The sequence below is a fragment of the Ovis canadensis genome, chromosome 11 (genome assembly GCF_042477335.2).
Source record: "Ovis canadensis isolate MfBH-ARS-UI-01 breed Bighorn chromosome 11, ARS-UI_OviCan_v2, whole genome shotgun sequence".
NCBI lineage: Eukaryota > Metazoa > Chordata > Mammalia > Artiodactyla > Bovidae > Ovis > Ovis canadensis.
In genome coordinates this window covers 43,776,701-44,038,484 of record NC_091255.1, presented here as the reverse complement: position 1 = coordinate 44,038,484, position 261,784 = coordinate 43,776,701, and the positions used below count along the sequence as shown (strand labels likewise).

The following is a 261,784-nucleotide window of genomic DNA, read 5'->3' as shown; positions in this document are numbered from 1 at the left end:
TTAGGTGAAGGCCTCCTGGAGGATTTTGCCAAAGGGAAAGTAATCTCAGCAGAGGTTCGGATTGGGGGTTAACTCACAGATTCAGATAAGCAGAGAAAAATGATTTATTTGTTTGTCTAAACCTGATCTGGCCTACTTCCTGAAATCTCACTGGTAGAACAGACCAAGTTCAAAGGAAAGCTCAGTCTAAATGGATTATTGAAACAGTTCCTTTAGGTCATGTGCAGTCTCTCTTGGATAAAAATGATGAGTCTTTTCAGCTAACGTCTCCCTTTCTTGATCTTCCCCTTTAGAGTATTTAGATTATGGGAGAGAAATCTTTCTTTGGCCACTTGATAAAGGTGGATACAGGTGAATGGGGTCTTTGGATCCATGAAGTGAACATCACTCATTGTCTTCCAGTCTCTAAGCAGTGTTCCTCACTTGCCTAGTCTCTAGATATCCAGCTGGCCTTCAGAGGTGAAGCTTTGAGGGACTTCCCTGGTGGTCCAGCGGTTAAAACTCTGCCCTTCCACTGCAGGCAGTATCGGTTCCATCCCTGGTTGACGCCCTAAGATCCCGCATCCAGTGTGATGCAGCCAAAAAAGTTGAGTTTTGAGCTCCTAGAACTCAGAGTCCATTCTTTTGATATCACTCCCCATGTCCTGTCCTCTCACAAGACACCTCACGCGGCCACCTCGGCCCCGACCCCGCCACCTCTCTGGGCAGCTCTTTGCCCACAGCACGGTGTCTCCCCCAGAATGTGCGATGACCACAAGGAAGTTTTTTAGATTTGGTGTCTGGGCTTTATGCAAGGGAGGAGCTGTGGTGTGTGGGGTCCCCAATCCCTCCCCAACGGGACACGATTTCTCCTGAGGTTTTCAAATTTGAGGGAGTAGTCTGGAAAATCCCATGGACGGAGGAGCCTGGTAGGCTGCAGTCCATGGGGTCTCGAAGAGTTGGACACGACTGAGCGACTTCACTTTCACCTTTCACTTTCATGCATTGGAGAAGGAAATGGCAACCCACTCCAGTGTTCTTGCCTGGAGAATCCCAGGGACAGGGGAGCCTGGTGGGCTGCCGTCTATGAGGTCGCACAGAGCCGGACACGACTGAAGCGACTTAGCAGCAGCAGCAGCCCCATGTAACTTGAGCTTCTTTGACTCTGATGTTACTGAGATGTCTTTGAGGTTTGGCAGTGATGGTAGCCTTGCCTGTGGTCCTTACCTCAGAGCTACCTGCTCTACTGTCTACCCGCACCCCAAGTTCCCAGGCTAAGAAAGCTAAACCACTGAGCTTCCCACTGCCCAAATCCACAACATAGACAACTTGATGTACTTGTGGCTAGCTTGATATGATGTGGTCTTCAAGGTGGCATCATCCTGAGCCCCAGATAAGAGAAGGGTAGAGCCCTGAATGTTATTTTCATTTATTCTACACTTCTACTCCGTGGGACAAAGCCTGGACTTCCAAAAATGTGGATGCATATCTGATGGTTTTATTCTCCTTATTCCTGTGCTCAGTGTCTCCATCCTACCAATTTTTCAGTGTGAAAAGTGAGGCCTTTTCCCATATATTCTTTCTCCATTTCAACTTCAAGTTAAATCTTAATAGTGAGCAGAGGTACTCTCTCTACATTCTGGGAGCCCTGCAGGCTAGGCTACTAATATGCTAAAAGGTGGTGGTGGAGGTAAAGTGCTATGGGCAGGAATCAAGAACTTTGGCTTGCCAGACTAACGTCTTGCTGCACGTACTTGGTGCATGAAACAGGAGGGAAGGGAGCAGGGCACAACTTGGAAAGAATGACATAGCCCAAGGACAAAACATAACCTGACTAGAATCAAGTAGGTCCAAGATGGCAGACAAATTGATTTCAACTAGACCTTAATATTCAGTATATACTCATTGTAACTCATCAGCAAGCTAAAAGACACACCCAGAGGCACCATTACAGTTCCAAGGCTAACCATCAAAGACCAAAAAGTGGACAGTAGCCCAATTCATGGAAATCTCTGCCCATTCCCCCAAATAGTTGGAATAACCCTCCCACTCATTAGCTTATGAAATGACCCAGCCCATAAAAGCTAACCAAACCACATTTTGAGGCTGCACTCAACCGTTTGTGATGGCTCATACTCTTGTCTGTGGAATATGTTTCTCCCAAGGTCACTCCTGGATTATGAGACAGCCCACACTTTGTCTGTGGAATGTGTTTCTCGCTAAATAAATCCACTTCTTATCTATCAGTTTGTCTCTCACTGAATTCTTTTTACGATGAGACATCAAGAACCTGAGCTTCATTAAGTCCTGAAAACAAGAGTGTGATCTCAGTTGGAAGACTGTTGATTTTGGCTAGTTTCGAGTCCCAGCCTTATGAGTTCAAATCCCAAGCAGGGTTTTGGCCAAGTTCAGGTCCCAGGTACATGGGTTCAAGTCTCAAACTGAGGTGAATGGTTTCAGCCTTACTTAGATCTTGCTCTTTGCATTCCATTTTTATCTGCCTAATCTGCTTCCCTGCCTCCCCATCCTTTACGTTAAGGTAATGACAACGTTATGGATGTGAAAAATACTTGAGAAATCCAACGGACAGAACTTGGTAGTTTTAGAGGATGACAGAAAGAGACCCACAGGTTTCTGGTTTGGACACATGGGTAAATGATAGCACCACCAATCAAGAGAGTTAATTCAGGGGAATTCCCTGGTGGTCCAGTGGTTAGGGCATGGACCCTTTACTGCCAGGGGCCCTGGCTCAGCCTTTGGACAGGAACCAACAACCCACAAGCCACCTTGTGAAGCCAAAAACAAAGTTAATTCAGGAAGGAAAGTAGTTTTTCTCCCCCCTCCTCAAGAAAGCAAGGCAAGGATTTATTAAGACATAGTGAAACCATGTCCCTCATACTGGGACCTGAACCTATGAGGCCAGGACTGAAACCCAGCCAAAAGCCACAGTCTTTAACTGAGGTCACACACGTGCTGTCTGGACATACTGAGACTTAGAGTCTTTATGTCTCAGCACAGAAAGAATTCAGTGAGAGACAAAATAATAGGCAAGAAGTGGATTTATTGAGAGAAAAACACTCCACAAAGTGTGGGCCATTGGAGAAGGCAAGAGTGACCCTGAAATATTGCATGGTTAGTTTTTATGGGGTGAGTAATTTGATAGGTTAATGACTGGGAGGATTATTCCAACTATTTTGGAGAAGGGGTAGAGATTTCCAGGAATTGGGCCACTACACACTTTTCGGTCTTTATGGTCAATCTCAGAACTGTCACGGCACCTGTGGGTGTGTTGTTTAGTTTGTTGAAGTGTTACAGTGAGTATACGCTGAGAATCAAGGTCTAGTGGAAGTTGGCTCATCTGCCTCTTGGACTTATTTGGTTCTAGTCAGTTTAAGTTGTGTCCTCAGACTTTCAAATGCTGCGCCCTGACCCCTTCCCTCCTGTTTCAATAGTACACTGTCACGGGGAGAGCAGGCAGACTCAGGTGAGCAGCTGCCAACAAAGAGCTTTTTAAAGTAAAATAGTAAGTCCATTTAAAATATTTTTAGTTTTAGGTGCTTCTGGACTGGATCTCAAAGAAAGATGGTAGTGTTGCCAAAATTGGCTGTCTGTGCACCAATGCCAAACAGAAATACAGAAATAAAGAGTTTGGGGGGAGAAGGAAAGAGTGGCTTTATTACTTTGCCAGGTAAAGGGGGAACATGTAGGTTAGCACCTCCAGAACTGTGCCCCCCTCCCTGGTGAGTAGCAAGAGGTTGTATAGTCAGCCAGGACTACCTGACAAGAATCAAGGCAGTAACAGTCTTGTATTCTTTTTTCTTCTGCCAAGTTTCAAAAGGGCAGTGTTGTTGACAAGATTAGGATGTGTGCAGGGTCTTAGGTGGTCCCGTCTCCTAATCTGGATGAGCCTCTCTGGCACCTTTAATCTTGCTTCAGGTTATTTCCTGGCTGCTCCTCCTTTCATTAGTAACTGTTCTGCCCTTTGGAACTCAGGTTGTGGAGGCTGGAGTCTCACCTAAAAGAAATGGGGGGCAAAAGACCTCCAATGCCCAGGAGTTCCACAGGGCACTGCTGGGCATCAGTAGCTGGACAAACCATTCGAGGTCATTAATTTATGAACGTAGTTAAGTCTTGTTTGTGGACAATACTCCTAGGAAACTCATGATTCAATATTCACCCTTTATATTTTGCTTAGTCAACAGTTTTCTACCAAATAACTAGTTGAAATCAGCAACCCTGAGGGAATGAGAATTTTATTGGGTAAGAGAAAGAAGCCTGATATAATTTTGGAATTTTTTTTTACTGCTTCTTAGAAAGGCATACTTGGGAAAAGAAGCTAGATTAAGAAAGAACTTCAGTGGTTCACTCCTCCAACTTTCCTCCCATTTTACAGCTAGGAGAATAAGGCTGACAGAGTGAAGCTTTGAGTACAAAGCAGAATTAGGGCCCCAGCCACAGGGATGGAGGGAATGGAGATCCTAGAAGGTGAGAGACAATCCCCAAAGCCTAAAGAGAAACACCACCTTAAAACAAGGCAAAATTACTTTACCATTTTACCCAGACTGTCCTGTCCCATAAGATTTTACTACCTGGAGAGGATGCCTGATACCTATCCTCAAGTTGCCACATCACCAGCCAGTGGCTGACTATTCAAGAGAAATTCTGTATATGTAATCACTTTGTATACTGTAAAGAATAGTTGCAAATGTTAACATCAACCTCTACTCCTCAGAGAAGTACATACCCCGACTCTAAAGGAAAAGCTTAATCTACAAGCAGTGAACAGGATATGAACAACAACGTACTGAAATACAACGTACTGTTAAATATGTTCTCTATTTAAAGTATACAGCTTATCTGAACTAAAACAAAAAAAGTGGGGCTGGGTGGGGACAAGGTGTGGTGTCTGGTTGGAAGGGAAATAACCCACGGTTCCTTTATAACCTTTGTCACTTTTTTCTTCCACATATTCATGCATGAAGATGACTCAGCCCTAATACCAGTGGCTTATTTTTAGTAAAGGCAACAGAGCCATTTGAAAACCTAAGCATAGTAACTATTGCCAGTTGACAGCTTTACACATCAGAAACAGTCAACAGATGCTCATTTGTTCACTTCAATTTAATACGTATGACTCATGGGGCACCAGAGAGTCTTTCCTTCTGCCACAGTGCTGGACATTCCTGGTGAGAAAATCATTTCTTTGGACATGAGATTTCAACACTGGATGTCCCTTAGAGTAGAATGGAGTCCAATTCCCTCATTTTACAATTGAGGAATTAGGCAAAGTTATGTTTCCAAATAGGAAAAGGAGTACGTCAAAGCTGTATATTGTCACCCTGCTTATTTAACTTCTACGCAGAGTACATCATGAGAAACGCTGGGCTGGAAGAAGCACAAGCTGGAATCAAGATTGCCGGGTTAAATCTCAATAACCTCAGATATGCAGATGACACCACCCTTATGGCAGAAAGTGAAGAGGAACTAAAAAGCCTCTTGATGAAAGTGAAAGAGGAGAGTGAAAAGTTGGCTTAAAGCTCAACATTCAGAAAATGAAGATCATGGCATCTGGTCTCATCACTTCATGGCAAATAGATGGGAAAACAGTGGAAACAGTGTCAGACTTTATTTTGGGGGGGTCAAAAATCACTGCAGATGGTGACTGCAGCCGTGAAATTAAAAGACGCCTACTCCTTGGAAGAAAAGTTATGACCAACCTAGATAGCCTATTCAGAGAAGGCGATGGTACCCCACTCCAGTACTCTTGCCTGGAAAATCCCACGGGCAGAGAAGCCTGGTAGGCCCCAGTCCAGAGGGTCACGAACAGTCAGACACAACTGAGCGACTTCACTTTCATGCATCAGAGAAGGAATTGGCAACCCACTCCAGCGTTTTTGCCTGGAGAATCCCAGGGACAGGGGAGCCTGGTGGGCTGCCGTCTATGGGGTCGCACAGAGTCGGACACAACTGAAGTGACTTAGCAGTAGCAGTAGCAGTGAATTTAGAGGTAGAAGGTACAAGTGAATGGGCTGTGACTAGACTGGGAAAGAGACAAGATTGCATATATGATACAATAATAAGAAAGCAAAGATATTTCCAGCTCATAGAATGCCCTGTGATCCTCCTTTTCCTGTATCCCTCAGAGTTCAGTTCAGTTCAGTCTCTCAGTCCTGTCCGACTCTGTGACCCCATGGACTACAGCATGCCAGGGCTCCCTGTCCATCACCAACTCCCAGGGTTTACTCAAACTCATGTCCATTGAGTCAGTGATGCCATCCAGCCATCTCATCCTCTGCCTTCCCCTTCTCCTCCTGCTTCAGTCTTTCCCAGCATCAGGGTCTTTTCAAATGAGTCAGTTCTTCACATCAGGTGGCCAAAGTATTGGAGTTTCAGCTTCAACTTCAGTCCTTCCAATGAATATTCAGGACTGATGTCCTTTAGGATGGATTGGTTGGATGTCCTTGGAGTCCAAGGGATTCTCAAGAGTCTTCTTCAACACCACAGTTCAAAAGCATCAATTGTTCAGTGCTCAGCGTTCTTTATAGTCCAACTCTCACATCCATACATGACTACTGGAAAAACCATAGCCTTGACTAGACAGACCTTTGTTGGCAAAGTAATGTCTCTGTTTTTTAATATACTGTCTAGGTTGGTCTGGAGAAGGGAAAGGCAACCCACTCCACTATTCTTGCCTGGAGAATCCAATGGACAGAGGAGAGCCTCATGGGCTACAGTCCAAGGGGTAACCAAGAGCCGGACACGACTTGAGTGTTTTCACTCTCTCAGCTAGGTTGGTCATAACTTTTCTTCCAAGGAGTAAGCGTCTTTTAATTTCATGGCTGCAGTCACAAGCTGCAGTGATTTTGGAGCCAAAAAAAAATAAAGTCTGCCACTGTCTCCACTGTTTCCCCATCTATTTGCCATGAAGTGATGGAACCAGATGCCATGATCTTAGTTTTCTGAATATTGAGATTTAAGCTGACTTTTAACTCTCCTCTTTCACTTTCATCAAGAGGCTCTTTAGTTCTTCCCTTTCTGCCATAAGGGAGGTGTCATCTACATATCTGAGGTTATTGATATTTCTCCTGGCAATCTTGATTCCAGCTTGTGCTTCATCCAGCCCAGCGTTTCTAATGATGTACTCTGCATAGAAGTTAAATAAGCAGGGTGACAATATACAGCCTTGATGTACTCCTTTCCCGATTTGGAACCAGTCTGTTGTTCCATGTCCAGTTCTAACTGTTGCTTCCTGACCTGTATGCAGATTTCTCAAGAGGCAGATCAGGTGATCTGGTATTCCCATCTCTTTCAGAATTTTCCACTGTTTGTGGTGATCCACAAAGTCAAAGGCTTTGGCAAAGTCAATAAAGCAGAAATAGATGTTTTTCTGGAACTCTCTTGCTTTATTGATGATCCAGTGGATGTTAGCAATTTGATCTCTGGTTCCTCTGTCTTTTCTAAAACCAGCTTGAACATCTAGAATTCACAGTTCACGTATTGTTGAAGCCTGGCTTGGAGAATTTAGAGCATTACTCTGCTAGCATGTGAGATGAGTGCAATTGTGCGATAGTTTGAGCATTCTTTGGCATTGCCTTTCTTTGAGATTGGAATGAAAACTGCCCTTTTCCAGTCCTGTGGCCACTGCTGCACTTTCCAAATTCACTGGCGTGTTGAGTGAAGCACTTTCACAGTATCATCTTTTAGGATTTGAAATAGCTCAACTGGAATTCCATCACCTCCACTATCTTTGTTCGTAGTGATGCTTCCTAAGGCCCACTTGACTTCACATTCCAGGATGTCTGGCTCTAGGTGAGTGATCACACCATTGTGATTATCTGGATCATGAAGATGTTTTTTTGAATAGTTCTTCTGTGTATTCTTGCCACCCCTTCTTAATCTCTTCTGCTTCTGTTAGGTCCGCACCATTTCTGTCCTTTAGTGTGCCCGTCTTTGCATGAAATGTTCCCTTGGTATCTCTAATTTTCTTGAAGAGATCTCTAATCTTTCCCATTCTATTGTTTTCCTCTATTTCCTTGCACTAATCACTGAGGAAGGTTTTCTTATCTCTCCTTGCTATTCTTTGGAACTCTGCACTCAACTAGGTATGTTTCCTTTTCTCCTTTGCTTTTCACTTCTCTTTTTTTCACAGCTATTTGTAAGGCCCCCTCAGAAAACCATTTTGCTTTTTTGCATTTCTTTTTCTTGGGGATGGTCTTGTCCCTGTCTCCTGTACAATGTCATAAACCTCCATCCATAGTTCATCAGGCACTCTGTCCATCAGATTTAGTCCCTTAAATCTATTTCTCACTTCCACTGTATAATCGTAAGGGATTTGATTTAGGTCATACTTGATGGTCTAGTGGTTTTCCTACTTTCTTCAATTTAAGTCTGAATTTGGCAATAAAGAGTTCATGATTTGAGCCACAGGCAGCTCCCCATCTTGTTCTTGCTGACTGTATGGAGCTTCTCCATCTTTGGCTGCAAAGAATATAACTAATCTGATTTTGGTATTGACCATCTGGTGATGTCCATGTGTAGAGTCTTGTCTTATGTTGTTGGAAGAGGATGTTTGCTCTGACCAGTGCCTTCTCTTAGCAAAACTCTATTAGCCTTTGCCCTGCTGCATTCTGTAGTCCAAGGCTAAATTTGCCTGTTACTCCAGGCATTTCTTGACTTCCTACTTTTGCATTCCAGTCCCCTATAATGAAAAGGACATCTTTTTTTTTTATGTTAGTTCTAGAAGGTCTTGTAGGTCTTCATAGGACCGTTCAGCTTCAGCTTCTTCAGTGTTGCTGGTTGGGGCATAGACTTGGATTACCATGATATTGAATGGTTTGCCTTGGAAATGAACAGAGATCATTCTGTCATTTTTGAGATTTCATCCAAGTACTGTATTCTGGACTCTTTTGTTATGATGGCTACTCCATTTCTTCTTAGGAATTCTTACCCACAGTAGTAGATATAATGATCATCTGAGTTAAATTCACCCATTCCAGTCCATTTTAGTTCACTGATTCCTAAAATGTTGACGTTCACTCTTGTCATCTCCTATTTGACCATTTCCAATTTGCCTTGATTCATGGACCTAACCTTCCAGGTTCCTATGCAATATTGCTCTTTACAGCATTGGACCTTGCTTCTATCACCAGTCCCATCCACAACTGGGTGTTGTTTTTGCTTTGGCTCTGTCTCTTCATTCTTTCTGGAGTTATTTCTTCTCTAATCTCCAGTAGCATATTGGGCACCCACCAACCTAGGGAGTTCAACCTTTAGTGTCCTATCTTTTTGCTTTTCCATACTGTTCATGGGGTTCTTTTAGAGTTAGGCAGGGTCATTTGACTAATTCTGGTCGATGGACTGGAAGGAACATAATCCTTTCCCCAGAGAGTTTTATCCTGAAAGACTATCAGGGTTAAGGCAAGTGGATGGACTATTATAGGCAAAGTCCTTTTTTTTGCGAAAGGCTTTAATATACCTATTACCTTTATTATACCAAGTTTAAAACTTGAAGACAAGAGAAAAAGAAAGAAACAAAGTGGAGACAAGAGGAGAGTGGTAAGAGAATGTAAAAATAAATGGTATTGAGGAGTTTATGGAGACAAGATCAGTGATATTAGTGTTATTGTTCAGAGGCAAGAGCAGAAAATTCAGGGATATCAAAAGCAGGCAATATAGTTGAATAGAACAAAGATGACTGGTGTAATTTGGGTTGGGTTGTGGACCTTAAGGTCTCACTGGGCCAGAGAAGTCTGTGATTTCTGAAGACATCATATTCTATGTGGTATAGCATGGTAGTTAAGCATGTGAGTTCTGGAGTAAGAGTAAGATGGATTCACAGCCCAGCTCTACTACTTACTAGTTTTGCATTCTTGGGTAAGTTATTTAACATTCCTGTGTCTCTGTTTCCCCACCTGTAAAATAGGAATTAGAATAGTGCCCTTTTTATATGGTTGCTGGACCAGACTATGTGAGGAGTGATTCCTTCCCCAACCAGCAAATCATGCAGGTGTCCCGAAAAACCCTCCCTCTCCCTCCCTCAGTGATCAGGGTATCACTCAGAAGACTGAGGAGGTAGTTTTCCCTTCCACACTCTGTAGCTAGAGCCAGACAGATGATCTGTGTATAGTTTTTGTGCAACAGGCAGTTACCCTCACCAAATGATCCTGCTATTTGATTTGTAGTTTGACTCTGGAGTCAAAGGTGGGAGGGTTCATATTTCATTCTTGCTTACAGACAGTGAAGATGCCCTGGGGGCCCATTTCCACATATTGTTATGAATGTTCTCTTTTTGCCCTGCATTCCCAGATGTCTTTCTGTTTTTCATACACAGGCATAATGCATTAGTTGTTCTGATTCCTTAAATCATTAATAACAAGACAATCATGACCTAAGTCAATTCTATTCTTTCCACAGTATTAAGAGTATTGGTTTAGAATAATGATTTCTCTGCACCCCACAGTGATTCCCTCCATGGAAGTGAGACCGGGAATATAACTTTTTGCAGAGTGAAGCAGCACATATGTGGTTTACGGCCCAGGCTCCGACACTGCATGAATTAGTTTAAATTCTGGTTCTACCTCTTTTAGCTATCTAAACTTGAGCAAGTTACCCAAGCCCCATGGACCTCAGTTTCCTCACCTGAAGAATACAAATAGGCCTGCCTGGTTGGGGACATGGGGACTGGCTTTGGCCTGGGTAGGACGGCAGAAGTGGCAGACCTCTATGGCCCCAGTGATGATGGCAGTGTTTCACGATGAGGTGGAGATCAAGGACTTCCAATATGTAAACAACTCAGAGGTGTACTTCTACCCCTGCCCACGTGGGAATAAATTCTGCATCACCCAGGAAGATTTGGTGAATGGGGAGACATGGCAACATGATCTAGCTTCTCTCTCATTATAAAAGTGATTTATGACAAAGGTCAGTTTACTTGTAGAGAGATAGTCCCAGCCTCTTCCACCAATAATGAACTAGTTAAATGCTAAAGAAGACTTTAGGACTCCAAAGCCTGAACTTTGGGGATTGAGCCAAGCTGCAAAAATCAAATTCAATCACTATCTTCTTCATGGGGATAATTTTTTTTTTTTTTAATTTGCTGCACCATGTGGCTTTCAGGATCTTAGTTCCCCAAGCAGGGATCAAACCCATGCCCACTGCAGTGGAAGCACAGAGTCCTAACTGTTGCAGGAAGCGGGACCCCTTCCAGGGCCTGAAAGGGAGTCTTTTGTCTAACACTCAGAAATGAATTGTCTGAGGAGACACAGGTGCTGACAAAGCAAGAGACTTTATTGGGAAGGGGCATCTGGCGGAGAGCAGGAAGGTAAAGGAAACTGGGAGAACTGCTCTGCCTTGTGGTTCACAGTCTCGGGTTTTGTGTTAATGGGGTTAGTTTTCAGGTTGTCTTTCACCAATCATTCTGACTCAGAGTCCTTCCTGGTGGTGCATGCTTTGCTCAGCCAAGATGGATGCCAGCGAGAAGGATTCTCGGAGGTGGTTGGACACGTGGTGTCTCCTTTTGACCTTTCCTGAACTCTTGCGGTTGGTGATGACTTGTTAGTTCCATGTTCCTTACCAGGACCTCCTGTCGTAAAATAACTCACATAAATGGTTACTATGGTGCCTGGCCAGGGCGAGCAGTTTCAGTCAGTGTGCTTCCCCTGACATAATCACTGAACCATCAGGAAATTCCCAACAATCATTTTGTAGCTTACTGTTTGTTAAAGTGTGGATTCTTAGAACTGGCTGCTGAATTCATCTCCAGTTGAAGAAGCAAGTCCACCATGTGACATACCTGAATTTTGTGCCTAGAACTTTGAATTGGAAGTTTTCTTAATTTTCCATCTGAACATAGAAGAAAATTTCAAATCAGTGCTTTCTTTCCTTCAGTTTTGTTATTTATATATTCAGTTCAGTTCAGTCGCTCAGTCGTGTCTGACTCTTTACAACCCCATGAATCGCAGCACACCAGGCCTCCCTGTCCATCACCATCTCCTGGAGTTCATCCAGACTCACGTCCATCGAGTCCGTGATGCCATCCAGCCATCTCATCCTTGGTTGTCCCCTTCTCTTCCTGCCCCCAATCCCTCCCAGCATCAGAGTCTTTTCCAATGAGTCAGCTCTTCGCATGAGGTGGCCAAAGTACTGGAGTTTCAGCTTTAGCATCATTCCTTCCAAAGAAATCCCAGGGTTGATCTCCTTCAGAATGGACTAGTTGGATCTCCTTGCAGTCCAAGGGACTCTCAAGAGTCTTCTCCAACAGCACAGTTCAAAAGCATCAATTCTTCGGCGCTCAGCCTTCTTCACAGTCCAACTCTCACATCCATACATGACCACTGGAAAAACCATAGCCTTGACTAGACGGAACTTAGTCAGCAATGTACTGTCTCTGCTTTCACCTAATTGCTTCATTATCTGACAAAAGCATCATCTACCTCAAGTCATTAGGATTCTTTTTTTCTTTTTTAATACTTATTTATTTGGCTGCATTGGGTCTTAGTTGCAGTACGAGGGATTTTTTTTTTTTTCAGTGCACAGACTTTCTAGTTGTGCTATGAGGGCCCTGAAGTACGGGGGCTCAGTATTTGCAAAATGCAGGCTTAGTTGCTCTGAGGCATGTGGGATCTTATTTCCCCTACCAGGGATCAAACTCGCATCTCCTGAATTGCAAAGAGGGTTCTTAACCACTGAACCACCAGGGAAGTCCCAGGATTCTTTAATTAAAAAAAAAAAAAAACGGAGATTAAAAAAAAATAGATTGAGGATAATAGTAGTATGTATATTATTAAGGGGTTGTTCAGATTTTAAAAATTACTGTAAGTAAAGCACTTTGTACTTGGCAAACTTTCAATAAACATTGGTCATTATTCACTTCTGTGTAATAAATGAATGGTAAATATTGCCCCTTCATAAATATTTTGTAGACTTACAGATCACTTTTATGCAAATAATTTCTACATGTTTCTCCCTAGACCTAGCATCTCTTCTGAACCCCAGATAAACGTCCTCAGTTGATCACTCCATATTTTCTCTCTTGCATTCCTCTCCATCAGATTTGTCGTTAACATCAAACTCATCTTCCTCTAGCTGACTCCCTCTGGTCTTCCCTATTTCTGTTAATATCATTATTGTCACAGTTCCTTAGGTGTAATAATTTTGTCACCCATAGCTATATAAAAAAAAAAAGCTGACATTTATTATTTACTATGTGCCAGACAGTGTGTTAAACTTTTATTGAATTACTTTATACCCCAAACAGTCTTATGATGGTTTATCAAATGTAGAAACTGAGGGTTAGTGATATTGGATAACCTCTGCAAGTTTATATAATTAATAAGTGACTGAGTCAAGAATCACCCTGACAGGACTTCCCTAGTGCTCTAACAGTTAAGAATCTGCCTTCCAATGCAGGGTTCAATCTTTGGTTGAGGAACTAAGATCCCACATGCTGCAGAGCAACTAAGCCTGCCTGCCATAATTAGAGAAGTTCATGCCACAACGACGTCCCAGCCCAGCCAAAATTAAAAAAAAAAAACTACCTCACATTTTTAAAAACAGAGCCATGCTCCTTAGCACTATCATCACTATTAAACAGGTCCTCTCTCGCTTTTTCAGTTATATCTGATCAATTCCTGTCAGTTTATCCTAGAAATTCTGTTATAAACATTCCTTTTACCACGTTAATCCTTATACCTTGATTATTGATGATGTCAGCATCCTAATAATGAGTTTCTTTTCTTCCAGCTTCTTGCTCTTCCAAATTTTAGCTAGATTCTTTACTGTCTAAAACATAGCCCTTCCTACATACCAGGGTAATTTTGAATCATCTCTTCTGATCTATCTGTATCTTTGTAGAGTTGACTCATTGGAAAAGACTCTGATGCTGGAAGGGATTAGGGGCAGGAGGAGAAGGGGACAACAGAGGATGAGATGGCTGGATGGCATCACCAACTCAATGGACGTGAGTTTGGGTGAACTCCGGGAGTTGGGGATGGACAGGGAGGCCTGACGTGCTGCAATTCATGGGGTTGCAAAGAGTCAGACACGACTGAGCGACTGAACTGAACTGAAAGTGAATGAATGGAACTGAAACCATCCATCTCAGATTGGGACTTGAACCCACAGTCTTCTAATTAGAATCACTCACCTGATGTCTGGGCTTACTGAGGCTCAGGTTCTTTGTGCCTCAGCACAGAAGAAATTCAGTGAGAGGCTAAGTGATAGGCAAGAGGTAGATTTATTAATATAGGACACTTGGGAGAGGTGTAAGCAGGCAGGTGAGGGGGCTCTGCCCTCTGGATTAAGTGGGCTACATTTTTATAATCAAAGGAAAGTGAGGAAGGGGAAAATACACCTTCTTCCTCATTCTTTGAGTAGATGTCAGGCAGTGGCATCCCACTCCAGTACTCTTGCCTGGAAAATCCCATGGACGGAGGAGCCTGGTAGGCTACAGTCCATGGGGCAGCTAAGAGTCAGACACGACTGAACGACTTCACTTTCTCTTTTCACCTTCATGCATTGGAGAAGAAAATGGCACCCCACTCCAGTGTTCTTGCCTGGAGAATCCCAGGGACGGGGGAGCCTGGGAGCCTGGTAGGCTACAGTCCATGGGGAGTCGGATACCACTGAGTGACTTCACTTTCACTTTTCACTTTCATGCATTGGAGACGGAAATGGCAACCCACTCCAGTGTTCTTGCCTGGAGAATCCCAGGGACGGGGGAGCCTGGTGGGCTGCCGTCTATGGGGTCGCACAGAGTCGGACACGACTGAAGCGACTTAGCAGCAGCAGCAGCAGCAGCAGGCTTACATCACTAGCTCCTGCTTTTGTATCTGACAGGAGAGTGTCTGACCCTACAGGGTCAAACTAGGACTGTCACGCACCTATTCAAATCAGCAGAAGGGTGGTAATATTTTTCTTTCACTTAATGACCTGAGGTATATCTTGTGCTTTATAGTTAAGTAAGCCTGCTTCATTCCACAGAATTCCCATAGCTTTCTTGAGCGATCATTAACTTACAGTGGTCTCCCAGATTTTCCTAGGTTTCCCTCTCTATCTATAATCTTCTACTGGGACTTCTACAACCACCTGTGTAACTATCCTATTCTATCCCTATCAGCCTTGATAGGTTTTTTTTTGGTTGTTGTTATAGACTATTAAGATATTTCTCATGTTATTATCCTATCCCCAAGCTTCAGTGGGTTTCCACTAATTATAGCCGAAGGTCCTAACTTAACCTAGCATTTAAAATTTGTCTCTAATCTTGGTGGTTCTATCCCCGACTGTACTGTAGCACTTTATTAAGAATGTCTAATCAGTTTCTCAAACATTTTCTGCTTTTCTCTTATACCTTTACTCTTTGCTGCTTTCCTAATCTCTTAGTACCTACAAACTTATCTAGTTACTATCTTCTTTTTGTGTACACAAATCCTACTTCTTCTATAAAACCTTTACTCTATCAAAGCAGTCTAGTGACCCCACTTTCTCTTTTCACAGTAGTTGATATCGTTAGTACAATTCACTAAACATTACTGCTATTATTATTTTGGGAGATGAATATATTTGATTGGCAGATTTTATCAAGGAGTGGGTGAAAAGCCAGTGATCTAATGTCTGAGATAGTGAATTCCCCATTCTTGGAGGTTTCAAGCAGACACTGAAACCCGTAGATAGGGTTTCTGGAGACAGTATTGGTGCATTTGTCAGTTAAGATTACTTTCATCTTTAAATTCGTATTTTTTTTCTGATTTGGTTTGCAGAAACATTTATGTATGGAAGCATGGAGGGTTTTGTGTAAAGTTAGGAAAGGAAAATTAAGGTGAATCATGTAACTAGAATGGCTTTGAGGAAGAGATGAGACCGTCCTGTTTTCTATTGCCCATCTCCCTTCTCCAGTATTTGCCTGGGCAAGAGCCTCCCCACCCAATAAAGTTTAAATCATCAAGTTAAAAGAACTTAACTCTAAGACATGGTCTTGCAGTCTACCAATCAATAGCATGGAATCCTCAGATTCTCAGAATCCATCCCAGAATTTACTGAGTCAGAATTTGCATTTTAACAAATTCCCAGTGATTAATTTGTACACAGATATTTTAGAAGTATTAGTAGAGTGGACTCCAAACATTAAAAAGGTGCTTTATATAGAACTCTATTGAGCTGATAATGATGGCTCAGTTGTTAAAGAATCCACCTGCAATGCAGGAGACCCCAGCTCAATTCCTGGGTTGGGAAGATCTGCTGGAGAAGGGAAAGGCTACCCACTCCAGTATTCTTGGGCTTCCTTCTGGCTCAGCTGTTAAAGAATCTGCCTGCAATGTGGGAGACCTGGGTTCAATCCCTGGGCTGGGAATATCCTCTGGACGAGAGAAAGGTTACCCACTCCAGTATTCTTGCCTGGAGAATTCCGTGGACTGTATAGTCCTTGGGGTTGCAAAGAGTGGGACCCTACTGAGCAACTTTCACTTTCTACAAAAAAAGAAGAAAAAACTAGCAGTCAGTCAACAACTCTTTTTTCTTCTCTCTGCCCTACATCCTATCCATCAGCAAGATTTAGGTATAGGCTTGAAACCACCCAGTTCATATGGGACTTGAACTCAGCCAAAACTCAGATTGGGACTTGAACTCAGATTCAGACTTGGACTCACTGTCTTTTTCTATTTTTTGGCTGCACCACACATCGTGCAGAATCTTAGTTCCCTGACCAGGGATCGAATCTGTGCCCTCTGCACTGGAAGCACGAATTCTTAATCACTGATCCACAAGGAAGTCCCTTGAACCCACTGTCTTTTAATTAAAATCACTCACCTGGTGTCAGGACTTACTGAAGCTCAGATTCTTTATGTCTTAACACAGAAGAAATTCAGTGAGAGGCAAAGTGATAAGCAATAAGTAGATGTATTAATATAGGATGCTTGTGAGAGATATAAGCACACAGGCAAGGACCCTCTGCCTTGAGAATCAAGTGAGAAGGCAGGTTTATTTAGGGAGATGCTCACTCCATAGACAGAGTGTGGGCCCCTCAGAAGGTGAGACACCCTGGGAGATACACATTTAATAGACAAAATGCAGTCTATCTCAAAAGATGGGCACAGCCTGGAAATACAGGGTGGTTACCAAGTTTTTAATGGGCCAGCTGAGAGTATTATTCCAACTATTTTGGGGAAGAGGCAGGATGTCTAGGAATTGAGCCACTGGTCACTTTTGGTCTTTAATAGTTGGCCTTCAACTGTCATGGTGTCTTCAGGTGAGTCCGTTAGCATACAAATGCATTTCAATGAGCATATAATAAGGCTCAAGGTCTACTGGAATCCAGTCTTCCTCTATCTTGGGCCTAGTTGGTTCAAACCAGTTTATGTTGTATTGTCAATAGCTATGTCATTCTTTATGGGTTGTGCCTTGCCCCCTGCCCTCCTATTTCAGGTTCAACCTTAAATACATACCCTGTAACTAACTACATTTCTTTCGTCACCACCCATTGCAAACCACCATCATCTCCCACTTAGACTACTACTAGAGTCTCAATTAGTTTTTGTTTTCTTAAAAGGTTTATTTATTTATGCTTTATTTTTTGGCTGCGGTGGGTCTTTACTGCTGCACACAGGCTTTTGTCTAGTTGCAGTGAATGCGGGCGACTCTTCGTTGAGGTGTGTGAGCTTCAGTAGTTGTGGCACATGGCCTTCGTTGCTCTGCTGCATGTGGGATACTCCCAAACCAGGGATGGAACCGGTGTCCCTTGCATGACAAGGCAGGTTCTTAACCACTGGACCACCAGGGAAGCCCTCAATCAGTTTTTCTGATTCTGTTTAGAAATTTTTTTAATTTTGGAATTTTAGACTCATGGGAAGTTGCAAAAATAAAAATAAAAAAGGTATGAAGAAGCCCATGTATCCTTCATCCAGTGCCTCGAATGGTAACATCTTGTATAACTAAACTACAATATTGAAATTGACATAGATATAATCCACAGAATTTATTCGAATCTCATTTTACATGCACTAATTTTTTTGGTATGTGTATGCTTCTGTGCAACCTTATTACATGTGTAGATTCATGTAACTGTCTCCACTCCACAATCAATATACAGAACAATTCCATTACCACACAATTCCCTTCTGCTACCCTTTTAGGATGTACCCTGCCCTTTCTCTAGTCACTAATTCCTGGCAACCACTAATCTATTCTTTATCTCTATAATTTTATTATTTCAAGAATGTCGTGCAGTAAATAAGAATTCACCTGCCGATGCAGGGACACGGGTTCAATCACTGGTCTGGCAAGATTTCACAAGCCAAGGAGGAACTAAGCCCATGTACCTCAACTACTGAGCCTGTGTGTTGCAACTACTGAAGCCCATGTGCCTACAACCTGTGCTCCACAACAAGAGAAGCCACTGCAATGAGAAGCCCACGTGCAGGGATGAAGAGTAGTCCCTGCTCAGTGCAACTGCAGAAAGCCTGTGTAAAGCGACAAAGACCCAGCATGGCCAAAAATAAAATAAACAAATAAAAATTAAAAAGAATACTAAAAAATAAAAACAAGAGAGACTTCCCTGGCAGTCCAGTGGTTAAGACCAATGCTTCCAAGGCAGGAAACATGGATTTGATCCCTGCTCAGGGGACTAAAATCCTGCATGCTGTGTGATATTGCCAAAAAAATAAAATTTAAAACCAGCAAGAATCTTATATAAATGCAATAATATAGAAAGTAATTTTTTTTGTTACTTGCTTTTTTTAATCAGCATAATTCTCTTGAGATCTGCCCAAGTTATGGCATGTATCAGCAGTTTCTTTTTTTATTGTTGAGTGATGCTGGGAGGGATTGGGGGTAGGAGGAGAAGGGGATGACCGAGGATGAGATGGCTGGATGGCATCACCAACTCGATGGATGTGAGTTTGAGTGAACTCCGGGAGTTGGTGATGGACAGGGAGGCCTGGCGTGCTGCAATTCATGGGGTCACGAAGAGTTGGACACGACTGAGCTACTGAACTGAACTGAACGGAGTGTTCCATTGGAGAAGGAAATGGCAACCCACTCCAGTACTCTTGCCTGGAAAATCCGATGGATGGAGGAGCCTGCTAGGCTACAGTCCACGGGGTCGCAAAGAGCTGGACATGACTGAGCGACTTCACATTCACATAGTGTTCTGTACTTGGGGTGGGGGGTTGTTGTTTCTTAATTTTTATTGGAGTGTAATTGATTCACAATGTTGTGTTAGTGTTAGATGTACAGCAAAGTGAATCATGGACATTTGGGTTGATTCCAGTTTGGGGCTATTATAAAAAAAAGCTTCTATTTTTACTAAAAAACTGGATTCATCTCTTTGTGAGTGTCAAGCAAAAGGACACATCCAAGCCAAAGTGTGGGAGAAGGAAGAATTTATCACTTACAGCTAGTAAGGATAACACCAAGGATATTTCCCCAAACAGTGTCTCCCAACAGCAAAATTGGGAAAGCTTTAAGCTAAGGGTACATGTATCTTCATGAAGGGGCTTGAACAGAGAATTTAGCTTAGATTTGGGACAAAGGTTGACAGAGTTCAAGCTTTTGTTAACTGAAGTCATGAGGTTCAGAATATGTCAATATTATTATTCCTTAGGTTCTGACCAGTCTGGGATCTCAGCCTATAGCCATCCTCCACAAGGGTGGGGGCCTTAGTTCCTGCTGAACTCAAAGATATGCATTACATTGTTATGCATGTCCCTTCAGGATCTAGGGTTCTTTTATTAATAAACTATTGCTTCTTGATTGCTTTCTCTTTGTTCCGGCATTCTTTAGTTCCTTCAGAATCCGTAATTACTGAGCCCTCTTCAAGGGCAAGCCTTGTGGCCAGACTTTGATCACAAAGTAAATGGCTTCTCTTAAAGTCAAAAACACCATCGCTAGGTCTCTTTCTCTGGGGACCCCCTACCTTATCTGCTTACACTATAATTTGTGTACAAGTTTTTGTGTGAACAGAACATAAATCACTTTCTCTGGGATAAACACCCACGAGTGCGATTGCTGGATCACACAGTAAGCATATGCTTAGATTTATAAGAAACTGCCAAATTTTTCCAGAGTAGCTGTACCACTTTACACTCCTGCCAGCAATGTATATGAGTAGATACAGTTCCTCTACCTCTTTGAGAGTATTTGGTATTTTCACTGCTACTGCTAAGTCGCTTCAGTCGTGTCTGACTCTGTGCGGCTCCATAGACAGCAGCCCACCAGGCTCCCCCATCCCTGGGATTCTCCAGGCAAGAACACTGGAGTGGGTTGCCATTTCCTTCTCCAATGCATGAAAGTGAAAAGTGAAAGTGAGGTTGCTCAGTCATGTCCGACTCTTTGAGACTCCATGGACTGTGGCCTACCAGGCTTTTCCGTCCATGGGTTTTTCCAGGCAAGAGTACTGGAGTGGGATGCCATCACTATTTTTCAAAAATTTTAGCCATCATCATAGGTGTTTAGCGATATCTCATTATAATTTTTAACTAATTTTATTTGTTTGTCTTTAGCTGCACTGGGTCTGCCTTGTTGAGTACTTCTCCAGTTGTGGAGAGCATGGGCTTCTCATAGAGGTGGCTCCTCTCATTGTGGAGCTAGGTATGCAGGGTTCAGTAGTTGTGGTCCATGGGCTTGGTTGCCCCATGGCATGTGAAATCTTCCCAGACCACGGATGGACTCCGTGTCCCCTGTATTGGCAGGAAGATTCTTAATCACTGGGTTACCAGGGAAGTCCTTATTGTGATTTTTACATTTTCCTAATGGCTAATGATGAATATCTTTTCAGTTGCTTATTTGTTGTCTGTATATTCTTTAAGAGAAATGTCTATTTCTTGTTTTTGCTCATTCTCTAATTGATCTTTTTTTTAACAGTTTAGTTGTAAGAATTCTCTGTATAATCTAGATATAAGGGCTGTGTTGGATATGTGGCTTGCAAATATTTTTTCCCACCCTCTGTCTTCCCTGGTAGCTCAGCTGGTAAAGAATCCACCTGCAATGCAGGAGACCCCAGTTTGATTCCTGGGTCAGGAAGATCCCCTGGAGAAGGGATAGGCTACCCACTCCAGTATTCTTGGGTTTCCCTGGTGTCTCAGCTGGTAAAGAATCTACCCGCAATGTGGGAGACCTGGGTTCAATCCCTGGGTTGGGAAGATCCCTTGGAGGAGGGCATGGCAACGCACTCCAGTATTCTTGCCTGGAGAATCCTCATGCACAGAGGAGCCTGGCAGGCTGCAGTCCATGGGGTCACAAAAAGTCAGACATGACTGAGCAACTAAACATAGCACAACCCTCTAGCTTGTGTTTTTACCCTCTCCTCAGGGTCTTTTGAAGAGCCAAAGATTTTAATTTTTATAATGTTAGGGCAAACACTGACTGAAACTGCCCACCCTGGCCAGGCACCACAGTAGCCATTTGCATGAGAAATTTTACGACAGGAGGATCCTCGTAAGGAACACAGAACTAACAAGCCATCACCAACTGGAAGAATTCAGGAAAGGTCAAAAAGAGACAGGAGAAACCAGTCCATATGTCCTCCCAGAATCCTTCTTGCTGGAAGCCATCTTGGCTAAGTGATGTGTGTGCTATCAGGAAGGACCCTGAGTCAAAACGACCAACCAGAGACAGCCTAGAAACTAATCCCATCACCATAAAACTGAGACTGTAAGCCACGCGGCAGAGCAGTTCTCTTGGCTTCCCTTACCCTGCTGCTCTCCACCTGGGCAAACCTTCCCAATAGTCTCTTGCTTTGTTAGCCTATGTGTTTCCTTGGACAATTCATTTCTGAATGTTAGACAAAGGCCTACTCTTGGGCACAGGAAGGGGTTCCCATACCTGCAACAATAAGATCCAATTTATCAGTGTTTTCCTTATATGGATGGTGCTTTTGGTGGCCATTCTGAAAACTCTGCCTGGCCATTGGTCCTAAAGATGTTTTACCATGTTGTTTTTCTAAGCTTTTTATAGTTAAAAGAAACACACAGCCTAAAAGTTATGAATTAAGGTTTATTTAATGACCTTACTGAGGCTGGGAAACAGTCTCTCAGATAACTCTGAGGAACTGATCCAAAGAGGTAAGGGAAAGGTCAGAATATATAGTTTTTGCTATTAAAAAAAAAAAAAAGGTTAGTAGAACATCAAAAGATTCAGTTCAGTTGCTCAATTGTGTCTGACTCTTTGCCACCCCATGGACTGTAGCATGCCCGGCCTCCCTGTCCATCACAAACTCCCAGAGCTTACTCAAACACTTGTCCATTGAGTTGGTGATGCCATCCAACCATCTCATCCTCTGTCATCCCCTTCTCCTCCCACCTTCTATCTTTCCAAGCATCAGGGTCTTTTCCAGTGAGTCAGTTCTTCGAATCAGGTGGCCAAAGTATTGGAGTTTCAACTTCAACATCAGTCTTTCCAAAGAATATTCAGGACTGATTTCCTTTAGGATAGACTGGTTGGATCTCCCTGAAGTCAAAGGGACTCTCAAGAGTCTTCTCCAACACCACAGTTCAAAAGCATCAAAAGATTACTGCTAATCAATTTTAGAAATCAGGCTTATGGTTCCTAAGGGGGAGGAGGTTGGAGGAGGGAAGGACTGGGAGTTTGGGATCAGCAGATGCAAATTATTATTTATAGGATGGATAACTAACAAGGTCCTACTGTATAGCACAGAAGACTGTATTCTATATCCTATGACAAAACATAATGGAAAAGAGGATGAAAATGAATATATATACATATATAACTGAATCACTTCACTGTACAGCAGAAATTAACACAGTCCTTATTAATTAAAATAAATCAACATTTAAAAAAATTACTCATAATCACAAAAAAGAGATACATTGAGGGGAAAAAAGCAGTTTCACTAAAATTATTCCTTTGGTATACATCTTAACTATCTAGGGCCAGTATCCTGTTTTTCTCTTGATTTCCCTTCATGGTGCACCACTAGAGAGGTTACAATGGTTAATGGTTTGATGACAGCCAACAGTCTTTGTTTACTGAAATGGCAGGCAACATTCCCCCCAACCCTTTTTTTTGTTCACATATTTTTACACTTACAAATTTATGATCCATTTAGAGTGACTTTTCATTTAAGGTGGGAGGTTTAGGTGGAGGTTTAGGTAGAGTTTTGAGAAACTCTACCTGCCATATCAGTAAACAAGGATGTCACAGTCATCGGCGATTGCAGCCCTCAATTGTGAGCTGGTGAGCCCTGAGAAAACTTGGTATGTGAAAACACAAGATACTGGCCCCAGATAGTTGAAGTGCATATCAAAGTAATGATTTCTGTGAACCCAGACTCTAGTATCATCCCATATACAGAAAAGAGCTAAATGCCTTAACTAGGGACATATCAGTTCAGTTCAGTTGCTCAGTCATGTCTGACTCTGCGACCCCATGAATCGCAGCACGCCAGGCCTCCCTGTCCATCACCATCTCCCGGAGTTCACTCAGACTCACGTCCATCGAGTCCGTGATGCCATCCAGCCATCTCATCCTCGGTCGTCCCCTTCTCCTCCTGCCCCCAATCTCTCCCAGCATCAGAGTCTTTTCCAATGAGTCAGCTCTTCGCATGAGATGGCCAAAGTACTGGAGCTTCAGCTTTAGCATCATTCCCTCCAAAGAAATCCCAGGGCTGATCTCCTTCAGAGTGGACTGGTTGGATCTCCTTGCAGTCCAAGGGACCCTCAAGAGTCTTCTCCAACACCACAGTTCAAACACATCAATTCTTCGGTGCTCAGCCTTCTTCACAGTCCAACTCTCACATCCATACATGACCGCAGGAGAAACCATAGCCTTGACTAGACGGGCCTTAGTCAGTAATGTCTCTGCTTTTGAATATACTCTCTAGGTTGGTCATCACTTTTCTTCCAAGGAGTAAGCGTCTTTTGATTTCATGGCTGCAGTCACCATGCAGTGATATATGATCTTCTTAATTTACAAATCTTTTGATGTTTTTTGATGTTCAGACTACCTGCCCTTTGTTGCAAAACTTCTATATAACCTGACACTCTCCTTACTTCCTTGGAGCAGTTCTCTTAGGGTTACTTGAGATGCTGCCTCCTGGGCTTAGAGTCCTACAAATCCCCACCAAATAAAATGTAGCTCTCAACTTTAGGTTGTGGATTTTTTCTTTGGTTGTTCACAGTTATGGTGACCACAAAGAGACCAGAGCAGATTCCTCTTCTTTGCCTGAATTCTACAAGTATGTGGAACCTTGGTGCCAGCAGAGACCTCTTGTGCCCATCTGCCTCCACAGGGAGTCCAGATGAATTTAGGTGAGTCTTTCCTGGTTCTAGGATCTCCTGTCATTGGATGATAATACTAAATTTTATTTGATAGGGGAATAGGCTATTCTTGAAACTTAATTTCAAGAAGTACCTGGGTTATCCTCAGTTGAAAGGTTGGGAAGATTTTGCTCAGTTTATGCATCAAGTAAAGACTAGAGAAGACTCTTGAGAGTCCCTAGGACAGCAAGGAGATCAAACCAGTCACTCCTAGGGGAAATCTCCCCTGAATACTCATTGGAAGGACTGATGCTGAAACTGAAACCCCAATACTTCGGCCAGCTGATGAGAACAGCTGACTCGTTGGAAAAGACCCTGATGCTGGGAAAGACTGAAGGCAAAGGAGAAGAAGGTGGCAGAGGAGGAGATGGCTAGATTCAATGGACATGAATGTCAGTGAACTCTGGGAGATGGTGAGAGACAGGGAGGGCTGGTGTGCCGCGGTCCATAGGGTCACAAACAGTCAAGACATGACTTAACAACTTTGAACAACAACCCATTGAGTAGGTTACCCTCAATGCAAAAGACACTAGGAAAACTCAATTAGATACTAAGTGGTTATCCTCAGGTTACTTTGGCCACCTCATGCGAAGAGTTGACTCATTGGAAAAAACTTTGATGCTGGGAGGGATTGGGGGCAGGAGGAGAAGGGGATGACAGAAGATGAGATGGCTGGATGGCATCACTGACTCCATGGACGTGAATCTGAGTGAATTCCGGGAGTTGGTGATGGACAGAGAGGCCTGGCATGCTGCGATTCATGGGGTTGCAGAGTTGGACATGACTGAGCAACTGAACTAAACTGAATCCTCAGCTTAAGGACTGGAAAGATTTTGCTCAGTTAAATACTGAGTAAGGCGGGACTGAGTTACTATGGGAAAGACTGGCTTGTAATTTTTCCTTGAACTGGGTACCTTGATAGAGTTACTGAAAACAAACAAACAAACCTGAAACTTTATGAGAGCTTCTGAGCTCTGAAGTAGGGACTCTTTCCTCATGGCCCACAACAATTTTCTCAGGTGACTGAGAAACTTGCTGAAGTGGTAAATGCAAGCCTTCATCTCATGCAGCTATACCTATAAGGAAAGCCACTTATTAATTAATTATATGCTCAACTGGGGACACAAATAAGAGATGGTCATTCTGTGATACAAAATTAATACACAAAAATTTGTTGCATTTCTATACATTAAAAATGAAATTCCACAAAGAGAAATTTAAGAAGCAATTCAATTTACCATCACATCAAAAACTAAACTAAAATATCTAGGAATAAGCCAACTCAAGATGACAAAAGACCTGTACTCCAAAAACTATAAGCTGTTGATGAAAGAAATCAAAGAAGACATAAACTGATGCAAAGATATACTGTATTTGTGGATTGGAAGAATCAATATTGGCAAAATGACTATACTATCTAAAGTGAAAGTGAAAGTGTTAGTTACTCGGTCATGTCTGGCTCTTTGCAACCCCATGGACTGTAGCCTGCCAGGCTCCTCTGTCCATGGAATTCTCCAGGCAAGATTACTGGAGTGGGTGGCCCTTCTCTTCTCCTGGGGATCTTCCAGATCCAGGGATTGAATCCGGGTCTCCTGCATTTCAGGTAGATACCCTGAATTTGTGTTAGAAATTCAGTGCAATCCCTATCAGATTACTAATGGTATTTTTTCACAGAACTGGAACAACAACAACAAAAATCTGAAGATTTGTATGGAGACAGGAAAGACCTCAAATAGCCAAAGCAATCTTGAAAAAGAAAAATGAAGCTGGAGAATCAGGCTCCCTGACTTCAGACTATAACACAAAGCTATACTACAGTCATATCTATACTACAGTCATCAAAACAGTATGGTACTGACACAAAAATAGAAATATAGATCCATGGAATAGGATAGAAAACCCATAAATAAGCCCATGCACCTACGGTCAACTAATCTATGACAAAGGAGGCAAGACTGCACAATGTTGGAAAAACAATCTCTTCAACAAATGGTGCTGGGAAAACTGGAAAAAATGAAATTAAAAAAATGAAATTAGATCACACATAGAAAAGTGAAATTAGATCATTCTTTAAATCCATACACAAAAACAAACTCAAAATGGATTAAAGATCTATATGTGAGGCCAGAAACTATAAAACTCCTAGAGAAAAACAGGCAGAACACTCTCTACATAAATCACAGCAACATCTTTTTCAATCCATCTCCCAGAATAATGGAAGTAAAAACAAAAATAAACAAATGGAATCTACTTAAATCCAAAAACTTTCGCACAGCAAAGGAAACAAAACGAAAGGACGACCCATAGATGGGGAGAAACTATCTGCAAATGATGTGACCGGTAAGAGATTAGTCTCCAAAACTTACAAACACCTTATGATGCTTAACAGCATCAAACCAAAAAACCCACTCGAAAAATGGGCAGAGAACCTGAATAGACATTTCTCCAAAGAGAAAATACAGATGGCCAATAGATGTTCATTTCGAACAACAGATGTTCGAAAAAGTGTTAAACGCCACTAAGATGTTCAACCTCACTAGTTATTAGAGAAATGCAAGTCAAAACTACAATAAGCTATCACCTCACACTAGCTATTCCTAGTCAGAATGGCTGTTACCAAAAAAATCCACAAACAACAAATGCTGGAGAGGGTGTGGAGAGAAGGGAACCCTCCTACATTGTTGGTGGGGATGTAAATTGGTAGAGCCACTATGGAGAATAGTATAGAGGTTCCTTAAAAAACTAAAAACAGAGCTACCATGTGACCCTGTAATCCCATTCCTGGGCATATATCCAGAGAAAAAGATGAGCTGAAAAGATACATGCACCCCAATGTTCATTGCAACACAGCTTACAGTAGCTGAGACACGGAAGCAACCTAAATGTCCGTCGATAGAAAATGGATTGTGTGCATGAGCGCATGCTGTTTCAGTCGTGTCTGACTCTTTGTGACCCCCATGGACTGTAGCCGGTAGGCTCCTCTGTCCATGAGATTCTCCAGGTGAGAATACTGGAGTGGGTTGCCATTTCCTTCTCCAGGCAATCTTCCTGACCTAGGGATGGAACCTGTATCTCTTACGTCTCCTGCACTGGTATGCGGGTTCTTTACCACTCAGGCCACCCAGGAAGCCCCAAGACATGTGGTATGTATATGCAATGGAAAATGACTCAGCCATTAAAAGAATGAAATAATGCCATTTGCAGCAACATAGATGTACCTAGAGATTGTCATACTGAGTGAAGTAAATCAGACAGAGGAGAAATATTGTATAACATCCCTTATATTTGGAATCTAAAAAGAAATGATACAACTGAACTTACTTACAAACAGTAAGAGATGCACAGATTTGGAAAATAAATTTATGGATGCCAGGGGGCCGGGAAAGTTAGAGACTTCTGAAGGTCATGCACACACTATTGAAAACGGATACCAACAGGGACTATTGTATAGCACATGGAACTCTACTCGATGTTATGTGCCTACCTGGATGGTAGGGGGACTTCGAGAGAATCCATACATGTATATGTATGGCTGAGTCCCTTTGCTGTTCACCTGAAACTATCACAACAACATTGTTAATCGGCTATATTCCAATACAAAATAAAAACCAACGGAACCGGCAATTCTGCAATCTGATCACCCATGGTAGACTTATGTGCCACCGGAAGAACCCAAGACACGTAAGACAGGACTCAAACAACTCTGGGGTCAAACCTAGAGGAGTCAAGCTCTCAAGCTTGGCTCAATATGAGAGCATTGGCTCAATACACGATCATCACTAGCAATTTTAGTTTGACAAACCGACTTCAGAATGAGAAATAAAGGTTTAAAGAAAAAACAAACAATAAATTGCCAAACATCTAGTACTCCAGTCAGGCTAATGTACATACACAACTTATAAGCATTTACTTAATTGGAAATTAAAGAAAATCATGCCCTAAAAATGAGGAAACTCTTTTATCCTACATGAAGTTAAATTATAAAGCTGGCTTGATAAAAATATCTTCAGAATTCTGTTTTTAAATAAAGGCCTTCTACTGGGAAACTTTTATTCCTGTGTCTTTTGGATTTAAATGTTTTACCAGATCTTCCTAGGATGTTCTGTGTATGTGTGTGCTTGTATGCATGTGTTTTAGAAATCTGACCTCTTCCATGCTACTTAAAAAAAATTAATTTCTGGCTGTGCTGGGTCTTTGTTGCTTTGCCTGGGTTTTCTGCAGTTGCATCAAGGGGAACTACTCTCTAGTTGTGGGGCCCGGGCTTCTCATTGTGGTAGCTTCTCTTATTGTGGAACAGTGGCCTCTAGCTGTGTGGATGGACTTCAGTAGTTGCAGTGGGCGGGCTCAACAGTTGCGGCTCACCCAGTCTTAGTTGCTCCTGGCATGGGGAAATCTTCCTGAACCAGGAATCAAACCACTGTCCCCTGCACTGGCAGGCGGATTCACTTCTCAACCTTCCCCTCAATCCTGCTTTTAAAAACAGCATTTACATAATATATTGCATACGAATTTGCTCATTTGTTTATTGTTTATCCCCATTCTCAATCCCATCGCCAGCTTCAAGAAAACTTACTGCCATACCCCAGACCCTGAAACAGCGCCTGGTACACAGACGCTACTTGGATAAGTAAATGTGCTTGGCTGGAAAGAACGAGTACATGTAAAAACAAGGCTGCGGTCTACTTCTAGGTCAGAAGCTCTTCAGACTTCGCGTGAGCGCCACCTCTCGGGAGCCAATTTGGTCGAGAAAAAAGAAAGTGAATCAAAGAATCTTAACGAAAAAAATAAAACTTTTAAAATGGCGGAAGGTGGCTTGCCGGAAGTGCAGGGAAAAACAAGACTAGCAGCTGCTCCCTGGAACGACGCCGGACTGTCAGGAGGAAGCGTAGGCGAGCGGTGTGCAGCAAAACGGGCCCTCCTGCAGCCGATCTAGGCAGAAGCGTTCCGCGCGGGTGGGTGCCAGGAACCTGGAGGACCTGGGCGCGTTTCCGGTGCTGGCGGCCGCAGACGGTGTTGAAGGCCAGGTAGCAGGAGGGCTGGTAAGAAGAGTTCGGGCTCCTGAGAGAAAAGGGAAACGAGTGGAGTCTGGGAAGGAGGAGGTGAAGAGGTGGGACTTGTTCTGCTGAGAGAGCTGGCCGGGGGATCGGATCGGAGGGAAGCGCCCGACTACTGGTCCAAACCTGTCAGCTCACGTCCAACGCCACGTGGACTTATCTTTGCCGGTGGCTGCCTTTCCGCGACTGTAGCGGTTGTGTCTTGTTTCTGGGCAGCAATAAATGACTCACTCTGGTACTCTTGTCTGGAAAATCCCATGGACAGGGGAGCCTGGCGGATTAAAATCCACAGGGTCGCAAAGAGTGGGACACGACTGAGCACGCACCTACACGTACACACAGAATGAATGACAGCTGGGTGTGTCGGTGTATGTCCTTAGGGACTGTTTGTGGCGCTTTAGTCCCATTTTCTCCTGGGGAAGCGGTGCTTACCTTAAGCTTCCACTAGGAGTTCTCCACCAGTTTTGGGGCTTTGTCTTTTTTTCTTGGAGGTGCAGGGTGATTATCATTTAAGAGATTTTCTCTGCTCTTATCGAGTGCTAGGCCCTGTGGCTAGGTAGTAGGACAGACACAGAAGTAAACCATCCCTGTATAGATGCAGCAGGCCAGTGGAAAGACAGATAAACAGAAAATTCAAATATATTGTTACAGTGCTGTAATAAGAGGTAACTAAAGTACAGGAAGAGAGAGCCAGAAATTGCCAGAGGGATTGTCTTTCAAGATAAAAGGACTCCTTTCTCATCTTGTGGAGAAGGATCAGTTTCTGAGCCCAGTCTTCTCTGTAAAAGGAAAAGTTTAGAATCGGTTCTCTCTAGGCTTCCTTCCAGCGTGATGTCCCATGTCAGATATTACTCATGGTTTTAGTGTTCCCACAATCCACCATTTATTGGTCAGAATATGCTTTATGTCTCATGACATAGCATAAGTTGCATAGGGTTGGGTGATCTGGATTTTGGTCCTCATTCTGGTGCTCTGTAAAAGGAGATTGTAATGAAAGAATCTCTAATACCCCTTCTAGGTCTAAAACCATGACTGTGGCAGTAGGTCAAACCCCATTTCAGACTGCTCTTTACATTATCACTGTGGTTTCCCTCATCTGGATAGTTAAGAAAGATAGTGTCTTTTTAAAAATCTCCTGCCTTAGTTCTGCCACAGTATTGGGTACACAATACTGTGTTAGTTTGAAAACTGGCTCCTGTACACAGAAGGAAAGGAAGGCAAAAGAAAGGCCAGCCACTCAGATTGGTATGTGGCAGGTGTAATGAGCAACAGAGTCTGAGGCCTATCTTGGGTGGTTGCAAGATGAGTAGATCTCTGCTCTTGTCCACCAGAATTTTAAAATTATATATAGAGGCCTTAACTAGGTACAGTCACGTGGTTCAGTTCAGATGGCCTCAACAACCCCTGACTCTCTCAAGGCTGCTGTCCTTGGATCAGCCCCTAATGTGAGGACAGTAGGCAGAGTGTAAATCCCAAGGACAGGGGTGGGGGTGAGGAGCTTGCAATTGCTGGGATCAGCTGGAGTGTCAACTGATGGTCAAAACCTCCTCCAATACTCCATCCCTTGTGACCAGCCCTTACAGTCTCACCCCCTCTCCTTCTGCAGGGTCAGAAGTGTGCCCTGAGAAGTCAGCAAGTGGTTCTGCCACGTGGAGGTGGCTTGTTTGGCAGCTATCTGACTGCAGTGGAGGCAGATGCCACAGCAACAATATAAAGGCACGTGCAAGAGAAAAGACAGATTTAGATGATTCTCAAAATAAATAACAGTTTTCTCCATCAAGAGCCCCATAATTTGAACCATTGATTTACTAAGTCCCCTTAAGGGGCAGTAATAATGTCCAAGGCTATTCTGTTTTAGAGGACAGCTTTTCTCTTTAAAGATTATTTTAGTATTCGGTTAAGATGGGCTTTGCACAAGTCATTTAAGACTTGCTGGATGAACTGAGTAAGGGTCTGTCTGTATGTTTTAATGTCCTCCAGGCCAATGGAGGGAACCAAGATGGTGGCTCTGTCCATGGGATTCTCCAGGCAAGAATACTGAAGTGGGTTGCCATTTCTTCCTCCAGGGATAGGGCCTAAAGCGCCCACATTTCTAGAGACAGTGGACTGGTGGTAGGGTGCTCATCTGCTACAAATGGACAGGTCATTTAGTCATTGTGAGGGTTTGAGCCCTGGCGGAGGTGGGTTCAGTTTGGTTCAGTCGCTCAGTTGCGTCCGACTCTTTGCGACCCCATGAATCACAGCATGCCAGGCCTCCCTGTCCATCAGAGGCCTCCCTGTCCAATTCCCGGAGTTCACTCAGAGGTGGGTAGATGGAACTTATTCTTAACAACCCCTTCAAAGGAAGGGAAGTTCTTTCCATGATGTGCTGTTCCTTTGTGAGAAGCTCTGCCCAGAGGAGCATTGTGTACAGTGTTAGAAGCTGTTGCTTTGTGGGGTGTATTGGGTTTCTGCTCTCTTCCAGAGCTGGAACCAAAATCCTAGGGGTACTCTCCTTCTCTGCCACAGTGCCCAACTCAGACCTTCCGGAATTATAGGTACATCTAACTCAAATGGTAGCCCAGCTTGGGAAGTGCCCAGAGCTTTAATTTGCCTCACTGGTATTCTTTTCCATCTCAAAGGCAAAATAATCTGCTGCTCTAATAAGACTGCTGCTGTAATCCCCAGTCCCACGTATGCCTTGTCTTTACCAGGTGATATAAGGGATGGAGGCATTGTGCCAGGTGGGGAATAAAAGTCCTCCAAAACCCCCCAGTTCCTACAAAGCCTTGTACCTGTTTCACGTTCTTAGGGGTTGGATAAGCTTGTACCTTAACAGTGACAACTTCTGGGACAATTTATGTGACCAAAGGACTGCCAAAAACTTTACCAAGGTGTCTGGGCCTTGAATTTTCTGTGAATGCACTGCCCACCTTCTCCCTCATGGATGTTCCAACAAAGCCTGCAGAGTGTCCCACAGCAGGGGCAAGTCATCACTTGTTAACATTATCATATCATTGATGTAATGGACCTGTTTTATCGAAGTGGGGAAAGGAAACAGGGACAAGCCTTGGGCTATCACCCTTTGGCATGTGGGGTTGTGCAGGTAGCCATGGGGAAGTCCTTGAAATGTCCATTTCTGCCTCTCTCACATGAAGGCAAATTGATCTCAGTTATCAGTGACTTATGCTTGTAAAAAGTATTCCATAAATCTCCTTGAAGTTGAAGCACATTAAAAAAAATAATAATTTCTTTCTCGCTGTACCAGGTCTTCATTTCTGCATGCAGGCTTTCTCTAGTTGCAGTGAGTGGAGGCTATTCTAGTTGTGGTGCTTGAGCTTTGCATGGCAGTGACCTCTCTTTGGAGCATAGGCTCTAGGGTATGCAGGCTCTGTAGTTGCGGTACCTGGGCTCAGTACTTGTGACTCGTGGGATCAGTAGTTGTGGTGCGCAGGCTCAGTTGCCTGTGGCATATGGAATCCGGACCAGGGATCGAACCTGTGTGCCCTACACTGGCAGGCGGCTTCCTCACCGTTGGACCACCGGGGAAGTCCAAGATGAAACACTTTTGCAGGAACAGTTTTGCAAATCATCAGAGTAAAACAATGACTGTAAATGACAAAAAAAACCTTTTAAATGGCTATAGCTAAAGATCTTATCGGAGAAGGCAACGGCAACCCACTCCAGTACTCTTGCCTGGAAAATCCCATGGATGGAGGAGCCTGGTGGGCTGCAGTCCATGGGGTCGCGAAGTTGGACACGACTGAGCAACTTCACTTTCACTTTTCACTTTCATGCATTGGAGAAGGAAATGGCAACCCACTCCAGTGTTCTTGCCTGGAGAATCCCAGGGACAGGGGAGCCTGGTGGGCTGCCGTCTATGGGGTCGCACAGAGTCGGACACGACTGAAGTGACTTAGTAGTAGCAAAGATCTTATGAGAGTTCATTGTAATTCAATTGATAAGAAAATGTGATTTTTTTTTGGATACACATTTACAAATTATAGTTGATAACATTATACCAAGACATAGCAGATTTTTAGAAATTTCATACAAATATACCCCAAAGAAAGTTTAACATCACTTATTTGATAATGTTTCCCATATAATTTAGTATATTAAATAGGCTAATCAGTTTAATATCTCTCTTTTATAAGGAAAGAGAATATATCTTTTGAATTGTTCTAGAGGTTCTCTGGAAAATCCGAGAGTTAGTTCTAGGTCAACAAAACTTTTATTTAGGAATAAATTTTTGGAGAGCTTATCAAAAATACCAAAAGGTTTTAAAACACGATTAAATAGGATCTTAGGTCCCTGTGAATTAATAGTTTTCTATTTAACTTAAGTTACAAAGACTCCAAAGGCAAATACAGAAAGTTACATAATTGATAAAAAAACAAAACAACCCAAACTTAGCCCTTTTAATAGAGAAGACTCATAGAGAAATACACCCCAAAACTCCTAAGAGAAAACTTTCATTCTTTCTCTCTTTAAATTGTAAATCTTACCACGTGTTTGAAATGTAAATATCACAGGAGATAACTAAAACATTGCCCGCAGATTGAAGAAAGAGGGTGGGGAGGGGTGTGGAAACAATCTGCTAGAGGACCCCCCCTCACACAAAATCTAGTCCTCAGCTTCCATCAAAGGCAAAAAAAAAAAAAATGTTTGTGAATCAAAGACCTGAGAAAGATAACATGAAGCACAAGAAATTTTGATAAAACACAGAATCTTTTTCTAGGCAAGTTACTCAAAAGGTAAAGAAAAGCCTCTCACAATCCTGTAAGGAACAGACCAGTAGTCCAACAAAACTTTGTCCTTTGAGCACATGAAAGTTGTTTCAGCTTTCATAAGTACACTATTGATATCAAAGCTTATTTTTCTTTAGGCCAACTAAATAGAGCTTTTTTACAAATTGATTTTGACAATACTCTCTGGAGATAGAAATATATATATATATCACCTATATATATATCATATATCCATAGACATACGAAATACAGACAGACACAAAGAATCCATAGAAATATATATATATCACCTATATATATATAGGTGATATAAAAGAATCCATAGCTGTCTCTCCAAAACTTGAGCCATGAATCCGGTATCCACTCACATGGCTAAAGCCTTTTACTAATATTTGTAGAGAAGACTTTAAAAATTTGGGAATTTCCTGGTGGTACAGTGGTTAGGACCCCATGCTTCCATTGCAGGGGGCACGAGTTCAGTCTCTGGTTGGAGAAGTAAGATCACTCAAACCTCACAGCGTGGCCAACAAGGTTTTTTTTTGTACTTGTCTTTGATGGACGCTGAAGCCTAGATTTTGTGGGAGGGCGGTCCTATAGCAGACTATGTTTTCACACCCCTCCCCACCCTCTTTCTTCAATCTGTGGGCAATGTTTTAATTATCTCCTGTGATATTTACATTTCAAACACATGGTAAGATTTACAATTTCAAGAGACAGAGAAAGAATGCAAGTTTTCTCTTAGAAGTTTTGGGGTGTATTTCTCTATTTCCATAAGTCTAGGGTAATTACTGATTAAAATTTTTCTTTGTATTAGGGGTTGGACAACGTCGAGTGCTTCATCTGTTTCACTGTCAATCACTACAACATCCTCCCCTTTGTGCTTCTCACTTTCCCGAGGATTCTGTCTCTTAGTGCGCTAATCAGGCTTTGTCACAGCACTTGGACGTTAATCTGCAGCAGCTTGTGCCCTCCTAGCTTTGCTACATAAAAGCTAAGGTCTCCAACTTATCAGCCTGCTCTTTTACCTTGTCTCCCAGCCCCAGAGCTGGCAGAGCAGTGGATACCTGCATGTTCTTCTCTGACTTCAGCTCTTCTTCCAGCTAACTCAAGCTTCAGCCTCTGGTGCATCTGGGGCCAGTGGCTTGCCCGCTGTGGCGGCCATTCATTTCTCTTCATTGTTGCCTGTGTAGTTTCTCTAACAAACATGTTAAAGTAGCCAGGGTTTCCGGGGCATCCCTGTTCTCCTGTAGTGGTCCACAAGCATCAGACATACAGGCCACCTTCCCCACATAGAGGTAGATATTCAGCTTGGAGTTCCTCTAGGGATGCTTCTTTCTCAAGGCCCATTTCTTCAGTGTCTTGGCTGGTTCCCCAATTATTAGTTCACAAATTGGCCCTGTAAGTAGAGGGCAAGGAGAGACCAAAGAGGCAGACCACTCTAGGTTGGAAGGTGGCAGTTTTAATAAGACAGGGAACATACACATGAGGCTTATCTTGGCTGATTGCATTGTACCCACCCAGCAGAATCTTAAATCATATAGAGGCCTTAACTGGGTTCAGTCACATGTTCTGTGCAGATGGTCTCAATAACACCTTACCTCTCTCAAAGCTGCATCCTTGAATGGCTCCTGCTATGGGAACAGTGTACAGAGTGTATATTCCAAGGACAGGGGAGGGAGTGAGGAGCCTCTGATCGCCTGGGTCCAGATTGAGGGTGAACTGGCAGTCACATCCACTTGATATGACTTAACAGAAGCTTATTCAATCAAATGAATTATAACCCCGGCTTTTCGACCCTTCTCCACTCCGGGATATTAATTCATAGATGGGGGGACTGAGGTGGAATTAGGTTTTTACTAGAGAGTCCTGGAATTGATGTCACAGATTTAAAGCAGCTTTGTGGGATAATCTGCTTGAGAAGGATAATGAGGTAGACAGGATATTCAGTGTTGCTTCATCCCTCCACCTGCCTATCCCCAGGACCATGGCCAGCAGCGAGCGCACCTTCATTGCCATCAAGCCCGATGGAGTCCAGCGAGGCCTCATGGGAGAAATAATCAAGCGTTTTGAACAAAAGGGATTCCGTCTTGTTGCCATGAAATTCATGCGGGTAAGTGGACTTCATTCTTGCTGTTTCTATTACTTCATAGAAATAGGGGAACACCGTAGGTCAGCCTCTCTCTCCCTTCAGATCATTTTAGATTTCTCCATTTAGAGTGAATAAATGTCCTGAAACTGTGGCCTCTCCACCGAGTCTTGGAATACAGCGAGTTATTCAGGACTTTCAGAAGTAGCCTCCCTTTTCTCTTGGCAGTGCAGAGTTCCACATATTACTGTAACACAGTGATTTCTGACACAAAGCCCTGGACCTGTTTGAGCTGCTGATCTTGAGCTTCCTGAGCAGATCATTTTAGAGACTCCCTGACCCTCACCTTTGCCCCCACCCCCCCACCATTTGAGGCAAATTGTTTTTCAGCAAGGAAGTCTTTTTATCATTGTTTACCACCTGCCTAGTGTCTAGCATGTATTAGACGCTATCTGGGCATATAGGGGAAAGCTGTGGCTGTGCCCTTGGGGAGGCCCACCTGAAACAGAGAGCAAATGCCCTTGCAAGATACCTGCAAAGCAATATTTCAAAAACTCCAAAGGATTGATTGGCCAAGAACCCTTCTTCAAACACACCTGGGAAATAACTTAAATTCTCAAAGCAAATACATTAGGGGATCATCTTTTTTTTCCCTATTAAGAGTCACCTTTAGTGAATGAATCAGAGAAAGAGAGTCAACTTTGGACTTTCCCAGTGCATTTTATCTTTTAGCTGCGCTGCATGGCTTGTGGGATCTTAGTTTCCTGACCAGGGACCGAACCTCAGCCCTGGCAGTAAAAGCATTGAATTCTAGCCACTGGGCTGCCAGGAAATTCCCCATCTAGTGCATTTTAAATTTTGTTTGATTTGCACTATAGTTCCCATGTGATGTTTTAGAAAAAGTGTGTTAATATAAAAGGGAGCAGACTGCTGTTAATGCTGAGGGGATAGCATGATAGAATGATTAGAACCAGGGATTGGATTAGCAGTGCTTTCCAGAGAGTTTGTATATTGAATTAGGTTTTGAAGATAAAGGGAAATCAAAGTATTATTGATCAGATATTTACCATGTGTTGGGCACATGTGTTTTCTCACTAGCTCTCATGACAACCCAGAGAAGTATCTATTTCTATTCCCATGGTTGTTAATGATAAGGAAGCTAACTGGGGCTTGGAGAGTTTGAGTAACGTGTGGTTACCCAGTTGGTGACGTAGCTAGATTTTCACGCAGGGCTCTCTGACCCTTAAGTGCATACATTTTGTCCTTTAGACTGTTTCCTATCAAGGGCCTGGACTTGGTGAAGAATGGGATGGGGGATAGCTGCCATGAGCATACAGGGTTATTTAAATCTGATGTGAAGGAAAACTTGAGTTCCCTCCCACCTGTCCCCGCCTCCCGCACCAACACACAAAAAAAGCCAGCGCCAATTAATAGAATTAAAAGAATGTTGGTAAGGGAAGGTCATCAGGAGACAATCACTGCAAGTCTCCCATATGGATTGAGGGATGGGTCAGGATGAATACTAACGGGGTGACGATGTGGCTGTGTAATTTTACTTTGGCAAGAGACGATCAATGGGGCTGAACGATAGCATGTTCAGGATGTGCTTTTTGGCAGCAAATCCCCACGTTTGTGTGTATCACTGAAGTGTGCAGCATTCTGTACGAAGCAGTACTACAGAACTGGGAAAACTAAGGGATCTCATTAGACCCTTAAGGAGCATGTAAGTGGTAGCAAAGAGGAAACACAGGTGAGTCGAGTTGGCATTGCTAAGCAGATGGTTTGCTCTCTATAACTAGTCTGATTTGTTCCCAGATACCAGCCTTGCAACGTGAAAGATTTATTCTTTAGTAAAGTGACTTATTGTTAGATGGCATGTGCTTTTGGGTGGTTTGCAATACCTGTGGAAATTGCATGGTCACTGCACTGGGCCTTTGCTATTTTTTAAATGTGATGAGAAATGCTCTGGTTCAGTTTGCTTTTCATCCAATGCTGAGACCACCTCCCTCTAACATTTTAGTTGAGAATTGTTTGGGAATGCAAATTCATCGTATTGTTAGTTTTCCTGTCTAAAATACCATGGCTGGATTCAGTTCTAGTGTTCTGTAATTTTATGCTGATCAATCAAGGACAACAGGGGAAAATTGGTAAAAGCTGGAGCACTTATAGTCCCTGTCACTTTTGGTAAGTTGAGTGAATTAGATTATAATAGAACAAGTGAGCTGAGAGCTCACGTTTTAAATAGCAGGATTGGTGAGTGGGAAATAACTAAATTGTGCTTAAATAGTTTGGGAATGAAATTTCTTTCTCTATCTTATGGGCTAGGCTTCTGAAGACCTTCTCAAGGAGCACTATATTGACCTGAAGGACCGTCCATTCTTTGCTGGCCTGGTGAAATACATGCACTCAGGGCCAGTGGTTGCCATGGTGAGTGTACATGTTTGGGATGTTGATACAGATGGCTCAGTTGGGAGCAAAGAGTGAATATTGTGATTCCTGCTCCTAATGCCAGGTCTTCACTGATGCGAGGATGCTGAGACTGGGGCATTGGACAATTAGGGTATGAGTTTTCTGACTCACCAAAGGCAAAATACATTTGCTTGGTGAGCTGAAGACTCATATCTGGGAGACATCAGGAGAGATATGCCTGATTGTAAGCTCCTGGAGGGTAGAGAGATTGTGTCTTATTTATTGTAGTAATTCTTCTTTGAGCACGTATTGGTTGTCATCTTTGTGCCAGGCTCTTTTTTAGACACTTGGGGATATAATCATGAATGAGACAAAAATAGGTAACTGTTTTCATAGCTTTCCTTGCCTGTATATCCTGAAAAGGGAGGATGGGCAGATAATAAAGAAACCAAAAATCATACATAGCAGCTAATGATTAGTGATGCACAGAAATGAAATAAGATGACATAATAGGAAGTGGCCACATTAGATTGAGTGGTCAAGAAACATGATTTTCAAACTGAGATCTGCATGAGAAGGAGCCGGCTATGCACAAATATAGAGTGAAGAGCATTCTCAACCAAGAAAATAGCATGTGCAAAGAACCTGGGGTTGGGAACTTTCTGAAGTACAGAAGGACGTTTGGAATAGATGAAACCTGGTGGGTGAAAGGGAAGGTTGGGTGAGATTTATTCAGTGGCAGAGGCAGAGGCCAGATTATGTGGGGCTGTCTTGGCCCTGTACTTCATGACTGCTGGGAGGCTGTAGGAGTGTTTTACACTTGGTATTTTAAAAAGTCCACTCTGGCTGCTGTGTCAAGAATAGATAGTAGAAAAGCAAGAAGAGTGCAGGAAGACCAGTATTCCCAGTGCTGAACACTTAGATGCCCCATAAATACTTGTTCGATGAATGAATGCCATTTTATGAGAGCCTTTTATTTTCTTTTTGAATTAATAGTTTTCAGATTTTCTGCTGAGATTGATTTTTTTCCTTAACCATATCTTCTTTTGTCCTTGGAGGTCTGGGAGGGACTGAATGTTGTGAAGACAGGTCGAGTGATGCTTGGGGAGACCAACCCTGCGGACTCCAAGCCAGGGACCATCCGTGGGGACTTTTGCATCCAAGTTGGCAGGTAGGGGTTGTTGCATTTTACTCTTCTCTAAAATCCAAGTTAGGTACAGTAAGAATTTGGTTTTCTGCAGCTGAGGGTAGACATGATGCCATATACAGATCCATTTATAATCAGAGTGTATTGTTTCCCTCTTTCTTACTTTGGCTTTTCTTAGTTTGGCCTTGCAGGCCCTCTGCCTTTGGTCATCATCATCACTATGGTTGTGCCTCTGCTGGGAGAGTAGAACCTGGCCAGAGTCTTCCTGAAGGCTCCCACTGCTTGCATTAGTGTTCAGATGGGCTGAACATCAGAGGGCTGGCTGTGTGGAGGGAATTCTTTATCCTTACTTTGATGGCAATCATAGGTTTCTTCTTTTGACAAGGAATAATGTACATGGAGCTTTGTTTTTTTATCCTGCTCTTGTGGCTGTAGGCTTTCTGGCAATGGGAATGAGGGGAGCTTCTGGGCAGTTTAATCCTGGTTTTGGCCATCTCTTTCCCCATCCAGGAACATCATCCATGGCAGTGATTCCGTGGAGAGTGCAGAGAAGGAGATTGCCTTGTGGTTTCACCCTGAGGAACTGGTGAATTACAAGAGCTGTGCTCAGAACTGGATCTACGAGTGACTTGGAAGCAGACCACAATGCTCATCCCATGCTAGTTTCCCCTCCTCCCGCAGGCAAGGACCAGGCCATTTCAAACCTGGTTATTTCGGAGAACTTGCTTTTCATTTGGAGGGAAACTCTTGGAGCTGTGGGTGCTCCATGTACAGTGTTATATGCTATCATCAGATTAAAATGTTTCATCTCAAGGAAAGAGTCATTGAGTTACTTTTGTTTTGTTGTATTGCTCTGTATTCTTTTTTTAGGTACTTGGCTAATCTAATAGAGTGTAAATACCATATAAATTATTTATATTGGCCTGAGAGATCACACATACACACATATTTTTATGCCTGTCCCTCTTCCCCCTGCATTCTGTCCATTCTTGGCACTGAGCCAGTCAAACAGCTGTCTGCCAGGGATCTGCTCAGTTGCCCAAACTGTACTATATACATCAAGGATTCCCTGGAAATAAAAGATATTAATATCTTTCTTGCTCTTGAGAAGCTCTCAGGGATTCAGTGTTTGGGCGAGTGTGAGAAGTTGTAACTACTCCAAAACAGAAAAGCTATGTGGATAGTGGGCCTGGATTTCTGAGATGACCTTAAAACATGCAGGAGTTATTTTGTAAAGAGTTTTGATTTGTTAGGATATTGATTTGGGTGCTTTAACAGAGACAAGATGTATTTGTATGGAAATTATAAATTCAAACTGGAAATCTAATGTTGATCACTGTGATTGCAATTAACAGTACTGTATTGTATACTTCAAATTTGCTAGATTGGGTAGATCTGTGTTCTCACCACAAGAGAGAGGGAAGGAGGGAGGAAATGTAACTATGGGAAGCTATGGCTATATTAATTAGCTTGATTTTATTAGCTTGCAGGTAGATAGAGCCACAGGACTAAGTTCTGGCCAAAGAGATGTGAAAAAGTGAAGGTGGTAAATTTAAGGTTGTGCTTTGCAAAAGAAGAGGTAATCCTACTTCCCGACTTCCTGGAAGCTAGATATAGGGGTGGCAACATCTGTCTTGGATTGGATGGAGGGGACTGAATCCCTGGACCACCTCAAGGATTAGAGCTTTACGACTATCGTCACCTCTATGTGCCATACCTACTTGGATTCCGCCCTCCCTCTGCCCACCCATCAGTTTTATTGAGGTATAGTTGACAAAATTGTAAGATATTTAAAGTGTACAACATGATTTAAGTATACAAACAATATACATTGCGAAAGGATTTATTCCATTGGGGGCCACCTTCTTTTGGAGCAACTGAGGACTAGATGTATTTCTATTTCAGGCAAAGAATGGTGGGGTGGGTGGGGGGCGAGAGAGAGTATCAGGACTTTGGGGGAATGAATGTGTAGTAAGACAGGAGGGTTGTGAAACTGCATATCTCATCTCAGGACTTAATGAAGCTCAGGTTCTTTATATCTCAGCACAGAAGGAATTCAGCAAGATTTATTAATATGGGATGCTTGTGAAGGGTACCAATGGGCAGGCAAGAGGGCTCTTCCCTGAGAACTAAGTGGGTTCTTTTAATATCAAAGGAAAAGTGGGGAGTTAGAGAATGAAGGAGGAAACAGAACAGGCTCCATCTTGAAAGCAGGACTCCATCCTGGGCCAGACTCTGGACTTTAAGCTCTATGCCCAGTATCTATGGAAATGACATACCAACTGGAAAACCAGACCCCCTGGATGGAAGGGCCCCAGGGCTCCTACTTAGACTCTCCCTCGCCTGAAATACCCTAATTATCTGTAAAACCAAATAGAATCATAAATTCTATTATGCTTATTGGGGTATGACCACAGGCCTATTTATAATTGTCCACTGTTAACTACTTAGGCTGAAGGCATATGAATCACGGGTTAACTTTGATTGTATCTTTCTTTTCCTTTGTTCAGACTAGTTTCAGAAAATTTGGGGAGATGGGTTTGGGCATGCACACTTAGGGTATGTAAGGTTTTCACAAAAACTGGTCGGGGTCCTTGGCTAAGAGGAGACTGCCTTGGGCCCACCGGTGTAATAAACTGCACTCCACTATCTGCATTGTCCTTCTGGATGAGTTTGTTTCCTGGAACGCGTGGCTACAAGAAGACCACTTTCTTCCTCAATATGTTGCAGGAAAATGGGGCACAAGAGGATGGCCTTGTCCTAGGTCTTGGGATGGGCCACCAAGTGAAGGTCCTTGGCTTCGTGCAGGAAAGAATTTAAGAGCAAGCCATAGTAAAGTGAAAGCAGTTTTACTGAGAGATACACATTCTGTTACTGAACTTGTGTTCATGTGCCTGATGCGCAATTAGGCCAAACAATACCTAAATGTTGGAGTTTGGAGCAGAGAAAGACTTACTGCAGGGCCATGCAAGGAGATGGGTGGCTCATGCCCCTGAACCCCTCCCCGCCCCCTGCCCCATTTCCCAGGTTTCAGCAAAGCATTTTTAAAGGTCAGGTGAGGGAGTGGGATTGTAGGGTGTGTGATCAGCTTGTGCACAATTCTCTAATTGGTTGACTGTGAGGTAACAGGGTGGTATCACTGGAGTTAACATATTCCTTAGGCTCTAGGAGACCTGGGGGCTATGTGTCCTTGGTCATCAAATAGTTAAATATCTTCCATTTAGTAGGGGCTTTCACATGTGTAAAACTACTCAGGAATGTGCATCAGGTACTATTATCTCAATGCTTCAGAGAGGAGCTAAAGTAGAGGATACTGGGGGAAGGACGGTCCCAGAAGGCCCCATGGGGGCCTGGTTGGTTACAGTTCCATAGGTAGTCTGTCTCAGGAGGCAAAGTAGCCCTGAGATGTGGGGCGGGTAGTTTTTATGGACTGGGTATGTTCATAGGCTGAAGAGTAGAAGCAGTATTCTAATCACTTTGGAGAAGGGGGGGATTTCCATGATTCGGACCACTGCCCGCTTTTTGGCCTTTCAGTCTCGGCCTTGGAACTGTCATGATGCCTGTGTTTGTGCCATTTGTTGTAGGAAGGGGGACCCCTTCCAGAGCCCGAAACTGAGCTCTTGTCTAACACTCGGAAATGAATTGTCTGACAAGACACACGTCCTGACAAAGCAAGAGATTTTATTGGGAAAGGGCACCCGGGTGGAGAGCAGCAGGGTAAGGGAACCCAGAAGAACTGCTCTCCCACGTGGCTTGCAGTCTCGGGTTTTATGGTGATGGGATTAGTTTCCGGGTTGTCTTTAGCCAATCATTCAGACTCAGAGTCCTTCCTGGTGGTGCACTCCTTGTTCAGCCAAGATGGATGCTAGAGAGAAGGATTTGGGGAGGTGGTCGGACCTGTGGTGTCTCCTTTTGACTTTTCCCGAACTCTTCTGGTTGGTGGAGGCTTATTAGTTCCATGTTCCTTACTAGGACCTCCTGTTGTAAAACAACTCATGCAAATGGTTACTATGGTGCATGGCCAGGGTGGAAGGTTTCAATCAGTGTGCTTCCCCTAACAATTTAGCATGCTAGCGCATTACAATGAGAGTATACCGAGGCTCAAGGTCTAGTGAAGATGAATCTTTCACCATTTTGGGCCTAGTCAGTTCTAACTAGTTTTTGTTATATCCAGGTTTTTTCAAGGCTCTGTTATCTTTTAAGGATTGTGCTCTGCCCCCTTCTCTTTTTGTTTATACCTTCTCCAGTCTTCCCAGGAAGAAAAGGAGAGTTGAAAGGCAGAGGGCTGCTACTGACTATAACCACAAGGTGATATTAGTGACCAGACCAAGCAGCAAACAGCTTTGCGGAGAAATATTCGTGAAATTCCCACTCTTTCGCACAATTGACACTTGATAACTCTGGAAAGGAAACTCAAATAAAAGTGTGCTGCAGATTGGGGCCCAAGGGAACACTGGGTGTTCCTGCTCCAGGATGAAGACTGCCAGGGTACTGTGGTTTAATGCTCTGCAACTAGAAGTTTGGAAAGCCAGCAAAGTGTAATAGAGGCCTGGACTGTCAAATCATCTAACACAGGTTATCAGTGCAGTGCCAGGGCTCCTAGGGTGGTGACACACAGTTTCTATGGTTAGCTCACCACCCTGGGCAGAGAGTGTGTTTGCCCATCTCAGGCTGTAAGCACTGCAGGAGAGGTGGAGGGGGTGGGGAAGCTGGTCACCACCAAAGCTAGTGGTTTGCCAGACAGAGAGGAGATAGAGATTGTCTGCAAATGTACGACAGGCCTGATTTCTGTGAGAGAGTCTAGAATCTTATCAAGGGTGTGTCTCAGACTGAACTGTATAACCTGGCCACATAATAGTGCTGGGGCAGAAGAGACCATCATCTCAGGGTGGGAATGTTGTAGCTGGTTGTAGCTGCTGCTACTGCTGCTAAGTCTCTTGTCTGACTCTTCACGACCCCATGGACTGTAGCCTACCAAGCTCCTCCATCCATGGGATTTTCCAGGCAAGAGTACTGGAATGGGTTGCCATTTCCTTCTCCAAGGAATGCTGCAGGGAAGAAGCCAATTCTGACTCCGTGTTCAAAATTGTTTTTTGACTTGATTTTCATTGCTTTATTATTATAATCATACTTAATGGCCTCCCTGGAGGATCCTGCCCCTCTGCTTGACAGGAAAGTGCCTTTGTTCAGCTCTTGGCGAGACAGTTTGTTCCTGCCCAACTGTGAATAGAGATTAACACACCCCATCCAAAGGCTGACCATTCCCTTGGAGATGTTATGCAAAACTGAAGACCCTTTCGCTTTACTTCCTCACCGCCTCTCCCTCTCTAGTCTGTTTTTTTAATTTTAGTTCCTCATTGCTTCTTTCTCTCTGATCTGTAAAAGAACCTGGCGTCCATAAGATGGTTATTTTGAAGCGCTAGCCTGCCATCCTCTCTGTCAGCTGCTTTCTGAATAAAGCGGTTTTTCCTGCCTCAACACCTCCTCTTGGCCTGTCGTGTGGCAAGCAAAGCGAGCTTGGACTCCATAACAGCATCAGGGAAGCTAAACTGGGCTGGGAAGGTTGGTGGAGAGACAGGCAGGAAGGAACAGGGCATAGGGCATTTTGTTAAATTAGCCTTGGATGCCATCCTCCAGGGGAGAAGGCAATGGCAACCCACTCCGGTACTCTTGCCTGGAAAATCCCATGGACAGAGGAGCCTGGTGGGCTGCAGTCCGTGAGGCTGTGAAGAGTCGGACACGACTGAGCGACTTCACTTTCACTTTTATGCACTGGAGAAGGAAATGGCAACCCACTCCAGTGTTCTTGCCTGGAGAATCCCAGGGACGGGGGAGCCTGGCGGGCTGCCGTCTATGGGGTCGCAGAGTCGGACACGACTTAAGTGACTTAGCAGCAGCAGCAGCAGCCATCCTCCAGGCAGAGGCAGTAATCAAAGCAGGACGGAGGGTCAGATGGTGTTTGAAGAGGATGCTGACGGAGGCTCCTTGCGGGGAGAAGTGCGGTTGAGGCGCATTGGGAGGCGGAGGGCTTGAAGCAGGGCTCAACTTGCTTGAAGGGAGGGAAGGGGAACCGATTTCACACGCAGGATAAGAGCTTGTGCTAAACGGGGAGGAGAGAAAGCAGCTCTGGGTTCTCGGTGAATGGGGGTGACTCGCACAGAGTAGGACACGACTGAAGCGACTTAGCAGCAGCAAAACCTAGAGATATGTGAGTACTAGGAGATACTGAAGACAGGAGCTGGACTGGACGCGCGCAGTTCTACTAGCGGATCATCCAGGTAGCAAAAAAAAAAAAAAATCACTTCCTGCCCCTTCTGAAGCCCTAGCCAGCTTCTTCCTTAAGCTCCGGGCTGGTCAGAGCAGCCGCGAACGCGTCCGGCCTCGCGGGTTGGGCGGCGGGTCGTCCGGGGTGTGGCTACTGCCGGCCCCTCCTCCGCGGGCTCCCAGCCAAGTCAGTTGCTCAGCTCTCGGCTCCGGTCTGGGCTCTGGCCGTCATCGCTACCCGCACCCGCGCTCACCCCCTTACCGGTAAGGCTGCGGCTCCGCTCCCTTTCTCGCTCTGCGGCACCTCCCCGCTCGCGCCGCGTCAAGCGGGTCCCGGGCCGCAGGCGTCCCCTGCGTCCCGCAAGCGTCCCCTGGGTCCCACAGGCGTCCGCTGGGTCCCGCAGGCCTGGCTTTATCCCAAGATTCGGCCGCGTGTCCTCCGCGGCAGCTCTGGACGGCCGAGGGGCGGCGGCTGGGTGCGGGTAGGGCTTGGCTTCTAGAAGGTCACGTTGCGGCGGGCGGGCTGCGGGCTGGGGCGGGCAGGCGCGGGCGCCACGTGGCCTCCCGGCCGGCGTCTGAGCCCCTCGAGGCCTGTGTGGGCGCGGACACCGGTTTCTGATTTCACCTGCCGCCCACAGGACCATGGCCCACGCGGAGCGCACCTTTATTGCTATCAAGCCCGACGGCGTGCAGCGCGGCCTGGTGGGCGAGGTCATCAAGCGCTTCGAGCAGAAGGGATTCCGCCTTGTCGCCATGAAGTTCCTTCAGGTGATGCGCCCCGCTCCCTTTCCCCTGGCTGCGGCATGGCCACGGGTGGTTTTCCTTCCCCGCAGCGCCGATCCGCGCGTCCTTTTCCGAGTCGGAAAATCTGGCTGATTTAGGGCCCGCGAGAACTTCTTTTCCCCTCCCTCTCCAGGGCGCCTGGGGCCCGCTGACCCTTCCCCAGGCCCCGGGGGCAGGGTGTGGGCGGGCACCCTTGGAAGGTTAAGCGGAGGTAAAGTGACTCAGGTTGCGATGGGGCTGTGGGCCGCAGGAGGGCAGCAGGGAGTGGAGAAGGCTTGTGTCCCGGGCCCACGCGGGTCCACCCAGGCACAGGATGGAGGCTGCAATCCCTTTGTGCTTCAGTTTTGCAGCTCTGAAATGATTGAGGTTTTAGATGGGGCTTCCCTTCCTCTCCCCTTATCTGCAGGCTCCCTTTGGCATAGGACTTTATTTTCCACATTAAATTTGGGACACAAATCTGGACCTCAAGGGATACATGTCTAAGAACTGAATTTTAAACCAAGCTTCTCAGTGAAGAGATCTTTCAGTTAACATCAGAAATGTTTAAAAGGGCATTATGAAAGGGCCAGAGGATTTTGGAATAGTTTGGAATAGTTCCTTTGATTGCAGCCAACACTTAACTCCATAACCACCTTCTGTATTACAAGGTCATTGACATGATAGTGTGTGTTCATGATCAGAAGAATCTTTCTGCTAATAAACTGTCAGTTTCATGGTTTAGATGGGATTTTTAAAAAAACACATCTTATGAACGTGAACTTAAATACATAACCAGACTTTTAGAGAACCTACCAAGTTACTGGGGTAGGGAGGACGTCTGAGGAGTTTAATTCCTAATTGGTACCTTCTCTTCAATGCCAAGGCCTCTGAGGAACTCCTGAAGCAGCACTACATTGACCTGAAAGACCGCCCCTTCTTTCCCGGCCTGGTGAAGTATATGAACTCAGGGCCAGTCGTGGCCATGGTAAGTTTCTCGTGGTGGAAGAGGTGGAACCAAGGAGAAGAATAAAGCTGATAGGGTTTGTTCAGTGTCTTCATTCCCCTTTTCAGACATCATCTCCAGATACCCCAAATTCCTTGTTTTACAAATGCAGCCTGCTTGTGGTTAGTTTACAAAGCAACTGGGAGCTTGAGAGGAAAAAGGAAGCGAGTATCAGACATAACAAAAAGTTCTTTTAATCCTGTGCTAGAAATGAAGTGGTCTAGTTCTTAATGGGGCATTAACATCTAATTGGAAATGAAGTGAATAGAAGCAGGGGGTATAATACAGTCAATAAAATTGTTGAGAAAGACCTGCTTCCTGTTCCCTGACGGTGACCTTCCTTCTGCTTTTCCCTGGAACACACTTGCCCCTTTCATGTCCGCTTTTGCCATGTCTTGCTCTGCCAGTCTTCTGTGATGCCCTTCCCACTGATCCGGTTCTAGTCTCATCATTTTTCTTTACCCTTTCATCATTACTTTTTTAGAGTTTGTGACTGCACAAGAATTCTTCAGTCTTGTTAATCTTTTTCAGTCAAACTAGGAAGTCAAGTTGGGCAGACCTTTTCTCTGTATCCACTTGGGATGGAGTATGGAGTATTTTATATCAGCCCCTATTACTTCTGGGGTTGGTTGATAATCAGGTCACTGATCGGTCTGACTGATTTGTGCTACTGTTGTTCAGTTGAAGTTGCATTCAACTCTGCAACCCCATGGAACGTAGCACACCAGGCTTCCCTGTCCTTCACCATCTCACGGAGTTTGTGCAAAATGTCCACTGAGTCGGGGATGCCATCCAACCATCTCATCCTCTGTCACCCCCTTCTGCTCTCAGTCTTTCCCAGAATCAGGGTCTTTTTCAATGAATTGGCTCTTCGCATCAAGTAGCAGAAGTATTACAGTTTCAGCATGTCCTTCCAATGAATATTTAGGGTTGATTTCCTTTAGGATTGACTGGTTTGATTTCCTTGCTGTCCAAGAGACTCGCAAGAGCCTTCTCTAGCATCACGTTTCGAAAGCATCGATTCTTCGGCACTCAAGTCTTCTCCATGGTCCAACCCTGACATCTGTACATGACTACTGTAAAAACCATAGCTTTGACTAGACGGACCTTTGTTGCCAAAGTGATGTCTCTGCTTTTTAATAGGCTGTCTAAAGAGTCACACACGACCGAACTGAACTAGGTTTGTCATAGCTTTCCTTCCAAGGAGCAAGTGTCTTTTAATTTCATGGCTGCAGTCACTGTCCGCAGTGATTTTGGAGCTCAAGAAAATAAAATCTGTCACTGCTTCCACTTTTTCCTCTTCTTTTTGCCATGAAGTGATGAGACTGGATGCCATGATGTTAAGTTTTTTTGACGTTGTTTCAATCTAGCTTTTTCACTCTCTTTCACCCTCATCAAGAGACTCTGTTTCCTCTTCACTTTCTGCCATTAGAGTGGTATCATCTGCATATCTGAGGTTGATTGATCTCTGTCAATCTTTTTTTTCCCCCATCCGGCAGTCTTGATTACAGCTTCTGATTCATCCAGCCTGGCATTTCACATGATAAGTTAAACAAGCAGGGTGACAATATATGGTGTGCCTTGTGGTGTGCCTTTCCCAATTTGGAACCAGTCAGTTGTTCCATGTCTGGTTCTAACTATTGCTTCTTGACCCACATACAGGTTTCTCAGGAGGCAGGTAAAGTGGTCTGGTATTCCCATCTCTTTAAGAATTTTCCACACTTTGTTGTGATCCACAAAGTCAAAGGCTTTAGCGTAGTCAATGAAGCAGATGTTTTATGGAATTCCCTTGCTTTCTCTATGATCCAGCAAATGTTGGCAATTTGATCTCTGGTTCCTCTGCCTTTTCTAAACCCGGCTTGTACAATAGAAAGTTCTCAGTTCATGTACTGTTGAAGCATAACTTGAAGGATTTTGAGCATTACCTTGCTAGTATGTGAAGTGAGCTTGACTGCATAGTAGGTGTGAATGTTCTTTGGCATTGCCCTTCTTTGGGATAGGAATGAAAACTGACCTTTTCCAGTTCTGTGGCCATTGCTGAGTTTTCCAGATTTGCTGGCATATAGAGTGCAGCACTTTTAACAGCGTCATCTTTTAGGACTTTTTAAAAAATAGTTTATTTTTGGCTCTGCTAGGTCTCTTGCTGCGAGGGCTTTTCTATAGTCGCAGCAAGCAGGGGCTACTTTAGTTGTGGTGCTCAGGCTTCTCACTGCAGTGGTGTCTCTTGTTGCGGAGCGTGGGTCTAGAGCGCTTGGGCTTCAGCACGTGAGCTCAGTGGTTGCTGCTCCTATGCTCCAGAGCACAGGCTCAGTGGTTTTGGCATACAGGCTTAGCTGCCTATGGCATGTGGAATCTTTCCAGATCAGGGACTGAACCTGTGTCTTCTGCGTTGGCACATGGATTCTTTACCACTAGCCACCAAGGAAGCCCCATCTTTTAGGATTTTAAATAGCTCAGCTGGAATTCCATCACCTCCACTAACTTTGCTCATAATAATGCTTCCTAAGGCCCACTAAGACTTCACACTTCAGGATGTCTGGCTCTAGGTGAGTGACCACACCATGGTAGATATCCGGGTCAAGACCTTTTTTGTGTAGTTCTTCTGTGTATTCTTGCCACTTCGTAATTTCTTCTTCCATTAGGTCCTTACCATTTCTGTCCTTTATCATGCTCTTCCTTGCATGAAAAATGGGTATCTCCAATTTTCTTGAAGAAATCTCTAGTCTTTCCCATTCTATTTTTTCCTCTGTTCATTTAAGAAGGCCTTCTTCTCTCTCCTTGCTATTCTCTAGAACTCTGCATGCAGTTGGGTATATCTTTCACTTCTCTTTTCTCAGCTATTTGTAAGGCTTCCTCAGACTGGTTGTTTGCCTTCATGCATTTCTTTTTCATTGGGATGGTTTTGGTCACTGCCTCCTGTACAGTGTTACAAACCTCAGATCATAGATCTTCAGGAACTCGCCCTACCAGATCTAACCCCTTGATTCTATTTGTCATCTCCACTATATAATAGTAACGGTTTTGATTTAGGTAGTATCTGAATGGCCTAGTGGTTTTCCCTACTTTCTTCAATTTAAGCTTGAATTTTGCAATAAGGAGCTCATGGTCTGAACCACAGTCAGTTCCAGGTCTTGTTTTTTGCTCACTGTATAGAGCTGCTCCATTCTTCGGCTGCAAAGAATCTGATTGGAATTGTAGCTTGCGTTGTCGGAAAACGGTGTTTGCGATGATCAGTGTGTGCTATTAGGTAGAGATCAATGTTTTCAGTGGTCCTGATGGCAGAACTAATATACTTCTTTTTTCCTACTGTCAAGGTCTGGGAGGGCCTGAATGTGGTGAAGACAGGACGAGTGATGCTTGGGGAGACCAACCCAGCAGATTCTAAGCCAGGCACCATTCGTGGCGACTTCTGCATTCAAGTTGGCAGGTAAGTTCTAAGGGGCGTTAATCACTTTTCCTCAAAGCCACTTACTTTGGGTTTAAAACATATATTTTCGGCATATTACAATTTTAGAAAAACTTGAATGTTTAAATTAGGTGGTAATTATCATTGGATGAATGCTTTCTTAGTTACTTCTCTAGGCTACTTAAAATTTAACCCAAGACACTGACAAGGGAGTTGCCATTAGGTCCTCTGTGACAACAGAAAGTGCAAAGAGTGGGGCAAGGAATGTTTCTGGTGTTGGCTCTGCCCTGTGGTACTGTGTCCAAGGGTGTGCCACTTTTAGCCTTTTTGCTTCTCTCACTTACATAAAATGTTACAAAAATTTTACAGAGTTATGAGATTCAAATGAAATAAAGGGAGTTTCAGTAAGTGTGAATGGTTTGGTTGGGCTTTGCAAACTAATGTTGTAACAAAATACAGCAGAAATGGCTGTTAATAATATATCTAGTTTGGGATTTGGTCTAGATATTCCTATATTTTTCAAAATATGAGAAGGAATGTTTTGAGGCATGGCAATCTTGGGTACAAGCACTGTTTTGAAAACTTAGAAACATAATAAAGTTGAACCAAGGGATGCTTTTGAGTTAAGTACCTTTATAGTTTTACAGTTGCTTTTAGGAGGAAATAATTTGGGGTCATCAGCTGCTTCAAGGGGCAACGGGCTGAAAAAGTCTTTAGTGGCTCTCCTTTGTTTCATCCATTAAACATAATTTCTTGCACTTTAACATGTGGTAACTAGTAATTATTCTCCTTAGGAACATCATTCATGGCAGTGATTCAGTAAAAAGTGCTGAGAAAGAAATCAGCTTGTGGTTTAAGCCCGAAGAACTGATTGAATACAAGTCTTGTGCTTTTGACTGGATATATGAATAAGAGGTGGTCAGAGCATCAGTCCCCTCAGGCACCACCTTCTGTGTTCCTGGGCACAGCTCTTCATTCCACTGATATGGAAGCAGTAGGATGGATGTTTATTTCCTAAAGCATATTTACCAATAAAGCCTTTAAAAACTGCGTATAGCCTCCCGTGATTACTTGTTATTCAGCTGGAAGAAGTGACTTGGTCCCCTGGCTATTGTCGTGTTATCCAGAACGAATTAATTCTGCTTGTTACGGAAAACTCATCTGATCCTTCTCAGCACCTAGTATATACTTCCAGACTAGAAGGAAAGCAGTGAGGCTGAAGAGGACAAGTGCGGCACTGGCTATGTATCTGAGGAAACTAATGAGGAAATAATGAACACCGTAAAATCTCAACCATTTAGCGGATGCAGAAATGCACATTTCTGTACAAAAATAGTTGCAACTTCGTAGGATGAAACAGACTAGGAAAGCTGTCCAGATTTACACTCTTGTTGACTGCAAACTGGGCAAGTTGAAGAAGTGGAAAATGGAAACCTAAGGATATCTGTAAGATGAGGATGATAACCATGGCAATGCAGGGTTAAATGAAATAATGCATGTAAAGCTGTTTAACCTAGTGCCTGGCCCATGGCTGGTGCACAAATATTCCTTGCAATCCTACCTCCCTTCTTACTCTCTACCCTAGGGTGGGATATTTATTATGATTATTCCCTGGGCTAAAGTAGTTAAGTGGTTACAAAATCTATATTGTCTGTTTTTATAGTTAATTTTACTGGATTGGCACAGTTGCAAAACGATACCAAACAGTACCTATTATCATCATTTGGATTTTGCCTTAAAAATGAGACTGTAGAAATGTGTGGGTTTACAAATAGCTGTTTTTGGAAACTGGTGACAGCTTTTTGTCACTTCCATATAAAAGAGTTAACACTGTGTGGTTTCTTTTGCTGCGGGATTCTCGGTTCCCCCATCAAGTATTGAACCCAGGCCACTGCAGTGAAAGCCCAGAATGCTAACCACTATGCCACCAGGGAATTCGCTTAACATTGTTTTTTGTGCATACTGCTATACTATAAGACAATGAGAAATATATCAATCAGTTAAGTTCAGTTGCTCAGTTGTGTCTGACTCTTTGAGACCCTATGGACTGCAGCATGCTAGGCCTCCCTGACCTTCACCAACTTCTGGAGTTTACTTAAACTCAGGTCCGTTGAGTCAGTGATGCCATCCAACCATCTAAAAATCCTGTTGTCCCCTTCTGCCTTCAATCTTTCCCAACATCAGGGTCTTTTCAAATGAGTCAGTTCTTTGCATCAGGTGGCCAAAGTATTGGAGTTTCAGCTTCAACATCAGTCCTTCCAATGAATATTCAGGACTGATTTCCTTTAGAATGGATTGGTTGGATCGCCTTAACAGTCGAGGGACTCTCAAGAGCCTTCTCCAACACCACTGTTCAAAAGCATCTATTCTTCAGCACTCAGTCCAACTCTCACATCCATACATGACTACTGGAAAAACCACAGCCTTGACTAGACAGACCTTTGTTGGCAAAGTAATGTCTGCTTTTTAATATGCTGTCTAGGTTGGTCCTAACTTTTCTTCCAAGGAGTAAGCGTCTTTTAATTTCAGGCTGCAGTCACCATCTGCAGTGATTTTGGAGCTCAAAAAAAAAAAAAAAGTCTGTCACTGTTTCCCCATCTATTTCCCATGAATTGATGGGACCAGATACCGTGATCTTAGTTTTTTAAATGTTTAGCTTTAAAGCCAACTTTTTCACTCTCCTCTTTCACTTTCATTAAGAGGCTCTTTAGTTCTTTGCTTTCTGCTTTAAGGGGGGTGTCCTCTGCATATATGAGGTTATTGATATTTCTACCGGCAATCTTGATTCCAGCTTGTGCTTCATCCAGCCCAGCATTTCTCATGATGTACTCTGCATATACGTTAAATAAGCAGGGTGACAATATACGGCCTTGACATACTCCTTTCCCTATTTGAAACCAGTCTGTTGTTCCATGTCCAGTTCTAACTGTTGCTTCCTGATCTGCATACAGATCTCTCAAGAGGAAGGTCAGGTGGTCTGGTATTCCCATCTCTTCAAGAATCTTCCAGTTTGTGGTGATCCACACAGTCAAAGGCTTTGGCATAGTCAGTAAAACAGATGTTTTTCTGGAACTCTCTGGCTTTTTTGATAATCCAGTGGATGTTGGCAATTTGATCTCTGGTTCCTCTGCCTTTTCTAAAACCAGCTTAAATATCTGGAAGTTCACGGTTCACGTACTGTTAAAAGCCTGGCTTGGAGAATTTTGAGCATTAATTACTAGTATGTGAGATGAGTGCAATTGTGTGGTAGTTTGAGCATTCTTTGGCATTGCCTTTCTTTGGGATTGGAATGAAAACTGACCTTTTCCAGTCCTGTGGCAACTGCTGAGTTTTCCAAATTGGCTGGCATATAGAGTGCAGCACTTTCACAGCATCATCTTTCAGGATTTGAAATAGCTCAACTGGAATTCCATCACCTCCACTAGCTTTGTTTGTAGTGATGCTTCCTAAGGGCCATTTGACTTTTCATTCTATAATGTCTGGCTCTAGGTGAGTGATCATACCATCGTGATTACCTGGGTCATGAAGATCTTTTGTGTATAGTTCTCCTATGTATTCTTGCCCCCTCTTCTTAGTATCTTCTGCTTTTGTTAGGTCCATACCATTTCTGTCCTTTATTGTGCCCATCTTTGTATGAAATATTCCCTTGGCATCTCTAATTTTCTTGAAGTAATCTCTAGTCTTTCCCATTCTATTGTTTTCCCCTATTTCTTTGCACTGATCACTGAGGAAGGCTTTTTTTTTTTTAATCTCTCCTTGCTATTCTTTGTATTCTTTAAATACATCAATAGCTCGGTATTAAAAAGTCAGGATTCTAATTTCAAGTTAAGAACTGACAAGAAATTTAAGATTTTCTAAGTCATGTTTCAAATGAATCTCATGTTTATATATGCTCCAAGCTTTCACATTTAGTAGCAATTTCACTACAATTAGATCCTGAGGCAGACCTGGGATCTGCATTTTAATGTGGGGGTTCCCATCCCTGATCCCCATGCACCCTGGCTAAGGTACTTGTAATCAGCAGCAGGAGTTACATACAGGCTTATTCTGTGTCAGGGTTGTTCTCGGAAATTTTTTGTTACACGTTCAGAGCTCTCTGTCACTCCTGCTGGCTTACCTTATGAGAGTACAGGTTCTGTGAGGGAGGAACTGCTCCATCTTTCCCTGGGGCCTTTGACTGCTTACAGAAGGCACTCAAGGAACTTCCCTAGCTGTCCAGTGGTTAAGACTGCAGTTCCACTGCAGGGAGCACAGGTTCAATCCCCGGTCCAGAAACTAGGATCCCTCCTGCCGCCAGGTGCGGCCAAAAAAACAATTACAAAGAAAAAATAATGAAGGCACTCAATGTTTTGAATGGAAAAGGAAATTCCTCAAATACCAAGCATATTAAATAACTGCTCATGTGCAACTTAATTTTAATGTTTTATTTTGTGTAAAAAAGGGCAAATTTAGTGAATTATTTTCATCTTGTACACAAAGTTATAATTTTAATGCTTTAACACATCCATGCTGAAAATTTTCAATTTGGTAAAAATGAAAGGAACATAAATTTCTCCAAAGGAAGTTTTCACGCCATTATATACACTTCATGAGAAAGTTTCAAATACTTTCTCAATGATCACAAGTTACCAAGAAAATAAAAGATTAAATTTGTACAGATATTGATCTATATATCAAATACATACAGAAATGATGTAAAAACCTTATGCAGTTTACTTTGACCTCTGTCCTCAAAAGATTTGCCCAGGGACAGATGCTTTTCTTTTGTATAAATGACTGTGGCTTTATTTAAAATATGAAAATCAAAGGAAGAAACCCAGTTTAATCACAGTATTTTTAAAATCCCTTCCCAATAGTAAAGGATCATTACCAAATATATAGCACCATAATACAAATATTGATGGGAAAGGGTATTCACATCACACAAAATGAATAATAATAAAAACAAACAAACACTGAAAACCCGTGTTAGTATCCATAGAATAAGAAGTTGATAACAGCTTTAGCTTTCTTCATACACAGCAAGGAAAAAGTTAAAGAGTTTAAACTACCAAAAACCCCCAAATAATCCTAACAGGAAAAAAAAAAACAAGAACAAACCCAAGGTCAGCAGTATATTTGAACCGTAAGAGAACGGGGCTACTGAGTTGTACACTTGGAGTTGTGGCTAAGACATAAATCTTCTCTGCCACCAACTCATTTTCTGTTCTTTCGGCAGTAGGAGTTAAGAGCCTGAACAGTGAAGAGGGCTTCAGATCGAGTTTATCTGGTACAAAGTCCTTACCATCACCATGCTGGTCATGGGATTAAGACAAGAAACACTTCATAAATATTAATATGTGGCAAATTTGAAAACAGCCTGGCTTTGCTGTAAAATTAGAAGCTTATATAAAATCTGGCTACAAATGAGCATTTCACAGAACTAATTACCAGGCTCCAAATCAAATCCCTTCTGGTTTATTCAGTTTCCCATAGAGATCTTAAGCTCAGGGTCCTGTTAAAGTACACGCTACAACTGGCTTCTTGTGCCCATAACATGGAATCGGAGTCCTGGGTCTAAATTCACTGAGCCTGAGGATAAAGACTGTTGTCACCTTTGCTTTAGAAGTCTTCCAGGCTTTAAGTTCATGGGAAGATTCTTAAAAGTTGAAGATTTGGGAAGTTTATGTCACATTTACAGTAGGTCCCTCTCAGTAATGTTTAAGATAAATATCCAGTAATTTAACAGCTGAATTCACATATATTTGACACATAAGAATCAACCTGGCATTGATATGACTTGCATTTATGCCCCTAAAGAGACAGTATTAAGAAATGTTGACATGCAATTCCATACATTCTTACACTATAAAGTAACAAATTTTACTTCCAGTAGCAACTACAAAACCTTATGATATTAACCCCTCTTGCATAGAATGAGGTAAACCTGTGCATATTACCAATGCTATTATTCCCAAAAGTAGAGCAATATTTTAGAAAATAAATTGCTGGTTTTTAATGTTCTATGCATTTTAAAATTCAAACAAAAAAAAATCTTACCTAATATGGTCTCCTGGGGCTTTCCATTAACATTTTTTAAAGCATTCCATAGGCTGAAGGACTGTAGAGGTTAATCATTTTGATTAATTTCTAATTAGCCCTACCCATATTCCAGAGGAGATGGTTACTATTACCACTCTGAAGAGGCCAGGCTAATACCCAGAAGCACTTCTACAACAGATGCAATTAATTCCTGAGAGTTGAGTTTATGAACCTCACTGGTAAATGCTAAAGCCCTCTCATTCAGTCACAACTCAGCCAGAAAAGTGCGGAGAGCAAACCTTTCACCAATTTACCCTTACATCCTTTCTTAAACGAAGCCATGTGAATTTAAAAATAGGGAATGTCTGAAATGGTCCAAATCAGTTATTACTGTTAAAATTAAATCTGAATACAGTTAAAGACAATTCTTACATATATATATGGAATTTTAAGAAAAATTCTCTTTCAAATTAGTTTTCTAACAAATCCAGGATAGTCAAAAGCAGAGCAGGAATGATTCTGAAATCTAGACTTATCTTGGCTTTAAACCACTGTTAAAATAATTTTGATTCTCCTGGTAATACAGAACACATAAGTTTTCGGGTGTAGTTATACAAGTATTATCTCACAGATGGAGAGAAATGGCAGAGAACTAATAAGAATTCCTTTTGTGGGATATTTTTTAGTAAGGAAAATAAAATAAACTTAGGACAATATTGCATTTTCCCCAATCCCTCAACATGTAGACCGAGATCTTGTATATCTTGTCAACCATTCCAGTTTAACACTTTAGTGTTAGGATAATTTTACTCATTTTTAATTAAAAGAGAACATATAAAGTATCCAGAGTTCTTCCAGTTTCATATAGAACTCCAAATGAATTTTCACAGAATGAAACACTTCTGTACAAATATTTAAAATGGGCTGCAATAAAATGCCAACAAGCAGAATTAATTACCCTTCCATGATTTATGTGGTGATGAGCTCTCCACAGCGGGGATTCAGTTGCATATTCTGCAGCAGAGGAAGCTGGAGATGTGACTGGCCTAACTTCTAAAATCCCAAAATCTCCCAACAGGTACCAAAAAGGTTCATTAGTAATGACAGTTCGTTTGCATTTACAACAGTATCTTTCTTAAGTCATTTCCTTCAATCCTGCTACCTAAACTTTAATCTTACCAAAAAAGTTAGAATTTCAATTCTTGTTAACAATGCACATAAATCCAAACTTGGAAAATATTACAAAATTCTTTCAAAAGCTTCAAATACAACACAAAAATTGTCCATCTTTATAAATTGAAAAATTTCCCCCCAAGGCTAAAATAGTTTCCCTACCCACTTGAAAAATCTGGAACTGAAATTTTCTATGTTTAGCAAAATGTCCCAGTAGAATAGCCCCGCTGTACAGCTGGATTGATTATAAAATCAGTCCTGTGTAAAATTCTTTCCCTCCCACCCTCAGTTTCTGAGCAACCTCAAGGCTCCTGTTTGATGTAAAAGTTGGCAGAGCCATTGCTTTCCTGATCAGATGCTCCTTGGAGGAAACTATAATCCTCTCCATCTATCAACTCCTCTTTCAGCTGCAATGTAGTCACTGCAAGAAAGAAATAAATATACAAGATGTTATTAAGTCTTTCTGGAATATTCAGATTACTTTTAATTTTCATGTTCCACCAGCTTTATAGTTAATAAGAGGCTTCTTCATGTCTTCAATAATTTCAAAACTAACTGCCCCTGAAGGAGGAGCATTTAATTACTTTTAATTTTCAAAGTGTATTTGTAGTTGAGAAAAGTTTCAAGAAAGAACAACACTACAAATTGGACACTGCACAAATGAACACTGTCAATGAAATGTTGAAGGTGATACTGATCACTCATTTGACTGAATTTTTCTCATGATTAAGTATTCACTTTTATGTCAATGCCTATATAAATGATGTATTTTTTGGATAGTTCTGAACTATAGTAAGTAACACAATAAATATGACTTTAATATGTTATCTCCAAGGAGTACCTTTGTTAAAGACTCTCCATAAAAAAAGATAAAATCTAATTTTAAAATAGTATTAAAAATATCATAAAATATATGATCTACATACAATTTGTATATTTATAAAAATAAATAATAAACCCAATAGTAAAAACATCTGTATTAAAACTAAAATCAAGAAAAACTTAAGTAATCATTTCGGGTAAAATAGAAATTGATTGACATCAGCAGTGTGAAAGTCACTGGTATAAAACAGCTAACACTTGGAATTCCCTAGCATCCAGGGGTTAGGACTCTGCTTTCACTGCTGAGGGCATGGGTTCAATCCCTGGTTGGGTAGCTAAGATCCTGCAAGCCTTGCAGTGTGCAGCTAAAAGAGAATGGGATCACTTAATAGTAGTACTTACTGCCTGTCCACATTTTTATCTGAAGACATTTTTTTTTTAATGAAAAAAAACAACAGTATAGGCAGTCCTTAATTTATGAACAGGTCATGTTCCAATAGGTCTTTACTTTTATAGACAAATATTTTCCAGTTTCCAGTATTTTCAGTGGGGTTTAGGTTTCTTGGTAGCCACTGAAGTCATGCTAGTCAGCATTTTTAGTGACAGGAGGGCTCTTTCTAATGCACGGACAAGCAAGAAGAGAAAGAAAAATTTTTTTCTTGCTGGTCCCAGCACTAGTCTTAGGCAAAAGTTTAGGCAGTTTAATTCTCCGATTTTCCTATCTTCTTTTATAAAGATCTCTTAAGTTACCTCAACACAATTCGCCAGTAACTTCAGATTGCCCTAAACACTTGCCCTGAAGCCCACCCTCTACTTTCTATTAGAACTCTGTGAAGAAAAAATTACTTTCTTACTTAAAAAAAAAAAAAATTATTATTTTGGATTGCACTGGGTCTTCCTTGCTGCACACGGGCTTCCTCTGGTCTTGGCTTGCGGGGGGCTTGCGGGGACTAGTCTTCGTTGCGGTGCATGGGCTTCTCATCGTGGCGGGTTCTGTTGCAGAGCACGGGCTCTACGTGTGCAGGCTTCAGTAGCTGTGGTACATGGGCTTAGCTGCTCTGCGGCATGTGGAATCTTCCGGGATCAGGGATTAAACCCACATTCCCTACTTTGGCAGGGGGTTCTTATCCACTGTACACCAGGGAATTCCCTAAAAGGGCTACTTTTAAAGTCAAAATAATGATAGAAAACCACTTTGTTTCTTGATTTCAGTTATAAAATATTAGTTTCAAAAACAAGGGTCTTTGACATCTTATTTGGTAATTTAAAGAATAATCTTCTGCATTTCTCACAGTGGTAAAAATCCACCCGTCAATGCAGAAAACACAGGTTCGATCTCTGGTCTGGGAAGATTCCATATGCTGTGGACAACTAAGCCTGTGTGTCATTAACTACTGAGCATGTGCTCTAGAGCCCAGGAGACATAGCTACTGAGCCCATGTGCTGCAGTTACTGAAGCTAGTGCTCCCCAATAAGAGAAGCCACCTCAATAAGTCTGTGCACTGCAAGAGAGTAGCCACTGTTCGCCACAACTAGAGAAAAGCCTGTACAGCAATGAAGACACCACACAGCCCAGAATAAATAAATAATCTTTAAAAAATAATGAAGAAAGTAAAAACAAGCATAATCTGAGATATGCTAATTCATTTTATTTTGCTTTGGTAATGGTGTTAAAAAATCTAAGTCCAAAGACAGAAAAGTGAATACACTATTTGTATAATAATAGCGAAACACATACCAATCAGACTGTTAAAAGGTAAAGCAAACACAACCGACTGCTTGCTTTTTTTAAAAAAATCCTTTAAAAATTACTTAATATGAAAAAAATGCTTTTATGGAGGATATCAAACACATAACAGTATCCTTCAAATCAAACCAACATGGATTAATTGTTAAAGACATTTGGATATGAAAATAAACACATGGAAAAGGAAAAAAAAAACAAATTTCATTAAAGGTGCAGTACCCACAATAAAAGCTTGATTAAAACAATATCTTCTTATATGATGATCAGATGGCTAAATGAATGAGAAATTACTGTGCTTCAAGACTAAATATGTTCCACTCAAATGGATGTTTTTGCTTTTTTTTTTTAAATGTATGAAAATTGAGATTCTAAAGCACATCCTGAAACTATTTGCATTTATTATTAACAACAAAGTTCTGGATTATGCTTCTACTCATGTTAATATATGGAAACAATGTTCTAAAAAATGTAGAGAAACATGAAACATTCACTGAGATGTGGGATGTTTTATCTAAAGTTTCAGAGTTTTCATGGAACCTAAAATAAAGCCTGTCTGGTATCTTCACACTCATTATTTCTTCTTTACAGGCTTTATTGTCAATGAATGATGGATGAAATAAAACAGACCCTGTGGCTAATGTCACTTTCTATACAAATGCATTTTCTTGGCTCTGTTTTTAAAAGGAAGTTACTTTGCTGATTCTAATCACTAACATTTCAGGAGGTAAACAGAAACCACACTTTTCCAGTTAGAAGTCCATAAGTAGTAAACTCTTGCAAAAGCTAAACGAACTATAGTTAGGCCAGCAACACAGTCCCTGCAGTTTCACCAGAGTAAAACCACACAAAAGTCCCACAAATGTGCCCCCAGCTCAGAAGACACACATGATAAAGTCTAGAGGAAAGGGAAGTCATTAGGAGGCCTTGTGGGCTCTACCCTGTATGTCTACTCCAAGTTCCTCGGTTTTACCAATCCTAAAAGTCAAGTTCTCTCACAAAATGTGACATACACCTTCAAAACCAGTCTAATGCATAAAACAAAACATCTAAAATGCAGTAAAAATCAAAAATATCCAGAGTTCACAATATCTACAGTTAATTAAGTTATAGAAGACGTTCATAATAAGTACAAAAGGAAAAAAAAGTTAAAAAGACAAACAAAGAGCTGAGATGCTCTTTTGATATCTGAAAGTATTAAAGAGCAGATAAACTTGGATTTGCAGTCCTAATCCATTTCTTACACAAAAGAACTACTGTAAAAAAAAAAAAAAAAAGAAGTACTGTAATTTTTTCTAGATATAAAGATATGAGAGTGATCTTCAGAGAAACAGACTGGGAAGGATAAAGATCAACTAATATACTGTTTAAGAAGGCAAAAGCTAAAGAACACATCCTTAAATGAAAAAAAAGAAAAGAAAAAAAAAAGGCTGATCACAACTTCAGGTGCAAACAGTAATGAGAAGAAAACAGAGCTAGACACTAAGGCTCATCAGGGCTTTCAACAGGGATTTGAAAGAATGCAAGGCTTTTTAAAAAATGAAAATTAGATGAAAAAATGTAGTTTACAAGCAATAGGTAGGACACATGGCAGAATATATGCCAAATTAGATACAACTTTGATGCTATTTGATCTGTACTCACGTCTAAGATTCATCACATGTAAGTGAAGATTCTCTGACAGTCTATGGCAACATGTTTGTTGTTAGCAATGACAAAGGGCAGTATTCCTTACTCTACCAGCTTATCCTAACCAATTCAGCTTGAATTAAACATTAATCACGGTACATATTTCATGTTCCTACCGAAATAAATTTCACTCAAATTCATTACCCAAACTGTACAGGTATTTTATTTCCAAATTCATGGTATTCAACTAAGATTGTGGTAAATATTACTACCAGAATCAAAATTACACAGGTATACAAAACACATCTGTTTACTGAGTGAGAAATGCTATGAAGAAAGCCTCGTTTTTGGATCTGATGAATCATACTGATCCCTTATTGCATATTTCTCCCTGAAGTCAAGTCACACAGAATTCTGCAATGCAATATGTTCAACCATTTTAACAAAACCATGAAATAGTACAAGTTATCTCACAAATTCCGTAAGCTGAAATTACAGCTTTACCTGAATTTGAAGCTCAAAAGTGGCTTATAACAAAATAAAAATCCTTTCCTGATTACTCATTTTAGTGAAGTAACTACCAAGGACTAGTGAAAATGAACTTTTCAGTTGAAAGAAAAAGAAAAATGTGATGAGTCAGCATCTGTCATGCGAGACCATGCTCTGTCCCCCACCACCCTCACCCAGACTTTGGCCCTCTGCAGCACCTGAAGTGTTGATGTGACTAATTACCTGTTTTGAGGCTGGGACTGAACTCTTGGCTAGTGCGGGGAGGTGGGAAGGCCTCCGGGGCTGTCTGTGCTGGAAGGGTTCGATATGGAGGAGGAGTCAACTCTTCGTCACCAGAGAAGCTCCTCCGCACCCCACCTGTCATGGGCAGGCTTGACAAACTGACAGGCTTCTTCCCAACTGGCATCTTCCTCTCTAAATATCAAGTTAAACTAAAGTAAGCTTTTACTTACATGCGTGGGAAGAAAAGTGTATCATAACTAGGAAAGGCTGTATTGCAGAGAATACTGTGAAAAAAGAAGCAACTATGCAAGGTTCGTATTTTTGAAAACAAGGATATGTGTGTGTGTGAGAAACAAGGGTGGGTGGGTGGTGTGTGTGTGTGTGTGTGTGTGTGAAAAGAGAACAACTATGCAAGGTTCGTATTTTTGAAAACAAGGATGTGTGTGTGTGTGAGAAACAAGGGTGGGTGGGTGGTTGGGTGGTGTGTGTGTGTGTGTGTGTGTAAAGAGAACCAACTATGCAAGGTTCATATTTTTGAAAACAAGGATGTGTGTGTGTGCAAGGATGTGTGTGTGTGAGAAACAAGGGTGGGTGTGTATGTGTGCAAGGATGTGTGTGTGAGAAACAAGGGTGGGTGGGTGTGTGTGTGTTGGCGAGTGGATGATAGGGGAGATTATTTCTAGTCTCTCTGAGTCTAGTAATCCTGGTTCTTGACTCTGTAATCAATTTAAAACAAAACAAAGCAAAATGAATGACAGAGAGCATTGAGTGTGGAGAACAGCTAGCTGGCTAACTATTTCCAAGTAAAATTTTAGTTTGAGGGGGACCAAAAATCCAAGGGTAGAGAGAATTTTAAAGCCCTACTTGTAGGTATTTCACTGTGCCCATATAAGCCCAAACACTGTCCTTCAGGGAGAAATCAAACAGCTTAATTAATGAATTATACAAGTGGCAGAATTTTACTGGTATATGTTTCCCTAACTTTTGGTTTATAATTCACTCTTTTAGAAAAAAATTCTTACTCTGAGAAGCAGTTCTAAAATTTAAAGATTCGTGGCCTGCAAGATCTTAAGCAATTTAATTTCTTTTCAAACAGCCTTTGGTTATAGTTTCATTAGCACACATAAGCCTGCAAAGACTTGTACAATACTTTCACCACCAACAAATAAATACTTTAAGCTTTGCAAAGACTGAACAATCAAGCATACCGCATTTATCTGGTTAAAAATTGAAGGATACTTACAGATCTTTGTGACTATAAGTTACATCTGTTTTATTCCAGAGTTAACAAATAACTCAGGAAAGAGCAATCAGAAATTTGCTTTGCAAAATCAGAACTAAAAGACAAATCTAAGTCAGACAGTATTAATATGTAAAATGATCTGGAAATCAAGTTCCTGTAAGTACACATTCAACTCTCAAACCAAAATCACCTGAAGCATTTATTTAGATGAAAAAGTCTACTGCACTACACACTTGGGAGGTAAAAATGCAAGGAGAATCTTCAGTTCTCTACTGCTTACAACAGCCCCTGAAGATGGTACAGAAACGAATGCTGATTTCCTACTCTAGAATTATTAAACTTTGAGGGAAAAAACACTTTTCAGATTGGGACAGATCGTACGTAGACAACAGTCTATATGATCCTCTTGACAGAACATTCTTCATATTGTTTGAAAGCACTAGTTAATAGTTATCCCTTTACAGCATGAACACAGCTAATTAAAAAACAGGCTAGAACAATGAAGTCAACCAATTATTTTTGTAAAAAATAAGCCCTACCAAAGAACATACCAGTAGATGATTTAGGTTGTAGAAAGACCAGAGTCATAAGATGAAACAACAGAGCCAGGATATAATAATCTGTAGATAAACTTAAAAACAAAAGGTTTTGTGGTCTGACTGATAAAAATCTGCATGCAATGGATGACTCAAGGTTCCTGGACCCTAGGTTCTTTCTTATTTTGAAATTTCTAATAATCTATTTGCTGAGTAATGTAAAAAAATAAAAGGAACAGACAGTATCTTAAAATGAAGAATGCTTTTCATTCACACATGACTACAATTCCTTATCCTGAATTCTGAAATTCAAAGTTTTTTTGGGGCAACCAAATCAGACCTCACTTGGTGATACTATTTATAATAATCTTTATTTGGCCCATTAAATGTTACTATTTATATATATTCTGCTTCAAAGTGCTGCAGAGTCTGCAAGGGGTGTTACATAATATATGCTACACACACTGTACTTCTTTAAAAAAAAAAACCCAGAATTCTAAATTCCAAAGTGCATTTGATCTCTAGGATTTCTAATAAGGGACTGTGAGTCCATAATTTTTTTCTTTTCTATGTCCAAAAGACAATTTAAAGGCATTAGAGATGATGTTGCAATATTAAGAGCTATTAAAATATTAAATAATATGTTCTAGTTTTATATTTATTTTTTCAGCTAATCCAGAAATCCGATATCCCATTTAGTGACACACATTATTAAATGTCACTAAAAATTGGGACACTGATATTATCACTTCATTAATTTCATATTTCTTCCCATGTCCCTAGCTTATTAATTCAAAATGATTAAACCCCATAAACCATAACAAACCCAGTAAGAGTCACACTGAGAGAGGTATGTGAACTGTGTATACAATGCTCAGAAGTTTGTTCTAAAAGACGGCATAAAGTCACTGAGTAGTAAAAAACATTCTTAAATTCAACACATTGCAAAGAAAATTCTGAAATCTCAAATTCTTGTCCAATTAAATGTAAAGACAGGCCAAAGCAGCTTGTACTAATTCAGTCTTATAGAAAGCTCAATGATTACACCTGCTGTGGTTAGTCCACTGACACCAAGTTACCACATGACTTCTTGCTCATCAGTTTCTGATAAACTGGAAATCATTTTAATCTGCCTGGTTGGGCCATGTTCTCTGGAGTTCTTTTAGGTAAATATCAACCATGGTAAGCAACCAGTAAGCAAAATAATTCTGGGTCTATGGGAGGCTTACATCTACAATATAAAAGAGGGTAAGAGATAGGTCTTGACGGTTATCACTATAGTGAGACCCATTTGGGTTTCACGTAGGGAAGAAACTAAGCACCACTGCAGTGGCTGCTCTAAGTCCCCAGTAAAAAAATGAAAAACAAAATAACTTTATCTTAGGATGAAATATTCCATGACAAGTTTCACAAAGAGAAAAAATCTATAGCTTTCTATGATGGAGGGGGAAAGATTTTAGAAAGAGTTTTTTGGTTTAGAAGGATAGGTTTTTTAGTCTCCAAGCCTATTGTAAGCACCAAACATCTGTTTTTATTTTTAATAAAAAATTTTTTAAAAAGGACTAATTTTCAGGTTTACCTATTACCTCAAAAATCATTCATAGACTCTACGCTTTACCATCTATTAAATATTATGGTAATACTTTCTCCTGTCAATCAAAGACAAGTGCTTCTGATTTTTAAAAAGTCTGCCTCTTATGGCATACTGCACCTTTAAGCATAATACAGAATGCAGAGTTATCAGCTCTCACAAGGGATCCCATTTCTGTGCAAGGATACCAAGACCCCAGTTGGTTAACAATTAGGAAACGTATACAAACACCATGTGGTGACCCACTTTTCTTATGTCCTTTGTATTGCTGGGACTTGGTCTTTTTCTTCTGTTTTGATGAACCTGACTGGCTTTCTCTTGATGCTGAAAAATAAAGAAGAAAATTGATATCAGATAATTTCTTACAACTCTCAATACAACTCAGATGAACTACCTTTACCAAGACAATGATGTTTATAAAAGTACACAATGCTTCGAAAATAAGGGTCATTGTTCCTGCAAAACCATGAACCTCAATACCAGACAGATTTCATTATTTATTCAATAAGCACTTCTTATATGTTAATAAATTTTAGTCTGTAACTTTAAACTCACTAAAGGAAGTCTAGTTTAATTCGGTGGATGTTCTTAATGTTGTGTTTCTATAGTCATTAAGCAACTGACTACTGAGTTCACACTGCCATGGCACACACGGTCTGATTCTGTGATATCATGGTTGAGTCTTATCAGGTAAGATCTTACCTGGCAACCAATCAGACATAGGTATATTCTTGTCCTGTAAGCTCACAAGATGATTTATGTGAGACAGTCCTTGGAGAATTGCTGATTTTTGCAAAAGGACACCTTTTCTTATACCAACTTACACTGTGATGCTGGAGGCTGTAGTTGATATCCAGTTAACTGACACCACCCTACAGGATAGAGGTCAGGGGACTCACAGTCTACCCACTGATCATATTCTTCTTCCCATCCATCAAAATGTATCCTCAAGAGACGATGAATAATTCGAGTTACTGTGGCTACACATATTAATCGTGGCTCCATGAGATCCACTGCTTCTAATTTCATCCCGACACGAAATCCGTGATTTGGAACATCCTAACATGGAGAAGCAAAACATTAACACTGGTGAAAAGAATAATGTGTAACTCCATCATCACTAGGATAGAAAAAAAGAGAAGTAACATAACCAATTAACAATTTAGACCAAAAAAATCCTTTATTGAAACATATGAAGGTGAAGCATGTAAGAACTAGTTAGGAAATGCATTCATTCCTAATAATGAAACAAAATTTGGAAACAAATTTCAACTCCTATGTAAAGGAAATACCTACACTGTTTAACTAATATGTATGTGTTTATTTAAATTTACCTTATTAAACAGTTTTACTGGTGCTGCAATGGAGCCAGTTTCCCTGAGGTAGTCAAACCATTTAAAAGGAAGCTTTGTGTAACCTGGAAAACACAACTAGTTTAACTAGAAGTTCATTTAAAATTAGTGTAATATAAAAATGCAGATATAAAGTAATTCAGTACACATTACAATCTCATGAGCTAATGCTGTAGAGTACAATAATTCCTCCCTGTTACATGGCTCTTCCTGTTTTTATAGACAGAAACAGGTGCACCCAAGTATCCTATAAGAGCTAGACTTTTGCTTTTCAATCCTAGGCTTAGAATAGTCTAACATTTAATATTTTCCAGTAATATTTTTCTTTCTTTGTAAGAACAGTGGCTAGGCAAATACTGTTTTTACAGTCTTCTGTTTGGCTTTTCTCCTTCTTAAGAGAAAAATCCAAGGCTCAGATATTGAAATTAGGAAAGTCACTGGTTAAGCCATATGAACTATTTAAGGGTGTCATTTTTTTTTAAGTCATATGGTAATTTTAATTTCTTTTTTTGGTAATACCACCTGCCTTGTGAGACCTTAATTTCCTAACCAGGGATTGAACCCAGGGCCCTGACAGTGAAAGCTCCAAGTCCTAACAACTGGAATGCCAGGGAGCTTCCTCATACAGTAATCTAAAGATGAAAACTTGCTTTCTCTCAAAGGCTACAGTCCATTTTTAAAAAAAAGTTTATGTATGTGATAGCCCTTTGAGCCTACATCATCATCTTAACAGGGCTTGAGAATACCAATTCTTATTATAAAATGTACAAATGCTCAGGAAAAATTCTCCACCAATTTATTAAAGCTAGTTAGGTTACAGGTCTTGATGTTTTCAGACACCCCACAGCTCTTGATATAAACATATACATATGTAACACACATATGTTTATACATACATATTATATTTTCAAACAGCAAATAATCTAGGGCTAAAAATAAAAAGAAATCTAGGGCTGTGGTAAACAGTGTAAATAGGTACTATGTAAAAAGAAAACAAGGATGAATACCCACTGTATATATTAGAAAAAAAGTACCTCTGGGTGGAGTGAGTTCAATCATGTTTATTTCACAGAAACCAACAGGGAAAATAGAAGGGGAGGTTGCATGATAACAGAACCAGTCAGATCCATCTGCTGCTTCTGAGCCATCGATCCCAATCATCAGGAATCCATCAGCCAGCACCTTTTAAATTAAGAGAATTCCAAGTATTTAAAATTAGGTACCACTATTATAAAAATGATCCTTTAAGTGACATTCTAAAAGAAAGCAAAGTCTATTACATAAAGATCTCGTGAAAGTGAGAAATGTTTACTGAACTCTCTTAAATAACTGAAATTATAATGAAAAACAAATCTGTATAAATTCTAGGGTGTGCCAGAAATAAAAGCGTGGTTACAGGGAAGTGATTTTAGAGGTCTAGGGAAAACATGCTCCTGACAAGGGCCAAGGCTGTTTTCTCCTGTGGCACGAAACAGGGCTGAGTGCTCTTTTACAGTTCAACCATCTAGTCTCGGCTAAGCTTTAAGTCTTATTCAGTAGGGACTCTACTTATATCCTTCTGACTTTCACATAGTGGAGTTTTCCTAAACGTTTCCCATCTTCCTCAAGCTCCGGCTTTACCTCTTTCATGCTCCGGATAACTGTGCTGCTCCATGACAGGAACTGCGTGAGGGACCTCACAGTCCATCCTTTGCGCATCAGACTGCTCTACGTAGTAGTGCTTCCTTTGCCTCTCAAGACAAACCTCTCCATGTCTCCCAATCCCCCTTACATTAGAAGTATTTTATTTTGAAACAGTTCACACTTAAAAAAAGGTATATACAACAAATTCCTAAATACTTTTCACCCAGAGACCCAATTCAAGTTATATCACTCAGTCATGTCCGACTTTTTGCGACCCCATGGACTGTAACCTGCCAGGCTCCTCTGTCCATGGGGATCCACCAGAGAAGAATACTGGATTGGGTTGCCATGGGCCCCTCCAGGGGATCTTCTCAACCCAGGGATCAAACCCAAGTCTCCCACATTGCAGGCAGATTCTTTACCATCTGAGCCACCAGGGAAGCCCAAGATTACTGGAGTGGTTAGCTTATTGCTTCTCCAGGGGAACTTCCTGACTCAGGAATTGAACCAGGGTTTCCTACATTGTAGGTGGATTCTTTACCAGCTGAGCTATCTGGGAAGAAATGATCTCCTAGTTTGTCAAATCCAGTGTCTTTTCCCCAACACTTCAGCCTCCTTTATAATATCCCATACCAGCTGACTTCTTAATTTTTTGAAACATTTATTCCCAGATTCTCATTACATTATAGTCTACTGATCCATCTTCTCACCTCTGTGTTCATTGCTTCACATTTTTTTTGGCAACCACCCTTTCACCTTCAACTCTTGTTTTACCCATTCACTCTTCAATGGTTGACTTTTATGCCGACAATTTCTCAAGTTTTATCATGAGTTTTTCACCCTCTCAGTGTTTCAGGCCTGCATTTTGCCTGCATGCTGAATATATTCTCTGAGAGTTAGTACAGGGCAACAAACCAACAACTCTTTCTCCAGTTCCTTTCAAGGGCAATCAATTGCTGGGTCCCCACAACTCCCCCTAAACATTCAGTCCCTTTATCCTAGCCATTAACTCTCTCTCCACTATGTTGCTTAATATTATTGCTTTCAGCCTTCCCTATGTACATTTCCCCTCTTACACAGTTAAAACTTTCCTCTGCTATGTACTCTGTTCATGCCAGAAAGCTTTACCAACTTACCTTGTTCACTAAAGAAAACTCAATGTGACCAAGCATTAAAGACTGCACAAATTAATTTCACATCATCTTTCTGTCTACTTGCAGGTTCCATTCTCCTAGTTATTTCTACTATATTGAATATATATACACTGATTTTCTCTTTAACCTTAAGAACTCTAAGACCTCTAGAAAGGACTACCTCCACTCATACGGGATTTGTTTTTCCCTTTTGAACAAAGCTTAGTGAATCAGGGGCTCATATCCCACCTTCAGAGGACCATGCAAACAGCTGGGCTCAGTTGTTCAGATTCTTTCTCTGTAATTAGAATTAACATACAGAGAGATAGCAGTCAAGCCATGGGTTGGAGCTGGCACTGAAAGGCAGTGACACAGAAGGGTGAATGAAGTGAAAGTCTCTCAGTCGTTTCCGACTCTTTGTGACACCATGGACTGTAGCCCTCCAAGCTCCTCCGTCCATGGGATTCTCCAGGCAAGAGTACTGCAGTGGGTTACCATGCCCTTCTCCAGGGGATCTTCCCAGACTAAGGATCGAATCTAGGTATCCCACAATTGCAAGGAGATTCTTTACCATCTGAGGTACTGGGGAAGCCCAACAGAAGGGTGAGAGGCTACCATGTGGAGACAATACGCAGGACACCAGGAGAGAGAGAGAGAGAGAAAGAAGAGTGGAACAGACGCAGAGCAGAAATGGAACAAAGAGGCCCGTAGAGATGGAGGACAGCACTAAGTTTGTGCCTTTCCAGGTTTCATCCCTGGGTCCTTCTATGTCAATGAACGTGCCCACTGAATCCTCAGAGTAACTTTTCTAAAGCCCACTTGAGGGGGTTTCTGTTCCTTATAAACAAAAAGCCTGGCCCAGAATATTCAAAGCAACTGGTTTCATATGTACTGTGTGTGAACCTTTCACTATTTCCTAAATGTGGTCTGTACCTTTCACTCCTGATGCTTTTGTGCATATTCTCATTCCATGGCACAGTTTCCTCCTGAATCTCTTCTTGGCCCAGTTTTCCCCATCCTTCAAACTGAAGTTTTCGAATGTCCTCTCTTCCACAAAGCTTTTCCTGATTCCTCTGAGAAGATGCTCTTCTTTATCTGAATTTCAACAGTACTTGTACCATTCTTGAATCATAGTTGATCTTGTACGTTAAACATGTTTTCCTACAGCTTATCTTGTTCTACAAGACTGTACGCTTTATAGAGTCCAAACCAACCTAGCACTGCAAAAATTCACTTTAAGTATTTTCTGAGTGAAGCTTAATATTCTACTCCCTGGACACTTATTTTCCTTTCACACAGAGCATGACATGATGGTGCTGATTCCCAAATCTGGCTGACTGTCAAGAGTTACACCTTGAGAACTTTTTAATTATTATTTTTTTAGACAAATACAAATATCTGGGTGATCTTTCTTATGATTCTGATTGACCAGGTCTAGAGTAGGTCATGGGAATCTATGTTTTAAATAGCACCAGGTAGTCTGGATCCCTAGTCAGGTGAAAAGGAAGAATAAGGGTTTAGAGTCAGTCTGGTTTAGCTGTGTGACCTTGAACACAAGTGTACAGGACATGGCAGCCATCATAACTTTTTACTTCTTTTGGCTTAAGGCTTAAAGGACTTTCTTTGTGGCTCAGCAGTTAAAAAGCCCGCCTGCAATGCAGGAGACCTGGGTTCAATCCCTCGGTTGGGAAGATCCCCTGGAGAAGGGAAAGGCTACCCACTCCAGTATTCTGGCCTGGAGAATTCCATGGACTCTATAGTCCATGGGGTTGCAAAGACATGATGAACAACTTTCACTTTAAGGCTTAAACTGTGTTGAAATGCAAGTCACAATTTAATTACACCTTTGTTTAAGTGTATTCTGGATCAATAGCTCTTAACCCTGATTGTACTTCAGAATCACCTGAGGACCTTAAAAAAAATGCCAATGCTAAGATTGATTAAATCAGAACAGGAGTGCGGGGTTGGAGACGAGGCTTAGTCAATAGTATTATTATTTTTTAAAGTTCTCCAGGAGATTTCAATGCCTACTGACAACTGAGAACCACTCTTCCACGTCTTTTTGTAAAAACAGTTTCAGAAGAGAGGAAAAAGAGAAAAGAAGCAATAAAGTACTACCAATGGAGGGAAAAAGCACAAAAAGGAAACACAGGATAACTGAGGATAAACTAGCATTGTTACAATTTTGTATTGGACAAGTTCTGACTAGGAAGTAAGTTAAATAAGTATTCTTCCTTTAACTTAGGATATACTTCCATAAAATAAAAGTAGCAGGTTCAAGATAACAATCTTGATAATAAGATATCTACAAAGAAAACCTCTGGTAAGAGAACTCAAATTTATCTTGCAATTACTACTGACATTCTCCCCAGTGAAGACAGAGATGCACCCATTTTAGGTCAAAATGAATGTTAGGGGCCTCCTCCTCCTGTTTGTTGCTGTTCAGTTGCTATGTCCTATCCTGCTCTTTTGCAACCCCATGGACAGTAGTACGCCAGGGTCCTCTGTCGACGGGATCTCCCAAGCAAGAATACTGGAGTGGGTTGCCATTTCCTTCTCCAGGGGATCTTCCCAGCCTAGGAATAGAACCCATGTCTCCTGCACTGGCAGGCAGATTCTTTACCAGTTAGCCACCAGGGAAGCCCATTACTTTAAAACTAGTTCCTATAAGTTCATTTCTATAGTTTAAAATCTATTCTCTTACCTTTCTAATGGTCGCAACACATATTGTGGAAAGATTTAATGGGTCTATAGCTTCCAATTTCATTCCTTCCTTGAACCATTCCCCACTCTGGTCTACTTCTTTTACCTAAAGAATTACATGAAAGCACATCTATTGTTACAGGTGTTACCAGTTTAATAATTAAAATAATACCAATTTGAAAAGGTTTACAAGATGAAAATACCAAGTACCTTCTCCTACCTACCTAATATTATAACTCAGACTTCCATTACGGAATAGAGAGAATTCAGGCAAATAGAATTTAAGAATAATTATAATCAATAGTTGTGACACATATGGATTACAAGGTCTTAATCCTTTTAGGTGAATATATGTAATTGTGATTTCCATAATATTAGGAAAAAACCCACAACCCTCTTTCAAACATAATTTACAAATGAGGGTTCTTATAAAAACTTCTTACCTTAGCAAATAAATGTGGTGGTGTATCAAAATGTCCATCCTGTTTCTTTGTAATATCTACAAGGAAAAGTTACATACTAATCTGTCAGCATTTGTGAGAAGACCAAAAACCACGTTTTTTTGAAGGTTTCAAACTCACAAGGTATGTATACTCTAAACCATGGCAAAAATACGTGCCTTCTACATTTACGGTGAATAATATTCTTTAAAAGTCTCTATCTCTTTAGAGTACATGTGCTATTAATATTAAGTACATTTAGCCAATTAGAATGCTGGGAATTCCCTAATTAGGGAATTACAATTTTAGAAATATGTTTTAAAGTGTTTAGTATTAAGTCTAACCACATTTAATTTTGGTATTTCTACTAACACTGAATGGAAAGGGAAAGGCTATCTTCTTTCAAATGGGCTGGATAAAAAAGTGTAAGAAAACAAATGTAGCTGTGACTGAAAGGGCTTTAGTTTTTACTTGAACATAAGTGGAAGGAATATAAAGGATTTGGTTAGGACATTTAATTTTCTGGTGTGAACCTTCCCTAATTAAGGTAGAATAAGCAGCCCAAGGCAACTGATTTTGATCTTGGCTATTCTGTGGAGAAAAATACCCAGGTAGTACAATTTAGCCTCAATGTTATTTTCAACAGGAATTCTTGTGACAGGTGCTTACCAGATCTTTTGAATCGATGGCCTATGCTTCGAGACCAACCAATATGATGGATTAATGGGCTGTGCATATGGCACCAGAAGTCATCTGTTCTGTCTTCACTCTCTTCATATACTAGTCTTAATCTTCCTCCAATTACACTTTCCACCACTGCCACTCGTGTTCGACACAAATGCCTCTTGTCAACCACCTCTACTCTCATGCAAGGCTTGAAAGGATACTGCATGCTCTCTGAAACCTTGAAAGAAAAGCAGAACTTTAGAGAATTCATGATAAAGGTCTACAAATTAGTAGTCTCCTATAAAAATATCTAGTGCACTCAATAGTTAACATAGGTCATTTGACTCACTAATTGAAACAATTCCTTAAAAAGCTTTGAAGTTACTCCATTTTTTAGAGCTCTCATTTGCCACTTGAGTCCTTTCTAAGGTCTTGTCTTTACCTTTTGTGAGAAATCGGGAGGAAGAGTTTTGGCACCAGTAAGTCGTTTCACTAGAAAAGCTTTCCAGTTTGTATACTTATGCTGAATAGCTAAAAAAAAGAAATAACCAGTTATACTTTAGCAAAGAATAGAACTGCTTCAAAAGCTATTTGCTTTAAGAAAAAAAAAAAAGTAACAAATTTCCCTGCAGTTAAAATTCTGAAGAAGAGTAACAAAAATAGGGAAAACAAGTATGTCTTGCTAGCAAATAAGTTACCTGAAATAAAAAAATATTTGCATTAAAGTTCAGATACTTGAATTACAGTAAGAGTAAAGAAGTTACTCACTTCTAGGAGGGACAAGAGGTTTTCCACTTGCAGCGCACCAACCAACTGGATGGATATCAGAACCACATATACTGCACCAGAAGTCCAGACCAGAGTCATTTTCAAATCCTTCATATCTTAAGAGGGCATTGTAACCTGAAACCAACAAAGCAGTCACCACATAATAAGAAAATCAAATGAAATAAAACAGAATATAGCTGCTGGTACTGAGTATCAAATGTCAGTGAGCATCTGCAACAGGTGCAGAGCTTGTGAATAGACAAGACGGCTGGGCCTCATACCCCAGAAATCATTTAGCAGATATTGGGTGAGTCTTAGAAACTGTACTTCTAAGAAGTTCCCAGAGGTGCTTACACTAGTGCTATATGGACGAAACTCTGAGAACGATTTGAACAATGGAATTAGTTTAACTGTTTTCAGAGCACAGCCTATTTTTCTGAATATATTTCAATTTTACCCATAGTTTCTTAAATTCTAGAAAAGAGGAGTGAGAAAGTTCTACCAGGATGCACAGTTTTGGAAATTAAGGGTATTGTGGTAAGTTAATATAACCTTGTTAAGTCACAGAAATCCAGTTAAAGTACATTTCAAAGACATTGCTTTATCCAAGTGATCAGGTGACCAAATTATTTTCAGATAATTTGTATGTGGCTACTTTAAGAGTTTAAATTTTTTTTGTCTTGTTGATTTGGAAGTAAGATTCGAAAATGCCAGGTAAAAAAGTTCAATGAATACAAATAAAGATATGTGAAATCACTTAAAATCTACATGTACTAAACAAACAGGGTCTTCCCAAGTGGTGCAGCAGTAAAGAATCTGCCTGCCAACGCAGGAGATGTAGGAGACTCGGGTTCGATCCTGGGTCAGGAAGATCCCCTGGAGTAGGAAATGGTAATCCTCTGCACTATTATCTCCTGGAAAATTCCATGAACAGAAAAGCTTGGGTGGGTTACAGTCCATGGGTCACAAAGAGTTAGACACAGCTGAGTGACTAAGCACGCACGCACTAAACAAATGGGAAGACTTATTTCCTGGGAAGAACAAATAGTATATGATATACTGTTTATAATTTAATAAACCTTATCTTTTTAGTATTTAAATAGACAAACTTTTATTAAAACATACAACAGTAAAGAAAATAAGAGTATCAAATATCATTTCTTTAAAGAAACCCTCTGATGTATGTATAGCCACCCATAACCAGCTTTGTCATCTCTTCAAGCTTGTCTTTGACAAAGTGTTTGTTTCTTTCCTTATTTAAAATATTTTCCTCTCAGTGAAATAAAAGCTATATGAGAAAGTATTTTCATTGTTTATTCCTTTTAATAAACCTTATGTTGATAACATTAAAAAGTTAAGGTCTTTAGTGGAATAAAAAATGCCCAATAAACTTGTATTTCAGGCTGGGAGCTAAGTTTAGTTAGCATTTTCATGTGTTAATACTTAGGTTTTGAAAATTTATAGCATTAAACTTTTAGTTTTAAAATTCAGTAATTCACAGAACAACTCATGACTTGCTAACTGTTTCTAAGTTCTGGGTTCATGATCAACAACAGGCTCACTTCTAAAATGTCATTAAAGTGGCTTAAAATGAGATATATGTTGCAATTAGATATAGCAGAAGTATAAAACCAGAGATGGAAGATAGAAATAATTATTGAGTATTAAATACATTGATCTTTAGAGCCATTTATATGCAAGTGATTAAAATATCAAGCAAAAAATATATATTGCTATTTTAAACAAGGTACAGGGAATATTTAGATAATGTCTATATAGCTGGGGGCTTCCCTGGTGGTTCAGATGGTAAAGAATCTGATTGCAATGCAAGATTTGATCCCTGGGTCAGTAAGATCCCCTGGAGAAGGGAATGGCTACCTACTCCACTATTCTTGCCTGGAGAATTCCACAGACAGAGGAGCCTGGCAGACTACAGTCCACGGAATTCCAAAGAGTCAGACAGGACTGAGCAACTAACACTTTCACTTTTTCACTTACATAAGCTGGGGAAATGTTTCATGGAAAAGGTAGGAACTGTAGGGGAAATGTTTCATGGAAAAGGTAGGAACTGTACTGGGTTAAATAAGGTAAGTGAGAGAGTGAGAATGAGAAAAGGAATGAAGGTGACATAGAATATGTTATATGAGAGAGAAGGAAAACTAATCTCAGCAGAACAGATCATTTATGTCGGGGAACAATAAAAAATCTGTTCAGTGGTGTACAGTGAAACTTAACAATAGTTGTAAATGCTGACCATCCTGATCCTTTAAGGACAAAGAAGGCGCTAAAGACTGGAATTGAGATCATTTTTAGGTAAATTAAGTCTATCAGCAGTACACAGGGTGGAATAGGCAAGGCATTTTTGGGAAGATGGCTGGAGATAAGACTAGAAAGAGTAGGATGAGTAAGATACCTCTTCCAGTAATCACAGGATACCTTTCATTATCTGAGTGGCTGCTCCTCCTCTGAAGTATCACAGTATCCTACTATACCACTTACTAAGCACCTTATCATAAAACATATTCAATATTTAGCAGATGTACACTCACCAAAAAAATCTTTTAAGTTTGCACATCACCTGTCCACAGGGTCTAACATAGTAGATACCTAACACACTTACTCTGTGGGCTGGGATACATGGAAGAGGTGGGACTCAAGAAAATATAGTACCCAAAATAGATGAAATTTTCATCATTAGTTTACTTCTGATATTATGGACCGTATCACTTTTTTTAATACTTTTTGTTACTTTCTGAAATATTTCCCTGTATCAGAGGTTGAGGAAACTATAGGGCCCACAGATTTGGCCTACTGTCATCCATAATAGTTTTTACATTTTTAAATGGTTGAAAAAAAATTAGATGTAAAGTAATATTTTTTGATATGTAACAATTACATGAAACTCAAATTTTAGTGCCCATAAATAAAGGGTTACTAGAACACATTCATTTATGCCATGCCTATTCATTTATGCGTTGCTTTGGCTGATCCTATGCTATGATAGAGTTAAACGGTTGTGACAGAGACTGCTTTGGTCACAAAGCTAAATATATTTACTGTTTTGTTTTGTTTTTAACAAAAAAAAAAGTTTGCTAACCTTTGCCCTATATCATACTTACTTGGCAATATTTGAAAATTTACAAAAATGTTTTCTTACAAATTACAAATACAAGTGATTTTTTAAAGTGAATTATTATGCATGTTTTTCACCTGCTAATTTTACTATTCCAGCGATCCAGAAGACTTTGGTAGGTAGGCTGCAGTCTGTATTGGGAACTTCTACTCTCACATTTTCTGAGATATCACCCCAGCAGGTCCCCATAGGTGCCTGTCATATAAAAATTATTAAATTATCATCTTATTAAATAAAGCCTAAAACATATGGTTCAAAATAAAGCACTATTATTTAATCATGGTAACATTAAACTAAAAATACCATTTAATTCATTCTTTTTTCCTAAAAATATAATTGTTATCCCTTGCATCACAGAATTCTATTTAGAAAAAGCCAGTGTCAGGGACAAGCTCAAGACGAAGAGAATTCACATATACTAGAACTGATCTATACCCAGTTCAAAATTCAATAGTGCTCAAATATAAGACTTGAGAGCAATTTTTATAAATGCCAAATTACAAACTTGATATTAGGTTTCACAGGAAAAAGTTGACTTAAAAATTCATTATTTTATCATGAACTGAATGAATGTACTTTACCTTAACCTCTAATTTTAAAAGATCTGGCTAAAGAGTAGAAAGAAAGAATTTCAATCAGCAATGTGGTTTCCAGTAACACAGAGAAACAAAACTTAGTTATCTGTATTTTCAACTTCAGTTAAGTTCGCAGAACAGAAACATAGTCTGTTACAACAGACTTGTGGCAAAAGCACCAGATAAAGTTGTTAAAACGGTGAAGTTAAAGAGATTTTGGAGAATCGTACATAGTAAATTATTAAATGATTTATTATTTCAAAATTTCTCACGCAGGAATTACAATAAACAAAGAAAACTTTCAATGTTAGATCTGATAGTAATCAGCCTCCACACAAATGGTTAAGATGGGGACGTAGAAAACTAATTAAATGAATATCATGAAGGGATTTGCCAACATTTAGTGTGTTTCCAAATTACAATTTCCATTATATTTTAATCCTTAAATTTGAGGCAGTTTATCATTATTTGGAATTTAGCAAAGGCTAATTAAACCAAAATGAATTTAGGAATTTAAATGCTGATAATACCAAACAGTCTCTGTGGCCCTTGATAATCAGCTCCTCATTAAATACAATTCAGAACCCTGATCACAAGAAGTATTAGGTAAGGATGTAAAAGACTTGATAACATGAACAAATCAGGAAAAGACAAAATAGCTTCAAAGCTAAAAGATGACTAAACACAAAGATATCCAAGAGTCACGCAAACTAGTCCATCTGAACACTGGACAAATGTCTTCCATGCAAGGCTGCTCATCTTGGGTAGTCGCTAACCCAAAAGGGGGTTAGCTTAAAACAGTACTCAACCCATATGCTCTCAACAGCTTAAGGAATTTCTGAAGGACAGGAAGAAAATGTCAAATAATACTGAACTAGGATAAGTCTAGAAACCAAACACAGAATCAACTTATGGCTATTTCTTTAAGTAGCAAGCAAAGAATATACTTCAATCACTTGGATACAGTGGCCTATCTCAAGTATTTCTAATTCTGGAAGGATACACGTAACTATCTTCCTGAGCTGTACAAAAAATAATACATCCACTATGACTACCTCTTTCTGCTATTTTTAAATGGAAAGAATGGACTCTTCAGGTTCTGCTATCTCCCCCTATATCATTCTAGACTGTAGGGCCATCCCTATTGCCAGCAGATATGATCAGAAAAGGAGAGGCTGGAAGGAAGATAGGTAACAGATTAAGCTACCATATATTAACACAAAGACCATGTATTAATTTCTGTGAGGATAAACCAATTTCAGCAGACAGATGTAGTGGAATGTATGCATTAAATTAAGGCAGGATATCCATTCCTCTTTGTTTGGCTGCCAAGCCTTATGAAATGGGCTTTATTTTTCATTAAGAAGGAAGACGCCATGGTTATGCTGACAAGCTGTGTGTAAAGATGAGCACACTGCTAAAAGAATTTGGCATATAGGACTCCCTTTTGAGTTAGGTGTGACAATGTCATACTGACTTTTTTTTTTTTAAGTCTTTTAACAATTGTTTCGAGAAAATAACTTTTAGTCACATTTTATTAAAAAAAAAAACAAGTGTCAATATGCTTGCTCACTTAGAAAATAAAGTTAATGCTCACTTTAGTTGGGGGATGTTATGTTTCCGTCCCTACAGTCTGGATTGGTATAGGAGAAAGTAGCAGAAAGTGACATTTGTTCTTGCCTGTAAGGTTGTGGTTCTGCTAGGCCCTCTTAAACCAATCCATATGGTTCACTCTAAGAAAAAAAATGAACAAAAACAATAACAAAAAGAGCACAATCGTCACTGCATAGTATGTGCTCAATGTGTTGAAATAATAAAGGAATTTTAAAGATACAGCTGCCCTTTTGTTTAAAATGGATATTCTTAAGTGTGGAAGACTAAATGACCCAGGGCTCGAGAGCCATCTTCAGCCAAGTCATCTGTCTTCTCTTGCTGGCAGGAGGGATACCTCTGAAAGTCTGGATTGGCATAGCATGGACTAGCAGAACCATCATTTACAGGTAACAACAAATTTACCTTCCAGACTCAGGACGAGAGGTCCACCTCAGGTTCCTCCCAAACCAGGAAGATCTGCTTCATCACTTCCTGCTCCAGGGCCACTCGTGAGGGCTATCTGGGAGCGACTCTCCTTCCCTGCAAGGTAAGCTGTCATCAGGTCCTGCAGGTCATGGCCAAATCCAAATGCTGAGGGCTCCCCAACACAAATGTATGATAACCTCCACCTGACTGTACGTAAGAAAGTAACTGGATGGGATTCTTACTTTTTCTGTACTTTAAGAACAGTCCCAGATAGTCCAATAGCCCAGATGGCTAGTATTTAGACTCTCAGAAGACTGACATATTACACACATGATGCTTTGCGGGAGAAATACAGATTTCCCTCCACAGAGCGGAAAACCTGTAACTTTTGATAATCACAATCTTCAGTAGTAACAGAATTCAAGCGGGCAGGAGTTAGCCCTGAAGTTGTACACTGGTAACTATTATTGATCCTAATAATGATATGGCAAACGTACAAAAAGCCACTATTAAAATACTTTGACTAATAGGCATATGATGACTAAAGCACAACTAGGAGAGAAAGATAAGCTATTATACGGCCGAAAAGGGGAAAAACATGATAGGAAATTGACTAGAGAAGAATTCGAAGTCCTCAATGTCATTTGCTGGAATTGACAGAAAGTAGGAACAGAAAAATGAAACAGTTCCCTCTTTCTCTGAAAGTCCACTCACCTTTTGATTTGATAACAGGACCTACTTTTGGGGTTGGGTCATAGCAGGAGGGCTTCCCAAGTGGTGCTAGTGGTAAAGAATTGACCTGCCAATGCAGGAGACTTGGGAGATGGGAGTTTGATCCCTGAGTGGGGGTGATCCCCTGGAGAAGGGCATGGCAACCCACTCCAGTATTCTTGTCTGGAGAATCCCATGGACAGACGAGCCTGAAGGGCTACCGTCCATAGGGTTGCAAAGACTTGGACACAACTGAGGTGACTTAGTACGCACGCACAATAGCAGGGGGATGGGAGTACAAGGAAAGTACAAAGTGAAAATAGGGTGCTTGGGGTGAAAATCAGATTAAGAATGAGGGAATGCTGGACTTCCCTCATGGTCCAGTGGTTAAGAATCCACCTGCCAATGCAGGGGACGTGGGTTCAAACCTTGGTCTGGAAACCCTAGCCGTGGGGTAACTAAGCAGGCATGTGCCCCAACTACTGAAGCTAGTGTACTCTTGAGCTCAGGTGCTCTCCAACAAGAGAAGTCACTGTAATGAGAAGCCTGCGCACTGCAGCTAGAGAGAAGCCCCTGCTAGCTGCGACTAGAGAAGGTCTGCGTATAGCAACAAAGCCCAGCACAGCCAAAAATTAATAAGTGAATAAATAAAGCTAAAAAAAAAAAACGATGGCATGCTAGTGCACGTAAAAAGAGAAAGGAAGCAGTGGTTACTAATTTGAATAGCATAAAGTAGTTCATAATTTTTAAAAAATATTAAATGAAAATAATCTAGATTACTTAGGCCTTCCTTGAAACAGATTATTTTTATTATATTTTATTATATATATCAGAAGCCACTGCTTTCCTGCAGAGAATTTATTTTGTGGCAACACAATAGCTAAATTAGAGTACTAATAAGTACCAGAAACTAAAAAGTTCTACTTCCATTAGAAAGAAACTCTGCGATCTAGGACGACATACTGATAACTCTACCTTCAGTTAAAAAGGATGTGGAGTCATATTTATTTTCAATGGAGTTATGTATGCATGGTTAAAGCTAGGGGAAGAAAACAAAGAATAGTTTTATTTGAAAGAGACTGTTTTCCTAATAAACACAGACCCAAGTTTTACTAATAAACCATTGTAACCACACATACACAAACAAAAAGCCTTTTTTCTCCTTAATATATATATTCAAAAAATACTTTTAATACCTGTTGCAAAGAAATATTTATAACCTTATCCCTTTCAAAATAGCTGGACCAAAAGAGAGGATTAGAGAACATCATGTAAGCAATACAAGCTATTTGTGGAGGCAAAGGACCTTTTTTAAAATTACATAACTACAACTATTTTCAAGGGAGAAAAAAAGTAGGATGATTACATTTCTGCTTTCAGCAAGGACAGTATCAATAAACTGACATCAGAATATATAGTTCAGGTACAAAACAAAAGAAATTTGAAGTCTGTAAATTCGTAATTAAAGGCATATGATTTTAGCTTTTTAAGATTCATACACATTTGATATTGAAACATTTTGGCCTGTGCTGTAATGCTTCAGTTCAGTTACTCAGTCATGTCGGTGATGCCATCCAACTATCTCATCCTCTGACGTTCCCTTCTCCTGCCTTCAATATTTTTCAGCATCAGGGTCTTTTCCAATTAGTCAGCTCTTCATATCAGGTGGCCAAAGTATTGGAGCTTTAGTATCAGTCCCTCCAATGAACATTCAGGACTGATTTCCTTGAGGATTGACCAGTTTGATGTACTTGCAGTCCAAAGGACTCTCAAGAGTTTTCTCCAACACCACAGTTCAAAAGTATCAATTTTTCGGTGCTCAGCTTTCTTTATCGTCCAACTCTCACATCCATACACAGCTACTGGAAAAACCATAGCTTTGGTCGGGAAAGTGATGTCTCTGCTTTTTAATATGCTGTCTTGGTTGGTCATAGCTTGGTCATAGCTGTCTTGGTTGGTCAAGGAACAAGCATCTTTTAATTTCATGGTTGCAGTCACCATCTGCAGTGACTTTGGAGCCCCCTCAAATTAAGTTTGTTACTGTTTCCATTGTTTCCCCATCTATTTGCCATGAAGTGATGGGACTAGATACCACGATCTTAGTTTTCTGAATGTTGAGTTTTAAGCCAGCTTTTTCACTCTCTTTCACTTTCATTAAGAGGCTCTTTAGTTCCTCTTCACTTTCTAACATAAGCGTGGTGTCATCTGCATATCTGAGGTTATTGATATTTCTCCCTGCAATCTTTAAAGAAATATTCTACTTGATTTTTTTTTTTATTTTGGCCATGCTGTATGGCTTGTGGGATCTTAGTGCCCCTACCAAGGACTGAATCTGGGCCATGGTAGTGAAAGTCTGGAATTCTAATCACTAGGTACCAGGGAACTCTCTATACTTGATACTATAAGGAAATAATGGGGAATAGAGTGTAAATATTTAAAAGACTATGATATTAGAAAAGTTAAGAATGCTTTAAGGCTAAATATTCTGCATACATATAGAACAACTCTCTTGGGTTCAAACATAAATGCCAATAGGAGAAAACAGTCTGTGAATTTCATTAACACAGGGTACCTAACTGGAATGCAGTACTGCAGAAGTACTTTGAAGATTTTTCCACAGTTAGTAAAGTAAGGTTACTGCTTTTAGAAGCTGTGAAATAAAAACATAGATTAGTTTCTGGCCCTGTTCTTGGTATAGAGGTTTCATAGCCTTCATAATTTCCTAAGTGATAGCTGATAGCACTAGGTATATCTTTTGTTCTAATATTTGATCTTTGACCTTGATTCCAGACACAGAGTTCCTAAATCCTTTGCAATTTCTTGGATGACAGCAGTGTTTTTTGTTCTAATGAGGCATCTCTTTGTGGGCCCCTAGATAGTTTCAGGATGGGAGCTGGTTACCATACAGATCAAACTCTGATTAAAAGCTTCTTGGAATTTTCAGCCCCATCATCCATCTTCCAGAAAAGGGAAAGGAGTTATAGGCTGAGTTAACGATCCATTATGCCCAAGTGATGAAGCCTCCATAAAAATCCCAGTGCAGAGAACTGGGCTGGTGGATGAGTAAAGGTGCTGGGAGAGTGGTGCACGCGACAGAGCATGGAGACCGTGCTCCTTCTCACACACCCTGTGCTACACATCTCTTCATCCGGTTGTTCATCTCTTATTATATCCTTAATGGTAAGACAGTAAACCATTTCTCTGAATTCTGTGAGCCATTCTAGCAAATTATCAAACCCAAAGAAGGGGTCATGGGAACCCTGATTTATAGCTAATCTGTCAAAAGCAGAGGTGACAATGTGGGACTTGCAACTGGGAGTGGAGTGGCAGCAGTTTTGTGGGACTGAGCCTGTAAGTGTGGCGTCTGATGACGGTTCCAGACAGACAGTGTCAGAATTAAACTCAACTGTAGGATACTCAGCTGGTGTCAGAGAAATACTTGATGGGCAGAAAACCCACTCATCTGGTATCAGAAGTACAGTATTGGTAGTTGTGTTGAGGTGAAACACAGAAGGGTTTTTCCTATAGGGGCTTAATTCAAAACCATTAAAACAAAACAAAAACAAGGGCTTCCCTGGTGGCTCATTCATTAACAATCTGCCTGTCAATGCAAGAGACCGGGGTTCAATCCCTGGTCTGGGAAGGTCCCGCATGCCGTGGAGCTACTAAGCCTATGCACCACAACTACTAGAGCCCGTTCCAAAGCCTGGGAGCGGCAACTACTGAGTCCATTTGCCCCAACTGTTGAAGCCCATGTGTCCTAGAGCCCATGCTCTGCAACAGGAGAAGCCACGACTGAGAGGCCTGTGCACTGGAACTCGAGTTTCTCTCTGCAACTAGAGAAAAGCCTGCACAGCAACGAAGACCCAGCTTAGCCATAAATAAATAAATAAATAGAATTAAAAAGAGAATAAAACAAAAACTTCAGGTTAAAGCCCAAAGTTGAAAATGTCAATCCAGCTACTGAAAAAGGTAGCAAGAGCTTCTTCGTTTATAATAAGAGATGGAGTAGATGAACTAGATCATTTTTAAGTTAACTTACAGCTTTGTGATGCTATGATTTAGTAATAATTTAAAATGATATTACCTAACACTTGAAATAAACACAATACTGTAAACAACTATACTCCAATACAATTTTTTAAAGAAATGATATTACCAAATTTAGTGGTTTCCAACCACAGACACTGCCAAAGAAGGGAAACCCAAGAGTCAGGTGCCAAGGCTCCAGTCAATTCATTCTACTCTTTCCAGACCAACTGGTATAAATTTCATTTATCCTAGCTATGTTTATTAGAAAAAAGAGGAATTGTAATGCTTAAAAAAAAGAAGCCTGAAAACTATCACCTAGATAAAATGAAAGTTGCATCAGATATACAGCAATAATATGCTGATTTCTAGTAGATATATTTAATGACAACTTGACTCCATTTACACTGATAATTATGAAGAATGTCAAGTTATTGACTATATAAACCATTACACATAATTACAGCAATATTCAGAGACAGTATCGTCCTATGACATATTTTGCAGAAACTTTTCAGAAATTTAAAGACAGACTATGGTAAAGAGGAATTCCACTGAAATTCTATGTTTTTGGAACTAATCATAATCATTTTTAAGTATTGGAATATATAAAGTATTTACCTGAGGTCCTTAGTGCATAAGAGGTTGAGTTATGTTAAAGAAGCAGGCAGGCAAATTTGTGACACCACCCTACATTCAAGTCCTGGTTCAATCAGAACAGTTCTGTTTCCATGTTTTTAGACTGTTTTTTTTTTTTTTTTTGCAGTACTGCATGGCTTGCAAGATTTTAGTTTCCCAACCAGGAATGGAGCCTAGGACCCACCAGTTAAAGCACAGAGTCCTAATCTCTGGAGTGCCAGGGAATTCTCACAGATTTAATGTTTTTAAATATTATGCTTGTAAAAAGAATCCTCTCAGAGTAGGGAAAGGCTCTTAACCTGTGCTCAAGTTGGAGACAATGCAGGTATAGAGTGTGGAGGAAGGGGCCTTGCTGATGAACAAGTCTTAGAGCAGGCATCAAGTGTTAGAAGACTGGAAAACTGATGAGTCAAGGCAGGACCCTGTGCTTGTAGCTCCTCCTAGCAATAATAAAACTAAAAGCTAGTAATTTCCCTTGGAGGCCACAAAAACTGTTTATGGGGAAGAACCATGAGGAGTCAACTCTAAAGGACAAAATCAAGTACAACAGGAAGTCCCACCTTCTAAATCAAATTACTTCAAATAAAAATGCTGGTTAAGGCAAGAAAGCAAACTCATTTTGCACTAAAATACACTAAGACATTAAAAACAGAAAATGTTTCCTAGTTAATAAAACAGTAAAGGAAGACGAGTGGAGCAGGAAGGCACTGGGTGACAGATACTCTGATTATAAATGAGAAAAAAGAGATGCCATAGTATCCTTATTAACCATACAGCTAGAGCTAGCTGCTGTATTCTTTTTTCAATTGTAGAAAACAAATTTCAATTTGTTTTTTGTAAAACAAAAAAACAATTTCATTATAACAGAGATTTTCTTGCAAAGAACTTTAACACAGTATTACTACTCAAAGATAGTGACATGAAATAAAATATTGTTATCTTGGGACTTGGAAATACTATTTTTAAAATATTCTGACTACTTATATAAAATAGCTGGACATGGGTTATGATATTAAACCTAGGAAACCAAAATACTAAATAAAGATCGAAAAAGAGATAAAGGCTACTCAGAAGGAAACAACAAACACATGTTCCAGAAGGCTGCAATGGAAGAGTTATTAAAAATAAGGACTTAATCTAATTCTGGTATTCTTTGTACCAGGAAAGAACTCTCTCAAGAGAGGAGAGTTAGATTTGTTTTGTGATTCTCATGAAAGCTAATGGGGCCATATATTTAACATCTCTCACAAGTATGACACCACTACCAACATTTCAATAAAATGTATCAGCTACAGTATATTGAAGTGTCTGATTCCACTGAGGCTGGTTCATAGCAGGCCACTGACTAAGGGCTTAGCATCTGTACTTTCAAGAAAGAAAAGTTAGCAAATGAATGAATTTGGCTTTAATTTTTATTTCTACCACTGAATTACTATGCTTGGCCTTGATCAAGATCCTTTACTGGCCACAAATGAATTAAAATGTATTTTGATTTCCACAGCAAGAACTCAAGCTCAGTTTTGTTCACATGCTATTATTTAACAGGAAAGCCCTAAGTTAACAATATGTTAAGTATACACAAAACTTCACTCATTAACTTTCTAAATTCTTTTCTTCTTATACACAGTCAGTAGCAGATAGAACCGTCAAATATAAATTAAAACTTATAGGTTAAAAAAGTATTGAAGAGAATTAAGCACAAATAATTGAATCAAAAGGAATTAAATCAAAAGGAAAGAATTTATCATTACATACATTTTAAACATAACTCTCAATTACTTCAAATGTCTGTGACAATCTACTTGTTAAAAAGAACATGCTGCAAAAAATAATTTCACTCCACAATACTATATTGCTAATAGTTCCTTCTTTGTTTTTGTGATTTTATATTTGTGACCAAACAAAACTAGATCTTTCCTCTTCTCAATTATTAGGTCAAATCACAAAAATTTAGGTAACATACAATGGACGGTTTCTATGAGGTTGAACCATGTGATTTTGCTAATATCCAACTATTTTTGATACACAAAACAAGTAATTTTATATGGTTCAACTTAATATGAAAATTGGATGAGACTCATGCCTTCCCCACTTAAAATAATTTCAACTTGCAATGTCTTTAAAGGAAACCTTTATTTATAAAACTTAAGGTTATATAACTATTAGTAAGTACAATAATTAATAAAAAAGAAACATTTCCATTATGATGTATAAAATAAAGACCTTCTAAGGTAAGATGTTTAAAAAATGCTACTGTGCCTTCAGATTTAAATGATGACTAAGCATTTCAATACAAACAGAAAATTCCATACTCACATGTTTAAAGCAGGTAACTGGAGCTGCTATAAAGCTATTGCTATTGATGTAGTTACCCCAGTTGAAACCTTCTGTGGAGACTGCTGCTGAAATAAAATAAGTTTAGATATACTGGAGTTCTCAGATTGTTTATTTGTAAGAAGGTTATTACTTTATAATGTGAAGTGACACAAATTTATCACCTCTAAATTAAGTTTTTTCCTATAAAGATAAAACTTCTATAAACAAACATGAAGTTTAGCATATATCATATTTGCAAACAAATAGTTTTAACTTTTCTACACATAAGGTATGCTCCTTGGGAAGTGAGGCAAGAGCTCTAATTATAAAAAACAAAGAACAACTGAAAGAAGATATGTTCAGGATAACAAACACTGTTCTGACTGCTCCTGTGTTTTATTCCCATGCAGCTCTAACTGCACACTTCACTGAGATTTCTATCCAGTATCTACCACCTAGTATTTTCACTATGGCTCCTTACTGTCTTTCTCCCTACTTACTGCCTTGCTTTTACATTCCTATTAAGAATCTTTCTGTTAAAAAATATCCTTTCCTCAATCTCCTTCTCTTTTTACTCTCTTCTCCTCAATCCCTTTGAAGCCTAATAAATGTCATATTTCTTTGTCTTATCACGTTTCCCACTGTTCACAGCTAGAGAATCAATCCACAAAAAATAAATAATACACCAAATAAAGAAGAGTATTATTAAGGAGACTGTCACAAGCACCATAACTTGTGAACACTATACTTTTCTAGGATAATTTACTGAAATCAAGGAAGCCTAGTGTCATATGTGCAAATAGGGAACAGAAAGAGCTTAGTTAACAGAATCCAAAATTAAAATGTTATTAATTAAAACTGGATGAATTAGTACCAAGTATTTCACCTCTGTTGCACTCACCCATATTACCTGATTTAGTCTTGGCTTGGTTTTGTAAGGTAGCTTGATACTGAGCATATGCAGCTAGTTTAGCAACTAAAGGTTGTTTCTGAAGAACTTTTGCTTTCTTTGTTGGAGGCTTACCCTAAAACAAGAAGAGTTAAGTAAATAGGATTCTTTATCATTCCCCAACCCCAAATCTGAAAACTAACTTGATTGCATACTACTCATTTTAAGGAAACATTGAGGGTTTAGAAAATTATTAAAGCAGAGGACACATACAAGAAAATTCACATGAGAAATGTTTTCTGGAGTTCTGCTACAATGTAGATATCTAATATGGGTAGCACAGCTGACACAGACTTAAATAGCAATATGCAAATTAATATATTAATAAAAAATTATATCCCATAAAATGTTAAAATATAGGCTGTGGTGAATAACTGATTCCATCTGGTACTAGACAAATCCAGTGGTTATTCACTCATGCAGGTTGCTAAGCATTGCTATTTATATAAGAAAAATATAATTCAATGTTTAAACAGCAAGTGACTGAGGTTTATACCTTTAGCGCTAATGCAAAAGATCAATGACAAAATGATCATGGGCCAAATTCACAGTGTGACAAACTGCCATCCATTTGGGTACAGACCATTGCTCAGGATCTTTAGGGACTGTCTATCTGAAATACAGAAATACATCTAAGTGATGTATTTCCTTAATTTGGGGAACTTAAATAATCCTTTCGGTGTTATGTGCTACCTTATTACAATAAAATGAAGAAAACAAATGTGATCATTCAAATAAAATATATTACAAAAATCAGCTATGTGATGCTTTTATAAAGTTGTTTATATGCTACAATAGTAATAACTTAAATGGTCATTTTGTAGGCATTCCAGTCATTTTCTAGGTGCTGATGTACATTCATAGAAAGACGATTTTCTTTTAGTATTATGATTGTTTCCAAAAAGGTTAGTTGGATTAAGCAAATACCCCCTGGCGGCTCAGAGGTTAAAGCGTCTGCCTGCAATGCGGGAGACCTGGGTTCGATCCCTGGGTTGGGAAGATCCCCTGGAGAAGGAAATGGCAACCCACTCCAGTACTCTTGCCTGGAGAATCCCATGGACAGAGGAGCTTGGTGGGCTACAGTCCACGGGGTTGCATAGAGTCGGACCGACTGAGCGACTTCACTTTCACTTTCACTTGGTCAAGGTATCAAATGGGTAGCAATCAAAAGTACAAACCAAAGATAATGGAAAAATAAAACCAAAGGGTAAATCATTCCCTGCCCCCAACACTGAAAGTTTCTACCTTGATACTAATTACAAAGAAAACCGGGGCGGGGGGGGGAATGGCTTAAATTTTTATATATATATATATATGTATATGCTGCTAAGTCACTTCAGTTGTGTCCGACTCTGTGCGACCCCATAGATGGCAGCCCACCAGACTCCTCTGTCCCTGGGATTCTCCAGGCAAGAATACTGGAGTGGGTTACCATTCCCTTCTCTAATGCATGCTAAGTCGCTTCAGTCATGTCTGACTCTGTGCGACTCCACGGACAGCAGCCCACCAGGCTCCTCTGTCCACGGGATTCTCTAGGCAAGAATACTGGAGTGGGTTGCCATTTCCTTCTCCAATATAGATATATAGATATAGATATTTATTACATTTATACTTATTTAGAAAAAAAGACACAAACAATTCATAGTTTATTTTGAATAGTATGCCTTCTCTATTTATAACAGCTGCTCAAATTTTATAGAATGGACAAACTCGAGGGCTCACATATTTCTTAAAAAATGTGGGATATAAAGTACTAACAGGCCGGTTAGGTAAAGGTGGAGTGTAGTGAATCACAGCCAAGTGACAGACAAACGGTGAAAGCCATAGAAATAACAGATGTAAGAACAAGAAGGTTTCTGTACCGTTACCTGAAGTCTGGCCAAAATGCTTGCCTTCTTGGAATTTGACGAGTAACTTCTTGAACATGAAACACTGCAGAAACGCTTTGTTTTAGAGTAAAAAGCATCTCGCACACCAACCATTCCACACATTTCACAGGTAGCTAATTAACAAATAAAAACACTGGTGTTATGATCATAAAACTGATTTTCATCTAACAGTTTAATAATTCCTCCAATTATCTGAAGGTTTTAATTTTTAAAACATTCCTTCAGGCAGACAGAAAAATTCTTCTGTTACATGTGATAGAAAAATCTAAATAAAAGGTAGGGGAAAGACTAGAATGATGCCATGGCTATAGGCTCTAGAAGGACTGACAAAGTCTGAAAAGGCTTTAAAAACGATCAAAATACATAAGCGTAAGTTAGATTCAACTAACATTTCCTTAGTGCTCACCCTGTGCCAGACATTATAAGCTCTAATGTTTGAAAGGATTATAAACAAAAGATGAAAAGTAGTTGCAGTACAACTGAAGATTAATACAAAGCACAGCACAGGTCTTTAAATATTGTGAAGACTGAAACATAAGGGTAACAAAACGTGAATCTCAAAAGATATACAAGTTGTGGGACTGCTAATTATACAGTAGTTCTATTTTCAAAATTTTGAGGAATCACCATAATGTTTTCAATAATGGCTGTACCAGTTCACAGTATCACCGAGAGTGTATGAGTTCTCTTTTCTCCACATCCTCCTCAACATTTGTTATCTCTTGTCTTTTTGACACCAGCCATCCTAACAGGTATGAGGTGATATCTCAGTGTGGCTTTCATCTTCGTTTTCCTGATGATCAGTGACGTTGAGCACCTTTTCATGTATTTATTGGCCATTTGTAGGTCTTCCTTGGAAAAAAATATCTATTCAGGTGCTTTGCCCATTTTTAAACTGTATTATTTGCTTTTTCTGCCCCATTGAGTTGTACAAGTTCTTCATGTATTTTGGATATTAACCCCTTATCAGATATATAGTTTACAAATATTTTCTCCCATCCTGTAGGCTCTCTTTTCAATATACTGTTTCCTCTGTTGAACAGAACCTCTTAAATTTGTTGTAATCTCACTGTGCATTTTAGCTTTTATTAGCTGTGCTGCTAGTGTCATACCCAATACATCAACGCCAAGAGTTAAGTCGAGAAGCTTTTCCCCTACGTTTTCTTCTACGGATTTTATTATTTCAGGTCTTACATTTAAGTTTTTACTCCATTTCAAGTTAATTTTTCTGAGTGGTGTAAGATAGGTCCAGCTTTTCTTTTGCATGTGGATATCTAATTTCCCAACACCATTTACTAAAAAAAAATCTACGCTTCCCCTATCAAGTGTTCTTGGTGCCCTTATCAAAAATTAGTTGACTACAACTCAGTATATCAGAAAGATATCTGCCCTCCCACATTCACTGTAGCATTGTTAACAATAACCAAGTTAGAGAAACATATTAGCTGCCTTCTGATGAATGAGAGGATAAGAAAACAAGTTATACATATATGTATGTGTAAATGCAAATGTATATGTAAAGTAGATATTATTTATTATAATAGAGTATTATTCAGCCATATAAAGAAGGAAATCTTGTCATTTCTGACAACAAGGACAAAACTGGAGAGGATTATGCTAAGTGGAATAAGCCAAAATGAGAAAGACAAACAGTGTATAGTATCACATACATGGAATTAAAAAAAAAAAAGCCCATTTCATAGAATGGTGGTTGCCAAGGGTTGAGAAGAGGGAGAAACGGTAAGATGAAGGCCAAAGTTATAAAAAGAAAAAATTGTGACGATCTAATACATAGCATGGTCACTCTAGTTACTACTACTAATTATACACTTGAAACTTGCTGAGTAGATCTTGTGCTCACATGACACACACACACACAATTAACTTTTGGGGACTTCCCTGGTGGTCCAGGGGTTAAGACTCCACGTTCGCAATGTAGGGAGCCTGGGTTTGATCCCTGGTCAGGGAATTAAGAGTCCGCATGCCACAACTAAGACCCAGCACAGTTGAATAAATAAAAAGTTAACTTTGTGAGGTGATGGATGTGTTAATTATCTTGATCTTTGTAATCATTCCACTAGGTACATGTAATATCAAATTACATTTATGAACATTTATACATTTAAACATATACAACTGTATTTGTCAGTTCAGTTCAGTCCCTCAGTCGTCTCCAACTCTTTGTGACCCCATCAATCGCAGCACGCCAGGCCTCCCTGTCCATCACCATCTCCCAGAGTTCACTCAGACTCATGTCCATCGAGTCCGTGATGCCATCCAGCCATCTCATCCTCGGTCGTCCCCTTCTCCTCCTGCCCCCAATCCCTCCCAGCATCAGAGTCTTTTCCAATGAGTCAACTCTTCGCATGAGGTGGCCAAAGTACCGGAGTTTCAGCTTTAGCATCATTCCTTCCAAAGAAATCCCAGGGCTGATCTCCTTCAGAATGGACTGGTTGGATCTCCTTGCAGTCCAAGGGACTCTCAAGAGTCTTCTCCAACAGCACAGTTCAAAAGCATCAATTCTTCGGTGCTCAGCCTTCTTCACAGTCCAACTCTCACATCCATACATGACCACAGGAAAAACCACAGCCTTGACTAGACGGACCTTAGTCAGCAAAGTAATGTCTCTGCTTTTGAATATATTATCTAGGTTGGTCATAACTTTCCTTCCAAGGAGTAAGCGTCTTTTAATTTCATGGCTACAATCACCATCTGCAGTGATTTTGGAGCCCCCAAACATAAAGTCTGACACTGTTTCCACTGTTTCCCCATCTATTTCCCAAAATAATTTGCCAATTATTCCTCAATAAAGTTTGGGGGGAAAAGATAACACAGCAAACAACTACTTCAATGGGTTTAACAGTTACAACTGGAGGGACTTACAGTTTAATCAGTACTTAGAAATTATGAGAAATCATGGGAAAATGTAAGATACCAGAGGATAAGAGATAAAGGGGGTCTAAGGGGAAAAATCATTCATCTTGCCTGAATGATTTTCTATTGTAAAAATTCTACAACAGATTAAAAGGTTTGCGGATCACATAGGTTAAAAAAAGAATGCAACCCCAAGGGGACAGTACGTCTTTGCCAAGAACTGAATGTGTCAAACTAGAACTTCCATGACTAGGATGTAAGCTCCACCAGGGACTTTATTCTATATTATTCCTATCTGTGTCTTTAAAACAGAATCCGGCACATATAAAGCTCCCTCTTGTGATAGATTGCCACACTGGTATGTTATAACCATGGCAAGATGTATATTAATAGGAGTTAACACATTTGATAAAATCTCTCATGTAGCTCTGTCAATTAAGGATTGAGAAATTCAAGCTAAAGTAGAAAAAATCTAGGTAGCTATTAACTGGTTGGATGACCACACCTACTGGGTCCTGATAAATGAAGTTAAGTTCTTTGACATGGTATGAATGACTGTGTACCAGGCCCTTTGATGCTTAACTTTTAATCAAAATATTAGAATATGATCTATAAGGCATAATCATCAAATCGTCAAATGACAATCAGAAGACACTGTATTCAACACTAGATGACCAAATTAGGAATATGCCTAAATGGAAACACAGTGTCCTGAAAAAAAGAGATAAAAGTTTAACAACCTCTGCTCTAATCACACAGGGTGACCAACTATTCGCCTGAGGTCTTTTCCAGGATAATCCTAAAACCAGGAGGGTCTCAGGCAAGTCAGGACAGGTTGCCACCCTGCCACCACACAATCTGAAGTATCTCCAGAAGAAAGTGAGTGGGATACTGATGAATTAAAACACTGTGATGCTGTGAGAAATGTTTGAAGCAACTAGGTTTACTTGGTATGCCCAAGAGAAACACTAAAAATAAATGTTTTTGTGTGAAGGGAAAAAGGACAAAAGTCAGAGTAAGGATAATTTTGGTTCAATATAAAGAATATTCTGGTCATGAGAGATACATTATCACTGAAGTGTTAAAACAGAAAACTTATAAGGAATTGTTAGCAAAGGGAGACTTACCTTGAAAGTCTCTCTCAATTCTGGAAGTCTATTATCTTACACACTTTGAATTACATTAAGTTTCTCAACAGCTTTCTGTTTTCATTTTCTTCTACTTGTTCATAAAGAGATCTAACACAAATCCAGTGATCTTATCTAGAACTGTACATTTCAGATTCTGTTTCTTAATTGTTCTTTTAAAAATTTTACGGGAAATGACAGGAGAAATGGAATCAAAACATACCCTCAAATATAAAGGGATGTAAAAGGTGAAGGCAGTTCACCTGAGCTGAAGTATACGCTATATACTCACCCATGCCGGATTTACCGTCTGGGTACGTGTACACTTGGCCATTGTTTTTGATGATTGGGAGACTGGAAGGTAAGGGAGCAGCCTCCTCTTCACTCTCCTCAGAGCTGGAGCTGCTGCTCGTGTCCTCACTGCAGCTATCATAGCCGTCAAACATCCCGAACGAGTCTCTTCCTTTCCTTTCGGATCGTGAAGAATGGTCAGTCTTCAAAGCAGAAGAAATCAATAACTATGATATAGTACTCATGTACACCACCCAAAGGACCTTAGTTCAAACTGCGATAAATGAGGTTTCCAAATGAAAATCTAAATGTCTGTGTCAAAATGCAGCCCTTCATTTCCATGAGGCATAAACCTATTAACTACCATCATGCTAGCTAAAAGGAATAACAATGATGGAACAAACAGTGAATGGGAGTCAGAAGCTGTAACTTAAGTTTTGCCATAAACTAGATATATTACTTCTCTATAAAAATGTGATCAGATGATTTTTTTTTAAACTGTAGTGAAATACTCGTAATAGATTGTTTCTTAATTTGCCTTTTAGCTCTAAAATTTTGAAATTTTATTATAATTTAGAGCATCCAGGAAATACATAGATGCTTTTAAAAATCACTAAGAGTTCTGGAGAGAGTGCAAATTTTAAACTTTGGGGAGACAATTTTTAGATATTAGCTATTTCAAAAACTATAAAAGATAGCATTTCTATATGTAACACTATTTCATTTTTTTAAACATAGATATAACCCAATTATCTCCAGCTAAACACTATGTCCTTTAAAAAAAAAAAAACAAGCACAAAGATACTATGTATCACATTCAGCAACTGCTACTCATATGCTCCTTCAAATATTCCCTCACTCAAGCCACCAAAAAATCCCAAAACTAATACCTAAACCAATTCCAAAACTTCAAGTTCAGTAATAAGAAAGTTAACAGAAAGCAGGAAATAACAGAAAAAAATAAAAAGGAATATTTGAAATGAAAAATAAAACAAAACAAAAAACCCACCAAACCATCACTAAACATACATTGGTTACAACAGAGTGAAAACTGTCAACCAAGAAATCCTTAGAGTTTTGTATCTATCTTCTTCTTTTGCTCAGTTGTAAGTTTCTTGGTATCGTCTTACACTTTAGGCACAATTTCTTTCTTGGATAGTTTAAAGTCTTAACATGACCAGTAACAAAGCTCGAATCTATTTCCAAAGCTTGACAAGATAAAACCATAGAAACGCATCTCTTAGTTTTACTAAATAAACTATCATTTTCAGATATGCTTGTATTAAACAGTTTCACTGAGGAGGGGAACTGATTTTCCATTTGTATTATGTGTAACTATGAAAGCAAAAGAAGTAGTATTTCAGTCCATAAAATGGAAATTTTATGTACTCAAATGAATACGATGTTAAGAAGTCGTCCCTTTGGGAGGCTCTACAAATGTTCTACAAATATTGCCACACTGAAAAAAAAACAAAAAACTATTCTTCTTTTAGAACTCTCTTTTAGACCCAACTTAAAAAAGAAAAGCTGTTTGTTGTCACTTTAGAATTATTCTCCCAATCTCCCACTATTGTTTTCCCCAGCCTGATTATTCAGCAGATTCAGTTCTGAAAATCTTCTAGTTATTTCTATAAATCACATGTATCTTCAAAGAATCAAAATCTGCTACCATCAGATTTCAAAAAAATAAATAAGACTCTGAAGACAATTCAAAAGGAAAAGTTGCAAGGCCATGTGATAATACAAGGCAAGTGAAAAGGACAAGGCAAGGGCAGTCAACTGAGACTGAGGAAGGATCCTGAGCAAAAAAAAGGCAGCCACTTGAATATCTACCTTGAATATTTAACTGAGATGACCATTACATCTATTACTGTGGGAAGGAATCCCTTAGAAGAAATGGAGTAGCCATCATTGTCAACAAAAGAGTTCAAAATACAGTACCTGGATGCAATCTCAAAAATGACAGAATGATCTCTGTTCGTTTCCAAGGCAAACCATTCAATATCACGGTAATCCAAGTCTATGCCCCAACCAGTAATGCTGAAGAAGCTGAAGCTGCACAGGTCTATGAAGACCTACAAGACTTTTAGAATTAACACCCAAAAAAGACGTCCTTTTCATTATAGGGGACTGAATGCAGAGTTTCAAAGAATAGCAAGAAGAGATAAGAAAGCCTTCTTCAGCGATCAGTGCAAAGAAATAGAGGAAAACAACAGAATGGGAAAGACTAGAGATCTCTTCAAGAAAAGTAGAGATACCAAGGGAACATTTCATGCAAAGATGGCCTCAATAAAGGACAGAAATGGTCTGGACCTAACAGAAGCAGAAGATATTAAGAAGAGATGGCAAGAATACACAGAAGAACTGTACAAAAAGGATCTTCACGACCCGGATAATCACCATGGTGTGACCACTCATCTAGAGCCAGACATCCTGGAATGTGAAGTCAAGTGAGCCTTAGAAAGCATCACTATGAACAAAGCTAGTGGAGGTGATGGAATTCCAGTAGAGTTATTTCAAATCCTGAAAGAGGATGCTGTGAAAGTGCTGCACTCAATATGCCAGCAAATTTGGAAAACTCAGCAGTGGCCACAGGATTGAAAAAGGTCAGTTTTCATTCCAATTCCAAAGAAAGGCGATGCAAAAGAATGCTCAAACTACCGCACAACTGCAGTCACCTCACACGCTAGTAAAGTAATGCTCAAAATTCTCCAAGCCAGGCTTCAGCAATACATGAACCATGAACTCCCTGATGTTCAAGCTGGTTTTAGAAAAGGCAGAGGAACCAGAGATCAAATTGCCAACATCTGCTGGATCATGGAAAAAGCAAGAGAGTTCCAGAAAAACATGTATTTCTGCTTTATTGACTATGCCAAAGCCTTTGACTGTGTGGATCACAATAAACTCTGGAAAATCTTGAAAGAGATGGGCATACCAGACCACCTAACCTGCCTCTTGAGAAATCTGTATGCAGGTCAGGAAGCAACAGTTAGAACTGGACATGGGACAACAGACTGGTTTAAAATAGGAAAAGGAGTATATCAAGGCTGTATATTGTCACCCTGGTTATTTAACTTCTATGCAGAGTACATCATGAGAAACGCTGGGCTGGAAGAAACACAAGCTGGAATCAGGATTGCCAGGAGAAATATCAATAACCTCAGATATGCAGATGACACCACCCTTATGGCAGAAAGTGAAGAGGAGCTGAAAAGCCTCTTGATGAAAGTAAAAGTGGAGAGTGAAAAAGTTGGCTTAAAGCTCAACATTCAGAAAACGAAGATCATGGCATCCGGTCCCACCACTTCATGGGAAATAGATGTGGAAACAGTGGAAACAGTGTCAGACTTTATTTCTTTGGGCTCCAAAATCACTGCAGATGGTGATTGCAGCCATGAAATTAAAAGACGCTTACTCCTTGGAAGAAAAGTTATGACCAACCTAGACAGCATATTCAAAAGCAGAGACATTACTTTGCCGACTAAGGTCCGTCTAGTCAAGGCTATGGTTTTTCCTGTGGTCATGTATGGATGTGAGAGTTGGACTGTGAAGAAGGCTGAGCGCAAAAGAATTGATGCTTTTGAACTGTGGTGTTGGAGAAGACTCTTGAGAGTCCCTTGGACTGCAAGGAGATCCAACCAGTCCATTCTAAAGGAGATAAGCCCTGGGATTTCTTTCAAAGGAATGATGCTGAAGCTGAAACTTCAGTATTTCGGCCACCTCATGGGAAGAGTTGACTCATTGGAGAAAACTTTGATGCTGGGAGGGATGGGGGGCAGGAGGAGAAGGGGACGACCGAGGATGAGATGGCTGGATGGCATCACTGACTCGATGGACACGACTCTGAGTGAATTCCGGGAGTTGGTGATGGACAGGGAGGCCTGGTGTGCTGCGATTCATGGGGTCACAAAGAGTCGGACACAACTGAGCGACTGAACTGAACTGAACTGGAATGCAAAAGTCGGAAGTCAAGAAACACCTGGAGTAACAGGCAAATTTGACCTTGGAGTACAAAATGAAGCAGGGCAAAGGCTAATACAGTTTTGCCAAGAGAATGCACTGGTCATAGCAAACATCCTCTTCCAAAAACACAAGACTCTACACATGGACATCACCAGATGGCAAACCAAAATCAGATGGATTATATTCTTTGCAGTCAAAGATGGAGAAGCTCTATACAGTCAGCAAAAACAAGACTGGGAACAGACTGCGGCTCAAATCATGAACTCCTTATTGCAAAATTCAGACTTAAATCAATGAAAGTGGGGAAAACCACTGGACCATGCAGGTATGACTTAAATCAAATCCCTTATGATTATACAGTGGAGGTGACAAATAGATTTAAGCGACTAGATCTGATAAGACAGAGTGCTTGATTAACTATGGACGGAGGTTCGTGACATTGTATAGGAGACAGGGATCAAGACCATCCCCAAGAAAAAGAAATGCAAAAAAGCAAAATGGCTGTCTGAGTAGGCCTTACAAATAGCTGTGAAAAGAAGGAAAGTAAAAAGCAAAGGAGAAAAGGAAAGATATACCCATTTGAATGTAGAGTTCAAAGGAATAGCAAGAAGAGATAAGAAAGGCTTCCTGTTATTAGTGGAAAGAAACAGAGAAAAATAATAGAATAAGAAAGACTAGAGATCTCTTCTAGAAAATTAAGAGATACCAAGGAACATTTCATGAAAAGATGGGGTCAATAAACGACAGAAATGGTATGGACTTAACAGAAGCAGAAGATATTAAGAAGAGGGGGGAAGAATACATGAAAGAACTATACAAAAAAGATCTTCATGACCCAGATAATCAAGATGGTGTGATCACTCACCTAGAACCAGACATCCTGGAATGAAAAGTCAAATGGGCCTTAGGAAGCATCACTCAAACAAAGCTAGTGGAAATATGGAATTCCAGTTGAGCTATTTCAAATCCTGGAAAAGGATGCTGTGAAAGTGCTGCACTCAATATGCCAGCAAATGTGGAAAACTCAGCAGTGGCCACAGGACTGGAAAAGTTCAGTTTTCATTCCAATTCCAAAGAAAGGCAATGCCAAAGAATACTCAAACTACAGCACAATTACATTCACCTCACACGCTAGCAAAGTAATGTTCAAACTTCTTCAAGCTAGGCTTCAGCGATAAGTGAAGTGTTAACTTCCAGATGTTCAAGCTGGTTTTAGAAAAGGCAGAGGAACCAGAGATCAAATTGCCAACATCTGCTGGATCATGGAAAAAGCAAGAGAGTTCCAGAAAAACGTCTGCTTTATTGACTATGCCAAAGCCTTTGACTGTGTGGATCACAATAAACTCTGGAAAATTCTGAAAGAGATGGGAATACCAGACTACCTGACTTGCCTCTTGAGAAATCTGTATGCAAGTCAGGAAGCAACAGTTAGAACTGGACATGCAACAACAGACTGGTTCCAAATATGAAAAGGAGTACGTCAAGGCTGTATATTGTCACGCTACTTATTTAACTTCTATGCAGAGCGCATCATGAGAAACGCTGGGCTGGAGGAAGAACAAACTGGAATCAAGATTGCCAGGAGAAATATCAATAACCTCAGATATGCAGATGACACCACCCTTATGGCAGAAAGTAAAGAGGAACTAAAGAGCCTCTTGATGAAAGTGAAAGAGGAGAGCAAAAAAGTTGGGTTAAAGCTCAACATTCAGAAAACTAAGATCATGGCATCTGGTCCCATCACTTCACGGCAAACAGCAGAAACAGTGTCAGACTTTATTTTTTGGGGCTCCAAAATCACTGCAGATGATGACTGGAGCCATGAAATTAAGACGCTTACTCCTTGGAAGGAAAGTTATGACCAACCGTAGATAGCATATTAAAAAGCAGAGACATTACTTTGACAACAAAGGTCCGTCTAGTCAAGGCTGTGGTTTTTCCTGTGTCTTGTATGGATGTGAGAGATGGACTGTGAAGAAGGCTGAGCGCCGAAGAATTGATGCTTTTGAACTGTGGTGTTGGAGAAGACTCTTGAGAGTCCCTTGGACTGCAAGGAGATCCAACCAGTCCATCCTAAAGGAGATCAGTCCTGGGTGTTCATTGGAAGGACTAATGCTAAAGCTGAAACTCCAATACTTTGGCCACCTCATGTGAAGAGTTGACTCACTGGAAAAGACCCTGATGCTGGGAGGGATTGTGGGCAGGAGGAGAAGGGGACGACAGAGGATGAGATGGCTGGAAGGCATCACCGACTCAATGGACGTGAGTTTGAGTAAATTCCAGGAATTGGTGATAGACAGGGAGGCCTGGTGTGCTGTGAATCATGGGGTCGCAAAGAGTCGGACACGACTGAGCGACTGAACTGAACTGACGAAGAACTAAAGAGCCCCTTGATGAATGAAAGAGGAGAGTGAAAAAGTTGGCTTAAAGCTCAACATTTAGAAAACTAAGATCATGGCATCTGGTCCCATGTCTTCATGGCAAACAGATGGGGAAACAGTGACAGCCTTTATTTTGGGGTGCTCCAAAATCACTGCAGATGGTGACTGCAGTCATGAAATAAAAAGATGCTTGCTCCTTGGAAGAAAAGTTATGATCAACCTAGACAGCATATTAAAAGGCAGAGACACTACTTTGCCAACAAAGGTCCGTTTAGTCAAGGCTATGGTTTTTCCAATAGTCATGTATGGATGTGAGAGTTGAACTATAAAGAAAGCTGAGTGCCAAAAAATTGATGCTTTTGAACTGCGGTGTTGGAGAAGACTCTTGAGAGTCCCTTGGACTGCAAGGAAATCCAACCAGTCTATCCTAAGGGATATCAGTCCTGGGTGTTCATTGGGAGGACTGATGTTGAAGCTGAAACTCCAATACTTTGGCCCCTGATGCGTAGTGCTGACTCATTTGAAAAGACCCTAAGGCTGGGAAAGATTGAGGGCAGGCAGAGGAGGGAGACAACAGAGGATGAGATGGCTGGATGGCATCACTAACTCAGTGGACATGAGTTTGGGTGAACTCTGGGAGTTGGTGATGGATAGGGAGGCCTCACGTGATGCAGTCCATGAGGTCACAAGAGTCAGACACTACTGGTGCTGGAATATTCTAGGCAAAGGAAAAGGCAAGACAGAGGCTTTAGGGCTGGCATATACTTGATGCATTGAAAGGTCAGGGTAGCTGGTACCTAGTGAGATGGGGTTAGAGGAGGATGCTACCGTCAGATTACCAAAGCCCTTCAAGGCCAGAGTAAAAGTCTGACATAAATATTTTTCACAATGCCTGGAATATACTGGCTAGAATTCTAAGTTCTAATAAATTCATACACCCTAACTCCATGCAGAGATTATCTTTTACAACCCAGAGTTTTCATATAAGCTTGTTGTCCACTTTATAGTCAGCTTGGTTAGCAGCTAACGTATTTACTGACCCTTTAGTGTCAATAGAGAGGATCTTATTATGACTCAACTTGTTAAGAGAATATAAACCTAAAATTTCGGAGAGCCAAACATTTTAGTTTTAATAATTAAAGGCTGTTAACATTTTTTTTAAAAGGATTATGATCAAACATATTTAGGAAATTTTCCTTACTTCAAAGCCCTCTTAGAACCCTTAACACACTGTGAACATTACAATAATTTAAGAGGAATATACAGTATACAGTCCTTCCCTTAAGGACTACTGTTCTAGAGATATACTCTCTAATCTCTTCCATGGACCCTGCAAACACAGAATATGTCATCTAAGCAACACAAGGGGAATATGCCCAATATGTAATTATATTTACTGCTCCTCAGCCCAGTCACTGGATTGAACCTGGGCCAACGCAGTGAAAGCCTGGAATCCTAACCACTAGGCCACCAGGAAACTTTTTGTGTTCCATTTTGGTATAACTTTTCCTGGAGTTAGCAATTGTCTCATTCCTTTTTCATTTAATCACTATTAAAAGTATCTATTGCCTTTTTCTAAAGCCTTCAACTGTCAATGGTTCATTTTTATCCTGGAGCCATCTTCACCCATCCTCCAATATAGTATGGTTGCTTTCTACACCTCCTGTACAGCTGTCAATCCAAGGACATTCCTTTTATCATTGTCTTGGCAAGTTTTGACAAATACAGCACTCATTAAACTATCACCACAGTCAAGATACAGAACCTGTCCATAATCACCATAAGTTTCTTCATGCTGCTTTGTAAATTGTTTCCCTCCCTTGGCCCCATCTGTTTCCCAAGTAGTTTGCTGCTGCTGCTAAGTCACGTCAGTTTGTGTCCAACTCAATGCAACCCCATTGATGGCAGCCCATCAGGCTCCTCTGTCCCTGGGATTCTCCAGGCAAGAATACTGGAGTGGGCTGCCATTTCCTCCTCAAGTGCATGAAAGTGAAAAGTGAAAGTGAAGTTGCTCAGTCGTGTCTGACTCTTTGAAACCCCAAGGGCTGTAGCCCACAGGGCTCCTCCACCCATGGGATTTCCTAGGCAAGAGTACTGGAGTGGGTTGCCATTGCCTTCTCCCCAAGTAGCTTACTGATCTGTTTTCTGTCACTGTACATTAGTTTTTTCAAAGTTTTAAATATAAATAAAATCATACAGCTTATTTTTGGGGGGAGGGTACTGCTTTTCACTCAGCACAATTATTATGAGATTTGTCCCTGTTTGAGTATCAGTAATTCATTTATTTTTATCATAAAGTAGTGAGATGGAATTATTGTATAGACATATCAAAATGTATTTATTCAGTTCAGTTGCTCAGTTGTTTCTGACTCTGCAACCCCATGGACTGCAGCACACCAGGCTTCCCTGTCCATCACCAACTCCCAGAGCTTACTCAAACTTATGTCAATCGAGTTGGTGATGCCAGCCAACCACCTCAACCTCTGTTGTACCCTTCTCTTCCCGCCTTCGATCTTTCCCAGCATCAGGGTCTTTTCTAATGAGTCAGTTCTTCGCTATGAGGTGGCCAAAGTACTGGAGTTTCAGCTTCAGCATCAGTCCTTCCAATGAATATTCAGGACTGATTTCCTTTAGGATGGACTGGTTGGATCTCCTTGCAGTCCAAGGGACTCTCAAGGGTCTTTTCCAACACCACAATTCAAAAGTATCAATTCTCTGGCACTCAGCCTTCTTTATAGTCCAACTCTCACATCCATACATGACCACTGGAAAAACCAGAGTCTTGACTAGACATACCTTAGATGGCAAAGTAATGTCTCTGCTTTTTAATATGCTGTCTACGTTGGTCATAGCTTCTTCCAAGGATCAAGCATCTTTTAAATTTCATGGCTGCAGTCACAATCTGCAGTGATTTTGAAGTCCAAGAAAATAAAGTCTCTCACTGTTTCCGTTGTTTCCCCTATCTACTTGCCATGAAGTGACGAGACTGGATGCCATGATCTTAGTTTTCTGAGTACTGAGTTTTAAGCCAACATTGTCACGCTCCTCTTTCAATTTCATCAAGAGGCTCTTTAGTTTTTCTTCACTTTCTGCCATAAGGGTGGTGTCATTTGCATATCTGAGGTTATTGATATTTCTCCCAGCAATCTTGATTCCAGCTTGTGTTTTCACATGATGTACTCTGCATATAAGTTAAATAAGCAGGGTGACAATATACAGCCTTGACATACTCCTTTCTAGATTTGGAACCAATCTGTAGTTCCATGTCCAGTTCTAACTGTTGTTTCTTGACCTGTAATATGATTTCTCAGGAGGCAGGTCAAGTGGTCTGGTATTCCCATCTCTTTCAGAATTTTCCACAGTTTGTTGTAATCCACACAGTCAAAGGCTTTGGAATACTCAATAAAGCAGACATTTTCTGGAACTCTCCTCCTTTTTTCAAGATCCAATGGATGTTGGCAATTTGATCTCTCACTCCTCTGCTTTTTCGAAATCTAGCTTGAACATCTGGAAGTTCACAGTTCACCTACTGTTGAACCATGGATTGGAGAATTTTGAGCATTACTTTGGTGGCATGTGAGATTAGTGCAATTGTGCAGTAGTTTGAACATTCTTTGGCATTGCCTCTCTTTGGGATTGGAATAAAAACTGACCTTTTTCAATCCTGTGGCCACTGGTGAGTTTTCCAAACTCACTGGCATATTGAGTGCAGCACTTTCACAGCATCATCTTTTAGGATTTGAAATAGCTCAATTGGAATTCCATCACGTCCACTAGCACTGTTTGTAGTGATACTTCCTAAGGCCTACTTGATTTCACATTCCAAGATGCCTGGCTCTAGGTGAGTGATCACACCATTATGGTTATCTGGGATATGAAGATCTTTTTTGCATAGTGCTGTGTATTCTTGCCCCCTCTTCTTAATATCTTCTGCTTCTGTTAGGCCCATACCATTCCTGTCCTTTATTGTGTCCTCTTTTCATGAAATGTTCCTTGGTATCTCTAATTTTCTAGAAGAGATCTCTAGTCTTTCCCATTCTATTATTTTCCTGTATTTCTTTGCACTGACCACTAAGGAAGCCTTCCTTATCTCTCCTTCCTATTCTTTGGAACTCTGCATTCAAAGGGTGTATCTTTCCTTTTCTCCTTTGCCTTTAGCTTCTCTTCTTTTCTCAGCTATTTGTAAGGCCTCCTCAGGCAACCATTTAGCCTTTTTGTATTTTTTGTTCTTGGGGATGGTCTTGATCACTGCCTCCTGTACAATGTTCTTATGATTAGACTGGGTTTATACTTTCGGGAAGATCACAGATGTCAAGTGTCCTTTGTTACATCAAGGATACATCCTTCAACATAGGTTATCCCTGTTGATGCTGACCTTGATTACTTGCCTGAGAAGTATGTCAGTTTTCTCTACTCTAAAATTACTCCTCTCCCCTCCTCCGTATTTCACTCTTTGGAAGGAACTATTGGAAGTCCATTCTTAAGGACCTGGGAATTAAGCACCCCCTCCATAACGGTGGACTATCTACACAAATTATTTGGAATTCTTTCACACAGATTTCTTCTCCTTTACTAAGATAAAAATTCCTTCTTTTTGGATTTGAGGTTTTCTCATCATTAGATTCCAGAGAAGGCAATGGCAACCCACTCGAGTACTCTTGCCTGGAGAATCCCAGGGATGGGGGAGCTTGGTGAGCTGCCATCTATGGGGTTGCACAGAGTCGGACATGACTGACGCGACTTAGCAGCAACAGCATCATTAAATTCAGACTGTATATTCCCAGTTGAAATACTACATAACTGATGATACTTTTCTCAGGGAAGCAAATCCAGACTACATGGTGTCCATCTGCCCCTTACTGGTGATGATAAGTTTGAAGACTTGGTCTAGTTGCCGTCTGGTTCTTCACTAAAGTCTCACTATTTTTCTTATTTAAATACATAGTCTATAGGAAGATGGGGCTTCCCCTGTGGCTCAGCAGTAAAGAATCTGCCTTTGATGCAGGAGGCACAGAGGCACGGGTTCGATTCCTGGGTCAGGAAGACCCCTTGGAGGAGAAAATGGCAACCCACTCCAGAAATCTGGCCTGGAAAATCTCATGGACAGAAAAGCCTGGTGGGCTACAGTTCATGGGGTTGCAAAGAGTTGGACACACAACTGAGCAATTAAACAACTACTATAGAGGACACTTCAAGACCATATGAATAAACTGCTCATCGAAATGTCACTCCAGATTTAGCATTCAATGATTTTTGCCCAATCTTTTACTATGATTTTCCAATCCCAGAAATCCTTTTATATCTATCAGTTGGTATCCTTCTGTAAAGAAGAGCCCTCTTTCCTCTCTTATGGCTTTTAAACTGCTGGATTCCTATGTTGCAGTGGTTTATAATTCCCTATTGTCCTTTGCTATTTGGGGGTTCAAACCACACCAGATTCGGCCAGCTGGAACCCATTCAGGCAGACTCCTGTGTCATTCTGACATGGCCCTATCATTTTTGAGCATTTCTTTACTTCCTGGTATCACAAGACAGTCAAGGCTTATCTTATACTCACTTTCTGTCTCAAATCTGGAATCAACCATTTCTCCAAAGAGCTTTTTTTTTTTTTTAATTGGGAATGTTAGAAATAAAGACCTAGGTGGTCCATGTGCTCATTGCTACTAGGTATCTATTTGATTCTGGAGCCCTTCAGTGCATGTGAGCTGGAATAAATATGCACACAAAAATGTGGCATTTGTCTCATATATATATAATGTATTTTAGAAAATCATGAGTTCACACTTACATTTTCCATCCCTACAGGGCTTTTCCTTACCTTCCCACATTCATATTTGTCGCTCTCTTCTACTGAAAACCCTGGCCTCCAACAAAATTAACATTTATATGCTCCATCCTTTCCTATATTTAAATAAGTTTCAGAAGCATAACATCTATACTGCTATAAAAATGAACTTTTATATTCAGAATTTCTTTGTAATCTCTTCTGTCCAAACCAAGGAATAGAATACCAAGTTCAATAATCACTTGGATTCGTTACTTCTCTCTCCTTCAGTTGTGGTCATGTTACTAACTTAAAATAAGCTGGGTTTCGGTTTGCATCTCCCTTGACATTTGTGAATTAGTTTCAGTTTTGGGGACTATCAAAAAATCACAACAACTATACAAGGAGGTTTAAGTTGGAGAAGTACCATTTCCTTGCCTTACCCTACCACTGACTCTTGTAAGGTGTGTAACCAACTTTATTGCTTTATGGTTCATCTCTTATTGTGTCTGTTTTAAAAAGTTAAACAGGTTTATTTATGCTTTCTTATTTCCTCTTTCTTACAGAAAAGGCCACATATTAAATTGCTCTGTCCTTTGCTTTTATTTAGAAAATTACCCTGGAAAACACTGTTTCAAAGCACAGACATCTTCCTCATTTCTTTTTAAGCTGAACAGTTCCTACATTGTATGTGTTTATCAAACTAATCTCACTTAGACATTTAATAGTTTTCAGTGTTTTACGATGAAAAATATGACAAATTTTTGTCATATGACAAATGACAAATATTGCTGCCATGAACATATACATGTATATGGATTATTTGCAGTGTACCTTCAGGATATATTCCCAGAAGTGTGACTGCTGGTTAGAATGGTGAATGTAGTAATTTTGATAGCTACTGCCAAATTCTCCTGCATGGAGATTTCACCATTTTGAATTTACTCCAGCAATAGTGAAGAAGTAGAGTGTTTTGGTTTTTTTTTTTGACGATATGCTGATTCATATGCTGGCTGAAAACGGTATGTCAGTGCAGTCTCCTCTGCTGTTTTAACTTTTTACTTGAAATAACTCTTGAATTTTCAGAAAAGTTGGAAAAATAATGCAATGAAATCCTGTGTATTCTACTCAGATTCACTAACTGATAAAAAATTGCTCCATTTGTTTAATTCTTCTGTTGAAATATATATTTTTCTGAACCATTTGAGAGTGAGTTGCGTAATTTTTTTTTTTTTGATTGCACCCCATCAGCATGAAGGATCAGAGTTCCCCGGCCAGAGATCAAACTCATGCCCCCTAAAGTTTCCACTGCAGAACCTTAACCACTGGACCACCAGGAAGTCCCATACATGTCTTTTTATTCCAAACTGCTTCAGTGTGCATTTCCTGAGAATATAAACATTCTGTCATAACTACAGCACAATTATTCAGTTTCAGGAAATTTAACATAAAACACTTTGCCCTAACTTACCATCTGTAGTTCAATGGACCCAATAATATCCTTTATAAAATTTCTTCCCTCCAGTCCAGGATCACATGTTGTATTTGTATCCTTAGTTTTCTTTAATCTAGAAGATTGCTTTCAGAGACTATAGGCCTCCTCCCCTCTTGGTGCTGTCTAGGTTTTCCAGTATACTTACCTTACCTTACATACTTTTCCCTGTAATTAATAAGCAACCTTGGGGACACATTTAAAACAAATACTGTTTCTCATCGAAATTCCACCCTTCTCTTCCCTAAATTAGGCATCCAAAAGCTCCTGCAGAACCAAACATTATGATGTCACAAAATGATTTTCTAATTCTAGTATTCTCTTACCAGCTAGTAGGAAACTCTCTCATCATCCCCTTTATATATCTACCTACCTACTCATTATCAGTATGAGCTAACTCCTTTTTTTTCCCCCCAGTGGTTTATAATTCATTACTGTCCTTAATTATTTGGGGGTTCAATCACCCCAGATTTGGCTACTAGGTTCACTCTGAACTAACTCCACGTCATTCTGACATGCCTACATCCATTTTGGACAATGCCTTACTTTCTGGGATATAATGATAATCTAGTATTATTTTAAACCTACACTGCTCCAGGTCTGAAATCAACCATTTCTCCAAGGAGCTCTCATCCTTTTTTAGTGGGGACTGGTATTATAAACCAGTACAGTTCTACATTAAGCCATTTTTTATTATTCTTGCATATGTGTGTGGACTTGTCTGTTCTTATCTTTTATCCCTTTTTCTTCAATGTTTTTAAGCTTTCAAATGTTTAGTCAAAAGTTTGTATTTAGGAATTTACCCTAAATTTGCCCTTGTGTGTTATATATGGCAAATTTTGATTTTGCTTATAGTTTTTTGTCATGCAATTAAAATTTTTTAATATAGTAAAATTTATCCTTATTTTCTTTCAATGTACCTTGATCCTGAATCACAGATTCACCCATATATGTTATTCGTAGTTTTTGATAACTGTATCACTGATCCAGAGTTTATTCCTAGGTATGGTGTGAAAAGCGGCGTTCTAGGTGGTGCTAGTGGTAAACAATCTTCATGCGAACGCAGAAGACACAAGAGACGGGGGTTTGATTCCTGGACCAGAAGATCCCCTGGAGTAGGAAATGCCACCCCACAGGCAGAGGAGCCTCGTGGGCGACTGTCCATTTGGTTGCACAGTCCAACACAATCGAGCACACAAAAAAACGAGGTGAAACGAGGTGAAGAATAGACCTAGCGTTACCTTTCCCCAACTATCTAGTTGTAGTAACAATTTTTACTAAAATGTCTCTTTTGTCACAGTGCTTTGAAACACCACTTTATGTATCAGGTTTCCATGTGTAGTTGCCTCCATATCTAAACTTTATATTATTTCATGTATTTTCCCTTTAATGTTTCAAAACTCTTGCATGTTTTATTTTTCCAAATGAACTTCAGTACTAACCAATTTAGCTCTGCATCATAAAATTGTTGGGTATTATTAGGGTCTCATTAGATTTACTAACTTAGGAAAAAGTGACATCTTCATAATATGGAGACATCTTAAGTAAGAATATGAAATATTTTTTATAGTCTGCATCATCTTAGGAATTTAAGTATATTTTGTGGTTAATATAAGTGCAGTTTTTCTTGTTATATTGTTGAATTGTTTATTTAGCACATTGTTGTTCAGTTGCTCAGTCATGTTCAACTCTTTGTGACCCTATCAACTGCAGCACACCAGGCTTTCCTGTCCTTCACTATCTCCTGGAGTATGCTCAAACTCATGTCCATTGAGTCAATGATGCCATCTAACCATCTCATCCTCTGTTGCTCCTTTCTCCTCATGTCCTCAATCTTTCCCAGCATCACAGTCTTTTCCAGTGAGCTGGCTCTTTACAACAGGTGGCGAAAGTACTGGAGCTTCAGTATCAGTTCTTCCAATGAATATTCAAGGATGATTTCCTTTAGGATTGACTGGTTAGATTTCCTTGCTGTCCAAGGGACTTTCAAGAGTCTTTTCCAACACCACAGTTCAAAAGTGTTAACTTCTTCGGCACTTAGCCTTCTTTAGGGTCCAACTCTCACATCTGTACATGACCACTTGAAAAACCATAGCTCTGACTATATGGAGCTTTGTTGGCAAAGTCATGTCTCTGCCTTTTTTTTAAACAGTGTTTAGGTTTGTCATAGCTTTCCTTCCAAGGAGCAAGCATCTTTTAATTTGTGCAATCACCGTTCACATTGATTTTGGAGCCCAAGAAAATAAAGTCTGTCATTGTTTCCATTTTTACCCCATCTATTTGCCATGAAGTGGTGTGACTGGATGCCATACTAGTTTTTTGACTGCTGAGTCTGAAGCCAGCTTTTTCACTCTGCTCTTTCACCTTCATCACGAGTATACTAAGGTGTATCATTTTATATCCTGCAATCTTGCTAAGTTATTTTGAAAGTTTTGTCATTAATTTTCTAGGGCTTTCTAGATAAACTATCACATCACTTGCAAAGAAACTTTTCTTTCCCACTATGCTTATAATTGTTTTCTTTTTCCTAACTGAATTGGTTCACACTTCTAGTACAATGTTAAACAGTGGAGACAAGGGACACCCTTTCTTTCTGATCTTAGTGTTTCCCTACTAAGATGCTAGTATTAGGATTAAGGTGTGTGTATGTATGCATATAGACTTCCCTGGTGGCTCAGACGGTAAAGCGTCTGTCTACAATGTGGGAGACCATTGTATGTATGTATACATACATATACATGTATCTATATGGTGCATGTATATTTATGAAAATCATGTTAAGGAAGAATCCATCCATTCCTGTTTTCTTAAAAATTTCTATAAGGAATAGATCTTTCCTATTGTCACAGACTTACCCAGCATTTAAAAAGAAAATATGACTGTTCTCCTTAGAGCTATTAATATGGTAAATTATTTACCAGTAGAGTTCCAAATACTGAATCATTCTTATATTCCTACTACAAACCTTACTTTATCACAATATATTTGAATATAGTGTTAGAGATTGCACAACATTTAGGATTTTGCATTGATATTCACAAATGTCTAATTTTCATTTCTTTGCATTATTTTTATCAGGTCCAAAAATTGGTTATTAGTCTTGCTTCATAAAAATAATTTGATTGTTTTCCTTCATTTTTTATGGTCTGAAATGATTCATGTAGCATTGGTCTCTAAAGGTTTCACAGACTCCTATGTGAAATGAAATCATCTGGGTCTGGTGTTTCGTGGAACAGGTTGCTCAGTCATGTCTGACTCTTTGTGATCCCATGGACTGTAGCCTGCCGGGCTCCTCCAGGCAAGAATACTGGAGTGGGTTGCCATTCCCTTTGCCAGGGGATCTTCTGGACCCAGGGGTAGAACTCAGGTCTCTTGCACTGCAGTCTGATTCTTTACTGGTTCAGACACCAGGCAAGCTATTTGTAGGATAGCTACTTGATAAATTTCTCCATCTCTTCTATGGAAAGTGTTCAAGTATTTTTAAAAAAAAATCTCTGGTGAGATCAATTTTCTGAAACTGTATTTTCCTAATAATCCATTTCATCTAGGTTTTCAAATTTATTTGCATAGTTTACGCAAAATAGTTGTTTATGATTTTCTCAATGTCTTTTGTATCAAATTATCCTTTTGTTATGCATTCTGTATGTCCGTGCATCCTCCTTTCCCCCTTGATTAAACTAGCTAATGGTTTACTTATTTTGTGAATTTCAATACAAAGGTCCAGGATTGACCCATTAATTTTACATATAGTTTTCTCTGCTTTTTAACAAATTAATTTCTACATTTACCTATTACTTCTTTTGTTTTCTGTGTTTTGCTTTGGCTTACTTTGCTGTTCTTTTTCGTTTCTGAGTTGGGAATTGTTTATTTTCAATCTTTTATTTTTACTATGCTAAAGTAACCAAGAAGGCAAAGCGATGTTACCTGAGGAGGCTTTACAAATAGTGGAAGAACCAAGAGAAGCGAAAACCAAGGGAGAGGGGAGAGGTACATCCAATTAAATACAGAGTTCCAAAGGAATAGCTGGGAGAAACAAGAAGGCCTTCTTCAATGAACAGGGCTTAATAACAGAAGAAAACAACAAAAGAGGCAAGACTAGAGATCTCTTCAGGAAAACTGGAAACATCAATGGGCCATTCCACGCAAAGATGGGCACAGTAAAGGATAAAAATGGCAGAGACCTAGTGGACGCTGAAGAGATCCAGAAAAGATAGAATACATGGAAGAACTATATAAAAAATATCTTGATGAACCAAATTACTACAATGATATGGTTAGTCATCCAGAGCAAGACATTCTGGATTGTGAAGTGGGCCTTAAGAAGCACTGCTGTTAATAAAGCTAGTGGATATAATGAAATTCCAGCAGGACTAGTCAAAATCCCTAAAGGATGAGGCCATCAAGGTTTTGCATTCATTATGTCAACAAATCTGGAAGACCCAGCAGTGGCCACAGGACTGGAAAAGGTCAATCCTTAACGTAATTCCCAAGAAGGGTGGTACCAAAGGATGTGCTAACCACGGGACAACTGCACTCATCTCCCATGCTAGTAAGGTCATGGGTAAAATCCTGCATGCTAGGCTTCAGCACTATGCAAACTAAGAACTTCTAGATGTCCAAGCTGGGTTTAGAAAAGGAAGAGGAACTGGAGATTAAATTGCCAACCTTCGCTGGATTATAGAGAAAGCAAGGGAATTTCAGAAAAACAATTATCTCTTTTTCATCAACTATGCTAAAGCCTCTGACTGTGTGGATCATTACAAACTGTGGAAAGCTCTTAGAGAGATGGGAATACCAGATCATCTTACCCGTCTCCTGAGAAACCTGTATGCAGGTCATGAAGCAACAGTTAGAACCCTGTGTGGAACAACTAACTGGTTCAAGATAGAGAAAGAAGTACAACAGGGCTGTCTGCTGTCACCCTGTTTAACCTACATGCTGAGCACATCATGAGAAATGCTGGGCTGGATGAGTTATAAGCTGGAATCCAGATAGGCAGGAGAAACATCAACAACCTCAGCTATGCACATGATACCACTCTAATGGCAGAAAGCAAAGGCGAACTTAAGAGCCTCTTGATGAGGGTGAAGGAGGAGAGTGAAAAGAGCTGGCTTAAGACTAAATATTTAAAAAACTAAGATAATGGCATCTGGCCCCATTACTGCATGGCAAACAGAAGGGGAAAAGGTGGAAGTAATGACAATTTCCTCTCCTTGGGCTCCAAAATCACTATGGACGATGACTGTAGCCATGAAATTAAAGGATACTTGCTCCTTGGAAGAAAAGCTATGACAAACCTAGACAGTATATTGAAAAGCAGAGACATTATTCTGCTGACAAAGATCCATATAGTCAACGCTATGGTCTTCCCAGGGGTCACATATGGTTATGAGAGCTGGACCATAAAGAAGGCAGAATGCCAAAGAATTGATGCCTTCAAAATGTGGTACTGGAGAAGACTCCAGAAAGTCCCTTGGACAGCAAGGAGATCAAACCAGTCAATCTTAAGGGAAATCAACCCTGAATACTCACTGGAAGGACTGATGCTAAAGCACCAGTATTTTGGTCATCTGACAAAAAGTGCCTGATGCTGGGAAAGATTGAGGGCAGAAGGAGAAGAGGGTGTCAGAAGATGATATGGCTGGATGGAATCACTGATGCAATGAATAAGAACTTGGGCAAACCCTAGGAGATGGTGAGGGACAGGGAGACCTGGCATGTTGCAGTCCATGGGGTTGCAAAGAGTCTGAGACCACAGTGTGACTGAACAACAACAAAGTAACCAGATGAGGCCCAAGACAGAGCTGCTCATGCTGAGCCCCACGTCAGAAAACCAAAATTTAACGGTTAAGTTTCTACACTCAGCTCTTCCAGAAGAGACAGGCCTAGGTCAACCTAGGCACAAACCAGCACAAATTACTTGAAGCAGCTCCAAGATCTCCTTTTGCTCCATTAAGTCAAGTAACACCATTTTAACTAATCAGTAAATGTCTAGTAAAACTTCCTTGTTCCTCTTGCTCACTTTGTTCTATCAAAATCTCTTGACCTTGTGCAGCTTTTCAGAGTTCCTTTCTAACTGCTAGACTCGATGCTGTCCAATGTATCAATTGCTGATAAAGCCCAGAAAACCTTTAAAAGTTATATTTGCATTTTCCTTTAACTGACTGATAATTTAGGAGTATGAATTTTCCTCTGCTCACGGCTTTAAGTGTATTCCACAAATTCTGATACATATGTAGTATTTTCATTATTATTTTTCATAAACTCTGTACTTTGTTTGCATTCCCCCTTTACCCAAGTTAATATTTTTAAACTGAGGCATAATTTTGAATGCCTATCAAGATGCAGAACTTCTCTATCACTCTAGAAAGCTCTCTCATGTCCTTCCCCAGTCTGTTTTTCTCCTCCCCGCAGTTTTAGCACCATTGGTTAATTCCGCATATATTTAAGATTTTAGAAAATGGAATAAAACTGTATGGACATTTTTGGTATCTAATTTATTTCACTCGGCACAATATTTTTGAGATTTATCCATGTTATTACATGTACAATGGTTCATTGCTTCTTACGGCTGAGTGATACTCAACTTTCTCAAAATGTATTAGTCCATCCATTCTCCACCCAGACTTGACTACTATGAATAAAACTGCTATGAACATTCTTGCCGAGACTTTATAACATATAATAGAAGGTTACTAAAGTTAGAGATGGAAGTGCCCTTTTGCTTTTTGGTTTGCTTTTGTGTTCTTGAATGGAACCTAGTGATGTTTTTCTCATTTAGCAATGAGTTTTGTGAATACTCGGTGTTTGAAATATAGTCTCTATTAGGGTGTAGTGGTGGACATACCTGAAGATCTCTGCCTTATTTTCTTGTTAGATCTTTCATATTCTTATATTTTGTCTACTACAACTATCTAGTGTTAAAGTATTAAAGTCTTAAAATTTTAGTGCTTTTTTTCACTACTTCCATTTTTTTTTATAGCTTCTGATTTACACAGATTGTTGGTGTTATTTCGTTCATATATAACTATTTGATATCTGTTGTGAATTGTGGTTTTAGCATTATAAACTGTCTTTATCTTGTTCAAGGCTTTTTGGTTTGACATCTGTTATCAGCATTGCCAATCCTGCTGTCTGCCTAGTATAGTATATGTTTGCCTAGTATATCTTCGTCCGTTCTTTCATTTTTAACTGTTTCAAGGGCTTTTGGTCTATTATAAGATGGGTTTTAATTTTCTGATCCAATTTGACAATATTTTTAGTTGGTGACACTCCACTACTTCTTGCTGTGTATGTTGCTTTTGAGAAATCCAAAACTATTCAAAATCTCTGGCCCCTGTAGGTCACTTCATCTTTTTGCCTGGAGGCCCTGAGAATTTTTCAGAATCTTTAAAGTTGCATAGGTTTACTATCTTGGAGTTTATCTTATGGTATGAAATTTTGATGTATTCAAAATTCAGAAAGTTCTTTTGTTTCCAGAAAGTTTTATTGGATTATGGATTATGCTTTTATTCTTTTGCCTTCTTGAGAGACACCAATTACACGAGACTTTCTGGACCCATCTTTCATTGAGATTGTCATTCCCTTGGTCTTCCTGTTTTTCTTCTATGCGTTTTATCATATTTGCATTTTACTCTCTTGTCTGTTGGCAATTTGTAACTTAGTCCTCATTTCTGTTACAATTTTTTCCTCTCTTTTCTCAGTTTAATCTGACTTTATTTTTTCCTGTCTCCTGTCCTTTTCTGTTCTGTTTTCTATTTGAGTGAAGGTGTTTTTCCTCACTTTTGTCTCCATATACTGGTTTTAAGATGTTTTATTTCATCTTGAGTATCACTGTGTCAATTTTCTTCTGCTTCACATTTTTCTGTTTCTGGGGATAAGGAGAGATATTCGTTAGCTCCATACACTCTGATTTGCATTGTTTGTTTCTTCTTACAGAAGTTCTGAATGGATGTGATTTATTCTTTTCTACTTCTATTCATTTCATGGTCAGAGTTCCCAGTTCAAGAACACTGTATTTCTTTTTCTGAAAGATTATTTTTTTCCTCTTCCTCCTTCTTTTTATCCAAGACTCTTAAGGCCTATGTCTTCATTTCTTCCCGATGAAGCACCGATCATTTCAGGTTACCAATTCTGGTACTGCTTGCTTTCTTGCTCTTCTCTGTGGTTAGAGCTGTGAACTATCAGATTTCAAACCTGTGTTTTTTTTGTTTATGTTTGCTCAAAATTTATAAGTAAAACTTTTTGGTTAAAAAAAAAGAAAGGAATAAAGGTATGAAAGGGACTGAGGCCTGGAAGCAGCATGGTAAGCCTGTGTTCAGCACTTTGGAACTTAAGTGCTGAATTTCTCTCTTTTGGAAGTGGTATTTTTGTGCTTCATTTAAGCCTTCCATGACCCTAAACTCTATCAATAAACCTGTTAATACCTCCATTTCCCACTCTACACAATCAGATGGATCTCTTGGAATCTGATTTCTCTACTTTAAGGTAATTTGAAGGTTGTGCTAATTTGTTTCTTAATGCTGAAGGCAAAGGTAGTGTGTATGATTAATAATACAACTAATACTTATACAATGCTTAGTATGTGGTAAGGACATTCTAAACAGTTAACATGAAGCAATGCATTTAATCCTCACAAATATTATTACTCCCTTTCTACAGATGAGGAAGCAGAGGTTCAAACAGATTAAGTGATTTGCTCAAGGTCATACAGCTAAAATGAACACTAGCAATGAATCAAGGGAATAATCTTAAATTTATGTTCAATTTTAACCTCTTTTCTTTCTTAATTATGGTTCTAACTTCTACAGGCACAGAAAACAAAGACCAAATAAAACTGTTTCAGATAATATGACATTTTGAACACTTTGTTCTTCAAAATAAAACTGAGAAATCACATTAGGTACTCATACAGTCACTCAAGACTTGAAATATAAGTGGTGAGATGACTTATAAGGTGATGGGGAAACCTTGCCTAATATTAGGGCATATATGGTAACTGCTCATCCAGCACAGAGGATGTCAAAAGAAGGTATCTGAGACTCATACACCAGGTAATGGAAGTTTACTATTTAGAATTATGGAGACAGATACTAAATCAAAAATAAAAGAATTAAAAATAACTGTCTCATAAAAGCTGAACTGGGAAAAGATTGCTGCAAGGGATCTTTCATTTTATAAAAATAAAAGTAATTTTTTATTATTAACTACCTCTAAAAATTTAATATACTGGTAAAAATAGAGAGACTGATGATATCTGGCATTGGCAAATTTACGTACAAGAGAAAAAGCACTCACACATTCACATAGAAAGGCAAATGTATGCCATCTTTTTGGAAAGTAATTTGTATTACTTATGAGATGAGTATGTCTGTTGACCAGGAAATTCCACTTTAAGGAACCCATCCTTCAGATACACTCATGAGAAACAAGAATCCACATGGAAGACTATTTCTTATAGTAATAATGTAATAGCAAAAAAATGAAGGCAATCTAACCATTAGTAGGTGGATGATTAACAACAGGTAAAATACTGATTGAAAAAAAATAAATTGCCAAATATGAGTAATATGACTCATTTTTTTTATTAAAATAAATAATGTGTGCTGATATACATGGAGATTGATATATATATGTTTATGTATGTATTTAGAAAGATTCTGGAAGGAATAGCTAAACTACTAACAGGGTGGGAATAGGATAGGAAGATAATTTCAACTTTTCCATATTTTTCGTTTTCTTTTTTTTAAATAGCAAGTATGTAACACCTATATAATGAAAAATAAAAAAGAGGTTTTTACAGTGATGAAATACAGGAAAAAGTCACTAATTGTGGTAGAATTTCATTTGCCTACCGTGATCGTCTCCCTGAAGAAACTTCCTCCTTATACAATCTACAAAGGAATTAAAGGGTATAACCATTAACTTATTCATATAATCACCCACAGGTTCCAATAAAAGTGTAAACCTCTCCAGAAGAAATTTTACAGAAAACATTTGAGACTCTAAATGCAAGCACATATAAACAACAGTATAGGGCTTCCCTGGTGGCTCAATGGTAAAGAATCCACCTGCCAATACAGGAGATGCAGGTTTATCTCTGGGTCGAGATGATCCCCCAGAGAAGGAAACGGCAACCAACTCCAGTATTCTTGCCTAGCAAATCCCATGGACAGAGGACCCTGATGGGCTACACTTCATGGGGTCACAAAAGAGTCAGACACAACTTAGCGACTAAATAACAACAAATTAATAATATAATCTCAGTATGAATAAACTAATCAAAAGTTAAACCAATTCTCCATTATCCATACCAATAGGGTACAGTGGCCCATATAATTGTCAAAGTTTTATATTTAATCATGGAATGTAAGTTTTCCAGAATCCTAAGTTTGAAAGTTGTACATGTAAACCGAAGAAGTTCAAAATAAGAATTAACATATACTCTGTAATGGCATAGAGAAGCTATGGAGCTACTCAGTTCTTGCTGTTCTCTTCCTTATTCCCCTATCAAACTACAATTTACTGGGCTAAACAGAAGTGCTTTTATGCTTCTTAAGCTTACTATTAAGCTTAAACACAAATAAACGGTAAAGATTTCGGATTGTTGGGCTTTTGTTTCCCACAAGTTAAACATGAGAGAACACATCTATCCCAATGATATAATCATTAAAACTGAAAGCAATAATATCTTGAATATCCCACCTAGAGAAAATGAAAAGTACCCAGAGAAGGATAGGACAATATTCTACATGACAATATTCTAAAATGTAAAGCTACAGTGAGCCAAAATGTTATCTTTGACATATAGAAAATACAAATTTCTATCTCTTTGGGTTCAAGTTCTGGTACTTCATTACTTAGGACTTTGGATGTAACAATTATTTGGGTCTCAATTTCCTTCTCTTCTAGATAAAGAAAACACCACTTACCACACAGGAAGATGTCTGAAAAATAAAATAATCTGTATGAATGAGCCTTCAGTTCTTCAGAAGACAGTTATGAATCCTTAAGTATGAACCTTTTGAAAAGCTAATTAAAAATAAAATGACCTCATCAAAATTAAGTCTGAAATGCACTAACCTAAATGGTCTTTAAGATCATTCATATTAGGTATCAATTCCATCCAAATAACAGAATTCATACTAAGGCTAGGCTAAAGTCTAAATGTATTTTAAATAATCAAACAAGAGCTTTTATTAATCTTAACAAAAATAGGTTAAATAGGTTATTCAGCATCATGTTAATTTGATATACCTAAAAATATTGATGTAAAATGATGACATTCTCTTGGTGTTTATCTTTCAAAAAAATATTTGGAGCTGGTTGCTCAAAATATGTACAACCACTAACAATAATAACTATAGGGTATTGATAATGGAATAGTTGAAACACAATCATGTGAGTTATTTCTCTGATATATAAAAAATCCAAAACTAAAGTTTTGAAGTCTAATAGTAAAGTGAATAAATGGTATTATCTAATATGTACTGAGAAATATACACAAAAATCATGCTGATACCAGAAATGTAAAGAAGTGTTAAACTTAATATGCATGTCCTAACACTAGACCATAAGTATCCCAAATAGTTGGAAGGACAAGAAATTACTAAATTAATGAGTATTGTATACAACTAGTTCTATAAGTATGAATTAGATAATACAGTGAAAAGGGAAAAAAGAAAAAGGCATTCTGGAAAGATATCTTAACATTTTACAGTTTACAGCAGCTCACATTTTATTACATAGTGGTCATCACATCTGACTGGAGGTTTATAGAAACCTTGGGAGGAAGGCAGGACTGACGTCTGGCCCTTATGTAGATGAGGAAAATGAAGCTTGACAGATCACAGGTGAGGAGGTGGCAGAGCAAGAGCCGGGCCAGTTTGACAACTTTGTCCACAGCTCATTTCCACTATGCTACATTTTAAGTTATCAGTCCTAACGTCAGAACTAGAAAGTGCCTCAGAAATCTTCTCATAGTGTTTCTCTAATCGGTCTGATAAAAACTTTTCTGAAGTATGCATTTCTAGGCTCCACTGCAGACCTACTGAATGATAACCTGTAAGAGAGAGGTTTACATTTTTATATAACACTGTCTTCTATGTGTATGTCCAATGTGGCAGACATGTAGGTATTTAAATTCACAGTTGATTAAATCAGATTGGAAATTGGGGTCCTTGGTCCCACTAGTTACCTTTTTAAGACCTCAAGAGACACCTGTGGCTAGTGGCCACCATACAGATGGCACAGATATAGGACAGTTTCATCACTGCAGAAAGTTCTATTGGATGTTAATTCCAGACCAACCCTTCTACTCTAAGGATGAGAAAACTGAGGGACAGAATCTTGTCCAGCAAGGGCTACTAAGTTATTTAGAGGCAGAATTGAAATGCTAACCTAGTTTGCCAGCACCCCTCATACTGTATCACTTCATCCCCTCAACTTCAGGGTTTATTCAAATGGGAATTATTTTCTTTCCACCCTTCCTTGTGGGTTGCAGTAAAGAAAGAAGAGAAATTCTAAATTTGTGGGAAGAAAACTTCTAAAAAAAAAAAGTATTTAAAATTCATGATTAAATCAAACTATTGTGCAAGTTTTATACAAAATTAAAAGTAGCCTTGGACAGTTAAGAATATCCTAGTGTTAGGAGGCATATCTTAGTTTAACTGTTGTTAAGTCCTTCCTCTTCTACCATCCTGATGTTTTCCTCTCTTTTTTGAATCTGAAATTAAATCATACATTTTAACATTATAAATGTGAAAAAGTTAAATTTTCTTTAGCAAACATTCCATTTTAAAGATGAAAAATTGAGAAACAAAGGGGCAACCAAAAGAATAGTGACCTCTAATTTTAGGATGTGGTCACTCAAACCACTGAGAATGCTTGGTTTTTAGTAATCTAGTAGTTTATTATTTATAAAACTAGTATGCTGTTTTCACTTTCACTTCTAAGCTATAGTTTTACCTTCCTTTGACTACTATGCTACATTTAAAACAATTTAAATTATTTTAATTTCCAATGTAACTGAGGGTTTGAAGCCTCTGAACACCTATGGTTTATACACTAATTAAATCAACATATCATCAGTCATAAAAATACACAGTAGTATCTTCTTTCAAAATAAAACCAGTTGTTCCTGTCTAGTATGCTTACGATGCAAATATCTCCAAAGTCAGTCAATGTAAGTCATGACAATTCACGTTTAAAGTGAATAGGAACTTGGGAACTCCACATTAATGGAAACTTTCAAGATAGAATTATACAGCTCCATTAACTTTTATCACTTATCTAGTATTCACTCCCCTGTTAACTTTTAGTGACTAAATTTAGTGAAAATATGTGTCAAAGTGTGTATAAAATTAAAAAACTGGACAATTAAAAAACTGTCTTAAACATAAGATACTTATGAACCGATCTTTACTCAAGACAGTTTTTGCCATAATTTGCAAAGCACCCAGAAGCCCAAAGTATGGTGTCCTATATAAATAGAAGCTACTTGTTATTCAGAGAAGGAGGTGGTACAAAAAAAGACAGCTATTTTCTTTCTAACCACTCATTGGTGTTGAGGTAAACAAAAAAAAAAAAAAAACAAACCAGTGTAAGCACATTAAAATACTTGGAGAGCAACAGTCTCCAAACTGTAAGAAAGGGAGAGAAAAAAATTCCTGTGCTCTAATATTTTAAAGAGGGGGCTGGGAGTTTAAAGTGAAATTTATTCTCTGGCTTTTTTACCAGATTCATTGGTGGTGGTGTTTAGTTGCTAAGTTGTGTGTCTGACTCTTTTGGAACCCCAAGGACTGTAGCCCACCAGGCTCCTCTGTCCATGGTATTTCCCAGGCAAGAATACTGCAATGGGTTGCCATTTCCTTTTATAGGGATCTTCCCCACCCAGGGATTGAACTTACATCTCCTGCACTGGCAGACAGATTCTTTACCACGGAGCCACCAGGGAAGCCCACCAGATTCATTACTTTTCCATTTTATCTGTTATGTCTTGACTACCACTTTACCACATTAGGAACAGGAAAACGTGTGCCCCCAAGATTCCTATGCCAATAAAACAACTTTTGGAAGCAGCACAGCTCACCAAATGAAGGAGAATATTAGAAGAATGCTAAGTTACTGTAGTAGAACCGAGCGATCTCAACCACTGTGTGATAACTACTGTGCATACCAATGGAAGGAGTATGAAAAATATTGCAAACTCTAACGCAAAGATTATAAAGTATTGCAAAAGTTTCAAATCTCATTAAAAATTGGAAAAAAAAAAAAAACAAAAACAGAGAAAATATTGTGAAGGAGGGGCCTTGAGAAAGAAGCCCAGCTTGAAAGAAAAACATAGTTCCGAAGGCAGGTGGGGGAGGAGTGCAGTTCTGATTATCCCTCTACCAAGAGCTGCTTCCTATAGGCTTTGGTACTATCTCCAAGAGGCGATTTTAGGTATCCTTAGGAAAAGTTACTTAGACATAGAGAAATGTGCTTTGGGACAGGATCCTGAAACTTGTAACTTAAAAAAAAAAGCACTAGTGAGAGAAAACAGCCATGAAATCCCTAGATCCTATTTTCCAAGCTTCCTGCAGAAAAACAGCATCCATTCTCAGACATATAAGCCAGCACATCTGAACTGACCTAGCCAAGTTTTCAGCCGGCCCTCACTATCTCCTAAGCCCTCCTTCCCCTACTTCCTGGCCGTTCTTTCCTGGCACACAAAATATAGGCCAATGGGCAGTGGGGTGGGTGAGGAGGATGTGAGAGAAAATTTGAGAAGTAAAAGGGGAATCCACTTAACAAAGACATGAATGAGACTGAAGAGTCTAATAAGGATAAGTAAACAACAATCATACCAACTGAACAGAAAGGGCGTTCCTGGGCAGCAGCGAGCGCTCAGTGTTTGGAGGGGTTTAGGCAAAGGTCAGGCTACCTACCACTTGTCAGGGAGGCTGCACAGGGGACGGCGGCTTTGGGTGACCTCTAATGTCTCTTCCGACTCTGAAATGTTAGGATTCTTATTTCACAAAAGAGAATACAATAGTCATAAAAGCCCACCAACTTAGAACCCTCTTAAAAGGCGACTACTTCCCCAACACCACTCCCACCGCTCCCTCCCACACGTGCCCACTCCGCCCCTTTTCAATTTTTCCACCTCCACGTGCGAAACGCCTCGCGGCGCCTGCCCCACAGCCTTCAGGCGCCTTCCCACGCAAAGCACCCAAACTCTGCCCCGCGGGAGACGTGAGGACTCCACTCCCCGACCCTGGGCGGTCAAAAAAGGAAGTCTCAAATCCAGTCTTTCTCCCCGGGCCAGAGCGAAAGGGGGTGGGGTGGGGTGGAATGAAGAGAACTTTCTTCTAAAATTTGTTTTCAGATAGTGAAGGGGATAGAGAGAACCCCGAGGAGTCCAGGGCTGAGGGGAGTTGGGGGAGGGGACACCCCTCAATCGTTTAACGGCCGGCAGGGGGAGGGGGCCTCCGGAGGTGGAGGGGGCGTGGGATCGGAGAAGCAGGCCTGGGAGCGGGGTCAGGGGGCTGCACGGGTTCCTGGGGTCAGGGAGCTGCGGGCGTCCCCCCCACCTGGCACACAAAGCAGCTGCCGCGCTCGGCTCTCACCAGATCCTTTGTGTTTTCCATCAGGGCCTCATGGGTAGGGGTTGTCCGCGCTCCCCGGGCCCGCGGCGCCCCCTCCCGAGCTGGGGGCAGGCGCCTCTCCCCGGGACTACGGCGACTACAAGGGAGCCCCGGCTGGGCCCAGACTGGTAGCGGCTAAGGCAGCCCCCGGATTTCCCCCCTTTAACTCGGGTGGCCCCAGGATATCAACAACATTAGCATAGCCCTCCCTCCTCAACGCGCCTGCGCCGTGACCCGCGCCCCGATTGGCCCGCTTCCCTACATACCCTCCTATCTGTCTTCCAGCGTGGGACCCTCTGCAGGCTCCGTACTCCAAGGGTCGTACCAAGACGAAGGGGTGGAAAAGGCGATTGGGGCTCGTGTAAGTCGAGTGGTTAAAAAGGCAGGAAAAAGAGTAAAAGTTTCAGCCTGTCATCTCTGGCTTTCCTTATACCCTTTCAATCAGTTACAACTGCGAAGTTATGTTGGAAAAAAATTTCCACTCCAGTCACTCCGCTTCCCCTCCACCCGGAAAATTGGTCCTCCCAGAGGAACTCCCACACGGGGAGGGGCTCGTGAGGGGAGTGGGCGTTACACAAGAACACAGTGTTGGTCACATGCTCAAAGGCGGTGCAGCCTTCTTCCGGCCACCTGCGGCCTCAGCGCAGGCGCAGTGAGGTTCCACGTGAGCGCCTCGTTTCTTCTCAAACCCAAAGATGCCGCCGGAAAGAAGGCGCCGAGTGAGGCCGGACCGCAAGACCCAAGTGAGGCCGGACCGGAGAGCCGGAGCGCGGTGGGGCGGGCCGCCCCGAAAGGCTGCCCCCTCATGCCAGCGGAAGTCGCTGGCCTGGCCGCGCGCGGCGGCCGCTGCAATCTCAGTTGCGGCGGAGGAGGAGGAACGGCTCCGACGGCGGAACCGTCTGACGCTAGAGGCGGACAAGCCGGCAGTAGAGCGGCGCCTGGAGGAGCTGGTCTTCGGCGACTTGGAGGACGACGAGGATGCGCTGCTGCGGCGTCTACGGGTCCCGCGGGTGAGGGAGGCCACCTCGCGCTGCTTGGGCCCGCGGTGGGCTGCGAGCCCCCGGGGGCGGAGCCTGGGCGCTGGGGGGCGGTGCCTGGAAGCGCCCAGGTGGTGGGGAGCCGGGAACACGGGCGCCTTGGGGTGCCAGCTTTAAAGTCCTGGGAGGGCGGGGATCGCGCCTTTCTTGGCTCGCTTGGGAGCCGCTGCGCCAGGTATCCAGTAGGCGCTCAATACATACTCGTTTGCTTGCGCGCGCTCACAGTCGCTTCAGTCCTGTCCAATTCTGCAACACTGTGGATTGTAGCCCACCAGGCTCCTCTGTCCATGCGATTCTCCAGGCAAGAGTATTGGAATGGGTTGTCATGCCTTCTCCAGACCCAGGGATCGAACTCGCGTCTCCTAAGTCTCCTGCGTTGGCAGGCGGGTTCTTTACTACTAGCGCCACCTGGGAAGCCCTGATACTCGTTTAGACTGTTTTAATCGTGGGCATCTTTTGTGGCTCATTCCCACTATCTTCTCCCCCTTAGTCGTTGCATCACCTGCCTCAATACTATGCAGTGATTCAGGAGTTCCGCTTCGTTTGCGAAATCAGAATTCCTGGGCACAGGACTGGCAGTCTGTTCGTGGAATTAGAATTCCTGAGCACAGGCCTGAGAGTCTGTCTGATGTTTTAACAATGATACTAAGTGATTGACTGGCCAACTTTTGTATTTGTCTTTTAAATATTTGTGAACCAATTTGGCGGCAGATTTCCTGGCAGTGAAAACCCTGCATGATTGATTGATTATAATGATTATAAATTTTTTGCACGCTTTTTTAAAAAAAGAAATCCTTTATCTGGCTTATCTTCCAAGATAGGAAGTCCTAGGCAATTTCTAGGCACTGCAAGAGAAACAACAATGGACAAAAACTGGCAAACATCCCTGCCTTTTTGGAGTTAGATACTAGTGGCAGAGGCAGAAGATAGAACTCAACTATGTCAGTGAAATGCTGAAGAAAAGAAAAGACATGCAAGAAAGGAAGATAAATTTGTGTAGAAGGAGCCTATACAATAATACATAGGGTAGAAGAGCAAAGCCTTCCTGAGAATTACTCAATTTGATAAAGAAACAGACCTAGCAAGTATCATTTGATTGCCAGAACATCCTTTGGGTGCTTATGGGAGAGGTTGCAGAATCTAGCCGGGAGATAGAGAAATAATACTGGGAAAATGCTGAAGTATGTGATAGTTTCCCAGTCAGGAAAAGAAATGGTGAAATGGGGTTTATTGGGCTTTGAAGGATCATAGGCTAGTAACAGAGCAGGTATAAATCATTTGAACATACCTATCGTGGTCTTTGGAAAGCCAAGCTCACTTCAGGGTAAATTCTGTGGTCTAGATTTAGATTTGATTGTATAGTATAAAGTTTCTTAAGTAGGTAGAGGATCAAGAACAGTTAAGAAAAATAGAGAAGTATGTCTCAGAATATGAAATATGGTTTAGTCATGACATTCAATCACGTTATTTTATCTTTGGTGTCAGTCTGCCTCTGATCCTGTGATGTGTGTAGTTTGTGATTTTCCCTGCTGTCTTATCTAACTTACCTTTTACTCTTCTGTTTTTTTATTTTCTCAGCAAGTTGACTTTTTCTCCTAGACTGTTCTATCTTACCTCACCTGTCCAGTGGGTGGTGCATTTCTCTAATCTGGTTTTCTGTTCTGCCTCTAGCATTTGCTGTGGTAGCATTCTGTCCCATAATTTGATCAGAGGGCCATAAAAACAAACCGTTCTACAAACAGTCTAACTACAAAGTCTGCCACCAAGAGATAAGAAAGACTCAGTGCTTGTGGGTATTTTGTCTTCTCTAGGTTCAAGTACAGGAAGACTCAGATGACTCAGAAGTGGAGAAGGAAGCAAAAGATAATTTTCTACCTCAAAAGAAGCCAGTTTGGCTGGATGAAGAAGATGAAGATGAGGAGATGTAGGTTGCCTAATTTTTTTCTGAAATCCCTCTGGATGCTTCAGGAGTTGTTTTTCAGGTTTTAAGAACGTTCTCTTTCTGAATATATGATTCTGTGAAGATTTAAAAAGTACTGGAAAGTATATGGCAAAGATCATTCATAATCCCATCACCGAGGGAGAACCACTGTTAACATGTTGGCATGCCTCTCTCCTCTCTTCTGTGCTCTGTAGAAAAGCTAAGAGAGCATAGTGTTTGGGGATCAGACCTGAGTTTGCTTCCCAATTTGGCCAGTTCCTAACTGACTACAGGCCAGTTTGGAATCTGTCTTTTCTCCTTTGTAAAATGGAGATAATAACTATATCAGAAGGCTCTTGAGATTAAATAGTGTATGTAGAGCTCTTAACACATGCCTGAAATGGAGAAAAGACTAAAAAAAATTAGCCACCATGCACAGTATATACTTTAATTTATGAGAATGTATTATATTGCAAGCATGTCTCCCCAGTTTAAAAAAAAACTTTGTGAACACTTTAAAATGGATATGTTATCTATTATATGATTTAACCATAATTTACATGGGCTTCCCAGGTGGCGCTAGTGGTAAAGAACTCGCCTGCCAGTGCAAGAGATGTAAGAGACATGGGTTTGATCCCTGGGTTGGAAAGATCTCCTGGAGAAGGGCATGGCAACCCACTCCAGTATTCTTGCTTAGAGAATTCCATAGACAGAAAAGCCTGGTGGGCTCCAAGTCCAAGGGTTGCAAAGAGTTGGACACGACTGAAACAACTTAGCAAGCACGCACGCGTAGGGAGAATGTACTGTATTACAAGCATTTCTCCCTATTAATAAAAAAAACCTTATAAACACTTTAAAATGGATGTATTATAATCCATTATATGATTTAACCATAATTTACATAGCTGTTGTTGGGTAAGTTGTTTTTTTTTTAATAAATTAATGGTGAGATGGGTATGTTTATGCATAAACCTTTTTCTTTTCAAATTATTTAAGGAAGATTCTTTTTTCTTTTAAATTAGAAAATGAATTTGTGAAATCTAAGGCCAGAAGTTGAAGCCACAGACAGATAAATATGCAACATCACTGGGGCAAAGGAGCTTCTTTATTGAACTCTGCCACCACTTATCCTTAGAACTGGATGCCAGATATTCCATTGCTGCCCCCTTGAAGGAGTGCAGGGATGGAGTTGGGGGTGAGGATGAGGATACAGTGAGAAAGAGGATAGGTTTGAAAAGGAAGCAGAGAATGAGGCTCCAGTCTTTCAGAGGTAGAATAATTTAATCAAAGAGGAGACATTTCTAGGGTTGTTGATAATTACTACCAGGCTGACTCTGAAGTTCTACCAGTTTACTTTTCAGTTGAAAAGTATCTATTTTACTCCTTTTTAAAAACCTTAATTTCTCTGTTTTCAGACCTTGTCAGTTTAATGGGTGGGAAATACCTACTTAATTTTTGTTGAGAAAACCAGTTTTTGTTAGTCATTGGTGTTTCTTAAAAGTAGTCTCTATTATGTCTCTGCTTGTTTGCCTACTAAACACTCTTTCATTTTGTTTACTTTTCAAGTAAAAGTTGTATGTGTTTAAGGTGTACAACATGATAATTTGCTATACATATACGTAGTGAAGTTATTGCTGCAGTCATGTAAATTAATTGCGTTTCCATTTCTTCAAAGAGTTACCATTTTTATTTGTACTGAGAGCACTTGAAATCTCCTCACTTTGCAGATTTCCAGCGTGTAATACTATTACTAACTGTAGTCATGCTTTGCATTGGCTCTCTATCCTACATAACTGCAGGTTTGTACTCTGCAACCAGCATCTCCCTGTTTCGTCTACCTTCTCAGCCCTGGTAATGGTCATTCCACTCTTTGCTGTTGTCTGTTCTACTCTTCAGAGTCCACACATAAGTGAGATCATGCAGTATTTTTCTTCCATGTCTGTTTTATTTCACATAGTGTTCATCCCTGTTGTTGCATATGGTAGGATGAGACTGTTTATTAATGATTTTAGTATATTAGCTCCTTACGTAATTGAGAATTTCAAACCTTTTAATGTCACATTTATTGCACGTTATCTTTTAGCTTTACAAGCTATATAATTTTATTTATTTATTTTTGGCTGTGCTGTGTCTTTGATGTTGCTTGGGCTTTTCTCTGGTTGTGGAGAGTGAGGGCTGTCCTCTAGTGCAGTGTGTGAACTTCTCATTGTGGTGGCTTCTCTAGGCCCTATGGGCTTCTCTAGTTGTGGCTCATGGTCTCAGGAGTTGCAGTTCCCAGGCTCTAGAGCTCAGGCTCAATAATTGTGGCGCTCAGGCTTACTTGCCCCGCAGCATGTGGGATCTTCCCAGATCAGGGATCCAACCTGAGTTTCCTACCAGTGAGGTAGATTGCTTACCAGTGAGCCACCAGAGGAACTCATCTCACTTTTTGTTTGCTTGTAAGTTTGTTTTAATATCATTTGGCACAGAATATTCAAGTATATATGTAGTGAAATCTTTCTTTTTCTTCTGATTTTAACACTAAAAAGTTCTGCATCAGAGAGAAAAATATTTACCTATATTTTTCCTTCGTAGTATTTTAAGGTTTGGGTGATTTACCTGGAATTAATTTTCGTGAATGGCTGTAAGCTGTGTTTAGAGAAGAATTTGAAATATCTCACCAGAGGGTGAATTAGGTGACCTGAAATATTAGATATTTACTTTCTACTTCTGGAAGAATGAAAAATGTGTATTTGAGATGTTCCACATCTTATAAATCTTGGCCTGTGTGGTTTGCTCCAAATACTAAAGGCAACAACTGTTAATGTTAGTTCTTTAAGTTCTCTAAAGCATCCTGTTCTACCTTTTTTTGTAGGGTTGACATGATGAACAATCGTTTTCGGAAAGATATGATGAAAAATGCCAGTGAAAATCAACTTTCAAAAGATGAGCTTCAAAAGAGACTTAAAGAAGAGTAAGTGTATTTTATTTTGACTTGTTCAACCTTTGGCTACAACAGCTTCTTGGGTAGTCAGATTTCCATTTTGAATCATAAAAGAATTGTCCTTGGAAAATGATTAAACTTTATTAGGAGGGAGCAGAGAGAGAACACAAGTACAAAAAGCTTGGAATCCCATTGTCCAAATATGATCAGTGATATTATTGTTCACTAGCTTGTTTGTTGGTATGTGGTAAATCATGTCTTTTCCACAACTTCTAGGCTCGTTCAGTTGCAGAACTGGGAAATACATATTTTAAAATAATGATTTTATATTGAAACATGTTATTATTTCAAACTTGTGTACCTTTAAAAGTATTTTAAGGTATGTTTATTTTTTTGTACTGAATTTTTTTTATATTCCCAGAGATTCATTACATTATCACTATATTTTGACAGTAGATTTATTGAAGTGTAATTTGCATATATTGAAATTCACCCTTTTAAAGTATCATTCTGTAAATTTTGTTTAGCAGGTACAGTCATGTAAGCCCATGACAATTAATATATGGAATCAAGATATAGAACATTGCTTTCACTCAGAAAGTTCTTTTATACCCCATGACAGTCAGCATTCTCTCTTCATCTTCTAACTCCGTTAGCCCCTGATAAGCATTGATCCCTTTTCTGTGTTTATAGATTTGCTTTTTCCAGAATGTCATATAAATACAATAATAGAGTATGTAGTTTTTTCGGTCTGTCAAACCCATTTAGTGAATTTGTTATTTCAGATATTTTCCAGCTTGAGAAGATGTTTTCAACTAGACCTTTTGTTTTGTTCTATTTCGTTGCTGTTTTTCCTTTTATTATGTTCATACATCCTTTAAATACTTGAATATATTTGTATTAGCTGTTTTATTTTTTATTAATTTTTATTGGAGTTGCTCTACAATGTTGTGTTTCTGCTGTACAGCAAAGTGAATCAGCTATACGTGTACATAGATCCCCTCTTTTTTGGATTTCCTTCCCGTTTAGGTACCACAAAGCATTGAGTGGACTGTCCTGTGCTGTGTGTTAGGTTCTCACTAGTTATCTATTTTATACATAGTGTATATATGTCAATCCCAGTCTCCCAGTTCATCCTCCCCCCGCCCCCATCCATACCATACACTTGTTCTCTACATCTGTGTCTCTCTCTGCTTTGCTGATAAGTTCATCTGTATCATTTTTCTAGATTCCACATATAAGCAATATTACATGATATTTGGTTTTCTCTGACTCAGCTCACTTTGTGACAGTCTGTAGACTCATCCACATTTCTGCAAATGGCACAGTTTCATTCGTTTTTATGTGTATTAGTTACTTTCAAGTCCTTGAGTGCTAATCCTGCCAGGTCTTTCATTTCTGTTGACTGCCTTTTTTTTTTTTTTCTGGTTATGGTTCATATTTTTCTGCTTCTTTGTAAATAGAATAATTTTGATTGTATTCTGGGCAGTGTGGATCTTGTTCAGTGCCTGGATTTTGTTTTTTGTTTTCAGTGTGTGTTTAACTTTGCCTTGGGAGGCAGTTAAATGACTTGGAAATCACTTTGATCCTTTCAAGACTTGTTTCTAGAGATTTCTTCTATTAGAGTAGCATTTGTTCTAGGCTGGTTTAGCCCTATTAAGATGTGACCTTCCTGGGATCTCTGCTGAATGCTCTGAGTGTTCATAAAGGACCCTTCCTGTGACCGGTTGAACTCAAATGTCTGAACTTTGGTTCTGTGCAACTTAGATCCGTCTAGTAGTTCCTTGCTTGACCTCATGGAATTTTATTCTGTGAGTGTGTAGCTTAGTATTGAGAAGTGTCTGTGGACCCCCTGTGCAAATGTCTGGAGCTCATTCTCTTCCTCTCCTATAGTTGATTGCCCCTCAAATTCCTGTTGTCTCAGCTTCTTTCAAGTCTGATCATTTTCCCCTTGTCTCTGTGTCAGGGTCTTATAAAAATGCCTTGAGGGGAAAATCCCAGTAACGACATGGCTCCCCTTGTTATTTCTCTTCTCTTAGGGATCATAGTCCTATGTGCCTTTTGTCCAACTTTTGAAAATAGTTTCATACATTTTGTCCAGTGGGCTTAGTTTGGTGGACTTGTCTATGATTCTGTTTTAAACAATTAGAATGATTTTTGCAGGCTTCAACATACCAGAATGTAACTAGCATGCTTCTCTTGGAGGTTACTTTTTCCAGGGCGAAGTGCTCCCATTTTAGTCAAAGGATATACAATGAAGGTTTGTTTATTTTACCAGTCTGGTCATTTTCTTTCAGACATGTTCTAGTATTCTATTGTGTATTCTGTTAGCATTGATTTATAACCACAAAGAGATAACTATTTTTTTACTTAATCACCAAATCTGGTGTGTCTATATGTACAAATAAGGCAACAGCAAATGTAATTAGTAACAACAAATATGTATACAGGTTTCCTGTATCCAGGACTAGTTTAGATGGTTATCAATTTAGGCAGGTTGGGAATATCCTGTGTGACTAGCCCTTCTGTTCTTCAAGATAAAAACTTCTTTGGAAGAGATTCTATTTATGTCCTGACCTATATTCTTTAAATGTACCAAAGTATAAATACAGTGGTCCCTGCAAAATTTTATGTTTTTGCTTAGATTTCAGCATGCTATGGGGGGAGTACCTGCCTGGGCAGAGGCCAATAAATGGAAAACACCTTCAGATGGTGAGTGTTGACACCTCTGTTTAAATTGGAAAATAGATTCCTAATGTTGTTCTGTTATTATTTGAGGTTTCTCATGAGACTCATTAATGTTTGAAATGTCTTTTTTTTTAACTACCTGGTTTTGAAGTCTACCATTTCTCTGAGGGAAATGCTTTTACAATAATGTAAGACTTAGTAGCATATTCTTTACTTGTAAAGGCAATAATGGATGAATTTTATTTTGTTTTCTTCAACAGAACTATGTTACATTATGACATAGGATTAAGTAAAAAAATAAAGAGTAGTGTTATTTCTTGATTCAGAGCCCCTTCCAAAGACTTGAGCAACTGATCTAGCTATCCACTAGGAAATGGAATGTTTTGCTAAGGAGCACCTGTCAGGTCAGGCCCAGATGATTACACACTTCCTAAAAACCAATTTTTCAACTCCGGATTTTAAGTTTGACTTGTACCAAAACTTTCTCCCGTTAAGATCTTTGAGTTTAGATGCTATGGTTTGGCCAAGACCTGATACGAGTTTTTGGAGTTACAAATTTTAGACTTGAGGTTGACCTTTGAAATCCTTGAGGGATTCTGCAGTGTATCCTTTCATTGTAATACAGGAGCTCCTTTCTTAGCATCTTTGATATCTGATGAGTTTCTATTTGATTATCGTCATCACCTCTCCCTCCCTTCTCCCAACCCATGTCAGTCCTGGTATTCAAGTATAGGGAGCCCTTACAAGGAACCAGTTTTATACATTTCTGATAGAAAGTCAATCAGTTAATAAGTAGAAACTTACCTTCTGGTTTCCTACTAGATACTTTTAGAGGTTGAGGGAATCTTAGTGATGTAACCTGACTTTATCCACTGCAGGAAACTTTTCCACAACAGCTGCTAGATGATAACTTAACCTCTGCTTAAATATTTCAAATAATGTTGTGCTCTTTATTTGGCTGTTTCTTATTCTTTTCCTCTTTAAGAACTAATTGTTGTAATTTTTTACTATTTTGAAATTTAATCTTGCTACTCTCTAGTCCTACATTTTGAAGAGATATAATCTTATCTCTCTTTCATATGAAACTGTTCTGTTATTTGAGAAATATTTTTCCAAGTATTTTTTTTTGGGGGGGGGTATGTTAATCATCTTGTCATCACTTTTTTTTTAACATGACATAATTACAAACTTTGGTCACCAGTTTACCTTCCTGGATGAAATACAATTTTATTATCCATTTTAGAATACTGCATTCATAGAATACTCTATTTTAGATCCATGTAATTATAAATAAGGTTTTATGCTAGCACTGAAGCAGAAAATCTCCCAGATCCCAGTGGCTTAATCAGGTAGAATTTTTTTTCTATGCATACAATTAGGGTGGTGAGGTCATGTTCTACTTCAGGGTCCCAAATTCTTAGAGATTCTGCCATCTCATTCTGGGCCTTCCAAAGTTGCCGAAGCTATTGACGACTACCAGTTGACTTATAGGAGAAGTGAGAGAGGCTCACCAAGGGAGGTTAATAAAACCTGTCCTGGAAGTGGTACATGATACTTTTACCCACATTTTTTTGGCCAGAACTCAGTCATGAGACCACACTTAACTGCATGGAATACCAGGAAATAGAGTATGTCTTTGTGCCAAGGAGAAAAGGGAAATGAATTAGGTCAGCGGTTAGCCAGTCTATTACTATCTGGGATACTGAAGTCTAATACCTTTATTGGACAGATGACAAGAGTAAGGTTCAAAAAGATACAAGTGATTTGTCCAAAGTATACTTATTGTCAGAGTGGTGACTATAATAACCTAGCTTCACAGTTTTAATCTCACAGTTATTTTAAAAAATTAATTAGTTAATTTTTGGCTATGCTAGGTCTTCATTGCTGTGTGTGGGCTTTTTTCTAGTTGCAGTGTGCAGACCCTAGAGTGTGTGGGCTCAGGAATTCCATCACATGGGTTTAGATGCCCCATGGCATGAGGGGTCTTCCCAGACCAAGGATCGAACTCATGTCCCTTGAGATTTTTAACCACTTAACTCTGTCCCCTTAAGGCAGATTCTTAACTACTAGACCACCAGGGAAGTCCCACCATTTGTTATTTTTATGTATAAATACTAGATAGATTGTTGTTTTTTTTAAGGTTATTTTTTGTTTTTTCTGAATTACCTTTTTTGGCTCACTGTTATGTAAGTGCCCTGACCAGGGATTAGACCTGTACACCCTGAAGTGAATGTGTGGAATCTTAACTCCTGGACTGCCAGGGAAATTTCTAGATTAAAAGAGAAATACCGCTTTCCCCCGCCCTGCTTTAAACATAACTGTAATGCTGTTGTGATCCGTTGGATCATAGAAAAAGCAAGAGAATTCTGGAGAAACATCTGCTTCATCAACTGCACTAAAGTCTTTGACTATGTGGGTCACAGCAAACTGGAAAATTCTTAAACACATAGAAATATCAGACCACCTTACCTGCCTCCTGTGAAATCTGTATGCAGGTCAAGAAGCAGCAGTTAGAACTAGACATGGAACAACAGACTAGTTCCAAATTGGGAAAGGAGTACATCAAGGCTGTATATTGTCACCTTGCTTATTTAATTCATATGCAGAGTACTTCATGCAGCACTGGATGAAGCATAAGCTGGAATCAAGATTGCTAGGAGAAATATCAATAATCTCAGAAGTGCAGATGACACCACCCTTAATGGTAGAAGGTGAAGAGGAACTAAAGAACCACTTGATGAAAGTGAAAGAGGAGAGTGAAAAAGCTGGCTTAAAACTCAACATTCAAAATGTGAAGATCATGGCATCTGGTCCCATCACCTCATGGCAAATAGATGGGGAAACAGTGACAGACTATTTTGGGGGGCTCCAAAATCACTGCATATGGTGACTGCAGCCATGAAATTAAAAGATGCTTGCTCCTTGGAAGAATAATTATGACAAACCTAGACAGCATATTAAAAAGCAGAGACATTACTTTGCTGACAAAGGTCTGTCTAGTCATAGCTATGGTTTTTCCAGTCGTCATGTATGGATGTGAGAGTTGGATGATAAAGAAAGCTGAGTGCTGAAGTAATTGATGGTTTTGATCTGTGGTGTTGGAGAAGACTCTTGAGAGTCCCTTGGACTGCAAGGAGATCCGACCAGTCCATCCTAAAGGAAAGCAGTCCTGAGTATTCTTTGGAAGGACTGATGCTGAAGGTCCAATACTTTGGCCACCTGATGCAAAGAACTGACTCCTTGGAAAAGACCCTAATGCTGGGAAAAGATCGAAGGCAGGAGGAGAAGGGGACTTCAGAGGATGAGATAGTTGAATGGCATCACTGACTCAATGGACATGAGTTTGAGCAAGCTCAGGGAGTTGTTGATAGACAGGGAAGCCTGGCATGCTGCAGTCCGTGGGTTTGCAAAGAGTTGGACATGACTGGGCGACTGAGCTGAACTGATATGCTTGCAGTAATCAGTAATAATTCCTTAATATTGTAGTTGTTTTATTGTTGCTGTTTTGTCAATTTATCTACCCCTCCCCCCAATCTTTTTAGATTGCTTTGTATTCTTGGTCTTCACAGGTACTCTTGAATCTGGCTAGATGTCTTTTCTAAGTTTTGGAAATTCTTGCCTGTTATCTCTTCAAATTGTTTTTGTTCTGTTCTTTCTTTCTTTCTTGGATACCAATTACATTTATGTTAAAAAATTTTTTAAACATTCTGTGTGTTCTTTTCTGATGATTGGATGCATTCAGGGTGGTATGGCTGTAGACTATTCTTTTCTGTATTTTCTTTTTGTTTTCTGTGCTTTAGTCTGGATAATTTTTTCTGATCCTTTTTCTAGACCACTAATTCTCTCTTCATGTAATTTTGATAACCTGTTAAAACCATCCTCTGGGGTGTTAAATTTTCATTACTGTGTTTTTCAGTTCTAGAATTTCTATTTGGTTCTTCTTTTTTTTTTATGATAGTCTGAGATTTTGTTTTGTTTTTTAAGTCTTTACTGAAATTGTTACAGTTTTGTTTCTGCTTGTGTTTTGGTTTTTTGGCCTAGAGGCATGTGGGATCTTTGCTCCCTAACCAAGGATTAAACCCTTACCCCCTGCATTAGAAGGCAAAATCTTAACCGCTGGACTGCCAGAGAAGTGCCTGGTTCTTTTTTTTAGTCATCTAGTTTTCTAGCTTACTTCTGAGTCTTGTCTTTCAAATATGTAAAATGTGTCTTTCAAATACATTAAATATGTTAAAAATGAAGTTTTAATTTTTCTTTTCCTTACAGTTTTATTGAGATAATTGACATACAACACTGTATAAGTTTAAGGTGTACAGTGTAATGATTTGACTTACAGACATCATGAAATGATCGTCAAAATAAGTTTATGTGAACATCCGTCATCTCATATAGATAAAAAGTTATAGAAAAGAAATATTTTTAAGATGTGATGAGACATCTTAAGATTTATATCTTAACTTTGATATATAATATATGGCAGAATTTTATTTATCACGTTGTACATTATATCTCTAGTACTTACTGATCTTATAACTGAAAGCTTCCTTTTTGACTGCCTTCATCCAATTTCCCCTTATGTTACTCTGCCTCTTCAATCTCTGGAAACCACAGACCTGATCTCTTTTTCCATAGGTTTTAAACATAATTAAATTTTTAATGTCTGATAACTCCATTATCCAGATCTCCTGTGAGGATTGTTTGTTTTTCCTTAGATTTTCAGTCAAATTATACTCACCTTACCATTATTGACCTGGTTCTGTTTCATTGAGTGGTGGGCATTGTACATGAAAAATAGTATGAAATAGAAAAATGGTACTGCACCTATTTGCAGGGCCAGAATAGAAGACGTGGATGTAGAGAAGAGACTTTTGGACATGTGGGGAAGGGAAGATGGGATGAATTGAGAGAGTAGCATTGACTTGTATACATTACTGTGTGTGAAATGGGGCTTCCCTGGTGGCTCGGGTGGTAAAGAATCTGCCTGCAATGCAGGAGACACAGGTTTGATCACTGGGTCTGGAAGATCCCCTGGAGAAGGGACTAGCTACCCACTCCAGTATTCTTGCCTGGAGATTTCCATGAACAGAGGAGCCTGGTGGGCTACAGTCCATGGGGTTACAAAGAGCCGAACACAGCTGAGCGACTAACATGTAAAACAGATAGCTAGCGGGAACCTTCTGTATGGCACAGGGAGCTCAGCTTGGTGCTCTGTAATGACCTGGAGAGAGGGGATGGGAGGGAGGCTCTGAAAGGGGGGAATGTATATAGCATATATATAGCCAATTCACGTTGTATGGCAGAAACTAACAATACGGTAAAGCAATTATACTCCAATTAAAGAAAAGTAGTATTGATTAACTAGAGGTCTAGGACAATGATATATTTCTCTAGAGAATTTGTGTAGTTGTTTTTGGGTAAGTGGCTGGGCAAGGGGTACTAGCAGTCCTAAAATGTTTTATTCTAATGAGACAGTATGAGTTTTTAAAGCTGGGTTTCAGTTCTTGGGAGATTTTCTTATGATTCTTTTATTTCACCTTTAATTTTATGTGTTGCCTTTTGTGACAACACTTCCAGAGCCTGGTAGTTTATCAGATCCCTTAGGCACCCTAGAGGGCTTCTGGTGCTAGGTTTTGCCCCCTTAACCTTAAACACTCTGCTTAGCTTCTCAGCTTTCTTTACTAGACTCATCAGTCATCTCCGGGGGAAAAGCAGGCCTATTACCTCTCTTCGAAATTCTGACACATGGTTTGCTACCAGTGATCGTCCAATCAACTAAAAGTTCTAGTTCTTTTTCTTGCGAATTGTTAAGCTAGATCTGCTGTTCATCCAGTTGCCAGTTTTGCCACAATTATGAGTTTCTCTTTAAATGTTGACTCAGTTCATCTTTGTTTCATGTTGTTTTAGTCACTGTAGTGAATGTGTGCCTTTCATTCCAGAGTCAGGCTTTTAAACATATACATTGATGTGTTTGTCATTTCCTCTTTCAAATTTATTTTTCTGTTTCACTTTTACCAGTTGTAGCTTAAATAAGATGATTGAGGTTGGGAGAATGGGAGAGGAGTTGAAGTTTGAAATACAGGTGTTTGGGGTAGGTGATGGCTATCTCATTGATTCTAAAGATAAACTTATGGATTTGTTTGACTTAGATGAAAGTGAAGAGGATGAAGATGATTTGTTGCAAAGGACTGGGAATTTCATATCCACATCTACATCTCTTCCTAAAGGAATCTTAAAGGTGAGAATCAGTAAAATTGGGCCAAACCAGCTAATTACCTCAAATCCAATATACTTTAAGTTTCAGACCTATGGCTTTCTGTTATCTGTGGGATTAAATGTGCTTGCTGTCTTTTTCCTTGATAAATATTTGTGTAAGGTGTTTTTTTCCTTTGCAAAAATGATGACATTAAATTACATTCCCAGGAGTCTTTTATGATTCTTGCTTGATTCCTCCTTTTGCATTTCTCATCCTTTCTGTTGACAGCAGCCCGGTTTGTGCTGCATGGCAACAATTTCATGGCTTGATTCTCCACTTCCACTTCCTCAACCATTCTTCCTACAGTAGCCTGAAGGGTCTTTTAAAAAATAAAGCGTCATGTCCTATCACTTTTCATTGCTCTTTGTAAGCTTTCTTATCATAGTCTACACTACCCTCTTCCTGGGATCTAACTTAATGCTTACGTTGTCAATTTCATCTCATCCCTTTTTCTCTTATTCCTTATTCAGGCCGCACAGACCTTGTTTCTGTTTTCTGCACCTGCTGAGTCCTTTCTTGCCTCTGAACCTTTGTTCTTGCTCAGTCTTCTGTCTGTTTTTCAGGCACAGCCAGTGGCAAACTCATTCTTACCTTTCTGCTCACATAATTCCCTAAAATGTCTTTCCTGGCCTTCCTGTCTAAAGTGGCTTACTCAAGACTTCCTAGTGGTCCAGTGGTTAAGAATCTGCCTTCCAATGCAGAGGACTTGGGTTTGATCCTTGTCAGGAAACTGAGATCCCATGAACCACAGATCAACTACCCCCAGCTACACCCATCCATTGAAACTAGAGAGACTGCTGCAACAAAAACTACTGCATGTTGCAGTAAAGATTCCCCGTGTGCTGCAACTAAGACTTGATACAGCAAATAAACCTTTTTTAAATCTTTTTTTTTTGTAAGTAGCTTACTCTAGTTACCTTATAATTTACTCCTGTGTCCCGCTTGTTCATTGTTGTAACCAAGTACTTACCTAGCACTTACTTCAGATATCTGTCAAATGAACTCTTCTCTCTTTGATGTAATTTTCCCCATTATAAACTGGTAACATGTGAATTATATGAGAAAAGAGGATCTTATCATGGTAAATTATTAGAGTGATTCTGTCTATCCTTACTCTGAAGGTAACTCATTTAGCTCCTCATAGAGTGAATTCACCTCTTGAAAATGTAGTAAAAAACAGAACATCGTATGATACTATGATGTTTTATATAATTTCATTTTTAATGCAGAGGGAAAAGCCTGTAAAAACAAAACAAAAGCGTGAAAATAGTCCAAATGACACATGAGATCATCATTACTTCAAACTAACAACCATATACCCCGAGAGGAAAACATTACCAGTCCATACCAACCACTGTTGTTGTTCAGTTGCCAAGTTATGTCTGACTTTGTGACCCTACGAACTGCAGCACACTGGGTTTTCCCATCCGTCACTATCCTGGAGTTTGCTTAAGTGGACATGCCAACCATAGAACCTTGGGAATGACCATTCATTGCCTCTTATTTTGTACCATGACTATAGCGATGCCAGAGTAGGAGTTTTAAGTAAAATTTCCGTGGAAGTAAAAATCTCCTAACTCAAATGGATATATCTTAGGGAAATGATTGTGTACTAGAGTTCCAAGCCTTAACGCTTTAATCTGCTTTGAAAGATTGTAAAAATGGATTATTGAATAGTAAAACACTATTCTAGAATACTAGTTGGTCACAGAGCCGTGGTCTTCTGGTTTTCATTCCAGTGTACCTTCTTTTGCATTGTAAACTATAATGTCTTTTCATCATGCTTTAAAGAAAATAATGTTAACCCATTTGAATTGATAAAATTTCAACTTTATTTTTGCACAGATGAAGAACTGCCAGCATGCTAATGCTGAACGTCCTACTACTGCTCGGGTCTCGTCTGTGCAGTTCCATCCTCGTGCACAGGTTGTGATGGTCGCTGGACTAGATAATGCCGTATCCCTATTTCAGGTATGTGGAGGCTTGTAGTGAAAAGTGTTTATAATCAGCATACATGGTCTTTGGAAATAATCAAAAGGAATATTTTATAATTCCTTATAGGTTGATGGAAAAACAAATCCTAAAATTCAGAGCATCTATTTGGAAAAGTTTCCAATCTTTAAGGCTTGTTTTAGTGCTAATGGAGAAGAGGTTTTAGCCACGAGCACTCACAGCAAGATTCTTTATGTCTATGATATGCTGGCTGGAAAGCTAATTCCTGTGCATCAAGTAAGAGGTAAGGTTTCTATTGAATATATTGACACCCGCAGCCCACAGCTGAGTTTGTTTAACAGTATTTACAACCACTTTTTTTTTTTCTTCCCATAAAGTTCTTAAAAATAGAGTTTCTTTGGTTTTAGTGTGTGGAAAGTGTGTTGTTGAGATAATGTGTTTGAATGAAAAAGTGAACTGACTTAATTGGGGGGAAAAAAGCACATGTGGGGAAAAAAATCATCGTTTGCAAATCTGTATTTCCCTAGACTAGAAAGGCAATTGCACATATTTGGCTGTAAAATTAGCAGTTGCTGCAGCAGAAAGAATATAAGCTTGGGAGCTAGAACACCTGGGTTCTGCTTCTTTGGACAAATTATTTCACTTCTTTGTTCTGAAATTTGGATACCCTCCAGTTCTTCTGGTGTTTGTTTTAATACAATTTTGATTTACATTTAAAGGAAATAAAGCACTGCTTTTGGAAGTTGTACTTTGAAAAATGAACTACTTAGAAGATGTATTGTCAGATAAAAATTTGTGTTTCCTCTGCCTTATCTATTCTTTGGCATTCTCCTACCCCCGTTACCACAAAAATACAGTGACACCTTCATGAATCCTTTGGGAACCAAAGACCTGTGATGAAATTGGTTGGGTTAACATTATAAATCTTGGGAGGACATGCGTTTGAGCAAGCTCTGAGAGTTGGTGATGGACAGGGAAGCCTGGCGTACTGCAGGCCATGGGGTTGCAGAGAGTTGGACACAGCTGAGCTGAACTGAGCACCTGCCACTTTGTGAATGCTCATTGATAACTACTGCCACTGTTAAGAACAGCATATAATCTATCTGATCACAGTCAGACCACTTCCCATGCTGTGGGATTTGGCTCTATTCTGATTAACTTGGACATTCTTATCAGTTGCTCAGCAGTTGACCCGAAAACTCATTCTCTAAGCGGTAGCAACATTTATGATCTGACATTGTTAAGTTGTATGTCTTTTTTTCTCAAGCCCCTATTATAAATTTTATCTGGCTTCTATTTTGAAAGCTCCAGCTTTTGTAAAATAGTCATATTGTTGATATTGGCATTTATTATCACTATATTTTGTGTGAAGTTAAAAGCAAAATGCTGTGTACACGTAACTGGCATTACACAGTGTAAGTGAAACCGGTTGGTGTCATTTCACAGAGGCTCTGAAGAATGCTGGTACCATAGTTCTTTATGACTCAGTGCAGAGAGGAATTCAAGAAGGGCGCAGTAGTAGATAAGAAGTGATCAATTATAAAGAATGACACACCTGTGAGGCCTCCAAGCTCCCAGGTGAAAAATGCTGTGCTCTAAGAACTTAGTGGTCTGCTGCTGCTGCTGCTGCTGCTGCTGCTGCTGCTGCTGCTGCTGCTGCTGCTGCTGCTGCTGCTGCTGCTGCTGCTGCTGCTGCTGCTGCTGCTGCTGCTGCTGCTGCTGCTGCTGCTGCTGCTGCTGCTGCTGCTGCTGCTGCTGCTGCTGCTGCTGCTGCGTCGCTTCAGTCGTGTCCGACTCTGTGCGACCCCATAGACGGCAGCCCACCAGACTCCCCCGTCCCTGGGATTCTCCAGGCAAGAATACTGGAGTGGGTTGCCATTTCCTTCTCCAACGCATGAAAGTGAAAAGTGAAAGTGAAGTCGCTCAGTCGTGTCCGACTCTTCGCGACCCCATGGACTGCAGCCTACCAGGCTCCTCCGCCCATGGGATTTTCCAGGCAAGAGTACTGGAGTGGAGTGCCATTGCTTTCACCATAGTGGTCTACAGTTTCATAATCAAAGAAAAAGTGAGGAGGGGGAGAAGACTTGTCTTTCTTGAATAGATGTCATGTTTTCATCATCAACTCCTCCTCCAGATTGGGCACAGGAGTTTTCTTGTCCATGTGTGATCAAGCTAGGTCCACAGATTTGTTTTCATGTGTGTAGAGAACATATCCTAGGGATCATTAACTTACTTAGCTCACTGGGCAAGATATGTGCCTCATGCCACCATTGGTTTATTGTTTGGGAGCATGTCCTGTGCTTCTGTTGCTAAGCAAGGCTGTTTGGTTTTGTGGTTAAGCAAACCTGCTTTCTTGAATAATAATTAACTTACAGAGGTCTCCCATATTTTTCTATTTTCTATTTCTATTTCTAATCCCTAGTGAGATTAACTATTTAATCACCTGTCTTGTCCCTTCATTCTGTCCTTATCATTCCCCCCTCCAGGTGTTTACCCTTTTATTCTTAAAAGGCGGGTAAGGGGTGAAGTTCTTTGAATCAGTAGCTACTTTCAGCTGAGAATGGACATAGGCCTGTCAGGGGAAGGAGTAAACATCTGGCTGATTGTCCCTTTTTTAAAATTTATTTTTAAATGAAACAGGTGAATATTTGTAATGATAAAAGGTATAGTTCACAAAGAAGATAGACATCATAAACCATCAGACACCTAATAACAAGGAAACATGGATACATAAAGCAAAAGTCAGAACAAATATAAGGGAAAAGAAAAAATAATCATAGTGACACATACGAACATTTCTCTGAGAATATTTTATCAAGTGCAGAAAAAATAAGAATAGAAGCATCTTGAATGATGTCATTAATAATTTAAACATAATAAATTTCTGTTTGTATTATATTAATCTTATATCCTACACAAATATATTTTGTCCCTCTTCTATTTGGAGAACTGCAAGTCGGTGTCACTCTGGTTAGCATTATCTTTTTAGTTCTCTTAGATGTTAAGCATTGAGAAATCCAAAAAAAAAGTTTAGGAATCTAAAAAAATATAACAGTAAGCATCAGAAAAGTCATTAAAAGAGATTATAACTATAATTTTAAAGATCTGAACCATTTTTCCCCCAGTGGTTTCCAAGTCCAGAAGGGGGTCACTTGAGGCCTCAATCTTTGTTTTAATTAGGCCCAGAGTCTTGGTGTTTTATATTTTAGGGTCTGTTGAGTCTTTTATCTCAGTTATAGATTTAATCCGTTCCTTTTTTTCTGTTAATATCTTTTGGTGATGAGGGTTCCTTTTTGTCCCTCGAGAGATAGAATGGCTCCTAATTTAGTTCATAAGTAAATCTCTTTTATTAAAGAAATAGGGTAATCAGGCAAAAACAGAAGGCAATGTAGAAATAGCCGGTTTTTGATGTTACAGAAAATGGGTCCCTGGAAAGTGGGCCCCTGTCTCTTTCCTGACATTCCCATTACATATTTGTTATAGTTGATAAGGTTTTCAGTCCCTTGGGTTAAGACCAAGATGCAGCAATGTTCATGAGAAATCTGTCAAGTGGCCTGCCATTTCAGTGACCACGTGAGGCTCAGTGTTAGTTGTATATATGCCATCTCTGGGCAGAGCCACTTCTAGCCTTGGGCCCTGTCAGTCTTTGGATTGTGAAACCATCTATGGTTGTGAGGGGCCCCCCCTGTCACTTGTTGGCATCTGGGGCCTTCACTCTGCCAGTGCCCTGGCTGTTTGCAAGGGCACATGGATCATCACACTCTTTCTTCTAGTGTCCCTTCTATCCACACAGGGCACACTTATTTTGTCTAGGTGGCCAGTACCCATGGCCTTGTAGTCTACCATGTCCAGTTTGGCCCAGAAAGTCTGGCCTCTCCTTTGGTGGTCCCTGAATGGACAAAGCCATCACAGTCATTTGAGCCTTTTCTTTCTCTCTTTGGGTGTCTTTAGCGTTTTTGGCCATATCCCAGTTATTGAAAACCAGATAAGCCAGTTGGAGTAAATCACTCATAGATGGTCTGAGGACCAGCAGTTTTTTTTAAATTTTGTGCCTGATGTCTGGGGCAGACTGGGCTAGGAAGTGCATAGCCAAAAGGGCTTGTTCCTTGGGGGAGGAGAAGTCCATATTTGTGTGCTTTTTAAAAGCTTGTATTAATCACCCTTGAAAACCTGTAGTATTTTCATCCTGTCCCTGTTTTTTTTTTTTTTTAAATAATTAACAGGGTTCTCTGTAAGCCTTTTTATACCACTTGTTAAATAGTTAATCATATGGTCCCATCTAGTTTATTTTATCTGTCAATAAAATTTACCTGATGATTCCATTGTGAATCTGCCTCAGGGAACAATGTTGTTCCCTGCCTGGTGTACTGTATGGCCTTCCTGGGTTGCTATTTGGTTAGCATGGGCTCTGGCTATAATTGGCTTGGAGCCTTGGCTCCCGCCTGTGAGATAGCCCTTGTTGGAGCAGCCATTTTCATGAATAAAGTAGATTTCACTAAGGCAATAGTTAGCTATGTAAGAACGTCCTTCACATGTTAAAAAATTCACCATATAATTTAATTAAGATTTGTACTTAACAACTTTAGATGTTATCCCTTCTACAGTAGTCCCCCAACCAGGCGTTAATGTCTAAGAACTCGCCACAAAAGAATAGTACAGAAAAAGTCCCCAGTGAATTGGTCTGGGTGCAAATTGGAAATAAAGGATCAGCATTTTTAAAGGTTGGAGAGAGGGAAAGACTGACATTAAGGCTCAGGAAGTCATCCTCTGTTGGGCACTTTTAATAATTGGGGGGAAAGTACTTCAAATCCTCCCCCCCCACCAAAAAAGTTGATTCCCTTCAATTTTGGGGGGATGAGGGGAGGAGGCTTGGGGTACTTAAGAATACCTGATAAGAGGTCTTTTATCTAGTGGGACACAGTTCATTAAATGTTTATTTTGTTTAAACTATATATCCTCTGATTATAGATTATAAGCATTTGGTCTTTCAAAGATAAATTACAGTGATCCTCTTCAGAAACAAGCTTAGAATACCTTCTTAGTAACTCAATTAAGTTTTACAATAATATAAAATAATGACCAAGGCTATTTCAAGAAGTAAGTTTTAAACAGTAGATATGTTCCCTGTCCTGATGATTTTCAGAATTTGGTGAGGCAGAATCCCCTTCTGTGGTGGCTCATATGGTAAATTCAGGAGACCTGGGTTTGATCCCTGGGTTAGGAAGATGATCTGGAGGAGGGCATGGCAACCCACTCCAGTTTCTTGCCTGGAAAATCCCATGGACTGCAGCCCTCCAGGCTCCTCTGTCCATGGGGTTGCAAAGAGTTGGACACAACTGAGTGACTAAGCCGTAAGTAGCAACTAAAATTTAATATTTATAAAAATACAATTTTCCCCAAAATTACCCTCACTTTTACCACACATAGCCAAATTAAGATAGATTTGTTTGTAAAATAAAATAAGTCTGGTTAACTGATCATATAGGCTTGTAAGTTTTGTCCAATAAAGAAAAAGGGTACCCCAAGTGAAAAACACATTTTTATCCCTCCCTCCCCGCCTTTTTTTTTTGATGAGTGCGTTAGCTTTGTAGCCAAGAAAAGCTTTAACCCATTAAATAAAAAAATGGGGGTTGTCAAGGAGCTGGGAAGAGTCAGGCAGCTGTCTTGAATTTCCCATAGCTCCGATTGTTTAATTTACAGCTTAGTTTTTTAAATTCAGGACTGAAATCTTACAACCCAGTTTAGAACTTGAATCCATGTAGTTGGGACTCCGGCCTAGCCAAAACCCATATTGAAACTTGAACCTGAGCTCTTTTAATTGAGATTACACACCTGGTTTTAGGACTTGATGAAGTTCAGATTTTTGATGTCTCATCACAGAATTCAGGAGAGACAAAGTGATGGGTATTTCTTTAGAGAGAAGCACAATTCACAGAGTTGTGCGCCATCTCAAAAGGTTTAATCAGGGATAAAAGGACAGTCTCAGAATTAAAGTGGTTTCTTGCCAGATAAACTGAGATAGAGGAGAAGAATGAATTGCTGTAGTGAATGTAGTAAAAAGTCTTCTGGAGTTAAAAAGGAAAGATAGAATGGAAACAGATGTAGAGCGTAGAAGGAGAACCTCAGAGTGAGAGAGAAGAGTACAGATTATTAAAGCCTGTGACCATTTAGTGGCTGGCTTTATCCCAGGCTCGCTGTTGGATGTGTGCAAGCATAGCCGTCATATTCCTTTTACGTTTCTGTGCAGCCACGACCCGCACCTCGTCGAAGCCACCAGAGAGTGAGGTTCTTCCTTTTCATAAGCCGTTTCCCTTGTCTTCCTCACCTTCCACAGCTCCTGCCCCCTTTCTATGGCAGTCCATGCTGATGATCACTGTTCTTCCAGTTCCTGCTCTTTAAACATTTATATTGTCAATCCCCTGGCCTGTACTTAGGTACCCAGTCAGAGCCCCAAAGCATTCAGGGTTGATCGGCCCAACTGCAACAGGCTGTCATCGAAGGAGCACCCTCCCTGGAACTCTTGGCCCATGGCATCTCGTGGCCCTGCTAGGACCTGACCCTAGACCTTCCTTTCTTACCACAGCCCTGCTGCAGTCACCAGCTGAAACTGATTGGTATCATTTCAGGAGGGCTCTGAAGAGCTCTGGTACCACAGTCCTTTATGTCTCAGTGCAGAGAACAGTTCAGCGAGAGCAAAGCGGTAGATAAGTGATGCATGAGAGTAGAACGCTGTGAGGCATGTAAGCAGGGGGGTGAGAAATGCCATGCTCCAAGAACTTGCTCATTGGAAGGACTGATGGTGAAGCTGAAACTCCAGCACGTTGGCCACCTGATGTGAAGAGCTGACTCATTTGGAAAAAAGACCCTGATGCTGGAAAGATTGACGGCAGGAGGAGAAGGAGATGACAGAGGATGAGATGGTTGGATGGCATCACCGACACAATGGACACGAGTTTGAGCAAGCTCCGGGAGTTGGTGATGGACAGGGAAGCTTGGCATGCTGCAGTCACGGGGTCTCAAAGAGTCAGACATGACTGAGTGACTGAACAGAACAGAAGAACTTAGTGGGCTACAGTTTTATAAAATCAAAGGAAAAGTGGGGAGGGAGAGAAGACCTTGTCCTTTGAGTAGACATCGTGTTTTCATCATCAGCTCCTCCAGGTTGAGCAGGGGAGTGTTTTTGTCCCTGTGTGGTCAAGCTGTGTCCACAAGTTGTTTTATATGTGTGCAGAGAGCAGGTCCTATGGATCATTGAATTAACTGAACTCACTGGCAGGATATGGGTCTCATGCTACCGTTGTTTTGTTTTGGGACACGTCCTGTGCTTACATTGCATGGTTTTGCTAAGCAAGCCTGTTTGGTTTTGTGGTTAAGCAGACCTGCTTTCTGGAGTAATCATTAACTCAACAGGGGTCTCCCCTAGTTTTTTTACTTAAAATCTCCTAGTGGGATTAACTATTTAGTGACCTATTTAGTTCCTTCATTCTGTCCCTATCATAAGCTTTGTATAAAAATATCACTGTCTGTCTTATTTTTCCAGTTAATCGATAAGGCAGCTTTATTTGTTGGATGTCTGATATTTCCTTCTTGAAGACAACCTCCTCTCCTTAGTTCCCCCCAAACAACAGGCTTATTCAGAATGAAAAAGTAAGGTCTTTGTGGGCAGAGAGCTGTGGCCTCTGTATGCGAGTCTTCCGGCACTTTGTCTCTTCTGTCGCCATCCTTGGTTTGGGTCTACACTGGTCCCACCCCGCGTGAGGGGGGTTTGCTCACTGTTGCCCTTGGGATGCCTGTGCAGTCTGCACTCCTGCAGCGCCGTGGTGGTGCCCAGCTGTAGGCTCCGTGGTGAATGCTCTGTGTTCACTCTTTTGCTCTCACTGCCTGATACTGTGTCCTTCGGATTGGGTCTGCAGGGGTTGCCAGCTGTAGCCTCACACTGTGGTAGACCTAATCTCCCTTTCCTGATTCTTCATGTTATGGTATTTTCCCTGTGTTTGGAGCTGTCTCTCTTGATTCTTTAGTCAGTGTATAATGTTTGCCCAAAATTTGGGGTGAAGATTACCCTTAGTAAGACCAGAGTCTAGAATCATAATGAAGAAGATCGGTAATCCTTAGCCGAAGTAACCCTAGTAATTGGAAGCAGGTATCATTCCAGTCAAGGAAATTAGGGTGTATACTTTTGGTGGAGGTCTGGAGTGGGAGGCCCAGTTTTGTAGTATTATAAACCAGCTAGACAAAGACTGTTAATAGCCCAGAGATAAGTCTGTGGGACCTTTAACCATCATTTTCCTGTGGGGAAACAGGAACTCTTCACTGGATTTTTCTAGTTTCTTTTTCCTGGTTAATACTTTAACTTAGTACATTAGTTTTTTTTAATGACTCTTTTGACTAAGTGACACATTCACATGGTGCAGAAATCCAAAATGTACGAATGAATGGCTAGTGAACGTTCTCTTGTGCTCCTGTCACCCTGGCCGTTCACGTCCCTTCCCTGGAAGTGTAGCCAGTTACACTTATTATGAATCCTTTCTGTTAGGCAACTGTTTAATGGGTATGTTGGCTCTTTAAGCAATTTAATATCAGAAAGAATCTGTTGCATAGTATGAGACTTTCATGCATGGAAAAGAAACATGTCCCATTATAAATAAGTAAGTTGACTCTGGTTATGTACTTAGCTCATGTCATTTGGTTACATGAGTCTTGAGAAGCTAATTAACTCTTAAATACATTACTGACGTGGTTTTGTTTTTTCCTTTTGGATCAATAGACTTCCATATATCACGGGATGTTTAGTAGGTGGATACCAACTAGTTTCTACATGTTACTATGTTTTAGCTATCTCTAATGGCAGTATATTTCCCTTTGGTGATGAATGTTGTGACAGAGAAGTATAATTTATTCTTGCAGTTTATTTATGGGTATTACCATTTACATTTAGAAAATTAGTCGATAAGTTTACTATTTGGAGAGCTGAGTCTCTGACCTGCAATTAAAATGGTGAATGTTGACCAAGAGAAAGAACAGAAGTTTGCTAAGCATTTTATAGTGACCTTATATTTGGGTTATACTCGATGCACAGAGTCAGACTTATTCAGTGTCTGAGCCTACATTTTGTCTAAGGCACTTAAAAAGTAAGAGACTCTCAATTGTCAGTCAGTAATTGCAAGCTATTAATCCTTATTGATTCATTTTCTTTCTTAGGTTTGAAAGAGAAGATAGTGAGGAGCTTTGAAGTTGCCCCAGATGGGTCCTTCCTGCTTATAAATGGTGTTGCTGGATATCTTCATTTGCTGTCTATGAAGGTGAACCATTATTAGCTGTTGCTTTTTATAGTATAAGACATTAGTCCAAGTAGGAGTAGCCTTGAGCCATAACTCATGGTGTCCTTAAATCGGCATCCTAAGTGGAAGCACACACTGGGGCTTGGAGAGAAGTTGTGGGCAGTGGGGGAAGAACTTTTGGGGTTTTTTTGAGTATAAGGAAAAACAAAGTTAAGTAGGTGCTACAAAACAGGAGAACCAGATCATTTTTATTCTACACATTGTGATTCTTCTTTACAACTCCTAACAATCTGATAAGTAATATTTCTTATTCTTTCAGACAAAAGAGCTAATTGGTAGTATGAAAATTAATGGGAGGATTGCAGCATCCACATTCTCTTCAGATAGTAAGAAAGTATATGCATCTTCAGGTAAGTTAACAACGAGATGTGTTTAAATATCAAATTTAATCAAAACTGAGTTTGATTTTAGACTTTTGTGTTAGTAAGAAAATCATTTTTATTTTTAGAATTCATTTTTCATTGCTGTTTGCCTTCTCTTTTACTAACTAGTAATGGTGAAAGGTTAACCACTTAATGCGTACTATTTGGGGAAAAGAGGGGAAGAAGATTCACATTTGAAAGGTAATTCATTCCGAGATTTTTTTTTTTTTTAAGAATTGCATTTAGGGTCACCGTCTTTTTGAGATGGTTTTAAAATATTTACTCAGGTGTTTGGACTGCTGGCTCTCTGTTGCTGTGTGCTGGCTTGCCTTAGCTGTGGTGCGTGGGTGCTACTCCCTAGCTATGGTGTGCAGGCTTCCCATTGCAGTGGCTTCTCTGACTGCAGAGCCTGGGCTCTCCGGTGAGCCGGCTGCAGAACTTGCAGTGTGTGGGCTCAGTGGATGTGCACAGGTTTAGTTGCTCTGCTGCATAGGGATCAAACTGGTGTCCCCTGCATTGCACAGCAGTCTGTTAACCACTGAACCACCAGGGAAACCCCATTCTGAAACTTCCTTATTTTCTTTATAAAAGTTACTTAGAATCATTATTTCTTTTCTTTTAGCCCTCTTTCACTTGGATACTGTTTGGAATTTTCTTCACTACTGACTGAAAACAGTTCTAATCTCATCCTGATATTTCTGTAGTACTATTTTTTTTATTAATTTTTTATTGAAGGATAATTGCTTTACAGAATTTTGTTTTCTGTCAAACCTCAACATGAATCAGCCATAGGTATACATATATCTCCTCCCTTTAGAACCTCCCTCCCATCTCCCGCCCCATGCCACCCTTCTCAGTTGATACAGAGCCCCTATTTGAGTTTCCCTGAGCCGTACCGCAAATTCCTGTTGGCTATCTATTTTACATCTGGGAATGTAAGTTTCCATGTTTTTCTTTCCATACATCTATCTCACCCTCTCCTCCCCTCTCACCATATCCATAAGTCTATTCTCTATGTCTGTTTCTCCTTTGCTGCCCTGTAAATAAATTCTTCAGTACCATTTTTCTAGATTCCATATATGTGCATTAGAATACAATATTTATCTTTCTTTTTCTGACTTTCATCACTGTGTATAATAGGTTCTTTTCTAGGTTCATCCACCTCATTAGAACTGACTCAAATGTGTTCCTTTTAATGGCTGAGTAATACTCCATTGTGTGTATGTAACAATTTCTTTATCCATTCATCTGTCCTAGACAGTTGCTTCCATGTTCTAGCTATTGTAAATAGTGCTGGAGTGAACAGTGGGGTACATGTGTCTCTTTCAAGTTTGGTTTCCTCGGGGTATATGCCTAGGAGTTGGATTGCTGGGTCATATGGTGGTTTATTCCTAGTTTTTAAAGGAATCTCCAGACCCTCTTACATAATGGCTGTATCAGTTTGCATTCCCACAGTATGCAAGAACAGTGCAAGAACTGTTGCCAGCAGTGCAAGAATGCTCGCTTTTCTCTGCACCCTCTCCAGCATTTATTGTTTGTAGACTTTTTGATGATGGCCATTCTGACCAGTGTGAGATGATATCTCGTAATTTTGCTTTGCATTTCTCTAATAATGAGCGATGTTGAGCATCTTTTTATGTGTTTGTTAGTTATCTGTATGTGTTCTTTGGAGAAATGTCTGATTAGGTTTTTTCTCCACTTTTTGATTGGGTTGTTTGTTTTTCTGGTATTGGGTTGTATGAGCTACAGGTATATTTTGGAAATTGATCCTTTGTCATTTCATTTGCTGCTATTTTCTCCCATTCTGAGGGTTGTCTTTTCACCTTGCTTATAGTTTCCTTTGCTGTGCAAAAGCTTTTAAGTTTAATCAGGTACTTGTTTTTATTTGCATTATTCTAGGTGGGTCATAGAGGATCTTGCTTTGATTTACTTCATCAACTATTCTGCCTATGTTTTCCTCTAAGAGTTTAATAGCTTCTGGTCTTACATTTAAGGTCTTTAATCCACTTTGAGTTTATCTTTGTGTATGGTGTTAGGAAGTGTTCTAATTTTATTCTTTTAATGTAGCTGTCCAGTTTTCCCAGAACCATTTATTGAAGAGGCTCTCTTTTCCCCATTGTATATTTTTGCCTCCTTTGTGAAAAATAAGGTACCCATAGGTGCATGGGTTTATTTCAAGGCTTTCTATATTGTTTGATTGGTCTATATTTCTGTTTTTGTGCTGGTACCATACTGTCTTGATGACTGTAGCTTTGTAGTATTATCTGAAGTCAGGAAGGTTTATTCCTCCAGCTTCATTCTTCCTTCTCAAGACTGCTTCAGCTATTTGGGATCTTTTGTGTTTCCATATGAATTGTGAAAATTTTTGTTCTAGTTCTGTGAAAAATGTCATTGGTAATTTGATAGGGGTCACACTGAATCTGTAAATTGTGTTTGATAGTATATTCATTTTCACAATATTGACTCTTCCTACCCAGGAACATGGAATGTCTCTCCATCTGTTTGTGTCATCTTTGATTTCTTTCATCGTTGTCTAATAATGTGCTGTGTACAGTTCGTCTCCTTAGGTTAGTTTATTCCTAGATATTCTTTTCTCGTTGCAGTGGTGAGTGGGATTGATTTCTTAATTTCTCTTTCTGATATTTCATTGTTAGTATATAGAAATGCAAGTGATTTCTGTGTATTGATTTTGTATCCTGCAACTTTGCTAAATTCACTAATTAGCTCTAGTAATTTTCTGATACTGTCTTTAGGGTGTTCTATATACAGTATCATCTCGTCAACAGAGCTTTACTTCTTTTCCAACCTTTTGTTTCTTTTTTTAATATAAATTTATTTATTTTAATTGGAGGTTAATTACTTTAGAATATTGTATTGGTTTTGCCGTACATCAGCATGAATCTGCCACAGGTATACACGTGTTCCCCATCCTGAACCCCCCTCCCTCTTCCCTCCCCATACCATCCCTCTGGGTCGTTTCAGTGCACTCTGATTGCTGTAGCTAGACTTCTAGAACTATGTTGAATAATAGTGGTGAAAGTGGACACCTTTGTCTTGTTTCTTATCTTAGGGGGAACGTTTTCAGTTTTTGACCTTTGAGAATAATGTTTGCTGTAGACTTATCATATGTTTAGGTAGGTTCCTTCTATGCCCATCTTTTGAAGTTTTACTCATAAATGGGTGCTGAATTTTGTCAAAGGCTTTTTCTGCATCTATTGAGATTATCATATGGTTTCTATCTTTCAATGTGTTCATATGGTGTATCACATTGATTTGCATACATTGAAGAATCCTTGCTTCCCTGGAATAAGCCCAACTTGATCATGGTGTATGAGCTTTTTGATGTGTTGCTGAATTCTGTTTGCTAAAATTTTGTTGAGAAGTTTTGCATCTATGTTCATCAGTGATACTGGCTTGTAGTTTTCTTTTTTTGTGTTGTCTGGTTTTTGTATCAGGGTGATGGTGGCCTTGTAGAATGAGTTTGGAAGTGTTTCTTCTGTGATTTTTTGAGAGAGTTTTAGAAGGATAGGCATTGGCTCGTCTCTGAATGTTTGATAGAATTCTCCTGTGGAGCTCTCTGGTCCTGGGCTTTTGTTTTTTGGGAGATTTTTGATCACAGCTTCAATTTCACAGCTTGTAATTGAGTTGTTGGTAATTTCTGTTTCTTCCTAGTTCAGTCTTGGAAGATTCAGCTTTTCTAAGAATCTGCCCATTTCTTCCAGGTTATCCATTTTATTGCCATACATTTGTTCATAATAGTCTGTTATAATCCTTTGTATTTCTGCATTGTTGGTTGTAACCTCTCCTTTTTCATTTCTAATTTTGTTAATTTGATTCTTCTCTTTTTTTCTTCATGAGTCTGGTTAAAGGTTTGTTGACTTTATCTTCGCAAAGAACCAACTTTTAGTTTTACTAATCTTTACTATTGTTTCTTTCATTGCTTTTTCATTTATTTCTGCTGTGATCTCTACAATTTCTTTCCTTTGGGGTTTTTTTTTTTTTGCTGTTTTGCCAGTTGCTTAGGTGTAAAGCTGGGTTGTCTGTCCGATGTTTTTCTTGTTTCTTGAGGTAGGACTGTTGCTATAAACTTCCCCCTTAGGACTGCTCTGGCTGCATCCCGTAGGTTTTCAGATGTTGTGCTTTCATTGTCATTTGTTTCTAGAATTTTTTTTATTTCCCTTTTGATTTCTTCTGTAACCTATTGGTTATTGAGAAACGTATTATTTACTCTCCATATGTGTGTGTTTCTTACAGTTTTTCTCTTGTACTTGATACCTAGTTTCATAGCATTGCAGTCAGAGAAGATGCTTGATACTTCAGTTTTCTTAAATTTACTGAGGTTTGATTTGTGACCCAAGGTGTGGTCTGTTCTGGAGAATGTTCCATGTGCACTTGAGAAGAATGTGTATTCTTCTTTGTTTGGATGGAATATCCTGAAGATATCAATGAGATCCATCTCATCTAATGTATCATTTAAGACTTATGTTTCCTTATTAATTTTCTGTTTCGATGATCTGTCCATTAGTGTGAGTGGGGTGTTGTAGTCTGCTACTATTGCTGTGCAATGGCACCCCACTCCAGTACTGTTGCCTGGAAAATCCCATGGACAGAGGAGCCTGGTAGGCTGTTAAGTGTATGGGGTTTCCCCATATGTTACTTGTTGCTTCTCCCTTGCTGCTTTTAATATTATTTCTTTGTGTTTAGTCTTTGTTAGTTTAATTAGTATGTGTCTTGGCGTGTTTCTCCTTGGGTTTATCCTGTATGGGACTCTGTGCCTTTTGGACTTGATTGACTATTTCCTTTTTGATGTTGAGGAAATTTTCAACTACAATCTCTTCAAAAAATTTTTCATACCTTTTCTTTTCTCCTCTTCTCCTGGGACCCCTATAATTTGATATTGCTGCATTTGATATTGTCCCAGAGGTCTCTGTTCTTTTCATTCTTTTTACTTTATTCTGCTTTTCAGAAGTTATTGCCACCATTTTATCTTCCAGCTCACTGATTTGTTCTTCTGCTTCAGATATTCTGCTGTTGATTTCTTCTAGAGTATTTGTAATCTCAGTACTTGTGTTGTTTGTCTCTGTACGCTTATTCTTTAATTCTTCGAGGTCTTTGTTAATTGATTCTTGCATTTTCTCCATTTTGTTTTCCAGCTTTTCAACCATCTTTACTACCATTATTCTGAATTCTTTTTCAGGTAGTTTGCCTATTTCCTCTTCATTTATTTGGACTTTTGTGTTTTAGTTTGTTCTTTCATTTATGTGGTATTTCTCTGCCTTTTCATTCTTACTATTTTTTAGCATTGTGTTTGAGGTCTCCTTTTCCCAGCCTTCAAGGTTGAATTCTTTCTTCCTTTTGGTTTCTGCCCCCAAGGGCTGGTCCAGTGTAAGCTTTGTGTAAGCTTCCTATAGGGTGAGATTTGTGCTGAGTCTTTGTTTGTTCTTCCTCTGATGGGCAAGGCTGAGTGAGGCGGTAATCCTGCCTGCTGATGATTGGGCTTGTATTTTTGTTTAGTTTGTTGTTTAGATTAGTTGTCCTGTACAGGTCTTGTATTCAAGTGGTTTCCTTTGTGGGAGTTCTCACTATTTGATACGCCCTAGGGTTAATTCTCTGGTAGTCTAAGGTCTTGGAGTTAGTACTTCCACTCCAAAGGCTCAAACCTTTATCTCTGGTCAGGAACAAAGATTCCATAAGTGCTTTGTTATGGCATTGTGGGATTAAAATAAATACCCAAAACCGAGAAACCAAAGATGAAAGTGAAAGTCACTCGGTTGTGTACGACTCTTTGCAACCCACGGACTTTATATTTTTTAGTCTATGGAATTCTCTAGGCCAGAACACTGGAGTGGGTAGCCTTTCCCTTCTCCAGGGGATCTTCCCAACCCAAGGATTGAACCCAGGTCTCCCACACTGCAGGCAGATTTTTTACCAGCTGAGCCATGAGGGAAACCTGAGAATACTAGAGTGGGTAGCCTATCCCTTCTCCAGCAGATCTTCCCAACCCAGAAATCGAACTTGGGTCTCCTGCATTGCAGGCGGATTCTTTACCAGCTGAGCCACAGGGACCCCAGACAAATGGCATTTATAAAACCAGGCAAATAATCATTGAAATAACGGAATATGCATATACACCCATAAATAAGTAAGTAAGTGTTAGTTGCTCAGTGGTGCCCAACTCTTTGCAACCCCATGGACTGCAGCCCACCAGGCTCCTCTGCCCCACACAGTCCAACAAAGTACAGTAGATTGACCTGGTGAAAAAAGGAGATCAAGAAGTATATCCACCAGTTAAGAAGACTAAAACACAAACTGGAAAACAAAACTAAAGCACGGTGCCAAGTGGGGAATAAAACAAAATAAAATTTATGTCTAGAGGAAAGGTAAGAATGAAAAGAAAGAATAGATATGCAAAGTTAAATAGAGGTAGATAGAGAAGATTTATTTACATTAAAGATTAACTGCAAGGGGAAAAGAACAGTAGGAAAGGCAAACAAAAGAGTAAATGTAGAAAAAATAGTAATAGGTTTAAAAAGTTAAAAGTTAAAATTGAGAAAAGAAAACAAAAAAGGAAAACTCCACAGAACTACAAAAGCCCAACATAGAGGCAGAGGTTTGTAACAGCAATAACAAATGTGACTGAGGGAAAAAATAATCAAAAGCCTAATTAGATTTTATAGTGCCAATAAAATCAACAACTCCAGCCAAGGTGGGGGGTGGAAATGGAAGGAAAAAAGAAAAAAAGAATCTATAGAACACGTCCAACCATAAAAATAATAAATGTTTTTCTTGAGTCACTGCTGTTAGAGTCCTTTCTTGCTGGGAGTCACAGTCCACCTTACCTCCCTAGGATGCCCTCCAACACTGGACCTGCTGTGGGGGCAGCTCAGATTCTGATTTGTTCCAACTTCTGTGTGTTCTTGCCTCCAATATCCACAGCTATCAGAACCAGTGCGTTTTCTTTTGTAGGAGCTCTCAATGTCCTTTTATATATTCCATATATATAATATATTTAATATATAATTAATAGTAATAAGTATAACATTTAATATATATAATATATTTAATCTACAGCTTGTACAGCTGGTGGGAAGGTTTTAGGTCTTCCTACTGTACTGCCCGTGGGTTGCAATTGTGGTTTTATTACCACCTCTCATGTGGGTCGTCTACTGGGGTTTGCTCCTGAGGCTTCTCTTCCCTTGAGAACTTGGGTCTGCCCCTGTGAGGGCCAGGTGTGAAGGTGGTGCAGCTGCTGGGGTTGCAGGAGTTCTGGCAGCACCAGGTACTCAGGGGAGTTGGTGGCTAGGGCAGCAGTAAATACAGTGCTGTAGAACAGAATGGCAGCCAGTATTGGCTGATACGCTCCAGTATCCTTGCCTGGAGAACCCTCCTGACAGAGAATCCTGGAAGGCCACAGTCTACAGGGTCACAGAGTTGGGACATGACTGAAGTGACCCTGGGCTCATAGATGCAGTATGTTTCTTGCCTGTGGCAGCTCTGCCCCAGTGAGAGTTGAGCGTGAAGGTGACGGCAGCTGCTTGGCTTTTGGGGACCCTGGCGGTGCCAAGTGTGCAGGGACATAGACTCCCTCTGCTGCAGAATTTATGGCCCTATCATCTTCCAAACCCACGAATTGAACCTTGCAGCTCCCACATTGTAAGAGCCACCAGGGAAGCCCAGTCAGCATCTATTTTCCCTACTAATTAATTAATATGGCAGGTTTTTTTATGAGTAAAGAATAAATATTGATACAGAGTAGTAATGTTCCTAATGAAATTGTCCTCGGATCCTGGGAGAGTCAGAGTTTGGGGGAAGAGTTAAAGGGTCAGCAGAGATACTAAGATTTGGTTATATGAATTGGATATAGATATTAAATATTTACACAGTATGATAGTCTAATTTACCATAAGAAAGTTCCTGAAATTAGAGGAGGAGTAATCAAAAGTTGAGCCTTGGTAAGTTAGGGAGATACCTGTATTTTGATTGGTGTTCTCCCCCTTCCCTTTTTTCTCCTTTCTTCCTTGTATAAGAAGTGATTTATGTGATTAGCATCCTGTTGTTCATATTATCTTGTTTTATATATATGAAGAATATTTTGATAGGATTGTTGAAGAAAGAGTTCACCTTTTATGTTTTCAACTTAACCAGTTTTTTCATTTTGTTTTCTGCTGGATTAATTATTGCATCGTTTGCCTTAAGTCATCAACTTATGACCATCTAATACTCTTGCTTTCTAGATGGTCTTCCTGCCCTTCATCCCTTCCTTTCCCATTTTAATCTGTTACTAGCAAATTTTTTTTTTTTTAACTAGCAAATTTTTAAACATCTGTCTTTACTGTGCCACTACCTTACAGACAAACATAAAGGCTTTAAAATTTGCGCCTATTAAAATTTTTCTAAATATAAACCTAAACCCTTATGTCAGCCTGGGAAATTTTGTTAACGAAATAGTTGAAACAGTGAAATTCATCGAATTCTCATTGAAAGAATAGCAGTATAGAAGGATGAACATTAGAGCAATAGTCACAGTAAAGAGAGAAGATAGATGAGTGAGAGGCTACTTTTGAGATGCATATAGGGTCATTATACAGATCTATAATGGGTCTGAGGAAGAGGGTGATCATCAATATGGAATATATAGGAGAGAGAAGAAAGAATAAGGACAGATTTTTATTGTTAGATGGCTATTTCTGTCATGAAAATGTGTTCTCATCAGATTTATTATCCCCTTATTCTCCCTTCTCTAAACTATTTGTGCTTATTACCCAGAATTGTGAAGTTCAGTTCACTTCAGTTGCTCAGTCGTGTCTGACTCTTCACGACTCCGTAGACTGCAGCACGCCAGGCTTCCCTGTCCATCAATAACTCCTGGGGCCTGCTCAAACTCATGTCCTTTGAATTGGTGATGCAGTCCAACCATCTCTTCTTCTGGTCATCCCCTTTTCCTCCTGCCTTCAATCTTTCCCAGCATCAGGGTCTTTTCCAAGGAGCCATTTCTTCGCATATGTGGTCAAAGTATTGGAGCTTCAGCATCAGTCCTTCCAATGAACATTCAGGGCTGATTTCCTTTAGGATTGACTGGTTTGATCTCCTTGCAGCCCAAGGGACTTGGAAGAGTCCTCTCCGACATCACAGTTCAAAAGCATGCCTCCTAGGAATTGTACACACGTCCTTAATTATATCCTGTTAGTCTAGACCAGTCATCCTTCACTTCCTCCTCCTCCTCTTGACGTCATCAGTATCATCATCAGCTTGCTGTCTAAATCACCCGGCCTTACATATTAGGTACTCTAATACCTATTGATAGATGTTGGAAAACCTATGCTGGTAGATATTTTGTTTTTTTCAAATTTTGCTCGAGTAATTTATCTGAGTGAAACGTAGGAACTTTTCTAAAAGCTCAACTCAAGCCAAGAGTTTGTGATTTTTCACTCTAAACCTAAAGATACTATTTATTACTGACTAATGGGATATAGTTTTGTATATATGAAAATGTATACAAGAAACATTTTTTAGGCCAGTTTTCTAGACCTAGGACATTTACAGGTCTTTTTAGTAACTTGTACTATTAAAGAGGAACTAAGAATGAATTCCAGAGAAAGGCAATGGCACCCCACTCCAGTACTCTTGCCTGGAAAATCCTATGGACGGAGGAGCCTGGTAGGCTGCAGTCCATGGGGTCGCTGAGAGTTGGACACGACTCAGTGACTTCACTTTCACTTTTCACTTTCATGCATTGGAGAAGAAAATGGCAACCCACTCCAGTGTTCTTGCCTGGAAAATCCCAGGGACGGTGGAGCCTGGTGGGGTTGCACAGTCGGCCACAACTGAAGCGACTTAGCAGCAGCAGCAGCAAGAATGAATTCAGTTGCCTTTCAAGTTTAAAACAAAGTTAACCAACACCCCCCCCCCCCTTTTTTTTTGGCTCTTTCAGGGGACGGGGATGTTTATGTTTGGGATGTGAACTCTAGAAAGTGCCTTAACAGATTTGTTGATGAAGGCAGCTTATATGGATTAAGCATTGCCACATCTAGGAATGGACAGTATGTGGCTTGTGGGTAAGTAAACAGAGGTGCTGGTAACCTTTAATCACCTTTTGCTAATGAAAAAATATTAAAGAATCGAATATATGAGATGGTACCTGAGTAGTTCTGTTTATAAAGTGTTGTAGTGATATGAAATTATAAACCCAGGTCTTTTACATTTCATTGTCTTAATAAGATTTTCTAAGATTTGCGTTTTTCGTAATATTAATGGCAGTTTCTCAGCTCTTTAGCAAAGAAAATACTGGACTACCTTCTTGTGTGCATCCATCCTAAGTCGCTTCAGTCGTGTCCAACTGTTTGTGACCCTATGGACAGTAGCCCGCCAGGCTCCTCTGTCCATGGAATTCTCCAGCCAAGAATACTGGAGTGGGTTGCCAGGCCCTCCTCCAGAGGATCTTCCCAACCCAGGAATCAAACCTGTATCTCTTGTGTCTCCTGCATTGGCAGGCAGATTCTTTACTACCAAGTGCCACCTGGGAAACCCAGACTCCCTTATTATGTTACAGTATTTTTTTCTCTTATGTTTGGAATGTTTGTTTAAGTCTTAAAGATACTTAAAAGTATATATTCTTTCATCTAGCTATGTGGTGTAAACCAATAACATGTTTTTACTGTTGTTAGTATTATAGAGATCTTGAAAGTATTATCTAGAACATATTATTGTGTCATTGCTGAGAAAAATGGTTATTACACAGGGGGAAAGATGGCTTGATTGTCCTATTTGATTTTAAGATGCAGGCTAGGAGAAGGAGGTGTTGGGATACACCTGTAATTCTAAATGATTTTACCACCAAATCACTAATCAGCAACTGTAATTTTAGAACTTCCAGAAGTTGATCTTTATGACTGTTAGATTAAACAAAATTGATCCGTAATGAGTTTTCATTCAGATTTCCCTTGTTGGGCAGTCCAGTGGGTCCAGCAGCATAGCTTACTCACCACTTTTTCTTCACCACCTCCTTCAAAGGCTAAAATTGGGGAAACTGCCTATAAATATCTCTGTCACCATTTGGATATTGGTCAGCAGCTACCTTGTAGCCTGGGAAGAAAGGAGAGTAGAACCAGGGTGTGGCGCTCGGAGGCCAGGCTAACATCATGTGAGTCTGACATAGGCAGGGGGACAGCCTGAGCCCAGCGCTTGCTAGAGCAGCATGCACTGTGGCAGCAGTGTATGATAGCACGTCTTTTGAGACCAAAGCTCCTTCAATATGTAGACTGAGAGTAAAATTATAAGTAATTTTAAGCAGTCCTGCTTTACCTTTGTGTAAGACAGAAATGCACAAACATAACCATCACTCAGATTTGTGAAGTTAATCTTTTTCTGGTCTTTGCCTCTTTTTTTTAATATTACTTTTTATTAATCCCCTTTGACAGGCCCAGAGAGGAAAGAATCTAATATTAGCCATTTAAACTCATTTGATTTTAATTGCTTGTCAGTGTAATTGAATTCTGATGTGCTTGGTCAAAGACCATTCCTAGGTTTTTATTGTCAAACCTGTAAAGAAAGGCCTTAACCCTTCTTAGAGGAGTTTCATGTAGGGGGAAGAGTTATTGGTGGCACAGTCAGAGCAGAGGTAGGAGAAACAACTCAACCTAGCTGGGTGACTGGCTGCTCCTTCCCTTCCTCCCACCTCCCTCTCTTTCTCTCTTGATCTCAAAATTTGTCTGATAGTGTCCATTAACTCTTCTCAGTGTCCTGGCTTAAAGTGGATGCTTTCGATTTACAGCTTTGCCCTGATAGGGACATAGGAAACTCAGAATATTGTAAATAGACGTCTTTTATTTTATAGTGCCTTTTTTTTAATGGCTTTGGTTAATGTAAGGATTGCTACAACTCATGTTTGATTTCCAGTTCTGTGTTCTTTCCACACTGTCATCCCCTAAGTATTTTGATTTTATTTTAAAAGACTACTGAGAATTCAGGACTGTAGAGAATTACAAAATTTGTTATGATTTAGGGCCTGGAATTAATAGTTCTTTATTTCAGTGTTCTCATTGAACATTTAAAATGGGTTTCATTTTGCTTCACCTAGAGATTCTTTAAGACATGTGTGCTTTATAATGCAAGAAAAGCCTGTTTTATTCAGTGATAATGCTTTTGCTTCAGTTTCCTCATTCATAAAACATTTATTGGGCCTTGAGCTGGGGATTGTGAGATAGAACAATACATTTTTGCCTTTTCATAGTTTATGATCTTATGTGGGGACATACATACATGTATCGGTATGCACAAGGCGAGCCGGCGAGCCATCAAGCCATCACAAGGGCTGCAGTTTAGATACAGTGTTTCAATTTTAACGGTGTTAGGAATGGTGACGGCTGTTATAGCTGGAATGTCTGAAAGGGGTTTTGTGGGATATTGGCCCTTGAGCTGGGCATTTTGAGGGCCAGTTGGAATTCAGAGAAAGGTATTGCAGATAGTGGAAAGGATGAGAGAATTCAGGTTTGTGTTCTGAGAGGAGTATGGATAGGGTTACTCTTAAGTGGGATGGGGGGTTAGGCTACAAAGGTAGAGAAGCAGGCAGGCAGAGCAGTCTTTTATGCTGTGCTGAATAATATGGACATTATATTAAATGGAAAGTGAAACCATTAAAGATTTTCGAGCAGAGAATCATGATGATAATTGAAATTTAGGGTTTGAAGAGGTAATTCTCATAGCCTTTAGATGGGGAATACAGGTGCAGGTGGATGAGCCTTGAGGTCATTGCAGTAATCCAGGCATTGAGTAAGAAGGATGGGAATAGGTAGATAGGTAAATGACGCTTTCAGTGTATGTCCTAACTGCTTAGAAAATTGGGATGAGAGAGGAGGAGTAACATTCTCAGGCTCCAGGCCAAGACAGTCAGTATAGTTGTCCATAGAATGAGGGTGGATGCTGGAGGGAGGCATGTCGGAGATAAGTTGACAGGGCAGTGTTTATAGGCAGTTAGAAGTGAGTGGAGTTAGATTAAAGGCAGTCATTTGACGGTCCATGGGAGGAAATGAGATGAGAGAGACGCTAGAGCTAGGTTGATCTGGCTAATTGCCATCATTCTTGTTTGGGAAGATTTTTCTGTACTAGGACTTTTGTGGTTGCTGATCTGCTAATGCTGTTCTTGATTCAAGAACCTACTTCTAGTCCAGTCAGCTGTGATTGGGGGGTGGAAGGGTGACAGTCATGTGGTTTTTTTAGTTAGGAGTTCAGGGATGAGAGCTCCCTTCTCCCTTTGTTCTTATTTTTCCACTTACGATACCTGGTTTTTATTTTTTTTCCTTGTCATCGTTGCTATTGTTTGTTTGTTTTTAACCTACTATCTCCCTTTCCCAGCTCATGTTTCATTTACCTTTTCCACAAAGGTTCACTAGAACAACTTCAGTTCATACTGATTTTTCCTTTCCTTGAGGTTCTAGATCACATATAGAAAGTTTAGCTTATATTCTCTTATATTTCTGAGTATTTCTTAAGTCTTTTTTTTTTTCTGGGATTAAATTCTTTCTGCTGTTCTGTATTCCTGTGACAGTTTGCATTGTTGTTGCCAAGTCATGTCCATCTCGTTGTGACACCATGACCTGTAGCATGCCAGGCTCCTCTGTCCTCCACTGTTCCCTGGAGTTTGCTCATATTAATGTCCCTTGAGTCAGTGTAATGCTATCTAACCATCTCATCCTCTGCCACTCCCTTCTCCTTTTGCCTTCAATCATTCCTGGAATCAAGGTCTTTTCCAATGGACCTTTGTAGGAATCTTTCCTAATGGATCTTTGCATCAGGTGGCACAGTATTGGAGCATCAGCTTCAACATCAATCCTTCCAGTGAATATTCAGGTTTGATTTCTTTTAGGATTGACTGATTTGATCTCTTGCAGTACAAGGAACTCAGTTTTTCGGTTCTAGCCTTCTTTATGGTCCAGCTCTCAACATCTGTATATGACTACTAGAAAAACCATAGCTTTGACCATGTGGAACTTTGTCGTCTTAGTGATGTCTGCTTTTTAATATGCTGTCTAGGTTTGTCATAACTTTCTTTCCAAGGAGCAAGCATCTTTTAATTTCATGGCTGCAGTCACTGCTCACAGTGATTTTGGAGCCCAAGGAAATAAAATCTGTCACTGCTTCCACTTTTCCCCCTTCTATTTACCATGAAGTAAGGGGATTGGATGCCATGATCTTAGTTTTTTGAATGTTGAATTTCAAGCCACACTTTTCACTTTCCTCCTTCACCTTCATCAAGAGACTCTTTAGATCCTCTTCACTTTCTGCCTTTAGAATAGTATCATATGCATATCTGAGGTTGTTATTTTTCCTGTCAATCTTGATTCCCACCCAGCATTTTGATTGATCCCACCCAGCATTTTGCATATGCATATAAGTTAAATAAGCAGGGTGAGAATAGGTTTGACGTACTCCTTTCCCAGTTTTGAACCAGTCCCTTGTTCCATGTCCAGTTCTAACTGTTGTTTCTTGACCCACAAACAGGTTTCTCAGGAGACAAGTAATGTGGTTTGGTATTCCCATCTCTTTAAGAATTGTCCCCATGTTGTGATCCACACAGTCAGAGGCTTAAGTGTAGTCAATGAAGCAAAAGTAGATTTTTTCTTAAACTCCCTTACTTTCTCCATGATCCAGCGAATGTTGGAAATTTGATCTCTGGTTCTTCTGCTGCTTTGAAACACAGCTTGTACATTAGGAAGTTCTCTGTTCAGTTTTCATACTGCTGGTTACGTGGATATCATTCAATATTCTTAGTAGCATATTAGGATCAGTTATATTTGTAGCACAAATACCACTGTAAGTTTCCATATATTAAGATAATTAACTCGTGCCATTTTTGTTCTGCACATCTAAGCAATAATCACATAGGAATTCTTGGGGTAGGGGTTTCCCTGGTAACCCAGTGTTAAAGAATCCGCTTGCCAATGCAGGAGACTAGGGTTCAATCCCTCATCTGGGAAGACCCCACATACCACGGGGCAACCAAGTCTGTACGCCACAACTGTTGAGTGAGAGCTTTACAGGCAGGAAGGCTAGGGGTCTCCAAACAGAGGAAATAGGCTGCAAGTGTCAGACATATTTTACCTCTCTCTCAAGCGGCAGGAGGAAGCAAACGAGTGTTAGGTTTTTTTCCCCTTCTCTATACGAATTTGAAAGGTTTCTCTTAAAATTCTGTGTTGCCATGATGACACTTGGCTCCACCTGAACGTAACTTTTCTCAAACCTTGAGCTAACCAATGTGCTTTTCTTATGGAAATATTTTTCTTAAGCTATGTTAATGAACTGTGTATTTACCCTAGACTCTTGTCTTTCCTCAAGTCAGTTCTGCTTGAGACTCAGAACCAGGGCTCAACAAACCTATATGTTTTACTCATACATTGTTCTCCTAATCTATGTTAATGAAACTATATACTTACTTGGACACCTGCCTTTCTTCAAGATAAATGTCAATCGTTTTATGGCTTGGGATGACTCACCTGGTGCCAGTGTTATCTCAAAATGCATGTTGGGGGTGAGGGGCCTGGTGCCACTCTGAATTTTGAGATGTCTCCTTTCTCTAATTAACAGCTTGCTGATAGGTATATAGTGAAAGTGAAGTCGCTCAGTCGTGTCCGACTCTTTGCAACCCCTTGGACTGTAGCCTACCAGGCTCCTCTATCCATGGGATTTTCCAGGCAGGAGTACTAGAGTGGGTTGCCATTTCCTTCTCCAGGGGATATTCCCAACCCAGGGATAGAACCCAGGTTTCCTGCATTGTAGGCAGATGCATTACCATCTGAGCCACCAGGGAAGTATAGGTATATAACATTCAGCTAAAGATAGGTATATAACATCTTGCTAAAGACTAGCAAGGGGGCACTCTTTCTGCCCCCTTCTGATGTCTAAGTCAGAAGCTTTCTTTATCTCTTTTATACTTTAATAAAACTTTATTACACAAAAAGTTTGTGAGTGATCAAGCCTTGTCACTGGCCCTGGATTGAACTCCTCTCCTCCAGAGGCCAAGAATCATGGCATCTTTCATGGCTCAGCAACAACCTGTCATGAGCCTGCGACTATAAGATGCAACTACTGAAGCTCACATCCTGGAGCCCATGCTCTGCAACAGGAGAAAGCCACCACAGTGAGAAGCTCGCACACAGCAATTGGTGGGTAGCCCCTGCTCCCAGCAACTAAAGAAAAGCCCTTGCAGGAGGGAAGACCCAGCACAGGCAAAAATAAGTAAAAAAAAATTTTTTTTAAAGAATTCATCAGAATAATGATAGTAAAGATGATCCAAAATCTTGAAAACAAAGTGGAGGTTACAGGTAACTAGATTAGAGACAAGGATTGAGAAGATGCAAGAAATATTTGACAAGGACCTAGAAGAAATAAAGAGTCAATCAGTAATGAGTAATGCAATAACTGAGATTGAAAGCACTCTGGAGGGAAAACAGTAGTAGAATAACTGAGGCAGAAGATAGGATAAGTGAGGTGGAAGATAGAATGGTGGAAATAAATGAAGCAGAGAGGAAAAAAATAAGAATTAAATGAGGACAACCTCAGAGACCTCTAGGACAATGTTAAATGCCCCAACATTCAAATCATAGTAGTCCCAGAAGAAGACAAAAAGAAGGGTCATGAGAAAACACTTGAGGAGATAATAGTTGAAAACTTCCCTAAAATGGGGAAAGAAATAGCCACCCAAGTCCAAGAAACCCAGAGAGTCCCCAACAGGATAAACCCCAATGCAAAACACCCCAAGACACATATTAATCAAACTAATGAAGGTAAACACAAACAACAAATATTAAAAGCAGCAAGGGAAAAGCAACAAATAACACAAAAGGGGATCTCCATAAGGATAACAGCTGATCTTTCAAAAGAAACTCTTCAGGCCAGAAGGGAATGGCAGGACATACAGTGATGAAAGAGAAAAAGCTGCAATCCAGATTACTATACCCAGCACGGATCTCATTCAAATATGAAGGAAAAATCAAAAGCTTTACAGATAAGCAAAAGCTGAGAGAATTCAGCACCACCAAACCAGCTCTTCAACAAATGTTAAAGGATCTCCTCTAGACAGGAAACACGGAAAAAGGTTTATAAACTCGAACCCAAAACAACAAAGTAAATGGCAACGGGATCATACTTAGCAATAATTACCTTAAATGTAAATAGGTTGAATGCCCCAACCAAAAGACAAAGACTGGGTGAATGGATACAAAAATAAGACCTCTATATATCCTGTCTACAAGAGACCCACCTCAAACCAAAGGAAAGTGAAGGGATAGAAAAAGATATTTCATGCAAATAGAGACCAAAAGAAAACAGGAGTAGCAGTACTCTTATCAGATAAAATAGACTTTGAAATAAAGGTCATAAAAAGAGACAAGGACACTACATAATGATCAAAGGATCAATCCAGGAAGTTATAACAATTAGAAATATATATGCATCCAAGTCGGAGAAGGCAATGGCGACCCACTCCAGTGTTCTTGCCTGGAGAATCCCAGGGATAGGGGAGCCTGGTGGGCTGCTGTCTATGGGGTCGCACAGAGTCGGACACGACTGAAGCGACTTAGCAGCAGCAGCATGCATCCAAGTTAGGAACACCTCAAGATGTAAGGCAAATTGTAACAAGTATGAAAGGGGGAATTAACAGTAACTCAATAATAGTGGGAGACTTTAATGCCCCACTCACACCTATGGATAGATCAACCAAGCAGCGAATTAGAAAGGAAACACAAACTTTACATGATACAATGGACCAGTTAGACCTAATAGATATTTCTAGGACATTTCACCCCAAAACAATGAATTTCACATTTTTCTCAAGTGCACACAGGACATTGTCCAGGATAGATCCCATCCTGGGCCATAAATCTAGCCTTAGTAAATTAAAAAAAAAAATCGAAATCATTTCAAGAATCTTTTCTGATCACAATGCAGTAAGATTAGATGTTAACTACAGGAAAAAAGCTATTAAAAACACAGACATATAGAGGCTAAATAACATGCTTCTGAATAACCAACAAATCATGGAAGAAATCAGACAGGAAATTAAAACATGCATAGAAACAAACGAAAATGAAAGCACGACAGTGTAAAACCTACGGGATACAGTAAAAGCAGTGCTAAGAGGGAGGTTCATAGCAATACAAGCCTGCCTCAAGAAACGAGAAAAGTCAAGTTAACCTAACTAACAGACAAACCATTAGCCAGACTCATCAAGAAAAAAAGGGAGAAGAATCAAATCAACAAAATTAGAAATGACAATGAAGAGATTATAACAGACAACACACAGCAACAGATGACAAAGGATCATGAGAGACTACTCCTAGCAACTATATGCCAATAAAATGCACAACCTGGAAGAAATGAACAAATTCTTAGAAAATTATAACCTTCCAGAACTGAATCAGGAAAAAATAGAAAATCTTGAGATCCATCACAAGCACGGATATAGAAGCTGTAATCAAAAGTGTTCCAACAAACGAAAGCCCAGGAACAGATGGCTTCACAGGTGAATTCTACTAATAATTTAGAGAAGAGCTAACACTTACCCCAGTCAAACTCTTCCAAAAAATTTCAGAGGAAGGTAAACTCCCAAGCTCAAACTATGAGGCCACCATCATCACCCTGATATCAAAACCAGACAAAGATGCCACAAAAAAAAAACACTGATGAACATAGATGCAAAAATCCTCAACAAAATTCTAGCAAACAGAATCCAGCAACATATTAAAAAGATCATACATCATGGCCAAGTGGGCTTTATCACAGGGATGCAAGGCTCCCTCAGTATTCACAGATCAATCAATGTGATACACCACATTAGCAAATTGAAGGATAAAAACCATATGATTAGATGCAGAGAAAGCCTTTGACAAAATTCAACACCCATTTATGATTAAAAACTCTACAGAAAGCAGGCATAGAAGGAACATGAAATGAAGTTGCTCAGTCGTGTCCGACTCTTTGCGACTCCATGGACTGTAGCCTGCCAGGCTCCTCCGTCCCTGGGATTCTCCAGGCAGGAATACTGGAGTGGGTTGCCATTTCCTTCTCCAGGAGATCTTCCCAACCCAAGGATCAAACCTGGGTCTCCTGTATTGCAGTCAGATGCTTTACCATCGAGCCACCAGGGAAGCTCTAGAAGGAACATACCTCAACATAATAAAAGCCATATATGATAAACTCACAGCCAACATTATCCTCAGTGGCGAATAATTGAAAGCATTTCCCCTAAAGTCGGAAATAAGACCACTCTCACCACTACTATTCAACATAGTTTTGGAAGTTTTAGCCACAGCAGTCAGAGAAGAAAAATAAAAGGAATCCAGATTGGAAAAGAAGTAAAACTCTCACTGTTTGCAGATGACATGATCCTCTACATAGAAAACTCTAAAGACTACCAGAAAATTACTAGAGTTAATCAATGAATATAGTAAAATTGCAGGATATAAAATTAATACAGAGAAATCCCTTGCATTCCTATATACCAACAGTGAGAAAACAGAAATTAAGGAGATAATCATTCACCATTGCAATGAAAAGAATAAAATACTTAGAAATAAATCTACCTAAAGAAACAAAGACCTATATATTTTTACAGTTTTACAGAAAAGTGTAAAACACTGATGAAAGAAATCACAGATAACACCAATAATGGAGAAATATACCATGTTCATGGATCAGAAGAATCAATATAGTGAAAATGAGTATACTATCCAAACCAATCTATAGATTCAGTACAATCCCTATCAAGCTACCAACAGTATTTTTCACAGAACTAGAGCAAATAATTTCACAATTTGTATGGAAATACAAAAAAACCTCGAATAGCCAAAGCAATCTTGAGAAAGAAGAAAGGAACTGGAGGAATCAACCTGCCTGACTTCAGTCTGTACTACAAAGCCACAGTCATCAAGACAGTATGGTACTGGCACGAAGACAGAAATATAGATCAATGGAACAAAATAGAAAGCCCAGAGATAAATCCATGCACCTGTGGACACCTTATTTTTGACAAAGGAGGCAAGAATATACAGTGGGGCAAAGAGAGCCTCTTCAATAAATGGTTCTGGGAAAACTGGACAGCTACATATAAAAGAAAAAAATTAGAACACTTCCTAACACCTTACACAAAAATGAACTCAAAGTGGATTAAATACCTAAATTTAAGACCAGAAACTATAAAACTGCTTGAGGAAAACATAGGCAAAACGCTCTGTGACATAAATCACAGCAGGACCCTGTATGACCCACCTCCCAGAGTAAAAGAAATAACAGCAAAAATAAACGGGATCTAATTTAAAAGCTTTTGCGCAATGAAAGAAACTATAAACAAGGTGAAAAGACAACCTTCAGAGTAGGAGAAAATATAAGCAAACGAAGCAACTGACAAAGAACCTCAAAAATGTACAAACGGCTCATGCAGCTCAATATCACGAAAATAAATGACCTAATCAAGAAGTGGATCAAAGAACTAAACAGACATTTCTCCAAAGAAGACATACAGATGGCTAACAAACACATGAAAAAAATGCTGAACATCACTTATTAGAGAAATGCAAATCAAAACCACAATGAGGTTACCATCTCACGCCGGTCAGAATGGCTGCTATCATAGAGTCTACAAACAATAAATGCTGGAAAGGGTGTGGAGAAAAGGGAACCGGGTTACATTGTTGGTGAGAATGCAAACTAGTGCAACCACTATGGAGAACAGTGTGGAGATTGCTTGTAGAATTGAAAATAGAACTGCCATTCAGTTCAGTTCAATCACTTAGTCATGTCTGACTCTGCAACCCAATAGACTGCACTCAGCTTCCTTTATAGTCCAACTCTCACATCCATACATGACTACTGGAAAAACCATTTTAGTGGGACACAAATGTTCAGTCCACAGCAAAATTTTCTAAACCCAGGATATATATTGTTTCTCCTGAGTGGTTAATAGGGACTACATAAGAGTTGGCTGTACTTAAATTAAGGGCTTTTTAATTAATGTATATGAAATATACATCAGTAACGGTAAATATAAGTAGTTTGAAGACTTTAAAACACTAAATCTAACATACTGTTTGTGAGTTGGCTGTAATTTCAAACTGTGGAGTCTTGTGTGTGAACTAAATTTGTCTTGTGTATGCATTGTGCCTGTTTCACTGTAGGCAGTAAGTATTAAGTGAATCAGTGAGGATGTTGAGTGTAGGAATGAGAACACTTAATGTGTCACCCTTGTTAGTTTGAGCATTAATTTCTTGCAACTTTCAAGTTTATATTGCATTTGGTAATTAAGTATCCATGAACGACAGCTATTCCTTATACATGATGCCTGTAACATTAGGTGGTCTGAAGATTGAGGTCAAAAATGTTTACTGACACTTGTCTGTGAATGATTCTGTTCGTCATTAAGATTTACATTTTATGAATATTGGGTATAATTCATTGTTGGTAAGTATTTCAGTAAACTTGGAATGGATGATCACTTCCGTTAATGGTTGACTGTGGTATTCTTATGGACCAAAAAACTGAGGTACTTGCTATTACAGCTGTTGTACAGCACTGTTTTGGATGTTCTCATAAATAGAATAGAATAAAAAAAGAAAGGAGGAGATCTGAACAGGGGAAAGATGGTGCTCATTCGCTTATTAGAATGTTAGGTTGTCCATAAATACCGTGAGAGTGGCCCTCTTAGCCTCTGTTGTCTGTCTTTGCATCCCAGGCACTTAAACAGTGCCTGTCACAAAGTTGAAGTTCAGTAAATATTTATTGAAGGAATGAATAATGAAGATCCTACACTTCCTTGGAATTTCTAGCTACACTAGTAATTTAAAGGCTCCCAGCATTAACAAGATTTTGGTAAGACTACAGTAAAACTGATAGACTATGGTTTTTGCCTTGGGATGAACACTCCAGCCCATAGTCCCTGTGTAACATGATACAGTTTCTAAAAATATTAGTTTTGGGGCGGTGGGGTGTTATATCTTAATTCACTTGGATTGTGAAAATCCTTTTGCTTCTTTTTAATCTTTAATTCATTCATTTTTCTCTTTGCAGTTCTAATTGTGGAGTGGTAAACATATACAATCAAGATTCTTGTCTCCAGGAAACGAACCCAAAGCCAATAAAAGCAGTAATGAACTTGGTTACAGGTGTTACTTCTCTGACCTTCAATCCTACTACAGAAATCTTGGCAATTGCTTCAGCAAACATGAAAGAAGCAGTCAGACTGGTAATGTTTCTTTACCCTTTCCTTTTAGCATTGATGATTTTAAAATTTTAAGTTGAAAACATGGAAAGATAATAAGGAAAGAGTTGAATTATTTTAAAAAGAGTAGCCTCTTTTGTTGTAAAAACTGCTAGATTGTAGCTTTTAGGTGTGATTATAGAAATGATATACAGTAGCCACCAAATTTGTATTATTTCAGTTCTTTTGGGAAAGCTGTGCTGTCCTTTCCTAACATTTCTTAAGGGGTGGTCTTTATTTTCAGAAGTTACTTTCATTATATACATGAAGGAAGATGTAAGGAAATACTTCATCCCTCTCTGGTTTTCTTAATTTACCTTTATAAGACCTGGTGTCATAATAGAGTGGAGGCAGTTCTTAAATTTTGAAAAGAAATTGAGCTTGGACATTAATCATGTAAAAAGATTGCAGTTTAAATAGCTGAATAGTACTTGTGAAGATAGCTCTGTACCAGGGGTTCCCAGGAACTCCCCCAGGTTTGGTGAGTGCTGAGCATTCAGTTGCTCAGTTTCGTCCGACTCTTTGCAATCCCATGGGCTGAAGCCCACCAGACTCCTCTGTCCATTGAATTTTCCAGGCAGGCATACTGCCATTTCCTATTCCAGGGGATCTTCCCAACCCAGGGATCAAACCTGCATTGCTTGTTTCTCCTGCATTGAAAGGTGGATTCTTGTGCCATTGCGCCACATGGAAGAATATAGTAAATACAAGGACTCAAGGACTCAGAATATGGTCATATTCATGGCTAAGAATTATTACAGAGAAAAGATACAAAGGATAAAGAAAAAGGTGTATGGGGTGAAGCCTGGAGGAAACCAGGCACTGGCTTCAGAAGTCCTCTCTTAAGGCAGATCACATAGGACATGTTTAATTTCTCGAGTAACACGTTGTGGCAACATGTGTTAAATGTTTTCTACCAGAGAAGCTCATCATAGACTCAGTGACCAAGGTTTTTATTGGGGGTTGATCATGTAGGTACCCTCTACGTAGGAGGTACCCAAAGTAAAGGTTCCCAGAAGTAAAGTCAAGTGTTCAACATAAACCACATTGAAGATCCTCGAGTACGAAATGACAACCCACTCCAGTATTCTTGCCTGGAAAATTCCACGGACAGAGGATCCTGGTGGGTACAGTCCATGGATTCACATAGAGTTGGACATAACTGAGGGAACTGAGCATGGACTCATGAGCCATCCTTATCATTTAGGAGAAGGGTCCCATCTGTGTAGGGACCTATATGCCAGTCAAATTCCCAGACAGCATCTAAGGGCCACTTGTAAGCGGGCCTTTCTAAGGAAAACAGCCTCAGGCCAATGTTGGCTCTTTTTTTTTTTTTTGGCCCAGCATCAGAGCTCAGCTTAAATGTCACTCTACCTCGTGAAGTTGCCTGCGCTTCAGGCAGAATCAGTTTCTTGCGATAAGCCAGGTATATAGATGCCCAGGTATACAGAGAACCTTGAAAAGCAGCATTGCATTGTGCTGTTTATGTGTATACTACCAGATTGTAAACACGTTACAGAGATTATTTTTATCTTACTTATACTCAGCAAATAAACCTTGCATACTTCATCAGCTTTAATAGTGTATAGTTTACAGAGATTTATAAAGAATTTTACAAAAAATTTTGAGCCAAGTGATAGTCCTCAGAGGATTAGCTTACCCAAAGTCAACAGCTACTAAAGACCAGTGAAATGTGATGCTAGATTCCATATTCTTTCTAGCTTTTAGTTTTCTAAGTAAATTTTTCAGAGCCCTAGAATGTGTACAGGACTTCAGATGGCAAGTAGGAGGCTAAGCTCCTCCCTGTATTATATAGAGCAGCTTTAGTGTTACTTGTGATATATATATTGACATTCTGCATTAAGATTTTCTTTGAGGAAAGAAAGAGTTCTGCTGGAAAGATGTGGAAAATATATCATTGGGTTTTATTGCCTCTGTTGAATGAATCATTTGATAAATGAGAGGTTTCTAATTCAAGTCAGCTTTAAAATCCCCACTCCTGTAATGGAAGTGGTAGACTAGCACAAATCAATCTTTTGTCATTTTAATGATACTAAATTGTGTTAGAAAACCATGGGATCTGTTTTTCTTGACATAATATATTCTACAAAACGCCTTATAGTTCTGTCTAGTTTGCTTCAGTGATCATAGCAGCATTTACCTTTTTTCACTGTAGTAAAATCACATGAGGAATTCATTAGTGTCAGCCACCTCCCATTTTTTAAATGGTAGTCAGCTATAATACCAGACAGCTTCCCTGATGGCTTAGATAGTAAAAGAGTCTGCCTGCAGTGCAGGAGACCCAGGTTCAATCCCTGGGTCAGGAAAATCCCCTGGAGAAGGGAATGTCTGCACACTCCAGTATTCTTGCCTGGAGAATTCCATGGACAGAGGAGCCTGGCGGGTTACAGTACATGGAGTTACAGAGTCAGAGATGACAGTGACTAACACTTTCTAACAACTTTCAACTGTAATGTCTAATGGAAATAAGCCAGGTATAATGCCTCTGTGAAACAGTGTCAGTGTTATTAGATGCAGTCTCCTATAGTGATCCAAACAGTGCTGTTATTCCAGCAGTGAATATAATTCTAAGTCATAGCACCATTAAGAGACTCAGAAGTTAAATGGTTACTGCATCTTCAATCTTGGATGTTGTAGGAGTTGTGGGACTCCTTAGTTATTAAATTAAGGATGAGAGAGCTTTTGTTGAATTTTGATAACTGGACGCTTAAATGTAATACAGAAATTGTGTTGGAGATAAAGGGAACTTTATGAATTAAAGAAGCTGTGTTTTTATGGGACTTCTTATTAGTTCAATTACAGCTTTTAATACAAGGGTCATAAAGAGAGATTAGAGAACAGCTGAGATCTAACCAGGTGGGGGTCATTGGTCTGAGGGAAGATGTACTAATTCAGTGTTATCTCTGGGGAACTGTTTTTTCAATATTTATTTGTTTGGCTGCACTGGGTCTTAGTTGCAGCTCAGGGGATCTTTGATCTTCATTGTGGCATGCAAGATCTTTTAGTTGTGGCACATGGGATCTAGTTCCCTGTCCAGGGACCGAACCTAGGCCCCCTGTATTTGGAGCAAGGAGTCTTAGCCACTGGACTACTAGGCACTCCCTAAACTGGGGCTCTTGCAAGTAGATAGCTGAGTCTTTTAGGAAGGCGTAAACCTGTTTTTTGCTCCTTGATATTCAAGTCATTAGGGGAGATAAAATTTAAAATTGTTGATAAATTGGTATTTATCCTCCGTCAGAACATGTCAGCTTGTCGTGTGAAGCTCTGGCCACTATGTATGTTTATGTAGGTTATTTGTTGCACAGGGTGCATTTAAAGGGACTCCATTTACATCATAAACTTTGTATTTACTGTAGTATTTCTGATAATTTTGGTAACAGAGTTCTGTTTATTTAGCTAGACAAATACACAAAAGGTAAAATTGAACTTTAAAAAATTGCTTAGTGTCTTATACTCCAATTTTTGTCAGCGTCTTTGCCTTAATGTGTCAAAGAGCACTTCTCATTAGCCTTTGCATTGATGACAGGCTGTGCAGGCAGAATCTGCTTCCCGGAGGAGAATAATTGAAAATGGTCTGGAGAGTCACTCACTGTAAACTTTACTTTCTTGACTTTATGGCATTTACCAGGGTAGTAGGGCCTAGGGACTGAATGAAACTTGTGTAATAGACAGATGTATCTAACAGTTTTACCTGGTACCTGTCTGTGAAAGTCCCCTTGATTGGCTGGTTTAAAGTCTGACCTAAAACTGAAGGATGGTGGACTGCCGTGATTAATAGCTGAATAAGAATTCTGTGAGTATGAAGGTGCTATGTTTCTTGGAAGAGCTAGAGAATGTGCGAGAGATGTTAAAATCCTAGTCTGCTTAAGGTAATGGCTTCCTTGCTTGGATTTTATTTATCCACAAATTGGATGAGGACTTGTCTTGCCTAGCTTGGATTTGGGCTCATTTCCCCGCTGAGCAGACTTTTCTGGAGAAAGAGCCCTGGCCTTGAGGTGAGCTTTGGACTGTTTCTCAGTCAGAAGACAGTTTCACTTGAACCAGGTTTTCATGGTTTAGCCTCTCGAGGAGGGATTCTCAACACCACATTGTTGAGAAATAAAAGTGAAAGTAGGCAGTCGTATGATCCTGGAAAATTTGGTATGATTTTGTCTTGGCTTCAGGCTCTTCGTAGTGTGCTGTTCCTTGTACTCAGACTTCAGTATTCTTCACTGTAGTTACTATGTTAGGACATTCATGGGTTCTGCTGCTGGCGTTTCAGGCTCCCCTGGCGGCTCAGTCAGTAAGGAAACTGCCTGCAGTGCAGGAGACCCTGGTGCAGTTCCTGGGTCAGGAAGACCCCTTGGAGAAGGAAATGGCAACCCGCTCCAGTATTCTTGCCTGGAGAACCCCAAGGACAGAGGAGCCTGGCAAGCTACAGTCCATGGGGTCACGAGAGTCAGACACGACTTAATGAATAAACCACCACCGCTGACTTTTCACTTCATTCATTCACTTCTTTGTTTGATCCTCCTAGGCACCATGCTAGATGCTGCAGTTTATTAATAACGAAGCATCAAGAAAGCACTTTTCTCTCTTCCGTCCCTTTCTTCTCAGTTAATAGCATACTGAAAATCAAATTTTAATTTTGGAACACTTTGCAGTGTTAAGGGAACTGTACTTGATGTGTGTTACAATCAAAACGAACTTTTGTTCTAGCAAAATGATAGACTGAAGACTAAAATCTAAGATGAGCTCCCAGTTGTTTTAGTTTAAAAGCTTTTTATTGTTTCCTGCAGGTCCACCTTCCTTCCTTTACAGTATTTTCAAACTTCCCAGTTGTTAAGAAGAAGAATATTTCTCTTATTCATACCATGGATTTTTCTCCCAGAAGTGGGTATTTTGCCTTGGGGAATGAAAAAGGGAAGGCCCTGATGTATAGGTAGGTGTTATTATCTTCACATCTAACAAAATGTACATTTTCTACCATAAAATGTCACTAGCAAAAAATTTACTTGGAATTTTTGGAGAAGGAGTGTGATGCTGTGTTTTGAAAATGTTAAATTGAGGAAAAATTGCCCCTTTAATAATACTGCCACTTTCTTGGTGCCTTACGTTTTTAGATTAGCCTTTGTTGACTTGACTATGCTCTGTTTATTCCACTAGATTTAAGTGATATTTTTCAAAGAGGTATTTGTTTCTTTTCTGGCAGCTGTAAGCTGTAAATATGGATATTAACTACAAAGATACCAAAAGTTTATGCTCTGTCCAGGTTCTTTTCTGCACTCAGTTTACTTGGCTATAAAGCAAAAACAAATAAAATCTAATTACATTGTTTTTAGAAGAAGATGCTGGTGACAAGGTGACTCTTGGAGGGAAAAGCTGACTTAAGTCATAGCCCCCTTTCCTTGCTCCCATGTGCTGGCAATGAATGTTGGATAGAACCCTGTGTTCATGTTTGTATGCTTCAGGGAAAGCCTGCTTTCAAAGAAACTGAAATCTGGAGTAAAGAAGAGGAGGAGTACAAATTGGTTTTGAGGAGATAGTTGTGAAAAGAGAATGTAGCAAACAATAATATGCTTATAGTTTTACTTACTTCGAAAGAAAAGTGGGTGGATGGTGCTAGGAAAATTGATAACTTCATTATTCTTGGAGTCATTTTTGGAGTGATTCTTTCAGTTTGGATTTTATAAAAGGATGCAGATATTTGTGCTTCAAAATTCTCTTCCAGAGCTGTAATTTATTATAACGGATTTTTTTCTTTTCTTAAGCCCCTAAGCCCATTAGAATTTTCACCAGAGCATTGATCTCTAGTGAGACTGCTTCTAGCATGTGGTTTGCAGTGACAGCATTTCTGCTGGAAGTGGCTGATTAGGCATTTCACAGATTCTGCTTTAATGCTCTGGAGCAAGCTGATGGCTTGTATCTAAAATCTGAGGTATTAGCGTTAGGATCCTTCAGAATATCAACTTGAGGAGTCTTAACGTAGCTGCCTAGTGAGAGTGATTGTGATTACATTTCCACACCTGAAGTCTTCCTAAGTGCCATGCTGTGATCTGATTGACAATACCGAGGGTAATCAAAAATTGTTTTGATAATTTGTCTTTTACTTTTTTCAGGTTGCATCATTACCCAGACTTTTAAAAAGATTATTCAAAGTAAGAAAAGCTTTCTTTTTTTTTTGTCTTTTCATTCTACAAAGTTTTAAGGTTATACCCATTGCTGTCAGTTGGCAGAGGGACCATATTAGCTGATCTTTGTTTCTTTGCCTCTGAGTTGCTGTATCTTCAGTTAAGGGAGTGGGAAGGACATAGATCAGGAAGTTGGACTTGAACTTTTCCTTGGGAATTTCTTCTCCCAAATCACAGCAATCTGGCTGTGTTCTTCTGAGGGAAGATTTTTAATACTATGTCCATAAATAGTCATCAAAATTATAATTACTGAGTATATAATTTGCAAAGCAGAAGAGACTTAACCGAGAGAGGTAAGTATCTTCATATATAATTACAGTTTCCATAAGCTCAAGCCCTTTCATTTTGTGTGTTTCTTGAGAGTTTATAAGTAGCTTGCCTTATAGCTAGTTAGTTTTGCTGCCATATGTAATATATGTATTTGGCACATGCGTGTATATATACATATACACATATACACCATATATATATGGTATGCACCATAAAGAAAAAAAATACATATACATATGGTGTATATATTCTTTTTCTTCCAGTTTTATTGAGATATAATTGGCATATAGCACTGTGTAAGTTTCAGGTGTCCTGCATAATGATTTGACATACATATATCATGAAATGATTACTGCAGTAACTTTTAATGAGCATCCATCATCTCATATAGATACGAAATGAAAGAAATAGATAAAAACTCCGTTCTTTGTGGTGAGAAGTCCTAGGATTTTCTCTCTTAACAACTTCCGTATATAATGTGTGGCAGTGTTCGTTGTATTTATCATATTGTATACCACATCCCTAGTACAAATTTATCTTATAACTCCAAGTTTGTACTTTTTGACTTCAAGATACAAGGTTTTTGCCTTCCTCCAATTGCTGCTTGATATTTAAAACAGTAGGACATTATTTTCTTCCCATGGCTTGATTTTCACCTGAGATATGGTGGTCATTCTGACATTAAACTTTGCAGTTGACCTGTTCATCACGGTTGAGTAATTTGATCTTCTCTGAGATTCATAAATGTTGAGGAGAAACTCTGGAAGTGCATATAGACTTAATTAGGGGAAGGAATTTTTGAAGGTAGCAGAATTTTGAGCAGAACACTAACCAGGCGGAGAAAACAGTCCAGTTATCGTGCCTCTTCAGACCGCACTGCCAGTGCCTGCTGTTTGTTGACGACCAGTGGCTGTAAGTCAAGTGTATAATTTCTTCTGTTCTTTCCTCAGATCCAGTTGAGCCACAGGAAAAACCCATCCTGAAATCTCAGAGACTTTCCAGAATGTGTGATAGTATATAGATAATGATATATTGAGTCAGATGTGCTTTTTTTGTTATTAGGAATGTTTTAATAAACTCACAGTAACTTTTGTTTGAAACTAAGTATATGTGGTTCTTCCTTCTCTACACACACACACACACACACACACACACACACACACGCTAATTTGGGGGCATTTCTTTTAAGACTGGACCTGAGACATTGAACACACCTGTCTATAGCCAAAAATAACATAGGTAAATAGTCTTGTATTTCACAGTTAACCCTGATTAGTATTTCTCCCTTTCCCAGGATCAGTCAGTTCAGTTCAGTCACTCAGTCGTGTCCGACTCTTTGTGACCCCATGGACTGCAGCATGCTAGGCTTCCCTGTCCTTTAACAACTCCTGTAGCTTGCTCAAACTCATGTCCATTGAGTTGGTGATGCCATCCAACCATCTCATCCTCTGTTGTCCCGTTCTCCTGCTGCCTTCAGTCTTTCCCAGTATCAGGGTCTTTTCCAATGAATGAGTCAGTTCTTCGCATCAGGTGGCCAGAGTATTGAAGTTTCAGCTTCAGCATCAGTCCTTCCAATGAATATTTAGGACTGATTTCCGTTAGGATTGACTGGTTTGATCTCCTTGCAGTCCAAGGGACTCTCAAAGAGGCTTCTTCAACACCACAGTTCAAAAGCATCAATTCTTTGGCACTCAGCTTTCTTTATAGTCCAACTCTCATATCCATACATGACCACTGGAAAAAGCATAGCTTAGACTGGATGGATCTTACTTGGCAAAGTAGATCAGAAACAGTTAAAGTAGATTAGGACTCAAAAGGCAAAAGAGAAAGAAAACTATTTCACTACAGCACTTATGAGCACTTCATATTCACAAGGATTGCTGGGCTTTAAATTATATTGGCACTTTAAAATTTTCCATGGGTAACTAATTGAAAATAATTAAAAACTGAGCAGACCGTGAAGAAGAAAATTACCATGATCAATTCCACACACACTAGTTAACATCAAAGCCCGTCAAAATGTGCTGCACATCACAACTTGTTAGAGATGTGCAAATCAAAACCACAATGAGGGAACACTGCGCCTTTTTGAAAGGCCATCCTCAGTGGGAGAAGACATGGAGGAAAGGAACACTTACAGTACTGATGACAGGTAAATGCTAAGAATCACCGTTGAGTGTGGACCTGCCTTTTTTAAGTAAGACAAACATTGGTTCCAGTCCAGGTCTCTGGAGGACTTATAACATGTCCTGCTCAGTGTTCCTTCATCGTCAGCACCAACAAGGGAAGAAGGTGCCTGAACAGCAGCTCCTCCAAAGCCAGCAGACAGCCTCTGGTCAGGGACCCCTCAGTCAAGTCTCTTCCTCGTCAAGTGATTAACAAGTCTCCTCCCTCGTGGCAAAGGGCTCTTTAATTCTAAATTCATTATGCACAGAGAAGAGGAAAGTATCAGACATAAACTATAAATCATGTATCTTTATTTTTAAATGTTAAAAAGATAAAAGTAAAATATATATATACTTTTAAATAAGTTACAAATTAATCAACTATATAGTCTGACTTAGGAGAGGGATATAAACAGAAATTACTGTAAGTGAGCAGCCCTTGACTGTGTGGGTACCACCCAAGAGCTCCAGCCAACTCCACCAGTAGACTCAGCAGCAGATGCCGTCCGGGACCCAGAGCTGCTCTTTTGATCACACCAGGAGGAACCTTCTTTGTCATCGGGGCACAGAGAGAACCCGTCTGTGCCTTCAGACACATCTGCCAGGCTCCAAGCAGAAGGCTCAGGCTGAGTTGTGTTCTTCATGTTCTGCAGGTTAATGGTAGTAAAATGAGGTGAAGGAAGCACCTAGAACTTGGGCACCTCTCCTTTCTGAGGTTGTTTTGTTAGGGGAAGCACACTGACTGGAACTGCCCACCCTGGCCAGGCACCATAGTAACCATTTGCATGAGCTGTTTTATGACGGGAGGTCCTGCTAAAGAACACAGAACTAAGCCTCCACCAACCGGAAGAGTTCAGGAAAGGTCAAAAGGAGACACCACATGTCCGACCACCTCCCAGAATCCTCTCTGGCATCTGTCTTGGCTGAACAAGGCGTGCACCACCAGGAAGGACTCTGAGTCTGAATGATTGGCTAAAGACAACCCGGAAACTAGTCACATCACCATAAAACCCGAGACTGCAAGCCACATGACAGAGCAGTTCTGGGTTCCCTTACCCTGCTGCTCTCCACCCGGGTGCCCTTTCCCAATAAAATCTCTGCCTTTGTCAGCACATGTGTCTCCTTGGACAACTCATTTCCAAGTGTTAGACAAGAGCCCAGTTTGGGGCCCTGGAAGGGGTCCCCCTTCCTGCAACGGTTTTATTTTCTTCTCTAAGTGACTTTTGAATCAAAAGAGAAAGGGCATATTTCCACAGTTCTCCTCACCGGGATTTGAGGCCTAAAAATACCCCGTTGTGGGCTCTTATCATGGGCTCCTATCTTGGCTGCTCCTCATCCTCATGGGGGGTTTGGGGTTCTCTTCTTCCGAACAAAGGCAGGAGTCCTGGGACAGTGAGTGGAGTTTCTTTCTTTCGGGAACACCCACAGCACCTAACAAGATACAATAAGGGCAAGGCTTCGTATAAAGTGTTTATCCCCCAGTACCTTCTTTGCTTTTTGCTGTTTGATTCTTTTCTCTGTTTCAAATTCAAAGCCAATAGGCATAGTGAGTGGCTTCTCTGGCGGTTTCTCAGGCAAAATCGGCCCACCGTAAAGAATTCTGGAATCCAGTTTCCATGCTTTCAATTTGTAGAGCCCTGCTTCTACAGGGTTACATTTCTTGGATTTTGCATTGCTTTCCAACACCTCCACCACCTCTTGCTGCATTATTATTCTCTTCTCCAACTTTTGCTTAGTACTTTTTGGGATCTTATGTAAACCAGTAAAAGAACCTGAAAAAATACGTATACATTTATGCATGACTGAATTAAGTTCCTGTACACTATACAAACACAACATTGGAAACCAACTATTTCAATATGAGATCAAAATGAAATTGCACAGAAAGAAAGCAAAGGGTCATGAAGAAATGCTGCTGCCTTGTGGCCATTTTCCATAACATCGAAAACTGTGCTGATGGGCACTTAATATTCAGAAGGCCCATGGGATTCTGAGTAAACAACACCTGCCTTCAAGAAATGTTCCAGGAGTGGTCATCAAAACACAGAACAGACGTTCAAGAGTCAATTGCAAGGTGGTTCACTCGTACCCTTTAAAAAAAAATAGGAAATAATGCCAACCTTGCTAACTATTCAGTTCAGTCGCTCAGTCGTGTCTGACTCTTTGTGGCCCCATGAGTCACAGCACGCCAGGCCTCCCTGTCCATCACCAACTCCCAGAGATTACCCAAACTCATGTCCATCGAGTCGGTGAAGCCATCCAGCCATCTCATCCTCTATCGTCCCCTTCTCCTGCCCCCAATCCTTCCCAGCATCAGTCTTTTCCAATGAGTCAACTCTTCGCATGAGGTGGCCAAAGTATTGGAATTTCAGCTTTAGCATCAGTCCTTCCAATGAACACCCAGGACTGATCTCCTTTACGATGGACTGGTTGGATCTCCTTGGAGTCCAAGGGACTCTGAAGAGTCTTCTCCAACACCACAGTTCAAAAGCATCAGTTCTTCGGCACTCAGCTTTCTTCACAGTCCAACTCTCACATCCATACATGACCACTGGAAAAACCATAGCCTTGACTAGATGGACCTTTGTTGGCAAAGTAATGTCTCTGCTTTTGAATATGCTGTCTAGGTTGGTCATAACTTTCCTTCCAAAGAGTAAGTGTCTTTTAATTTCATGGCTGCAGTCACCATCTACAGTGATTGTGGAGCCCCAAAAAATAAAGTCTGGCACTGTTTCCACTGTTTCCTCATCCATTTCCCATGAAGTGATGGGACCAGATGCCATGATCTTAGTTTTCTGAATGTTGAGCTTTAAGCCAACTTTTTCACTCTCCTCTTTCACTTTCATCAAGGGAGGCTTTTTAGTTCCTCTTCACTTTCTGCCATAAGGGTGGTGCCATCTGCATATCTGAGGTTACTGATATTTCTCCCGGCAATCTTGCTAACTATTAGAGAAATCCAAATCAAAACTACAATGAGGTATTACCTCACACCGGTCAGAATGGCCGTTGTCAAACACTCTACAAAGAACCAAGGCTGGAGAGAGTGTGGACAAATTAGAACCCTCCTCCGTCGATACTGGAGTGTCAGTTGGGAACAGCCAGTAAGGAAACAGTGTGCCTGCTGCTAAGTCACTTCAGTCGTTTCTGACTCTTCAACCCTGAGGACTGTAGCCCGCCAGGCTTCTCTGCCCATGGGATTCTCCAGGCAAGAATACTGGAGTGGGTTGCCATGCCCTCCTCCAGGCTATTTTCCCCACACAGGGATCAGACCCAGGTCTCTTATGTTTCCTGTGTTGGCAGGCAGGCTCTTTACCATTTGCGCCACCTGGGAAGCCCATGGAGACAGTGTGGAGGTTCCTTAAACATTGAAAATGGGAATGAAATTACAGTACCTCCTGTTGACTTAAAAAATATTCACAACCTAAAAGATGAGGATTATGTTTTATTCAGTAGGAATTTTCAGGACTTCATGCGTAGGTGACACCATCTCAAGACCTGCTTTGAGGAGGTGAGGGGAGGAGTCAGGTTACATACAATTTTGTAAGAAAGGGCAGGTAGTCTGAATATCAAAAGATTATTGTTAAAACCAGATATCCCGAGTGAAGGAATGTAGTGCTTTTCTGTGTATGGCGAGATGCACGAGTCAGGGCTCACTGAAATCGGTTCATATGCGCCTCACCTGTCTGGGGCCAGTGTCCTGTTTTCGAATCCTGAGTTTCCTTTCCTCAGGGCTCACCTTAGGGAATGGCTGTAGTCTGATGGCTGCTAGAGAGCAGATATTCTTATTCCTGAGTTCCCTGAGGGCTCACCAGCTCACAGTGGAGGGCTGCAATTGCTGATGACTATGACATTCTTGTTTACTGATACCATAGAAAATATTCCATTTCTCACTCCCTAACACCATACACAAAAATAAAGTCCAAGTAATTTACAGATCTCAATGTGAAGATGGACTCTCTCAAACCCTTGAGGAAAGTATAGACAGTAAGCGCTTTGTTGTAAATAGCAGCAAGTTATTCTTGGATCCACATCTTAGAGTAATGAAAAATAAGAAGCCAAGGGGATGTAATTAACCTTAGCAGCATTTTCATAGCAAAGGAAACCCTAAATGAAAGAAAAAGACAACACTCAGGATAGGAAAAAAATATTTCAAACAAAGATCCCCACATAGAATTCATCTCCAAACCATACAAACAGCTCAAGCAGCTCAATATCAAAAATAAAACAAAAATACCCAATAGGAAATGGGCCAAAGATCTCAATGGACATTTCAAGAAGGCATACACATGGCCACTAAGCACTTGAAAAGATGCTCAGCATCACTAATGGTTGGAGGAAGGCAAATCAAAAGTCCAGTGAACTATCACCCCACCCCAGTCAGAATGGCCATCTCAGAGACTCTCCAACAATACATGTTGCAGAGGATGCGGAGAGAAGGGAACTCCCCTGCACTCTTGATGGAAGTGTAAATTGGTACACCCATTGGGCAAAGAGTATGAAGGTTCTTCTAAAAAACTAAACATAGACATACCATAGGATCCAGCAATCCCACACCTGGGTGTGGATATGAAGAAAACCAAAATTTGAAAAGACGCCTGCAGCTCTATGATCACAGCTGCACTAGGACCATAGATAGGACACAGCAGCAATCTAAGTGCAGAACACAGATGAATGGATAGAGAAGATGGGGTACCTAGACATACTACTATTCAGCCATTCAGATCAGTTCAGTTCAGTTCAGTTCAATCACTCAGTTGTGTCCGACTCTTTATGACCCCATGGACCGCAGCACACCATGCCTCCCTGTCCATCACCAACTGCTGGAGTTTACCCAAACTCATGTCCGTTGAGTCAGTGATGTCATCCAACCATCTCATCCTCTGTCGTCCCCTTCTCCTCCTGCCCTCAATCTTTCCCAGCATCAGGGTCTTTTCAAACGGGTCAACTCTTTGCATCAGGTGGCCAAAATATTGGAGTTTCAGCTTCAACATCAGTCCTTCCAATGAACACCCAGGACTGATCTCCTTTAGGGTGGACTGGTTGGATCTCCTTGCAGTCCAAGGGACACTCAAGAGTCTTCTCCAACATCACAGTTCAAAATCATCAATTCTTCTTCACTCAGCTTTCTTTATAGTCCAACTCTCACAGCCATACATGACTACTGGAAAAACCATAGCCTTGACTAGATGGACCTTTATTGACAAAGTAATGTCTCTCCTTTTTAATGTGCTGTCTAAGTTGGTCATAACTTTCCTTCCAAGGATTAAGCGTCTTTTAATTGCATGGCTGCAATCACCATCTGCAGTGATTTTGGAGCCCCCAAAAATAAAGTCAGCCACTGTTTCCCCATCTATTTGCCATGAAGTGATAGGACAAGATGCCATGATCTTAGTTTTCTGAATGTTGAGCTTTAAGCCAACTTTTTCACTCTCCTCTTTCACTTTCATCAAGAGGCTTTTTAGCTCCTCTTCACTTTCTGCCATAAGAGTGGTGTCATCTGCATATCTGAGGTGATTGATATTTCTCCCGGCAATCTTGATTCCAGCTTGTGCTTCATCCAGCCCAGCGTTTCTCATGATGTACTCTGCATAAGTTAAATAAGCAGGGTGACAATATACAGCCTTGATGTACTCCTTTTCCTATTTGGAACCAGTCTGTTGTTCCATGTCCAGTTCTAACTGTTGCTTCCTGACCTGCATACAGGTTTCTCAAGAGGCAGGTCAGGTGGTCTGGCATTTCCATCTCTTTCAGAATTTTCCACAGTTTATTGTGATCCACACAGTCAAAGGCTTTGGCATAGTCAGTAAGGCAGAAATAGATGTTTTTCTGGAATTTTCTTGCTTTTTCAATGATCCAGTGGAAGTTGGCAATTTGATCTCTGGTTCCTCTGCCTTTTCTAAAAACAGCTTGATTAAAAAGGATCAAATAATGACATGAACTCCTGTTGCTTTAAACCACCCAGCTTGTAGTCATTTGTTAGAGAAGCCACAGAACAGCCACACAAACCTTGCTCTGTAGGATCCTGGAAGTGTGGGCCTCACTAAAGGCAGATGGAGGCTGGATTATGGAACCCTTAGAGTCAGCACTGGGCCCCAAGAAATGCTAAAGCAGTGGCTGGATCCCAGAATGTGGAGGGGTCAAGCCTGAAGCCCATCACTAGGGTATCAGCTGCACACACCTTCCCAGGTTCTTACACCTGTGCACGTGGTGTGGTAAGTGTCTCAGTCTGGACTGAGGAAGTTTAATGTCACTGTTCACACTCATTAAGAAGCCACCAGTTACACAGATGGAAACCCAGTTAGGATATTTGCTGCACTGACGAGCAGTTCTGAAGATGGTCAGGAGTGGGGACTGACGTGCAGCCAGCAGCCCTTCCACCGCCCCCCCCCCAGGAGTATCCTCAGTGGGAAACTGGGGGACCACACGGAGGCATCTCTAAGTAAACCTTGGCTGAGCCCCAGGCTAGCTGCTCCTGAACCTCCTCCACCCTACCCAGGTAAAACACCCAAATACCAGCAAAGACCTCACAGGCGGGAGGAGAGGGCTTGGAGCCACCGAGCGACAGCATGCTTGCCGAGTTGGCTCATGCAGGCCAGGCAGGGTGGTCCTGACCCAGGGGCCTCTTCTGGAAGCTTTCCATTTCCCTACCTGCATTGCCCGTCCTAACCTGATCCCACTGCCTTTTCTCTTACTTCCTCACCCCCACCTGGGGAGATGGCCAACAGCAGGTATGGGTGACATACCTCTTCCTTACCTGGTCTAGAAAGACCTGATAACAAACAGCAACCCACAAGGTCCTCTCTCCAGCCCACCCACCCCACAAAGTATGGTGTAGAATACAGCTGCAGGCACTCTTACACCCATTTCTACAGACCTCAAGCCAGGCACGCCAGGTCAGGTCAGCCAATCCTCCCCCATTAGGGGCTCACAGTTGCAGAAAATGGGCCATGTTGTGCCTGCCAGGTGCTAGGAACAGGTGTGGCTTCTGAGAGTCAGGATGGACATGGGCTGGAGCTCTAAATTGTTTTCTAATCATTTTATCTGGCCCACAAGTGGGAGGTAATTTCAAGAAGACCCTCTCCTGATGAGAGGAACCCAGGGGTCAGGGAGAGGAGGGATGGTATGTGGAAACAGGGGCCCAGTGCCAAGGTGCAGTGGAAGTCTCTGGAAAACTTGGTGGAGGGAGGCTGCATGTGAAGCCCAGGGTCACTGACCTGTCCAGGAGCAATTGTTAATTCAGGTCCTGCTCTGAGGGGCTCAGAGTCAGACCAACCAACAGGTAGGCTGGGGGTGCTCTGCAACGAGAGCTCTGTACATGGTTCCTGGGTGTTGAGCCCTGCAGGGTACCTGCCCAGGTGAGCCGCATACCCTTGGAGGAACCTGCCCACCAGAACCCTGTGCTCTTGGGAGGATCGTGTGAACAAGCGCTCTCTCTGTGCAGCAGGCACAGAATAGCTTAGTGACGCCCCTGTGGGCAGCGCTGGGATAAGATGAGAACCAGGACATGCCCACCCTGGGCCCATCCAGAGTGAAGAGGTCAGTAGGTGGGTGCTGGCCACTGTGCTGTGTGTGAGAGGCCCCACAGGAACCTATTGTTTCTTATACCTGTTACTACAGAGGCCCCCCCAGGACAGAGCAGACAACCTGCCCTGGGTGGTGAGAGCTCCTGGTGACCCTGCATGGGGCTCAGGGCCTGAGGGGGCCTTTCTGGTCTGAGCTGGGAGTGGACAAGCAGGTGGTGAGTATGATCCAGGAAAGCGGACCTGCTGACGTGAGACTGAATCCGCTTCAGAGTGACAAGCCTTCAGGATGATCCCAGAGACAGGACTGAGACAAGAGTCCTGGTAAGAGAAGATGAGTGAATCCCCCTAAGAGGAGGCTCTGAGAGATGGCCCTGGGAGGGGGTAAAGGGAACCGATGTGAGCCTGCTGTGAGTGGGCAGTCACCCTGGGCAGTCGCGGGCACAGACCCCACTCCATGGCTGCACATCTGTCCTTCTGGATGGGTTACTTGGCTTCTTGGAGCTTAAGCCTCTCAGCCTGCTTATGGAGTGATGGTAGCACCGACTGACTAGTCATTTGCTCAGAACAGGGCAAAAAGGGGTCTCATGGAAATTCCACAGAACACCATCAACATGGGACTCACAGCCCCTGTTTCCTGCAGGTCTGTCTTCAGAATCCAGAGAGCAAATGTGAGCAGACTTGTAGCAGGACCTGGGATGGGCTCAGTTTTGGTGATTGGTGGAATGACTGCTCTCGTCCCCAGGCCCTGCCAGCATTAGCCCTTTAGGCTCTGGGTTGGGGAGCCCATGGGGTGTGGGTCCAGCTGTGTCCACCAGGGAGGCCTGGAGGACTTGGCAAGGAAGTGCAACTGTGGCCATCACCTGTGCAGAAGCTTCTGAGCCAGGGTCCAGTGGGAACTCTTGTCCTGGACGTGGGTTTCTAGTCCACAGCGCACATCAGCTTTGAGCAGCTCTATTTGTTTCTAGATGCAAAGCAGAGTCCTAATATCTACTATGTACACTGTCCATAAAAAGGCATTTCTGATCTGGCTCTAAGTACTGCCTCTGGACTGGACGCCCAGCAGCCAGTGTCACCGAGTCATGACTGTAAGTTCATGGGGGGAGGAGAGCATACAGTCCAGGCCCGTGAGGGGCTGTGCTGTCCACAAAGCCAGTGCTGTAGCTTAAGTGTGCCCTCCACCTACGCTACAGCCAGAGACCACTGTCCCCTCACAGATTGTTACCAAGTTGTATGGACCCTTCTCAGGCCCTAGCCTGGCCGAGGCTCTGTGCCCCAATAGTGAAGGTTTCCTTTCTCCATTCAGGTTCAAGTAGGTGATCATGAAACCAAAGCCGAGACCAACACAGGCTTTATTCAGAGGCCAAAGAATGGAGAAGCAGGAATTAAGTTCACAGATCAGCTTCTCGCCCACCTAGAGAGAGGGCTTTAATTCTCCAGAGTAAAGACAAAGGAGGAGGAGTGAGGCTAATGCTGGGGAGGCATGTGCATTGGGGGAAGAAACAGGGCTTCTTCCGAGGGAGAGGACTGCCATTGCCTTTTTATCCTTTTTTGGTTCTTCCTGTCTGGTCCTGGCCACCAGTAGACATGTCACTTAATATGATAATATAGTAAAATCAACATACAATGAGACTCAGGGTCTGTTGGAGGTCAGATTCATTGCCAGCATGGTCCCAGCTGGCGCCATCTGGTTTTAGTTCTTTGTAGCTTCCTTTCTTCTCTCTGGATCCTTTGACTTAAAGATTTCTGTTCAGTTCAGTTCAGTTCAGTCACTCAGTCGTGTCCGACTCTTTGTGACCCCATGAATCGCAGCACGCCAGGCCTCCCTGTCCATCATCATCTCCTGGAGTTCACTCAGACTCACGTCCATCGAGTCTGTGATGCCATCCAGCATTCTCATCCTTGGTCCTCCCCTTCTCCTCCTGCCCCCAATCCCTCCCAGCATCAGAGTCTTTTCCAATGAGTCAACTCTTCGCATGAGGTGGCCAAAGTACTGGAGCTTCAGCTTTAGCATCATTCCTTCCAAAGAAATCCCAGGGCTGATCTCCTTTAGAATGGACTGGTTGGATCTCCTTGCAGTTCAAGGGACTCTCAAGAGTCTTCTCCAACACCACAGTTCAACAGCATCAATTCTTCGGTGCTCAGCCTTCTTTACAGTCCAACTCTCACATCCATACATGACCACAGGAAAAACCATAGCCTTGACTAGACGGACCTTAGTCGGCAAAGTAATGTCTCTGCTTTTGAATATACTGTCTAGGTTGGTCATCACTTTTCTTCCAAGGAGTAAGCATCTTTTGATTTCATGGCTGCAGTCACCATGTGCAGTGATTTTGGAGCCCAAAAAAATAAAGTCTGATACTGTTTCCACTGTTTCCCCATCTATTTCCCATGAAGTGATGGGACCAGATGCCATGATCTTCATTTTCTGAATGTTGAGCTTTAAGCCAACCTTTTCACTCTCCTCTTTCACTTTCTTTCTTTTTTTTTTTTTTCCAGGTTCATAATTTATTGTACAAATTGAGTATCACATGATGAGTTGACACTAGCTTCTTCAGGCATGGGAACTTAACAGATAATGTACAGTTCAGAATCTGTTTATGTTGCTTTCACAGCTGGAGTTTTTTTTTAGACCTTAACTTGAAGTATAAGACTATCAAAGCAATATCTCCATATGTGGCCAGCACACAATTCATTCTCCCTGTGAGAGTGTAAGAGTTGAAATATTTTTTGATACCAGTGAAATGGAACTGGGCATCAGCTTCTGGACCTGCCATGATTTCAATCTTTCAAGGGGTTCAAACTCCACGGCCTGTGTCCTTCACCGTACGCTGCTGCCCCTCGATCCCGCCGGAAGACATCGCCTCCTCTTTCACTTTCATCAAGAGGCTTTTTAGCTCCTCTTCACTTTCTGCCATAATCGTGGTGTCATCTGCATATCTGAGGTTATTGATATTTCTCCTGGCAATCTTGATTCCAGCTTGTGTTTCTTCCAGTCCAGCGTTTCTCAAGCTGTACTCTGCATAGAAGTTAAATAAGCAGGGTGACAATGTACAGCCTTGATGTACTCCTTTTCCTATTTGGAACCAGTCTGTTGTTGCACGTCCAGTTCTAACTATTGCTTCCTGACCTGCATATAGGTTTCTCAAGAGGCAGGTCAGGTGGTCTGGTATTCCCATCTTTCAGAATTTTCCACAGTTTTTTGTGGTCCACACAGTCAAAGGCTTTGGCATAGTCAATAAAGCAGAAATAGATGTTTTTCTGGAACTCTCTTGCTTTTTCCATGATCCAGCAGATGTTGGCAATTTGATCTCTGGTTCCTCTGCCTTTTCTAAAACCAGCTTGAACATCAGGGAGTTCACGGTTCACGTATTGCTGAAGCCTGGCTTGGAGAATTTTGAGCATTACTTTACTAGCATGTGAGATGAGTACAATTGTGCAGTAGTTTGAGCGTTCTTTGGCATTGCCTTTCTTTGGTATTGGAATGAAAACTGACTTTTCCAGTCCTGTGGCCACTGCTGAGTTTTCCAAATTTGCTGGCATACTGAGTACAGCACTTTCACAGCATCATCTTTCAGGATTTGAAACAGCTCAACTGGAATTCCATCACCTCCACTAGCTTTGTTTGTAGTGATGCTTTCTAAGGCCCACTTGACTTCACTTTCCAAGATGTCTGGCTCTAGATTAGTGATCACATCATCATGATTATCTGGGTCGTGAAGATCTTTTTTGTACAGTTCTTCCATGTATTCTTGCCACCTCTTCCTAATATCAAGTTGGCTCAAATTAAATTTTCCACTTCCTGCTTAGATTGTGTGTGTGTTACTCACCCAGTCGTGTCCAGCTATCTGTGATCCCATGGACTGTAGCTGGCCAGTCTCCCCTATCTATGGAATTCTCCAGGCAGGGTTACTGGAGTGGGTTCCCATTTCCTTCTCGAAGGGATCTTCCCAACCCAGGGACTGAACCCAGGTCTCCCACATTGCAGGCAGATCTTTACCATCTGAGCCACCACAGAAGCCCCCTACTTAGATTGGCCAGTGAGTAATTTCTCATTGACGATACATTCATTATCTTGATGGGGGACATGTGTTTCCAACCATGTCAAACTGGACGCTTTAAATGTATGCATCTGTCATACATTGATTATACCTCAATAAAGCTGTTAAAATATCCTGGAGTTCTAGACAATAATGTATCATTGCACATTCAGCGGCTTAATGAGAAGTTGCATTTGATCTCCCCCCACCTTTTATTTGGCTGTGCCCCCCAGCCTATGAGATCTTAGTTCCATTACCAGGGATCAAACCCATGCCCCCTGCAGTGGAAGTGTGGAGTCTTAAACCACTGGACAGTCCAGGGCGTCCTTCCCGTTTTTGGACGTATATAGGAACTGTGCTCACCCCAGCTCCATCTTATTCTGATCTTGGTGAGGCTACTTGCAGGATGCATCCTGCAGTTTGGTGAGCCCTGGTTTGTGAGCCTCCTCTCAACACAAACACCTGTTTTTCTTACAGTGAACATTGAAATGAGTCTTGACTGTCAGAGAATCCGACCAGGCTGGTGGGCCAGGCATGGAGGGATGAAGATGCCAATTACATTCCACAAGCAGAATAAGCTAATATACAGATTTAAAGGAAATGCACTTCAAGAACATCCTACAGTAAGAACTCTTTATTGAAACAGAATGCCACATACATGAAGGCAGAATAAGATGGACAGAGTTGCATATTTCCTGAGCCTGTCAAGAACATCTGGTTAAGCAAAACTTTCTCAGTGAAAGAGAAGCTGGTCAGGTCTGAAGCTGGTCAGTGAAAGAGAAACTGCTCAGTTCCTGAGCCTGGGGATGCTTTTGTCCTACTCCCCAGACACTGAAAAAGGATTCTCATAAACCTGCTTGAAAGCTTCCCACTGTGTACTTTCAACAGGATTGAAGGAAACACTAATCAAGTTGTCAGCTGATAGGTTACCCAACCTTTCTTGTGATACTTGGTTATGTAATTGAGAAGGAACTGAATGAATAAGTGATTCTCATCTGAACAAGGTATCTGTGCTAATATCTAAGAAATACAAACTAGGAATAGATCTATTAATTGAATCATTTCTCTTCCTAGCAATTAGTCATGGTCATCTTTGGATACATGTAAAAAAACAATAAAAGGAAAAAGTATTCACTCTATTAAAAATGTATTTCAAACAGATTTATTTTTAATAATTTTAAAAATATGCAATCATATATATACTAATTTAATGAGTTTGAATGACTCATAAATGTATTGATAATTCAGAAATTAATCCTTAGAACTATTATCATAGTAAAAAAAAATCTTAGGTACTTCTAAGCATGGGAATGTTGGGTGATCAACAAGGCTTTTATGCAACAAAGTCTATCGCATTGGAATAACATTCTCTGAGTGATATGGGGGTGAAAAGACAGCTTCAAACAGAAAACAAAGATCAGAAAACCAGTCTGAGACGCTATGTCTGGTGTGAGCCCAGCTAGAAGCTGTGCTGGGGAGGGCGGATTATGGAGGCAGTAAGAGGACGGTGTTGCCAGGGGCTGGGAACGTCGAGCAGAGAGAGCACAGAGGATTTTTAGGGCAGTGAAATACTCTGAATGATACCGTAATGGATATACGATACCGTGCATTTGTTCCAATTAACTTGATCTACATACACACACAGATATAAAATAACCCAGTAAACATCTACCTCCCAATAACAGTCCAGCAGAAAACTGGGCCATTCATGAACAGTCTCTCACATAAGAGCAAACTGCATAGGCCAGTTGATAGAGGTGAGGTGGCTGTGGATGCAAGTCAGAATGAATGAAACAGCAACTTCCCTGGCCGTTCAGTGGTTTGGACTTGGTATTTTGACTGCTGCAGATCCAGGTTTGATCCCTGGTCAGGGAACTAAGATCTTACAAGCTGTGAACTGCAGCCAAAAAAAAAGGTGACATAAGATACTCTGCACTGTTCAAAAACAGCATGACCGAAACAACCAACAACATACCATATGTGGGACTCTAGATCCGCAAGAAAATTTCCTTTTTGCTGATGGGAATGCAGAACAGTGGGACTCTTCAGGAAACTAATAGAAACTGGTCAACCCTCTCAAATACAAACCCAAGAATGTGGTGAGCACCAGGATGTGTTCACCGAGGTGTCTGTGGCAAAACTTGGTCCAGAGCCATAAAGACACGGAACACTCACAAAGATGCCTGGCAGGAGAGTGGAAGGGAGGAGGCTGCCCAGGGATCCAGTCAGCAGGGTCACAGAGCAACTGGAATGAGCAAAGACTTCCCTGGTGGTCCAGTGGTTAAGACTGTGCTTCCAACGCAGGAGGCCTGGGTTCAGTCCTTGGTCAGAGAACTAGATCCCACATGCTACAACTAAGAGTTTGCATGCTGTAACCAGGATCCCATGTGCTACAGCTAAGACCCAGTGCAGGCAAAATAATGAATGAACAAATAAATTTTTTTTTTTTTTAAGGAGAAAGGCTTTTTATTGTTGTTGTTGCACTGCTGCATGGCAGAGGAATCTTAGTTCCCTGACCAGAGATCACAGCCCAGCCACCTATAGTAGATGCCTGGAGTTCTAAACACTGGACCACCAGGGAACTTTGGAGAGGCTTCTTTTTAATTCTTTCATATAAACTGTTTTTCAGTATGGTTCTGAAAGGTTGCCATTGTAAGCCATGTGCTGTGCCGGGATTTATGACCTCTGGAGGAGAGGATTTCAATCGGGGGCCAGAGACGAAGATTGACTCCTCAGAGCTTTTTGTGTAGCAAAGTTTTATTAAAGTATAAGAGAGATAGGGAAAGCTTCTGACATAGACATCAGAAGGGGACAGAGAGTGCCAGCTTGCTAATTTTCAGCAAGGCATTTTGTGTTGCTGCTGCTGCTGCCAAGTCGCTTCAGTCGTGTCCAACTCTTCGCAATCCCATGGACTGCAGCCTACCAGGCTCCTCCGTCCATGGGACTTTCCAGGCAAGAGTATTGGAGTGGGGTGCCATTGCCTTCTCCGCATTTTGTGTTAGCAAGCTGCTAATCAGATGAAGAGAAACAACTCAAGGCTGAGGGAGTTTCATCAGGCTCTTCTCCCACAATATGCATTTCTGAGATAAAATGGCACAATGTGTGTCATCAACCCCCCGTCCCCGATCCCACCATCATCCCACCCCATAAAGCAATTGACATGAATACTGGTTTGCTGAGCCAAAATCAGCTCAAGGTTTGAGAAAAGAAAAAAAAAAAATTAGGTGATTTGAAAAAAGGTAGATTCCAAAGCAAATACGTAGTTTCATTAACATAGATTAAGAAAAACACTTCCATAAGAAAAATGCATTAGCTCAAGGTTAGCTCAAGGTCTGAGAAAAGTTCAGGTGGAACCAGGTGCCAACAGAGAAAGGAAAAAACCACTTGCAGTTTATTTCCTCCTGTCACTTGGGGACCTCTGGCCTCCCTACCGAGGCTGTTAACACTCTCAGTTCCAAACAAATTGCCATATAAACCGTATTTTTAATTGTATTTGTCAGGTCCAAATGGGGATATGGTTAAAAAAAACCGGGGGGGGGGGGGGTAGGATTTCAAAATGTGAGTTTTTCCGTTCTTAAATGTCTCTACTGCTAAATAAAAACACTTCAGCCTTTGTCTTTAATTATGCTGAAAGCATATGCTAATTCTTTAGTTTAGAAGAAATTGAAAATTTCATAATCAATTAGCTTACTGGGGACCTGTTAGGGGAAGCACATTGATGGAAACCGCCCACCCTGGCCAGGCACCATAGTTACCATTTGCATGAGTTGTTTTATGACAGGAGGTCCTGGTAAGGGATATGGAACTAATAAGTCATCACCAACTGGAAGACTTTAGTTCAGTTCAATTGCTCAGTCATGTCCGACTCTTTGTGACCCCATGAATCGCAGCATACCAGGCCTCCCTGTCCATCACCAACTCCCGGAGTTCACTCAGACTCATGCCATCCAGCCATCTCATCCTCTGTCGTCCCCTTCTCCTCCTGCCCCCAATCCCTCCTAGCATCAGAGTCTTTCCCAATGAGTCAACTCTTCGCATGAGGTGGCCAAAGTATTGGAGTTTCAGCTTTAGTATCAATCCTTCCAAAGAACACCCAGGACTGATCTCTTTTAGAATGGACTAGTTGGATCTCCTTGCAGTCCAAGGGATTCTCAAGAGTCTTCTCCAACACCACAGTTCAAAAGCATCAATTCTTCGGCGCTCAGCCTTCTTCACAGTCCAACTCTCACATCCATACATGACCACTGGAAAAACCATAGCCTTGACTAGACGGACCTTTGTTGGCAGAGCAATGTCTCTGCTTTTTATATGCTAGCTAGGTTGGTCATAACTTTCCTTCCAAGAAGTAAGTGTCTTTTAATTTCATTGCTACAGTCACCATTTGCAGTGATTTTGGAGCCCAAAGAAATAAAGTCTGACACTGTTTCCACTGTTTCCACATCTATTTCCCATGAAGTGATAGGACCAGATACCATGATCTTCATTTTCTGAATGTTGAGCTTTAAGCCAACTTTTTCACCCTCCTCTTTCACGTTCATCAAAAAGCTTTTTGGTTCCTCTTCACTTTCTGCCATAAGGGTGGTGTCATCTGCATATCTGAGGTTATTGATATTTCTCCTGGCAATCTTGATTCCAGCTTGTGCTTCATCCAGCCCAGCGTTTCTCATGATGTACTCTGCATATGAGTTAAATAAGCAAGGTGACAATATACAGCCTTGACGTACTCCTTTTCCTATTGGAACCAGTCTGTTGTTCCATGTCCAGTTCTAACTGTTGCTTCCTGACCTGCATACAGGTTTCTCAAGAGGCAGGTCAGGTGGTCTGGTATTCTCATCTTTCAGAATTTTCCACAGTTTATTGTGATCCACACAGTCAAAGGCTTTGGCATAGTCAATAAGGCAGAAATAGATGTTTTTCTGGAACTCTCTTGCTTTTTCCATGATCCAGTGGATGTTGGCAATTTGATCTCTGGTTCCTCTGCCTTTTCTAAAACCAGCTTGAACATCTGGAAGTTCATGGTTCACGTATTGCTGAAGCCTGGCTTGGAGAATTTTTAGCATTATTTTACTAGCGTGTGAGATGAATGCAGTTGATAGTTTGAGCATTCTTTGGCATTGCCTTTCTTTGGGATTGGAATGAAAACTGACTTTTCCAGTCCTGTGGCCACTGCTGAGTTTTCCAAATTTGCTGGCATACTGAGTACAGCACTTTCACAGCATCATCTTTCAGGATTTGAAATAGCTCAACTGGAATTCCATCACCTCCACTAGCTTTGCTTATAGTGATGCTTTCTAAGGCCCACTTGACTTCACATTCCAGGATGTCTGGCTCTAGGTGAGTGATCACACCATTGTGATTATCTTGGTCATGAAGATCTTTGTTGTACAGTTCTTCTGTGTATTCTTGCCACCTCTTCTTAATATCTTCTGCTTCTGTTAGGTCCATACCATTTCTGTCCTTTATCGAGCCCATCTTTGCATGAAATGTTCCCTTGGTATCTCTAATTTTCTTGAAGAGATCTCTAGTCTTTCCCATTCTGTTGTTTTCCTCTATTTCTTTGCATTGATCGCTGAGGAAGGCTTTCTTATCTCTCCTTGCTATTCTTTGGAACTCTGCATTCAGATGTTTATATCTTTCCTTTTCTCCTTGCTTTTCGCTTCTCTTCTTTTCACAGCTATTTGTAAGGCCTCCCCAGACAGCCATTTTGCTTTTTTTGCATTTCTTTTCCATGAGAATGGTCTTGATCCCTGTCTCCTGTACAATGTCACAAACCTCCATCCATAGTTCATCAGGCACTCTATCTATCAGATCTAGGCCCTTAAATCTATTTCTCACTTCCACTGTATAATCATAAGGGATTTGATGTAGGTCATACTTGAATGGTCTAGTGGTTTTCCCTACTTTCTTCAATTTAAGTCTGAATTTGGCAATAAGGAATTCATGATCTGAGCCACAGTCAGCTCCTGGTCTTGTTTTTGCTGATTGTATAGACTTCACGAAAGGTCGAAAGGTGATACCACGTGTCCAGCTGTTATAGAAACCATGGCGGCACTCAGAGCAGCACTCGGAGATTAAGAAGATGAAGAACAGCAGGGTTTATTCAGCACTGGTGCAGGCCCAGCGGAGTCACCTCCAAGGGCTGGGCGCCCCCGCTTTGCTCTGGGTATCTTTCCTACACCGTAAACTTGCCACTCAAACAGCTCATATCCCTCCCCTCCCCAGCAGCCCTAATTCCCATGGATGTAAGGAGCAAGCAAGATCACAGAAGTGAAAGTGGTGATTGATGAGCAGCAGCTGTTTAAAAACAAGATAAGGGAAGGGAAAGCAAGCGACTGTCACTTTAATTGGGGGTTTTGATTTTGTTCCTACCTCATCCCCCCATCCTGATGCTTAGGATGCATCTGCAGCTGTCACAGAACATCATCTTCTGGCACTTGCTGGTATTCCTTTAAAAGCAGCAACTGGGTGGCCGTCCTCCGTGGGACAACTGCCTCTATGAACCCTGTTACAACTCTGATTAGGAGGGATATGAGGCAGGGAATAAGCAGACCTCCAGCAAGTATGACTATGACCATCCCAATCATTGTTTCAAACCCCCCATGCCAAGAGAACCATCCTCCAAAGAGGCCATCTGAATCCCATCCCTTTCAGGTCTGAACTGAACATGGGCAATCTTCCTGCTATGTTTAGCTATGTCTATCACAGCTTTTCCATTATCATCTGTTTGGAGGTAACAGTCAGTTTGACTGAATTTCCCACAGACTCCTCCTTCCTCTGCTAGGAGGTAGTCTAGTGCCAAGTGATCTTGAATGATAGCAGTTTTCATCTGGGATTGTTGCTGTGCCAGCAGTTCCAAGGCAGCAGCAGTTTCATTGGTTATAATCTGTAGCATCACTTGTAGTCAGATTATTCGATTTAGCACATAAATGGGTGTCCTGTATCCCCAACTCCCATCTTGTGCCTTTGTGGCTGGACCATAATATCAAGTATTCACTGGGGAGGCCAGTCATTTTCGGGGTGATGGCCTCCTATCTCTAGAGACCGCCTTTCTCAACATTTTAAGTCATCATAGATTGGGACACCAAGCGTGTCTCCTTGTGAGCCAAGTAGGAGGAAAAAATCTGGCTGAATCATTCCTATGGTGCAGGTTCCTCCCCTCCCTATCTGGATGGGAGTCATGAGTAGGCCCTTCTCCCACAGATCTAAAGGAGACCCTCTGGGGCCTGCCATAAGTCTGGGTTTGTGGATTTAAGATGTTTCCAATATGGGCTAATGCCTGGGATTGCAAGAAAGGGATTAATATCAGGTTGGTTTCCTGTACAGTTTTACACTAGAATCCTGGTGGTGGAGTTGAAGGGAATGCAAGTGTGATTTCTATACCCTCCTTTTTGGGGAGCCCAATACCAGCTTGGGGCCCCTGGTCACCACAAAAGGCTGTTACTGGTGTCACTATAGACCAGGGTTCCTCTGCATTTTGTTTTTCTGATCCAGGTATAACATCCTTTCTCGGCTCAAGCATTTTTTGCCTATCGTCTCTGAGGACAGGGCCAACTCCAAATAGGACCTCCTGCCTGCCTACTAATTGTTTGATCCCATTGCAGTAGCCGAAAGGCGTCCAGTCTGGTGCCCTTCCAGGGCCATGTTTCACTCATCAGGGCTCCTCCACAAACCCAGCAGTTAGTGATACCCAATTCTCAGGTAACCTGCTCGGCTAAATGGATAAAGAGATTATTTTCAACAGTAGGCACTTTTAGTTCATCTTTTAGGGAAATGAGTTGATCATATAGTCCCTTGAATCCTGGCCCAGGGCTTAATGTCGGTGGGCCAGGGGTGGATACTAAGGGGTCGGGTTCCAGCCAGATATACTCAATAGGCCATTTTCCTAGGTCGACGTCAATTTTTGTTTTCTCTTTGCCTAGGTTCCAACAAGTTGCTTGTCCTGGAAACCCGTAACATCTTTGGCCATCTATATTTTGGGCTTTAATTCCTCCCTTCCAACAATGTTTCCCTTCTCTAGTGCGTGTAGTGGCTGAACTATGACATGCAGTCAACTGGTGCTTATAATAAGCAAAGGCACAGCAGACCCACCCTTTCTCATAATAGAAAGATTCTATACATTCCGAACAATCATCCTGACTCTCAGATGAGGAGGGGATTTTACAACTTAACAGGACTATGAGGCAAAAATACGTCATTTTCATATTTAAGTTGATCACAGTAGGAGAAAACTCCAAAAATCAAGAACTATGAAGAAGCAGACAACACAGAGGGAGAGTTTTTGGATACAAGTCCACTCCAGGGGAGAGAAAAAGTAAAGCTTTATTCTGCATAAGATGAGCAGGGCGAGCCCCAGTCCAGTTAATACCCAATACATCTGCCTTTGTCAGTCCAGTGGGTTCCTCACGCTTCAGCCATGTGTTGACTGACCAGCTTCCAGTGTGGTCCGAGCAGGGCTTCGGCGTGGCTGTTTCCTCCTTCACAAGATCAAGCCCAGGGGCTCCTCCAGACTGAGGGCTGCTTCCCACTCCCCTCAGCTATTGGTCAGACTTGTAGGTTTGACTCTGGAGTAATGGATCCAAGCGTCTATTCCTGTCACCTTGAGACCAGTGGGAGTAGTTAAGATTATAGAATAGGGCCCTTTCCACAAGGGTTCTAAAGGCTCTTTTTTCCCAATCCTTCACCCATGCTCGGTCCCCTGGTTGGTGGGGATGTACTGCTATGCCTAAGGGTTGGTATTCTATCAACTCTCCACGTATGTATTTGAGAGATTGTGTGTCATAACCCTTGCAGCTGCCTAGATACGTCCAAGTTCCCCAGTTCTCTGGTGTCTCCCCTTAGGGTGACTAGCTGGGGTGGCCATCCATACAGGATTTCTAATGGTGAAAACCCTATCCCTGCCCAGGGTGGATACCTCACCTTCAAGAGGGCCATGGGTAACATGCCTACCCAAGGTAAGCTGTTCCCTTGGCATAGTTTTGCTAGGGTTTGTTTGAGGGTTCGATTCTTGCATTCCACTTTCCCTGAGCTCTGGGGCAGGTACTGCTGCTAAGTCACTTCAGTCATGTCCGACTCTGTGTGACCCCATAGATGCCAGCCCATCAGGCTCCCCTGTCCCTGGGATTCTCCAGGCAAGAACACTGGAGTGGGTTGCCATTTCCTTCTCCAATGCATGAAAGTGAAAAGTGAAAGTAAAGTCGCTCAGTTGTGTCCGACCCTCAGCGACTCCATGGACTGCAGCCTTCCAGGCTCCTCCATCCAAGGGATTTTCCAGGCAAGAGCACTGGAGTGGGGTGTCATCACCTTCTGCGCTGGGGTAGGTAGGCAGTATGTAATTTCCGCTGAATCTTCAAAGCCCTTGCCGTCTATTGTACTGTCTTGGCTACAAATGCCTGTCCATTGTCTGACTCTATGGTCAGAGGCATTCCACATCTGGGGACAATGTCTCTCAGGAGTGCCTTTTTCTTTTGATACCTGGTACCCAGCTTCTATTAACAAGGAGAGGAGGGCCTTTGTTCCTTCTGGGCAGCAAGCCTGTGTTGTCCTGGCCAGCGTGAGGTCATTGACATATTGCAGCAGGACACAGTCTAACTCCTGTCCAGGAAAGTTAGCCAAGTTGACAGTCAAAGCTCTGCTGAAGAGGGTAGAGGAGTTCTTGAACCCCTGAGGAAGCCGCGTCCAAGTGAGCTGTTCCTTGTCTCCCATGTGTGGGTTTTCCCATTTAAATGCAAATAGCGATTGGCTGACAGGTGCAACCCAGAGGCAGAAGAAGGCATCTTTCAGGTCCAAGCAAGTAAACCATTCAGCTGGGGACGGGATCAGTGCTAGTAGGGTGTACAGATTAAGCACTGCTGGATGCAGAGTAATCGCTGCCTCATTCACAGCTCTTAAGTCCTTAACTAGATGGTAGTCATGAGGCCCTGGCTTCTTCACAGGTAGTAATGGGGTGTTCCAGGGTGTTCCAGGGTGACTGGCATTTCATCAGAAGTCTGTGTTGGAGTGGTCTGTCTGAATAAGCCTGGATTCCCAGTCAGGCCTCCCGGGAAATTGGATACTGTTTTGGATTGTAGTTTTACAGGCTGAGCTCCCAGTTTCAGATCAGCCAGGCTGGGAGCATGGTGTTTTGCCAGACCCAGAGGATTTTCCTCCACCCAAACTAGCGGGCACTCAGTCTCTAATTCAGGAGGAACGGTCCCTTCTCCTGGAGGGGAGGAATACAGGCGCCATTCTTCTTCTCTCCTTATAATGAGAGTCGTAATCAAGGAGGAAGGCGGTGGGGCTAGCTTTAGCTGAGGTGATCCATCAGCAGAAAAGGAAATCTGGGCCCCCATCTCTGCAAACAGCTCTCTTGCCAACAAGGGAACGGGGCAGTTGAGCAGGTAGAGGAATTCGTGCATTATCACATGGTCCCCTAGGCGGCACTGTCAGGGACTGCAAAATGGCCTGCGGGTCTGGGCACCTGCGGCCCCGAGGATGGTAGCTTCTTTTCCCGAGAGGGGGCTGTCTGCTGGGTGACCGCTGAATGCTCATCACTTGTGTCCTCCATAAAGTCCATTGGATGGCCCCCTGCTTGAATTCTGACCATGGGCTCTTGGGGGCGCAGTTGGAGAGAGCCCGGTCCCCCCAGTCGGATTTTGCTCCAGCTAGCCCAATCAGATTAGCGCTGGGTGGCTTGGTTTGATATCAGCTCAGGGAGCCTGGGGCTTTGGTTTTCTTCTCAGGGTGCTAGGGCACTCATTTTTCCAGTGTCCCTTTTCCTTGCAATAGTCACAGTGATCACGGCTAAGGGGAACGCTCCCTTTCGGATCTGGGCCCCTTGCCTTATGGGGTGGTCCCAAGGTAGGGGCGTGGGGTGGGGGAAGGCTTTGACAGGGCAGCTGCCAAGAGTGCCGCTTTTGCTTCATCCTCTTTTCTGCTTCTCGGCGTGCTGTTTGGTTGCGATTGACAAAGACTTTGTTAGCTATTTCTAGCAGTTCCGTGGCATTTTTACCTGCAGACCCTTCTAACTTCTGTAAATTTTTTCTGGATGTCATATTGGGCCTGTCCTACAAAGGCTGCATTTATCAACCGTTGATATTCAGGGGCTTCAGGATCAAAATGGTGAAGACCCGAAAGGCTTCACATAGCCTTTTATAGAAATCGGCCGGGCTTTCATCTGGCTTTTGTAGCACCTCACTGGTCTTAGCCATGTTAGTGGGCTTCTTAACCCTGGCTCTTAGTCCCTGTAGGAGGGCCTGTCGATACCTCTCCAACTGGTTCATTCCCCTCCCTCGGTATTGGGGCCCAGCAAGGCTCTTCCTCCGGGAAATTCTCCCGATCCCAGCTCTCTGCGCCTAACTGGCCCCCTGGGGCATTGGCCCGGAGCCTCTTCCCAGCCTCTGTCGTGACTTCGGTGCTCCTCTGTATTGAATAGGGTGAGGAGAAGCTGTTGGCGGGTTCCTCAGGAAGGGTGGTGGATCTGGAAGGTGGATTCTAAGAGATCAACCAGCCCTTGGGGCTTTTCAGAGCAGAGGTGGTGTGATGTTTCCAGTTAAGGGAATCAGTCATGGAAAAAGGCTGGTAGTAAAAAACGGGTCCCCCCTCATGTAGGATTCTATCGGTGGCAAAGTGCTGCAGCCCTTGAGTCTATCGTAAGGGCATTTGTAGTGCTGGGTCAGCTGCTCCCTGAGCAGACCAGAGGCGCCTACCCATTGGTTCTGGGATGGCTGGCCGAGGAGGCACAACAGCTTCAGGAACGTCAGGAGGAGAAGGAATGAAAGGCGGTGGGCTGTCTGGTAAACGGGGATCTGCTGCTCTGGGTGCAGGAGCCGTGGGGACGTAAGGTGGGGACACTGGAGGCAGCTCTTCAGCCTCTCCCTGGAGGATAGGTGGTTCCTTCTCTTGGCACGAGATCCTTTTCTTTGATTGAACTACTAGGACTTTACACTATCCCTGACCTGCGACATAGAATCGAACCCAAGGGGGCCCTCACTGGGCAATTTCCAACCATTAATTGGTGTATAGGAATTGGTGCAGGTGGCTGGAGTCTCCCGCTATGACACTACTCAGACAGTGGGTATATCTAAGGCACCTTCTGGGGGTCACCGACCCCGAAGGAGGGTTACGCCAGGGTACAAAGACTGTAAAGTTTTTCAGGACTCAATTTTACACCATAATCTCCAGGAAAAGTTAAAGTCACTTAGTCATGTCTGACTCTTTTCGATCCCCGTGGACTGTACCATCCATGGAATTCTCCAGGCCAGATTACTGGTGGGTAGCCTTTCCCTTCTCCAGGGGCTCTTCCCAGCCCAGGGATATGAACCCAGGTCTCCCGCATTGCAGGCAGATTCTTTACCAGCTGAGCCACAAGGGAAACCCAAGAATACTGGTGTGGGTAGCCTATCCCTTCTCCAGCAGATCTTCCCAACCCAGGCAGAGAACTGGGGTCTCCTGCATTGCAGGCAGATTCTTTACCAACTGAGCTATGAGGGAAGCCTGATCCCCAGAAAAATCCTTTCTTAAAATTTCTAACCATACTCTCTAAGATAGTGAGTTTACAAGTCGAGTTGCCCATTATGTGAAAGTTCCCACCCTGAGGTGGTGTCCCACAACAAAACAAAGACACTCATTTTCATCCATCTGGCTGCTCCCCATATGGAAATTTAGATACCACTTAGCATGGGCAGGTCAATATAAACTCCCAACGCAGACCAGCCTTGCAAGGACAGATTAAATCCCCCAGAGGCTGGCACTGCCCTGAACTGAATGAGCTCATTGTGGAACCACAGGTTAGGACCCTCTCAGGCTCCATAGTCCAAAGACGGTGGAGCGCTGGCTTTCACTCCGCCCAATCATTCTCCCACACACACCAGAACTGACAGACCACCCGAGGGAACATACCCTATTCTGAGTGACTCTCTGGTCACTGGGAGGTGATCAGGTGCCTCTTCTGCCATATGGTGGGTCCTGACTCAGGCAGATGTCCCCAGGGCACTCACCCATCTGAAGTCCTGTACTGGAACCCGCTTCTGCTCTCCTTCTGAGTCTGTTGGGGAAGCAGCATGGGCCAAGGCCAGCACAACTTGAGTGAGAATCGGGCTCCAGCAAATGGCCGGGTGGTGCCTATCCGTCTATCACCGGGTCGGCAGCCACAGCTTTCTCTGGTTCCCTGACAATGGTGGTGCAAGGGGCCAATTCGGTTGTCAGCTTCCTGGCCAAAGCAGCAGAAAATATTATAGAAACCATAGTGTCGGAAAGACACAAGAATCACTCAGAGATACAGAACAGCAGGGTTTATTCAGCACTGGTGCAGGCCCAGCGGAGTCACCTCCAAAGGCTGGGAGCCCCGGCTTTGTTCTGGGTATCTTTCCTACACTGTAAACTTCCCACTCAAACAGCTCAGATCCCTCCCCTCCGCAGCAGCCCTAATTCCCATAGATGTAAGGAGCAAGCAAGATCACAGAAGTGAAAGTGGTGACTGATAAGCAGCAGCTGTTTAAAAACAAGATAAGGGAAAGGAAAGCAAAAAGGTTGTTACTTTAATTGGGGGCTTTGACCTTGCTCACAACCATCCCCAGAATCCTTCTCACTGGCATCCATTCTGGCTGAACAATGTGTGCGCCACCAGGAAGGACTCTGAATCAGAATGATTGGCCCAAGACCACCTGGAAACTAATCCCATCACCATAAAACCCGAGACTGCAAGCCACGTGGCAGAGCAGTCCTCCTGGGTTCCCTTACCCTCCTGCTCTCTGCCTGGGAGCCCCTCCCCAATAAAATCTCTTGCTTTGTCAGCACATGTATCTCCTCAGACATTCACTTCTGAGTGTTAGATAAGAGCCCTCTTTCGGGCCCTGGAAGGGGTCCCTCTTTCTGCAACAAATGGCGATTCTGGCAGGGACTCCTCTTTGCTGCGACTGACATCCTGACCACTTAGGGTACTCAGGGACCAGCTTGCTTGGCGATGGATCAGACCCAACTGCCACAACTGGGACCCTTTTGTCCCTGGTCTCCTCCTGGTGCAGACAACTGGCCAGGGTGCCCAGACCAGGTAAGGAACAAGAGATTTTGTTGATCTCTCTCTTCTTCCTTCTCTCTTTCCTCTCCTTAACCCTTCCTATCCTACCCTTTCTTTTTCTAGCCCCCCGATCTTGGACGCAGAAATCTGGTCAAAGGGCCTCAGCCTGAGCTGAGGATTGGAGGCTGATCATCTCTTCTTGGCAGAGACTCGAATTCTGGCTCTGTCCTAGTTTCTGGCTTGAATTCTGGTCTGGTCTGGTTTCTGGCAGGGCCTCCAGTCCTCCCTTCTGTGGAGGCCCAGGGTAACGTCCCCTAATGCCTGGGTATCCACAGGTAGCAGGAGATGTCTAGAAGGCCACAGCTTTTGCGCCTCTCTCCTGCCTCCTTCCCCCTCTGCTTTCAACCTGGCTTCCTTCCCTCCCTTTGGAATCTTTGAAGACCTGAGATATTTTCATTTACTCTGTCAGTCCTTGCATCTGAGGTTCTGTGTCTCTATAGGAGGTTTTCTGAGAGACTGTAAGCTTCTGTTAAGGGAGGGTCTGATTAAGACTGCCAGGTCTGGGTATGTGTTTTATACTCTGTGATCTGTGTTGTGATTTGCGATGACCATTCTGCTTTGTCAGGCCACCATTTGGTTTAGACCTGCTGCCATTTTGATAGAACTTGATTTTCATTCCCTGTGCCTTGAGACCAGGGCTCTCAGGAACACTTATCTATAAAATTGTGAATTTTATATTGTAATACCTAATTCATGACTAAGTTTAGAAAATGAAGCTAGATTTTGCATTGTGTCTGTCTGAATATGCGTATGTCTCCATATGTCTTTGTCCCTGGATAATATTTTTGAGATTAATTTGTAGATAAGCTCTATTTAATTGGCTTTTTAAAAGTCAGTGCTTACGAATCAAATAATTCTAAATTAAATTAAATGAATTTCAGGTTCATGTGAACTGAGAAATATTCAGTAGTAGATGAATACCTGGTAACACAGATATGTCTTTAGAACCATCAATAAGTATAATACTTCTGTTGTACCTAGGTTTACTAGAGGTCAAATAAGACTGTATTCTGTAACAAATCTGTCAACAAGAAATGTACCTCATTGTGTAAAATACTTTAGGGAAACTAAGATGTGTTTTCAATAGAAGGAGGTATGAAAAAAGATACTGAAAAGAGTTATGCATGATCAGGATTTTCTAAAATTGGATTACAATTGGTTGTATAAATGGATTTTCTTAGGAATGACACAGCTGCAGGAGAACTGGTGAGAGCCATCTAGGTCGAAGATGGCGGAGTCGACTTTCTCTAGACCTCGAGCCTCCTTATATACGCCCACTGTGACATAGCAGCAAGCTAAGTGATACACCCATCAGCACTGACTAAATCTGACCGAATGTTCTAAACCCTTTTGATTGATTTTTTTGACAAAACTTCCTAAATCAAATTCTGTTGAAGTTCTTTTGACCTCTAGCTAACTTTGGGTTGCTTTAGAGGGCACCTAAAACATCCCAAAGAGAGATATTAAACTAATTGTGCTTATTTGGTTGGTTAAATTACATGGGAAATATTATCAAATGAGTAATAAGTTCTCTCAGGTTATAATGTATGGTAAACATTACTAATATAGATATCCTAGAAATTATGTGGAGTTTCTAACATTCTGATATGTCCTGGTATTCTAATGGGAAACCTGATGACTTCACAAAAGTTACAAAAGGACTGAATGAACCAGCGAATATGCTTACAACTTTTATGGTTTCTATCTGAAAAAATTATAGGTTTGAATCTGTGTTTTCCAGGAGTAGGGGAAAACTTCCCCTCAAAATAATTATGACAGTAATTTGGTAAAATTATATGTTATAAACAAATTAAAACAATTATATTTTATCTCTATCTGACTCCTTCAGAGACTGGAAAATCTTAGGTTTTCAGTAACTTTATCAGATGAGTTAGGAAGGTTTTCTCACTAACAGGTACAGAACTCTGAAGGAATTTTTGAGACCTTGAAATGGGAAGGATTCACCTAGATTTGTTAGGTGAAACCTGTGATAAGCCTTTGGCGTGACTTTTCCCAGCCCTGTTTTATTTTAAAAGTTCAATCTGAGAATCTATGAAAATTTCAACAAAACAAAAAGTCTGTAATCATTTATGGTTATATAAATCATCAGGCCAAATTTATTGAAAGCAGACCTATTTTGCAAACAAACTAGCCTTAATTTGGTTATTTTTGATAAAAATGAGAGTAATATTAGGGAAGAAAAGATATTTCAATAAATGTTAAATCCAAGTTTGTTAATGGAGGTCTGAATCTAGTAAGACTCATTTCCTGGATAGTTCTTTGCTGTTATGTGATATTAATGTAAAACTTAATTGAATTCCTAAAGAAAACCCTAAGTTTGTTTCTGAAGCTTATCTCAGTAATCTATCTTTGCATAAAGATCAGATGCCTCATGAGCTGTAACCAGGACTGGAAAAAGACATAATTTAAGGGGCTATCTCCAACCTGGATGGAAGGACCTTTTTATTAGGTACTCTTAACTAGCTCATGCACAGTGAAACTGAAGGGAAATAGACTCTTAGATTAATTCCAACTTCCAAAGGCCCCTACACTGGACTGATCTATAGAGAGGACAACTGACGTGATCTCACCTTAAAACGCTGCTCAAACAGAGGAGAAACTGCACTACACCAGGACAAGAAGATGACGACATCAGAGGTAGACAGCTTGCCCAAGATGTGGATCTGATTCATATGATCGTTTATAATGTTTTCTTGACTTCTTCAGTTCAGTTCAGTCGCTCAGTCGTGTCTGACTCTTTGTGACCCCATGAATCACAGCACGCCAGGCCTCCCTGTCCATCACCAACTCCCGGAGTTCACTCACACTCACATCCATCAAGTCAGTGATGCCATCCAGCCATCTCGTCCTCGGTCGTCCCCTTCTCCTCCTGCCCCCAATCCCCCCCAGCATCACAGTCTTTTCCAATAAGTCAACTCTTTGCATGAGGTGGCCAAAGTACTGGAGTTTCAGCTTTAGCATCATTCCTTCCAAAGAAATCCCAGGGCTGATCTCCTTCAGAATGGACTGGTTGGATCTCCTTGCAGTCCAAGGGACTCTCAAGAGTCTTCTCCAACACCACAGTTCAAAAGCATCAATTCTTTGGCACTCAGCTTTCTTCACAGTCCAACTCTCATATCCATATATGACCACAGGAAAAACCATAGCCTTGACTAGACGGACCTTTGTTGGCAAAGTAATGTCTCTGCTTTTGAATATGCTGTCTAGGTTGGTCATAACTTTTCTTCCAAGGAGTAAGGCCTTTGCATATAAATCAAATGCTTTTCTATCATAGCCCGGATCCTATGCTAGTTTTAGAAGTCAATCCAATTGTTGGGTTTGTGGCCGGTTACATATGTCTAGTTCTGGGTTACCTTGGTGAATTTCTCTACTCCAAGTCTCTAACTGGTTGACCCTGAGAAAATTTACTTAAAAAGAAAAATTATAGTCATATTCATGTCACTATTGATATTACTAGATGGAATCCCCTCACCTGACCAATTAGTAATGCCTGCTCTGACCCTGGCCATAAATTTGAATTTTCTTCTATTATTCAGTCTCAATCAGAGCAGCAAGCAAAGTTTCAGTAAAGGAAAAAACCTCCCACCATTATGGGGTAGATTTATATAGATAACACCAGGTCATGGTAATTTAGGTTTAAAGTCTCCTCTGTGTTGGAAACAATTAAATCATACTAAGGATAATCAGTCTAGTAACACTAGGAAACTGGGTTATGTGCCTTATAGACAGTGCCAATATATAATTTCCCTGGAAGATAAAGATTCATACAGAATAGACTAAGTCAGATGACCTGGGATATACTGGGCTACATCTAATGGAAGTTTTTAGCTTATAATACTCCTGTCTATGTTACCTGTCTTTCACCAGTTTTACAAAATTGCTGTTTCTTATACTTCCAAATGTGTGACTGAAGCCTCTGATAAAATAATATATAGTTCCATATGAGATCAATGATGGTAACAGTGTAACTCTAGATATGGGAAGAAGCAACACGAAGGAATGTTTTCCTGGACCAAGAGGCTAGTAAGACAGGTGGTCCAGAGAATTCTGGATACTGTTTTATGGCCTAGTCCAGCAACAGCACATTGAGTGGCCTGTTAACAAAATCGTTGCCAGACCTGAGAATGGACATTCTCAGCATCCTAGCATGAAATGGTCATGAAATGCTCGCCTTAAAATCATGGCCAAGTTTACAACCAAGAAGGGGCTCTGCCAGCTAAACACCGACACTCGTCACCTACCTCTACAAAGACTAAATCACGATCCCTGGCAGCTGCTGATCCTCAACACCCCTGAAAGGAGTTCAGGGCGGAAATCAGGAATGAGGCACTCCGTGCTCTGGGAAAAACTGGCAGAGCAGGCCTTCAGATGGTTAGATTTTTCCAGGAGAAGATTTAGTGAGTTCTAATTCTTACATCTTCTCATACCTAGAGAAACACTAACATTGTTAATGGTGACATCTGCTTTGGCTATTAAGGAGAATTTTACGATTAAAAGTCAAGATAAGCCAGGCTCTCCTATGGATCCAATCTGAGGCTTTCACGGGATGCTGAGGTCTCTGGCTGTCAGCTGCAGGGAACGCTGGACAGAGAGGAAAGCAACTTTGAAGATTGTCCAATGAGGATTTTATATGACCTTCACTCAGAATTACGGACTCTAAAGGATGATGTCAATATTCTTGATAAAGCAAAGCTTGGAAAGTCAAGAAAGCATGGGTTTCATAAAGGCAACAAAAATACTGACGAAAAAGAATTCAGTGGATATCACGAAAATAAAAGAGTTTTTCCAGAAGTATGGATATGCTCCATGTGCCAAGAAAAACTCAGTGGATGAGCAAGAAGTCATCGACTCTAAACTAGCATCCAGTGAACGTGAATGTCCTGAGAAGCCTGACGTGAAAGATGATTTCTTGGATTCTGCTGCTCCCAAACTTCTGTTTCTGAGAAGTCACCGCATAGTCCACAACTTTTTGATTTTGGACTTGAGCGGTACATCGTATCCCAAGGTCTGCCAAACCGTCCCCAAGCAGTAAACAACGAGAAGGCAGAGCCAAAAATTTTAACTCCATTTTCCAAACAGTCACTAGTAAACACTTCAAAATGTGCACTAAAGATGGATGATTTTCAGTTGGTATCTCTGAATACACTATGTGTTTAAATAATGATCACACAATTGGACTTAAAAATGTAAAGACTAACAGTGAGACCATAGAAACAGAACCAGTGCCCAATGATAATGTCTTTGCCACTCCTGGATTCATAATCCAGCTGTTGGAAAAAAAATGGTGCAGAGCACACAGATTCTCCTTTGGCACCCACGTTCTGCACTCCTGGTTTGAAAGTTCCTTTTACAAAGAGTAGCACAGCTCTGATAGCCACAAACTATCCATTATCAAAAGCAAACAGTTCATTGAATGATTCGGCAATGAAAGAAAGTACAAATCAGACGAGTGTTTTGAGAATTTTGCAGATTCCTCTTCTCCTTCGATTTCTTCTTATGAGAATCTACTCAAAACACCTACACCTCCAGTAGTTACTACGATTCCAGAAGATATTCGCCAGATTTGATCAATATACAACTCAAACCTAGTGTCTCTGGTAGCAGTTAGAGCAGTGCCACCCAGCAAAGTGTTTCTTCCTCGCATGGAGGACAGAAGGTGCGAGATGCCGGTAACAAAGTAACCTGGTGAAGAAATGATAGTGGATCCATCCTCCCATTACGGAAACTGAACAGAATGAGATGAAAGCAAACCTGGTCTCACTTGGTTTTTGACATCCCCTACATCGTCCCCCTTTTGAAAAACCAACTCATGTTAAAGATGAGTATGGATACTAGTATCATAAAGTGCTTTTTATTAAGTTTGATTTAATCTAGCCTGTCCTGTTGATATGTAGTTCAGCTGCTCCGTTTTGAAAGATCATTACTGTTTCATTGATTTCAAGTTTACCCTGTCTCATGGAACTATGTGGTTTAAGTAATAGTAGGAAGCAGAATAAATAATTTTTGAAATTTGAACATTACTATTTGCCACTCAAATGAGGCTACCTCAGTCTTCTCGGAGCTGGACAGTTGTTGCTAGAGCTAGGCTTCTTCCTTGGGGCCACCTCTGCCCACTGTCTCCTCTCACGACTGTCCCAAGTCTTCTACACCTTTTGTTTCAACAATGCTCTTTCAGACACTGTTGTTTACAAAAGACAGCCTAAAGTGATATAGGAAAGATGAATTTACAGGCCTGGGTAGCTATACTGAAGTGGGTGTCTCAAACATTTGGACTTAAGACACTCGCCTGCTGTCATGTCAGGACGAGTGTTTTCCTCTGACTTGTCAATTTCATCCTCTCCAATCGGCTCTTCCCAGCACATGACTGTGACCTCCCCAGACCCTCATCTAGCTCAGCGCCCAGCAGAGCCCGAGCCTCACCCTCTGGGAAATCCTAGGCATCCTCCTGCATGGGCGCTGCTCTCTGGTCTGTCAGCTGTGCCTGTGGGCCTGCCTCTGAGAGCACCAGGCTGCCCTATCCACGGAGCCCAAGAGCCTTACGATCTGAGCCACGCTGCACCAGCAATTATCCTCTTACGGGTGTGCCTTGAAAGTCAAGCAGGAAGATGCATCACTTTGTGTCTCTTCATTTTGTCAGAAAATTATCCCCAAAGAAAAACTTATTCTTTGTTCTAGGAACTACTGTGCAGTTATCATTTAATTTTGGCTAAATAAAATGTTAAATTAAAAAAAAAAACATCAAAACAGAGTAGCTATGCTTCAGACATGGGTGTAATTTCAGACTAGACCTTGTATTCCTATACACTTGAGTTTTCTGAGTTGTGTCAGGCCTGGATGCCACCAGACATGCTCAAAACAATGTCTGCTGGAAGCTAGTAATTGCAAACTCACTTTTTATAGAGCTAGGCAACTGGCTACCTGGCTACAAGACTCCCAAAAGTGCCAGGTCCAGACTGGGTTTCAGGCCTATTCTTCTGAAAAGAAATGAGATTTATTTTGTCTATTAAAATTCCAGTTGTCACTCCTCCAACTACTTCTAACTGGGTCTGTTACACCAAAATGGCAGACCAACAGATTGAGATTTTAATCATACCAGACTCAGATCTAGAACTTGGAACTCAGGAATGCTTCCAATTCAGTGTCTATTCTCCAAACTAAGCAGTCCTATGCCCCATTTAGACAGGAAGTTATCACAGTCATAGTTGCCCAGTTCCCTGAATTAAAACGGAGCAGGACTCACTGAGGCTCTAGAGTACAGATCTGTTCTGCGTTCTCCATTTCTTGTCTGTAGAATATGGGCTTCATTCACCCACTTTGACCTTCCCTGAGTCCCAAAGGGCAGATTCAAACAGTTGCTAGTCAGAGAAGGGAGGGGATATAGATACAGAAGGAGCAATCAAATGGTGGTACAACCCTGAGGCAGGGTCCTCGTTCCTACTCAAGAAGCATGCATAACAATGCCCTTGAGTTCTTCTGCAGAACTGGGGCCCTCACCCAGGTGAAGGATGGTAACTTCAGGCTGAGCACAAGATTCCTGGAGCACCACTTTGTTGCCTTACCACCAACCAATCAGCAGAAAGTCACACACCCTGCAGCCCTCACCCCTAAATGTTGCCTTCTGTTTCTGGGGCCCAGTGATGACCATCCTTTTAGGCCTCCTATTTGCCCCTGTCTGTTTCATATCTGACAGGGGCCAACAGTTTCAAGCTAAATTACTGTTCTTACAAGGGCAAATGCTGGTTTCAGGCACAAAATATCTTGGCTTAGATCCTGAGAAATCTGTATGCAGGTTAACAAGCAACAGTCAGACCGGGACATGAAACAACAGACTGGTTCCAAATTGGGAAAGGAGTAAGTCAAGGCTGTATATTGTCACCCTGCTGATTTAACTTATATGCAGAGTACATCATGTGAAATGCTGGGTTGGATGAAGCATGAGCTGAAATCAAGATTGGCAGGAGAAATATCAATAACCTGAGATATAATGATGACACCAACCTTATGGCAGAAAGCAAAGAGGAACTAAAGAGCCTCTTGAGGAAAGTGAAAAAGCTGGTTTAAAACTCAACAGTCAAAAAACTAAGATCATGGCATCCAGTCCCATCACTTCATGGCAAATAGATGGGAAAATAATGGAAACAGTGGTAGGCTTTATTTTCTTGGGCTCCAAAATCACTGCAGATGATGACTGCTGCATGAAATTAAAAGACACTTGCTCCTTGGAAGGAAAGCTATGACCAACCTAGACAGCATGTTAAAAAGCAGAGACATTACTTTGCCAATAAAGGTCCATCTAGTCCAAGCTATGGTTTTTCCAGTAGTCATATGGTTGTGGGAATTGGGCCATAAAGAAGGCTGAGTGCCGAAGAATTGATGCTTTTGAACTGTGATGTTGGAGAAGACTCTTAAGAGTCCCTTGGACTGCAAGGAGGTCAAACCAGTCAATCCTACAGGAAATCAGTCCTGAATATTCATCAGAAGGACTTGTGTTGAAGCTGAAGCTCCAATATTTGGCCACCTGAAGCGAAGAGCTGACATTGGAAAAGACCCTGATGCTGGGAAAGATTGAGGGAAGGAGGAGAAGGGGATGACAAAGGATGAGTTGGTTGGATGGCATTACCAACTCAATGGACATGAGTTTGAACAAGCTCTGGGAGTTGGTGATGGACAGGGAGGCCTGGAGTGCTTCAGTCCATGGGGTCGAGAAGAGTTGGACATGATTGAGCAATTAAACTGACTGACTAGATCAAGTAGAGAGACTTCTGCTCTCCTAGGCAGGCCTATGCCCATGCACAGCAGGAGGAAATTACAGAAGAAAGAGACCTCTGCCCCAATTCCCAAGAAGTATCTTGAGTATGAAGTCTCTCAGAGGGGAGTTGGTAGGGGAAGCACACTGACTGAAACCATCCACCCAGCCAGGCACTGTCGTGGTTTTTGCACCACCATTTGCATGAGGTGTTTTACAACAGGAGGTCTTGGTAAGGAACATGAAACTAATAAGCCACCACCAATGAGAAGAGTTCCGGAAAGGTCAAAAGGTGACATCACATGTCCAACCACCTTCTAGAATCCTTCTCTCTGGCATCCATCTTGGCTGAGCAACGCGTGCACCACCAGGAAGGACTCTGAATCAGAGTGATTTGCCAAAGACAACCCGGAAGCTAATCCCATCAGCGTAAAACTGGAGACTGCTAGCCAGGTGGCATAGCAGTTCTCCTGGGTTCCCTTACCCTCCTGCTCTCTGCCCAGGTGCCCCTTTCCAGTAAAAGCTCTTGCTTTGCCCGCATGTGTGTCTCCTCAGACATTCATTTCTGAGTGTTAGACAAGAGACCACTTTCTCGTCCTGAAAGCTGTTTCCTTTCCTGCAACACACCCATTTTGTTTTTCTCTTTCTTTCTCCCTTTTCTTCCTTCTCTCTGTTTCCTCCCCTCCCTTCCCCCACCTTTTTTTTTTTTTTTAACATTTTGGTAGAAAATACATGAGTTCTAGAGGCACAGAAGCACAGATTTTAATTTTTATTTGCACTCTAAGCACCATATTTACTGTTTTTCTTTTGGTGAGTTAATCACCCCTGTGAAGTTAAGTTTCTTCTGTTATAAAATGGAAACAGTGATATATAACTTACAAAGTTTTGAGGATGGACTGAATGAGCCAATACGTGCCAATGCCCACACTGAGCACATAATACTAATGTCATTTCCCTTCCATTCACATCATAATCTAGTTTGGAGGTAAATAAGTATCAGTCTCACAGATCACTGTGATTTTATCCTTCATCTGCAAGGTTGACATAATGATCCATCTTATCAATGAGACCCCATGTGGGTCCTATCAAAAAGTAAGGAGAGTTTTATAATGAAAAATCAAAATAGAATAGCTATGCTTCGGACATTCGAGGAAATAACTAGGTGATTCTATGGGTGTAATTTCAGACTAGACCTTGTATTGCTAAACACTTGAGTTTTCTGAGTCATGTCAGGCTTGGATGCCACCATTCTCAAAACAATGTCTGCTGGAAGCTATTAACTACAACCTTACTTTTTATAGAGCTAAGCAACTGCCTACAAGTCTCCCTGAAGTACCAGGTCTAGACTGGATTTCAGGGCTATTTTTCTAAAAATAAATGAGATTTATTTTATTTATTAAAATTCCAGTTGTCACTCCTCCAACTACTTCTAATTAGGATGTTACACCAAAATGGCAGACCAAGGGATTGAGATTTTAATCATACAAGACTTACATCTAAGACTTGAAACTCAGGAATGCTTCCAATTCAGTGTCTATTCTCCAAGCTGAGGCAGTCCTATGCCCCATTTAGACAGGAAGTTATCACAGTCATAGTTGCCAGGCTTCATTCAGCCTCCTTGACCTTCCCTGAGTTCCAAAGTGTAGACTCAAACAGTTGCTAATCAGGGAAGGGAGGGGATACAGAAACAGAGGAGGAGCAATCAAATGGTGGTACAGCCTTGAGGCAGGGTCCTCGTTCCTACTCAAAAAAATATGCGTAACAATGTTTTTGAGTTCTTCTACAGAACTGGGGCCCCCACCCAGGTGGAGGATGGTAGCTTCAGGCTGAGCGTAAGATGCTGAGAGCACCATTCTGGTGGTGGTTGCCTTACCACCAACCAATCAGAAAAAAGTCACACACCCTCCAGCCCTCACCCCAGATGTTGCCTTCTGTTTCTGGGAACCAGTGATGCCCATCCTGTTAGGTCTCCTGTTTGACTCCTGTCTATTTCATCTCTGAGAGGAGCCAACAGTTTCAAGCTAAATTGCTGTTATTACAAGGGTGACTGCCGGTTGCAGACGAAGAGTACCTCAACTTAGATCAGGTAGAGAAAGAGTTCTGCTCTGCTAGGCAGGCCCACATCCATGCACAGCAGGAAGAAGTCACAGAGGAAAGAGACCTCCGCCCCAATTCCCAAGAGGTACCTTGAGTCTGAAGTCTCTCAGCGGGGAGTTGTTAGGGGAAGCACACTGACGGAAGCCGCCCACCCTGGCCAGGTGCCATAGTAACCATCTGCATGAGTTGTTTTATGACAGGAGGTCCTGGTAAGGAGCATGAAATTAATAAGCCACCACCAACAGGAAGAGTTCGGAAAAGGTCAAAAGGAGACACCACACGTCCAACCACCTCCCAGAATCCTCGCTGGCATCCATCTTGGCTGAGCAAGGCCACCAGGAAGGACTCTGAGTCAGAATGATTGGCTAAAGACAACCCAGAAACTAATCCCATCACCATAAAACTCGAGACTGCTAGCCATGTGGCAGAGCAGTTCTCCTGGGTTCCCTTACCCTGCTGCTCTCCACCCGGGTGCCCTTTCCCAATAAAATCTCTTGCTTTGTCAGCACATGTGTCTTCCTCAAACAATTCATTTCCCAGTGTTAGACAAGAGTCCACTTTCAGGCCCTGGAAGGGTTCCCCTTTCCTGAAACAACCCAACTCCATCAATGGGACCAAAGATTGCTCAGCCTCCAGGGATGGGATAGCATCCCATGTCGGGGAGGTCAGACATACTAGAGTAGGAGCTGCTTTTTGTCCCTTTCTTTAACATCTTGCCAATGCTCCAGTGCATTATGTTCAAAATGCAATGTTGTGCTTGTTGTCAGCGTACAGTCGCATGATTCAGGTATTGCATATCTATGGAATATCTCTATTGTTTTTTGGATTTTGCCACAGAAGAATGAGCAGTGTGCTGAGCCGCAGGTCCTTGTGAATTTTGTCCATCTCAGATATACTTTTCTGTGTATACAAGGAAGGAAGATAGGAGATAATTATTGTGGATTATCTCTTAGAGATGCAGATTTCCGTGTACCTGTGAAAGTATGGAAGGAAGAAAGAGGGGAAGGAATGAAGGAAAAGGAAAAGGAGATTCCTTCTGGATAATCAAGTGATGGGGATTCCGCACGGTCATCTCAACAGATACAGCAACAACATTTGACAAAATTCCATGTCCGCTCATGGTAAACTCTCTTTTCAAAATGGGTATAGAGAGGGAGTTCCCTGGTAGCCTAGTGGGTAAGACTCCCAGCTTTCACTGCTGGGGCCTGGGTTTAGGGAACTAGATCCCACAAGCTGTGGAGCCAGGCCCCCTATGCTGGCACCCCAAAAAAGGAGTATTTCACTACATAACCAAGGCACATTTGATAAACTAAAAGGTAATATCATACCCCTCAGTGTATGATATTAGATTTGGAGACCCGCAGTAAAGTTGGACTCCGCATCGTGATGTGTGGGTGGACAAAATGAGTGTGGCCCCCTGATGGGGGGCGGGAACCAGTGCAAGTCGGCAGTACTGGACCTTTGACACTGGGCCTTCAAAAGCATTTCATGCTGATCAAAGTACTTCAGTGGAAAAGAAAGTATGAAAACACCAGTCAGAGTCCATTGTCAGCTGACAGGCAGCAAAGGAGACTGTGAGACATAATTTTAGAGTAAATACAAAACAGGCCCAGAGAGAAGATGGAGAAGAAGGAGGAAACGAGCAGCGAACCAGTAAAAGCCATGTGTGTAGGCATGATTAAACGCGGAGTAGAAGAAGAGTACATCGCCTTGTACAGGGTATAAATTAAAAGTGTAGAATTAACATTTGAAAGGTCAACGGGAATTCTCATGAGAGAGCAGAACTGTGGGCACTTAAACATGAAAGCCTGGAAGAGCACAGAACAAAGAGGAAAGGGAAACGTCATTAGATTTCTATGGCTCAGTTATCGTCTGTGCTTTGTGAAAACCCAAATGCGGAGGTGGGCTATCAGAGGGGGAAATTAGCCAGTGGGTTAGATCCACCGGGGAAGAGCAGGCCCAGGTAGGATGGGGTGGGAGGGAGGTGGGGGTGGGGGGAGGTGGAGGTGGGGATACGGAGTCCTCCGGACCAAGGCCAGGAGTAAACGTCCTGCCTTGGAAGTTCATCCTCCAACAGGGTCAGTTTAAATGGTGGGAGTATGTTCAAAAATTCAAAGGGGAATATTCACTGTCTGGAGGACCAGGACATTGTTTCTTCTGGTCATGATCTGACACCAGATATTTTTCCTCCCCTGAAAACAAGTACAGCATTTTCAAGAGTGAAATATTTGTTGTCTCACATTGGGCACCGAGAGACAGTCCCCTGTGTCTTCAGCTGAGGTGGGGGTGGGGGTAGCGGGGAGGAATGTACCACCGTCCAGGAGAGAAACTCAAACAAGGACTAGAGGGAATGCCCTCGGGGGCTCTTCAGGGTCAGGGGCAGCCTCTCTCCTCACCCATGGGGAAAGGAACACAGTCTGGTAATTAGGGGAAGGGAACCTCAGATGGAGGACTCTGAAGTGTTTCAGGGCGCACTAGGGAAATATTGATCCTACTTAAATGCTGACCCCGTAAGCCCTCAGTTCCCCGGCAGCACTCTCAGACACAGCCCTCCCAGGCTCTCACCTCAGCCCTGGCTGAGTTCACAACGAGACCCACCCTCTTCCCGGCCCTGCAACTGTTGCCTAATCCCATTAGCATACCCCCCAGTGACCCCTTTTAGTCTGTCGGTATCTCCTTGGTAGGAAGTGGCCGCAGAAGATGGTATAGACTTGGCTACTCTGGGACCCTGCCTTGACCTATTCTCCGTGGCAGGTGCCCCTGAGCCGGGCCGCCAGGCTAACAGGGCCAGGTCACCTTGCAGGCAGCCCTCTTGCTCCTCGGGCTCTGGGCAGTGCTGGCTCCTGCCCAGTGTCCTCTAGGACGTCTCCCATGGCGCTACAGCTCTCGGAGGTGGTGACTCCCAGGAAGTAGCTGTACCAAGACAAGAGTGTCCCGGTGCTGGGCTGGCTCTTCTACAGCCTGCGCTTTGCGGGGCAGAGGCGTGTTATCTACATGTGGCACAAGAAGTTATTTTCACCCAGACACCTGCCGCTGATGGCTCAGGATGACCGAGGAGCCCTCCAGAGAGACTGCCCCACTGGCCCTGCAGACTGCTACCACCTCGGCTACCTGGAGGAGATTCCTCTGTCCGGGGTCACCTTGGACGCTTGCTATGGGGATCTCGAAGGTATCATGAAGTTGGATGACCTTACCTATGAAATCAAGCCTCTCATGTGTTCTGAAAGGTTTGAACATGTCGTTTCTCAGATCGTGGCAGACACCAGTGGAACAGGACCTGCATTTAGACCGGATCACAAGGATCACATTGTGATCACAAGGATCCCACTGCCCCCTGAAGTGGATGTCAGCGTAGCCCCCAGAGTTACTTCCAGAATGTTTGCAACCTATCCTTCAGTTACGTCAGGATTGGGTCAGTTTTCTAATTCAATGTATCGTGTATACAACAATGTCACTATGTGTGTAAAATTCTTGTTGTTGCTGCTGCTGCTAAGTCGCTTCAGTCGTGTCCAACTCTGTGCGACTCCATAGACGGCCGCCCACCAGGCTCCCCCGTCCCTGGGATTCTCCAGGCAAGAACACTGGAGTGGGTGGGTTGCCATTTCCTTCTCCAATGCATGAAAGTGAAAAGTGAAAGTGAAGTCTCTCAGTCGTGTCCAACTCTTTGAGACCCCATGGACTGCAGCCTACCAAGATCAGTAATATGGTGGACTCCTTTTATAAGGGTCTTGTGTTGAATTTGTGGCTGGTTGCAGTGCTAATATATGATGTACGAGATCCTACCAGAATGAACGATTATAATGTACCAAATGGTCCATGTGCTCGTTACCATGCAGCAACCTTTCTGCCATATGGAGATCCCAGTACAGCCTTCATATTTCATCATGATGGACCCAGTTTAACTCAGTTTGAATCAGAACTGTATGTATTGTGTAACAGTCCTCCTGGTCTAGCCTAGTTGATCATCTAGGGAGACGTGTAATCTTGTTAGGCACTTTAACAGCCCAACTCACTGGGAGACAAATTGGTCTGTATTATGATGAGGATACCTGCTTTTGCCTGAGGAGGAGCAGTTGCATTATGGGAACATTCTCATCCTTGACAGATTCCTTCAGTAACTGTTCTGCTGTTCACTGGCAGAGCATAGCAGGATGTTGGTGCAGTTGTACCTTTGTGAAACCTAAATGCTTTTTTAATGAAAGCCTGATAAAAGAACGTTGTGGAAATTCTGAGGTAGAGGATTGGGAGGACTGTGACTGTGGCTTCTTCCAGCAGTGTTTTAACAACCCATGCTGTAGATTTAACTCTATGTTCGAGGTAGGGGCTGAGTGTCCTATAGGAGACTGCTGTACAAACTGTACCTGGTCTAAGAAAGGAACACTCTGCAGACCAATGCAGAATATATGTGATCTTCCAGAATACTGTCATGGAATTATCTCTATATGCCTCTGGATGATCTTTATATGCAGGATGGAACGCCCTGTTCTAAGGAACAGTGACCCCTTTTAGTCACTGCTATAATGGGACCTGCACTGACCGCAGTGTGCACTGCAGAGAAATTTTTGGAAGAGACTCTTTTCGGGGTCATGATGACTGTTATGAAATCAATACAGGAACCAATCGATTTGGACACTGTACTGCTATGCACAGGGTCTTGAAATTTAATGATTGTGAAAAGGAAGATGTCAAGTGTCGAAGGCTCCAGTGTAGCAATGTCACTCAACTTCCCCCGCTGCAGGAAGAGGTTTCACTCCATCAGTCAAATATCTCAGGGGTCTGGTGCTGGGGACTATCCAATCACCACAGACTTGATGCAGTCATTGATGTTGGTCAGGTGAGAAATGGTACCCTGTGCACTCCTGAGAAGATCTGTATTGACAGCTGCTGCAATACTAAGTCTCAAATGACTGTCCCCCCAGTAAATGCAATTTTAGAAGACTTTGCAACAACTATGGAGAGTGCTTTTGCCACATAGGCTGGAAACCTCCAATGTGCTGAAGCAGAGGTCCTGGAGGGAGCATCCTGGACGGACCTGCTTCATCTGGTTTCGGACAAACTGGCTCCGTAAAAACAAGTCAAAAACCACTCCAGTACTTGCGGCTGATCTTTGGTTGCCTTTGTGCGTTCATAGCTGCACTCCTCCTTGGTGTAGCCACCCGTTAGAAGTATCCAGACCTCCACAGTTAAGGAAGTGACAGTAAAGGTTGCTTAATTTGTGAACCAGCCTCCCGATCCCCATACAACCAATGGAAGTGTTGGAGTCATATCAGTACATGTGATGAGAGCAGCAATAAATCAGCAAAGGTGTGAATTTCATGTTCTAGAAGTCTGCAGGCAATGACGGGGCAGTTTCAAAATCTGGGGCCATCAGGAGGCACTGACATTTTCACATCAGATCTCTTGGAACAGCACTCGCAAATAAATCTTGAAAACCCACTGTTGGTATCCTGTAATATTTGTAAACTCTAAGAGAGCAAACAGCTGGACAGTTTGGCTAGGATTGAGACCTGAATCAGCAGCTGGGTCTTGACTTGTGTGCACTGGTCCCAGTACTAACAAAAGTTCTTATGGGCTTCTTCAGGGGCAGATTCATGACATTTCTCCAGCCCTGGAGTTTTTCTCTCCTTCTGTTTAATCTCTCTTTCTCTAAACCCAAAGTGGGTTCAGGGTAACAGAGGGCTCCTCCCAGCCAGCGCCATGTGTCCTTCTGGGATGGCTGTGGTCTGTGGGGCGAGAGCAGTGTGGACTCAGTTTCCAGCCAGCATAAACTATGACTCTCTGGACAGTGTATCTCCCCAAGCGGACACCAAGACAGGAGGCTGAACGTAGTAGCATTTATGGAAATCCCATCTGAACACGAGGCTGCAGTGCCCATCAATGACCTCGGCCATCACAGGGAGTCCCGTGGGTGTGAATCCCTGCCTTCCTTCCTTTTAAAACAACTTTTTAAAATTTACTTTTGGCCGTGCTGGGTCTTGGTTGCTAGGCAAGCGCTTTCTGCATTTGCGGGGAGTGGGGCCACTCTCTAGTTGTGGTGCGCAGGTGGTTTCCTTTTTGGTGAAGGACGAGCTCTAGAGCACGGGCTCAGTAGCTGTGGTGCAGGGGTTTAGTTGTTCCGTGACATGTGGGATCTTCCCAATCACAGAACAAGTGTCTCGCGCACTGGCAGGTGGATGCTTTACCACTGAGCCACCAGGGAAGCCCCTTCTCCTCTCAGATCTACACTTCAGTGCACTCTCGGGGAATGTAAGCTGAGTAATGTCTGGTGAATAACAGACATGAGTATATAGAACACCCCAGTGGGAGAGGAGAACCGGTCTCCTATATCTGAACAATGTTCAAGGAACAATATTATTTAAAATATGATGTAAAATTAATAAAATATAATGTATACGTGAAATGAAGCATTTTATTCTAAATCAACACTTCAAATTATGTTGACTTTTCCCCATGCAATATAGGTACACTGCATAGAATTGAAAAGACGCCATCTCCCACAAGCCTAGGGAGTTACACTTCCCACATAGACCACAAAAAGCTGCGTACAGTCGAAACCTCGTGTCCATGTTGGGTTTTCCTCAACGCACACAGTTACAGCTGTCCTGCTTCTACACACACTACCCTCTCATCTCCAAATGCATCCTGATGGCCTGTCTTTGAATCTCCTTCCAGTTTCCAACATTCAGTCTGAGCTGGAGTCTTCCAATGCTGTGTCCCTCTCAGTGCATTCCATTCTTTTATTGGTGAACATTAAGGAGAATTGAGAGGTGAGATGAATTCAACACTCACCTGCTCCCACACCCTAGATGTTAATGGTGTGGTTGATGCTGGACCACCCTCTGCCCGCCTTTTACCCCTCTTCTTTCTGAAGCTCAAGGAGCAGACCTCCCCCACGTGGCTTGTCAGGGGGTCTCCCTACCAGGAATCATCTCCCCTCTCCCTGAGGCTCACTTGCATTTCAAGCTCAGTGCTGGACTCAGGACACCAAGTCCTGATTGCCTTTGAACTCTTGCCATTGTCCCTTTTCTTCTCTGACTATTGGTCCTCACATCACTTCTCTTGATTTGGCTACTGCATTCTGATTGAAGTCCAGAGATGTGTCTGAAAATTGATGGAGCTTCTGAGTCATGTGACTTTCCCCAAAGAAGAACCTCCACCACCCCATCCCCCATAGAATTCAGCACACACGCAGATCACATTGTTCCAATTAGGGACTGAGCTATTAATACTTCAGGTTGGGTTCCAGGTGTGTGAGGGCTGCTCTGTTTGTGATTTTCTCTGATTTACAGGACAGTCGTCCAGGGACTGCAATGAGAATCTGGGCCGCTGCTCCTCAGGAAGCAGTACAGTTCAGTGTTTGACCTGATCTCTAAGCAGACTTGGGCTTCCCCGATAGTGAAAATTCGTTGCTGAACCACGAAAGATGCCAGGATTCTTGGCCTCCTGAGGAGAAGAATTCAATCCGGGGCCAATGACAAGGCTTGATCACTCAGACCTTTTGTGTAATAAAGTTTTATTCAAGTATAAAAATGGAGAAGGAAATGGCAACCCACTCCAGTATTCTTGCCTGGAGAATCCCATGGACAGAGGAGCCTGACAGGCTACAGTCCATGACTTAGCGACGAAACCACCAACAAAGTATAAAAGAGGTAGAGAAAGCTTCTGACACAGACACAAGAAGCCGGCAGAAAGAGTGCCCACCCCCCGCCCCCGACCCCTGCTAGTCTTTAGCCGGATGTTATATAGCTACTGCTGCTGCTGCTGCTGCTGCTAAGACGCTTCAGTCGTGTCCGACTCTGGGCAACCCCATAGATAGTAGCCCACCAGGCTCCCCCGTCCCTGGGATTCTCCAGGCAAGAACACTGGAGTGGGTTGCCATTTCCTTCTCCAATGCATGAAAGTGAAAAGTGAAAGTGAAGTCTCTCAGTCGTGTCCAACTCTTCTCAGCCACATGGACTGCAGCCCACCAGGCTCCTCCATCCATGGGATTTTCCAGGCCAGAGTACTGGAGTGGGATATAGCTACTAGCAAGCTGTTAATTATAGAAAGGAGATGTCTCAAAACTCAGGGTGGCACCAGACCCCTTACCCTCAACATGCGTTTTGAGATAACACTGGCACCACGAGTCATCCCAGGCCATAAAATGATTGACATGAATCTTTTTTCGTGTGTGACATGAATCTCGAAGAAAGGCAAGTTTCCAAATAAATACATAGTTTCATTATCCTTGATTAGGAGAAAACATTGTAGGAGTAAAACATACAGGTTTGTTGAGACCTTATCAGTTCTGAGTCTTAAGTGGAACGGACTGGAAGAAAGACAGAGTCTAGGGTAGATACATAGTTCATTAACATAGCTTAAGAAAAACATTTCCATAGGAAAAATGCATTGGTTAGCTCAAGGTTTGAGAAAAGTTTAGGTGGAGCCAGGTGTCATCAGAGCAACGATATTTTAAGAATTTTATGTTGTTAAAATTTTAAGAGAAACCTCCTTTTAAATTTATATAGAGAAGAGAAAAATCTAACACTTGTTTGTTTCCTCCTGCCTGCCTAAGAGAAAGATGAAAAATGTCTTGACACTTGCAGCCTATTTCCTCTGTTTGGAGACCCTTAGCCTTCTCGCCTGTTACCCTCTCATTTGCTCAGTTGGTGAAGAATCTGCCTGCAATGAGGGAGACCTGGGTTCAATCACCCAGAGAAGGGAAAGGCTACCCACTCCAATACTCTGGACTGGTGAATGCCATGGACTACACAGCCGCAAAGAGTCACAAAAAGTCACAAACAGTCGGACACAACTGAGAGACTTCCACTAAGTAGACTACAGAATCCTAGGCTTGGACTGGTGTTTTCTTCTTCCCTGGAACCTCTTTTTATTTAAAATTTATTAAATCTAAATATTATTGAGATAAAATTAATATATAATATTATGTAAGTGTTGGTGTACAAAGGGGTGATTGCCTGCATACTACACTGTAACATGACCATAGCTTTAAAAAATTTTTTTTAATTTTTTAAATGTATATTTATTTATTTAATGCCTGTGCTGGGTCTTGGTTGCTGTGCGCAGGCTTTCTCTGTAGTTGCGCCAGGCAGGGGCTACTCCTTATGGCAGTGTGGAAGTTTCTCATTGCAGGGGCTTCTCTTGTTGTGGAGTGTGAGCTCTAGAGCAAGGCTCAGTAGTTGCAGTGCACGCGCGTTGTTGCCCCACAGCATGTGGGATCTTCCTGGACCAGGAGCTGAGCCCTTGCCCCCTGCATTAGCCGGCATTACCACTGGGCCACCAAGGAAGTCCAAAAGCATGGTTTTCTTGTGCTCACTTCGGCAGCACATATACTAAAGCATGGCTTTCTTAATTTCTAGTTGTAAAAATGTGTTGTAAATGTATGAAAGTACAATTAGTATTTGTATAATAAATTTGTATTCTCTAAGTTCCTTGAAATTGTTCACTTGTAGTCACAATTTTTTAGTGGAGACAGTCTTTTTTCTTCCTTTTTTGGAAAAAATGCATGTATTTACTCAAGCTGTGCCAGGCTGTACTTGCAGCACTGGGATCTTTAGTTGTGGCTTGTGGGATCTAGTTCCCCGACAGGACTAGAACCCAGGTGCCCTGCATTGGGAACATGGAGTCTCAGCCCCTGGACCACCAAGGAAGTCCCCCTTCTTCCTTTCTGATTTGGATACACTTTGGTTATTTTCCTTGCCTAATTGTTCTGGCTAAAACACCAGTTGCCATGTTGTATAACATCCTTGCATTGCTCCTCATCTTAGAAGACACACTTTTAGCTTTTCACTGTGGAGTATGACATTGCCTTTCAGCTTATAAAATGTGCCTTGATTATGTTGTGAAATATTCCCTCAGTGCCTTTTGTGTGTGTGTGGCAGGAGTGAAGGGGGGATGCTGCACAGCTTGTAGGACCTCAGTTCCCTAAACCCAGGCCCCAGCAGTGAAAGCCAGGAATCCTAACCACTAGGCTACCAGGGAACTCCCTCTCTGTACTCATTTTGAAAAGAGTTTACCATGAGTGTACGTGGAATTTTGTCAAATGCTGTTGCTGAATCTGTTGAAATGATCAGGTGGAATCCCCATCACTTGATCATGGTAGATTGTCCATGCAATTGAAAAGGAAAAGTTAAATTTTACCTCTTTCTCCTTCTGCTTCTGTAACTCAACTTGCTCCCTGCAAAGTCTGGATCACATAGGTCACGTAGTCTCGGAAAGTGGAGAGTTACAATACTAGGAATTGGAGCTTATCTCACTCACCCTTGTCCTGCTCTTTGCAATTGCCCAGTCCCTGCAAACCTGCTTAATCATGCCTGTCCATGTAAAGGTCAGGCATCCCCCTCCCCATCTTGACCAATGTTCCCACACACACGAAACCCCTTGGTTTAAACCAGCCTATTAGCAGCTAGTGTTGCCCACTATAGTCTTTCTATAAAAACTCTGTAACCCCTTTGTTTGGGGCTCAGGGCTTGGAGTGAACTCCTCTGGGCCCACAGGCATAATAAAACTGAGTTCTTCAACTCTCCGAACGTGGTGCTTGCTTTCTCAAGTACTGGTTTCTACAGTATTTCTTGGGGCCCCAGCAAGATTCCAACCATGCCGGCCCCTTGAGCCACCAGACTGGTGGCTTGGCCAGGTCGGAGTGGAGGAGCCCCAAGACGAACGAGGAGGCGTGCCACCTGACAGTATTCTGGGTTCTCTTTCAGACCAGCTTTCCAACTGTCTGGACGGCTGAGCCCCAACAGGACTCATTGGAGGGATGGACCCACTCACCCGGAATGACCACAGGATAAGGTAAGGCCCTGGGGCCAGTCTACAGTCAGGACCTACCCCAATTGGTAGAAGGGGAGACTGATCACCTCCTTGGGCTCCCAGGAAGGGAACATCAGATAGGGAGACCTGGGGACTGGGGGAAAAGGGAGATGTTGCAATAACCTCTGAGTGAGTGATTGTGTATGCATGATTAGCTGACTGAAGGAAGTGAAAGTGAGCTCCACAGTCCTCGGACTACAGAGCCTGAGAGGGTCCAAAACCTGCGGTTCTGTGACAGCCTCATAAGACTAAAAGGTGGCACCAGTCTCTGGGGGATTAGATCCCTCCCTGCAAGGCTGGTCCAGGTCAGGGGTTTATACTGACCTGCCAGTGCTAAGAGGTGTCTTAAATCTCCCTCGGGAGAGCGGCCAGGTGGACAAGAAATGAATGTGAACTTGTGCATCCTGATTCCCTTGCATTTTAGGCTCGATTGTGTGGCTTCATGGCCTTTGCAGCTATGGAGTCCTAGAGGGCCCTAACTTGTGGTTCCATGGTGACCTCATATGGCTCAAGAAGGCATCTGCCTCTGGGGGACCCAGTCCCTCCATGCAAGACAGATCCGTATCAGGGGTTTATACTGATCTGCCAATGCTAAGAGGCACCTAAGCTCCCCCCAGGGACGTGGCCAAGCGGGCACTTGAATGGTCTCCTCTTTTGAGGGAGCACCCACCCTTGTTTGTCTTTGCGCCACCAACTCAGGGCAGGATACACAGGAAAGGAGAAATTATTGATTAGTGGGTTATTCTGTCGACTGACTCCTTGAGCTGACATCTAAGAGATTAGGTTTTCCTCAAAACCCTGCCAGTTAGATTACATTTGTCAACATGGGGGGAAGTTCCTCTAAGCCAACAGTTTTAGATCGCATGATAAAAACTTTAAGAAGGGATCTGTAGGAAATTACAGAGTCAGGATAACCCCCAGGAAGCTTCGTAACTTCTGTGAGCTTGATTGGCCATCCTTTGATGTTGGATGGGTGCCAGAGGGCACTCTTGACCTGCCCACTGTCCAAGCAGTATATTAGACAGTCACTGGAACTCCAGGACATCCAGATCAGTTTCCACACATAGACTCCTGTCTTCTAATAGCACAGACCCTGCCCCCATGGGCAAGATTTTGCATGAACAGACAGGGACACAGTAGGGTATTTGTGGCCCAACTACTCAGAAAAAAGAAAGAAGGAAAAAAACCTATATCCCAGGGAGATCCAGTAGAGGACCCACTACTGCCCCTGCCATACGTTCCCCTGACTCCACAAGCCCCAGCACAGCCAGCGCTGGACCCATTGCCAGACAGTCCACCCCACTCCATGTCCCCTGCACCAACTCAAGGGCAAGACTCTAGCCACAGGCTAGGTGGCTAGTTGCTTACCTAGTTGCTAGGTAAGCAACTCTGCTCAGCCAAACAATCTAGCCATCAGGCTGCGCCCGTCAGATGCCACTGCAAGAAACTCAAGGTCCTCAACAAGTGAACGAGGATGGTCAGTCCAGCCTGGTCGTTCCATCTCTATTACCAGCCCTTCAGCACTATTGGTCTCCTAAACTGGAAACACCATAGCCCAGCATACTCTGGCTAAGATTGACCTCCTAGAGTCCATTTTCCACTCCCATCAGCCTACATGGGATGGCTGTCGCCAGTTCCTTATGTCTCTCTTCACCACTGAGGATAAACAACGCATCTCGACAGAAGCCCAGAAATGGCTCTGAGGATCAGCCCCCACAGAGGTCTTAGATGTGGAAGGATGGGCGCGAGAAGCAATGCCAGTGATGAGCCCTAACTGGGATTTCAATACCAGAGAAGGACAAGAAACCCTGGGTCAATACCATGATGCCCTTCAACATGGACTTCGAGCGGGAGCCAAAAAGCCCACCAATATGTCCAAAATTATAATGATGATCCAAACAGCAGAGGAGACCCCCGCTGATTTCTATGAAAGACTGTGTGAAGCGTTTCGGACATACACCCTGTCCAACCCTGAGACAGCCGAGAATTGGTGGATGATTAACGCTGCCTTTGTGGCTCAAACCCGTGCAGACATCCAACGAAAACTCCAAAAGCTGGACCACTTTGCTGGGATGAATGCCACACAGCTCCTGGAGGTAGCAAATAAAGTCTTTGTGAACTGAGACCGTGAGGCCCACCGAGAAGCAGATACAAAAACGAAACAGAAAGCAGCCCTGCTAGCAGCAGCATTGAGGAGCTCAGATCCAGGGAAACAGGCTGTTCCCTCATGGAAAGGGAAAAGTAAGACGAGACCACCCACTACGTTACGACCAATGCGCCCACTGAAAAGAGACTGGACAGTGGAGGAATGAATGCCCCCATTGCAGAGGGACATCTAAAAGATCAAAGTTCAGTCAACCCAGCAAAGAAAGGTACCAGCCTGAGCCAGCTGTCCAAAACCTTATCAGCCTGGCCAGAGCAGAATCAGACTAGGGAAGACCGGGCTCCCTGATCCTGGGCCCCCGGGAGCCCATGGTCATGGTAAAAGTAGGGGGCCAATCAATGACTTTTATGGTGGATACTAGAGCTGAACACTCTGTTAACCACACCTGTAGCCGCCTTCACAGGCCAAATAGCAACTATTGTTGGGGCCACAGGGGACACGGCAGCCCGCTCATTTTGCAAGGCCCATTCATGTCAGCTAGGGGGCCATCTGGTGACGCATGAATTTCTGTACTTACTGGAATGCCCCATTCCCCCGCTGGATAGAGACTTACTGACAAAACTGGGGACACAAATCACCCTTGCCCCCAGAAAGCCTGCAAGCCTCACCTTGGGGAGCCAATCGGCTCTGATGATAGCTGTGACCATGCCCAGGGAAGATGAACAGTGTCTCTATTCCTCAGGGAGGGAACAAATAAATCCCCCCAGTCTGCTAAAAGAATTCCCTGATGTCTGGGCAGAGAAGGGGCCCCCAGATTTGGCCAAAAACCATGCCCCCATTATAGTGGGCCTGAGGCCAGGAGCCACAATATCCAGTACCAAGGAAGGCATGCCTGGGAATTTGGGACCATATTCAGCATATAAGATGATGAGTCCTAATCGAATGTCAGTTTTCCTGGAACGCTCTGCTCTTACTAGTCAAAAAGTCTGGAGGGAATGACTACTGCCCTGTCCAGGACCTCCATGCCATCAACAGTGCAGTGATCACCATCCATCCAGTGGTCCCAAATCCCTACCCTCTCCTGAGTCTCTTACCTGCTCAGGCAAGCTGGTTCACCTGTCTCGATCCCAAGGACTCTTTCTTCTGCCTCCAGCTACCACCAGCCAGCCAGCCCTTGTTTGCCTTTGAATGGGAAGACCCACACACTGGGAGAAAGACACAGCTGACTTGGACTCGACTGCCACAAGGCTTCAGAAACTCACCTTCCCTGTTTGGTGAATCCCTGGCTGCAGACCTTGCTGCCTTTCCCAGAGAAGCTTTAAACTGCACCCTACTCTAGTACGTGGATGACGTTGCTAGCCAGTCCCACCCAAGGGGACTGCTGGAGGGGCACCAAAGCCCTGGTGACTCTACTCTCCACCACAGGGTACAAGGTGTCATGGGAAAAGGCTCAGATCTGCAGACAGGAGGTCAAGTACCTGGGCTTTGTCATCTCAAAAGCGCATCGAGTGCTTGGACATGAGAGGAAGCAAGCCATCTGTTCAATAGCTCTTTCTTGGCTAAACACCAAGAAAGAAATCTGTGAATTCCTCAGAGCTGCTGGATTCTGCTGGATCTGGATGCCAGGTTTCTCTGAAATTGCCAAGCCTTTGTTTAAAGCCATAGCAGGGTCTGGTAAGGACTCCCTAGAGTGGGGACCTGAATAGGAAAAGGTCTTCAAGGAGATAAATAGACTCTTGGGCAGCTCTCCAGCATTAGGGCTGCCTGATATGACATGGGGCTTTAACCTCTTTTACATGAGAAAAACCACACTGCACTGGGGGGTCCTCACAGAAACAGCTGGGCCACGGCAGGGCCTGGCCGCGTACCTGCCCAAACGGCTGGATCCAGTGGCCGTGGGATGGCTGCCATGCCTTCAGGCATTCGCTGCCACTGTGGTTTTGGTCAGAGAAGCAGATAAGCTTATTCTAAGACAAAACATAAATGTAAAGGTTCCCCATGCTGTTACTGCCCTGATGAACAGCCAGGGGCATAAGTGGCTGACCAACTCCAGGACGACTCACTATCAAGGACTGCTTTGAGAAAACCCACAGGTCCAACTCTAGACTGTGCAGATGCTGAACCCCGCCACCTTTTTACCTACAGAAGTGGGAACCCCCAACCATAACTGTGAGGAGGTCATAGATGAAGTTTACTTGAGCAGGCCAGACTTGAAGGACATTCCCTTCCAGAACCCAGAACTGGAGCTGTTCACTAACAGAAGCAGTTTCATCCAAGACAGGCAGCACAGAGCAGGCTATGCCATAATAACAACTGACAAGACAGTGAAGGCTGAGGCCTTGCCACCAGGGTGGTCAGCACAACAAGCTGAGCCACGGGCACTCGCCCAGGTGCTAAGGCACACCAAAGGGAAGCAAGTCAATGTCTATACTGATTCAAGCTACGCCTTTGCTACTTTACACGTACATGGAGCCATTTATAAAGAAGGAGGACTATCGACAGTGGGGGGAGAAAGATCGAAAGCAAAAAAAGGAATCTTCCAGCTGTTAGAAGCAGTCTAGCAGCCTTCCCAAGTGGCAGTCATCCATTGTAAAGGCCGTCAGCGAGGAACTGATCCAATCAGCAAAGGAAATCGGTTGGCTGACCAGGCAGCCAAGGAGGCGGCGACTCAACCAAGCCGCACAGTGGACCCGAGTCAATCTTTAAGGTCCTCTTAGCACCAGAATTGCCTCTGTCCCTGAGATACACGAAGGAAGAAGATCAATGGGCTCTAAATGAGGGGGGAATAAAATAAAAGGAGGGCTGGTGGAAGCTCCCAGACCAAAGACTGTTTGTCCCTAGCAATGTAACAATCCAGCTGGTAAAACGACATCATGAGATAACTCATTTAGGAAAAACTGCGCTGGAGAGTGTTTTGAGGCACTATTATTTCATTCCTAAGCTCCCTACGCTGTGTGCCCAGATCAGGGCTAGATGTGTGACTTGTGTGCATAACAATGCCAGCCAAGGACCAAGACCCAACCCAGGGGTGCAGACAGTTGGGACACTGCCTTTTGAAGCTCTAGAAGTGGACTTTACTGAAGTCAAGCCCTATAGGGGCTGTAAGTATTTACTTGTGGTAGTCTGCATCTACTCACGATGGGCTGAAGCCTACCCCACATGCACTGAACGAGCATGAGGAGTAGCCAAGCCCTTGCTAAGAGACATAATCCCGAGATATGGGCTTCCTCTCTCCATAGGGTCTGGCAATGGGCCACCTTTTGTGACTGAGATCATCCAGGTCACTGGGAATCAAATGGAAGCTTCACACTGCTTACAGGCCACAGAGCTCGGGGAAGATTGAACGCATGAATCAGACCCTCAAGACTACATTAGCTAAACTCTGTCAGGAGACCCAGTTATCTTGGGTTGACACGTTACCCATAGTCTTACTCTTAGCCTGATGCACCCTGGGGTCCTCATGCTATTCTCCCTTTGAGATCTTATATAGGAGAACACCCCCAGGTGACAGGAAGACTCAGGGGAGACCCCCAACAACTAGCTGACCTGGAGATGTCCCGACACCTCCGGGCCCTGGGAAAAGTCTTCCACCATATTGTCCGAGAAACCTTAGAAAGGACGCCCATTCCTTTGGGCAATTGGGTTCATCCCTATTAGCCAGGAGATGAGGTATGGGTTAAGGACTGGAAAAGGGAACCACTTCAGCCAGTTTGGACAGGCCCTCACACGGTCGTCCTGGCAACCCCTACTGCTCTTAAAGTTACAGGCATCATCATCCTTTGGATCTACCACACCAGAGTCAAGAAGGCAGTGGCTTCCTGTAACGAGGACACCTGGAAAACAGTTCAGGACCCCAAATATCCGCTTGAAGTCTGGTTCCAAAATCAACGACCCTCACCCATGAAGGACGCTGAGCCCTGCTCTAGTCTCTCCAGAAGCTGACTAGTCAACACACGGCAGAAGTTTGAGGATTCTTCAGCCTTGCTCCAGCCACACTCTGGCAGCTGGCTGGCTGGTCAACGCACAGCAGAAGCTTAAGGATCCAGCTATCAGAATATCAGTGGATTTTCATTGTCCTGGACTCTATACCTGATTGGTATTATTGCTGTGCTCTTCGCTACAGGACTAGCTTCAATCACACCCCAGGACTGGAATTTGGGTCAGAAGCTGCAGTTAGCTGTCTGTTATCTCACTTTAGTGGGAAGCCTCATTCTTATTAGATGTCTCTTATGATCAATTCTCCCTACTAACTAAATTGCTCCACAGTATATCTGACCCCGCTTCATGATAGGCTCAGATGCTATAGCTGTGACAACCCAAAGATGGGGAGAAAACCTTTTGCTAGTGTTCAGTAATCTGTTACGTACAGGCTGCTTTGCAGCCTTTTGGTGTCCCTTGCTGTAACAGATGGTGCCATTCCTTATCCATCATACACCTGTCAACATTACAGTCAACCCTTGGAAAATCGCTTACTTAACCATCAACAAGAGCAATGTATAGTCAATCCTAAAGGCTGATCACCTACTGCCTTCATAACCACGCGATGTATATCCAGGGGACTGGGTGCCAAAAATGTTTTCCAAAAATGTATGCTATATTTCCCCCACCAGAGGATCCAAACCCTGGGTGGTATCTCGACACCCTGGCGTTGCCATCATGCCCCTGGGCCTCCGTCCACCCCCAAATGCCATGCAGATGCTACAACCCAGAACAGGTGTCTGTCTGTCAAATAAATGGAAAAACCTATTGGACAGGGACAAGAATGCAGACAAAAGAAATCACAGACCAACTTTGCCCTAAAAAAATCAGGCTCTGCCATTTTTTTTGGCTCTGCCAAATCATATACTGCCATATATGGCAGTATAACCCAGGTTACAGAGTTAACTCCCCCTTAGACCCTTGTCTGCACCAGGTTCTCAACACAACTCATCACCTACTTAATGACACCAACCCCAAGCTGGCCAGGGATTGCAGGCTTTGCTTATCCTTAGAAGCTCCACGGTACTTAGTTACACCGGTACCATTAAATAATGCAACAGCCGTGGGAACTCCTATAGATCCACCTTTACAAGGACCAGTCTCAAGGCCAATTGAGTTAACTCAAAAGGCTCCAGAATGCTTTACAAATGATGGAGGAACTGAACCTGTTGGCAGTTTAGCCAGGGACCAATGTAATCAAACTTTAAAAGGTGAGTGGCCCACTCATCCACCCACAAACACAATATGGTGCTGCCCCCATCAAGGTCTTGTCTCTCTTTGTGGGACAGATGCTTACTTATGTCTACCAGTCAATTGGATGGGTGCAATTTTGCTTTCCTCACTCCCCAGATGAATATTGTCCCTAACAACCAGACTCTTGCTGTACCTCTGGCAGCACATATGTGGTCAAAAACAGCCATCCAGGTTATACCCTTACTAATTGGTCTAGGATAGGGATCCCACGGCTGGGATAGGTATGGGAATAGGAGGAATTGCTTCATCAGCCACCTTTTACCATACACTATCCAAAGACATGGGCCACCTCATGTGAAGAGTTGACTCATTGGAAAAAACTTTGATGCTGGGAGGGATTGGGGGCAGGAGGAGAAGGGGACGACAGAGGATGAGATGGCTGGATGGCATCACTGACTCGATGAACGTGAATCTGAGTGAACTCGAAGGCCTGGTGTGCTGCGATTCATGGGGTCGCAAAGAGTCAGACACGACTGAGCAACTGAACTGAACTGATCCAAAGGCTTCATAGATGACATTGAGAGAGTGGCCAAATCTTTAGTGGCCTTACAGGACCAACTAGACTCCCTGGTTGAGGTGGTTTTACAGAAATAAGAGGGGGTTAGACCTATTGACAGCTGAAAAGGGAGGACTCTGCCTCTTCTTAAAAGAAGAATGTTGCTTGTATGTAAACCAATCAGGAATAGTCAGTGACATGGCCCAACAGCTAAAGGAACGAATCTTAAAAAGGAGAGAGGAACCCGAGCGAATCCCTGGGGTAACTGGAGCAATATCTGGAGCTGGACATCATGGCTTCTCCCTTTAACCGGTCCTCTCTTCATGTTCTTTGTGGCACTCTTGTTAGGCCCTTGTATTCTCAATGTAATTACCCAGTTCATAACCTCTCAGATTGAATCTATAAAGTTACAAATGCTAAGAGTTCAATATAGCCCCCTAAATGATAGGGAACTCTGAATGTCCTACTAAAACATGAGCTAATGCTTTCTACAACGAGTGATAGAAGCCTCAAGAGGCGCGAATGAAGAGGAAAGGTAAAATTTTACCTCCTCCGTCTGCCTCTGTAACTCAGCTTGCTCTTTGCAAAGTCTGGATCACGTAGGTCACGTAGTCTCAGAAAGTGGGGACTTACAATACTAAGAACTGGAGCTTATCTCACTCACCCTTGTCCTGCTCTTTGCAATTGCCCAGTTCCTGCAAATCTGCTTAATCATGCCTGTCCGTGTAAAGGTCAGGCATCCCCCTCCCCATCTGGACGAATGCTCCCACGCACACACGAAACCCCTTAGTTTAAACCAGTCTATTAGCAGCTAGTGTTGCCCACTATAGTCTGTCTATAAAAACTCTGTAACTCCTTTGGGGTTCAGAGCTTGTAGTGCGCTCCTCTGGGCCCGCATAATAAACCCGAGTTCTCCAACTCTCTGAGTGTGGTGTTTGAGTACTGGTTTCTGCAAAACAATGCCTTGGTGAATTTGGTTTGCTGAGGAGTCAAACATCCATATTCATCCACTTTATTGGTCTGTACTCTTTTTTCTTTTTTTTCTCAAGTAGTGTCCTTGTGTTTTTGTTATCAGAATAATGCTGGTCTCATAAAACCAGTGAAAATCATTCCCTCTCCTAGTTTTTGGTAGAGTTGGTGAAAGACTGGTATTCTTTTTAAATTAATGGGTAGAATTCATTAATGAAGTCATCTAGTCATAAAACGTTATTTGTTTTAAGGTTTTTGATCACTGATTTAATGTCCTCACTCATTACTGGTCTTTTCAGATTTTTTATTTCACTATGAATGAATTTTAGTTGGCCTAAGAGTCAAGGAGTTTGTCCATTTTTTTCTTCTAGGCCATCCATGTTGTTGGTGAGTTATTTTGATAGTAGTCTCTTATGATCTTTTTTATATGTGTGGTATCAGGTATAGTGTCTCCCCTTTTCTGTCTATTTTATTTATTTTGAGTCCTCTGTCTTGGTGAGTCTACCTAAAGTTTTGCCTATTTTTATTATCTTTTCCAAAACTGTAGCTTTTAATTTCGTTTTCTTTTTAGTTTCTATTTCATTTATTTTCATTCAAATGTTTGTTATTTTCTTTGTTTTACTTACTCTGAGTTTAATTTGCTCTTCTCTCTGTAGCCCTTCTCCTCCATGGATCATAGCCTTGTCATGGTGAAGGGCCTTGCATTAAATCAATGAAGCTTTGAGCCAATCCATGCAGAGCCACGCAAGACAGATAGGTCATAGTGGAGAGTGCTGACAAAACGTGGTCCACTGGTGGAGGGAATCACAAACCACTCCAATATTCTTGCCTGAGAAACCCATGAACAGTATGAGAAGGCAAAAAGATATGACACCAGAAGATGAGCCCACCAGATCAGAAGGTGTCCAATATGCTACTGAAAAGGAGCAGAGAAACAGCTGCAAAAAGAATGAAAAGGCTGGGTCAAGGTGGAAAGGCCACTCAGTTGTGGCTATGTCTTTTGGCAAAAGTCAAGTCCAATGCTATAAAGAGCAAAGTGCATAGGAACCTGGAAAGTTAGGTCCATGAATCAAGATAAACTGGATGTGATCAAGCAGGAGATGGCTAGCGTGAACATTGACATCTTAGGAATCAGTGAACTAAAATGGACAAGAATGAGCAAATTTAATTCAGATGACCATTATATTGATTAGTGTGGGCCAGAATTCCCTGAGAAGAAATGCAGTAGCCCTCATAGTCAACAAGAGAGTCTGAAATGCAGTATTTGGGTGCAATCTCAAAAATGACAGAATGATTTTAGTTCATTTCCAAGGTAAATGAATCAACATTACAGCAATCCAAGTCTATATCCCAACCACTAATGCTGAAGAAGCTGAAATTGAATGGTTCTGTAAAGACCTAAAAGACCTTCTGGACCTATCACTAAAAACAGATGTCCTTTTCATTGTGGGGATTGGAATGCAAAAGTAGGAAGTCAAGAAATATCTAGAGTAACAGGCAAGTGTGGCCTTGGAGTGAAAAAAGAAGCAGGGCGAAGGCTAACGGAGTTTTGCCAAGAGAACAACACACTGGACATAGCTTCCAACAGCACAAGAGACGCCTCTACACGTGGACATCACCAGATGGTCAACACCGAAATCAGATTGAGTATATTCTTTGCAGCCAAAGATGGAGAAGCTCTATAGAGTCAATAAAAACAAGACCTGGATCTGACTGTGGCTCAGACCTGGATCTGATCGTGAGCTCTTTATTGCAAAATTAAGGCATAAATTGAAGAAAGCAGGGAAAACCACTAGGCCATTCAAGTAGGACCTAAATCAAATCCCTTATGATTATACAGCAGAGGTGATGGATAGATTCAAAGGATTAGATCTGGTGGACAGAGTGCCTGAGGAGCTATAGACAGAGAGGTTCAGAACATAGTACAGGATGTGGTGACCAAAACCATCTGAAAGAAAAAGAAATGCAAGACAGCGAAGTGGTTGTCTCAGGAGGCTTTACAAGTAGCTGAGACAAGAAGAGAAGGGAAAGGCAAGGGAGAAAGGAAAGATACACCCAGCTGAATGCAGAGTTCCAGAGAATAGCAAGGAGAGATTTAAAAAAAAAAAAAAAGCCAACAAAAAGGGGAAAACAATAGAATGAGAAAGACTAGGGACTACTTCCGGAGAAGGCACTGGCAACCCACTCCAGTACTCTTGCCTGGAAAATCCCATGGGCGGAGGAGCTTGGTAGGCTGCAGTCCACGGGGTCTCTAAGAGTCGGACACGACTGAAGTGACTTAGCAGCAGCAGCAGCAGAGACTGCTTCAAGAAACTGGAGATATCAAGGAAAGATTTCATTCCAGGAAGGGCATGATAAAGGACAGAAATGGTAAGGACCTAACAGAAGCAGAAGAGATTAAAAAGAGATGGCAAGAATACACAGAAGAACTATACTAAAAAGATCTTAATGACCTAGATAACCACAATGGTGTGATCACTCGTCTAGAGCCTGACATCTTGAAGTGCGAAGTCAAGTGGGCCTTAGGAAGCATCACTATGAACAAAGCTAGTGGAGGTGATGGAACTCCAGCTGAGCTGCTTCAAATACTAGAAGATGGTGCCTTAAGGTGCTGCACTCATTATGTCAGGAAATTTGGAAAACTCAGCAGTGGCCACAGGACTGGAAAAGGTCAGTTTTTCATGTCAACCTTAAAGAAGAACAATGACAAAGCATGTTCAAACTACCGCACAATGGCACTCATTTCACACGCTGCTGCTGCTGCTGCTAAGTCGCTTCAGTCGTGTCCAACTCTCTGCAACCCCATAGATGGCAGCCCACCAGGTTCCTCTGTCCCTGGGATTCTCCAGGCAAGAATACTAGAGTGGGTTGCCATTTCCTTCTCCATTTCACATGCTAGCAAGGTAATATTCAAAACCCTTCATGCTGGGTTTCAACAGTACATGAACTGAGAACTTCCAGATGTAGAAGCTGGATTTAGAAAAGGCAGAGGAACCAGAGATTAAACAGCCAACATTCGATGGATCATAGAGAAAGCAAGGGAATTAAAAAAAAAAAAATCTGCTTCTGTTTCATTGACTACGCTAAAGCCACTGACAGTATGGATCACAACAAACAGTGGAAAATTCTTAAAGAGGTGGGAATGCCAGACCATCTTCCCTGCCTCCTGAGAAACCTGTATGTAGGACAAGAAGCAACAGTTAAGACTGGACTTCTAACAATGGGCTGGTTTAAAATTGGGAAAGGAGTACGTCAAGGCTGTGTACTGTCACCCTACTTATTTAACTTATATGCAGAGTACATCATGCGAAACTCAGGGCTGGATGACTCACAAGGTGGAATCAAAATTGCCGGGAGAAAGACGAGACACCTCGGCTCTGCAGATGACATCACCCTCATGAGAGAAAGCACAGAGTAACTAAAGAGCCTCTTGATGAGGGTGAAAGAGGAGAGCGAAAATGCACCCCTTGCTGGCAGAACTGCTGAACCTATTTAACTTTGGGCATTCACTGAAATGGAGATTATATCCCATAATTTCTCCAAAAATAGTTAAGCAACAATTAATTGGAAATAATATGACATGAAATGAATGTAAACATGAAGGTTACAACTTACACCAACTCATTCAAAATTATTCTTAGGCACATTTAAAATACACAGTTATTCAAAATTATACAAAAAGACATAAAAGACTGGGAAGGAGTACATCAAGGCTGTATACTGTCACCCTGCTTATTTAACTTATGTGCAGAGTACATCATGAGAAATGCTGGGCTGGAAGAAGCACAAGCTGGAATCAAGATTGCCGGGAGAAATATCAACAGCCTCAGATATGCAGATGACACCACCCTTATGGCAGAAAGTGAAGAGGAACTAAAAAGCTTCTTGATGAACATGAAAGAGGAGAGTGAAAAAGTTGGCTTAAAACTCAACATTCAAAACACTAAGATCATGGCATCTGATTCCATCATTTCATGGCAAATAGATGGAGAAAAAATGGAAACAGTGACAGACTTTATTTTGGGGGCTCCAAAATCACTCCAGCAGCCATGAAATTAAGAGATGCTTGCTCCTTGGAAGAAAAGTTATGACCAGCCTAGACAGCATTACTTTGCCAATAAAGGTCCATCTAGTCAAAGCTATTGTTTTTCCAGTAGTCATGTATGGATGCAAGAGTTGGACTATAAAGAAAACTGAGCACCGAAGAATTGATGCTTTGGAACTGTGGTGTTGGAGAAGACTCTTGAGAGTCCCTTGGACAGCAAGGAGATCCAACCAGTCCATTCTAAAGGAAATCAGTCTTGAATATTCATTGGAAGGACTGATGCTAAAGCTGAAACTCCAATACTTTGGCCACCTGATGCGAAGAACTAACTCATTTGAAAAGACCCTGATGCCAGGAAAGATTGAAGGTGGGAGGAGAAGGGGATGACAGAGAATGAGATGGTTGGATGGCATCACTGACTCAGTGAACATGAGTTTGAGTAAACTCCGGGAGTTGGTGATGAACAGGGAGGCCTCGTGTGCTGCAGTCCATGGGGTCACAAAGAGTCAGACATGACTGACCGACTGAACTGAACTGAACCAATCTACATAACCTTGTGTTTTGTTTCATAGATCATGAGCTTTGAATTTTAACATACAACATAAAAAGGAAATCCACAAAAAAGGAGCAAGTAATATCATGGACTTTAAACAGCTAAGGATTTCTACCCTGTGAAAGACCTCCTTCAGAAAATGAAGAGATAAGACAGAAGCAGGGAGAAAAGTACTTGCAAACACATATCTAATAAAGGATTTGTCTCAAATAAACAAACACCTCAAACACAAACCACGCCACTCAAAATAGGTAAAAGACAGGGACAGACACCTGGCCAAGGAAGATATACAGAGTATACAAAAATATGCTCAATGTCATACACCATTAGGGAATTACAAATCTGCACAACAATGGGATATCACTGCACACCTGTGAGAACTGCTGAGCTCCCAGAAAATGACAATACCTGTTCTTGGAGGGGGAGGAACAACAGGAATTCTCTCTGCCTACTGGTGGAATGAATGTGCAGCCACTTTTTAAGATAGCTTGGCAATTTTTCCCAAAACTAAGCAAGTCTCACCTTGGGATCCAAAAAGTGTGCTTCCAGTATTTAGGCAACTGCTTTGAAAAACTATACCCAAACCAAGGATGGAATTATGCATAACAGCCCTACTTATAATGGCTAAAAACTGGGAGAGATCAGAAAGTTCTTCAACAGATACATGCATAAACAATTCGGGGTATATCCCTGTCAAGGGGAACAGAATACGCCATCCCCAAACATTCTTTGGCATAAGGATTATTTGACCTGATTAGTTTTTTAAAAGCACACTGAAGAATTTCAGAAAACTGAGTAGAGTATGCCCTTTTTGAGGGACGTTTACGTCTAGAAGGGAAATCTCCATTCCAATGGTGTCTCCCTGTCTATACCAGGAACACAAAGATGACTAAATTGCTAGAAACTCTCATCAGCAAAGAAGTCCTGAGTTAAGCTGCGTAACAACCACACCCTTGTTTACTGTGCTTTGCATGATAACCTGTCATAACTGGCTTCCCCCATTTCCCAAAGTCTTTTTTTGTTTGTTTTTAGCTGAAGATGTATTTTAAGTGATGACTTGGGCCATTTCAGGGAGTTAACTCAGTTTTCCTGGTTATCTCCCATGTACGAATGATGTATGAATGTATTCAAATTCTCTTTGCTTTTCTCCTATTAATCTGTCTTTTAAGACCTACAGAATCTCAACCAAGAGCCTAGAAAGGGAGAGGGAAAATTGTTTTTCCTGTCATGCTCGTGCAATGGAGCACAACTGGGCAATGGAGGGAAATGAACCATCAACCCATGGAAAGACACAGGTCAGTCTTATGTGCATATGGCTAAGTGAAAGAATCCAGTCTGAAGAAGCCACATGGAGTATGACCCCACTTAGGACATCTAGGAAAGACAAAGCTACACAGATGATAGCAGACCATGGCATGGGGGTCTGAAGGATTACATGTGATACTTCAGGGTAGATACTTGTCGCTATGCGATTGTCCAAACCCAAAGATTTGTAAAACCCAGGGGGTCAATCATAAGCTATTCAGATTTAGTTATTTCGGATGTAGGAGTGTCACAGGGTGGAATACTGCGACATAGAATCTATTTTTAAAATGTATGGGAAAAACTGTCGGGGGGGGGGGGCAAAAGGTGCTGACCTGAGTTAACTTTAGAAATGAATGGAATCTGTAGACTAAAGGCAAAATGGACTGTACATAAACAGGGGGCTTTATTTCGGGGGTTCTTTCCAGGGTGTAGTAGCTAACAATGCTGAAACCTCTGCATGTGTAATCTGGAAAGGAGCAATACACAGATAAAGGGCAGATGGTGGGAGCCAGGTTCCTCAATGTGGGAATCCAAGTTACAATAAGCAACAGGAGAGCTTCTACTCTCATAATCCTCGATCTGAGTTTCCTGGGAGGGTGGACTGGCTGGGAAAACACACAGATCTTTACCCTAGGAAGGCCCTGCAGGTGTAGGAACATCACACCCCATGTTTCCACCTATATGGACAAGAAAAAATCAGACCTCCAAAATCAGCCAAAGGCAGCTTTTAGGACCTTCTTGTCCCCAAATAAAGGAGCACGACAGTCTTGAATTACCCCTAAAGTGTCCCAGAATCCAGGCCCAGGGAGTGGAGCCAGGATGGAGGTGCCTGGGCCTCTGACCAACAGCTGGTTGGAAGAAAGGAGACCAGTCCTGAAGACAGGTTTTCCATGAAGTCTGTGAGCCCGAGTGCCCTGATGGGGACACGGGCTGGGCCTGCAGTGGTTCTGTGTTCCACCTGGGCCATTTTGATGAAGTCACATCAGCGCCTGGTTCAGAAGTCTCCTGGTGATATCTCAAACTCTGACACAGCAGCTTGACAAAGGAGCAAGAGAGTGTGCTTCAGAACCTTCCAGAATGAGGGAGAGAGGTGTGAAGTTGAGAGAGAGGGTCCTCAGGAGCTTTTCCTACAAGGGCTCCTGTTGGGAGGGGCTCCGGTGGAAAAGCAGAAGCTGGTGGACGACAGGCCCCACCAAGCACCGCCCTCACACGAGGGCCACTGGGAACCCAGAGGATCTCATTCCTGACTGAGGATGCCCTCCTGGAAGAGAGCCGTCCTGAGGCCCACATGTATCTCCTGGTTTGGGATCAGAGTCAGGGTCGGGGTGGGGGACCCTTCAGCCAGTACATGTCTCCAGGTGACACTCCAGTCATCTGACACATCAAAGGCCACTATGAGAGGACCCTCCCAGGAAGACCTCTGAGAGGTGGCTCTTGGCAGGGCAAAGCGAGCTGGAAGGAGAGGATGCTGTGTCTCTTCCCTCCAAGTGTCATGCTTTGAGCGTTCTAGCTGCTGGACCCCATCCCTTCCCTTGCTCACTTGACTTTCTCTCCTACCAACTGTCTCCTCGGCCTTCATACTGGGATAAGGGGAAGGTCCTTAAACACATGAGCAGATCAAGGGATTCTTGTTTACCACCCAGAGGCACAGCTTCTGCCCAAGCCCTTGTTCTCCATGTGTGGAGAGCCAAGGAGGCATTGTTGGGAGCCCCATAGCAGGGAGGCCACACTGGGCTGGGCTCATTCCATTATTTGATTTTTAACATCTCCTGAGCAGCCAACATAGATTAAGCCCCAGGACAATCACTGGGGCCTGGGAGACAGAAAACACCCCTTTCCATCATCAGATAAAGGAGTGCCTGGGATGGGAATAGCAGGGGAGCACTGACGCCAGCCTCACCCCTGACCAGAGCCCTGAGCCCTGAGCCAGACCCCTGATCACACCCAGAACTGGCTCCTCCCCAGAGCACCCATGCCTGGGGTCCATAACCATGGGGGCATCTCTTCTAAGGAGCACAGGCCTGGGAATGCCACTGCCACCACCTTCCCACAGTCCCAAAGTGCCCAGAAGCCCCACAAGTTCTCGTGGACCGGTTGGCACTCTGAATGGGTTACCGACTGCACCTGCAGGGGAAGCAGAGAAAATAGCAGCCAGTGGTGGAAATGGCCAGAAGACGTCCTAGAGCTCTGGGGGCTGCTATCCTTCTGTCACCAAAGCACCCTTGGGTCTGCTTGCCTTTGCAGCAATAAAGCCAATCTAGTGACATCCGGTTGTGTGAAGGAAACTGCAGTGTTTACTGAAAGGCAGCAGATTAGGAGGCTAGGGCAGCTGGTGCTCAAAATACGGCAACTCCCAAACTCCCTGGAGGGTGGAAGGGAGGCACGCTTAAAGGCCAGGTGAGGGAGGGGAGTCGCAGAGTAGGGTCAGCTTGTGCCCAATTCTGATTGGTTGATGACGAGGCAACAGGGTGGGGTCACAGAGGTGAACATCATCAGTTCTCAGCCTCTAGGAGCTCCAAGCTCCTGGTCATCAAATAGTTAACTTCTTTCTCTTGGGGGGCTTTTAGCATTTGCAGAACAACTCAGGAGTGTGTGTCAGATACTATTGTGAGGACAGAGGATGTGGGAGAGGGGTCTATCCCAGGAAGGCCCCAAGGGGTCCTCTTGGATGCACTCCCAGACCCCGTGAGCCCTCCCTCTGGACGTGGATTCTGAGCCAGGGCAGGTGAGGAGCACTAGCCTAGAGCCCCTGTTTGCCTGGTCAGTGATCTTTCCTTCCTCAGATGTGGCCTGGAGTCTTGGAAAGAAATGCTGATTCTATGAGATTGGCTTTTTCCAGTGGTTTCCTTCCCTTTGGTCCTAAAGCAGGAGATTGAGGCCCAAAGATGACTTGATGCTGCCAGAGATGAGCCAGAGAGGGGAGAAGTCGGACCTGGGGCAGTTTGCTACCTTCCATCTCAGGGGGTTAAGACCTTCTCACTCACCTTGAACTGGAATTTCTAGTCATCTGTTTGTGGCAGGAGGAGGTGGGTTAGTGGGGGTTAGATGGGGGTCATTTCAGCACCATGGACATGTCTCTGTGTCAGAGCCTCACACCCAGGTAGCTCTGCTGGGCAGGCTGGATCCCCTTAGAGAGACTGGGCTTGGAGACTGTTAGTTCTCTGTTCCAGCTTCCATGCAAGTGGCCCATCTGGTGGTGCTGAGGCCATGTCTGTGCCATGGACGTGGGCCAGCCCTGGTGTTGATCACCACTGGGTACCAACAGGACTTGTGATATGAGCCATGCAGCGGAATTTATAGGAGGATCTCAGCTACAAGGCCCAGGGGACTGTGAGCTGCTGCTCCATGCTGCTGCTGCTGCTAAGTCGCTTCAGTTGTGTCCGGCTCTGTGCGACCCCATAGACAGCAGCCCACCAGGCTCCCCTGTCCCTGGGATTCTCCAGGCAGGAACACTGGAGTGAGTTGCCATTTCCTTCTCCAGTGCATGAAAGTGAAAAGTGAAAATGAAGTTGCTCAGTCGTGTCTGACTCTTTGGGACCCCATGGACTGCAGCCCACCAGGCTCCTCTGCCCATGGGACTTTCCAGGCAAGAGTACTGGAGTGGGGTGCCATTGCCTTCTCCACCGCTGCTCCATAATTGTCGCTTATTTTCCAGAAAACTTACTTGTGGGGACAGTCTTCCCTGTCAACTCAGATTTTCAAAATATCTACTTCGGTTTGCTGTCAACTAATGTAATAGGACAGAACCTGATTTGAGTCTTAATTAGCTAAAGTCTGGTCAATGTCCAAAATGCATGAATGTTGCTGAGGAGGGGGCCGCATGAGGCCAGACAGGGCTGCATGGGAGATCTTGTCCCCGGTGCAGCTCTTGGAGACCCTGAGGCTCAGGGGTCCACACTGATGCTCTTGTTCCTTGGACATTGAGAAGGACATCAGCTTGAGTCATGGCTGCCAAGTACCTGGTGCAGAGCCTGGAAACCCCTTGCCCGCCAGGGGCGTGGCATGCATGTCTGCAAATTCGTCCTTGGCTCATTGAACAATAGTGCAAGAACAGCTCCTAGACCTGGAAGCAGCCCTGGCACCACCTGCCCTGTCTGCAGGGCATTCTGATTTCTCAGACCTGCTGCTCAGTTTCCCAGGATCCTCCTCTGGTCACCCCTGCCAGAGTGCCTCTCCTGCAACAGCAAATGCCTCCTGCCTTCTCTTCTCTGTGCTCCAGCCATCCTGCAGCTGAATTTTCTACAACAGAGTACAGAGGACAAGGGCCTGACAAGCACACCAGTGAGACAAGCAGCGGCCTCACCATGCCCATCGGAGTGTGGTGTGGCTCCTTAGAGCTTCCTGGATGCCTGGGTCAGTCACACACAGGTGTCGCTGCCCCTAATTCTCATTCGACAAAATGTTTGATCTCAGTGAGGCTGCACACCTGTGCACCAGGTGACTCAATCTCCTGAGGCTGACAACTGTGAGGGACAGATGCCATCAGGGCCCTGGGTCTGAGTTAGAGAGGGAGCCGACGCTTCCAACACTGCAGGCTCCTGAGGGCAGGCGTCTCACTCCACTCCCTGGACTGGGGAGAGTGTGCTTCCAGGGGAGCAGCCCATATGACAGGCCCTTTATCTGGAAAAGAGAAGCAAAATCAAGTGAAGCAAGTTGATGTCTACCATGATGACCTCTTCATCCCGAATACTAGTTGGGTATATTTATTAGAAGGTCACTCTTATTTATTAGAGCTTAAAAAATGGGACATCCAGCAGCATGACACAACAGAGGAATGTTCCAGAACCTTTGAAAACCAAGCAAAGGTGCTCATGCAGTAGTGTTCACCGAAAGGAGAAGAATGCAAACACTGTGTTCTCCACCCACAAGTCAAAGGATGTGACAGTTGTGGGCCAAGTCTGGGGGCGGGCCAGGAATCCTGAGGTCAGGCAGCAGTGCCGTCAAGCAGGGGCCTGGTTCCCATGGGTAGCACCCATCTCCCCCAACCCTAGATGCGCTTCTTGGGAGCAATGAACCCAGAAAAGTTATGTTATGTAGCAGACAAAAGAACTCACTCATGGGATTAATGTCTCCAAGACCAATTTGTCCTCCACCCAAAGAGCTAAGCATCTTATTAAACAGTGTCTAACCAAGGACAGAGTCAAACACAGAACCTGCCACACAATAGGTGCTCAATAAAGAAGCACTGAATTGATGTAGCTGCTCATACGTGGAGACCAAGTAAGGGATCTGATGAATCTCACTGCCCTTTATTGACAGGCACTGAAAATATCAGCCTGCTATCAAGGTCTAAGATGGTTAATTATAGAATTCAACACATTTATTTTAAAAGGCATTGCAAAAAGAGTCTTGATAAACAACATACAGCGCCTGTCACATTCATCCTCCTGAAGATCGACTTATGGGCATTGCAGACACTTAACAAAATATTCGCATCTACTAGATGTCAGTTTTTTGCAGGTGACAGCTAGAAATATGTCCTAGCTGTGCACATCTATTCACATGCTCTAGTATGGATACAACCACCTCTCTGCTGCTGCTGCTAAGTCGCTTCAGTCGTGTCCGACACTGTGCGACCCCAGGGACGGCCGCCCACCAGGCTCCCCCGTCCCTGGGATTCTCCAGGCAAGAACACTGGAGTGGGTTGCCATTTCCTTCTCCAATGCATGAAAGTGAAAAGTGAAAGTGAAGTCGGTCAGTCGTGTCTGGCTCTTCATGACCCAGTGGACTGCAGCCTACCAGGCTCCTCCATCCATGGGATTTTCCAGGCAAGAGTGCTGGAGTGGGGTGCCATCACCTTCTCCAAACCACCTCTCTAGAGGCAGCAAAACGTACAAGACATGAGTTGCCAATTTATTTTCAGAAGTTCATGATCATATGCTGGGGGCAGGAAGAAGCGGAACAAGCTTTAAACTATGGTCCTTTATTCTTAGAGACCTTGGTCCCCCATCCACAAGGGACATGCTTGGTTGAAATAATGGCTAATGTGTGTAAAAATGAGAGAGGAAATTTGACCTGCCCTGGAATGTCCACACTAGGTGTTTTCCAGCAGCTGAAGCAGGTGTGCATTTGGGAGCATGGTAGGGGTGGGTTCTCCAGCTCAGAGGAGCCAGGCTCAGGGCAGGAGGGAGGGAGGTGGGGCTGCTTTCCCAGTGGTCTGCAGTGGACCCTGGTGCCCCCCAGACTTCACTGAGACCCCAGCCACCCACGTAGAGTAAACCCCTCAGGAAGACTCTTCAGATAGGCTCTCAAGACAGCACCAGCCCTTGTCAGCACTCTCCAGGGCCCTTTGAGGAGCTGTAGCTGAAGGAGCTGGTGGTGCCTCCCTGCCCCTCCCCATATGGGTCCTGCATCTCATTCCCACAGCCTCTGCTTTCTCTGTGGGACAATCTCCCTCTTGCCCACAGGTATCCTCCAAGACAGTGATGCTGGAAAGTCTGGTGCTCAGACCCAGGAGAAACCAGCCGAGAGGTTTTACGGAGGCATCACTGCTGGTCTCCCCAGATGGAAAATGCTCCCCTGGGAGAAAAGGGAACTCCTGTGCACAGTTCATAGTAGTGTAAATTGATGCAGCCCCTGTGGAAAACAGGAGAAAGCTACCTTCAAAAATTGAAAGAGACCTACCATGTGACCCAGCAATCCCACTTCTGGGTGTATATCCAAAGGAAATGGAATCAGTATCTCAAAGACATATCTATGTCCCTTGTGCATTGCCACGTTTCCTGAAAAAGTCAAGATAAGGAAACAAGGAAACAACCTAAGTGTCCACTGATGGATGAGTAGATAAAGAAAATGCGAGACGTGTGGTGTGTCCATGTATGTGCTGCAGCCCGCCAGGCTTCTCTGCCCGTGGGGGTTCTCCCTGCAAGAATGCTGGAGTGAGTTGCCATGCCCTTCTCCAGGGGATCTTCCCAACCTAGGGACCACACCCAGGTCTCCCGCATTGCAGGTGGATTCTTTACCATCTGAGCCTCCAGGGAAGCTCCTATATGTATGTGTATAATGAAATACTCAGCCATCTGGAAGGAAGATTTTCCTCTACCCTTCTAGATTCTTCTGGTTGGTATGAGAATTAAATTGACATGAGGCAGATTAACAGAAGAGCATCAAAGTTTAATAACATGTATACATGGGAGAGACCCAGGGAAACTGAATAACCCGCCAATGCCCAAACCCTCACCTTAAATATTAATACCATCTTCAGCTTAAGACAAAAGAGGGTGTCAGGTGGGGATTTGGGACTTCAGTGGGAATGCAGACAATTCACATGGAGATGGGAAAGCCCTGCAGAGGCGGTGGGATGAGAGTGGACTCTGGTCTCCAGGCTCTGCTGACTCTCCCCACTACACAAAACCCACGTTCTTGGCAGATTTCTCCAGAGACAGCTCTGTTCCAGGAGCTGTCTCTATATCTAAATTCTATAGGCAGCTAAGAGGGAGGTAAAAATAACAAAACAAAACACTTCCCGAGTCTTCTGTTTTGTCTTTTTAATAATCAGCCTAAATGAATCCTCATGCCAGAGAGATTTGTTTTCGGGTAACAGATTTTGCCCCCCTACACAGTCAAGGACTCAGGCCCCTGGCTGGCTGGGCTCTTCACAGACTTGCACTTCTAGCCCTGGCACCTCCATTCCCAGGTGCTTTTATCTAATGCTTGGACAGGGGTCTTCCCCAGGCGCCTTCGAGGAGGAGGGGGAAAACTTGAAGGAGCTTTCCCCACTCTGACTTGGTACCCAGTACTTTTCCACTCCAAGCTCACCCCTTCACACCCACCTTGGGTCCCTAGAACCACCAGAGCCTTTTGTTGGGCCTACCCCGCAGTGGGATGACCCCCACATGCTCTACCCCACCTAGCCTCAACAGATGCACTGTTTCCCCGGGGGACAATGGAACAGCTGGAGATGCTTGCATCATTCAACCCAGGAAGTGATTAAAGTTTTCACGGCTCCATTCGGGGCCTGTGGCTTTACTCACCTACTCACACCTCTCAGCTCAGCTCCTGACAGATCAGACCTGCCCTCGTGCCCATAACCAGAGAAAGCTGTCAGTTCGTAAGGGCTTATGTGATTAGATTAGGGCTTGTGTGGGATCTTATGCTGCCAAAGATTATTGATCAGTAACTTTAATTCCATCTGCCAAGCCCCTTTGCTCAGTAAAATGACATAATCACAGGAGTGGCAGCAGGGCAGATACCCTGGGAGGCAGCTGCCCACTGAGGTTGCTATGCTTTGTCTGCTGGGCCTTCGGCAGCTCCTTATCCCATGTCCCAGCTCTCACACCACCTGGGAACATGCTTGCTCACAGCGTGATCGTGATGACCTGAACAAACAAGTAAATGTCGTGAGCAGTGTTAGGTTGATGGGCTCAGCTGGCAGCCATGCTGCAGGGGCTGTCCAGCTGGGTGGGCCCAGTCCAGTGGTGCCCCACGAAAGCCAGTCTCCTGCCAAGCGTCAGATGACCTAGGGCTCCACTCCTCTACTGAACTGAGTGGTTGGTACCTGAGACTCTTAGCGGGATGAGACAGTTTGTGGGCCATCATTTTATACAAAGATTCCAGATGCTGCTCTGTACAGACTGACACTTCTGTACCCCATATGTCCTGCCTATCCTGGTCAGTCTGCATGAAGTGACCTCAGGTTGTACATCGGAGACGCCAGTTTGACAACTGTCCTCTCATGACCATTTGCATCCAGACCACATGTGGGTAATCATGCCAGTGAGCATCTTCCTACTCAGGTGAGCATCTTTCTCCAAAGGTAGGCGTGGCATGAAGGAAAATTTACTGGTCAAATCCATACCCATTGTAACATTACTATGTTCTGCCCAGTAGCTCCGTGCATATATTTACCCATGGTTTGACCACCCCTGAATGTTACCAATCTTCTCAGTTGTTACCCATCAGACAGCTAACAAGAACAGCAAATAGACTTAGTTTACCTTTTCCAGGTTAGTAATCGTGTTGTCATTGTCCAGGTAGGGGAAAAAAACAAAACCACACCGATTAGTCTAACAGAGACCAGTGCAGTATGTAGAAAGCAGGAGACACACGCAGGGGGCACCAGAGACAAGAGAAGACACACATGGGAAGCTGACACTGCCAGCAAGGCCGTGTGAGCAAAGCACAGGGCTTGGGGCCCCAGAGCTCACATCCTTGGGGAAGCGCCATCACCTGGCTGCAGGGAGGCATCTGGGGCTGGGCCAGAGGAAAGCTACTCAGACTTGGGATGCAGACCTTGGAGAAGGGCCTGCCCAGAGGAAAGGTGGAACTACAGAGGTCCTGGGAAAAAACACAGGACTTCATCTTCTTGATGTTACAGTGTGTGTGAACTTGGGGTCAGAAAAGCTTTCTCAAAAGGGACTCCAAAAATGCAACAGCCATAAGGTAAAAGATTGTTAAATCGGACTTTGTTAAGATTAAAACTTTAGGTAAAAACTATAGCCCCAAACAGGAATGATGTATTTGCAATATGTTTATCCCATAGAGGATTCACACCCACAACATCTTTTTAAAAATGCTACAAATCAATTTTTTAAGAGAGAGCCCAATTAAAAGCAATCAAAAGTTTGAACAAGTCCTTCAAAAAAAAAAAAACATATCCAAACGGCTAAGAAGCCTCAGAAAGCCAATTCTACTTCATTACTCTTTAGGAAATTCAAATGAATGTCATACACAGCACACACACACACATCAGAATGTCTAAAATTAAACAGACTAGATAAAATATTTTAAAGCTGGCAAGATAAGCATTGCTGATGGAGTGTGAATTAGTACAATATAACAACTTTGGAAAGAAAACTGCTTGGCAATATCTATACAGCTGAGCATACACACACACCCTATATGACACAGCCTGACAGGGATTATGGCTTATGTCCATGAGAAGCTGTGCCAGCAGGAAAAAGCTTCAAAAATCAGAGAATTAGAAAGTTTACATCAGTAATCGAACAGATACATATATTTTGATACAGCCAAAAAATAGTAGTACCTAGCAACGATGACAGGAATGGCTGTTATATGAAATAATGATATAACGTGGATGAATTTCACAGACTTAACACGGACTGGAAAAGCTAGCTATGAGAAAGTACCTAATGTGTGTTGGCACCGATTGAAGGTCCAGGAACCGCAAAGTCCAACAGAGACTCCAAGTGTGGTAGGTCGACAGGGTGAGGCTCACCAAGAGCACAGAGGGCCTTCCTCTCACCTTGGAGACGGATGTCTGCATGCTGTCCTAGCTAGAGTCCTCCTGCTATCTCCTAACTCTGCACCAGTCAAGACTCCAGCAGACTACTGCCTCCAAGCAAACAGTAATGGGAACACTTGGGTCTCGTCATTTCCGTGTTCAAAGAGGAACATGCTTGATCTTATTTATATGGACCAGCCTATTCCTACTTGTTCCAAAATCATAAAAATTTAAAGATGCATCTGTAGTTGCAAACCACATTTGAGATGATGGGCGTTGAGTGTTGCCTGTAAGTACTGATGAACACACGACTAATTGCTGTCAACAGTTAGATGAAGAGACCGCATTGCTGGGACAATGTCAGTTGTTGTAACGAGCTTAGACACGCTTTGATTACTTACCTTCCAAAAGTCATTCTTTCTGAACAGCAAATGTATTTCTGCAGATGCAGAATTTAGTAAATTATGCGATATAAAGTAAAATGAATAAGCTTAAAGTTGTTAATTGCACTAAGATATTCATTCTGGATTGTTGTTTATTCTAATATAATCCCCCTGGACTCCCCATAAAATTAATTTTGAGTGGATTTTTGTTGATTTTCCACCCCACTTCGAAGAACAGCTGTGTCCTCTAATACCTCATTGCTGAGAAAGAGCAGAAAGTCTGAATGCTATAAATACTGAAGACTCAGCATGTTCATTAAGGGTGGATGAGTGTGTGCGGGTCTTGGAGTTAACCAAACGCTCAAGAAGCAACGACAGAAGCAAGCCTTGAGCTTACTTGTCCACAGACCGTGCAACACGATCTAGTGACTGATGACTTCCTGCCCTCTGCTGGCTCCAACTGGAATCCCTCGTTTAGGTATATTCCAGGAAAAAGACCAGGATGGACTGTTTATGGGTTTTTCCTCTTAAACAGAAACAAGCAAAAACAAAATAAAAATATGACCATTCTTAATGTATATCCTTAGTCAAATAATCAAAGAGCAAGAAGCATTCTGATGCCATACGAGATGTCAGAGCTACAGTGCTTTGCCCTTCACGTCGTTTGAAGTCATATGAATCCAGGGCTCATGATTGACAGGAGCTCATAATGGCATCTTAGGTGGCCGTGACCTCCTCATGCCAGTGTGCCCCACACAGAGGAACTCTATTCAAAGTCAGAGAAAAGAGACAGAGACAATGCTGTCTGCCTCTCTGTTCCACGGCTCTGCCTCTCTCTCTGAACCTACATCTGTGTGTGTTTGTGTGACACTGTACCTACATCTGTGTATGTGGCTGTACATACATCTGCGCGTGTGACTATACCTACATCCGTGTGTGTGATTGTGTGTGGCTGTACCTACATCTGTGTGTGTGTATGTTAGAGACTATACCTACATCTGTGTGTGTGGCTATAGCTACATCCGTGTGTGTGATTGTGTGTGGCTGTACCTACATCTGTGTGTGTGACTATACCTACATCTGTGTGTGTGGCTATAGCTACATCCGTGTGTGTGATTGTGTGTGGCTGTACCTACATCTGTGTATGTGGCTGTACCTACATCTGCGTGTGTGACTATACCTATATCCGTGTGTGTGACTGTGTGTGGCTGCATCTAATCCGTGTGTGTGATTGTGTGCGGCTGTACCTACATCTATGTGTGTGATTGTGTGTGGCTGTACCTACATCTGTGTGTGTGGCTGTACCTACATCTGCGTGTGTGACTATACCTACATCCGTTTGTGTGACTGTGTGTGACTATACCTACATCCGTGTGTGACTATACCTACATCCGTGTGTGTGACTGTGTGCGGCTGTACCTACATCTATGTGTGTGATTGTGTGTGGCTGTACCTACATCTGTGTATGTGGCTGTACCTACATCTGCGTGTGTGACTCTACCTACATCCGTGTGTGTGACTGTGTGTGGCTGCACCTACATCCGTGTGTGTGCTTGTGTGTACAGATGTGTGTTTGCATGCCTGCCTGTCTGGGTGTCTGCCTCACTTTTCTGTTAGTTTGCCTGTTCCTCTCTGCCCATAATCCTGCCTGCCTCTCTGTGTTGTCCATATAGCTTTCTGTCTCTTGTTGATGTGTCTGTCAACGTGTCCATCCTTCTGATTCTCTCTCTTTGTCCATCTATCAGGCTGTATGTTTTCTGGTCTGCCACTTTATCTGTCTCTGTCTATCTTTTTTTCCCCTCACTGAATTCTCCATGTGTGTGCAATGCATATACTGATAAAAAGCCCCCTCTTTGATGGGCAGGGCACGTGGACTGGAAACCTTTCCTTGTCAACTTGTTCCTCCAGAGCCAGGGACTCCTCTGAGCCCAAACCCACCAGGTCCTAACCCCTCACCTGCTCCCACAGGCAACCCGTGGCCTGAGCCCTAGCCCCGCAGACTCAGCATGTCCGCACCGTGACTGTGAGGACCCTTCACACTGGCATGTGCATTGGGAGCTGCTCTTTGGCACTGCTGTGTAATATGGCACATACTGTCGTGTGTGTGTGTTTAGTGCACGTGTGTTTGTGTACATTTCAGGTGTCTGTGCGTGTGTGTGTGTGGGTCTATGTGAATGTGGTCATGTGCGTGTGTTGGTAGGAGGCCTCGTCTCCCTTTCAAGTATTTTCCAGGTAGTCAGTCAGTTCACAAAGAAAAGTTGTCCCTGTCTGCAGAAATAGCTCCCATCTTGGCCGAGGCACCCCACACCACACCTTCCACACGTGCTGTCGGCCCTCCCCGCGGAGCCTGCGGGCAGTGAGGAGAGGCCAGAGGTCTCGGAGGTTCCTACTGCTGTGCACAGAGGAATAGGCCATGAATGGCCTCCTGGGGGTGTGCAGTACACTGCCTGGGCAGCAGCACTGCTCCTAAGCCCAACCTGGACCTGCCCTGACCCAGGGCTGTGGTGTCCAAGCTCCCGCCTCAGTAGACAACAAGAACAATCCCAGCCTCAACGCTGAAGAAGCACTGACCCAGGAAGGGAAAGGAAGCGTCTTTCCGCATCATTCCTCGTGTGCCAGAAACAGAGGTTTCAGGGAGGGGCTGCGGCTGGCAGGTCACTCAGGGGGCATGGAGCCAGGATCCAGGTGACTGGCCCACTCTTCATACAGCCAAGCCTTCTGCCTGCTAGAGCAGGCTTCATGCAGGCTTCCTGCGGGCCCATCAGGGCCAGGGAGCCCAGGCCACCCAGACCCAAAGCCCAGGGGACTCTAAAGTCTTGCCCAGGTACAGAAAGGCAAGAGGCCCAGGGAACTAGGGAGGTGCTAACTTCAATCATCCAGATCAACGATGACAGTGGCCTGGACTGGGTGGAGGCAGTGGGATGGAGAAATGCATTGGGGCTCAAAACAAATTCTAAAGATTTAAAAGGTCAGGGTGTTGCACCAGAGTGGAGTGGGGCGGGGGCAGGGGGGATTCAAAACAGTGCAGAGATCTGGTTGAGCAGTGAGAGGCCAGCGCGCTCCTGCTTGTCCTTGAACCTCAGCTTCCTCATCTGTAAAGTGCTGTGGAAAGTCTGCATTCCAACCATCTTTGGAGTCACTCATCACTGAGTTCTCCCGGGTGTATGTGTGATATGTATACTGATAAACTTCTGCTTGTTTTTCCCTTGTTCCTCTTTTATTAGTCCAATTTGCAGGATACAAGCTGAAGAATATGGGAAGATAGAGGGGAAAACCATCTTTTTCCTCTCCTACATCAGAGAGGGGCTACCTTGGCTTGGCACCTCTGTAGGGAACACCAGGTCACCTAATCTCACACTCGGGAAGGGTTATAACTGTGTGAGAGCCAGGGCAGGTGGTCAACTCACAAACCTCTGGGGCTTCATCTCCCAGGCAGAAAAACAGCAGTTCTCAGGGTAAGGCAACCAGACAGCTTAACATCACCTGGGAACTTGTTAGAAATACACATTTGGGGACTGCCAAGGGCCGGATGGATCAGAACTCACAGTGGTATGAGCTTAAAGAAGTTCTGGGAGATTCTGATGTAGCCCACAGCCCATTTTCATGGCCCTCCAGCTAAGAATAGTTTTGCATTTTTTAATAATGGTGGGGTGAGGGGGAGCGGGGAGTGGAGTCAAAGTGTAATAGTCTGCGCCATGTGAAAAATATATGGAATTCAGATATCAGTGCCCATAAATGAGACCTTATTGGAACAGTAATAATAATGGCTTTGCTGTCAGGCTAACAGAGCCATGCTGCCCCCAGTGACCTCGTAGCCACAAGCCTACAGTATACATATTCTCTTGGACCTCTGCAGAAGTGTCCCTGCCCTGCCCCACAGCAGCAAGCCTGTCTCCAAACCACTGGGCCTGCAGGGCTAGAAGCCAGGCCGGCACTCCCACCAGGGCTCGGGGAATGTACCTGGGTGAGAAGCATGTACAGCTCTGTGTTCTCACCTCTGATGAAAAGTGACCATCCTCTTTTACAGATAGAGGCAATTCTGCCACCTGCAGAATGGCGGAGGTGAGGGATGTGGGGAGGTAGGGGTGGGGTTCTTTGCTGGTGACTTTCTGGAACCCCTGACAGGCTGTGCTCACCTCCAGGAAGCTGGCATCAACAGTTAGTGAGGAAACAGGGTTACTGCGTGCATGTTCAGTCGATAATTCGTATCCAACTCTTTGCGACCCCACGGACTGTAGCCCACCCGGCTCCTCTATCCATTGGATTCTCCAGGTAACAAAGCTGGAGTGGATTGCCATGCCCTCCTCCAGGGAATCTTCCCGACCTAGGGATTGAGCCTGCGTCTCATTGGCAGGTGGGTCTTTACCACTAGCACCACCTGGGAAGCCTGTAGTTATTAATATCCCACAAATTTTTTCGTTTGTACTTTGTTAACTGTTCTGCATGAGGATGGGTTCCTTGGCAACCACAGGTTGTTTCACTTTGTGCACTTCTGAAAAGGATACCGCCACACAAACTGTGCAAGCCTGCAGGCACCTCGCAGTTGGGCCAACATGGAGGAGGCCTCCTGGACCTACGCCTCAGCCAGCTCCACGGCAAGGCCCGGGCCCTCCCAGGACAGGTCAAGAATGACTTCCCGTGGTTCTTTTACATCTTGTGGGAGCAGCCCAAGCTGAGCACCTACAGGGGGCCAGGCACTGGTGACTCTGGGTGCTGCGGCTCCATCATGGACAAGAGAGGACCAGAGCTCCTGCTCTGGAGAGGCTGTGGGGCAATGCTGCAAGGCCATCACGGAGGGCTGAGGAAGGCTGAGGTCTGGAGGAGGTCGGGCCCTGCATGGGGCCCTGTGTGGTCTTCCCCACCCCAGCCAAACTCTTCCTTTTACTTCTTCCTATGCTCTCACTCCAGGGGCCTTTGCTGGTGCTGACCCCACTCTGGGAAGCCCCTTCCCATATACCTGGGAAACCTCTACTCATCCTTCAGAGCTCAGAGGAAATGCCTCTTCCTTGGACCCATTGGTCCCTCCAACAAGGCCTCCCCTGCTTTGTCCTTGGGGCCTGAGCATCCCTCTCACTCAGGGACCGGGCCCCGTGGCAGCGGCTGCGGCAGAGGTGTGTCTTGCGCATCACCGGACGCCTGTACTGGGGTGAGCCCAGTGCCCTGCTGCTGGCTCGTTGCCCAGCGGACCTCAACTGCTCCTTCTCTGGAGAATCATTCAGGTTAACAGGAGCCACTTGGGCCCGAAAGTGCTGAGAGGCTGTGCCTCCCCGTGTGGAGGGGCCACAGTTCACACGCCTGAACCCAGGGTCAGGTGGCTGGCCCTCAGCCGCTCCCACGTCTGCCCTTAAGTTCCTCTCCTGCTTCTACTGCTTCCTTCGCCAACCCCCCAGGCCGCCCCAGCCCCTGCCACTGAGTCACGCGCACATGGATCTATTGCAGGCTCACGCCATTGAATGTCTGTCCCCTGACTCCCTAGAGGGATGTCAGGAGCTGGGCCTCTCCTGCTTCCACCCAGGGCTCCAATACCTGGCACACAGTGGCAATTCATAAATGCTGTCGGAGGAATAGATGGGGCTCCCGTTTCTCACGCAGGGAAACTGAGGCCCAAAGATGGCCGATCATAAACAAAGGCAGAAGGCCTTTGAGACCCCAGCCCAGCCTTGGGTAGGGACTCCTCCTCCTGTGCTGTCTCAGCAGCACTGACAAGAGGGGGCCCAGCGCCCTCAGCTGGCTCAGACTCCCTGGAGTGCCAAGCTGTCCACCCTCCCTGCCCTCAGACTGAACCGCTCTCTTCCCAGCGTGGCTGGTGGCTGGCCTCTGCCCACGTGGGGTCAGGGGGAAGGTGGGAGCGGGGGCAGCAGGCTGGTGAGACCTGAAGACCCCTCTCTGGCTGGGAAGCCCACAGGACTCGCCCTCCACCCACCCATCTTCCATCAGATGAACACACAGGGAGCGCATCTTACCCTGCTCCCAGCACTAGGCCCTCGGCAGTAGGTTGAGACACACCATCCCTGCCCATGGGGAGCCTCTGCAGGGGGCCAGGAAGGATGGGGAGGTGAGTCTAGGGGAAGGGTGAGGGGGTGAGGGGAAGGGCAGTCCAGGCAAAGGGACCTTGCACAGGCCCTGGAGTGGGGACAAAAACGTGCTCTCAAGGGACTAAAGGGAGGCAGGGTGCCTGGAGCAGAGGGGGATGAGGAGGGCAGGATGAAGGCAGGTTGGATGGACAAGATCCAGTGTGGAAGGAAGCTGGGGAGGGCTCACAGGCAGTTTGCGAAAGGCTGGACTCTGGTTTGAGGACCACTCTGGTCCTGGTGGAGAGTGGCCTGTGGGAGGGGGAGGGGGGTCCTTTGAGGACACTGCTGTGACCTTGACTCCTTGGCACTGAAGAGAAACCCATTTCCAACTTCCTCCCGAGTTGCATGCCCCCTCAACAGAAGGTGGACTTGGGGAGACCCTCTGGCCAGCCTGTTGGTCCTGACTAGGAGGGCGGTGGCCTCAGTGTCCAGTGACCAGACACAAAGGCCACATGGGGCACTGGGGCTTGACCCCTAGCTCTGACCCCAGATCAGATAACTACCCTCCCCGCTGCCCTTGGGCAATACCCTCAGTGACCCTGAACTGACCTCCTCCAGGACAGTAAGCCAGTCCCATGATCTCAGATTCTCCCCACCCTTCCCCCGACCCATTTTTACCTGTTTTAGGGAAGATTCCAAGGTGGACTCATTTCATCCTCTGGGAGGTGGGAAACAGTAGAGGCAGCTAGTGGGCATGGCCACATATGGATGGGGGCCTGAGGACTTGTGTTCCAACCCGAGGGCACG

The 261,784-nt window shown here is 42.1% G+C and overlaps 5 protein-coding genes and 2 pseudogenes across 21 annotated transcripts; 5 read left to right on the top strand and 2 right to left on the bottom strand.

Annotated features, from left to right (window-relative positions):
• The first annotated feature begins 10,716 nt into the window (after nucleotides 1-10,716).
• Nucleotides 10,717-10,964, top strand: LOC138414687 (diphthamide biosynthesis protein 3-like). The gene is made up of 2 exons (XM_069542414.1): nucleotides 10,717-10,833; nucleotides 10,905-10,964. Exons 1-2 carry the CDS (start codon nucleotides 10,717-10,719, stop codon nucleotides 10,962-10,964), a joined length of 177 nt encoding a protein of 58 aa, XP_069398515.1.
• A 17,609-nt stretch (nucleotides 10,965-28,573) lies between these two features.
• LOC138447549 (nucleoside diphosphate kinase A 1) lies at nucleotides 28,574-40,486 on the top strand. 4 transcript variants are annotated; one of them, XM_069603648.1, is made up of 5 exons: nucleotides 28,574-29,281; nucleotides 36,007-36,136; nucleotides 38,438-38,539; nucleotides 39,580-39,692; nucleotides 40,179-40,486. In XM_069603648.1, the coding sequence occupies exons 2-5, from the start codon at nucleotides 36,011-36,013 to the stop codon at nucleotides 40,294-40,296; spliced, it is 459 nt and encodes a 152-aa protein (XP_069459749.1). In that variant the 5' UTR covers nucleotides 28,574-29,281; nucleotides 36,007-36,010; the 3' UTR covers nucleotides 40,297-40,486. The 4 variants fall into 4 exon arrangements, with proteins under 4 accessions (XP_069459749.1, XP_069459752.1, XP_069459750.1 ...); XM_069603651.1 differs by having other exon boundaries at nucleotides 29,168-29,349; XM_069603649.1 differs by having other exon boundaries at nucleotides 29,189-29,341.
• Nucleotides 40,487-45,439: 4,953 nt separating this feature from the next.
• On the top strand, nucleotides 45,440-52,153 carry NME2 (NME/NM23 nucleoside diphosphate kinase 2). The gene is made up of 5 exons (XM_069603647.1): nucleotides 45,440-46,196; nucleotides 46,571-46,700; nucleotides 47,578-47,679; nucleotides 51,012-51,124; nucleotides 51,898-52,153. Exons 2-5 carry the CDS (start codon nucleotides 46,575-46,577, stop codon nucleotides 52,013-52,015), a joined length of 459 nt encoding a protein of 152 aa, XP_069459748.1. The 5' UTR covers nucleotides 45,440-46,196; nucleotides 46,571-46,574; the 3' UTR covers nucleotides 52,016-52,153.
• A 3,359-nt stretch (nucleotides 52,154-55,512) lies between these two features.
• On the bottom strand, nucleotides 55,513-126,109 carry MBTD1 (mbt domain containing 1). Of its 14 annotated transcripts, none has more exons than XM_069603635.1 (18): nucleotides 125,324-126,109; nucleotides 124,359-124,422; nucleotides 119,286-119,324; nucleotides 95,833-96,034; nucleotides 91,513-91,652; nucleotides 89,612-89,726; nucleotides 88,702-88,787; nucleotides 78,490-78,607; nucleotides 75,280-75,414; nucleotides 74,954-75,042; nucleotides 74,515-74,749; nucleotides 73,849-73,904; nucleotides 73,407-73,511; nucleotides 68,981-69,128; nucleotides 67,929-68,011; nucleotides 67,419-67,653; nucleotides 66,841-66,918; nucleotides 55,513-58,718 (listed from the first exon to the last, which is right to left on the bottom strand). In XM_069603635.1, exons 4-18 carry the CDS (start codon nucleotides 95,984-95,986, stop codon nucleotides 58,600-58,602), a joined length of 1,896 nt encoding a protein of 631 aa, XP_069459736.1. In that variant the 5' UTR covers nucleotides 95,987-96,034; nucleotides 119,286-119,324; nucleotides 124,359-124,422; nucleotides 125,324-126,109; the 3' UTR covers nucleotides 55,513-58,599. The 14 variants fall into 14 exon arrangements, with proteins under 14 accessions (XP_069459736.1, XP_069459746.1, XP_069459744.1 ...); XM_069603645.1 differs by having other exon boundaries at nucleotides 88,702-88,784; nucleotides 91,519-91,652; XM_069603643.1 differs by having other exon boundaries at nucleotides 88,702-88,784; nucleotides 91,519-91,652; nucleotides 125,040-125,329.
• Nucleotides 125,612-181,339, top strand: UTP18 (UTP18 small subunit processome component). Its single transcript, XM_069603646.1, has 14 exons — nucleotides 125,612-126,067; nucleotides 127,906-128,018; nucleotides 130,870-130,968; nucleotides 133,583-133,650; nucleotides 139,773-139,861; nucleotides 141,725-141,850; nucleotides 141,941-142,115; nucleotides 151,034-151,134; nucleotides 151,433-151,523; nucleotides 161,467-161,590; nucleotides 173,589-173,763; nucleotides 178,578-178,720; nucleotides 179,898-179,936; nucleotides 181,190-181,339. The coding sequence occupies exons 1-13, from the start codon at nucleotides 125,753-125,755 to the stop codon at nucleotides 179,920-179,922; spliced, it is 1,644 nt and encodes a 547-aa protein (XP_069459747.1). The 5' UTR covers nucleotides 125,612-125,752; the 3' UTR covers nucleotides 179,923-179,936; nucleotides 181,190-181,339.
• An 11,058-nt stretch (nucleotides 181,340-192,397) lies between these two features.
• Nucleotides 192,398-192,786, bottom strand: LOC138415045 (ATP synthase membrane subunit K, mitochondrial pseudogene; annotated as a pseudogene).
• A 19,771-nt stretch (nucleotides 192,787-212,557) lies between these two features.
• On the top strand, nucleotides 212,558-213,727 carry LOC138414686 (SKA complex subunit 3-like; annotated as a pseudogene).
• The last annotated feature ends 48,057 nt before the right edge of the window (nucleotides 213,728-261,784 follow it).

Excerpts from the sequence above, each read along its gene's own strand:
- LOC138414687 (XM_069542414.1), top strand. The coding sequence starts at position 10,717 with ATGGCAGTGTTTCACGATGAGGTGGAGATCAAGGACTTCCAATATGTA. Across the intron at positions 10,834-10,904 it reads GCATCACCCAGGAAGATTTG|TTTACTTGTAGAGAGATAGT; the intron begins GTGAATGGGGAG and ends GACAAAGGTCAG.
- LOC138447549 (XM_069603648.1), top strand. The coding sequence starts at position 36,011 with ATGGCCAGCAGCGAGCGCACCTTCATTGCCATCAAGCCCGATGGAGTC. Across the intron at positions 36,137-38,437 it reads TTGCCATGAAATTCATGCGG|GCTTCTGAAGACCTTCTCAA; the intron begins GTAAGTGGACTT and ends CTTATGGGCTAG. Across the intron at positions 38,540-39,579 it reads CAGGGCCAGTGGTTGCCATG|GTCTGGGAGGGACTGAATGT; the intron begins GTGAGTGTACAT and ends TTGTCCTTGGAG.
- NME2 (XM_069603647.1), top strand. The coding sequence starts at position 46,575 with ATGGCCCACGCGGAGCGCACCTTTATTGCTATCAAGCCCGACGGCGTG. Across the intron at positions 46,701-47,577 it reads TCGCCATGAAGTTCCTTCAG|GCCTCTGAGGAACTCCTGAA; the intron begins GTGATGCGCCCC and ends TTCAATGCCAAG. Across the intron at positions 47,680-51,011 it reads CAGGGCCAGTCGTGGCCATG|GTCTGGGAGGGCCTGAATGT; the intron begins GTAAGTTTCTCG and ends CCTACTGTCAAG.
- MBTD1 (XM_069603635.1), bottom strand. The coding sequence starts at position 95,986 with ATGTTTGACGGCTATGATAGCTGCAGTGAGGACACGAGCAGCAGCTCC. Across the intron at positions 67,654-67,928 it reads CAGTAAAACTGTTTAATAAG|GATGTTCCAAATCACGGATT; the intron begins GTAAATTTAAAT and ends TCTCCATGTTAG. Across the intron at positions 58,719-66,840 it reads ATACAAAGGACATAAGAAAA|TGACTACATTGCAGCTGAAA; the intron begins GTGGGTCACCAC and ends TCTTTCTTGCAG.
- UTP18 (XM_069603646.1), top strand. The coding sequence starts at position 125,753 with ATGCCGCCGGAAAGAAGGCGCCGAGTGAGGCCGGACCGCAAGACCCAA. Across the intron at positions 139,862-141,724 it reads TTCCTAAAGGAATCTTAAAG|ATGAAGAACTGCCAGCATGC; the intron begins GTGAGAATCAGT and ends ATTTTTGCACAG. Across the intron at positions 161,591-173,588 it reads GGACAGTATGTGGCTTGTGG|TTCTAATTGTGGAGTGGTAA; the intron begins GTAAGTAAACAG and ends TTCTCTTTGCAG.